The sequence below is a fragment of the Chelmon rostratus genome, chromosome 14 (assembly GCF_017976325.1).
Source record: "Chelmon rostratus isolate fCheRos1 chromosome 14, fCheRos1.pri, whole genome shotgun sequence".
Taxonomy (NCBI): domain Eukaryota; kingdom Metazoa; phylum Chordata; class Actinopteri; order Chaetodontiformes; family Chaetodontidae; genus Chelmon; species Chelmon rostratus.
The window spans coordinates 25,734,713-26,013,384 of record NC_055671.1 but is presented as its reverse complement, the minus strand read 5'-3'; the positions used below and the strand labels follow the sequence as shown (position 1 = coordinate 26,013,384).

Genomic DNA, 278,672 nt, shown 5'->3' with positions numbered 1-278,672 from the left:
CGGTGATCAGTTTCTTCTGTAAACTCATCTGTGTGCAAAGACTGAGCAGCGTTTTCCTTCATCTCTCTGCAGATTGCAAAGCGTTTTCAGAACTCTTGGAGATCCAGTGTGGCAGAAGCTGAATCTGTTCTCCCAGAGAGACCCAAAATGGCCTCCTCCATTCCCTCGTCCAGAGATGACGTCTTTCACACCAGTTCCACGCCGGAGACAGTGAACAGGGCCCAGCCGACCCTTCCTCCCTCGTCCTCGCCCGCACTTCCTGAAACATCACTCATGACCAATGGATCCATTTTAACTCCAGTGATGTCATCCCCAATGACAGCTCCAGCAAAGACAAGCACTTTAAGGAAATCTTCTGGAAAGAAAAAACCAAGTAAATTGTCAAAGGACGTCAACAGTAAACACTCAAAAAAGACGTTTCGTAATAGTCCTGACCAATCAGAGAGAGACAATGGAGAGTGTCCATATTCTGACCTTGACTCAGTCCCCAAGATTTTGTGTCCCAAAGCACTCGAACGCCAGCCGAAGCTAACGGCAACTCAGCCGTCCGTTACAGTCGTCAAAGAGGCGAAGAAGCAGCCAGAGACTCAGAGTGGTCTTTGGTTCAGTAAATCAGGCAAAGACAGACGGCCCAAAACAACCAGTCCGATGCCAGACCGCTCTCTCTTTAGCAAAGTGCCCTGTAAGAAGAAGAACTCGTCTGTTGTCAGTAAAAAGACTCTGGTTCCTGGGGCCGCCTCCTCCAGCGGTGGGTCAACTGACCAGTCCGGGCTGTTGGACAAGCAGAAGAGTCTACCTGCTGAAACAGTTCTGCCACCTGAACCATCAGGACATCTGAGGTGTAAAAATAGCCTGGTTGCTAACAGGCCTCTTGGTACAACTGGCAGTCCTGCTGACCAGTCAGGACTGTCAGACAAGCAGCGGTCTATGGGCTCTGTTGAGACTCGTGTGCCCTCTGACCAGTGTGGATATTCAAAGAGTAGAAAGTCAGCCAGTAATACATCTGACACTGTGACTGTCTCAGCGTCTGACCAGTCAGATAGCTCGGATGGTAAAAAGGCCTCAGTCAGTTTCAAAGACCAGCCTAGGTTTTCAGAGAGTGTAAAGAGTCTCAGCCGAACTGAACATTCAGACATGACGGCTAATAAAAAGGTCTACGTCACTGGCAGGATTTCTGACCGAGCAGCCGAAGAAGAAAGTAAGAAAACTTCAGCATCCAGTTCAAATGTTGACACTACTGAGCCATCAGAAAGGCTGGAAAAGCAAACAAGTCTGGTCTCTAAGTGTAGGCTGCCCTTTGTCAAGCTAATACGGAAAGACATGAAGGGTAAGAAGGTCCTGAACTCCAGTGTGACCATCAGTCCATCTGACCAACCTGGATGTCCTGAGAATGAAAAAACACCAGATACTAGTGGGACTAAAATGTCCTCTCTACAATCAGACTGTGTGGACAGAAGTGTCTCTGTAGAGACACTGGCAGTCAGTTCTGAACCGTTAAAGGTCTCAGTTAAGAAGTTAAAAGCAAGTGGTGGGACTGGTGTTCTTCATCTGTCGTCAGAGTCATCACAAGAGAAAGCTGTATCTGATGAGTTTGGAAGCCCAGAAGCAGAAAGGAGGCCCATTTTAAATGTAAACCCAACCAATGTGACTTCCTCCTACCAATCAGAGCAGTCAGAGGGTAAAGAGACTCCAGCCTCTGATGTGACGAACATGTCCTCTGACCAATCAGGCAGCTCGAAGCAAAAAGCAACACCTGCCACTGGTACAGCTTTTAATACGACTTCAGTATGTGGGGATGCTCATGTACCTGAAGGTCTGTCCGCTGAGAAGTCCAAGAAAGTCCACAAACCAAAGCAGGTTCCAGATAAAGTGAGTAAGGTCGTACTACACGAGCAGCCGGCCCACCTGCCAGCCAGCAGTCGACTGATGACCAGAGCACTGAAGGCCATGCAGGAGGCGGAACAGAAGAAGCGTGTAAAAAGGAAGGAAGCCGAGCAGAAAGAACGCTTCAGTCCATACGGGAAAGGACCTGAGGACCTCGAGAACCACTCAGCACACGCCTCCACGTGGAGTCCTGAGGCCAAGCGTTGCACTAAAATCAACTCTCTCAAATCTCAAGGCCATGGTCAGGACACGTTTTCCAGCTGTAGCACCCCCCCTTTGACGTTATCTGAGTCGGCTGACTTTGAGGCTGATGTCAAGAGTGAAGACGAAGACCTCTCAATATCCTCAACCCCGCCAATGGACTTCATACCTCTTACTTCAAGGGTAAAAGCAAAGAAGGAAGATCAGCCTTCTGACACATGCTCCTCATCATCACCTTCCTCGCCATTTGCTTTTATGAACGCCTTTAAAAACGTGGAGGAGGTGTCCTTCCAGTCCCTGACTAGTGAGGGCAGCGGTAAACCCGTCTCTTTCAAAGCAGACGCGAACTACAAGTTCAGCACTTTTCTCATGATGCTGAAGGACTTGCATGACACTAGAGAGCGGGAGGGGACCCCCTTAGAGTTGGAAATTGGGCCACCGAGTGCACATGTTAAGGAGGAACCCTTAGTGATGCCTGGAGAGACTAGACCCACAGGCCAAGATCAACTAGTCCAAAATGTTAATAGAAGTTCAAGTCCAATCAAAATCAAAATCACACACGGTGAAAACAGCACAAGTCAGACGTCAAAGAGGCCCTACAACAGACGGAGCAGCTCCAGCGCAGTGAAAAAGAAAGCCAACCGCAAAGTGCCTTGCCGCCGTCCTGCCAGGTCTGGACCTGGTTTCCCAGGACTGGAGTCCTCGCCAGCAGTGGACTCTTCGTTAGGAATGGAGTCCAGAGCTCTGTCCCTGTTGGACATACAGACCAGCAGCTGGGAGAGGCAGGCGGGAGGTGGTGAAGGAGTGGTAGGAGAGGGGGAGGTGAGGTGGAGCAGAGTTAATGAGAATCTACAGAACGTGGTGCCTTTGGAGCAGAAGGGGTGCGACACTACGCAGAACGGCCTCGACTGTACGCAGACCAACACAAGCTTGATGCACAACGCTGGAGGCGGCGACAAGGCTCCAACCGGTGAGTCCAGTTCAGAGTCTGTCCAGTCTGGCCTAAAACTCTGTTTAGATTCAGTGTGACTTTCTCTTTCTGAGGAAACTATTATCTCTGATGTCCGCCGAGCAACAAGCGTCCAATCAACCACTTAGAAATCATAGAAAGACACTCCCTAGAAATCATCATATTTTAAAGGTTTTTTTAATTTAAGTAATTCGGTGATAGTTGTGTGTACGTTCACGGGTGCAAACAGGAGCTGCTAATAGCTAATTGGATATGTGTTAATGGTGCCAGTTTAGACAAATGGAAGTAGCTCCCAGTATCAGTAACAACAGAAGCAGCGACTGGAGCCACGTCCTGTCGACGTGACGGCTGTCCACGGCAGACTTAAAATAAAATAACACAGAGCAAAATAACCACATCAGCCTTGTTTCTCTCTATTGTCAAGCAAATTCCAAGCAAAATGTTGAAATGCCACAAAAAAAAGAAAAAACACATGAAAATGCTAATTTGATGTGTTTGAATTTGAATTAACTCGGTCACGCAAAGCACAGTTTGGTCAGAAGGTGGCAGTATAAGCTACGTTACGCATGGCAATAATAGTCAGAGTAGAAGAAGAAGAATGGTGAAGTGGGTGTAAAAACATATTTGCGAAATTAAGGCAGTTTTGTCAAATTTTGCTGATATTTCAAAGTGCTTAAAAACACCTTGATGGAAACACGTTTTTTGTGCTTCAAATGATCAAAGTTCTGTCTTTCTGCAGAGCTTTCTGCTGTTAACTCTGTGATTTCCAGAGATGTCTGCTGTGCTGCTGAACACCTCATTCTTACCTCACTGAACATTCAGCACGTTTGACCTCACTGGACTCTCGGCCTGCAAAGAATAACAGAGACCAGTTTTCTTCAGTCCTGGAGGTCTTTCTCCAGTCCGTTCAGCAAGAAGGCTCATTAATCCAAGCTAACAGTGACAGCGCTATGAGTTCCTGTCACTGAATGACAGGAACTCATAGCGCTGTCAAGCTGGAAACATCGGGAGAGGAAGCAGAGTCGAAGCACCTGGTGGTTTTTAGAGCGATCATGAACACAAACCACTTCAGGAGAAGTTAAAGTAACGGAAGTTGGATATATAAAAATGTTTTAATCAGTGGAAAGTGTCTAAAAATGGACCAACTGGACGCCTCAAACAGTTTAAATTAGTGCGCACTGGTTGCTCCATGCTAACAATTCAGCTAACGTTCACCAGTGAAACTGATCACGAGTTGAACAGACAACATATCAGCTTTGACGAATGAACGACAGCTTGAGCGCCGCTCTGAGCGTGTCTGCGATGCATTAAAGTCGAGCTGTGCAGCTCAGAATATTTTAACTGCAGCGAAACATGAGAAATGTTCATTTTTTATTGTGTAAACAGCCGCTGTCTCGTCTTCCTTTGCGTCTTCTGCAGCACATAAACGAATACGAAAACCGAGCAAGAGGCTGATTGAATGGACCGAAGAGTACGATCAGATTTTCTCCTCCAGGAAGAAAAGCAAAAAGCCTCTCCAGTTGATTGGAAAGGTAAAAATCATACAAAGTAAGATCTGTTCTATTCGTATATATGCATCAAACTGAGGCTTTGAGCATTCAGTATCGCTCTTTGCAGCTGCACGTGAACCTGACACCACGTCATGTGTTTCCTCAGGCCCCTCAGCCCGTCACCGCCGGGTCCGAGGCCTCGGGATCAGACAGGGACTCACGTGACCAACCGTCCTTGAACTTACTTCCTGAAATACAGACACCGCCCCCTGAGGAAGTTCCCGGAACGATGCCCTCCGAGCTACAGATTCCCAGCACTGAAAACACATCTCCCCAAGACGCACCTGCGCTGTCCATCGACACGCTGACCCCTCCCCCCGAGGCCGAGCTGTCAGAAGGCCTCGTCAAAGACGCCGGTGAGGCACCGTCTGCGTTTCTTTGCATCCTAACTGCGTTCAGAGTTTCTCAGACTGTCTGCGACCATTCAGTCGCAGCGGCGTCAATCCGATTGGCCGCTGTCGTCCCAAAGGTGTCGAGCTCAGAGCTCTGTGCAGACCAGTCAAAATCTGCTGTAGAACTGTAGAGACGGAGGCACACATTATTAGAAATACTGTTGGAACATCTCCAGACCGAAAACTCAGTGAAGAGCAGGACGTCCAGATACTCATGATGTCGTTTATTTTGATTGGTTGATTGACAGATTGATTTGGACGTCCTGCAACACATGAGACGAGAGACCAGACAGCAGCAACAATCAACTGTGCTGTCCTTCCTGTCCTTCCTGTCCGTCCTGTCCGTGCTGTCTGTCCCGTCTGTCCTGTCCGTCCTGTCCGTCCTGTCTGTGCTGTCCATCCTGTCTATGCTGTCTGTCCTGTCTGTGATGAATAAGTTCACGTGAAACTTGGAGAACATAGAGAGTCTTCTTACGCCACCTTTGATTGACAGGAGACGCTCCTGTGCTGGGGAGGAAGAGGAAGAGGAAGCCCACTCAGAAGATCCTGGAGTACTGTCTGGAGGCAGAGGCCGCCACAGCCCCCAAGAAGAAGGTACAGCACGTACACAATTCACCTGGCGCACACCTGCGTCAGTACGATACCTGTCTGTTCTCTGAGGAAACACGTGAGCTCGTCAATCCGTAAACCTTCGTCAGGATCATCGAGTTCTGTTTTTAGAAAGGCTGCTTGTTGGATTATTAATAGTATTAATCAGTGTTATCAATATCTCTGCAGCACAGATCTACATCTCACAGCTGTGTAACGTCAGCTGTTGAACTCTCGTCAGCGGGACGTATTTAAAGAACACTGTGATGTTAGTTAGAAAGACTTCAGTCACAAAGTGTAACGAGCCTGCTGCTAATCCTTCATTTGACTGAGTGGAAATAACTTTGATCGATGCAGCTGAAGTTTCTCACATCGAGTCAAGCAGCAACGCTTCCAATAAGTTTGATGTTGACGAAAGAGAAGAAATGAAAAGTTTTCAGGTCTGTGTGGATTAAATTAATCAGTAACACTAAACAAAGTAGTGCAGCAGAAACCAGCATGGCCGACCCACACAGACCCTCAGAGAACAGGAAGTGATGTTTTTATCAGTAAGTTTGAAGCGTTTTCCTCTTTTTACAGGTCAAAACACTGAAGAATTCAAATCCTGCGGCTCAGTCAGGTCAGTCAATCATCCTTCAGTGTGTATGATGCTGCAGCGCAGGTCGTCTTCATCCTGCAGGTGAAACAGTGAAGAGGAAGTCAGTGGAATCATTGTGCTTCTCATAAGAAGAGTCTGATTTAAAATGAACCGCAATCTAAATTAGAGTGAAAAGATTTGTGTTGAGATGTAGCTCACCTTCGCTGTTTTACCTGCAGTATCTGAGTCTAACATGTCAGTCTCACACACAGATTCTGGGCCCCCGTCTTTAAAACCAAGGACTAAGCAGCTCACAGCGTCCAGCTCCACACCTACGACCACAGAGACTCCAACCTGTTCGCCCTCCGTGCAGACAGATCCTCCTCCCAGCTCACCTGCACCCTCCAGTCCAGCGCCAGCGCAGGCCGAACCCGCCAGGGTGGCGACGCCATCGGCAGAGGACGATGCTCCTCAAGCTCAAGAGGTCAGGAAGGACGCAGCGGAGTCAGAGGTCAGCCGCCTGAAATGATCTGTTACTTTAAAGTCATCAATCTGATAGCAGGACGCATTTTTATCAGCTGTCTCAGCGAAGGAAATCAGTCTTTAACCGGCTAAAACTCGCTTGACTCACTTGATCTGATATCAGGCGATATTTAGGAGATCCAGTGGATCCTCAAGCTGTGGCTAAACCTCATGTTGAATGAAGCAAGCAGAGCTGCAGGTCGAGTGACGAGTCGTTCAGTTTCGTGCTCCTCCAGTAGGGGCAGTGTTGAGCTGGAACTGCAGGGAGTTACTTTACTCAGCTGTAGAAGAAGGCAGTGCTGCCTCTGATTGGCCGGCTCTCCTCTCAGAACTGAGATGACAGGGAGTCGACAGGTGAGGAGACAGGTGAGGAGACAGGTGAGGAGACAGCTGAGTTGACGGATGAGTTGGACGGTGGAAACGTGTCCACACCTCTGACATCAACATGTTTAATACGGGCTGTTTGTAACCGTGTGATTGGACGTTCAGGTGACGTCACACAGCCACGCAGGTGTCTGTCTAGTGCTGACTCACGGCCTGCTGTGATTGGCTGTAAATATCACAGTTACGTGTGATTTTTTTAATGATTTTATGATTGTTTGTCTTTTACTCTGATGGTTTAATGGCGCCAACAGAATAAAGATAAACATGATTGTAGTTCCTACTTTGCAGCAGAGTGTCGCAGAGCAGCGACACCACCCTCCCTGCGCAGCCACCTTCCTCCCTGCTGAGTGGAGGAAGCTTCATCAAAGCCTCTCTGAGGAAGACTCTGAGGAAGACTCTGAGTTTCAGGCTGATGGATGTGTCATGTGATCGTGTCCCTGGTCTCTGCAGGTTGACCCGTCCAGCCTGGATCACAGCTTCTCCTCCCTGAAGGACGACCTGTCGCTGTGTGACGACCCACTTTTACCCTCCAGGAAGATCATTGGGGACAGAGGAGGCCCCGCCTCCATGAAGGAGAACATATGTCAGGTGAGCGCCCCCCGAGGGTCCGGTTTACTGACGGAGGCTGAATCTGGTGACAGCGTGGCTTTGTTCAGTCCTCGTGGGGACATTTGTGTGTGGCGTGCTGACTCAGCGTGATGACGACGCACTCAGTGACTCTCTGCTGTGTGTTGATGTCACAGCAAGAAGAAAACAAATATTTGCTCGTTATAATTCTGCTTCAGATATTCAGATATTTCCCACATATCCGATTCAAACCTCTTCCTGTCAACACTTTATCTTGTTTTATTACAAAACTTTTTCATGATTCTACAAAATCCTCGATGTCGTTGATAAATAACATGATGAAGAGAGACCGCAGCCTGGAGCAGTCAGAGGAGGACTGGTGTTGACCTGTGGCGGGATGTTTTCATGTATTATGTGGTAATTATGGTAATTATTGTTTGTGAATTAAATCAGACATCTCCGCCCTCCTGTAGCCCCTCCTCCTCCACCGGTACCTGATGTGGTCGTTCCATTCACGACGAGTCTAGTTTTCCGTGCAGCACATTTAGAACTGTCAGTTACCGCCTCTACACTCTACAAACAGGCTGGTTACCTGTTCAGGTAACTCAGTGTGAGCTGGGCTGGTCTGGAATCGCCTGCACAGGATGCAGATGATGGACGAACGCCATAAAAAGTCAGTCAGCGTTTCTGTTTCAGCATCGTTTGCTCATTTTAACATTTGGAATGAAATGAAAACATTTCACCCTGTGAGAGCGTTCAAGGTAAACATCAAGGTAAACCTCAGCTTTCCCTCCTCTTCTCTTCTCCTCTCTCCTCCTCTCTCCTCCGTCTCCTCGCGTCTCCGCCCGCCTCCTGTTCATATACCTAAATCCTGTTTTTTATTTGTGCGCTCCAGTGACATCAGTTGGTTTATTCATATTAAGGATGATGTTTATCTGTTTTTGCTTCCTTTTGTGGAAAACGGTCTTCATCTGGTGCACGTTTGCTTCTGCAGCAGCCAGACTTCACTTATAAAATGGCACATTTTACCCATCGGACCACACAGGAAATGGAAACCCACGGGAACACCTTCACAGCGACTGTGAGTCACCGTCGTTCCCTGTTTGAAGGCAGCTTGTGTTCTTTGTTCAGGTGTGTGAGAAGACAGGTGAGCTGCTGCTCTGTGAGGGTCAGTGCTGTGGAGCTTTCCACCTGCCCTGCATCTCTCTGGCCGAGGCGCCAAAAGGGAAGTTTGTCTGTCCGGAGTGTAAATCAGGTGTGTCTAATCATTGACTTTACCTGGCGAAGGTCTGAAGACTCAAACATCATGAATGAAGCGATTGACTGTGCAGGATTTATTTGGTTTTTCATAAATGTAAATGTCGTCTCTCAGGTGTCCACACCTGCTTCGTCTGTAAGAAGCGCAGCGAGGATGTGCGGCGCTGTATGATTCCCGTGTGCGGGAAGTTTTATCACGGGGAGTGCATCGCCAACTTCGCCCCGACCGCACCCGTGAACCGAGGCTTCCGCTGCTCCATCCACGTCTGTCTCACCTGCTTCATCGCCAATCCCAACAGCTCGTCCATCTCTAAAGGTAACCAGAGGACACTCGCGCTGTTCCCGGTGAAGCTCCCTCCAGGCTCTGACCTGTCGTCTGCTGTTTGTCTGTAGGTCGTCTGGTCCGTTGTGTGCGCTGCCCTGTAGCCTATCACGCCACAGACCTCTGCATGGCAGCAGGCTGCGTTATCCTCTCCAACAACAGCATGGTCTGTCCCAACCATTTCACTCCCCGCCGCGGCGTCAAGAACCACGAACACGTCAACGTCAGCTGGTGCTTCGTCTGCACTGAAGGTACCGGCTCGGGAACGTGTGGTCGGCTCTTTGTAGACCTGAGCAGCTGATATACTCTCAGCCCAGATCTGCCCAAAGCCAGCAGTTCAAAGTCCGACATTTTGGCAAATAGACGTATTCAATTTGACATCAGTCTCATGTCTGTACGGTGAATATGAAGCTAGCACTAGCAGCCAGCTAACTTAGCTTAGCAGTAGCAGGAACCAGCTGCCTGACTGCCAACGGAGACTCCAGGAATTTACTGGTCCTGACATACCTGCGTAGCCCTCAGTTCAACAGCAGTTAGTCATGTTTACCGTTCAGTTTTCATTGGTGCAGTTGGTGAGAGGCAGGGGTAGATGATGGTAGTGTGGCAATTGGCAGTTACATGTGGCACGTTGCCCTGTGCTAGCATTGTAGCCGCTAACAATAGCTAAAGCGGTGGTAGTATGATAGTATCTTAGCAGTTAGCATTGGCATCTAGCAGTTAACATTAACAGTATAGGTGAATCTAGCTGTATTGTCTTCTTCTGTTCCTCTTAGCAGGTAGTGGTTAGCATTTAGCATTAGCATTAGCTAAATGGTAGCATTGGAACTGTATTGTCTTCTTCTGTTCTTCTTAGCGGTTAGCATTAGCACTAGCTAAATGGTAGCATCAGTACTGGCCACTACCTGGAGCATCTCCTAAACAGGCCTGGGTCAGTTGAACGTGGCAGTGCTGTTTGGATTGTGTAGGAGCAGTGTGAACTGGCACTGGGAGGTATCCACTTGATGACCCCCAGAGACGTGTTAGGAATCACTGCTCTTTGGCAGGTATAGAGGCAGATTAGGGCTCCAAGGTTCTTCACTGAGAATGAATCCTCTTTTTGAGCACAAGGATCTTGTGCTAAAATTAACTTGTACAATTAAACCAACGAGACACACTGCGTTGCTTAGTGAGCTTCAGACATGCAGGTCAGTGGACTTTACCATTGGACAGAGCTGAGCTAACTGTTACCCCTGTTTCCAGCCTTTTGATAACTAAGCTAACCAGCTGCTGGCTGTAGATTCAGATTTAGCCTGCAGATTGCTGAGTGGCATCGACCTTCTCATGAATGCTCTAAAACCAAAACAATGGGCTAAAATGCTCCATAAAGACATCACGGAACAGTAATAACCTGAATGTAGCTGTTAGCAACCAGCAGCTAGCCAACATATTACAAATGCTGTTCCTCCTCCTGCGCTCCAGGGGGCAGTCTGCTGTGCTGTGAGTCCTGTCCCGCTGCCTTCCACCGGGAGTGTCTCAACATGGAAATGCCAAAAGGCAGCTGGTACTGTAACGACTGCAAGGCTGGGAAGAAACCTCGCTACAAGGACATCCTGTGGGTGAAGGTCGGACGCTACAGGTCAGTGGTGAGCTGGGGACGCTGTTCAGAGGCGATCTGTGATCTACAGCAGCACGTAGCTAAAAATACCGCCATGGCTAATGTCTCTAAAAAGAAATACACAAATAGGACATATTTAGATTTGTATGTACAAATATACACTCACTTCACTTCACTCTTCGCTAAGACAGAGACGGGTCCTGAAGTGAGTTCATGTCTCCTGATTTCTCGTTTCAGTGTCAGAGTTATGTGGTTTGTCATAATCGGGTCCAGTATTTGCTCAGGTGACTCAGGCCACACTCACCTGACACTGATACAGGAAATGACTATTCAGTGCACCATTAGCTAACTGGTAGATGTTAGCAGCTAGCATCCAAAACAAAGATAATGAACATGGTGAACATGCTTGTAAACATCAGCATATTAGCATGTCATTATCAGTTTGTTAGCATGGTGATGTTAGCATTTAGCGAGCTGATAGCATGGCTATAGACTCTTGGTCTTGTTCACGTTAACGTCATATTTTAGTTGTTTCTACATATCAAAGTATTTGATGAAAAGAAGAAACTTCTGTTCTCGCTACAGCAACAAATTACTCAAGAGCGTCCCTGACCGTCATGATGCAGACGGATGATACGGGCTAAACTGATCACCAGATCTCTGGACTGATCTCAGTTCTGTCATTTCCAAAACACTTTCCAGACTTTTCCAAACCTATAACCTTCACCTTGAGACAGATGGATGATCAGTCCTGGACAATAATCAGACAGTTTTGACATCCTGTTGTGTTCTTTCCTCTATAAAGGTGGTGGCCAGCAGAGGTCAGTCATCCCAAAACCATCCCAGAAAACATCCAGCGGATGAGGCACGATGTCGGGGAGTTTCCCGTCCACTTTTTTGGCTCCAACGACTACCTGTGGACCTACCAGGCCAGGGTCTTCCCTTATATGGACGTGGACGCCAACAGCAAAGAAAAGATGGGCAAAGGTGTTGATGCCACCTACAAGAAAGGTATCGAACAGGTTCAGCCGACACTGAGCGTGAACGTCAGAGTTTCTGTGTTCGTGTCTTCAGTTGTTACCTGATGACTTTGCTGAGTCGTGTGACCGTTGATCTTCCTCTTCAGCTTTAGAAGAGGCAGCTGTGCGATTTCGTGAGCTTCAGGCTGAGAAGGAGCTTCGGCAGCTTCAAGAGGACAGGAAGAACGACAGGAAGCCTCCTCCATACAAACATATAAAGGTCAGGGAGAAGACTCGATTCATCCTCCAGGGTTGTTCAAAGAGAGGCAGCGGTGTCTGTTAGAGCTACAGATTTTATCTTTAATTATCATGTCCTATTTAGCACTAAGGATACATCGCTGGGTTTTCTTTCTAAATAAAAGCCATGGCTGTATTCTTTATCCTCCACGGCAGGTTCAGGACAGCGTAGTTCACACAGAGCTAATCGGTTGGTTCTTTGGCTGCTATTTGAGAATCTACGATATGTTTATTAATTGATTATTATTCTGGCACTGAGCATTAATGTTCTAATAATCATCAGATTCACTCTGCGACAAGCTTTAAATGTGATCAGACGTATAAACATGAACACAGAGGAGAGTTCACGTTTGCTTCCACCTTTCTGACTCATTCAGGTGAATCGACCAATAGGAAAGGTTCAGATTTTTACGGCCGACCTATCGGAGATCCCGCGTTGTAACTGCAAGGCAACGGACGAGAGCCCGTGTGGGATGGACTCAGAGTGCATCAACCGCATGCTGCTGTACGAATGCCACCCGCAGGTACAGAATCCTCCGTCACCTCCTACATCACAGCAACATCAAACATCACAGAAGCTAAATATCATTTCTTAGTGGAGATATTCAGAGGAGATACAACTATTCACTCATGAAGGAACAAATCCTCTCAAGACTAAAGGTGTGTTCAGACAGAAGGTGAGGTGAGTGTTAGTCAGAGCCACAGCAGGTGTGTTCAGACGTGACCTCACCTGGGAAGAAAACAAGCCAGGCTTTGAATCTGCTTCAAGGCATGACATGAAGTAAACAGGTGTGATTCCAGCCCAGCAGACACAGAGCAGCGTTAGCATTCGATTGTCTTTCTGTCCACCTGATGGACGTCCGTCCAGTCGTCTCTGTCTTTTCGCTGTGTGTCGTCTGGACAGATTAACAATGAGCTGAAGTCACTGTGGAGAGCTGCAGAGTTGAGTGACACGACTGCACCTTCATGGTCTTAATAGCTTCCTCTGATGTTGTCGTAGGAGAGCGGTGTGTTGTGATGCTGCGTGGGGGGGGGGGGGGTCTTTATATTTGACTGATATTTTTTTCTGCATTGTGAAATTCGACCCTCTGAACTTGCAGGTTTGCCCGGCAGGCGAGCGCTGCCTTAACCAGGCATTTACAAAGCGTCAGTACAGCCAGGTGGAGATCTTCAGGACGCTGTCTCGAGGGTGGGGGCTCCGCTGTGTCCACGACATCAAAAAGGTACCCGCCCTACTGCCGTTCATAGCACTGGTCTACCTGCTGGTACCAGTACTTCTCCTGGACCTCGTGAACCAGCAGAACTGCCTTCTGATCAGCTAAATGTTTTTCTCTCAGGGTCAGTTTGTGAGCGAGTACGTCGGGGAGGTGATTGACGAGGAGGAGTGCAGGTCCAGGATCAGACACGCCCAGGAGAACGACATCTGTAACTTCTACATGCTGACTCTGGACAAGGTACAGCTCAGAGACTCAATATGGCATGAAGTATTATTTTATTAAGCCCACTCTCTATAACCCTGATCCCAGAACAGTTGTGACTCTGTGTCAAACATCAAACAGGATGTGATCACCTGCTGATCCTCTCTGACAGAAACTGACCTGAAAACAGCACAAAGTCAATATATTTACTGTCTGAGCTCATCAGCTTCATTGATTCCTGTAAATATCTGCTGATTCTGGATCTGATGAAGCAACACGTTTCAAACCAGTCGAGACAGGAGCAACTAAAGACTGGGAAAGATGTGGAACGCTCCAAAAACACCTGTTTGGATCATTCCACAGGTAAACAGGTTGATTGGTAACAGGTGAGAGTATCATGATGGAAAGGCTCAGTGGTTCACAGCGAGGATGGAGCGACGTAATTGGATAAAGAGATTAATACCTGGACTCAGGAAAAGCAGTGAGTCTGATTCTTCGGTGTGTTGTTGATGGACCAAAGGTGAGACACAGATGTGACTGAGTAATGTTTGTCGCAGTCAGACAAAGATTACGTTGTGGTAAGAGGGAGATGCCGTTTATGCTTTAGATTTTAGATGCTAGCATTTTAGCCTCCCAAAGTAACCCTTAATGAGAGAGAGTCATAAACTGATTAGAAACTACAGCAGCCGGCTGTTGCAGTGGTGCATTCTGGGTAAAACAATGATAATTCTCCTCACTTCTATGTGAGTAAATTCTGAATATGGAGCAACTTCACAACACAGGAGTGACCTTGTTTTTATTCTCAACGTGAACAACTGGTCTCTGGCAGCCTCCTCCTCTAACTCCTGGTCAGTCTGCTGGTCTTGGTCCCTGCAGGTTCTGGATCACCAGAGGCTTCTTTCTTCTGCTGCATCAGCTCCATGTGGAGCTCCTGCAGCTGGAGGTTCACCTTCTCCACCTGCTGCATCGACCTTCAGTGCTGCAGGGACCAACTCGATGGCCTTCTTCATCAGAGCTTCTTCCTCCTGCTGCAGGTTCACATCCATGAAGGTCTTTGTCAAACCTTCTCTTCTGGTCTTCTTCAGCCTCCTCAGTGCCGTCCACACTGGACCGAGTTTGTCCATCTTCTGCAGCTGCAGCATCAACTCAGAGACGTCTGTCTTCACTCTGGAGAGATTTGATTGGCCGTCGTCACGCTGGCTGTGCTTGTGTTCATTCTGAGGCGAAGATGTGAACTTAGTTTTGACCAGGTGACGGTGAATTGTCTTCTTCTCTGGTGCTTCTCTGCAGCGTCTCATCTCCGGTCAGCAGCTGCTGCCTGAACTGAGAGCAGATCTCATCACGTTTGTCCCGCAGGACGAAAGCCTGGACCTGACAGTCCAGGTCTTTGAGCCGCTGTTTGTGCTTCCAGTTGGTTCTTTTCTTCGTCCCTGTTTCTTCTTCTCTCTGTTTTTTGTGATTTCCTGCTGAACATTTTGTCCATGGAGGCTCAGGGTCGCTTCAGAGAAAGTGACTCAATAAAGAGAAGAAGAAAAACAAGTCTTTAAGTTTTCAGTCTACATTAACTGTCTACGTGGTTCTCAAACTGGGGGGGGCGGGCCCTCCCAGAGACCAGACCAGGGTAAAATGTGGATTGAAACCACATTGATTGAATATGAACTGTTATGCTGACCTGCTGGTTCTTCCTCTGTTGTTGATGATGATGGATGAACATGGTGTGATGACACCAGGTTCAGATGCTGACCATGAAACCTCCACTCTGAGTCCGGTCTGGGCTTTTCTTCCTTGTTTCATTTGTTAGGACCGAATCATCGATGCCGGGCCGAAGGGGAACGAGGCTCGCTTCATGAACCACTGCTGTCAGCCCAACTGCGAGACGCAGAAGTGGACGGTGAGCGGAGACACTCGGGTGGGACTGTTCGCCCTCGTGGACGTCGCTGCAGGTAACGCTTTGTTATTGTGCTGATGTGAAGCCTTTTGAATATGAAACTTCTCTTTGCATGAAATCAACTCGATGATGTGAGAAGCAGGTGAGCACCTGAAGCTCAGGTTAGAACATGGAGATGTTTCATCAGGATCCTGTTGACTCCCCCTGAAGAATAATGAGGCCTCAGCAGTCAAATATGTGTGTGTGTGTGTGTGTGTGCAGGCACGGAGCTAACCTTCAACTACAACCTGGAGTGTTTGGGGAACGGAAAGACGGTTTGTAAATGTGGAGCACCGAACTGCAGCGGCTTCCTGGGCGTCAGGCCAAAGGTGAGGCAGAGACTGAAAGCTCACAACATGTCAAACGCTCAATGAAAGTTCCACTAAACCCCCCCCCCCCCCCCCCCCCCCCCCGCCTCTCCCAACCAGAACAACCCTCCATCTGAAGACAAAGGCCGTAAGCTGAAGAGGAGGGGCCATGGCAAGAGGAAGAACAAGGCGGTGGTGACCAAAGAGCGAGAGGACGAGTGTTTCAGCTGCGGAGACGGAGGACAGATGGTGTCCTGTAAGAGACCTGGCTGTCCCAAAGTCTACCACGCCGACTGCCTCAACCTCACCAAGAGGCCTGCAGGTCGGTCTCTGCATCAGCACACGCTCAGAGAAAAGCAGTGGAGTAGAAGTATCAAGTACACGATTGTGTTTAAGTACAGAGAGCTGGTACCTGTTCAGTCCTTCAGTCATGAACACGTGTGCTGCCTCCTCTACCTCACTGCTCTGTATCTCTGACATCCAGCTCATTGTCCTGTGTTTTTCATCGTCTTTCCTGCAGCAGGCAGCAGCGTTGGTGTGTTTTGTTTCCTGGTATATGTGTGTACCTGTACACCAGGTGCTCAGCGTCTTCCTGGTCGAAACAGATGAATAAACTTCAGATTTGAGGAAGGCATTCAGCTTTTCACGTCTGCTAATCTAAAAGTTGAGAGTTGCTTGAGGTGCTTGACCTTCTCGCCGTGTGTTCGTTGCAGGTCGTTGGGAATGTCCGTGGCACCAGTGTGACATATGCGGTAAGGATGCGGCATCCTTCTGCGAGATGTGTCCCAGCTCCTACTGCAGCCAGCACCGCGACGGCCTGCTCTTCATCTCCAAGCTGGACGGCAAGTTGTGCTGCAGCGAACACGACCCCTGTGGACCCGAACCGCTGGAACCGGGGGAGATTCGGGAGTACACACCCGAACCCAGAGCCCTTACCTCAGGTCTGGGCATGGCCGTCATCCCCTCTGCTGCTTGTAACGCCGCCGCTGGCGTGAACCCGACCACCAGGAAGGTCCAGGAGGTCGGCGCCGGCGCCGGCGCGAGTGTGTCCGGGTCACTTCCTGCTTTTTCCATCCCGGTGCCCATCACTATACCCGTGGCCGCGCCTGCCGCCTCACCGCCACCCAGCAGCTCTGACGCTCCCAGCAGCCCCCACGTGTTTGACCTCCCACACTACTCGCCCATCTCCTCATATGAGGAGGAGAGGGATGAAGAGGAGGAGGAGGAGCTGCTGACGGAGGTGGAGGAGGAGTCAGTGGAAGAGGGCGAGAAATCAGACCCTCATGAAGAGGATGGAGAGGCAGTGATGGAGGACGTAGGGGTGGATTACCTGGAGGAGGAGGAGGAGGAGGAGGATGAAGAAGAGGAGGAGGAAGAAGAGGAGGAGGAGGAAGAAGAGTGACACAGTGGATTCTTACTACAGTGACCTGGAGGCTCACAGTCACTACAGAGGGGGAGGATGAAGATCAACCAATCACACCACAGGAGTAGCCCAGTCAGCAGCTGGCTGTACGGAGGAAGCTTTAGGACAAAACTAACTGAACACGTGAAGAAGTGAAGTTCATGAATGAATCAAAGGACGACCTGTCTGGACTCGTACGGGGACCAGGGGGGTCGGTTCGCAGTGACTTTGCACACACTGGAGCTCGCTGCACCTCCGGATGAGACAACGATAAACTCCACAGGCTTGTTTCCTCTCATTCTGATCGCTGCCCCCGCTGGTGACTTTTGGTATTTCTCGCGGTCGTGTTGAAGGCGACCCGGCAGAGCGGCGGCGGCGGAAACTACGCTGCAGCTTCCTGAACTCTTCCGTCTTCAGATTTTGACACTTGAATCAAAAGGTGGAGACGTTCTCATCACTACAGTTCACGGTGGCTGGTTTTACTCAAGGACCAGAAAAAAGTTGAATCTACCTGCGCGTAGACCAGTCCTCAGTCCTCTCGGCCCCACCCAGGCCTCACGTTCAGTTCGGACTGAAGTGTGTCTGGACTCACCCTCCAGCTCGTCCTGACGCCTCAGATCGTCCGACGGTGCTTCAGCAGCTTCGAGATCAGATCATCTGTGAAAACGTGAAGGTGCCAGATGTTCACAGGAAACTGTCGCCGCAGCTTCGTGGTTGGTGGTCGTCACATTTCACAATCTAATGGAGTTAAAGGAGATGGTGAGACTTTGGGACTGAAGCTGCAGCAGTCAGTGTCAAGAAGACACTTTGATTTCAGCCAGAACAGACTGACAGTAATCTGAGTGTTCGGCCCATCACGGGACTCTAAAGCTGTCTGAGTTGTTCTTTGGCAGCTCCAGTAGGAGACAGGTGGGACTGCAGGTTCCTCATCATCGAACGCTGTCCAACGCGAGGGCTCTGTCTTCCGTCTTGGCTGCAGAAAGCACTGAGTCTGCTCATTATTTATATCTTGTTCTGTGACGCACAAACGAAGACGGGGGAGGACGAGCTCCTCGTCTCCACTCTCCGTCGAGGGGAAGCTAAAGTCTCGGGTTGGACGCGAGACGGACTCCCGCCATGACGCTTGCACTCGCAGTATGTGTTCTTGCCACACGTGTTTCGCTCTGTCTTCAAGCTTAATATTGTCTGTGTGTTATCTGCCAATGCCTTAGAGTGTGTTTCCTTGGAGATCTTTTTGGATGGTTTGGCGCCTGTGAGAGCCAAGTGTCCCTTCTTCTGCCTTTTTACAGCTGCCCAACAAGCAATGTGTCATTCCAGTGTAATTATGACCAGTTAGATCTCAACCATTGACCTGCTATATAAATAATACGAGAAAGAGGTTATGAAATAAGCTCTGGACCGCCTCCTTCCTTTTTCATTTCAACATTAAGCGACACAATAAAAACTAAAGCCACCGTGTGTGTGATTCTTCTGATTACAGGATCTTTAAATTAATTTTGATTCGTGACTTTAAACTCATTTAATTCAATGAAATCACATCATTCAGCATAATTCTTTCAAACGTGTAAAAAAACTGGTAACAAAACAACAACCGCTCCCACTAGCTTCTGTCAGAATGCTAAATGCTAATTAGCCTCACTGGACACGTGAATGATGAATACTAACAAAATAAACTCTTAACGTGTTTGACATGCTGTTCACATTTCACCGTCCAGTACAATGGGTAATCCACATTTAGCTGAAAACATCCAAGAAACTGCTAAAGGCTGCTAAAATGCTAATGCTAATTAGCTTCTCTGGATATGCAAATGCTAACAAAGCGATCTGTGTTTTTTATCTCAGCTTGTGTTCACATCTGGAGCTAACTCTGTGTCTCTCCCCGGTTTACCTTTGACCTCCGTCATGCTATCTGTAGCTACACGTTAGCAAAACAGCGTGGGCTCTGACACAGAAATCTGAGTTTGATGACGCATCACCTCAGCTGGATAAAACATGAATCTATCCAATAACCGATTAGCAGAGTAGCTAATTTTCTGTCAGTCAACAAATTGAATAATCAGCTGCTCGTTTCAGCTGCATTTCCAACCAGACGTCACATTTTATAAACTCTTATGTTTCATGTGCAAATGTTCCTCAAGATGTCGGATAAATGGACAATATTTCCCTGTGAAAGGTGGAGCAGAAGCAGAACGTGGCAAGAAAATAAAAGACTGAAGCACAAGTACTAGAGTAAAGCCTGCTCAGCTCTGATTGGTCCATGTGCAGCAGCATCAGGTGGAGGTGCTGAGAACTCTCAGGATCAGCACATGAACGCTCTCAGCAGTGATGTTAAAGGACCGCTCAGTGCTTCAGTTTCTAGATTTATTATTATTGGACAGAGTTTCTGCAGAGCGTGGGATAAATAAAGTATAAATATCATCTTCACAGTAGGCCGACAGTTATTGACTGACTATAAAGTTCATTTCTGGACAGTTGTCTCACAGTTGAGTCAGTGCTTCCGGCTGTGTGTGAAAACAAGTTTTTAATATAATTAAAGTGTCCTGGACTCTGATATGATGCAGAAAATTGATGGATTAGCCAATTAAATCTAATTCAGTTCATTTAAAGTTTTACTAAAACTGACACGTTCTGACGCTGTGGAAACAATCCTGTTGTTGGTTTACAGGTGTTTGACATTTCCTGACTGCCCTCAAACGCATCAGAAGTGACTGATATTCCCGCCTGCAGCAGGCCAAAGGACGCACTCTGAACGACATGCAGATATCCCGAAATGTGATTCTGTTCACGGCGTATGAAACGATCTTCCAGCCTGGAGAGAAGTCCAACCAGCAGCCGTTACTTCAGAACTGCTGTGTGGAGCGGAAGCACAGGAGGCTGCTGGAGACACCAAACCAACGCGAGACGAGACAAGTCAGTTCTGCAGATGCTTCGATTTGTGATGATTCATCAGACACGTTACAAGTTTCTATATTATTTTCACTGAAATGCACAAAAAGCTCAGATATCAAACACGAGAGCAAAGAAATCCTCGGTAACATTGAAGGTCCGTCAGAGCTTTCAAACATTCTTTAATTTACATATTTGAACTTTACACTGTTTGACCTCAGCAGCCAATAAAAATAGTGTCCAAACGTCAAAGCAGCAACATGGAGGGAAACTTTCCTCACGTCTCAACTTAAAAGGCAATAACTTAGTGACTGAGTCTGAAGTTAAATACACACGTAAAGACGACGGTTTGTTCATATTTCAACATTCACACGTTCTTCCTGTGTTGATGAAATCTGCAGTTTCTCAGTACCATGAAGAGGAACTCTGCAGGTCTGTGGAGTCCAGCGTGTCTTCGACCCGTCACAGAAAACCTGACCGCCCACTTCCAGACGTCCGAAATTACAAAATAGAAAATGTAGAGTCTAAATGTAGAAACCTGTCTTAAATTTCCTTTAAGTCAGCAGAGGTGAGACGTTCCAGTGACGCCACCTGAAAACCAGCCGACTGTTTCCATTAACAGACTCACAGACGGGGCAGCAGAGGGCGAAGTCTGCACATGCTCATTAGTGTTTCTCCTGCCGGCCCCGCCCACGCCTTCCCTCAGCCAATAGACATGAGAGTGTGTCACGGGAATAAAAACAGCTCCATGTGCACAACACACGCACACACGCACACACACGCACACACACACACACGCACACCGTGGAGAGCTCTGCAGGACAGATGTCATCCTACGTGTCTTCGTCATTCGTGTCGGCTTCAGGGAGACGTGCGGGACTGACGGACAGGCTTCTGCTGCAGGTTAAATAGAGTTGGAGGTAAACAAAAATGACGTGCTGTAAACAAACATCCAGCTTCCTGAATCACTGACGCTGCTGCGTCCAGATCCAGCCCCTCAGGTGTTCTCTGCCAGTCCCTCCGCAGGTCCTCGGACCACAGCACCAGCACCGCCTCAGACCGTTTGATACCGCAGCTTTAAGGATACGATGACCTCACCGCCCAGCCCGGAGCAGAGGGACCAGCTGAGAGGAGGACCGAAGAGAACCGGATCCCCCTCCACCCAGTAACAGAGGGGACCCCGCAGCCTTCAGGTCTTTATGGCACAAAAGAAATCAACATATCTGATAAGGTATAAACAGCAGGATCCAGTTCCAGTCAACTGACACCCATCCAGCACATCCAGGTTTTACTCCTGCCGAGGGAAGCTCGACACATCTGCTTCCCGTTCTGCTGCTCAGCATCAGTTGTTATGGCAACAGGAGTAGAAATAAGAGTCTTTCTTCTGGCCCAGGTCGACGCTCGATTCCTCTGCTGAAACAGAGTTCAAAATATTGTGTTTAGCAGCTCTGGGATCAGTTCAGGAGCTTGAAGGAAACCTGCCCCCCCCCCCTCACAGTTTTCATTAACAGTTTCAGTCTGTGGGCTTTTTAAACAAACGAGACATGAAGTGTTAATCAGTGACCGTTAGAAGTGCTGCTACCTTTGTTACCTTTGGCCAGAGCCAGGCTAGTAGTTTCCCCCTGTTTCTAGTCTTTATGCTAAGCTAAGCTAACTAAACTGTATAGTGAGTGTGTGTGTGTGTTTCTGTGTGTGTGTGTGTGTGTTTCTGTGTGTGTCTCTGTCTGTGTGTGTGTGTCTCTCTGTCTCTCCATGTCTGTGTGTGTTTCTGTGTGTGTGTGTGTGTGTACACACTCACTTGTCATGTACTGGAAGGCAGAGCTGTTGTAGTCCTCGGCAACCTTCTGGAACAGCTCATCTGTCAAACAGAGGAAGAGCGAAGCTCAGCTCCTTCACACGTCATCACCTGACCGAGAAAACACTCACACCTGGTTCACAACGCGCACGTGATTGGACGATAAATGGTTCAGGCTGAAACTCAATCAACTTTTAATCACTGATTGATCCTTGATGTCATTTATCAGATCAGGTGCCTGCGGCGTCTCACAGGTCGTAAACTGATATTTCCAGAACGAGCTGAACTGTTGGTGAGACAAAAGAAGCCACATATGATGAATTTAACAGTTAATATAGAAAATCAGATGCTAGCTAATGAAAAAATCCTCGTTAGTCTCAGCCTGGACTCTAAAAGGTCAATTTATGACTGAGTGACAGCTTTCAACACCATGTCAGAGTCTTCTTCATCATCTGTTACACTGACCGTCACACACAGGTGTCCTTCACGGCAGCGTGACTGGACGGTTCCGCAGAGAGCTGCGCAGTCATCATATAACAGTGTTGTCTTGTCGGGTTAAAGGTTATTATATTTACATTTTTTCATCACTTCCGTCATTTCTTCTTCTGCTCTGATTGTTGTCGTTCTGGTCGGCGCCGCGAGCGCCTGACGGGACACGTGAAGAATCTCAGTAAGTTCAAACTGACTCTTTCACAACACTTCCTGGTTTCACTGTTTCTGCTGCTGCAACACGAATCTGACGACACTCAGACTCGTCCGACCTGCTCACGCCGCCATCGCTCACTCGTTAAATCTGCTTACGTGAGACTTTCCGCCGCCTTCATCAGTTTCATTCATCCGTTTGTTTCCTGAAGCAGCAACATGAGCTTCTCTGCTCTGCTGGAGCAGGTTTCTCTCCTACAGTAAGGTGTGTTTATGTGATTAACTGGACCAGATTTTTAAAATCAGAGGTCTGATCTGACCACCAGTAAAAACGTGTGACGGCGGCGAGCAGCCGGGTCAAATGTGTTCTGCAGATGACTGAAGGTGTGACTCACCCACGTTATTTCCTGTTTTACTGGAGGTCTCAAAGTGCTGCGCGCCGATCTCTGTGGAAGCAGAGAGAAACAGTGAGGCTGGCAAACGTCTTTTTAACACCTTTCCAGAGCACAGTTACACCCGACACCCCGGCTGCAGTGAGAGCACGATGGACGCCCAGCAGGAAGCGTTTGGTTTATATATTTAACAATCCTAGTTATCCTACTAATATAAATCATTACATGACCTGGACCCAGAAACTAACCAATCAAAACGATCCGTTCATTAATGAATTAAAGTTTGCAGCACTGATGGAGCTGACTGAAGGAAGGACAGAGCGGCCTCACGTCCAGCCTCTGTCCTGTCCTCCTCTCCTGACGCAACAACACACATCAAGTGATTCCAGCCACACGTGCACCCCCCAGCACAGCGAGCGGTACGACAGGCGGATCCGTGACGGGCTGCGCTCACCTTCAGCGAAGTCCTGAGCGTCGTGGTAGTCGATCTGACGCACGCTGCGATCCCCGTCCACCAGGTCGTACTTGGTGCCGCACAGGTAGATCTTACAGTGCTGCAGTCAGAGAGAGAAGAGCAGCGACACGTTTCGACCCCCGCTTCATGACGAGCCGTTTCAGCTCTGTTTAACTGTCACATCTTACCTCCTCACAGTTCTGCAGCTCCTTCACCCAGAAACGAGCTCGCTGGAAGCTGCTGCTGTCCGTCAGATCTGAAAGACAAAAAACACATCTGTGTGATGCTGTGAACTTCCACCGCCGCCTCCACGGACCCTAACCCTCCACGGACCCTAACCCTCCACGGACCCTAACCCTCCAGATACAAACAACCTGCACACAGAGCTGAGCGACAGCGGCAGTCAGACACACACTGGAAGCTACAACCAATCTGCCAACCCTCACTGCTTCTGTCATCTGAGAGAAGGTGTGAAATAAAGGGTGACCGCAGTGTGAACGATCCACCATCAGCCCCCCCCCAGACGAACTCAGAGACGTGAAACACTGCAGCAACAAGCTTCCACCTGTTTGAGGCTGGATTCAGGTGTGTGGACTGTCCTCTGTGCACGAAGCTGTGGAGTCTGATCACAGTGTGACGATAACTGCGCTCACTTCCTGTTGTTGACTTTGTGAAGGAGGACACTGATGAAGGTTTCACCTTGTTGTGTTTACAGTCTTTAACTCAACGTGACGGCAGCGAGCTGACGGTTCACACTGGAGATCTTTTTCTTCACAATCAACAGTTTTTAGCAGCATCACTTAAAGGAGGAAACACAAGCAGCTCAAGCTGATCAATCACAGTCCTCCTGGCCCCCTCCTGGTGGATCTACAGACACTGCGGTCCTGATGAGGAGCTACATTAGCATGAGGGACCAGAACAGAGGTTTGACCAACTGAGACTGAGCAGAGTCCAGAGTCTCTGCACAAAAACAGTGGAGAGAAGGCTCAAGCTGACAGCATCTGTAACACAACTTCACCTGATGTGAGCATCAATGTTCACTTAATGCACGAGGTAACAAATGCAGCCTTCAGTTCTTTTTGCTATTTGTCTCACAGAAGCAGCACAGCAACAAACCAAGTGCACGAACTGTCAAACACAAACTGACATGAAGTGACACAGGACGCCTTTTAAACACGTGCAGGAAGAAATGAACACATCTGTTCTCAGCTGCTGTTACACTAAACATCTGGTGACAGCACCTGAAAGCCGTCAACAAGGTGAGCAGGAACAACGTGGATTTACCGTAGCAGACGATGGCGGCCCGCGCTCCTCTGTAGTAGATCCGGCTCATAGCTTCGTAGCGCTCTGATCCAGCTGTGTCCTGAGCGACAGGCAGGAGAGAAAAGCTGAGATTCATCCACAGTGAAATGATGGAAGACAGAAGACGCCACAGTGCAAACTGCTTCCTGTTGAACTCTAATAGCTTAAATGTGTTTGTGCGGTCGTCCGTCTCAGATCTGAACAATCCTGCAGCCTCCATGTAGGTTTTAACCCCGCGTCATCCCCAGCGTGACGAGCTCTGCAGCTCCACGCGTTTCCCCTCCCTGTTTGACTGCAAAGTGTTCGTCATTTACTCAAACTTACATTACTGCTCGTTTTCTCAAAGATCCTCCTCAAGTCCAGCACAGATAATAACTTAAAACATTAGCCGCTACTAGCATAACAACTAAATATCCCATCCAGCTGTAGCTGCATTGTGGGTAATGTGGGCGCCGTGTTTGGACAGGAAGAAGGATGAGCAGAATGAAGACGGTGATGCGACTGAGCTATCAGGCTGTTATTCAGGCACATTTTCAGATGTGGCACTCACGCAGCACACAGACTCAGATTCCTATCAGGCGGCCTCTCACTCACCCATATTCCCAGGGTAATCACTTTCTCCCCCACCTGGATTGGTTTGGCAACAAAAGCAGCGCCGATAGTCTGTCAGGAGGAGAGAAGACGTACAGCAAAGCATCAGACACTCGGGCTGGAACGTGGTGAGTCCCTGCAGACTGCGTTTACTCTCAGTCTGAATACTCTTATTACAGTCGGCTCTCTGTGTCGTCCCACACCAGCATGGAGCTTCTGCTCCAGTCCCACATCAACATTTTACAGCTTCAGAGCAGCTGGCTGTGAACTGCTGATGAATCAGCAGATATTCTACAAAAATGACTAAAACTTACTGCAACACGTTTTATCATTTGGTTGAAGTATTTTAAAAAAAAAACATCTGATGAGCCAAACGTGTGAAAAACGCTCCACAGCCCCCGCCTCTTCACACTGTCCATATTTTGATTGGTTAAGGCTTGATAAATGATAAAAGTCTGGATTTTCTCACAGAGGTGAGAGATGTCAGTGTTTTTCATTTCTGATGAATCTGCATCAATTCAGCCAAAGAAAGTCAATTCAATCCAGACTTAAACTAAAGGAACTGTGCAGAAAGTGAGGGGGTCTGAATACGTTCCAAAGCCACTGCATCGCTTAAAGTTAGAGAGCTACCACAGTGCATCCTGAGGGTCCAGAGTGTCTGAGCAGCTTCAACATTAAAGTGTAGGATTCTTACAGAAATGCTTGAGTGATGCAGGATCTGCTTAAAGAAACACGCTGAAACATCGCTGCATCCTGCCTTTCTGCTTTAAGACCACGACCTCCCTGGGGGCCTGATATAAAAATACTGCCTTTCATGGAGGCGATCAGCAACGGGCCGCTCCCGAAGCTGAAGCGGAGCAGCTGACACTCACGTTCTGGTACGGGCCGACCAAGAAGCGATGGTGGACGTATCTCTCCACCAGGCTGGTCTTGCCTACGCTCTCCTTCCCCAGCATCACCACTTTGGCATCCACACGCATCGCGCTCATCGTGGCTGCGTTTGGAACAGCCCAGGACGAGACCGCGGCAGCTCAGATGGGGGGGGGGGGGGGTCGCTTACGAGGCTGCTCAGTGTGCTGTGTGGTAACACACAGATAACACTCAGGAAGCTGGAAACACAGTCTGCCCTTTGTGAGAAGCTGAAAATTAGAATTAATGCATTGAAAACAATAAGAAATGAGTGTTTTTGAGAATAATCAGAAAACTGAACTCCAGAATTACCAAATTCTAAACTTTTCTGGGATTACTTACAAATCTTTGTACTTCCTCTTATCTATATCTGCAGCATCTGTTGTGTTGAGATAACCGAAGTATTTCCACACGTCAGCGGTCACAGTCACAGCTTCATCTGTTCCTCCAAACCTTAAACCTATAAAGAACAGCACACGTCTGTCAAGTCCAGTCAAAGTGTACATTATTCTGTCCTAAAACCCAAAGTATTAATAGTCAAAAGTCATATAAACTGTATTTGTACTAAATCACTACTGCTAAGGCTTTTCTAACATATAATAAAACTCAACATGGCCAAAGCTTTGACTGACTGAGCTTGGTGTTCCAACATGACTGTAACAGGCTGAATTCAAGAAACAAGAATTAGCTTCACACGTTTCACTGTTTTGGTTTATAAAAACTTCTATGTCGTATTTTATCCCTGCCTGTCAAATCTTTAGGTTAAACCTCTGAGATCTGACCAGATGTTACTGACTGCTGTACTTAATCTAAAACAACTTCATACAATCAAAACTGACGTTTCATTCAACGATCGGGACAAACATGACAAAGCCAAAACATTAACGTTAGCTCCTGAGCTAACCCGGCTAACTGCAGCACCATACAGACACAGACAAACTCACCGGGAGCTAGCTTGACTCAACAAATCCGCCTCAACATCTGATTTTGAGCAAGCAAACGCCAAACCGGACCCCCCCGCGCCTACCGAGCCTGTTTTGAAGTAAAGTCGGTAGCAGCCTAACCGGTTGTCATCTCTGTCCTCCTTGCTAAGCACCGGCTGCTGGACGCTGAGCGGCAGCTAACGTTAGCTCAGATAACGTTAGCTCCGCTGTTGCGCAATGACTGAAATTACACGCAAGTCGTCACTTAGATGTCATCACAGAAAGATATCGTAACCGGCTGACATTGTTTCCAGTGGACAGGAGCCCGATTTCCAGACAACAGGTCCAGCTACGAGCCGGGGATCGGCAGGCTGCAGACTGAGCTGGGCTGAACACGTCTCTGAGGGGGGGCAGTCTCCATCTGAGCTTCGTTTGTTGGGGTGGAACCAAAGTGCTGTCAGACGCGGTTTCCAGGAAAAGGAAGTGACCGATTAATGCAGGACAATCACCGGAAGTATGGAGCCGATGTCTTACGATAATTTAATCGGTTTCATTCAATCAAGGTACAAAAAATAACATTTAACTTGACAATTACTGTTTCTATTCGGGCTGCTTTGGAATGGTGAATTACTTTACAATGGCAGAAAATGCTAAACCATTAAAGACTGAGGAAACCAGATAATATTCACTTCTGACAAGCTGGAACCGAACACCTGAAATAAGTATTTGTTTTAAGCATTACTCAAAACAATTATTTTTTATTATCAGAAGAGATGTGAATTCATGTCCGTCTATCGACTTGTCGGTTAAGGAACTAATCGTTGTAGTACAACTACAGTACTGCTCGTTACGAGCCGACCGTTTCGGGTCTCTTTGTAGTCACTTTGTGTCACTCGGTGGTCTTTTGATTAGAGCTTCTGACTGTAACAAGAACGCTACCAAGCATCTTCTTCTCCTCCGTATTAATTACGAATTAATTTACGAGTTATTTTTAAATGTAATTATATTTGACCCGCTGGCGATAAAATGCAGTTCCTATGGTCGCCGCTTGGTGTCACTGCTGGGTGACGTGAGGAAGACCACGGTAACAACTGTTCATCCAATCAGGAGCTCTGAATCACCGGGAGTGTTCCTGCCTCTGATAAGATAAAAGATAAAAATCTTTATTTATCCCCAGCCGGAGAAATTTGGGCATTACAGCTCTGTTGCTGTTCCACTGTTTCTCCGCTGATGTTCTTCTCTTGTTCAGTATTTTGTTGCCGTGTTTTCTGCATAACACGCAAACAACATTCAAACAAATGAAAGATTCATTCAAGCTTTTAGGCTGTTTGTTATCTACATCCGCATCAAATGCACACCAATATAATAACAATATAATGTTGAAATAATTAATCGACTATCAACTAACAGCAGGTGATCCATAGAAAATGACAGTTTTCATAATGGAATAGTTTGGAGTTTCAGATATTTATGTTTTCGTCTATTTTCTTGTACTGGGCAGATTAAACAAAAGCAGCGACTCATGTAAAACAATAAAAAGTGGCGTTAATTTCAGCCTTTAATTAAGAATAACGACAGAAACGAAGCACATCGTGATCTAGTTAATGATACACAGATCATTGGTAACTAGCAAACAGCTACTTTTTTTCGGCCCACAGCTGGAAGCCGATTGGCCCAAACCTTTAACTGACGCTTCTGAGGCTGCAGCTGTGATTGGTTCATGAGCTCTACCAGACCCAACACACACACAGAGACAGGACAGAGGGAGAAGCTAACATGGCTGAAGCAGAGGGAAGCGAGTTAACTTCTGGAGGAATCTTCCAGGAGATCTTCACGTCCCCGCTGAACCTCACGCTGCTCAGCCTCTGTCTCTTCCTGCTCTATAAGATCTTCCGCGGGGACAAACCTCCGGAGCTCGGGGAGGTGGAGAAGCCGCTGCCCAAACTGAAGAAGAGGGACTTCACACTCGCGGAGTTGAAGCCCTACGATGGACTACAGGATCCAAGGATCCTCATGGCTGTCAACGGGAAAGTGTTCGACGTGACCAGAGGAAAGAAGTTTTACGGGCCAGGTGAGGTTCTCAAGCTGTCTACGTCCAGGTGTTCTACCTGCTCTGTCCTCTGTCGCAGGTGTGCTGTTTAGTTTTACTTCGATATTTCTTGTTATTAGAAACAGGAGATGTTTGCTGAACGTCAAGTTGGGTTTTGGAAGTGAAGGTAACGCCACCCCCCCCCCCAGTCTGCTGTAGCCTTCACACACAGATCGTCTACAGACACAGGAGGAGTTACTCCGCAGGGAAAACGGAGCCCGACAGCAGCCATGTCTGCAGAGCTGCAGTGGGCGGGGTCACTGACTCCGGAAGCAGAGTGTGAACAAATCAGAGAACAGACAGATCATGACGTAGAACATTCTCTGTAGAACATGTAACGGCCTGCTTCTTCTTACATGTTGAATTATGCATTCATCACAGAAACGTTGCTCCTATTTGATCATTTATATAGATAGAGAGATAGGTAGAGAGATAGGTAGAGAGATAGGTAGAACCTCGTCCACGCGACAGAAGTTCGAGCTCCTGGTTTGGTCTCGGAGTCTCGGAGACCTCCTCCTGCTCAGAGTGACCCCGTTCTGTCTTCACTCGGCTCCGTGTTTGTTTGCGTTGACTTCATGCAGATTTCCCGCCTGCATCTGTGCACAACACAGAACATCGACCACACGACGGAGCATTTAGCTGTGAAGAGCGTGATCTGTGGCCCATCAGAATAAATGATCGATCGATCAGTACACAATTAATATCATGATACTGTTCGCCTCAGACCTGTGGAGAAGATCCCATCCAGAAGCCTTTAAATCAGAGCTCCAGGGTCTTTTTATAAAAACGGGTTCTTTAGCTTAAATACTCACTTAGTGTAAAATGTCAGAAAACTACAAAAACCATCGATCAAATCAAATCATCACACAAAGGAAACAACTTCTCAAATTTGAGAAGCTCGAGTCATAACGTGTTATTTGTGATATTTTAGCTTTAAAGAATGATGATCAGAGTAGCTGCCGGTCAGTTTCCTGTTGTTGGAATAAAACAGCACCAACACAAAGCAGAAATTCTGCTTGTGAAAATCAAAAATCAGAATTCATGTGGCAGCGGACAGAGCTGAGTCTTCATCAGACAGAGCGCGGGGCTTCTCTGTGTTGGTTCAACCAGCGCAGAACGTTTCTGTTTCCTGGAAACACGTGAGGAGTGAGTCCTCCCTGCTCCTGCCTCATCTCAGACTGTAACCTCTGCTGCCTGTAACCTCTGGCCCACATGATAACTCTCAGTCATGGAAAGTGATTCAGTGCTGAAACCTCGTATCCTGCCCGTCTCATTCAAGGAGTTTAGTCACAACAGAAGTTATCTCCGGACTCGTTTCGCGTAGAGCGGCTTCACGCTGTTCTCTTTGTGTAATTATTAACAGAGACTCAACAGTCGCCACCTGGCAGCCGTGACGAAGCTGTGGGCCGGCGATCATCGCAGAGGGGGGGCGTACAGTAGTGCCAGTTCCACACAGACATGCAGAGTAGTGACAGTGATGACAGCAGACGCTCTGTGGTGGATCAGGTGCTGGCTCGATGACGGAGGCTCAAAGCCTCATTCTTCATCAGAATCTCAATCATATGTCATCGACCCCTGAGGGGGGACTGAGTAATGACCTGAAGTGACCTCTCTCTCTCTTTGGATTGTTTGGACGCCTCCTGGTGGTTGTCTCACACTCTGCTGTCTTACAGAGGGCCCGTACGGAGTGTTCGCAGGCAGAGATGCGTCCAGAGGTCTTGCTACGTTCTGCCTGGAGAAAGACGCCCTGAAAGACGGACACGACGACCTGTCGGACCTGAACGCCATGCAGCAGGAGAGCCTCTCCGAGTGGGAGACTCAGTTCACCAGTGAGTAGAACCAGTGTTCAGCAGCTGCTCTCCACTCTGCAGGAGCTTTAAAATAGCTCCAGCAGCTGGAAAGCTCCAGAAGACTGTGGACGGACGCGTCCAGCTGCGTCCTCGAGTCTCAGGCCGTTCATAACTTCCCTGTTTTTCTTCTTCCCTCCACAGTGAAGTACGACTACGTGGGCAAGCTGCTGAAACCCGGAGAGGAGCCCACAGAGTACACAGACGACGAGGAGGGCAAAGACAAGAAGGCCGACTAGAGGACGGAGAGAGGACGAGAGAGGACGGAAGCCTCGATGTTTGTGATTTCACTGCCTGTTCAGAGGAAACTCCTCAATCTGTTTGCATTCTAGTGTTTTGGGACCATCACAATCCTGGATCATGTGTGCTGGCTGAATTCCATTAATGTCTGTTAATCTTGCTGAAGGCCGGGTGGCATCAGCGTCCTGACGTAGAGCTTCGTAGTGCCGTTAGAGTTTAGATCGCTTTCTGTAAACGTTCCAACATTTTGTGAAGCCGCCGACGGTTCGGTGCCCTGCAGGTAACACCTCCCTCTCGTCCAAACCTCAGCTCGGCTGAAACAAATCATCTCGTCCGGTGGCAGAGGCCAGATTCACACAGAATCACACATTTTTTAACCAGCTAACTTTGCTGCAGCCACATTCACACAGAGACTCACAAACCATCAGAGCAAACTGTTCGAGCCTCTAAAGTTTCACTGACGTCACTTCAAACGTTTGTCTTTGACTCGTTTGGTTACGCAGGAAGTCGCTGATCCAGAGGACTCGTCTGTCTGTCGGCCTCAGAGTCAGAGACAAACCTTTGAAATGATTCAAGTGACAGTTTATGTGAAAGCTTTAGCTGACACCCACCGTGCAGAGGTGGTGCGTTCAAAGTCGACCTGAGCCGAAGTCCAGACGGACTCCGTTATGAGCAGAGGATGAAAAATGTTGGAACTTCCCTTTTCAACAGAGCTGATTGGACCAAATGCTGATGAGCTGGTTTTTAGTCATTAAAGACGTCGTCACATACGATCTCGATAAACTGTCGGACCACATCTACAGTTAGTGTCATGTAAACCGTTTTTCTCTCTGTCCATCGTCCTATGAGAGGACGAGGACGTTGTTTAAAGCTCCAGCCCCTCAAACGATGAGCTGAGGGTCTTTTCCTGACTGAGACCTTTGTCTGATTTTCACTGTTAGTTTCTGTTGAGTTTTTCACTGTTTGACCGACATCATAAAGCTCGGTGACGGTCCAGCAGCGTGTCTGCGTCTCGCTGATGGCCAGCGTCCTCGTTCGAAGGGACAGAAATTTGATCGACACCAGTTTTAGAATCAGTTGCTCATTGAAGCAAAAATCCAAACAAATCTCTGGTTTCTGCCTCTCAGATATAAAGATTTGATCTAATTGTAATTCAGATTCTTTCGATTTTGGACTGAAGGTCGGACGAAACGAGTAATGTGCAATGAGTAAAATATGGAACCTTCATTCACCTGCAAGAGCTTCAGGTGATCACAGCTGTAGTTTATTACATGGTGCAGAGGAGGGAAGTGCACAGAGGCTTCATTTAAAAACATTTTAGAAGTGTGATGAAGATGATTGGCTCTGGCTCGTCTCCACTCAGCTGATGTTTGGTTCCATCCTTTTTGACGTTAAATCCGTGATGAAAAGAATGAAAAGTGTTGATTTGAGGAAACATTGTTAGTTTTCAGTTGTGCTGTTTTTCTGACTGGTAAAATGTGTTCAATCACCTGTTGGCAGTTTTTAGTTTGCCACCATTGTCCCAATAAAAACTGGAGAGATCGGCCACTTTCTACACAGATTTAATGAGGGAACCTTTTCTGAATGCATGTACATAAACTAAACATCATGATACTGGTATAATCCTGAAGATAAGATATTTTGACTTAATAAAGAAAATTACAGAAACAAAGACTTGTCTGTTTATCTCAGCGCCTTTAGAGTGTTTTAATGTGTGTCATGGAAATAAATCATATTTGACACAAATAACGAATTTGAATTAGCATGCAATTTTCTGAGTGGTTTGGATTGAAGAAACTACTTCAAGAGACGTGAAGAATTTCAAAATAAAAGTATTTAGGATGTTCTTGTGATCTGTCATAAACAGTTTGAATAAAATACGACCCCCGTTGCCTCTTGAAACCGTACATTTCATACTCTTAGCCCGAGATTTAGGATTTGTCGTAGGATCAATGACCCTGATTCCGACGTCACAGGTGGAACTCCCCACCGACCAGTCAGAACTGCAGAGTCCCCTTCGATGAGATGAGATATTTTCAAGTTTTCTACAACCAAGTCTAGATGCTCGTGATTAAACTGTCCTCTGCTACGCTCTGTGTCGTTGTTGTTATTGACCTCACCAAAAAATAAAAGCTGTGTCAGAAGTGGGATTCGAACCCACGCCTCCATTCGGAGACCAGAAGTCCCGTTTCTGCGGAAGGATATCATCCTTGAGTCTGGCGCCTTAGACCACTCGGCCATCCTGACACGATGTCAACAAAGGCTGCTAGATGGATCTTTATTGATCTCTCTCGGAATTCAAACTCTAAGAGTTCCCATAAGTGGTTTTGTTTGTAACAGAAATAACCGATAACTGCTGTGTGCACGTGTTTCACTCTATTAAAGTCTAGAAATGCGTATTTGTCTCTAGTGATCACTCTTTCGACGTCTAGTTTAGGTCCGCGCATGCTCACTACGTAACTTCCGCTGTGTCTACGTGCTGCGGCCATATTCCACTTCCGTTCTTCAAGGGTATCCGAAGGCACCAGGCTAGACAACATGTACCGGTTTGCTAAAGCTGCAGTCAACGTCAGCGGTAAGGAAACGGGTCATTCATGGAAATATTTGTTGTTTGTATGTGTTCAGCCAGGCGCCAGTTTAATCAGGTTTAATGAATAAAGTTTGACGAGAGTGCCTTTGCTCTGTGACCGCGGTCACAATGCTAACGTCAACGGCTAGCCAGCTAACGTTAGCAGCTCCCGTTAGGGTCGTGATATGTCTCAAAGGTTTATAAACACCATTAATTATCTTCCCTAAGTCAAACTAGTTTGTTTTCTAGTTTAGAGTGAAACTTTTATTTCAAGTTGGCTTTTTAATAAACTTTGGTTTTCATCGAGGTGTCATTGTTCGAGACACAGACTGAATGATAATAATGAGCTTCCTTCATTAAATTGTAATGTGTATTTCCTTTTCAAGTAGTTATTGAAAGATGCTTTATAATAAGACAATAAACTGTCCAGATGATGCTCATGAAGGCGTACTGTCTGATCAAGAGAGGTCAAACGAGGACAGCCATTTATCCATCTTGTCTATTAAAGAAATCCCTTTGAAAGGATGTGGACTCGATCATTTCCTCGTACTGTTGTCAGACAACCCTTGAGTATAATCATTCACAATATCAAGAAATGGTCTAATATGACCCGCAACCGTGATGACTTTTCACTGACCTGATTGGAAACGTGACCTCTTTGGTGAAAAACAATGCAGTGACTTGCACAGACACACATTTACATCTGAGCTGGCAGCAGCTGATCTCAAACCACACATCCTGATGGTTTTATAGGTCACATTTTAATCTGTGTTGCGTTGACAGTGGAATCAGTGTGAAAGAGGTCATGAAGGCCATCCTGTGTCCACATCATGAATCGCTGTGTAACCCCTCTGTTACAGCTCACCAAATGTTGGCCAAGACATCTTTGATCAGAATATTCAGCTGTATGACCACATCTGTTTCTGTCACTGCTGCTCTCTGCACCCTGAATAATGCCTGTTTTTCATGTTCGTATTTATGGTCAGTTTCATTGTTGTGTAGTCTCAATAAAGAAACCTGTGGAATGCCGTAAACACAAAGTAATACAGAATAAAACTTCGTAATGCATTACATAAATCCCAGCCATTACCATAAAGACTGTGTCATCCAGGTCAGGCCGTGAGGCAGGTGAGGCAGGTGAGGCATGGATCCACCGCCCCACAGGACTTCCACACCAAGTACGGCACCGGACTGATGCTCGGTGGAGCTGTCTTCTGCACGGCTGTGTGGTCATACGTAAGTAGTGCTGTCCTGTTAAGGCCGTGTCTCATTCAGTTTTAGGTATAAACGCATAAGGTGGTACGTACAGCATCATAGGTTCAAGTCAGGAGAAGTAAATGCTACGTACCTCCAGAGTTTTAGTGGTGTGGGAGAAAGAAGTTAAGACTTTCTGGGATTCTTGTCACAATACAGAAAACCTTAAATGTTGAAGCTTCTCATTGGGCTTATATTAACAATGTACACTTAACAGATAAATCAGTTTTATTATATACTGACAAATCAAAACAGAACTTATCTCAGGGTACATTTTATATAGAGCAGGTCTAGACTGCAGTCTTTATAATATTATTTACACCTAACAGTTCCCACCATGAGCACACTCTGAAATCACTGAAGACAACAGCTGAGCTTGAGATATATGATGCTTTATTAAACACAAAATCCCCCGCTGGCGACCTGACCTGAAAAGAATCTGCAGTCAAACAGAACAAAGCTCTGTAACATAGATTTAATAAAACACTGCACCTGCAGGAAGACGGTTCGATGGCCCTGCCAGCTTAGCTTAGCTTAGCTTAGCTTAGCTTAACCAAAAGTGGCCTTTGACAAAGTTTGTGTCAGCTGAGTGTGTTATTGTTCATTCTGTTACCAAATGATGCTTCAGCCTTGTCCCTGAACACATCTGTTAACCACTTGTGGGTGAACTGAGTGGGGTTACTGAATGTCTGACAGTGTTTTAGTATTTACCACCATTACAGGACTTAAATACTTCCAGAGGAGTTTGAATCTTCAGTGAAGACTATTTTTTTGTATTTGAAGTCCTTCAGTCTCAGACTTTGGTGCACCTGCTGTAGTTTCATGTTCATCTTAACTTTAGCATCATGTTTGATTTTGAGTTGAACTTCTTTGCAATTGTAAGATCCTTTTCTATTAATTCTATTCTAATCTTTCCTGTCTACGTGCAGGTGCTGACTCAGACTGGCATCACCTGGAATCTGTCACCTGTTGGGAGGGTCATGCCCAAAGAGTGGAGAGAGGCAGATGAGTGAAGAGCCGCCATGACAGACCTGCATCCCACCTAATAGACCTTCTGGTTGTACAGATGAACAGATGAAATAATGAATCTCTGCCCGTTCAGACAGTGAATGCCTGTGTTTAGTCAAACATGTTACTTTGTCCAAATAAATGAAGTGTGATTCTACTGACGACGGTTTCTTCTTTGACGCTGTGTGATTCCTCTGCAGGCCGTAGCTACTGTTTATCTACCACAGCTGTTCCTCAAACTCTCAGCAGGTTTCTGCTTCCCCAAGTTCACATATTAATGTTCAAAGTCTTGAATCAGAATGACAGAAATAGAGTTATAAAATAAAGGTATATTAATATATATTTTCACCAATGACTGAATGGAAACTGAAGAGCTATTTGCTTTTATATGTTTACTATCCCTGACTGAGTGATATCACTACTTTTTAATACCCTTTTGTTAGTGAACACTTCTCTAAAAGTACTGATGGTGCAGATTAACCCCTCGGTGTATTCACATTTTTTGTTATGCACTAACATAGGCTGTACTTAAATGTTTTATTTGAAGTGCAGTGCTGGTAGAAGTATCAAATGTACTTTTAGTAAAGTACTGAAAGGTGGGTAAAGTGAATAATCGGTGAGGAAAAAAGAAAAAATGAAGTGCTGATGCACCTGTTTTGTTTTTTTTTTTGGACTTTTCTTTAGCTTTTGCGTTTCAAAATAAAGATACAAGACTTTTACTTGTAACGGAGTATTTCTACACTGGGGTGTTCCTGCTTAAGAAGCAAGTAATAGTAATACTTTTACTCAAAAGTCGAATATAAAGTATATAGCATAGTACAATAGTATAATATAAAAGAAATATCTTCGTATCGATGAAGTCGACCAGAAAAAGTCATCAGCAGAGCGAGATGTTTACGTCACAGAACAGACTGTAAACATATCCAATGGGATGAAAGGCTTTCCTCGCGCTGTAGCCAATCAGCAGCAGGGGGTGTGGCCCGTCCCGCCCGGCCGGTGTTCCTCCGCGCTGCGCTAAGGTCACCGCTGTCATTCGGTAGCTAACCAGCCGAAGGGAACGGAGGAGATCCGGCAGGAAGGTGCAGCAAAGAACCGGCGAAACAAGCAACATGTCTCTGTCTAACAAACTCACCCTGGACAAGGTGGACGTCAAGGGGAAGCGGGTCGTTATGAGGTGAGCTTTTATCGGTTGTTTTACGTGTTATGAGTTGATGTTAGCTAGCTAACGTTAACTGACATTTTGTAGATGTTCTGGTCCGCAGACCTGTAATGTTAGCTAGCTGCTTCACGGGGGCGCAGACTGCTCGGCCCTCACGCAGTGCTGATGTGGAGACGCACAGGTGATGGTTAACGCCGCGTGAGTGAGCTCAGACCACTGGACAGAGGACAGGATGTGGCTGTCACGTTTTCTGTCCGTGCTACGTGCCCGTGAGGAGATGCTGCATGGATCCAACCGGCTGCATCCGAGATGACGCACAGCAACCTCCCAGCGATAGTCCATGTTAGAATGAAAACCTATAAATCTGTGATACTGTATTAATAATGACAGGACGATCAGTGGTCGGTCAGAGACTCTGTTTTGATTCATTTGACTGTAAAACCTGTGAATTAATGGCAGTCAAGCTGGGCCCGAAGTCACGTCTTCAAAGTGCAGGAAGAGGAAGCAGGAAACATGTTGTAATCCCTGGTAGTTTCAAAAACTCTGGGTTTTTCATCAGCAGGAGAATCGATTAATGAAGTTATGACCAGCTGATCAACTGATTCAGCACTACTCGACTTAACGCCTTGCTCAAAGGCAGCATCGTCCTCATAGGTTTTAATCCTGCTGCCTATGGAGTCCAAGTCCAGTCTCTTTATCTGGAGGGGTTTCCTGAAGTGTTTTTATTAGTATTATTTTTATTCCACGCTGAAACGCAGCTCTTATTTTACTAGAATCAGGTCTTTGTTCCATGTTCTTACTGGATCTGTCTCCTGGCCCTTGACGATGAAAGTGCACTTGAACCTGACACCCCCTGTGGAAATGTCAAAGGGCCGTTTTGGTTTGCTCAGCTCGGTGATGCAACGACAGGCAGCATAGGACAAGGTTCACGGGCAGCAGCGGCACCCCCGACCGCACCGCGCCACGTTAAAAGGTCAAACTCTCTCTGTGGAGCTGGTCTCTGCCCCCCAGTCACACCCAGGGCCTGCCACGGCTTGCTGGTCCAGATTTAAAAAGGAGGTTGCTGTGGAAACCTGGAAGTGTCTTCAGCAGCCAGATCCAGCAGAGGCCAGGATCTGACTTCCTGGAGAGGCGTCAGACACTCGCTCCTCTAATCATAGAACGATTAAATGCATGCTTTCTTCAGCACGTTGGAGTTGTTGGTTGAGTTAATCTCAATAAGTGGAATGTTTTTCTGTCTGAAGCCGACAGATGGCAGAAGAAGAGGATCCTAACACTAAACAACCCTACCACTGTGTACTGATGATTAAAAAAGGTTTTTTTTTTTTTTAAATAATTTTTGGACACTGTGAGTTCTAACTAGCCAATAACTGACCAGGTGAGCCTGAAAAAGTGAATGACACACCTGCAGATCCACATTTGACAGATGGATCCATGTCAGAGCTGAAAACTGTTGCCCAATGGTTCTTTGTATGCAGGAGCTGTTGAGCCGCTGAATCGCTGACTGCTGGGTTTCATGCTAAGACAATGGATTGGTGTGTGTGTGTGTGTGTGTGTGTGTGTGTGTGTGTGTGTGTGTGTGTGTGTGTGTGTGTGTGTGTGTGTGTGCGCGCGCACAGGTTGATCATGTGTCTCGGTGCAGGCCCTCACACAGAGAGGATGGAGGTGGTTATGTAACTGTGTGCAGTGATGCAGCATGTGCATGGTGGCTGCATGGCTGCACATGCTGCCAGTCAGAGGGGGGGGCGTCACACAGCACAGCGCTGCCAGTGAAAACACGTTGAAATTCAAGCCTCCAGCTAATGGAAGTGTGTGAATGTGTCTGTTTGTCAGCACAGTAACCATGCAGGTCCCAGGATGCAGTGCAGCAGCACTGGTTTCTGGTGTGAGAGGCTGAGGTGGTGAATATTGTTCACTCGGCAGATTCATCTGCTCAGAAACGAACTTAGACTCAGTAAAATGCTCTTGAACATTAAAAAAAGATGTTTCTGAATTTGCAGCTAATCAAAAGTTAAATTTGCAGATCTCCAGTATAAAAACTTCTTTCTTGACCCAGTTCTCCCAGTAAAGGCTTCCTTCTCTGTCACAGGGGGTTTATTTTTCTTTAAAGGGGTTTATTTCATTAGATTAAATTATTTTTCTGGGACAGCACATGGACCTCCGTCCAGATGGAGCCACCTAACCTAAAGAACTGCTCACTCTATGCTGATGATGTTAGATTATATGTTGAAGTCACAGCTGAAGGTTACAGACATGTAGAAATTCATTTAACATCAGTTTATTTCTTCTGGTCATCAAGTTTCCTTCTGTTTCAGGGTTGACTTCAATGTTCCAATGAAGGACAAGCAGATCACAAACAATCAGAGGTAAAGTCCAGCAAATCTTTTCTGCTCTTAAAGTTAAAATCAGACCTTTAATTTAAAATGAAATAAATGTAAGATCTTCAGTTAGAAAGACGTGAGGCTGGATTGGCTGAAGCTTTGTGTTCGTCAATTTTCAGGGTGAAGGCGGCTGTTCCCAGCATCAAACACTGCCTGGACAACGGGGCCAAATCCGTGGTTCTGATGAGCCACCTGGGCCGTCCCGACGGAAACTTCATGCCCGAGAAATACTCCCTGGAGTCCGTCGCCGCCGAGCTCAAGACCCTGCTGGGGAGGTGAGATGACGGACGCAGTGGCGGGTTTCCCTTCTTAGCCTGGAAACCAAGTGATAGACTCTCCACTAGAATATTTCTGTTTACGAATGAAATAAATTAAAGCTGCAGTCCTTCAGGTTTCAGCCGTGGTTGACCTGCAGAGTCCTGTGATCAGTGGTGGTTTGATGAATCTCGTGTGTGACAGTGTCGGTTTACGGTGCAGCCAAACAAACTGGAGCTGCTGCTTCTGCCTTTAGTCCTTTACAAAAATAAACCTCTGTTTCCTGTTGCCCCTTCACAGTAAAAGCCCCCGTGGGTCACATGTAGGAACGTTTTAATGTGAAGCAGCAGCAGGAAATGTTGCATCACAGCAGCTGTGATTTGGCTGCAGGAGAGTCTTCACGTACGAACCGCATCATCCCCTGTTAGCAGTGAAAGCTGCCGTGTGGTCAGGCAGCTTTTAGTCAGGTACTCAGGTGAGGATCAGGAGACGAGGTCTGGACTTAGATGTGAGAAAAAGATCACAGAGCTCATTATTCTTCGTTCAACTTGTTTCTCCATTCGACAAGCGAGCGACTGGACTGGACTAGCTTGTTTGTTAGCATTAGCTTGTGCCACGCCCGTGTGCTCATCGTTAGCATCAAGCTAGGACACGTCATGAAGCTACGATTTCAGTTTGACGTCTCTTTGTAGCCGTTTTCCGTCTGTTGTTTGGACGTCTGTCGCAGTCGGTCACTTCATCCAAATGTGTTGCAGAAACGTGAGTAGAGGTCTGAGTGCAGCTTCCATTTCCAGTTTAATACAAACTAAACTACTGCTGCTCTGCTTATCGTGTTCAGCCGACCATGAGAAAAGTATTGAATCGTGTAAAATGTTCTCATGATCACAGAGAGTCAGTACAAAGAGACAGACCTCAGTCCTCCTCTGTGCCTCTGCAGGGACGTCACCTTCCTGAAGGACTGCGTGGGTGCAGAGGTGGAAGCCGCCTGCGCCGACCCCGCCGCCGGATCCGTCATCCTGCTGGAGAACCTCCGCTTCCACGTGGCTGAGGAGGGAAAAGGCAAAGACGCCTCCGGAAACAAGGTGAGCCCCCCAGTGGGCGTCCTCTCAGGGGCCAGGAGAGACCACTAACCAGCTCGGTCGTTGTCTAGATGCAGACGTCGTATTTCATCCCAGACTTAAAATATACGATTATTATTTCATACATAACACGTCGACTGAACGAGCACCCGTCCACAGTGAGACAGACGGCAGCAGACTGCCCCCCCCCCTCTGCTCTCCGCAGTCGCTCACCTGCAGAAAAATGCACCGTCACTGCAGCTGCAGTGAAACTGCTGCGTCATGTCAGGACTGCTGCAGAGCCTGTCAGCCTCCACGTTTGGACCGCGTTCAGTTTTTTCCACTTTTATACGATGCAGCTGCCAAAAAACATTCAAGCCCCGAAACAGCATTTTTATTTTTATTCTTATCTGCTGCCGAACTCGTCTCTGCCTCTGAAAACAGCGATAACACGAGCTGATTGGTTCCTGAGGTGACGTACATGTGTGAGGGGCTGTCATTGGTCCACTGCAGTCCAGAGGTGGAGACGCTCAGACGTGGTGCTGACTGCTTATGACGCTCATGATGTCACGTATAAACAACACCATAGAAGGACGATGTGGCTGAAAACTCGTGTTTCATCGGAGGGGGGGGGGGCTTTCATTCTGCTCAGACGCAGATGTGTGATGTAAGCGCTGATCCGGGATCAGGAGTCCTCGGACGTTGTGCGAACGGCGGTCCGGGTTTGACCTGCTGACATTTCTCCTGAAGGTCGGCGGGTTGTCCCGGCCGGACGTGCTGCCTTTCCCGTCCTGGCTGGCATGTGGCCTGTGGGGGCTGGTCTCTACTGTACTGCACTGTGTCAGATGGAGCTTCTATCTTTAGCTCTTTATACTGTGTCAGAGAGCGCTGAGAGCGTCTCATTGGTTGGACATGAAGCAGCAGATACAGTGTGATGACTGCAGTCACGACCCCCGCAGCCCCCGTCTGACATTTGAATGACACCGAAGAGCCGTCTTAACCTTTTTGTGCCCTGCGGTCACACAGCCGCGACCTCCACTGCTTAAAGTGCAGCAGGAACCTGATCCACAATACTGGACCTGAGTCAGACTCAGAGACGAGACCAGATCCTCCAAAAGGAACTGAGTCAGTACGAGCTGAGCCGGTCGGTGTAGTAGTTGTAGTAGTACTAGGTGTAGTAGTAGTTGTAGTACTCTTTGAAGCCTTTAGTCAAACAGAAACAGGTGACAGCCGTCGCTGCTGGTCGCTGCAGGTCGCTGCTGTCTGTCTGTGTGTCTCCGTCCTCTTCTTCTTCTCTTAATGTCTGTCCTGTCCCTCAGACCAAGGCCTCCCAGGAGGAGATCGACTCCTTCAGGGCGTCTCTGTCCAAACTGGGAGACGTTTACGTCAACGACGCCTTCGGCACAGCTCACAGAGCCCACAGGTGAGCGGTTCGCGCACGACGTGACGGTCAGAAATATCTGCTGCTTTTTTACTGGGTTTGCCTTCATCATGTGTACCTCTGCTCACCCTCCTCTTCCTCCCTCCCAGCTCCATGGTGGGAGTGAATCTTCCTCAGAAGGCAGCTGGTTTCCTGATGAAGAAGGAGCTCGACTACTTCGCCATGGCACTGGAGAAACCCCAGAGGCCCTTCCTGGCCATCCTGGGAGGGTGAGAACCGTTCTCCTCCACCGTTCATCCAGTCTGTAACCTGACCCGCTTCAGGTTCTGGTCCTGTGTCGGGACGATGCGGTGTTCTACTTTGAGCATAGACTAAAATCTGCTTCACAGCGCTAAACAGCAGGCGAGTGTTTTCCCTGCAGACCAAACAGAGAGGAAGTCTTCTCTCCTGCAGTTCAGGATCGTCACACAGCAGCGTCTCTGTGGAGCAGCCAGGTGGACATCCAGGAATAGAGACCGTAAGCTCATTATGTAACCTGCGGTGTCACAGAGCTTTGTTCAGGACGGTGTCAGAGCTCAGCTCTCAGGCAGCAGCAGAGGTCAGAGGTCACACACCGTCAGAGCGTAGCCACGCTACGGCTAACCGAACAAGCCTGTCTGTGCCTGCAGCAACCTGTCAGTCACATGTTAGGGTTCAGGTTACCCACAAGGCTTCCTCCTTCAAGATCAAGCTGTTATAAAAAACCTTCTGCCATGAAATGAAAGTTATTATAACATTTTAAATAAATCATCTCAGTCCAAACGGAGAACAGAACCGACGGTCCCGTGTTTGAACTTATCAAACAGTCAGTGACAGAGTGTCAGTTGTTCCCAGTTGATTCAGTCTCAGCTGAATGAACGCAGAGGAAACGGAGGCTCAATGTGGGGTTTGGCCTCGTGTCAGAGTCCGTTTTAGCCTGCGTGCATTGTGTAACTGTCGCTCTGCTCAGCGTGGAGCTGTGCAGCCAATCAGCTTCCTCCTGTCCACGGAGGACGGCGGCCATCAGTGTGTAATGATCAGCCGGGTTCATGAAGGAGCAGTGAGGCCGGTGGCTGCGACTGTACAGTCAAACATACGTCCATCAGTGAGCTGCCGATCCCTTGTGTCTACGCTGAGGGAGGAAACTAATCAATAAATCAATAAGTGACGTCATTGATTAGTGACAGTTCAGACAGAGGCTCAGTGGGGCGTGTCCTTCAGGAACCAGTAAGATGTTAGCATCCAGGAAGTTCAGTGTGAGTAACAGATAAATACTACAAACTGTGTGTGTGTGTGTGTGTGTGTGTGTGTGTGTGTGTGTGCGCGTGCGTGCGTACGTGTGTGTGCGTGTGTCTTATCTGATGTGTTGGTTCTCTGTGTTTCTGTGTTTCAGAGCGAAGGTGAAAGATAAGATCCAGCTGATCAACAACATGCTGGATAAGGTCAATGAGATGATCATCGGCGGCGGCATGGCCTTCACCTTCCTCAAAGTCCTGAACAACATGGAGGTGAGGAAGACAACGCGCCGCGTCTCTAACTGAACATTTAAAAGCAGCGTCAGTACCTGGCAAACACACACGATCAGACTTTGAATTCTGTCTGTCCTCAAAGTGGCTTTAATGAACGACGTGGATCACATGACCTCGCCCGTGTTTTGGTTTTCTCCGCACACGTCCTGCTGAGCAGCAGACACGTTAAAGTGTGACAGATGCTGCGAAATAAAGCAGTTTTCCTGTAGCTGTAGCTGCTGAAGCTGTAGCTGCTGAAGCTGTAGCTGCTGAAGCCGCTGAAGCTGCTGAAGCTGCTGTAGCCGCTGTGGCTGCTGTAGCCGCTGAAGCTGCTGAAACTGCTGTAGCCGCTGTGGCTGCTGTAGCCGCTGAAGCTGCTGAAACTGCTGTAGCCGCTGTGGCTGCTGTAGCCGCTGAAGCTGCTGAAGCTGCTGAAGCTGCTGTAGCCGCTGTGGCTGCTGTTCAAACAGACTTGTGAAAGCGCTTCTTGTTCAGCAGAGACTGAGGATCACGTTCATGACCGACGTCTGAACTCTGACAACAAGATAAGCTTTTGTTTAAAGGGTCAGTTCACTGAAATGACTGAAGGACTCGTTCACACAGGAAGTGGCCTCCAGCCCAGAACATGCTCCTGATTCATTTCATCAACAGTTCGTCCACCATCACAATAATACAACGTTCACAGCAGTTATAGATGAGATGTAAGCTATTTAATGACTGTGACCCCACTGCTAACAGGGGCTGCTAGCAGGAGCCGCTAACAGGAGCCGCTAACAGGAGCCGCTAACAGGGGCTGCTAACAGGGGCCGCTAACAGGGGCCGCTAACAGGGGCTGCTAACAGGGGCTGCTAACAGGGGCCGCTAACAGGGGCCGCTAACAGGGGCCGCTAACAGGGGCTGCTAACAGGGGCTGCTAACAGGGGCCGCTAACAGGGGCTGCTAACAGCTAATTCAGCAGACTGTTAATGGAGACAGAAGCAGACTCCATGGCAACATTATTCTTCCTGCTTATAATCCCAAACTGCTGCTATCTGCCAAACAGAAGTCATAAAACAGGAGTGTTTTAATCCACCGATCTCTCTCTGTGTCTGAGGCTCAGAGGACCGAAGAGTCGTGTCAGACCAGCAGAAATCCCTCTGAGGGTCTTGAGAGTTCCTGGAAACTGTTTCTAGAAAGAACAAAGTTTCTGTCCTGTGACGACCTCAAACTAACCTCCGGTCTCCTCTATTGAAGGCAGAAATCTCAGAGGCTGAACACGAACAAATAAAGCTATCTTTGTGGCGTGACGCCGCCACAGAAACGTGCTCTGAGGAATTTGGCTGAACTGAACCTTTAAACACAAAGTTTTTGTCAGAGGTCACAGTCAGGTTGAACGTGATTCTCTGAGTCCAGATTTCTTCACACCATCACGTCTTTCATTGAGAAGACGGCAGCGTAATCCAGACAGAAGGAAGAAGGTGTCGTGAGAACAGAGCAGGTTCCTGATGACCAGCAGCTGACGGATCACACACCAGCAGCGATGGAGGAAGATGAGCTGCGCTCGCCCGCTCTAACAGACACACAGTACTGATGATACATGATGCTGATACGTTCATCTCACACTGTGTCTCGCCGCTCAGATCGGAACCTCCCTGTACGACGAGGAGGGCGCCGGCATCGTCAAGGACCTGATGGCCAAAGCAGAGAAGAACGGCGTCAAGATCACGCTGCCCGTGGACTTCGTCACCGCCGACAAGTTTGACGAGAAAGCCGCCACCGGCACCGCCTCCGTCGCCGATGGCATCCCCGCCGGCTGGATGGTGAGAAGACGAGCTGACTGACGATAGATGAAGCATCGTAGCTGCCGAGTTTCCTTTTCACCATCTTTGCTCCTGTTCTGCTCACATGTTGTCTGCAGGGTTTGGACTGTGGACCAGAGAGCTCCAAGGCCTACGCAGACGCCGTCCTCAGGGCCAAGCAGATCGTGTGGAACGGCCCGGTCGGTGTGTTTGAGTGGGACAACTTTGCCAAAGGGACAAAGAACCTGATGGACAAAGTGGTGGAGGTGACCAAATCAGGCTGCATCACAATTATCGGTAAGAAAGACGACAGCAGAGCTTTTGTCTTTATTTACTCTGTTTGTTTGTTTGTTTGTTTGTTTGTGTTGTCAGTGCGCTCATCACTCTGCATGTTAGCATCGGACGCTAACAGTGATGACCAGCGACTCCAGGCCTGATGTGTTCTAATGATGGAGTTCAGTTTGAATGACACATACACATCCGGGCCACTGGGGGGCAGCACTGCTCTGAGCCACAGCCTCACTTTGTTTCAGTGAAGAAGTTTTTCCATCATGTCTCGAGCTGCTGCTGCTGAGGTCTAATATTTAAAACAGATTTACTGACAAAAACTGCAGGAAATTATAGTTATTCTTTCACAATAAAAGTCCTTCTGGGGTCAGATGTTACATGCTGAATATAAATAACAGTTTTATCAATAATTTAATTGATCTGCAGTAAAATCTTAAAGATTAGTCTGGTGATATGTTTCTGTGAATAATGAGGACATGTAGAATTAAAACCTGACGCTGCCGTAGTTAATTTGATAATCAGATAATCAGACGTGACGGCAGCAGGTTTCTGTCCCGACGAGCGAACGTCGGCGCCGCGGCGTTAACTGAGCTCTCACTCGTGTTCTTTTTCTCGACATTAAACGACACACGGCTGTGGTCGGGTAACTCTAACCTGAGCTGCAGAATAAACCCTGAAACCCCCGTGTGAACATGTCTGTCCAGGTGGGGGCGACACTGCTACCTGCTGCGCCAAGTGGAACACAGAGGACAAGGTCAGCCATGTGAGCACAGGAGGCGGCGCCAGCCTGGAGCTGCTGGAGGGTGAGCGGCGACGGAAACAGCGGCAGGATTCATTCACGTGAAGATAAACGATGATGATGATGATGCTGATTGTGTGTCTGTTTGTGTCCTCAGGTAAAGTCCTGCCAGGTGTGGACGCACTGAGCAACGCCTAAACTCCCCGTCAGCCTGTGTGTGTATGTGTGTGTCCGTGTGTGTGTGTGGGCGTCGTGCTTCCTGTCCGTCTCCTCTGCTCGTTGGTCTCTGAGCAGCCTCAGACTGAGACGAGACTCTCAGCTGATCAGTTCAGGATAATAAAAGCGTCTCTGTGTGAAAACTCGTCTTCCTCGTCTTCCTCAGGTGTTTGAATCAGAGGTTCCAGCCTATCAGATGTGAGGATTCACACCTGTGATACCTCACTTTGGTCACAGTGAATGAAGGAGCTGAGTGGCTGATCAGGATACTTGATGTTCTTCTTCACTTTACACCAATCAAAGCTTTGAAATGAACCACGACAGCTCATGACCGTTCTTTACTGAGGAGGAAGAATAAAACGACACTCATCACGTTCATTTATCTCCTACTGACAGCTGATTGGAGGAGCCAATCACATGACGTACACTCAGAGCAGGAATAGCCAATCAGAGGCGAGGGTTCACCCTACAACTGCAACATTATTCATTCTTTTAATACCTCAGTTGTCCTGCAGGTGTGACTGTAAGCAGAAATCTACACGAACATTAAAAACTATTTCTGATGTTTAAATATGAGAAGACGAAGATGCTGATGATGAAGCACCTCAGAGGATTCAGGGTGTGATGAGGATTCTGTTCTTGTTGTTTGGCCTTCTGATAAACAGGAAGTGTTGAAACCAAAACAGTTAAACACAGTGCTGCTGCTGATGGTGATGATGATGATGATGATGATGGTGATGATGATGGTGATGATGGTGATGATGATGATGATGATGGTGATGATGATGATGATGGTGATGGTGATGATGATGATGGTGATGATGAGTATCCTGTAGAAGACCTGGAGTCTGAAGGCTTACGTCTGTTTCACCTGCGCAGTTTTCTGTGATTTTTAGGTCAGTTTAGGACGTTTTAACTTTGAGGTTTGTGAGTGAAAGTTTTTAAAAATGGCAGCAGCTAAAGAAGCTGCGTTCAGGAGCAGCCTGCAGCGGCCTCCAGCCCCCAGGCTCAACCAGACCGAACAGGTCTTCATCAGTTCAGGACTCGTGTGGGTACTGTGTGATGAGACGGCTGCAGTTTGCTGCTGTCAGAATCCACAACAAGACGATGAAGAACAACAGAGCGACAGTCTGACTCTTCACAGGAGAGAAATAAACTGGATTTAAAGTCTTTCTGATAATCTAAAACCTTCAGTCATTAAGAGGAGTTAAACTACAGAACTGGAGGAACGCTGACGTACCTGTTTCCCAGGTAACCAGCATCTCCTCTGAAGGCCAGCTGATGTTCATAAACCAGAACAGAATCTAACTGGTATGAAAATAATAGAAGATAATTCTGGCTGAATTCCATTTAGATGAAGGTTCACTGAGAACGTTTTAGTACTTTAACCTGCAGGAGCCGCTTTCTTTCTTTCTTTCTTTCTTTCGTTCTTTCTTTCCTTCTTTTTTCCTTTCTTTCTTCCTTTCTTTCTTTCTTCCTTCCTTTCCTTCTTTCTTTCTTTCTTTCTTCCTTCCTTTCCTTCTTTCTTCCTTTCCTTCTTTCTTTCTGTCTCTTTTAGCTCAGTGTTTGGTCTCCTCCAGCTGCTGAGGGAAACATCTTTAGCTCTTTAGCTGCTAAACACTGCTCTGTGTTCAGCAGCTGCTCAGCAGGAAGTGGTCAGAGGCTTTTTTCAGTCAGATGATGATGATGATGCTCTGAGCTTCATCGCCGTGGACGACACATTTCACACTCTCATTTAATTTAAAGCTTTATTGTACAACCTGACTGTGAACACAGAGCTTTAACTCAGAGCACACACACCTGAAGATGCTTCTCCTACATTCACCTGGAGCGTATTTGTGGCTCCGCTGCAGTCAGACAGTCTTCATCTCATGAAGAAGAGGACGAGTCGGCAGGTGAAGCTCTCGTCTCTCACTGGAATCTCTGAATGTTTCGTCTCTTTAAAGTTTTAATATATTCTGCATTGACTGTTTGACCAGCAGGTTGCAGCTTCAGCTTCCATCACAACCAAGCTCTTCAGAGTATTTTATTCACACAGCGACACATCACACACATCAGGACGAAAAACAGGTGAGCTGGACGTTCCCCTCCTCGTCAGGTGCAGACCCCGTTTTCATTCACGTAATCTGGCTCATCTGTGACAGAGGAGGGTGGACGGAGGGTTAGGATCTGAGCCCGACAGGTGTGAAAGCTCATCACATCATCTAAACTGAGGCCTAATAAAGACCAGGAGGAGTTTCAGTCAGATCAGACCTGCAGCAGTCTCACCTGAGTCTCACCTGTTTCAGGTGTTCTTCCTCTTATAATGTGACCTGTAACACCTGGAGTCTGCCAGGTGATGTCAAACAGCTGCACAGGTCGTCTGAGCTCACATGCAGATTTATACGCATGTATGTTTATAAAAATATGAATTTACAAATATCTATATTTATTAAAAAGTCCATGTTTCTGAACACATCAGGTTATAAACACCTGAAGCTTCTGGAACTTTATTGTTCATTTTAAATAAAGTTTATTGAGTAGACATAATTCATTCATTTGTCTCCATTTTAAAATCAATATCTTCGTCTTTTCTTTGAGCGTTTAGAGCTGAGAGTAGCTTTTATTTTCAGTATCAGTTCATCTGCTGATTATTTTCTTGCTTAATCAATTAATCAATTGATTATTATTGATTGGTTTTTCAGTCCAACTCCACAAAATCTAATATTAACTCAGAAATTCAGTTTACAGTGAAATAAAACAGAGAAAAGCAGCAAATCCTCCAGCTGAGCTGCAACCACAGAACATCTGACACTTTAAAGACGTTATTGATCAATTATCAGATGAATATTGATAATTAACTTCCTGTCCAGATCCACTGGTTGATTATTTGAAGGCTGCAGCTGTGTCTGTAAAAACTCTGTGAAAACGAGCTGCAGTTCCTGACTCTCACCTTCGTCTGGCTCGTGCATCACCTGGTCCAGGAACTGAGAGTTCTCGTAGTCGTCCTCGTCTGTTGGAGGAAACGACTGAAATGATCTTTCACGTTCCTCCGGCTGAACATGTGACTCGAGAGAAGGAACTTACCATCGTTCACCGGCGGCGACGAGAGGTTCGCATAGACGCCCGGAGTCTGATCGGCATCTGGAAACACAGAACGACAGCAGGTGAGTCAGCAGGAAGTCTGCTTCAGGTAGAACACAGAGTCAACAGGCTCACCTGGTGTCCTTCTTTTAGTCTCTTCATTCTCGTACACTGAGATCTGCAGCGGAGCTCTGCGGACAACAACAGTACGACAGGTCAACCTCTGCTGCTCTGACGTGTGGAGATGAGTTCATGGAGAGGACACTGCTGGAAACACACACACACACACACACGCACACACGCACACACATACACACACACACGCACACACACGCACACATACACACACACACACTCATACACACACACACGCACACACTCATACACACACACACACATACACACACACACACTCATACACACACACACACACATACACACACACACGCACACACTCATACACACACACACTCATACACACACACACACACTCACACACACACACACGCACACATACACACACACACTCATACACACACACTCACTCATACACACACACACACACTCGGGCTGTCTGTTAACAGAAGCTAAATGTCTGAAGAGAAAACAGTTTAAATACTTACACATACGTATGTTCTGGACTTCCTGTTGGAGCTGCAGCAACACATGGTCACATGGTGATGATGATGATGATGATGGTGATGAAGTATTTATGGGTTGTGATGTCTGTAAACTCACCTGTTGAGATGTTCTGATAGTCTGACTGTTCATCAGCTGCGACACAAAGAGAAGAAGAGCTGCATGAGCTCACTCACTGATGGAGAATAACAGCTGGAATGAACGTCCAGGCGAAGGCGAACTCACCTGCTGAAAAATCCTCACTTTCCGTTTCACTGAAAAAACAGAAACACGTCTGAAGCTCATTAATTAGCTCGTTTGTTCAAGTCGTTTGTTCTCAAACAGAAACATGAAGAGGAGAGTGAGGAGCAGCTTCAGTGAAACGTGCTGCACAGGTGCAGGGCGGATGGATACGCTGCTGCTGCTGCTGGAGAAATAGTTCCAATGCACCATCTCAGCTAAAATCAGACGTTTCTGTCTCAGGGATGAGCCAGTGACGTATTTAGCTTGTAGCTTAGCACAAAAACAGCTGATTCAGCTCCACCTGAGCACTTTTTTTTTTTATTAATGCTGTCGTCAAAGCTGCTTCTGTGTCACACACATGAAACTGACTTCATCTCCTCGTGTGCGGAAACACCAGCAAACTGATCTGCAGTCAGATCGTGAGGTGACGACACAGAGGAGAGGAAGTGACATCAGACTAACATCTGCGAGTCATTGTGGTAAAATCTGATTATCGTACATGCTGTAATATACTCACACTGTGGTTGATGTTATCTGATTGGTTCTGGTGACTGAAAAAAAACAGCAAAACAAAAAAAGTGAGGTCAAAGAGAGTTTGACATGTAGTTAATCATTAATTAATCATTTATTAATAATTAATTAATCATTAATCATGTGAATAACAGTGTGTTTACCTGTTTTTGATTGGGTCACAGCAAACACACTTCCTGCTCGTTGGCTGTCGAAACAGCATTTTAACGTCAACACACAATTTTAACAAGTCTTAACTTTACAGCTTTACTTCCTGTCTGTCCATCTGTCTGTCCATCTGTCTGTCTGTCTGCCTGTCCATCTGTCTGTCCATCTGTCCATCCGTCTGTCTGTCTGTCCGTCCGTCTGTCTGTCCTTCTGTCTGTCCATCCGTCTGTCCGTCCCTCTGTCCGTCCGTCCCTCTGTCTGTCCGTCCGTCTGTCCTTCTGTCTGTTGATACTCACAAGGTCTGTGGGTTGTAGATCTGATGCTCTTCATGAATAATCTCTGTGGGGACAAAGCAGTGAGACGGTCCTTCACTAACAGGTTTACTGTAAACCAGAAAGCAGAGCAGGTGAGGTCTACAGGGTTGTGGTTCATTTCAGGTGTGACTGGCTCTGCTTTAATGAGGTCACCTGTTAGTTAACGACACCTGAGGGGGGGGAATCTGTGCCGCCAGCTGTTTCTCTGCTCATGTCAAACACATTCAGAGTCTCTGGAAACTGACTTCAGATCTGCACTTAATCTGATGGATCACTGATCCCCGATCAATACTGACTCATGTGTCACGTCTCACGATACAACAGAGTCCGACACGACGAAGGTCCCAAAGTCTTCATCGCGTCTCTGACTGTCTCCGTGGCAACAGCCCTGGTTTGAGACAGAACAAACTGTTTCCTGTGTTTTCCTGCAGTATTCAGGATTCTTCATGGATCTGTGTCAGCAGGTCTGGGATCTGGTTTTGGTCCTGGAACACTTCACTGCTGAAAGGAGACTGAGGGTCAAACTGAACGTAGCTCTACTCTGAGGACGCCTCTGTCCTCCCTCTGCTCGTTTCTCTGTTCTCCTGTCTTAGTGCCCGCCCCTGAAGGCAGCACAGTCGTGGGACGCACCTGGTCCTGCAGGATAACACACCTGAACAGACTTTATACGACAGGTGTGCTTCACGTGTGCTGACACCTCACAGATCCTCCGTCAGCTCGGCTCAGTTTGAGACGTGACACGAATCAGGACGTGAAATCAATCCTGTTCTACGATGACGACGAAGAGTCGACCCACTTAAACCTGAACCGGCTCGGGCTGCAGGAGTCGCCTGCAGGTACGACGATGCAGCTCAGAGAGAAGGTAGTCGGACTTCACAACACACACACACGCACACACACTCTGGACCCTCATGCTATGAAGCAGGATACGATCATGTAAACTCTGTAAACTGGGAAGAATTATGCTAAGCTAGCAGGCAGCTAGAGTCCCTGGGGTCCAGCCTGTGAGGAACACACTTACTGGATTTCCTTTTGCATCGCAGACAGAGCAGAGACAACAGACTGAGAGACGCCACGGACAGGACGGTCAGGACCGCAGCCAGCAGACTGGAGCTTCCCATCATGCCTGGAGGACACACAGAAGACAGAATGAGCAGCCGAGACTCACGGTCACTCAATGAAAATAAGAGCCGAGCGGCCCAGATGTTGTTCAAACTCCTCGTGAAGTGGCTGTGAAGGTCGGATTAGTGCAGGCTCACCGGTCACAAACAGTTTCTCACCCCGTCATGGCTGAAGCAGCTTCTGCTTCCTGTTCACACACGCAGTGAACCACAGGATGTGGTTGGCCAAAGCTGAACTGAATATATTCACCGTTGTACGTTCCCTCCTACATACAGTGACATTTAAGAAGAGCGGCACAGCCCAGAGCCGCCTGCACCGAAGACTGTCAGAGCTCACAAGTGATTTCCTTCAAACTGTCACTGCTGCACTTTAATACGGTTTCACAGAGTCTGCAGCTCGTTAGTCTGCAGGGCTGCTCACCGGTTCATCCTGCATGTCACAGCTCAGTTCTTCCAGTGAGTCCAGCCTCAGTTCTGCCCGAGCTGGACTTCAGGTCTCAGATTAACAGGAAGAGTTTGCAGTGAACTCGACCCGTTAGCTCACTCGCAGCATCGACCGCTGAGCTTTGAGGACAGTTCAGTTCAGGACAACCACAGACTGCATCAACATGGACGTCACCCTCAGGTCCTCGTGCAGCTCAGTGACTCCGTCTGTCTCCATTTTTTGTACCAGGTTGTAAATTATAAAAAAATAAAAGTTTGACATTTTGAGATGGGGGTCTATGGGGACTGACTCGACAGCCTCAGGAGGAACGGCAGTTTGTGGCGTTAAAAGCAGATTCTACTAAACTGATAAACTTGTGGCCCGTTAGCGCCGAGCTAACCCTCAGAAAAAAGTGGGCTCAGCTCAGACAGCTAACGGCTAAGTGTGCTACACTGCAGCTAACGGCTAAGTGTGCTACACTGCAGCTAATGGCTAATCGTGCTACACTTCAGTGTTTAACCAGCTTCCCTTCACCTTCACTGAGGCTTCATAGTCTTGAATTAATTTTGTGTGACAGGTCGTTGGAATAAATTCAGTTTTCACGTCTGTGTTTTAGCTGCTGGTGACGAATGAGAAAGTGAGAAGATTTCCTTTAGGTGAACCACAGACAGTTTAATGCAAACGATGCTGTTCTGGTTTTGATGGCTGTTCTGGTTTTGATGGCTGTTCTGGTTCAGCCTCGCTCCCTTACAGTCTGGACTCTTGCCTGGTGATGCTGCAGCTCTGTGTGGTTTTACTTTTCTGTCACATTTCGATGTCTCCTCAGTTTGTGATATTCACGCTGCCGTCGGCCTCCTGCAGCCGCTCAGGTGCTGCTGCGGCCTCGTGGCTGCTGACCTGCTGGTCTGACCTTCAGAGAATCAAATCTCAAAGCTGAGACTCGTCGGTACAGACGAGACGAGACGTTACAGGAAGTCATAACTGTGCGGGCTTGAATCACGCTCTGCACCCCCACTGAATATTAAATATTCTGCTAAATATTAGAAATAAAAGTCAGCTCAGCAGCCTGACGGGTTTCAGTCCTCAAACACGAAACAAACTGCGTGAACGCTGTTGGTTCTCACAGACTCACAGACGTGTGACACAACCTGCTTCAACGACGAGCCGCTGCACACGTTAGCATTTCAACACTGACGTTACAGATTTAGAAAACTTATTGTTTCGTGTAGAGTTACTGCAGCTGTTCGATGAGTTCATGACAGACAATGATTATCAAGCATCTTTAAATTTTTCTAAAACTTCTCTCTCATGTTGCAGTATTACTCTGAATTCTACTTTAACTACTTTAAATCTTCTCCGACTCTTCCTGTCTGTGTGTCTGGGTCAGTTAAAGTTCTCGTGGTGTAATTTCAGTCTCATGTTGTAATGTTGTGCAGACAAACCGACACAGTATTTCCACTGTAACTGAGATTACGTGTCACTGAGAATGGAGCTGAAAACATTTCTGTCTTTTGAATCGTGTTTAAATGTTTTTGGTTGTTTCTGTATTTTCAGCAGTTTTTGAATCCAGAAGGATTAAAGTCTCCTCAGCAGAATAAAACTGAAGCATCACAGAGAAACAATGGTGACATGAACATTATCAACCTCCTCAGTATCTGATAACTTCAGCTGACAGGTGACACAACAGCTTGTCTGATTCTGTCTCTGTGTCCTCTTTAATGTCTCTCTGTGTCCTCTTTAACGTCTCTCTGCTGTCTCTCCTGTCCGTCTCTGTGTCCTCTTTAACCTCTCTGTGTCCTCTTTAACGTCTCTCTGCTGTCTCTCCTGTCCGTCTCTGTGTCCTCTTTAACGTCTCTCTGCTGTCTCTCCTGTTCGTCTCTGTGTCCTCTTTAACGTCTCTCTGTGTCCTCTTTAACGTCTCTCTGCTGTCTCTCCTGTCCGTCTCTGTGTCCTCTTTAACGTCTCTCTGCTGTCTCTCCTGTCCGTCTCTGTGTCCTCTTTAACCTCTCTGTGTCCTCTTTAACGTCTCTCTGCTGTCTCTCCTGTCTGTCTCTGTGTCCTCTTTAACGTCTCTCTGCTGTCTCTCCTGTCCGTCTCTGTGTCCTCTTTAACGTCTCTCTGCTGTCTCTCCTGTTCGTCTCTGTGTCCTCTTTAACGTCTCTCTGCTGTCTCTCCTGTCCGTCTCTGTGTCCTCTTTAACGTCTCTCTGTGTCCTCTTTAACGTCTCTCTGCTGTCTCTCCTGTCCGTCTCTGAGCAGATCGTCTGTCCTCTCAGCTGAAACCATGTTTTAAGAGAGAACAGGAGCTTGCTGTGTGATGTGTTTTACCTTCAGCGGTCCAGCTGCTTCATTCTTCTTCACTGTCAGACTTCAGCGGCTCAGCGAGCTCAGCTTCCTCTTTCGACCTCTCGCCACATCCGTCACGCTGGAGGCGAAGCGGCGTCCTGGGGGCCCACAGCTACAGCCGCTGTGGTGGAAGCGGACAGAAACGACGGTGTTGCTTTCAGACTCGAGCTGCTCGCTGATGGTGTGAAGGTGACAAGTGATGCTCTGCAGAGACGAAACGAAACTGGGCGGGTTCTGTGTTTGACATGAAGGCGACTGTTTCGCCATGAACAGCGTTAAGACTTGTCTCATTTTAGCAGGAAAAATGCACAAATTTACAAGAACTAGTAAAAAAAAGAGCTAAAGCTAGTTGAGGCTAGCTGTGAGATTTAAACTTTTTAATGGAATTTAAAAATCGACTCTGATGCTGTGATGAGTTTTTAAACCACATAAATAAGACAGCAGCTAAACCTCAAACCATGATGGAGGACAAAGAAACACAGCCAGTCCTCCTGGAAGCTAAGAGCTAACTGGCTTAGCAAAGCAGCCTAGCCTCTGAATTTTGTGGATTTCCTTGAAATGATCTTTAATTCATGTAGTTTAATGAATTAATGCATTTAATTCACGATGAATCTATTAAACAAGCTCCTTCACACTGGCACAGGCACAAACCTTTTCTTTCAGATATAGTTGTTCAGATATTTCTTTGATTCTCGTGGTGAAGCAGCGCTGATGCTGCCGCTTTCAGACCTTTTCCATCAGACATGCTGTAGCTGCTGTTTCCTCCCAGCAAACCTACTTTACAGTTCTACATCAGCAGGATCAGCTTCTGTGACATAATGCATGAAAACGTAATCATGTCGTTAACTTTAGTTTTAAGAAAGTGAAAACTGTCAGCAGGAATATTTAAAGCTGACGTCAGTGATTTTTCTAAAATGAGTAATTTCATGTTAATTCTGCATCGTTGTTCTTGTTTCCAGACACAGACACTCGCTGACTGAACTTTTTAAGGGTTTTTTTAATTGAAAACAGGTGAAGAGTCTCCTGATGACAGAGTGAACGTGAAAACGAGTTCTTATTTGAATGTGTGTGATACATATTTAAGCAACATCTGGTGGATGAAGCGTGGGGCCGGACTGTCGGAGGCCTCGCCGGTTGGTCGTGTGTATAAATATACACGAACAGAGGACAGGGTCGTTAATGTGAACCAGCTCGTGCAGCAGCAGCAGAGACCACAGCAGCTTTTTATGTTCAAACTGAAACCAGAGAAAACGATTGTTGACTCCGTCACTCCTGCTCTTTGTCCTCTCCGTGAGTGATAACGTAACACAGGTTCTTATAGTCCAGGTTTCCAGCGACGTCCAGAGGAAAGTTCGTGAACATCTGGTTTACCTGCAGGAAGAGAAGTGGGATTAGAGTCAAATCTACAGCTCAGCAGCAGGAAGTGACACGTTTGATCCACTGAAATATGAGACATGGCCTGAAATGAATGAAGGCAGACTGGAGACAGCCTGGCTTTGTCCGCAGTTCATTAATATGATGAACGGTGAGGTGACACCACACCTGGCCGGACTTCTCAGTGTGAAGCTGCTACAGCATTTATATCTATCGCTGATGTGTTTCTGTATGTGTGACAGGGAATAACAGACGATGAAGCTGCTTTACCTCATCCTCAGTGAACTTGTCGGCCTGAGACATCAGGTGATACTTGATGCTGTGAAAAGGATCATATGTGGGCTTCATCATTTTACTGCCACAGAAACATCCTTGTCGTCCTCAGTGAACGATGGCAGCGTCAGCTGGTCCTCCACACTGAAATATCTCACCAACTATCTGATGCACTGCCACGAATACATGAATACATTTGGTACATGCTAATCCATCGTGGTACCCAGAGGATGAATCCTAACGACTGTTCTGATCCTCTGATTATCGTCCAGCACCATCATCAGGACAAATTTTTGATTGATCCATCACTTTGGTTTATGAGCAAATACCTGCAGAACTAATGACGCCCCCCTCAGCCCCAGCTGCACTTTGTGTTTAGAGCTAATTAGCAAATGTTAGCATGCTAACATGCTAAACTAAGATGGTAAACATGGTAAACATTATGCCTGCTAAACATCAACATGCTGCTAAACATCATCATGCTAGCATGATCGTTTTGGCAATGTTAGCATGCTGACATTAGCATGTAGCTCAGCATGGTCTCTACATACTCCTCTCCTCTTAGGATGCCTTTTCCTTCAGGGTCAAAGATCTTGAAGGCGTTCAGGATGGTTTCCTCCGGGTCAGTTCCTGAAAATAATGTACTGGTTAATGAAGATGAGGGTGAACTATGTCCTTCTGTTATTGAGATTCATAAAAGATGCAACAAAACAGAAGATAATTAGAGAATGGACACAGAGCAGGTCCACTGAGGTCAGCAGAATCGGTTTCATGTCATTAAAGTAAGCAGCTGATCCTGACCAACCTTTGAGCTTCTCACCAAACATGGCTAGGAAGATGGTGAAGTTGATGGGTCCAGGAGCCTCCTTCATCATCTCGTCCAGCTCATCGTTACCAACATTGAGACGACCTGCACAAACAGCAGACAGTCAAACACAAACACTCATGATTCAACCATAATTCACGAGTCTCTGGGGTTTTCTGCAGATGATTCATGAACAGAAGTTCATATTCATGTCAGTTGGACTTGAAGGACTCGCTGGAGGCCTCCCCACCGGACCCGGGCCTCTAAAACCCGCAGCAGCCTGCAGTAAGAGGCGGCTCACCGAGAGCAGCGTACGTGTCTCTCAGGTCGCCTTTGTCGATGAAACCATCTCTGTTCTGGTCCATGATGGTGAAGGCCTGGAGAGAGACACACAGATTTCATTCTTCTGGAGTCGAGTATGTCTGTGGCATGCAGACTGCGGACTAGCTTCCTGGTGTCAGACAGAACTGAACTCAGTGGACTCAAAGGTCTGGACCTGGATCATGGCCGACATTATTCATGACACAGTAAAAACGTCGCCTCACCTCCTTGAACTCTTGGATCTGTGACTGTTCGAACATGCTGAACACGTTGGATCCCGCCTCGGTCGTCTTCTTCTTCGCCTTCTTCGGTGCCTGATGGGAGGAATATCAAAGTGTGAGTGTTCGGTTCGGTTCCAGCCGGACCACCTCGCTGGTTCAGTTTCATGGCAGTTGAACTCACATTTTGTCGGCTGATCACATGATGTCAGACGTCGTTCTTGTTGGAACATGCTGCTTTTATTACAGCTGCTTTGTGGTTTAGTACAGTTTGGTGTTTCTGTGATCACTTAGCTATATTAGCTGTCAGGAGCTAATGTGTTGCTAAGCACTGTCATAACTGGGCTAACTGTTTGTATTTCACTCTTTAGCTTTTACTCGTGGACGTGTACATTTACTCGATTACTGTCCTGTAATGTGAATCCAGTTTGGTAGCTCAGTTTCACCTGTAGTCTGACTCTTGTTAGTTGAATCTCATTGTTTTCTCACTTGTGAACGCCATCGCTCAGCTTGTTGCCTCTCGGTCAACGTGTCTTCAGCCATGGAGTCACGGTCAGGGTGACAGTCAAACGATAACGCTCCAACAAGCCAGTTAGCTTCATCTATTTATGTATTTGGCTTCGTTTCAATTCCACCAACATGCAGCGTCACATGAGACGCGTAGCAGCCACTGAGCTGGACGTTCAGCCAATAGACGAAGAGATTGACTCTAAGAAAACGTGAAAATGAGCCAAACACACCCAACAGGTTTCCCTCCTTTGCTCTCCTGTGCGTCTAAGCATTTACATTTGTGTTTAACCATGACGACAATCTGTCCCACGCCCGAGGTTCAGAAGCCTCGCCGTATACTTCACCTGTTAAATAAATGTTATCTTTTCATCAGACAGGTGGAGGTTTTCTGTGACTCTGCACCTCCTCCATCTTTGTGCCCAAAGAGTTTTAAGGGTCAAATTTTCCGTCAGTGTCCTCAGACGACCGAACCGACGGAAGACACCTGAATGAACGAGGTGAGGACAACAAATAAAGGAGGATGTGAAGGAGACGGAGGGCAGTCTTACCATGGTGGCGAGTTCCTCAGCACGCCGTCAACTTCCTGAGAGGTGATGTGACGTCCAAGTCTGCCTCTGCGGTTATATAGACCTGACCACATCAGCCACCTGGGCTAAGTTTAGACAATTGTGGGTGGATCAAATCTCAGGTATTCTTGCCTTATAGAGACTGAACACTTCACAGCCATCTTCATCATCCATAAAACTTCTATTGTTATCCATCGTATTGACAGGGGGAGCTGTCACTGCGGGCCAGCTAAGGGCCACGGACAAATGCTCATACCTGAAGCTTCATCTAGGCTAATCATAGCTCACAGCACCCACATTGGCTCCATGATAAAATAATAGAAGAGGCTGGGCACACTGGAGTGACCTTCGCAGGCAAATAAACAAGCTGGGTTTGAGTTTTTCTGTTTCTGTTTTCTCACTTTCTCTCAGACTTGATGTAAATCGTGAGCAGCTAAACTAAAGTGGAGCAGATTGATTTACTTTAATGACTTTATAGTCAGAAAATCTTTCGCTGAAGCTGAAGAGAGTGAAAACAGCCTCAGTGAGATCCTGTGGCTCAGTGTGTGTGTGTGTGTGTGTGTGTGTGTGTGTGTGTGTGTGCTATTGTGATTCCAGAAAAATCTGTAAAACATGAATAAAAACAGATTATTTCCTGAAGTGTTCCTGAGTCCAGGTATTAATCTCTTTATCCAATCACATGTTCACAAAGTGTTGACCCTCGCTCCATCCTCGCTGTGAACCACTGAGCCTTTCAATCATGATGCTCTCACCTGTTACCAATCAACCTGTGTACCTTTTGGATGAGAGGCGAAACGTCTTCTAGAACCTCAAACTAGTCCAGTCACCTTTTGGAAAAACCTTAGAACTTTCACACTAATGATCTTTCCTGCCTGCATCACCTCAGACACAGATTATAATCTAAAGCAGAGTACTTCCATGTCTTCCAACATGTCTGGATGGGATTAAACCAACCAACAACCACAAACTGTTCTTTTAAAAACTTGGGAGGTTATTAAGAATATTAAAGATTCAAGATTTCTTTAATGTCATTGAGCATGACATGTCAATGAAATTTTCATTGCAACCCCCATGTTAGAAACAAGATAATAGGAAAGATAAGAAAGATTATAAAATGAAATTAAGATACTAGAATAAAATAAATCAACATGCAATAAAAAATATTCGTAAATGCAATAAAAAATATACCAGAGTGAAAATATACTAAGGCAATAAAGATATACTAAACAATAAACAATAAAATACACCAGTGAAATGTACCAATATACTAAAATGTATATAATTTAGTTAAGTGTGTGTGTACTTAAATGTTAAGTACACAGAAGGTGCAGGTGGAGCTTCTTTAAAATCTCCATTTTAAATATTTGAAGTACTTGTTCGTTTTTTGTATCCTGTCACTGATTTTGATCATTTGAACGTTGATGAGATCTACTTTCATCTCATAACGGATCTTATCCCCTCGCGACCGACCGCGCTCCTTGACGTGATGACGGCGCGCTCTTCTGTCACGTCACAGCACGTATGACCGAAGGCAGCACGGGCCCAGTCCGGACTGCTAACCTGTCACTTTGGACTAATATTCAGGTATCTGTGCTTTTTAACTTTCTGTCGCTGAAGGCGGTTTTTCACCACTTCCGCCTTCGCTGTGAAAGCGCGGCGCGTCCCGCAGCTGCTCGCGCGCTACCGTCCGCGGCTGCGTTGTTGTTGTTTTCAGTAACGGTCGCGTGCGGTGGCTCGAGCTACCTCCGCTGATTGGTGCCGGGAGTCGTGTCGCCGCGCGCATGCAGCAGAATGGCTCGAGCGGTTCCAACGGCTCTGATGGCTGCGGCAGGGACCGGCAGACCCTGTCCTTCAGCCCGCTGCCCGCCGCGACGACACGGGTGAGGAGGTTCATTCAGGAGCGACGGACGCTGCCTCTACCCAGAGTGATGGTGGTGTTCTCGCCCGCGGGTGACACCGAGAAGCCGGGCGATGCCATGTCCAGCTCGGACTCTGCGGAGGACGAGTTCCGAAAGCCGGCCTCCCCAGCGCCGAACTTCACCCTGAGCAAGCCGCTCCGGCCCGCGCTGAGCACGCAGGAGCAGGAGGTGAGTCAGGCCGCTTCACGGTCCAGGTTCACCGGGACATCACGTTAAATCACTCCGAGGCTGGCAGGAGCCCAAACATACTGAGCTAATATGTAGCTTCAAACATGGAGGGCGTTAGCTTAGTTCTGAATCCACCGTCAAATGTATGATTATATCTGAAGTAACAGCGGAATGAAGTACAAATACACAGCCAGTACACTTGAGTCATTGCCATATTCACTCTGTTTACGTTTACACGCAATAATTACGATCACAGTGACAGTACATAACAATACTACCAAATTACTGCATCTCATCACATATGTGGTTATATATGACTGTTTACAGGTGTCATGTTTGGCTGTCACATGACTGGAGTTATGGAGCGAACATGTGACTCGTCCAGCAGGTGTACAGCAGAATAATCCTCTTATTTCTGTGGTCTGACGGTGAAGTCGTGGCTGCTCACAGCCACATGTAGCCCCTCACTAATCCAGAAGTATTAAATTAGCGTTTTCCAACATTGAGTTTGGTCTGCTGGATGCAGCCACGTTAATCAAGTTGTCCTGTAACTGCTAGTATGGTTACAGTACAGTGCAGCATCCTGGTTTCATAGTTAACTGGCCTTCAATCAAAGAATCCTGCACACTATAGAAGTTTAATCACAACGTTTCAGTCCTCAGACCTTTATCAGGGTGTATACATAGCCTGTGTAAAAGCCACCAATCAGGGAGTGCCAACAGCATCTACCTAATATCCGTTACAATTACAGTTAATTAAATCTTCTAATTGTAAACAAGCAGGAACCAAACAGGTGCATATCATACCACAGAATACCTGGAGAACATGTCGCTACTAAATTTGGTCTATACAAAAAATAACCAGGTAAAGTTAAGACTCAGTCTTAAGGTTTGGTCAGGTGTTGCCTGATACTGCTGCCTCCAGTTATGGTGATGGAGGCTCGAGGCCGAGCAGCTGACAGACTGTAGAGACGGATGGTTTCACCTGAAATCAACATCACAACTAATTAGGGCCTTAAGCTCGTTAACAGTTGATGGAACAATGTTTTATCAAATACACACATGGATAGTGTGTCATTTTTCATCCACTTTCATGGTGCGTAACGAGCAATAATAAGCCTCACAGGGTTATTATTATAATAATAATATTTATTGTTATTATTGTTGTTGTTATAATAATATTTATTATTGATTATTATAACAATATTTATAATAATAATAATAATAATAATAATTATTATTATTATTATTATTTTGTTTATTTTTATTATAATAATATTTATTATTATTATTATCAACCAGTTTTCTTGCCTTTCTCATTGTAAAGTTTCCAGAGGTCATCTCTCTGAATGTTGGGGGCACATATTTCACCACTCGTCTCTCCACTCTGCGGCGATTTGAGGACACTATGCTGGCCGCCATGTTCAGCGGGCGTCATTACATCCCCCGTGACGCTGAGGGGCGCTACTTCATCGATCGGGATGGAACATATTTTGGGTGAGTAGCATCGTGTGTGAGCTGTGACCTGGCTGTCTTTAGATCAGGGGGCAGGTAGAGCGGGTCATCTTCACCTGGTTCACCTGGTGATTGTCCCAGTGATTTACATGGTTGTTCTTTGTCTACGGACAGTTGCAGTAACACCTGCTCATGAGTATGACAGAAAGAGAGTAGGGCTGTGTGTGACAGCAGAAAGAAAACACTCACTGCAGCCTGGAAGTGGTTTTAAAGCTGCTGATGGGACAGGTATCCATGAGTCAGGTGTTCTATGAAACATAAACTGGTCTCTGCCTTCTGTCAGTGCTGTAAACTGACCATCATCTGTTTCTGTGACATACATGCAGATACCAGTATGTCTGTAATAAGATCAAACTGATGTTGTGTATGTAGCTGCCGACACCGTCTGTGCCTCCACGTCAGTGAGAGTAGCTCAAAGGCCTCAACGTGTGGTCAGAGAAAATGAAGTGAAGAGAGCAGGAAGACGCTGTCAGAATTCTGATGGTCCTCCTTCATGTTAGACCTGTGTTAGACCTGTGTTAGACCTGTGTTAGACCTGTGTTAGACCTGTGTTAGACCAGCATTAGACCAGCATTAGACCTGTGTTAGACCTGTGTTAGACCTGTGTTAGACCTCTGTTGGACCAGCATTAGACCAGCATTAGACCAGCGTTAGACCTGTGTTAGACCAGCATTAGACCTGTGTTAGCTCAGTGTTAGACCTGTGTTGGACCAGCATTAGACCTGTGTTAGACCTGTGTTGGACCTCTGTTGGACCAGCATTACACCTGTGTTAGACCTGTGTTGGACCAGCATTAGACCTGTGTTAGACCTGTGTTGGACCAGCATTAGACCTGTGTTAGACCTGTCCTAGACCTGGTGGTGTCGTTCTGCGTTAAGACAAGTGGAAAGCTGTGAGTCTGTGGGAGGTGACTGAAAATTTAATTAGCTGATTAGACATAATGAGCTGTGTGGGCTGTCGCTGCATCGTGACCCTCATCAGAGCTGAACTTTACTGACATCTGTGAAGTCTTTGTAGCATGCTAAAAGGACTGCTAATGTCAGCAGAGGCTGATGGGAATGTCATTAGTTCTTCAGGTTTTTGGTCACAGTCTGAAGTGTTGGACAAAGTGAAGTTTGTCTTGATGAAGTGTGACAAGATCATTAAAGAACTTGCAGCTCATCCTGAGAGGGACGGGGGGGTTTGGACCAGATTTCACAGCAAGCACAGCTCTAACAGTTGTGAGACGTGACGCTCAAAACCACACGTCAACCTCATAGTGGCGCTACAAGTCAGAGGATCACCAGAGTCTGCCGGTTTCATCCTCTGAGGAACATGATTGACACACAGGACCATCCATGGAGCTGCTCGCTGCTAGCCGCTAACGTGGCTAAAAGGCAAAAGCAAATATTAAATATGAACGAGAGAACAAGCAGAGTGAAGATGTAGACCTCAGGTAAGAAGCAGACGGGGGGGGGGGGTCAGTTCTGTATAAATGTCCCTGTGTCTGTCTGTCTCACTCTCTGTCTGTCTGTCTGCCTGTCTCTCTGTCTCTTTGTCTGTCTCTCTGTCTCTCTGTCTGTCTGTCTGTCTGTCTGTCTCTCTGTCTGTCTGTCTCTCTGCCTGCCTGACTGTCTCTCTGTCTCTCTGTCTGTCTGTCTCTTTGTCTGTCTGTCTCTCTGTCTCTTTGTCTGTCTCTCTCTCTGTCTCTCTGTCTGACTGTCTGACTGTCTGTCTGTCTCTCTGTCTCTTTGTCTGTCTCTCTCTCTGTCTGTCTGTCTGTCTGTCTGTCTCTCTGTCTGTCTGTCTGACTGTCTGTCTGTCTCTCTGATGTCTGTCTCTCTGTCTGTCTGTCTGTCTCTCTGTCTGTCTGTGTCTCTGCCTGTCTGTCTGTCTCTCTGTCTGTCTGTCTGCCTGTCTCTCTGTCCGTCTGTCTGTCTGTGTCTCTGCCTGCCTGCCTCTCTGTCCGTCTGTCTGTCTGTCTCTCTGCCTGTCTGTGTCTCTGCCTGCCTGCCTCTCTGTCTGTCTCTCTGCCTGCCTGTCTCTCTGTCCGTCTGTCTGCCTGTCTCTCTGTCTGTCTGTCTCTCTGTCTGTCTGTCTCTCTGTATGTCTGTCTGTCTCTCTGTCTGCCTGCCTGACTGTCTGTCTGTCTCTCTGTCTGTCTGTCTCTCTGCCTGTCTGTCTGTCTCTCTGTCCGTCTGTCTGTCTGTCTCTCTGTCTGCCTGTCTCTCTGTCCGTCTGTCTCTCTGTCCGTCTGTCTGTCTGTGTCTCTGCCTGCCTGCCTCTCTGTCTGTCTCTCTGCCTGCCTGTCTCTCTGTCCGTCTGTCTGTCTGTCTCTCTGCCTGCCTGTCTCTCTGTCTGTCTGTCTGTCTGACTGTCTTTCTCTCTGTCTGTCTGTCTGTCTGTCTGTCTGTCTGTCTGTCTGTCTGTGTCTCTGCCTGCCTGCCTCTCTGTCCGTCTGTCTGTCTGTCTGTCTGTCTCTCTGCCTGCCTGTCTCTCTGTCTGTCTGTCTGTCTCTCTGTCTGTCTGTCTGTCTGACTGTCTTTCTCTCTGCCTGTCTGTCTGTCTCTCTGTCTGTCTGTCTCTCTGCCTGCCTGTCTCTCTGTCCGTCTGTCTGTCTGTCTGTCTGTCTGTCTCTCTGCCTGCCTGTCTCTCTGTCTGTCTGTCTGTCTCTCTGTCTGTCTGTCTGTCTGACTGTCTTTCTCTCTGCCTGTCTGTCTGTCTCTCTGTCTGTCTGTCTCTCTGTCTGTCTGTCTGTGTCTCTGCCTGCCTGCCTCTCTGTCTGTCTGTCTCTCTGTCTGTCTGTCTCTCTGCCTGCCTGTCTCTCTGTCCGTCTGTCTGTCTGTCTCTCTGCCTGCCTCTCTGTCTCTTTGTCTGTCTCTCTGCCTGCCTGCCTCTCTGTCTGTCTCTCTGTCTCTCTGTCCGTCTGTCTCTCTGTCCGTCTGTCTGTCTGTCTGTCTGTCTCTCTGCCTGCCTGTCTCTCTGTCCGTCTGTCTCTCTGTCTGTCTGTCTCTCTGCCTGTCTCTCTGTCTCTTTGTCTGTCTCTCTGTCTGTCTGTCTCTCTGCCTGTCTCTCTGTCTCTTTGTCTGTCTCTCTGCCTGCCTGTCTCTCTGTCCGTCTGTCTCTCTGTCTGTCTGTCTCTCTGCCTGCCTGTCTCTCTGTCCGTCTGTCTCTCTGTCTGTCTGTCTCTCTGCCTGTCTCTCTGTCTCTTTGTCTGTCTCTCTGTCTGTCTGTCTCTCTGCCTGTCTCTCTGTCTCTTTGTCTGTCTCTCTGCCTGCCTGTCTCTCTGTCCGTCTGTCTCTCTGTCTGTCTGTCTCTCTGCCTGCCTGCCTCTCTGTCTGCCTCTCTGTCCGTCTGTCTGTCTGTGTGAGGAGGTGTGTGTTAAAGGTTTATAAAGAAGGGACTGACAGAGTGACAGGTGGACGGTGTGTAACCATGTAAGTAATTAACTGAAATCAGAGCTGGGGGGGCTGCAGGTGCACTCAGACCCTCAGAGGGAGTCTTTTCATTCAGGACATCCATGCTGGTGTTTTCAGCCGACCTTCTGTGTTTGAGGCTTTTGTCTCCCTGGAAGATAAGTGCTTCCAGGTTGCTGTCGTGTCGTTCTGCAGCAGGACGTCTCTGCACTCCCCTCGTCCTCTGTGGTCAAAGGTCTTCCAGGTTCAGGTTCAAAACTTTATCGACCACGTTTGTTGATACAAAGACGGGTCAGTCCAGCTCTGTCTGACACACAGAGAGTTTTTCAGAGGCGCCTCGTCAGGTGGGAATGTGTGAGGAAAACTGCAGGTTGAGGTTGGTTTGATAATCACCACGAGGTCCACGAGGTGATCTGCATCAGATTAGTTTCAATACTGATCAGACGTTGATCAGCTGGACGTCCTTTCAGCATCGACTCTGTAGACAGAGGTAGGAGCGGGGGACATGGCCGTCGTTCTGATAAAGCTGAACTTGTCGTGTCCTGTCAGGTGTTTCTCTGCCTTCTGTCGTTCAGGTTAGCACAGATCCTGGTTCAGAGTTTTACAACAATAACAGCAAATTAACGGTGAAAACTCTGCTGCCATCAACTGTTTTTATCACGTCTTTGTTTGTATTTGATTTACAACAAAGCCGAGCTGTTTTTTCAGGGAGGGGTACAGTCTTGTGCGGATTTGTTCTAGCGGTTGTGTTTCCATCCAAAGGGACATCCTGAACTTCCTGCGAGAGGGCGAGCTTCCTCACAGGGAGCGAGTGCGAGCGGTGCACAGGGAGGCTCAGTATTACGCCATCGGCCCGCTGCTGGACAGCCTGGAGGACACTCAGCCGCTCACGGGGGAGAAAGTTCGACAGGCCTTCCTCGACCTGCTGCCCTACTACAAAGGTAACCGACTCCGCCTCCACGCCAGCTGCACGTGTGCATTAAAACATGTGAATCTGACACGAGCGTCGGAGCTTCAGCTGCGAGCTGGATGTTCACCTGAAGGTGTCACTGCGCTGTCTGAAGCGACTGAATCATCACCGTCTCATGTGTCCAGTGAGAGGATGCACCTTCACCTGTGGAGCATGAACTCCACCTGGACGGCTTCACCTGTGTGTCAGTTGTTGTGAGCTAATCCACAGACACAGGTTAGCCCAGGTCACATAGTGAGCATCATTGGTACTGGAGGGGGAAACCAGAGCTGGAGGAGCCTTTGATAGCTTAAATTATCAAAACTCTACAATGAACAAAGATTTATGAACCAACCCGAAACGGTCTGATCGGATTTTAATCTGAATCAGCGTTTCAGCGAATCAGCCGAAGGTAAAAACACTCACAGTCACAGATGGAGTTGAGTTCTGGTCTGTTGAGAAATTGATGATTGGCAGCTTGATTACTGTTCACAACCTGTTGGCTGTCACGCTGACGGGACGTGACGGGACGCAGATCCAGAAACGGGATGCAGGCTGAAGTGTAAACTCAGCCCTGCAGTTATATATATATATATATATATATATATATATATTATTTATGTATTTATTTAAAAATGGCACTAATGATGCGACGTGTTGTCATTTCAGAGAATCTGGAGCGAATCGTGGAGATTGCCAAACTGAGGGCGATGCAGAAGAAGGCGCGATTCGCCAAGCTGAAGATCTGCGTGTACAAGGAGGAGATGCCGATCACGCCGTACGAGCGGCCCCTCTTTAACTCTCTGCGCTTTGAGCGCTCGGACAGCGAGGCCAAACTCTTCGAGCACCACTGCGAGGTGGACGTTTCCTTCGGGCCGTGGGAGGCGGTGGCGGACGTCTACGACCTGCTGCACTGCATCGTCGGCGACCTCGCCGAGCGCGGCATCGCCGCCGAGCAGCAGTGCATCGGCGTCTGCGACAAGCACCTCATCAACCATTACTACTGCAAGAGGCCCATCTACGAGTTTAAGATCACCTGGTGGTGAGGCTGCGGGGGGGGGGGGTCACGGCCGATCGGACCGAAACCCAAACGACGGATGATGTTTCATTTTTACTGTCACTCGGCCGATGTTGGTTTTTGTATCGAAGTTGCCAATATTTTGTGCTGATGTCTTAAAATGTGACCCTTTAAATCATAATCGACTGTTTCCTCAAAATATGTTTCTGTCCTTTCACATCGAAAAACACTCACACACAGGTGAAACAGGTCAGACAGGTGAGACAGGTCAGACAGGTGTAACAGGTCAGACAGGTGAAACAAGTCAGACAGGTGAAACAGGTCAGACAGGTCAGACAGGTCAGACAGGTGAAACAAGTCAGACAGGTCAGACAGGTGAAACAGGTCAGACAGGTCAGACAGGTGAAACAGGTCAGACAGGTCAAACAGGTCAGACAGGTGAGACAGGTGAAACAGGTCAGACAGGTCAAACAGGTCAAACAAGTCAGACAGGTGAAACAGGTGAAACAGGTCAGACAGGTCAGACAGGTGAAACAGGTGAAACAGGTCAGACAGGTGAGACAGGTCAAACAGGTGAAACAGGTCAGACAGGTCAAACAGGTGAAACAGGTCAGACAGGTGAGACAGGTCAAACAGGTGAAACAGGTCAGACAGGTCAAACAGGTGAAACAGCGATTCTCTCCAGTGAAATTCAGGCCAATGAAAACACGACTGTGTCAGAGTGCTGTAGTCCTCCACACCTTGACGCAGTGATGCACAGGTGTCCTCCAGGACCTCGTGACATCACTGACGGGTGGTTACAGGTGCGACAAAGGACACTTCAGACCTGATGAAGAGGAGGTGAACCAGGCCTAAAACACAAAGCAGAGAGGGCCGAGAAACTGCTGCTCAGCCTGCCGCTGAGCTCCTGCAGACCTGATTCTGAACAGTCTGGACTCTGAAACAAGCAAAACCAGAATCAGTCAAACCTACAGCAGTTCTACCAAGTGTCTTCATCCAATCATGTGCTGACAAAGTGTTGACCCTCGCTCCATCCTCGCTGTGAACCACTGAGCCTGTCAATCATGATACTCTCACCTGTTACCAATCAGCCTGTTTACCTGTGGAATGATCCAAACAGGTGTTTTTGGAGCGTTCCACATCTTTCCCAGTCTTTAGTTGCTCCTGTCTCAACGTGTTTGAAACGTGTTGCTGCATCAGATCCAGAATCAGCAGATATTTACAGAAATCACTGAAGCTGATGAGCTCAGACAGTAAATATATTGACTTTGTGCTGTTTTCAGGTCAGTTTCTGTCAGAGAGGATCAGCAGGTGATCACATCCTGTTTATTGATGTTTGAAGTCACAGCTGTTCTGGGATCAGGGCTGTATTTCATCTGTCATTTGATCGTCTGTCACACACATGATGACGTTTCTCCTCCTGTGAGTGTGAAACTAAAGTGACTGACAAGCATAACTCCTGTCCATTCTTCAGTTATGATGTATTATTATTGATTTTATAACTGCCTACATGAGCTGAGTTATTTGTCCTGATGTGATTGATAAGTGATCGGGTGCAGAAATGTCTCACCATGTTTCCAGAAGGGACATTTAGAGGAAGGACACTGAACATTATAAGAAGTGAAATGTGTATTTTTAGGACTAAGTTTTCTTTCAGGCTGCAGAGTACCGTCCTTTTGGATAAACAGAGTATATTTTAAGTATGCAGCCTCCTGAGGAGCGTGTTTTTAGAGACTTCAGGTGGGATTTTAATGGCTCCTTCATGTCAGCAGCTCACTGCAGGAGACTGAAAGAAGCCAGAGTCGCTGCACACTAATTATAATCTGCAGCCGTCACAGAGTCTGACATTAATCAAATAATAACTTCCATTCGTCCTTTTTCAGCGTTCACTGAAGCTTCACAGTTAAGTTCCATCTTATTTCCTTCTGTGTTGATAATAAAGTCTGAGCACCTTGTGATTGTGACATCAGTTCGTTTATCTTCACTGAGAGCCAACCTGCAGAGATGCTCCGCTCTGCTCGTCTTCATTCACACTGCTGCGTTTGTGATGTGTTCAATGGTTTTCTATTGTTATTGATCGGTTTCTGTTAGCTTCTAGGAAGCTATAGTTCTATATTTGGGTTTGTAGTGAAAAGATGAGTCATTTTTATTATTTATGGTGAAATTAAAAACAGCTGCTAATGCTCTCACAGTGTCTCTTTTCTTTGGCCTGAAGAGGAAGACGAGTTCATCTGATGCACTGATGATGATGTCACTCACTGGAATTAGCTTAGCATGCATCTGTAGCCTGCTCCTCAGCTCTGCTTGAAGCTAGCAGCTCGAGGCTGCGTTATTAGCTGCTGCTAGCACAACACATCTAAACACTGTACTGAGCTGTCAGTGGGGGCGTTGCATTCTGGGAAATGTAGGCTTCAGGTTTTGACAGAGAGGACGAATGTGTGGGACATACGAGTGTTTGTGTTTCTCTTCCTGTTTGATATCTGAGCGGCATTTTTAAACGAGTTATTGGTGGAACTTCCTCTGATGTGGACAGAGAGGGTCAGCACCATGGAGAGCTCACAGTCCTGATGAAGATGATGGGATGAAGAAATCCCACATTAAGTCCTGTAGACCCTGTCCATGGTGCACTGATGTGTGGAGTCTGAGCCTGCCTCCTCATCCTCGGTTAAAACAGATACAGATCTCTCCCTCTCTCTCCCTTCCTCTCTCTCCCTCCCTCTCTCAGCCTCTTTCTCTCCCTTCCTCTCTCTCTCTCTCTCTCTCCCTCCCTCTCTCAGCCTCTCTCTCCCTCTCTCTCTCCTTCCCTCTCTCTCTCTCCCTCCCTCTCCCTCTCAGCCTCTCTGTCTCTCTCTCTCTCCCTTCCTCTCTCTCCCTCCCTCTCTCAGCCTCTTTCTCTCCCTTCCTCTCTCTCTCTCTCTCTCTCTCTCCCTCCCTCTCTCAGTCTCTCTCTCCCTCTCTCTCTCTCTCTCTCTCTCTCACTCTCTCAGCCTCTCTCTCTCTCTCTACCTTTCTCTCCCTCCCTCTCAGCCTCTCTCTCTCTCCCTCTCTCTCTCTCTCCCTCCCTCTCAGCCTCTCTCTCTCTCCCTCTCTCTCTCTCACCCTCTCTCTCTCTCTGTCCCTCTCAGCCTCTCTCTCTCTCCCTCTCTCTCTCTCTCTCACCCTCTCTCTCTCTCTCTCTGTCCCTCTCAGCCTCTCTCTCTCCCTCTCTCTCTCCCTCTCTCTCAGCCTCCCTCTCTTTTTCTCTCTCTCTCCCTCTCAGCCTCTCTCTCCCTCTCCCTCCCTCTCTCTCTCTCTCCCAGTGTTCGGCTACGTCTCTCTACCAGCTGAGGGGTGGAGGCTGACGGCCGATGCCTCTGTCGGTGGAGAGGGATGGATGAAACCGGGAATTAGCGGCTCTCCTTCGGTCTCTTCCCGTCTTGGCAGTCGACGCTCGGCCTCCGCGGAACCTTTTCAGGGCATCAGTCTGAAGAATGAGCCGGAGTGTGAACGCTGATCTGCCGCAGCAGGTAAGCACCTTTCCTCCTCCTCCTCTTCCTCCCGGCAGCGATGCTGATCACAGCTAGTTAAATGGAATCATCTGTTATACGGGGGGGCGGTGGGGGCGGATCGTTACATAACAGAGCAAGACGGAGCAAACATTAATTAAGAGGACAGTCAACATGTATGAGACCCGCATCAGGTCGGAGCAGGAACATCCGGACGTGTTGTTTCGCTCCTGTGCCGAGATGAAGGAGCCTCTGACGGGCAGACCGGGGGGAGCTCGCTCGTTCGGGCTGTGTGAGCCTGCAGGCCTCGGCCTCACGTCTCCACAGGACCACAACACAGGGCTAGAAACCAGCCGCACAGGCAGGTAGACCATGACCTGAACATTAGGAGGCTGCTATTACTATTATGATCTGGATCAACCTCCATCTCCATGGCAACGGGAAATCTCCAGCCTGTTAGTTTGCTCTCTGCTTCCTGCGGATGCACCTGATCCCTCCTTCAGCTGCTCTGTAATAAAACACTGTTATTGTGCTGAGGAAGACTTTTCTTCATCGTCAGGTGATCTCTATCAGATCTAACAGATCCAGTTCACCTCCAGCCCGCCGGTTCAGGTTTATTCTCTGTGATGTTTACACGACTTCCTGCTCATCATACCTGAATGACTATTAGCTCGTCACACAAACACATTCATTCATTAATTAAACCTTCTTTATTAATCAGGTCTGAGAGTCTCAACCAGCACATCAAAACAACATGAATACGACTCGACAGACAAAAAAAGAACTGAAACAACTACAAGAGCCAGTAAAACATCTTAAAATCAATGTTAGTTGTGAGCTTCAGGTTAGAGAAGAGATGTGAGGAGCTCTGGAGGCTTTGTATCACGAGCTCATCAGAGAGCATTAACAGATCACCAGAACCAGCTCGTTTTTGTGTTAATTAATGTGAAAACTAGATTTAACGTCGTGTTGTTTATTTAAAAGCCAAATAATCTCACATGAATCCAGTTAATCTGCAGCCTGTTAATAATCTTGCACGTTATCATTATGTTAAACTCAATTATTGGGGTGTTGTAATGGACGCGGTTTTCCTGAGTCCCACAGTAACAAAAGCTTTGTGGCTGTTTCATAATTGCTGCTGAAGCTTCCTCCTCCAGACAGCCGGGCTGTTTTTAGTCTGAGGAGTTTCTGCTGTGCTGCTGCGGCTCTGCACCGTCACTGAGCTGAACTGTGTCTCTGAAGGCCGGACCCTCGTATCCAGGCTGCTGGTGATGATTCAGCACCAGCACAGGGTACCGTGTTTATCCCCGTCACGACCTGATGGCAGCCATAACTGAACCCTCTGTCAGTAATAGACGTGTCCTGCACAGGTGGCTGCGAGGGTGTAATTTGCAGGAGGATGGAGATTATTTTTCTGAATCCTGTTTCTGTCGCCTCACTTTAACAACCAGCGTCTCCCTGAGCGTCGTCCTCCTCCTGTCCGGCCACTGAAGTCAGATCTGAGTGGACAAAAACTCGTCTGAGTGTCTTCACTTGTCACCGGACTCTTAAAGCAGCTTCACAGCAGCTTTCTGTGCCTCTCAGGCGACGGAGGCAGCCTGAAGGGAATACCTGCAGACGCTGCTCAGGGCCCACTTAATATTTCTGAAAGGTGAGAGGCTGAAATAACATATCACAGGCTCTTTGTGGCTGAGATGTAAATACAGGATTATATCAGGTGTCTGTAGAGCAAACTGGAACGATCATTTGCTTCGCCCTCCACTTGTGACTCCAAGCCTACGCCCTCGGGGGGCTGCACTGATGCTCCAAACATGACCCTGCTGAACTGCTAATCTTTGACATTCAACATGTTCATACTGGAGGGTGGAGTTGGTTTTCATAAAACAAAAAAGTTAAATTTTACTCTGTAAATTTAATCAAGTCTCCTCTTTATTTGAGTTAACTGGTCCTTTAATGCGGCCTTCAATGGTCGCGACAACGTTCTGTAGTTTTGAGGATCGGTCGTTAATGAGGCTCGTTTTCAGTCTCACCTGAGATCAGCTGACACAGAAACACTGTGCTGAGGCTTGAAGATGATTTGTATGTGACGTCCAGCTGCCTGTGCTCAGCTGTTAGTGCACCTAAGAATAGCACGTGTCCCCACGTGGCCTCGGCGCCACTCCGGTCACATCTGGATCCAGCTGCCTCGTTAACAGTCAGATCCTCAGAAACAGAACCAGAGAGAACGCTCACTTGTCCTGATGTTGTCTCCTTTGAGTTCAGCCTTGTCTGACAGAACGTGTCGTCATGCTGCTGCAGGCCGACTTCAGTTCTCAGCACAGACGCGCTCACAACCAGCAGCCAAATGGACCGTCTCGTATGTAATAACCTCCACTAATTCAGTTTAGCTCCATCAGTAATTCCATGATTGGCCTCTGGTTCCTCATTACACCTGCTTTAACTGTCCAATTAACCGTCTGACGATCAGCGATTATCCAATCGGTGCTTAGCAACTGTAACTACGCATTTTTAACACGATGAAGACAATTAAGAGCATTACCAGCATTTAAAGTTTAAAATCTTTAACCTTTGACAAACCAGAAACACAACGCAGGAAAACTGTAGGACACATTAAAGATGCAGTGTGAGGAATTCAGGGGGCAGAAACAGACGCCGTACAATCACCTGAAGAATCCGCCATGTTGCGCCGCCATGTTTCTACGGTAGCCCAGAATGGACAAACCTCTTTTCAGCAGGGTTTTCAGTTGGGTGCAGTCTGCAACTTCACCACAAGATGGCACTAAATTCTCCACAGTGGACCTTTAAACAGAGTGTTTGCTCTAATTGAAGCTGCTAATGTTAGCTTAGCTTAAATTGCTACCTACAGCAGTAATGTAGCTTTTCTTAGCTCAGTACATTAGTTTGTGGTGTTCTGGGTCTGTCCTGCTCGTCATTGGATTTGGGGAAGTTTACACTGTGATAGCAAAACTTCTCCTTTACCTCCATGTTTACTTCATGGATCATCACCTGGCGAGGATGTTAACCTGGCCTTTTAGCACGATGTCATGTACGCTTCGCAGCCATGGTCGACTGGAGAGGCACTTTTCAACCGACTCGCTGAGTTAACATTAATTAGCTAGCTACAGATGATCAACTCAGATAACGAAAGTCAAATCAATCAGTCGCTATCAGGAAATGAAAAACCGTCTCATTTTCAGAGCGTCTCAGTCCTCAGCACCTCGCACAGATCCTCAGGGGCCACTTTGGTACCAGTTTAGGTTCAGGCAGCGTTGGGTTGAAGTAGTGACTCAATGTGGACTTTTGGTTTCACGTGCAGCGACTTCCTGTGAGTTACTCGTCCGTCCGCCTCGACACCCTCCCTCTGCCGCTCACCTCTCTTGCTCTGTGTAGTTTTGCCACAGATGGTTTAAACTGGAGTTAGCTGACAGTGAATGGTACCCGGGCGTCCGTATGAGACGCCGCCGGGCGTGAATCGACGAGCCGGGAGTGAGACTGGTCTGTTCCAGCCTAACGTGCTCCAAACAAGCCCGTATAATTATGTGTCTATTCACAGATACTCATCTATTAGAGCGAAAGACAAAACCAAACTACCAGCTGTGACATGAAGGACACCTTCGTGCACAAAGCAGACACATTCAGCACATTGTTCCTCCTCAGGCCCTCTGAAACGAGATGAAACGCACAAATGTTACCCAATGCCGTGCGGCCTCATCCGGCACATTCCTGCTATATTGTGAGCACTTGGTAGACCGAGCTGTGCGTTGCTATGGAAACCAGCGCTGCTCAAGCTCATAATATTCCCCCGTGAATGGAGAGCAGAACGGCTTCAACGCGGCCATTTGTTCCAGTGGTAAAAACACTGATGGCGGCTTAGGAAATGTGCAGCGTGAAGGAGGTCTGCCCACGGCTCGGCAGACGGATCCGAGCGCCTCAGATCCGCTGTGATCCGCCAGGTGTTCCCTCGTGCAGAGCGGCGCCGTAAACACTCTGTTTTAAATGACGTCGTGACTGCAGCATAAACTTCAGCGGCTCATACGTCACATGACTTGCTCGCACAGTTCCTCTTTAAAACCTGTTTTTTTATGCTGCTGTGCAGAAGAAGCACTCAGACTTCTTCACTCTCTGTGAATGTGACGTATTTACTCTTTAAAAACTGAATAAGTTGTTAAAAAACAAAATGAGCAGGTGATTTCAGTTTGTCCGTCACCTGCACAGGTGCGCTGGTTGTGACCTCTAACGTAAAGTCAGGTGGCAGCGGTTCACAGGGTGATTGGTGGCTGACGCTGTTTCTGTGTCTTCAGTGGGTGATGATGATGCGGTTCTCCTCGCGGTGTTTTCCTCTCGTGGGTGCCGCGGAGCTCCCGAACTCCTACGAAACATCGCAGCATTAATTCATGGTTACACACACGACGCTACATGAGATACTGTGACAAAGTGGAGGCAGCGTGGGCGGCGACGCGTTCTCCCTCAGCATCACCGAGGCTGCAGCTTCACGCTGAGGCTGTTTAGTACTACAGAAAAATCTGCATACTGGTCTCTACTCAACTCATGTGGTGGAGGAACTGGAAACAATGGCGGAGTAGGAGGTCCATTGTCTCTGATATCATCTGCATGCATGCAATGTTTGTGAAGCTGCCAGTCAAACTGAGTGTACGTCCTCATCTTACATTTGTGGACTCGTCAGTGTGTGTCGGCGACGTTCTTTAACTTTAACAAACATGTTAAACGTGGATGTATGCAGACGACCGTGAAACGAGAAGAGATCTCTCTTATTTTTATATTGTTCACGTGTTTCACTGAGGACACCGTCGACCTGACGGCGTTCTGAATGTGGATGGAGCTGACTTACTTCCTCATTAAAGTTCTGCACTGATACTTACTAATTACACCATGTCTCTTCTCTGATAGGCTTGAATCCACCCAGAAACCCCATGGAGCAGGATGTGGAGAGCCCGGCCATCATCAGACAGCCCAAGTTGCCAAAGCAGGCCCGCGAGGATCTGCCCAAACAGCTGGAAGAAATGGACAGAACCAGGAAGATCCAGCGGTACGTCCAGAAAGACGGCAAGTGCAACGTCCACCACGGGAATGTCCGGGAGACTTACCGCTACCTGACAGACATTTTCACCACGCTGGTCGACCTCAAGTGGAGGTTCAACCTCTTCATCTTCGTCTTGGTGTACACGGTGACGTGGCTCTTCTTCGGCTTCATGTGGTGGCTTATTGCTTACCTCCGGGGCGATCTGGACCATTTAGCAGACAACCAGTGGACTCCGTGCGTCAATAACCTCAATGGGTTCGTATCGGCCTTCCTGTTCTCCATCGAGACAGAGACCACCATCGGTTATGGATACAGAGTCATCACGGACAAATGCCCCGAGGGGATACTCCTGCTTTTAGTTCAGTCGGTGCTGGGATCTATCGTAAACGCCTTCATGGTGGGATGCATGTTCGTTAAGATCTCGCAGCCCAAGAAGCGAGCCGAAACGCTCGTGTTTTCCACCAATGCCGTCATCTCCATGAGAGACGGACGGCTGTGCCTGATGTTCAGAGTCGGAGACCTGCGAAACTCGCACATCGTGGAGGCTTCGATCAGGGCCAAGCTCATCAAGTCTAAGCAGACCAAGGAGGGAGAGTTCATCCCTTTGAACCAGACGGACATAAACGTGGGTTACAACACGGGAGACGACAGGCTCTTCCTCGTGTCGCCGCTCATCATCTGCCACGAGATAAATCAGAACAGCCCCTTCTGGGACATCTCACAAGCCCACCTGGCCAAGGAGGAGCTGGAGATTGTTGTGATTCTGGAGGGGATGGTGGAGGCCACAGGTGAGTGGTCACATGATGTCTGGATCCAGTTCGATGTTATATTTGTCATTATTATGTTTAGATTACAATAATGTGCTCAGTAGTTGTTATTCAGTGGATTTAAAATGCTGCTCGGTGCCTTCAACCCCACATGAACCTGTACACACAAACTGGATTCAATTCAATCCAGTCCACTAAATCTTTATTGTCCTCACGTGGCAGAAACATCCTGCAAACAGCAGCAGTGAAGTCAAAGCAAACGTCGAGTTTCCCGTGCAGCTGCTGGAAGACCTGCTTCATCTTTACATGTCAATTAGGGAAACAGTTATTAATTAATAAGATAAATTATTAAAAATATTAATAAGTGAACTTAGTGGACGTGTTTTAGTCTTAGCGGCGTCACACTGTCAGCTGGTCCAACACCACTAAACATCATGAATGTTCGATGGATTAGAGACATTTATTCTCCCCAGATTCTCCCCCAACATGCTGAAATATGACAGTGAACATGGTGAGCACTGCAGCTGCTAAACATCTGCATGTTAGCATTGTGAGCATGTTAGCGTGCTAATGATAGAAGACTCTTTAATGTTGTTGTCTGACGGCGAGCCAGACGGTGGCCTGAGTATCCCATCGCCATGTTTATACTTATCTTAATTCAATTTAATGCTTTTTATTTCTTCTTCCTAAACTTATTTTACATCCATTTTGGGAATAGTTGTCATCACAGAGCTTAAATCCTGGACTCCGCGGTCTGCATGATGTTCTCTGAGGTCCAGTTTTACAGGACTGATGACCTACAGACCTACATGACCGCTGCCACACTGAGTGAGACCATCTGCAAATCTCTGAGGACGGCACACGATACCGAGCTGATGAAGTATTGATGTCCGGTAGCACCTGCGTCCGATCCCTCACAGCTCTTTATGACACAAATCTGAACTCTCACAGATGCTGCAGGAATGTCTCAGGTCACCTTCGCAGCCGATACGCTGATGTCCATCACATGTCCATCACATGTCAACATTCACTGTAATGCAGAGACAGATGTGAAGGCTGAGCATTGCACAGAAGGATTCATAAAATGTGCTGAGCTGAGAGGATCTGCAGAACCAGAACATCTAGACTGGCAATGACTTCAGCAGCAGACATGTGGGGCTCGAGCTCACCCCCTTACTTTGAATCCTAAAACACTGCCTGATATCATCGGGCTGTACGGCTCGGGGCCGAGCGCAGTGTGAAAAGACGATGATTTTTCTCACTGTCAGCCGTAACAAAGCGAAGCAGTTACATAACGGCTGGGTGGCGTGTTTTTAAGCAGCGGCTGGAGGCTCGCTGAGGACTTTCCTGCTGAGCCAAAATATCACAACACAAGTAAATGGCATTGAAAGTCATTAAAAAGCAGCTTCCTCAGAGCTGCAGAGAGGTTAACGGTCACTGTAACGGGTCCTCGTGTTAACGTTTCTATGAAATGAACGTGAGGCTGTGATAAAGTGAAGCCTCGTATTAGCTGCACAGACGGCGGGTTTGAAGAGCATCACTTACAGGAAAGCGTTCTCATAAGCACATTCATTCTAACAACGCTCCCCTGAGGCTTCCTGCCGGTCGCCTTCATCGCTGCTGGTTCTTCAGTAATTTATTACAGCACACCTGCCGACGAGACGCGGGTCAGTGTGCAGCGTGAGTTTTATTAGTTTGGACCTCGTCGTGTACAGCACAGCTCTGCATGTTCACTTCTTCTAAACGTCTTGAATCACTCATTTCTTTTGTTAAATGTGTTGAGGAACAAAAACGTTCATGAAATATTCGATGTTTGTTATTTGACGCTAAAATTTAGACATAGACGAACTTTCAGATGATGTTTGAGTTTAAGGTTTAAATAAAGTTTCTGGCTGAAGGAAAAAAGGGCAGAAAAGAGTCTGAACAGAGACGATGAAGAACAGAGACGATGAAGAACAGAGACGATGAAGAACGGTGGAAGCTGAACTGCACAGCTGGCTGAACCTCGTATGAAGACGTAGCTGGCAGCGTATGAAGAGCTGGAAAAGTGGGAAAAGGTCTAATTAGTATGAATGAGACTGAAGAGTTGCGTCAATCCCATAATGTCTGGAACATTTTAAGGTTTCTATCTGAAAGTATGAACGAGCAGCTAGACTTGACACCTGAGTCAACGGGAACCTTCATCGATGGTTCAGAAGACGAACCAGGATCCAGTGACATCACCTGTATGTCAGCTGACATTCTGACGTTTAAAAGAAAAAGAAAAAACTTTGGAAAATAAGCTTCTATCCTTTCTTACAGCAGCCAGTTAGCTTAGCATAGCATAAATACTAGACAGAGGGGGAAACAGTAGCCTGGCTCTGTGGTGATGGACTCCAGTTTTGCATTTCCTGTTTTATTTTGTAGTAACTCTTCTTCATGCTTTCCCATGTGTTTACTTCCTGACATTGTTCAGTTTTATCATCACCTGTTCTGGATTATCCAATCAGTACTGTCACACCTGACTCTCTGTTCCCCCCACAGACGAGCGTTCAGCCTTTTTTCTTCCTGCTGTTGTTTCGTTGTGTTTTATTTCTGCTCATGTGTGAATTCGGATTATCGCTCAGCCGACTTCCTGTTTGGATCTCTGTGTGTCTGAATCTCTGAGTTCTGCTCATCACTCTCAGAGAAACACCGGTTTGGGTGGAGGAAGAGGTGGAGTGTGCTGTATTTACATGTTAACACGGTGGAGCTGCTGAACTCACACTTTAAATGTTCTGCAGATCAAAGGACAGCTCACCTTCCAGAACGTTCTGTTGGTTCTCTGTTGAAAAAACTCTGCTTTTAATATCTAGAGAACGTTGAGGGGAAAGGTTCATGTAACCTTCCTGTAGCGCAGCGATTAGTTCTCCATCTCTGCCTCTATGTGATCACAGATAACCACTCAGTAAAAAAAAAGACGCTCGCTGTAAGCACAGACGTTGCTTTGAGAATCATCAGCTTTTTAACTTTTCCTCTAAATCGCAGTGACGGTCGTCTGCGTGTTTATTGGTTCATGACAAACAGGAACTGCTGAAGCTCTTCTTCATACTTTTACTGCTGGCGTTCATCAAACATGGAAATAGGCTAAAAAAAGTTAGCATAGCTCATTTAATCCACGGCGACGTTATAATTGTATAGATTTACTCCTGTTTAAAGATTTATGGGAACACAATGAGCACCTCAAACCATCAGATCTGGGCGGAGGCAGAAGTCTGAGAGACAGGTTACATGAATAAATAAAACTTAAATGATGGATAGATGCTTAAAGAGCGAAGTGATCCTCTGAGGTGGCTCAAACTAGATGCTTTCCATAAATATACAGACCACAGTCTCTACTCAGGCATGTCCAAACTGTCCGAGCGGCTGCAGGTCTTTGTTCCAACCAGTCAATGGATCACTTAATTATCAGCTGAAGACTGGGATCAGCTGATTCAATGAGCTCCTCCTCGGTCGGAATGAAAACCTGCAGCCTCTCGGACCTCTGTGGAGCGGTTCGACATGCCCGCTCTAACCCTTCATGCTGCTTTGTGTCTGCAGGCATGACGTGCCAGGCGAGGAGTTCCTACGTCAGCAGTGAGATCAAGTGGGGCTACCGCTTCACACCGGTCCTGACGCTGGAGGACGGCTTCTACGAGGTGGACTACAACAGCTTCCACGACATCTACGAAACCAACACCCCTCCCTACAGTGCCAAAGAGCTCGCCGACATGACCAACCGCGCCCGCTTGCCTCTGACCTGGTCCCTGGCCAGCAAGCTGAGCCAGCAGGGACTGCCAGAGTCTGAGCAGGAGGGTCAGGAGACCAAGACCAGCCTGGAGGAGCAGGGGAAGAGCCAGCAGACCGAGAGGAACGGGGACATTGCCAACGTAGAGAGCGAGTCCAAAGTGTGAAAGCTGAAGGTGAGATTGTTGAGTACTGTACGTCTCTCCACGCGAGCTCAGGAGCCCAGGAGAGAATCTGAGGCACTAAACCAGGACCGATGAGCACAGTAGACCAAGTATCCCTGCACCAGAACCACTTCTTCTCAGTGATCCACAGTTACCCCAAAAACAACCGACACGTCGACATGTGGCCCACCGCTGAACTGAAAACCCTCTGCGGCAAGTGCATGTTCCAGATCTGATGTGATGTCCTCCTGATGAGATCCTCTTATTTTTTCTATTAAGATATTCCTAGGGGCATTTGCAGAAGTATTTTTGTACATACTATAAAACGTTTTGAATTCTTTGTTTTGTTGCAGTGTGAATATTTGACAGATGTTTGATACTAATACCTTTAGGTTAGTTCTGTATATATTCTATGCCTTACTGTACGTATAAAGCTTTCATTATTTGTTTTTCAGAAATATCTCAGCATGTAGAAACTTTATCTGCAGTTCATTTATCTTGTATTGTGTATATACTATATGATGATAATGTTAGAAGTAACACAGACATCTCAATGGATGCAAACTAGTTTAAACCAATGACATGCTTCCCCGAACGATCCGTGTGTGTTTCAGGTAGAACTACACGTCTACAGTCCAGAAGCCATGACTTGCTGTTTGCAGCTGAGCGACTTCAGACAAAGGCCCTTTAAACTGCATCTCGTCACTTTTGCACAGTGGAGGCTTCTGGTGGAGAACAGTAGTTGCTAAGAAACCCCTCACTTGTCACCCAACAGTATCAAAAATAATAAACAGTAAATTGCATATTATGAACTCGATGAGGCTTTTTTCTTTCTCCGTGTTGACTTCTCTAAACATTATGTGAAATTATTCTGATGACATACATTTTTCAGAGGTGGAAGAAATCATTTTCTCAAAGCCAAAAAAACTTCAACTTAATAAAAATTATAGAAGTATTATCGTCAAAACCTCAAGTATCAGAGGAGAAGCACCTGTTCTGCAGGGAAACGTCTCCTGTGACTGATATATTTTGATTTCTGACATTATTAGATTCTTTATGTGTTAACAGCATTTTACTGCTGTGGCTGGTTGGGGTGGAGCTCATTTTAATGACTTCACAAACACTTTACAATATACAGGCTGCATCCTGCTGACACTGCTGCCCCCGAGACCCGGTTCTGGATAAGTGGGAGAGGATAGATTGATGGATGGATGGAGTATAACCCTCAGGTTTCTGAAGAGTCATGTGAAGCTCAGTGACTCCGACCGTCTCCATCTTAACAGGGCCTGACTCCACCAAGCTCCCAGCTAATCCAAAAATGGACAAAGACACAGAGCGTGGGTGGAGCTGAGGCAAGCAGCTTGAACCTGGTTGCTAGAACCTGGCGGCTAGCTGTCACTCAAAGTGCATTTTAATGTGAGGGTCTATGGGGACCAGCCTCAAGTGGCCATTGGAGGAACTGCAGTTATTGATTCAGCGTCATGCTTGGTAACGATGATGGTGAAGAACCTCAAAGTTGTACTTTACTTCAGTAAACTTAGCAACTTTCCACCACTTAAGTCTCTACTTGTGCTTTGCTACCAGTGTCATTCTTGATTTGACCACCAGATGGTGCTAAGATTAGTTTTTTCACATCTTACACATTTGTCACATGTAATCATATGAGTTACATCTCTGTGAAATGTAAATAAACACCGTGGGGGCACTGTGAGTGGACACAGCTGGGATGTGAACAGGGGGCTAAAAACAGTAACGAGTTTTAACTTTAATACTCAGGTATTCTGCGAGGTTCATCCTCGATTTGTTGAGCAGTGCAGCATCAAGCATGACTGAGTCTGCAGGTGTTTTTTCATGCTGAGGTCAGGGACCTGAGACAGGTGGGCACTCTCTCACAAACAGGCCTTTACTGGGGACTATTTTCAGCTGCGGATGAAAACACATTTGGGACTACATTGAGTGCTTGCATCACAGCTAAGGTGTATCCAGTGTCACCAGACACCTTTAAGGTGGTTTCTCAACTTTTAATAAACTACTGTTTAACTGCAGTAGAAACGTGCTGTCTACAGCCACAATGTTGGCCATTCATGATTCCAGTCACATGGTCAATAAACAGCCAATTATATCAGAGCTGATCATGGCTTTGACACTCCACTCATGATGCTTTTATTTCAAAATAAGAGCGCTCTGGTCTGTCAGATAACATCATCTTTATATTAAACACATCAATCCAACAACTGATGTTAAAGAACCAAATTAGCTATTAGAATGAACACAATCATGTTAGCGAGCTAACATCATGCTAGCCTCGGCCAAACAGGGCCCTGCTCGTCTCTGCAGTTCAGTTAATGTGTCATTTACAGTAATCAAGCATTTTACAGTCATGTGAGCTTTCAGTTCAATGCACTGAATTAACAGTAAAATCTGTGGTGTGGCAGCAGTGTTTCAACAGACAACCACAGCTGATGTTATACATCACAAAATGACAAAGTAAAGCAGTATTTAAAATACATTATGCAGAAGGTCTACATTAAATTCTGAAAAAACAGTCCAATATTAAATCAATGTGTTTATTAAAAAAAACTGAAGGGCCTCTTTAAAGTAATCTCAAAATGTGATCCAGCTCCAGAGAGGTCCCCTTCACCACCTCCATTCACACGAACAGGCCCTCAAAAATATTAAACACAGCAAGAAATGGGATTATGTTGCTATATTAAGTCAAACTGGCCTGAAACAGGAACACAAACACATCACTGAGACACACACCTGGTTGTCTTTGTTGTATCCACATCAAACAGAAACATCTGTGTAAAAATCTAAAAGAAATAAAAAAACAAGGCCACATAAAAAGACTGAAATGTTGTCAAAGTATTACTGAGAAATCGTAGAAGATGCTTCTGGCTAACATTAGCATTTTCACATTAGCAAGGTGGGGAAAAAATAGAGGCTAAGGCTAACATTACATGTGATGTCAAAGATTAGCTTGTTGTATCTGGTGATTTTGTGTTGGTCAGTGGAATATTATATAATATATATAATATATAAGTGGAACTATAACATTACATTTTATTCTGAAAATGTGTTTTTGAATTTCTCTGTTTTATGTTTGTGATCAAACTAAGAACACAAGAGAGGTTTATTTATTATATTAGAGTCTGTTTCACACGGTTTTATGGGGATAGCATTAATGTGAATATTAAGCTAACATCCCCTGCACTACATGTATTTTCTAGAGTAATTTAACATAGTACTTGTGTCACACAAAACACACTTAAAGAATATTTAGCTATTTTTTACCTGCAATTATATACATTTACTCCCTTCTTGTGCCAGTCGGTGAACTATTGTAGCTGGAGAGTAACAGCTAACATGCTAGCAGGCTGGAAACATGCTAGCTTCGGTCACAGTGTCTCTCTTAGCGCCATCATTTACTCCTTCCTGTCTGTTTGCTTATAATTTCATTTACATCACAAGCGTTAGTGAAGAGGGCAAAATAAGATCTCATGCTAGCTAGCTTGCTAACTGTCAGTTTGTAGTTGGTCGCTAATGAGACAACAAGTTTCCAGTGTTTATTCAATCAACATTTGCACCATCTGCTGTCTTATAATGTCCATAAAACAAACCTCTTGAGTAAGTATAAAGTCACAGAAAGAAAAGTTAATAGAAGTATATGGTGCAACACAACTGCTAAGCTACATTAGCGTCATCCAGCTCTACCTTCCTCGAGGCTCAGCACCGTCCAGACAGTGTAAGTCAGTTAATGCTGTGAATTTCATGTCAGAGTTCAGTGGAACCTGGTGTCTTCTGATCTGGTTTGTTGTGAACCCTGCTGTGAAGGTGAGGCTGATCAGTGTAAGTGAAAACACAGGCAACGAGCACACGTTTCAAAGCGGGGTCCTCTTGTTGTTCGTGACTCCGTTACCCAGCAAACACCTGGGGCGTGAGGGGCGGTGGCAGGCCGTCGCCGTCCATGTTGTTGGCATCGATTGCAGACGCTGTGCGGGGAACAATCTCCAGGGGGTATTTCTCCAGGACGTCGCTCACCTCCCGCCGGACTCCCTCGGGCCAGGAGAGGAGGTCGGCCCGCAGGCTCTGAGCCGCCTCCATCAGCGTCTCCTGCCGGCCGCTCAGGCCCGACAGCAGCTCCAGGTTGTGATTGAGCTGAGCCAGGACGGGGTTGGTCGCGGTCACGCCAGGCGTTGGGCCCGTCTGGGGCCAGTCCACCTCCGAGCTGTTGAATCGTGGTGACGCTTGGCCCGACATGTAGCGCTCGAACTCCTCCGGGGAAAGGTTGAGAGACTGAGCGTCCAACTTCTCGATGAAGGCCGCCGCACAGCACTGAAAACAACAGAGACACAGCAGCTGGAACGATGAACATCAACCAGTCACACACGGCCAGACGGGATTCCTGTTAAGGGAGCAGTCTGACGTTACGGGAAATATGTCTGCTCGCTTTCTGGTGGAGAGTCAGACCATCGATTACTGATTGTTTCTTTACAACAACAGCGTCAAACAGGAAGTTATGTGGACGGCTATGTTTTGTCGGGAGCAGTAACTTCATCTGGCTGCATCACAGCTGAGAGAACCGCTTCATAAGCATCAATCAAAGCTCACAATCTGCAGAGTGCATGAGAAGCACAGCTGTTTCCAACAGAAACACAAACCTGGGATGTGGAACTCTAACCCTAACTGTGGTGGAAAACGCTGAGTTTATGCAGGATCTCATTACTGAGATGAAATATATTTTCAGGGCTTCTGCACTGATGGAGTGAGTGTTTGTCCTCAGGTCAGATCAGGACCTGTAGGTCAGTGTTAGCTGATAAAGTTAAACTGCAGAGGGACGATCACACGGCTCAGTTTAATCATAGAGAGCGGCTCAAACCGGCTCCGACAAGGACTGACAGAGGAGGAGATAAAAACAAACAGACCAGGTTGGTGAAGTAGTATCCGTCCTCTCCGGTCATCAGCCTGCTGGGGTTGCAGAAGCGGGTGATGTACTGGATGTTGGACTGGAGTCGTGGAGGATTAGCCTTTAGCACGATGTAAATGAGCGCTGGGAGGAAGTCGTCGGCCGAGGCCGGCTCGTTCTTGGTGATCCTAATGGCGCTGAAGATGTGTTTACTGCAGCGTGTGATGCATCCGAGTTTGTCCCGAGGAACTCTCTTTGAGTCCATCTCAATGATATCTGGGACAGACGAAGAAACAAGCTAAACACTCTTCTATCACTGCTGGAGCTGAAATAAAGTCATCCACCCAACAGTTTACTGATCTGCAGATACTTTCATGGTTGTTACTCATTACTGGTTCCAGCTGCTCATGTGTAAAGATCCGCTGGTTTTCTTTCCTCTGTGATGGTGAATTCAGTATCTTTGGGTTTTGGACTTTAAAGATGGAAACTTTTCTCCACTGTCTGACATTTACAGACCAAAACGACTGAATCAGTGATTGCAGCCATGCTCAGTCCCCTCTCGTGGTGTCCAGCCCTGCAGATAGTTTGACTTCATCTGTCTGTCTCTGATCAAGGATTCTTAATTAGTGAATAAATTAAGCCCCCAGTTACAAATGATACAAACTGTCCTCCACTTAAAGAAGCTGACAGGCTGCCGGAGTTCAGATGTTTCAAGTCAACAAACCTGTGCTGCAGCCTGCATGTCAGGTGCTGACAGCGAGTTGTTAGCAGCACTGAAAGGTAACAAACACACCTGCATCTACCGGGCCTGAAGAGCAGCTCGTTAGCCTTCCCGTTAGTTCGGTGGCTCGCTCAGCAGCTAAAGCACAACACCTGCCTGCACCTTAGAGAAGGAGACTGAGCAGGAAAGCTAACACGAGTTAGCTCCTGTGTCGCTGCTGCCCGGCCGCGTGTGACGTCTGCTCTGCCTGCGAGACAATGCTGAGAGACTCAGTGATTCGATTGGCTGTCTGGAGACGAGTTCTCAATCTACGTGGATGTGGAGAATAAATACTGCAGACTGTTTTAGTCTGACTGCAGGTTGCCAGCTTCACACCTGGCCAGGTCCTACAGTAATGGTCATTAATATGATCTGTGCCTGCGAAATAAACTGAATAAATAAAAATGTATGCATGTAACTTCAATGTCAGTGGGACGTATTAATTTCAGGCTGAAGGACTCACTCACCTGTTATCGCTTTGACCACATTCTCAGAGACTTCAGGGATCTCCTCGTCCATAGACACACACAGCATCTGGATGGTGACCCAGTGTAACGCCCTGCAACACAGACCATCAACAGACTGAGCCCAAAGATCACTGGATCACACACTCATCAGTTAGAGTCACCTCCCCCCTCACAGGTGTGATCAGCTGCACACACACTCAGCAGTGTTCAGACAGCAGGTCCTTCAGGCCGAACACAAGTTTAACTGCAACTAATCAAGACCATGTGACAAAAGAAACAAACACGTCCATAAAGACCAAAACCTGCAAACCTTATCCTCGTCTGTGTGGCCAAGTCCTTCTTCTCGTCGTCAGTGGTTTCTGGGCAGAACACGCTCTTATACAGACGAGTCATGATGTACTTCTCCACCTGGTCCATCACCTGCTCCACGGAGTCTGAAGAGCCTGGGGAACACAGATCAGACCACATCAGCTCCGGCCACATGGAAAATCCTGCTGGTGCTGCCACCTAGTGGTCGGCACGGCGTCAAGTTTACAGGCGCTTGTTAATGGAAAGGAGCGAACGTAGCCGACAGCCAATGAGATCTCTGAACCGACCTTTAAAGTGACTCATTAAGCGGTCGGCCATGTTCTGGTAGAAATCCTGAACGCACTCGGACAGCTCGTCTGCACTCAGGTCCTGACGAGACAAGAAGTTAGAAGGTCAGAGGTCAGTGGCCGGAGTACTGAGCAGCTGATGAAAACACTTCATTGTTGGACTGTTATTGGGTCAGATCATTTCTTTATTTCTGACCTTCTTGCTCGACATGTTCACGATGAAGGCTCTGCACTGCTTGTGGATCTCCCGTCCGGGCTTCTGGAGGTTTTTCAAGAAATCCACAAAGTCCTTGGACACCTGGTCCGTATCGAAGCTGGCATGGCGGCTGATGGACGGACTGGGCGTCTTCCCCTCTTGGGTTTCTGATGAGGATTTAGAAACAGTAATACTATTGGCTACCTTCCCTTCCACAGTCTGAGTCCACATGGATCCAATTCAGGCAGACCAGATCTAACATGTTAGTGAGCTTCAGAGGTGTTGGTGGTTGTACTCTTTCATTAGGAGAAAGTCGGGCTAGCTGTTTCCCTCTGCTTCCAGGCTTTATGCTAAGCTAGGTCCATTGCTTGCCAGCTCCAGCTTTGTGCTCAGTGCTCACAGACGTGATTGATAATAATATTCCCAACTGACTGTGAAAGCAAGCGAAGGTCATGAATCAGAAAAAGATCTGTGCTCCAGATAAAAAACTGTTGTACATGGACACTCTGACTCAACAGGTAACAGCACTCCACCTGACGTACCTTTCTTTGGAGCCGTGCGTGATGAAGGGCTGAAGAACTTCTTAACGGTGGTCACTTTGCGTGTCTTCTCGTTGGTCTTCTTCTCCTCAAACTTGGAGAAGGGTCCCAGAGAGGCGTGTCCTGGGTGTGGTGGTGGTGCTGTGGACTGGGAGTGGGACTGTGTCTGCGCTCCATGACTGCTGGCATACGCTGCCTCCTCCTCTCGCTGCAGCCTGATGCCAAGGACAGTTCACAGAGCAAGAACCAGGAATTATAATGAGGAGAAAAACATAACGAGCTCCACTGATTTACAGAATAAAACTTCACTGCATCCACATATTAACTGCGAGGGCAGCGAGGTAATGATGCAGCAGAAGGTCTTACTTTTCTGCCAAGGCCCAGTCGTCCTGGATCTGTTTCTGCCGCACCCGCTGGTACTCCTCCCTCCAGCACTTGGAGCACAGGCCCTGCCATGCTGCGTTGCCATAGTAACCACATCCCTTTTTGCACAGCAGGTCTGACTGGTCCACATGTATCCCCCGTCGCTCGGTCCGCTGGCTCATGATGCTGCACAACCTGGAGTGACAAATTCATCCCCTGATTTATGAGTGTGTTTGCATGCGGCGCTGTGCTCGTCGCTGCCGCCTGCACGCTGCTGCCGCCTGCACGCTGCTGCCTGCACAGTGTATTCATGATATTTCAGGTTATTACAGTTTATATGCGCCAAACAACAAAATGTCTAATGACAAAAACAGCCTTTCCGGACACTGGACACACAAGCCCGAGTGTACGAATATGTGAGCTGGACATGAAACGAGGCTTCTGTTTGCAGACTTCATTCATTGCACCTTAATAAGCTGCTAGTTAAAGAGGAAACAGCTCCACTTGGCTTTCAGCCCTCTGTTTAGATGGCCGACCTGCAACTGGCCACACAGACCAGCTGGGCTCTGGGCCCCTGAGGGTCTGAACTGGCAACGATTTTATTGACGATGACTCAGTTAGAGTTACTGACTTCATGGTGGTTTCTGTGGGACCCTGACGTCACAGAGTGACGGCTGGCTGAACACTGATGAGGTCAAACCACCATGAAGCCTGTTAGTGAGGTGTTATTCCACCTCAAGCCTCCATCAGCCTCGAGTCTGCACTGGATGGATGCTCAGTGTTTAGGTGGGGGTGATGGAGACCACCTCAGATGCTCAGCTCAGAATGAGCCCTCTGCTCTGTCTGAAGGCATCCGGCCCGCAGTCCATCACTCGGAGTCCACTCGTGTATTCGGGGCTTCCTTTAGTTTGCCACTCGTCTGTGGGGCAGTTAGCATGAATGCTGCAGTATTTCGCTGAGCTGTCGCAGGGCAGTCAGTAAACCGGGACAACGACGCTCACGGTCTCATCACTCCTGTTAGCTTTAACATGCCATGAACCTGCAGGGCTGCTTCGGTACTCACCGACACTGTCTTCACCGATCACAGCCAGGAACGGACCTCCTCAGCGGCTCTGCTGCTGACGACCGAGGCTCCGGGGTCAGGACAACAGTGTCGACCTGACGACAACACGGAAGTTTCGCGACGACATGGCTAAACTAAACATTTATTCAATTTACGCCTCAATGTGGAATAACTGTCGTTTAGACGAGCTGTTTCAAACGTACAGATTGTGGCCAAAAACGCTGGTTCAAGTCTGTAGTGAAGTTCTTTAACTTCCGCATCAGGGACTAGGTTTTAAGGATTGGACAATGTCGTTCCGCAGAACCGGACATGGAAGACGAAGGTCATGTGATAGGAACGGCGAAGGAATGACCCGCCTATTCGGCCTCTGATTGGCTAGTGCTGCTAGCCTTCGCTGGTTGGATTGGTTATATTTCGGCATGACGAGTGACGATTGGTTAGGATTAGGGTAGCACGATAAGTGTGAGCCAATCAGAGGTAGAGTTGGGCGGGTCATCCCTTCGCCATCCGAGGATAATGGGAATGTTGCGCACAATGAAGATCAGAATATATCAGAAGCTTTAATGCTTATTGTTCCTTCAAATCATGATGTGATCTGTGATCTGCCATCTATAACTTATTAACTTTAAGAGTTAGGAATTAACTATGATCCTATTGCAGAGTTACATTTTATTTTGTTATTATTGTTATTATTATTATTATTATTATTATTATTATTAGTAGTAGTAGTAGTAGTAGTAGTAGTATTATTTCACAATAATGTCCAGTACTTTAATAGCTAATATTATTGTTTATGTGTAACATTAAATTACTTGCTAATGCTTCAGGGGCAGTGGTGGAAAGTAAGTACATTTACTTAAGCACTGGTACTTGTACTTTACTTCAGTATTAAGACACTTTGTGCTTATATTTCACTACAGTTCAGAGGCACTGCTAGGCTTTTCACTCCACTGTCATGTGATTATTATTAATACAAAATATAAGCAGCAAATTAAATTCAGATGTATTGTTATCAGTTCAGACTTTATTGATCCCTGGGGAGAAATTCAGTCCCCCAGCAGTTTACTGATGAAGTCAATCAAATTAGCTTCACCTTTGACAGCTGCAACATCAAAGTGATGCACACATTAAAGCATCAGTAATTCTAATTCGATAATATAATATAGATTACATTGTTCAGAAATGGGACATGGGACAACAAGCTACCAATGCCAGCGAGAAACTCATCGTCTGACACAATACTGTGTTAAATCCACCCTTCAGGTCGGACTAGTTTCCATCAGCCAGGGAGCTTTTTATCAATCATTTATAGAAAAGAGAGAAAGCTGGAGGATGAATCCTGCAGTCAAGCTGAATGCTTCTTCAATCCAAAGTGCAGCTGCAGAATATATGAAAACACCTTTCCTGACTCAGCAGCAGGCAGCTGAATGTTAATACCAAAGTCAAGAAAATAGCTCGACATTTTCTGAATGACATCTATTTTCTTTAGTTAGATGAGAAGATTGATGCCACCCTGATGTCTTCCCTTTCCATATGACGCTGGTGCAAGGAGACTGTTAGCTTAGCTTAGCATAAGTACTGACTCATCTTCACAGGATTTCAGCAGCTGCAGCTGGTCTACAGACAGCCGGAGTCTCTGAAGTTATGTCTGGACAGCTGACTGCTTCCTTATTGACAGTCAGGTTAATGTTCAGCAGTTGTGTCTAAATGTCAGATTATAAAAGTTCTTTGATTTTAATTTTATTTATTGGTCTGAAACAGGAGTTACCAAAGCTGATATTTGTTTCAGTTATGTTACCTTTTAACCACCAAGAACACTGTCACACTTCTGAAATATTGAATTTCCAGTGTTTTCCACCATTGAGGCACACCTCAGATAAATCCTGTACTTTCAACTTTTGGCAGTAAAGAGAGAAAAGTGACCAAACTGAGTGAGAATGACAAAGAAAACATGTGACAGACAGGCAGAGTGCGTCTCTGTAAGCCTTGTTTCACTTTGTGGGTCAGATGACAGATGAAGATTATGGGAAATAAACACTGTGGGTAAAGTTCGGTGAGGTTAAGGAAATAAAAGGACTTGTTTGGGTGGAGGGACAGACGATTGTTTGCCTTAAAGTACTTTGTCACGGGGGACCTTCGTCATAATGGCTTCTTCTTCATCTCTTTTTCTGGCCTCTGCTGGTTTGACTTCCCCGTGCTGCAGTCATGTAGAAGTGTCAGCACACCATGAAATGACTGTTACAGCACACATAAATCCCAGAAACAGACACACGTCTTCTAGAGGAAGGTGCAACACTGCATCACAGCTGCAGAGATAGTAAATGACCAAAGATGAAAATGAGGTGGACATTCCCATAACTGCAGTATGTGTGTGCCATTTGAGCAAATGGTCTTTGCATTTGTGCGTCTGTCCCTGAGGGCTTTGGTGGGCAGGTCATGCTGATAACATCACTCTGACTGGGGCAGGTAAACACACAGCGGCTCAGAAACACAGATAACAGGCCGACCTGTCGCACACACACAGATGCAGCCATGATCCTGACGGCTCGCAGTTTGTGTCTTCCTTCTCCGGCCACCGTCCAGGAGCTGTTCTACGTGGCTCGAGATGCCAACATCGTCCCGGACATCTCCTTGGACCCCGTCCTCACCAGCTTCCTGTCGCTGGACTCGTCAGCAGCGCTGCAGCATCAGTACGCCTTCCTGCAGCAGAGCATGAGCAGCGAGCAGCGGTCTGCTTTCAGCCTCAGCCTGACTGGACAGCTGGGAGGCAGCAGCAGGGTCGCCCACGGAGGGGTCGGGGTTGTCGCTCTGGCTCTGTCCCTGCTTTTTGACCAGGTGGCCCAACAAGTGGGTCAAACTTTTTGAATTATTAGACACTGTCCTCTGCAGGGTCCAAGCAGCTCAGACAGATGAAGCTTTGACTCTTCCTGCTGACATGAGGCTGACGTTCTGTTGTTGCTGAAATGTGTTTGTGAAAACTGGTGCAGACTGGTGCTGGTCTGGAGGTTTCACGTGCCGCCATCCGCAGCTCAAAATATTTGTTTGTTTTCATGACCTGCAAAACTAATGAGATTCAGGCTCCAGTTGTACTTCAGTGCTAATTAGCAAATCTGCATATGCTAATACACAAGACTAAGACGGTAATCCTGGAAAACATTATTCCTGCTAAACATGTTAGCTGCTGTGAGCATGTTAGCATGCTGACGTTAGCATTTAGCTCAGATATCAGCTAGCATGGCTGCAGACTCATGCTTTTTTAAGACTAAGACTAAGTCTTAGGGGGAAACTAATGTGTTTGTCATACTGGTACAGTCTGAGTATGGTCTCACAGGCTTGCTTTTCTGTCGACCCATCAGGTCCGAGCACAAGGATCAACAGAGGGGGGGATATCAAGTCGGAGATCCCAGGCGAAGAGGATCTTTGGCATCAGCAGTTCTTCGAGAATCGGCTGGATCATCCACAGCTACCTCCGCCTGGTCCCCGGGGTCGCCAACAACCAGGAGAAGATGGCTGAGACCACAGAGCTCTACGACAGCTGGCTCAAACTGGAGCTGCTTGACCATTACGAGAGGATGACCACGAAGAAGAGAATGAGTACAGTGTCCATGCAGCAGTGGCTGGCAGGAGCTGCAGTTCATCTGCACATGAGGATTCACCAGGTGAGGCCAGACGCTAACCTTTAAACTCCAGCTGCATGTGGCTGCTCCAGTCTAATATCTGCTCTGCAGCCGAGAGGGGAACGTTTAAAAGGCCGTCACTGAGCCACAGATATGATACTTTTCATTCATGCATTCAAAACCTACATTACATCTACATTACCCACAATGCAACTCGACTGCCAACAGCTCAGTCAGAGCTTCAGGTGTGCTGGTAGTAGCAGCTAACGTAGCCTGGAGCTGCTAACTTCGAGCACACCCCCAGATTTTCCTCCTTTTCAAACTTGTGATCTTCAGACCCAAGAAATGCTGACTCAAGTGACATCACTTGAGGAAATTTAGCAGCTTTTGCGCAGCTCCTTCAGGAGACACTAAACGTTCGATACAACGTTTACTCATATTTTACATCTTCCTCCCGAAGACCCGGACACAGACTTTGATATGTGAAAGTTCCCCCTCATGAAAATAAGTTCAGGTTTGTACGAAATGATTGGCTGAATCATCTACGTGGAAATGATCCCGGAGAGATCCCGGTCTGATCTGAAAGCATCTTTTTCTCCTGTTCCTACAGGTTCGTCTGAACTCTGTGCCTTTAGGATCAGCTGAGTCGCTGCGCTGGTCTTATAAGTCAGGGTTAGGTCGCCTGGTTCAGGACTACACAGCCTATCTCTACAGGAGCATTCAGGAGACTGGACCCCGGAAACCCAGAGCCAGGACGGCCAGTGGACAGAGACAAACCGACACATTGAACATAACCAATGTGACCTGCTCAGGTAATCGCCTGGTTAGTCCAGGTATCTCAGCTGAGACATTTAACGACACTGCCGCACCTAATTCAACTGCTGACATCAGCAGAAACTGTAACACAACAGCCGGATCCAGCGAAGACTTTGGACTTAATCTGACAAGACGAAGTGATGAATCCACTGCAGGGATGGAAAACGGACAGACACTCGACACCCCCACTGGATTTAGCAGGGATGAGGAAGGCGGTCATCTGGGTCTGTTAGTTATTGAGCCACAGATGAACGTGAGTCACAGTGTGCAGCATCACCCCTGCCAGGCGCCGGCCATACAACAAGCTTTGGTGACTCGTATCATTAACGCCCAGGACCTGGACCGGAACAGGAACTTCTTCCGGTATCCAGACAAAGTCTTCCTCGGCCTGCTGAGGCAGAGGGAGGACTTTGATCTGAAGACAGATTAGACAGACGTGGACGGGACGGACTCTTTCACTGTGTTGTCGTCTCATCGGTCAGTCTGCCCGAACCTTTGTGTCGTTCCTCTTTATCTGACCACACATATGAAAAGATCTGATAGTCCACATCCCACAGCGTCTTTAAAGGAATAATTTGAGTCCACTTTTTTCCCTGGTCTGGTCTTTGAGAGGGCCCGCCCCCCAGTTTTAGAACCACTCATGTAGACAGTTAAATGTTGACTGAAAACTTAAACACTTGCTTTTATTTGTCTCTTTATTGAGTCACTTTCTCTGAAGCAACCCAGAGCTGGTGCTCTGCTCACTTTCACCGCCTCCATGGACAAAATGTTCAGCAGGAAATCACAAAAAACAAAGAGAAGAAGAAACAGGGACGAAGAAAAGAACCAACTGGATGCACAAACAGCGGCTCGGAGACCTGGACTGTCAGGTCCAGACTCTGGTCTCACAGCGTCACAGTGAGACAAAGCTGTCAGTGCGTCAGAGGGTCGATTCTGTTCCCTCCACAAGGAGCCAGGCGAGCTGTTTCCTGTGCCTTTATGCTAAGCTAAGCTAACTTTGACTTCAGTGTACAGACATTTGTTCATTTGTAGTGTTAATTGAAATACACAAAAAAAACTTGTGCAGAATCTCGTAGGCGCATAGTGTTTTCTTTCTTGATTTGGGTTACCATGTGAACACTTCAATGAAACTGTTTCAGAATGAAAGACTGATGAGTGGCACCAGAAGACTCTGTGTTTAATATCTCTCTTAACATTGATCAATACTGATCAGTGAGCTCCTCTGTGCTCACCAGCAGCCAAACAGTGCGACGTCTCCCCCTCGTGGCAGAAAGTTGGAACAGTCGTGTGTAAATGAAAAACACACAGTAGCTCTGATAGTTGTAGATATAAGTTATGAATCCCAATTATATCTCAGATCATCCATTCCTGAAGTTATAATACAAATACCACAGCTAAATACAACTAGAAGTACTGCATTCAAACTTTTACATGAGTAAAAGTACAGAAATATCTTCAGTGAAAGTACTCAGATGACTGAATGAATGAAAGAGTGAACGAATGAATAAATGATCTGAATTGTCATTATACTCAGGTATAATTAAATTATGAGTACTCCCAGTGTAGTTAAGATAAAACTAATGAATAAAAACAGAAAACAGAAGCAGCAGCATCATATTTAAAATGAATTCAAATATCACGTCTACAAATTCACAGAGGCTGAATGCTTTTCATATTATTAAAACTATTTTTAATTAATTTAATTTTCAATTATTTCTTTGTGTTTATGGATTGTGTCTGTGGTAGCAGTCTCTCTCTCTCTCTCTCTCTCTCTCTCTCTCTCTAGAATAATATCAAAATCCAAAATGCCAGAATTTGCGCAACGCTAACAGTATAAAATTATAAAGTAAAATTAATTAATTATTAAATTAAACAATTTTAACAGAAAGGTTCATAAGTTGGTCATATCTTAAGATGCTTCTTGGTGAGTTGCATATAAATATGTATGAGAAGTTGCACATAGTCAAAATTTCAAGTACAGGTGAAGTGTGAATGGTTAATTCAACATGTTCAGTAACTGTATGCATGATAATGAATGTAATGTCCTATTATTGCACATTTTGTCTGCAGAAAGTGGCTGCATCGGCTCAAGCACCTTAGAACACAGTGTTTGGATGGTGCTTCTACATCTCCTGCCTCAATAATGCAGTGAAGACAATGTTTTGCAGGTTAAAACCTTTGACTTAATCTGCAGAGGCTTTCTGGCTTTGACTTTCTGAGGCAGAGGAGCCTTTCTGGACTAGAAGCGGCCGATGACTGACCGAAGGGGGCGGTGTTCCGCCCCGCAGCCTGCAGCCTACCGGAATTTCAACAGAAGAAGAAGAGACACGCTGGGCAGCGTGACAGCGCCTTACTTTCAACATCCGGACAATAATATGAGCACGACGAGCCAAGACCACTGCTAAACATTGACGCACGTCGTTGTCATAAGGTACGACTTCTCTGATTAATAACTTTATTTACAAGTTTTTATACGCATTAAGCAGTTGAATTGGAATCCTGGCTCCGTCACGTTTGGTTGCGTCGCGCTGAAACAAAATAGGAAGAAAGTGTCGTAGCGTTAATTAGTCAACGTTGATAGCCATCAGACCTCGTCGCGTTAGGAGAGAACAGCCTGATAACGCTGCTACTTCAACCACAGAAGTTAACAGTTTCATGTTGTTCCACAGCGAAGTAACTTCGCAGTGTAACCGAACTACTGACACGATTTTAACTATATTACGTAGGTTAGCAAACAGGCTACAATGCTAACACCACAGTCACCAATCAAGGGGTGGCGTTAGCTAAGTTACCTCTTTCCCCAGAGATTTTGATTTGACAAAGTACTTTAATTACTCAATATTGCGGCACTTTGAAGGAAGACTACGATAAATATTGCCTGCAATAACATATATGTAAACTGAAGTCATGTCTACACTGTGATGTCACGGTCCTTTACTGCAATTAATAGCCGACATTAGCAAGGTGAAAGTACAGCTAACATCAATAAGATAACTCTCAGGTAAATGTTAGCTAGCTTTGCCTTTGGTCCCAGTACAACAGAATGAGTAATGGAACTGTAATGAAGTCAAGCTAGCAGCGCACTTTTTGAATGAGCCGCACCCACACGCAGCTCTCATTTCGCTGAACTTAGTTTTACTTTCACAATCTGAGACGAGGTGAGCTCGACAGGTAACAGGAACACCTGCCGATTCTTGCGGAGAAGTTATTGAATTCGTGTGTGCGAATTTCTTAATAACGTAGCTCGACTTCGTGCCGTTCTGTAGCGGGAGGAACTGAAGTCAGGGCGTGATGTGGCCTGTCCGGTCAGTAAAGAGGGAACACCTTTGCCGTCGTGCTCACCTCAAACAGAACAGTGCTGCTCACAAGATCCTTTAAGTTTCATGTCGGTCATTTTTCGCACCGGTTCAGTTTGGTCGTTTTTCTCCACATCCTCTTCATACAACCAGACGTTTTTTCCTATTCCTGTTTACGTTCTGCTGACTAACTTTGTCCGAGAAGAGCTCACGTGCCCATGGACCTCATTTATAACCGCTAACTGCGCCACTTTGTGCGGAAAAACAGAGATTTTCAGAATAATATCTGACCCGTAGAAACACAGATATGAATAACTTTGAGTTATATGTCCAGTGTCCTCCTCATAAACATTCAGTGATACGCTGACAGACCCAGAAGCTTGTTGATCTAACTCAGTTTTTGAATCCACAGTAAAGATTTTTAACGTTTTCCAGCTTGCAGCAGTGTTTCCTAATTCAAACAAAGACAGCCAGATGTGACAGATGTTAAACATATTACCACTCATAGTCCAGGGTTTCTCTTCAGTCCACATATCCTGCGAGATTTCAGTGTCCTGGTCAAATGTTTGTGTTTATGGGCCACATTTTCCAAAATGGCACAGTGTTGGGCGTCACTGCTGCAGCAGGCAGGCATGAAACCGACTCTGATATAATCCCTCTGGGCGTTGGCGCACCGTCAGTGCACGTCCACTTAAAGTGTTTGTTAATGCCACTGAGAGGCTCGGATCGATTATCAGCAGACTTTTTTATTTTAAGAGTACGATCCACGAGAAATTAATTCAAATCAGCAGCAACATTCACATGTAACTCACTGCAGCCTGTTTAGTGACGTGGATTTTAGTGATTTCTGCCAATGTTTTTACAGAGTGGGACAAAATGTCTGATTCAGACTCTGATTCTGACTATGGTGGCGACTGGGACGCCAGAGAACGTACAGCTGCCGTGAGTTATTAACCACAAATCACAGTAAGAGCATTTTGCTGAGTTCTATTGTTTTTTGCGTATCACAGATGAACTGTTTTTTGTCCCCCTCAGAAACGTATGGCCCGTCTAAGGAAAGATGCACTCATCACCTTGCATCCATCAGGTAATACAGCATTCACAGTAATATTCAGGGATACAGTCTGTAGCCGTGTCATCATGGTGTTTCTAGTAGTCTGTATCCAACTGACACCCCACTTTGATCGCACCTTTTAAATCACATTTTCTACAGTTACTTCTGTAGTAACTTCACATGAAAGCCTTCCAGCCAACGTGTTGGCCACTGAAAACTTTTAATGTGAAGCAGCAACAGGAGGAAATGTTTGGTTTGCATTTAAAACACACACAGCTCCGAACGTCGCTGAGTGAATCCAGTAATAGTCTGCTACTGTCTTTCACATGAAAGAAGAGGAACTAAACAAGTCTGAAAGCTTTGGAAGTCAAAGCAATCAAGTCCTGAATAAGCCTTGAAGTTTGAATCTTAAAATCAGACTTTTCTCGTGGACATAAATGTTTTCACTGGGTCAACTTTCAAAATGTCATTTATGTCCAAGATTGATATAATAAATTATTAGGTGCTGAAGTCAGTTGATAATAAAGGTTATGATAAAGAAATCACGTGCACCAAGCGAGTGCTTTACATAGAAAAGACAGAATGGACATAAAACCAGATAAAGAATGACTACAATAACAGCTAAAAAAAATATATATATATTTTCAATACTTCTTATCACTACTGTTTGCTACTTTTGATATTTTATTATTATGTATATAATCTTTTTACTGCTCGCTATTTTTATATTTTATTATGTATAGTTTGTTCTTTATAGTCTTATTTTCACTTATTTCACTGTGTGTAATGCTGCTGCTGCACTGCAATATCTATCTGTCTGTCTGTCTGTCTGTCTGTCTGTCTGTCTGTCTGTCTGTCTGTCTGTCAAAAGGAATTGATTTGATCGTAGGCCACAGTGAAGCTTGATCATGTTGTAAAAGACTGAAATCTCCAAGCAGCATTGTGAAATTTGGGTTATTTGGTTACAACCCTGCCTGTTTTTATCAGTCACGCCCAGATTTCACAGTCCAGTTCTGACGTGTTCAGTGTTCAAAAATACAGAAATGCATGTTGAAATTCCTCAATCTTTAATAAAGATGTGTCTGTGCTGCTGGTGTTTGTCCAGATGTTCTACGTGGACCTCAGCTGAGTGAAACTTGTGTGTTTTCGGCTTGTTTTTGTTCTTCAGATGAGGTTTTTGAGCGATGGAGCCGTATTTCTGTTGACACCAGGAAAGAGGCTGCACAGCGGATGAAGGTTTGTGCCTTCTGGCTTCCCATCCTGCTGCAGCGCCAAGAGCACAGCATGACTGTCTGCTGGGCTTTAGAGATCGGCCTCATCGACTCAATGTGAGCGCCGTCGTTATTGGTATCTCTTAATAATAACGCTTTCAGTCTTCAGCGTTTGGACCATTAAAGAGTGTGTCTCCTTCCAGTGACAGTGAAGAGCTGAATCTGAGGCACCTTCACAAGATAGAAACTTTGGAAGCGATCCTCCGAGCCCTGGAGAAAGGAACCGTGAGTTGAGTTTTTGTTTTAAACTTATTATTCTAATAGTCGATTAAACGCCGCTTCCCTCGCTCGCCTTTCACACATAACCTTAAAGATTATACTGTGAGCTTCTGTCAGTGCTGATGCTTTTCAATAATGACTAATGTCTGTATTCATCTTTATCTGAGCCACGAAGAGTCGTTCTGTGTGAGTGTGTGAAAGGGCTCGAAGTTTTAAAGTCAGTAGCGTGCGTGTGTGTTTGTGCGCGTGTGTGCGTGCGCGTGTGTGCGTGCACGTGTGTGTGTGCGCGTGTGTGTGTGCGCGTGTGTGCGCTGATCTAAACTGCTTGTTTGTTCTCTGTTCCAGTTGAAAAAGGACCAAACGAAGCACATTTTCCTGATAAGCAACATGTTCAGCCTGGTAAGTCTGAGAAGGTGATCGTCTTCAGTGAACAGACGATAGCTAGCTGTTCTACAGAGAACGTGTCAGATTCGTGCGTCTCTAGAAGTTTCCATCGCTTGAATTTTGTCTAATGCAACAAAATGTGAGTGTAAAAAAAGATACTGAGTGGAATGAAATGAGTACTGTTGTGCCTATAAAATGATCAATAATGATAGTTGAGGTAGTTTGACAACTTGATGTGAGTGTGGCTTTGTGCCGTCAGCACTCCCCAGAGGTTTTGGAGGACGCGTTACACTGGCTGGAGCGAACGGGAGAACCTGCAATCCGCCATCGCGTCATGGGCCTCGGCCACATACACACCTGCTTCACAGCCCTGCACCTGATCTTCACTGAGTGTAAGATACATTTAAAGCAGTCCCTCACAGGCTAGTCCCTCTCTGTGTCTGATGAGCTGTGTAGCGTGTTCACAGTTAACACACACTCTCACCTTTATGCTTTCAGTCGCTAAGTATATTCTGGAGATGGGAAACGACCTGGAGAGTACCATGAGGGCTCTGACGTCTCAACCAGCTGAACATTATATAGAGGTAAGACACCACCTGCAGATCATAGCTGACACGGTTTGGACATGAAGACTGTCTGTGGTAATTATGGGATATGTTTTTCACTGTAGAGCCCAGTTAGCTGACAGCACAGCCCCCCCTCCTGGGCTCTATGTATAAGTATTTGTTATACATTTAACACCTGTAATCACAATGAGACTTGAAGTGACAGTAAAACTGCAGTCGGACCGTCTTTAGCTGCAGTAAGGGGAGGTGTAGATTTGATCGGGCTGCTCTGAAGTGAGCGTGGGTGGAGTGGAGCGGTACGGAGGACTGCTGTTCTCCACCCACACCGCCCTCACGTCCATTTTTAGATCAGGAGGAGGGAACAATGAATCAGACCTCAGCCACATTCTTTGGAAATGTTGTTTTGTTTGTGAGATGCAATCACACACCCGCCACGATGGACACACCCCCAAGCTCTCTGCTTGGACAGCAGCAGGTCGGCGACACTGCATGTTAACGGAGTGTGAGGCACGTACACGCCGCTGACACATCTGCACATCTCGAATATTTAATTTGACCCCATGTTTGAATGATGGAACAAAGAACGAAGTGGCAGCCATCACCTTTGCTATCCTTAAATGTTTGTCCTGTTCCTCATGCAGAAAAGTGAAGAAATGAAGAAGAAAGGGAATGAAAACTTTCAGAGGAAGCAGTATGATGATGCTGTGAAGTTTTATTCCAAAGCCATCAAATATTAGTAAGTAGTAAATATATTTTCTAGTGTCTTTGTCTCACATGTAAAACGATCTGTATTGTCCCAAATGTATTTCACAGGGTTGATTCTATATGATACACATGTACGATAGTGTAGTCACTATCCCCCCCCCCTGTCTCTGTGAAGCTCAGGTGTTTCAGTGTTCGTTGAGGGGACAGAATATTAGAAACGCCTCTCAGCTCATTGAACACACGTGTGTGAGCGAGCAGAACTTATCCAACATGAAAGCGGAGCCGCTCATCAGCACGGCCGCAGTCTGGACTGGTAATAACAACAAGGTTAAACACCGACAGCGTTTCAGGAGTATGAACTGGTCTGTCAGCGGCCTCCTCCTGTATCCTGTATCAGCGGCTCTTCTCTGGCTTCCTGTAACATTCAGGATAGATTTTAAGGTTTCCTTCTTATGTTCTGCATTGTCTTTATTTTCACTCTTGTTCTATCTTACTTTCACTATTATCACAAAGTGTTTTTTATTCTCTGATCTTATTTTACATGACTTTTATATGAAGCTCCGCAGCAGGTGATTTCTTTGTCGTGAAGCTCTCTGACCTGCAGTTCCTCTGTGAAAGGTGCTATAAGAATAAAAGGTAATATTCAGGTAAATATGTGCTTTTGTAACTGAAATTCCCATCTTCTATTTTCCAGCCCTGACAACCACATCATTTATGGAAACAGAGCCCTTTGCTATATCCGGTGTAGGAAATATCTGTAAGTACCACTTGTTCTAGAGTACCTCTCATTTGTAAATACATGAAGTACCAGCAGAAAGCTAGTTTGACCTGATGGGATCGAGAGACGTGAGTTTAACGTGGAGGTGGTGGATCAACACTGAGTGTTTAATGTAGAGAGCTTTTGAATGGGGTGTCAGTAAACCTTCACATCTGTAGAGTCTTTATTTATCAAGTCGCTCAGAACAGGAATCACTCGTCACAGGCTAAAAGTTCTCAGTGATGCAGTTCTCGTACCACCGTCAGGACCGGAGGTAAAAGCATTTCTTCAGTTGTTTAAAGGATAACTTTGGTTTTTTACAACCTGGACCTTATTTGTAGCATTAAATACGACCATTTACTCCCCCAGACAACTTTGGTGGCATTTGGAGTCGTTTTGAAGAAATTAGCCCCAGAGGAGCGGCGCGTATATCCGTATAATGCGAGTACTCGGGGCATCCATGCGCAACCTCTATATAACACATAATCTGCAGAAACTCGTTCATATTCCAATATTTTGTTCTGATATGCTGGTGCTATTCCCCTCTGAGCCCGTGGTGGCATGTTATCAACATCTGGCGTCTCTAGACAACTACCTCTGACGTGGATGATGTCATTACCGAGCCAGCCACAACACGGCTGACTCTGCGGCGGTCGGCTACGAATACGCAATAACGAACCACAGCTGTGCCAAACTACAGCTAAACTAGCCGACCGCCGGCTCAGAGGGGAATAGCACCAGCATATCATAACTAAATATTGGAATATGAACGAGTTTCTGCAGGTTATGTGTTATATAGAGGCTGCGCATGGATGCCCCGAGTACTCGCATTATACGGATATACGTGCCGCTCCTCTGGGGCTAATTTCTTCAAAACGACTCCAAATGCCACCAAAGTTGTCTGGGGGAGTAAATGGTCGTATTTAATGCTACAAATAAGGTCCAGGTTGTAAAAAACCAAAGTTATCCTTTAATCAATCCGGTTTAAACCGGTGTGGAGTGTAGCGCAATTACCAGAAAATCTGGAAACACCTACACCTGTTTTTTTTGTAAATATTTTGAGATGAAGCTGTTTATTAATTCTGCCATCATATTATTGGATACAGAAACGTGCCAGATGAGCTCAAACAGTAAATATTTTGACTTTGAGCTGTTTTCAGGTGAGTTTCTGTAAATGATCAGCAGGTGATCACATCCTGTTTGATGTTTGACGCAGAGTCACAGCTGTTCTGGGATCAGAGTTGAGGAAGAAAGGAGGAGACAAGAATAAAAACTGCATTAATCATGAAGAGTTCAACTATACTGAACGTTTTTGTAGAATTGCACTGTTGACCAATAGGAAACTCGCTCACCTGTGAGAATACAGAGAAATCTGTCATGGCGGATCAGCTGTGATTAACTTTAATGAAGCCTCGTCTGTTGGGGTGCAAACTGTTCCTCAGCAGGGGGAGAAAGCGTCTTCTGAATAAACTGTGTGAATGTAGTTTTCCATTAGCGTCCAAGCTAAGCTACCGAGCTAATGAGTTGCTGTCTGACCATTAGCAAGCTTGTTAGCTTAGTTATTTTCACTGCTTTATAACTTCGTATTGAATAAAACGGTCAGCAGCTCCAGCAGCTAACAGTTAGCTCAGCAGCTAACACAGTTTACCGTTAGCCCCAGAAGTAGCCACCTAGTCTCCCGTCCTCAGTTTGAGCGGACGAGCTCAGGTGTTACTGTGTGTTGTCAGAAGAACGCGTCCAATCCTTCCTGCTCGAGTGTCACGAACCAGCAACGCCACACTCACACTGAAGGAAACTTCTAGCTTTACTTTGTTTGCTAGAAGATTCTGAGACGCTTGATAAACATGTCTGTGTTTTCACCCTGACTTTGCAGAAAAGCTGTTGGCGATGGAAAACGTGCGACTCTGATCAAACCGCTGTGGGCTAAGGTACTCTCATCTTTCATGATCCGGTCACAGTGATGTGGTGATGCAGCACGAACTGAAGCTGCCTGTCCCTGCAGCAAACAGGGACTCAGAGCTAAAAGCACGGCTTGTTTGCAGGGTCACTACCGCTACTGCGAGGCTTTGTTCTCCTTGGGGGAGGTCAGAATGGCTATTGAGGCCAACAGTTCAGCCCGGAGTCTGTGCAAGGATGACCAGGTGGGAATCAAAGACCTGGAGCAACAACACCTGAAGTTCACTGAGATGGCAGAGCCCAAAGGTATTTTCACATTAAGATGTGATTTATTTCATGACGAGTCAATTACCAATCAGGCTGAAACGCCCCCTCCCCGTCTGCTGAAACTGGTGTTTATGTGCTTTGCTTTCAGTTGGACGGCCGAAGAAAATTCACAGTAAAGGGTTCGTCTGCTTCCTTCACACGCGGTGGAAACGTGATGTTCCTGCTGATTAACGTTCAGATGATCCATCGTGTTTTTGTGATTCCTCCCCAGACTGGACGGCAGCAGCAGAGGGGCGGAGCCTCGGTCGCAGTCCGTAAAAGCTGCGAATAAGATCGATCCAGCTTCGAACGCAGCTCCGCACACGAAGGTCAGACAGTCGCTTTTATCTGAGCTCCTGTAGTTTAATCAGGGTCTGATTGACAAGTGAGGGTCAGCTGACACGTTGGACGCTGAATGTTCCTGATGACCTCAAATGGACGTTCGATGTTAATGATTAACTCGTGTGTTGACAGGTCTCGCAGAATAAAATGGACAAGAAACCAGGTGAGTTTGTTTCAGCACCCGCCGACACACCTGACGCTTTCCTGTTCGACATGTTGGGAAAACCTGGTCTGGTCCAGATGGGTCCAGATGGGTCCAGATGGGTCCAGGTCCACTTTCACACCACATAGAAACCCTGATGATGACCAGCGGTCACGTGGGTCTGAAACCACACTCACTCACACCAGTTTCTCTGTTTGGTTTGAGTAGATACAGATGGAACAGAAGAGACTGTGGTCCGAGCTCCTGTCGTGTCGGTCTGAGTGATTTAAAGGGGGGCCTGTGGGGTTTCTAACAAACGAGCTCATTAAACACATGTGATTCCCTCTCAAGTCGAAATCACGAAACCAAGTCGTTCTTTTCATTACGGGCTTTTTAACCACACAAAGAGCATGATGGTGTGCCGTGAGAACTGGTGGACATACAGAAAGAAATAAAAACATTATTTAAACATAGAATAAATCAAAGACAACACGTGACTGTATTGTCACCTGACTCAACAGAAATCCGTCACGTTAGATCTATAAAGTCTAACAATGACAGTAAAAATTAAATGTACCTCATTGGGAGGAGGAATCAGCGAGGTGTCGACCTGCTAGCTTGGTCCAAATGGGGTACATCCCATTTCTCAAAATTGCATCCTCGTTTCCCTCACGTGCGTCTTTTCCTTGCGTCTTAGTCCCTCCCACCAGGGATGCATGAGAGGACGCAAGGAAACCACGCAAGGAGAGAAGGAACGAGGAAACATGTTTTATGAGAATTGAGACGTCCTTTCCTCTGAAGCGTCACGTGAAGCGACGTCTGTTTCTGATGACGCGACACAGCTGGAGCTGCTGCAGTTACCGTTATATTCACACCCCCACCGCCCCCCGCCCTCGATATATTTACATTTCATACTTATATTTACATTGTTAAAAAGTCTCCAGCACTAGCAAGTAAATATGAAACACTTTTATTAACACATATGAGAATTAATGAGTTCATTCTTGTCTGGACGCCTCTTCAGGTGAACAGGTGTCATTTTCTGACCTGAACTTTATCAGCCTCGCTGTGTCTTCTGTCCCGTTCAATGAGACAGACTTCAGATCTGTCAGTGAAGAGAAACCTACGAGTCATGAAACACATTATTTCACTCAGATAACACGCAGAACGACTGACGACAGGCCGATGTGTTAGTGTTAAAACAGGTTGTAGATTAAAGACTGCTGAGTGGAGACAAAACTGGAGACAGATGTTTTAATGTCTGACGCTGAACCAGAAATCAGCTGCTGCGGGACTTTTATCCATCAGTAGAAATAATAGTGGTAAACCAAACTCTGTCTCCAGCTACGTCTCTCTCAGGTCTGGGATATCCCGTCTCTTCTCCACATTTGACATGATTTCTCTGAATATCTGTAAAGAAATAAGTTTCCCCGCCTGCCGACCTGCGCACATTGAGAGGCGGTTGTTACGCAACGTAAGTGTTTTGCTTTCAGAGCCGCTGCGCAGTGAGAGCGATGACAGACGAGAGTAGACTCATTTTAAATCAATAAATATGTTTTTATCAATATTTTGTGTCACTTTATATTGAATGCTTTAGTCGTGAGCAGAGTTCAAAGCGGGATAATAGTGAGCAGGTTCCTATCGTCCCTGCTCACTATACATCATCTCTTACGTGATTGAAACATGACGGATCCTCATGTTCTTGTATTATCGCTCTTTGGAGAACATAACTTTAAGTTAGGCTCATCTGAATTGCAGCCATTCACTGCAGGATATTTACACCAGCGCACTTTCTCCACCTCGTTCAAACGTGCCAGCTGTGGGGGCGGAGTCTTCATACCGTTCAGTTGACAGACTTCCGGGTAGGATGCACTGATGTATCCTCGCTCATAGCTCCTCCGAGAGCCCTCCTCGCTCCTCGATCCTCATGGGTGGATCTCATTTCTCAAAATTGTCGTTTCCTCGCTCCTCGATCCTCGCTCGAACCGGAAGTACTTCTGGTCCGCCATATTGCCGGCCGTCCCAAAGCGAAAATTGCGGCTCTGAGGAGCGAGGATCGAGGAGCGAGGAAAGCGTTATCTGAGTGAAATAATGTGTTTCATGGCTCGTAGGTTTCTCTTCACTAACAGGTCTGAAATGTGTCTCATTGAACGGGACAGAAGACACAGCGAGGCTGATAAAGTTCAGGTCAGAAAATGACACCTGTTCACCTGAAGAGGCGTCCAGCCAAGAATGAACTCATTAATTCTCATGTGTGTTAATAAAAGTGTTTCATATTTACTTGCTAGTGCTGGAGACTTTTTAACAATGTAAATATAAGTATGAAATGTAAATATATCGAGGGCGGGGGGCGGTGGGGGTGTGAATATAACGGTAACTGCAGCAGCTCCAGCTGTGTCGCGTCATCAGAAACAGACGTCGCTTCACGTGACGCTTCAGAGGAAAGGACGTCTCAATTCTCATAAAACATGTTTCCTCGTTTCTTCTCTCCTTGCGTGGTTTCCTTGCGTCCTCTCATGCATCCCTGGTGGGAGGGACTAAGACGCAAGGAAAAGACGCAAGTGAGGGAAACGAGGATGCAATTTTGAGAAATGGGATGTACCCATTGTTCCAATCGACAAGTTCCGACCCTTAAAAGTAACACCCCTTCAACCCGCGGCAGCAAACTTTGGTTCCTATCTCAATTAAGATATGTCCCCCACATCAAACAAAGAAAATACATGAAACAAATGAAATGTTACCTTTAATATTAAACTATTGTTAGTAGAAATATATATATTTATGAAGATTATATTTTTTAACCTAATATTTATTAATCTATTATTTATTTATTTATCCTGATTTCGATGGCAGCTACAACACATGTGAAGCTTATTTCACTTCAGTTTGAAGCCTGCACTGTTTACACATGTAATCCTGACGATGTGAATCAGCTCAGCCCTCAGTACCATGACCGCTAATGACCGCTAATGACCATTAATGACCGCTAATGACCACTAAAACTGTAGTAATTCAGCTGCTTTGGCCAACAAACCCTGACAGATCTGAATGGATTTCATGTTCATGACATTTAAAGACTTCACAGCTGATTTTCTTCTTCCAGGGAAACATGAGAGGACGGCTCAGGCAGAGGGCAGCACCAAAGACTGTAAACCATCGAAAAGGTTAGTGGACGTACTTCCTATGAATTATGTCCACTAGGACCGAGGGCAGCTGCCTGATATTCTGCTCTTCAGTATGTCTTCATCAAACACATGAGTAAAAACATCCTGACAGCAGTAACGTCAGGTTAGAGCTGCTCTTCTCATAGAATCCCACAGTGAGGGCCCACCTGAAGGCAGGTGTGTGCTTACAGTGTGTGGTTGTAAATGATGACGTGTTGTTTAGCGCAGTGCTACATGCTACCAACAGAACTGTGTGTTGGACCGCGGCTCACTGACGGTCTGTTCTTCCAGTGAGTTTGGGAAAGGAGAGTCGAGCTCTGCTGCGAAGAAGAAACCAAAGAACAGGAATCAGTCTGAAGAGGAGGTAACGCTCACCTGTGCTGGAATGCAGCTGGAAGTGAGACACACTCAGCCCCACAGAGTGTCAGAACTTTTAGACTTCTGTGTTGTTATCTTAGTTTCTCATTTCTTTTTAGACATTTTTATTTTCACTGTTGTGATGATAAAGAAGTTGAGCTTAGCTTCTTAGCGTGTAACGGTACCATGTGACCAGACGTCTGAGCTGCTGCGGTGTTTGTGGTGTTTGATCTGTTCAGAACCAGAAAGCGGACACCAGTCGGTCTCTAGAAGATGTGCGTAAAGAGTTGAGCTCTATAATGCAGGAAGCACACACGGCTCTGACCGACCGCCGCAGCCGCAACGCAGAGCGGGCCTTCAGACAGGCGCTGGCCTTAATGAAAACCAACACAGCTCAGGTAACCAATCACAGACCAGCTGGAACATTCTCATGTCTGTCCTCGTGTCCCGTCAGCGTCCAACATCAAAATACACACTGCTGTCACTGTCTGTCCTTCACACACACACACACACACACTCACACACTCACACTCACACACACTCTCTCTCTCACTCACACTCTCACTCACTCACTCTCTCTCACACACTCTCTCTCACACACTCTTTCCCCTTTGTGACTGGTCTGTGCGTTTTAAGAACCATCTGGAGGCTGTTTGCTCATTAACACACAGGGGGGTGATGATGTGTGATCTGTGTGATCTTCCTCAGGAGCTCGGACTCTTCAAAGACGATTTGATGTTGTTGCTTTTCGGCCTGGCGCGCGCCCTGACGGAGATCGGCCAGGCTCAGGTAACTCACCGACGAGCCCGTTCGCTCTTCATTTAACCTTTTTAACCAAGAGTTGTACGAGCAGACACATTAATGCTGATCAACAAGCTAATTTTCTCTTCTTTGATTACTGACTGTGAGCCAAACGTAGATCACCTGATGATTCATCTGTTAAACGGTCCCGTCGGCCTGGTCCCGGCCTGGTCCCGGCCTGGTCCCGGCCTGGTCCCGGCCTGGTCCCGGCCTGGTCCCGGTCTGGAACCCTCTTGTTTACAGCGTTAAGCCTTGTGTGGGTCTTCCTGTGTTGCTGTCAGTACATGTGCGGTTGCTCTGTTGAACGCAGGAACTTGGAGAAGCACAAAGCCTTCTGGAGAAGATGAAGTCGTTTGAGGAGAGGACGTTTCAGTGTCTGGTTTACTACGCCATGGGCAGGGTGTCGGCCAGAGAGAACAGGTGCCACTCGTCTGACCGGTTTCCTGTCATAGATTCACGCCTCTTTGCTGCGGCCGTATAACACATACACATGCGTGTCTTCTCCGACAGGTTTGCAGATGCTCTGGAGCAGTTTTCAGATTCCCTGCAGATGGTGAAGAATGGAATAACACCTGGTAAACTCACCTGGCCTGCAACAAAAGAGATCGTTATAGAAACGCAGCCAGAATATTTCACGGTATGTTTAATTTAAAACAGGACAGAACAATGTAGCAGCATGCAGTGAAATTAAAAATCTACAAACTGAGCTCAATAATAACAGAATTGACCCATTCGAGGTCCAGCTGTGTCAATTCTGCAGCACAGCAGTGCAGTGACAGCCCCCTGCAGCCACACACACACACACACACACAAAATGCATAAACATCATCACATGCATACAAATGAATCCAAGCAAAGCACTTCAGACAGATTACAAACTTTTTGATGGCTTATATTTCACATCGTATTTCTGTGAAATACCGACAGACTTATTTTGATTCCACGTTGGACTCGTCTCACTTTTATGTTCTCGTTTAGGAATTTCTGAAGAGAGCTATAGAGTTCTATAAATTTCCTCCTATTCCTAACGCCATTTGTCGACTTGAGAAGAGCCCCGGTCATTCGAAAGCTGAAATCTACCTCACAGATCCAGATTTTAAGGTGAAACACGGTCGGCCGTTTTTTTAAATTCAGATCCTGAAGCGCTGGCGAGTTTTCAGTGTGTGCGTCTCTTTTTGTAGGGTTACATTCAAATATGCTGCTGTCAGAGCTGCATGGTCGAATACCACATGACCTGTTGGAAGACCCTGAAGGCGTCATCCTTCTCTGAAAAGAATGAAAAGGTACGTTTACATTTCGCTCAGCAGCGATCTGAAAGGCGCTCTCAGGCCTCCTGCGTCCGGTCCAAGCTCTTCTTCACTCTGTTGTCTTACAGGATTTTCTGCAGGAGCCCTGTTTAACTCCAGACTGCGTCGGACAAATCTGTAGTATCAAAATCATTAGTCCAACGGGCCTGGTGAAATGTAAGGTAAGAGCATCGTCTGCAGGTGAACGCTGTGCTCAAACACAGGATTCGTGTTTTTCACTTCTTTCTCTCTTCAGTTTGAAGCTGCCGTCATCAAACCGAAGCCGCTGAAGAAGCCGAAAGTGAACCAGAAATGTACGAGGTGAGAAAATCCAGGAGGACGGCGCCGCCTCCCGGCACGCCGCTAACGTCCAGATACTGATCGAAAAGCGAGTCTAAACAGCCGCCTCTGTTCTTCTTCTGTGTTTCAGTCTGAAGAAGTTAAAATCAAAGGAAGAGCGCCGGCTCAGGAGGAAGCAGCATAAACAGTCTTTTCAAGAAAAACAGGCTATTAATGATGAGATCCTGCAGCAGGAAGAAGACTCGGCCACACAGATTCAGCAGAAAGGTGCTGCGTCTCACATCAGCGCACGTCATTCAGCCTGTTCAGGTTCAGCAGAACCGGATCCCACAAATATCTGCAACAAGTCCACAAATATCATACGATCCCCTCTGAGCCGTTTCAACCAGAACCAGGCTTTTGTTTTAGGATGAATTATTTATCTTTTAGTGTTTTCTTCCCTTTTTTACCCTCCTACCTTCTTTAGCTTGTATGTTATGTTGTATTTAAGCAGCTGTTGGGCTCCATGTTTGGACACTGGCAGGCAGCAGTAGCCGTGTTAGCTTATCAAAGCTGCGTGCTAACTGTGTCTCGCTGTGTTTTCAGCCTGGCTGCTGTACAGGGATCGAGTTCTTCTGCAGATCAGCCAGAACATGGATCTGCTGAGAGAGGAGAAAGGCCTCCAGGCGTCGGCCCTGACCGGCAGTCTGAGGCCCTGGCTTGAGCTGGACTCGTCGAGGGGGAACCAGCTGGCCGGGAGGATCCTGAACTGGCAGCGGGAGCAGAGCGGAGCGGAGACGTTAGGACCGGTCGTCGAGATGCTGCTGGAGAGGAAGAACCGGGTTTGGGCTCGTGTCCTAATCCAGCTGCTCAGTAGCTGTGAGGATATAAATCCTAAACTCAGCAGCTGGGCCTGCCACCTCAACAGTGCAGGTCAGCGTCTGCCGTGGTACTGTGTTAAATATTTATTGTGTTGTGAGTGAACATGTTAAATTTACAGTCCTGAGTTAAAAAGCAGCATGTCAGAGCTGATGTGTCACAGACATGTGAGAAGGTTTGAAACGGGTCTCTGAAGTTCACTTCAGACCTGCAGGATTTGACTCAGTCCTGGACTGATGCATCTGGAAGCTGTAGAAACGGTGGACTCTAACTGCTCGCTGCTTTCTTCAGGTTTGAACGCTGCCAGGTCCTTCATCGAGCGTTACTCAGCACACCTGGAGCAGCTGGACTTGGCTGTTTTGCTCAACTTTGGTCCCCTGCAGGAGGTGATTATAGAAAAGCTCGGGACTAGACCGGAGCTTTTTTCAAGCATCGGCTTGACTGTGACTGAATACCTAAAACAGGCTCCGGATCAGGACACGAGACTGTTTATCTGGACTCTGGAGGAGCACAGAGAGGAGTACGTCTCCTGCCACACTATACTGGATGAGTATTTTGATATGATGGGTGCGTATATTTAAATCGACTAACATCTGATCTGAAGGCAGCTTTTTGCTCTGATGTCACGACTTGTAATTCTTTGTTTTTCAGATGGACATTGTTCAGTGTTAAAAAAATCTGATGAAAATCAAAATGTAAGTGTTTTCCCTGCTGATGATTCGCTGAGTGAAAGTCCGTTTTCACAGTCTGTGCAGTGAATGTGAAGCTAACGGCCAGTTAGCGTAGCTTAGCATAAAGACTGGAAACACAGAGTGTGCAGGTCACTGAAATGAAGAGTCTAAATGAAATTCATGAAGCTCTTCGATGCTGTTTTAACGTTATTCCTTCATGTTGTTCAGCGCGTGGTTGGAGGCTGACAGATGTTTCACACCTGGAAACCCTCTTTAAATACCGCAGCAGCAGAGAAGCTCAGTGTCTCACACAGTTTTAGTTGAAACTTATTTATTTTTCAGTCATTCGTCATATTTTTCCGTTATCTTAAACTGTCCGTCAGCGTGATTTGAACCGTGTGTCTGATCCCTCGTTAACTTTGAGTTTCAGAGTTAATTCTTATTCGTTTCATTTCAGAATTCTCCTCTGAGGAGTCGAGGCCGGAAAAAGAAACAGAAAGAGCCGAAGGTGAGTCGTCTGGTTGGCAGCTGGATGAAAAGGCCTCGAGCCTCGTTCTGAAGTTCTCCTCTCTCCTCCAGGGCCTCATCGTTTGGTCTGGGATGAGAGCCGTACCTCAGAGGGACGAATGGGACCAAGAATTTTTTGAAGATGACTCTTTGTAAGTTCGATCTTCCTCGCGGAGGCGCGGTGCTGAGGTGTGAGCGCGAGCGCAGCTGTTAAAGCGTCTTGTTTCTCGTCGACAGATCGTTCCTTCACCCCGCCGATTCCTTCAGCGTACCGAGTCACCTTCGAGAGCAGGTGGCGGATTTTGAAGACCAGTACAACAGCAGCAGACACAGAAGCCACTTTAAACAGATTTTGGACAACAACCCCGACCCGACCAAAGAGAGTTTGTACGAGTGAGTTAAAGCGGTTCAGTGTTTGACGACAGGTGTGACGGAGTCTACCTGACGAGCTGAATGACAGACTGTTGTCACTTCCTGGTTCATTTACACGTGTCCGGTTGTCTTTCTGCTCCTGCAGCTACTTCGCTCAGATCCTGGAGGAGCACGGTCCGCTGGTCGCCGAGGACCCTCTTCTGGTGGGAGAGCTGGAAAACTTCCCAGCCGAGGCTCAGCTGAAGATCCAGGAAGCGGGCGGCTTCGAGCCCTTCCTGCTGGAGTCCCTTCGCTTCATAAAGATGGGCCGGTGCATAGGCCTGGCGAGGCACGCCGTGTCGCTGCAGCAGGCCGGGCGTGGAGCCGGTCTGGACGACCTGGACGTGATGGAGGATCCCGACACGAACTCTTCATCTCCTGTTGTGGCGGCGCGTCCTGACTCTGCGTTCACAAGCTGCCTGAACGATTATTCATCCGCTCAGACTGACTTCTGTCCCGTCCTCCCGAGTCCGTACATATACGGATCCCTGCCTCCTCCTCCTCCTCCTCCCGGCCTGTCGGCGGGGGGAGTCCCTGTGACGGAGATCGATGCCTTCTGGACTGCGGCCGACGGTCGGCAGCAGGACTCTTACTTCTTACAGGATGACGACAGAGAGCTGGATCTGTACTGCGGCGAGGTCGACGGCGGAGATGATCCGTCTTCGGCGAGGACGGATGAAGGTCTTCTGAAGAAACACGCGGCGGCGCAGGTGAGCGCCGACGTCCCGGCCGAGCTCCGAATACAAAAGACAGAATATTTAACGACATTGGTTCAGGTTTGGTCTTTTGTTCTGTTCTGTCAGACGTGTCAGGAGAGCGTGAGGAGCGTAGCCGTGATCACGGAGCCTCACGAGCCCTTCGAGAGCTGCCAGGTGAGTCGCCTGCTGAGCCCGACTGATCCTGCATGTCTGAGGCTGATTCCATATTTAGGAATTTAAATAATCTGGTGACAATAAATCAGCTGATGTTTTATTTTTTACATTGAAACCTGTGCAGCCTTGTAACTGTGAGCCTGATTCTGTTTGTTCTGACTCATTTTACAGCTAGAAATATTTAGTTTTCATTCACCTGTTTTTATGGACATGTTGAAATATCGCAGAAGAGTTTCTTTGCTGAGAAGGAAAAGCTGGTTGAAATTAAAATAGTGAATTAATCATGAATACAGGAAGCTTTAATGTCCACTTCTTCTGCAGTGATTTAATGTCACTCAGCTGGACACTTACTGCCCCCTGCTGGTTATCAGGTTTAGCATTGTGTGACACAAACCCAGATCCTGATGTGTTGGAGTAAAGTGACGCTGTCCGGCTCGACCTCCGTTCACCTTCAGTCTCTTACTGAGTTTTGTCTTGGTTTTTCTTCCAGGGCGACATCAACAAAAAGCAAAAGAGCAACAGAGAGATGGAGGAACAGATCGAGAAAATGATAAATGGCTGCGACGCCGTCAACCTGAGGCGCAAAGAGGAGCTCGCGTCCCTCGAGGAGGAAGAGCAGAAGATCACCGCCAACATACAAGTAGGTCCACAACAGATCTAATGAGAGTGATGAAGACGTTACGAGCTGAATCTCAGCAACTAAACGATCAATTATTGGTTTTTTTCCTCTTGTCAAGGTGACCAATAAGGAGCTGGCACTGTTCCAGCAGAAGCTGGAGGAGGAGGTGAAGAAGGACCAGAAGGAGAAGAAAGCCAACCAGGAAGCACAGAGGTCCCTGAAGGTGGAGATCGAAGAGCTGGTGGAGGAACAGGGGAGGTAACCTGAGCTGGTGGTACACCTGTTTCCTGCACCTGTTCAACAGGAAGGAGCTTTTTTTAATTCCAGTCTCAGCGAGTCGCTCCAAACATCATGATGCAGAAAGTGATCCATCTCTAACGAGTTCTGTGTGTTTGTGTCTTTCATGCAGTTTGGCCCAAAAAATCCGAGAGAAAAAAGCCGACTACGACGCAAAGTTGAGGGATTTCTTGGAGTTGAGGTGAGCGGTGAGCGACAGGTGGCGCTGAAGATCCAACTTAAAGCCTCCCGGACGTTCGGTTCACTTCTTTCTTCTCGTTCCTTCAGCAATCAGTCGGCGGCAGAGAAGATGAGTCTGGAGGATGAGATCAGGCGCTGTAAGGTGTTGTTAACCTCGGCCGCCAGGAGGTCTCGCGCCGCTCAGGTAAATCCTTCGTAGCCTCCGATCAGATGAAATGAAACCGCCCTGTCGTCTGTTTGTTTGCGTCTCAGAGCTCAGATCGACCATCAGCGTTTTATGACCTTTAATGTCGTACGTGCACATTGAAGCTAGCTGGCTAACGACAGTCAGACTTGTGTTGGCGGCAGGCTTTAATGACACCTGGCAGGTAAACAGAGATGATGGATGAACAGTCAGAGTTCACCTGAACAGCTGGCGGGACAAACGCATTAAACACACTGATTTTAGCTGTGATGATAAAAGCTTTGAGAGTCTGGAAATCTTTGGTTTAAAGACCTTGAAAGTGCTTGAATTTTACTGTTGAAAAGCTGAATGAACCCTGATGCTGTGCCAGAGGTGGACAGTTCATACGCCTGGTAAACATCAGGAGGTTGTGATGACGAAGGTTTGCTCGTTTCCAGCTGTCGGTGGTGGAAAGCGCTCGGGATCAGAGTTTATACGAGCTGGGCCGAGAGCTGACCGACGCCAAAGCTCTGCTGACCAAGCTGGACGAAGCGGCGCACAGGTGAGAGGACAGTAATCACTCCTGCGCCCGCAGAGCGCGGCTGCTGTCAGACGTCTGTGTGACGGCCTTCGTCTGTTCCAGACACCCAAACCAAGAGCTGGAAGTGAGCCGCAGCAGCTGCAGAGGCAGCGTCCAGGAGGCGGAGAAGAGGGTCTCAGCTGCAGAGGTAGAAGCATCCGTCCATCACGTCTGATCAGCTTCACTCTCGGATCTGGATCTCACACCTGTCGGTCTCAAATGATCCATTTCTGTCACACAGATCTGAAGAAATTAGTGATCAACTAGTCTGATCATTTTTTCAGTGCATTTAATGTATTTTGGGTCAATAATGGATCAGTACCGTTCAGGATCACTGATCCGTGCTGAGGCGGGGTGTTTCCGTTTGTCCCACAGACACAGTACCAGGAGCAGATGGATCAAGTGAAGAACGGCAGAAGAGTCAGCGAGCTGCTTTCAGCCGACGTCGGCGCCCGGCCCGAACCTGCAGCCGCACCAGTAAGACCAGTTCAGCCGAACCAGTGCCGCTCGTTACAGCAGACCGCCGCGACAGTAAAGATGATGACTGTGATGAATGTCCTGTTTCTGCCGCAGCCTCCGGAGCCCACCGGAGAGGTCGTGCCTCCGTCTTCAGCCTCCGTCAGCGCCGCCCCGCTCGTCCAGCAGCCCGCAGCTCAGACGCAGCACAGACCTCCACCCAGGAGCCTGGAGCCCCCACACAGCACCGTGTTCGACAGGGCCATGGAGTGCCTGGCCGCCATGTTTCCAGACTACACGAGGTAACGCTGAGTCCGACCCTGAAGAGTTGTGTTTCAGGTTCTAGTTCTAAAACAGCCATTTATCGGCTCATGTGAGCTCATTGAAGGTGCTTTGGTACCTGTGTGTGTCGGCCAATCAGGAGCTGTTACAGTTTGTCCACCAGAGAGAACGTGCAGCTGGAAAATGTCCCTCTCACTACGTCTGGTTCAGGTCTGAGGATCTGTGTCTAAAGTCTGCAGAGACGTCGTCCACTGACACGTGTGTGTGTGTGTGTGTGTGTGTGTGTGTGTGTGTGTGTGTGTGTGTGTGTGTGTGTGTGTGTGTGTGTGTGTGTGTGTGTGTGTGTGTGTGTGTGTGTGTGTCTCTCTCTCTGTGTGTGTGTGTGTGTGTGTGTGTGTGTGTGTGTGTTCAGGTCAGACTTGATGAGCTTCGTTCAGGAGCTGCGTTCCTCCAGCGGGGGCAGTCTGAGCTCCATGGCGCTGCAGGATGTGGTGGGTGGAGTGACCCAGCTGATCCTGGACTATCAGGTAGGTGTCTGGACTCTCTGAGGACCAGCAGGACTCTGCAGACCTGACTGGACTGTAATCAGAATAAAGAGCTTCATGACGTGAGGAGCGGTCTTCAGGCTGATCCTGAAACAGTTCAGTCGTGTGTTTACTGACAGTTTTAATAAAAAACTGCAGATCTGTCTGTAAAAGGGGCCATCAGCACCTTCACTGCCTGAGGAAACTGTCTCACTTCCACACTGACCGAACCTTTTTAACTTTTATCCTTCTTTTATTGAGTCTGTTTCTTTTGGGTCGGTCAGGCCTCAGTACCAGAGAAGAACTCTCTGAATCAAGTAGTCAGGTGGTCCAGTCGCCTGATAGGTGAACCCCCGTCTTCTCCTGCCTCCCTGTGCACTAAACAGGTACAGAGGACGGCCACACCTACTCTTAATAATGACTCCCATCCTTTCCTCTGGACGAAGGTTTCTAGTCCCCGGTGCAGGACGCAGCGTTATAAAAACAGCTTTGTTCCTGCAGTGACATAACACTTTATTTATTTACTGACCTCGTTATTTATCTTATTTATGTGCCCTCTTTTATCTTTTATTGTGATTTTTACTACTTTTATGTTCTTATATTTATCTTGAGGTTTTTCGTCTTTTAGTATGTTGTATTGTGTGTTTAATCTATTTGATCTTATTTATTTTATCCTTGTACTTATCCATGAAGCTGTTCAGAGCTGTCATAAGTACCAGTTGGTTTGATGTGTTTTGTTTGGATGAGGTTTGCTGTGAATCTCTCTCTGCAAAACAAATCAACTCTCGGGTATAAATGAAGGAACCTTGAACCTAACTGTGTCACAAACACGTTAATGTGACAGAAAACAGGAAACAACACGTCTGTCTTCCTTTCAGGAGAAGCTTAACTCTGTGAAATCCAACATGGTGGAAGGTGGGAGGACAGCTCAGTGTGCGACGCCCCCCCCGGTGGCCCCGGCCCCGGTGTGGCAGATGGTCGGACCCCACAGAGCCACACACTCGAGTGCGGTGAGTCCAGCAGCGGTTCGCTGTCACAGTTAATCTTTCACTGATTCATCTTTAAAACCAGAGTCCAGAGTAACAAATCAGATTTTATTCAGAGTCAACAGAGAATTAATACAGAAGATTCAACTGACGTGAAATCAAAGTGTGGCCCTCAGCGGCCCCCACCCTGGTCTGACTCTGACACTCTGTTCCAGCTGAACGTGGAGGATCCCTGCATCATCTGTCACGACGACATGAGTCCAGACAGCATGTTTGTGCTGGAGTGCAGACACAGCTTCCACGAGGAGGTGAGTGAACCGGCTGCTGGGGTTCAGGTTCAGGTGTGTCTGAGGGCGGGGTCCCAACGCCTTCTGTTTGTGTTCAGTGCATCCGGCCGTGGCTGAAGGAGAAGAGGACCTGTCCCACCTGCAGAGACCACGCCCTGCTACCCGAAGACTTCCCCGTGCTGCCCGGCAGGAGGCGCCAGGCCCTGTGATGTCTTCAGCCCTCCTCTTCCTCCTCAGTTCTGCTTTTATCTTATTTTTTTAATCACTCGTTCCATTAAGATCTAAATGAGCACAGAGTGCTCGAGTTTTATCATTTACATGTTCAGACATTTATTCACCAATTTATACTTTGAATAAACAACAAGTCTTGTGTTTGAGCTCGTCTCTGTCATCAGTCTCAGTCCTGGCAGCTGTTCTCCTCTTCGTCAGACCGGCTTCCTTCAGTCTCTGAGGTTCAGTTCAGTCCAGTCCTGATCCGGTTCTGCTGTCTCTGAGCCCTTAGTCGGGGCAGACTCCAGTTAATAGAGCCGCTAGCTGCGCAGCTAACTGAGCTAATGAAGGTAGGGTGAGCAGCAGTTACTGTGGTGAAGTGCTGCCCCCTGTCTGTCTGGATGACCTTTAACAGAATTTGCCTGCCATGGACTCGAGTCTTTGGCTCAGTCCTGGGCTTCGAGGACCGAGCACAGAGTGGTGGAGGGTTAACACGGCTCAGATTTGGTAAAAGGGGACTGATTCAGGACACAGCCTGTGTGACAGAATGAAAGCTCGGGAAAAGAAAAGCACGTTGGTGGACCTCGAGTCGTTCGTTTTCCCCGCAGCCGCCGTGAGCCGGTTTTATCACCCGGGAGACGAGCCCAGGTGTCGGCTGGATCGTGGCCTCTGCAGGAAACGGTTCAGACTCTGCACAGCTTCAGAGGGAAGTTCTCTGTGATCAGGTGATCATCGTGAAGCACGATGACGATGTTGACCTCGAACTCTGAACAGACAGAAACAAACATCAGAACAGCAGCTCCTCTCACGCACACCTGGAATATCACCTGACATGAAGCTACAGCCAGCAGCTAATCAAACAAACAACAGAAACAACTAAATCTGTCTGCAGCTCACTGACGATCCTGTTCCAACATCTTTGCTCAGATCTGATTGACTCTGATGGTCAATAAATTACCAGTTTTCCAACCGGTTAGTGAACGTTAGCGGCTACTCAACACTCGCATTATTTGTGCTAACGAGCTAACTGGTTGCAGCTTCATACTGTGAGCATTAATCTGCTCATCAGAAATTATTTAACAAGAAGTGAAGTAAAGAAGTGAGTGTGAGAAAACATCACAGCTTCAGTCTTATTTAAACTATTCACAGTTGCTTTGAATCAAAACTATTCCTTTCACTATAATATTCATACTTCAGTTGTTTACAATATTTCCACAGATCTTTATGTTCTGGGTCCACAGACCCTGATCATTTAAAGTGACGCAGACGCAGTGAGTCAGGTGTTCTGCAGGTGCTTCTGAGGGACAAACGAGACCTGAATCATGTCTTTGCTGCAGTTAATTAACGAATCAATCTGATGATATAACTTTGTTTTTCTATTATTTAATTACTGTGAACGAATCACAACTTACATGTTTTATTAGTATAAATCCTGATTTATCGTCTTCATCCATTATCGTGACAAACTCTGAGTACGGCGAGCGCTGCAGTGTAACGGGGGTGTATTAATCCACAGCAGAGCCTCTAAAGGCCGACGGTGGAGCCTTTTTAAATAACGTTTCTATCTGAGCTGAAGCAGCTCGGAGCCGTTTGTGTGGAAGCAGACTGAAGCGCCACTGACCCACTTTGAAGTTGGTGGTCTCCAGCGTGGGGCAGGTGAACAGCCGGGGGAACACCATGTAGATGGGAACGGGGAGGCCGTGGCAGACGTCGCCTTCGGCTATCTGGATGTTCTGGATCTCCGTGGCGTCTCTGGCGTAACCTTCGGCGCAGCCTGAACACAGAGGAGGTTTAGAAAGCCGGCGGAGCTTCGTCCGGTCGCCTCACAGCTCGTACTCACCGCACGTCTCCACGCGCACCAGCTGCAGCTCGATACTCTTGATGGGAACGTCCGAGTGCTCCACCACCAGCTCGCCGGTCAGCGGCTGGCTGATCACGCAGGTGGTGGCGTCTAAATGGCCTCTGATGAGAAACTTTGGGAGCGAACTCCTCTGAGGAGAGAAGGCACGTTTCAGCTGCCGGCTCAGCTGGACGCAAACAAACACGAGCAATAAAGTTTTTCTCACCTCGCGGACGTTCTGCAGGGTGTCGGGAGTGATGGTGAAGTTAACCGGAGTGGGAACAACCTTAGCTTTCTGAGGCTGGAAACAAACACAGCAACAGATCCCAGATCAGTTCAACAGACACACACACACACACACACACACACAGTCAGTAACAACACGTCGACTCACCTGACAGTGAACGATGAACTCGCAGTTCCTGCTCAGGTCTTTGGCCAGCAGAGAGCGCTTCATGTCACAGCGGAGGGAGTACTGAGGAGGACCAGACAGGAAACTCACTTTAACCACATAAAAACTGGAAGCTGTAGATCTCTCTTTGAACTTCCTGTTTCTCCTGAACAAGCTGACGTTAAAGTGTGTACATGTGTCGAGCTGAATGAGGGACCAGTCCAGCTGAACTCTGCTGTGGACTGATGGTCTCTTAGTTTGAGAACATGTTTGTGACGTTAGCACGAAGCTTAGCGTCTCTGTTTTGTCTCGAGCTGAGCAGAGTTGAGTGTTTCCTCCTCGTGTGTTTCAGCAGATAAAGTGAGTAAAACAGTGCACCATCACAGAACAACACGTCTTCTTCTGTCCCTCTGCGTCCTTCACTCACCTGAATGTTGACGAAGACGCCGTGGTACGTTTCGTACAGCACCTTGTTGCCCTTGATGTTCAGGGGGAACTCGAAGGGGATCTCAGTCTTGCCTGCTGGGACTTTTCCTGCTTTGGCCACGTCGATGTTGCAGCTGATGAGCTGGATGGGCTGCAGGAGGCAGGAAGCAGGAAGCAGGAAGCTTTGTTATGTGAGTGAGGAAACTGTCTGACAGCTAACTACAGTGATGACATGATTATCTGTATATTCATTTCAGTGATTAGTTGATGTTAAAAGGTCCAGTGTGGAGAGTTTACTGCCACCTGGTGGTGAAGTTGCAGACTGTAACCAGCTGATCCCCACACTGGACCTTTAAATTGTTCATTCAGCTCCAGCATCGACACTCTGTGGTTCCAGCGTCTCATTGGTGAGAAGTTACAGCTTTTCTGTGTCTGATTGGAAATTAAACATCTTCAGGTTTCAGTTGGATCAATCCAGACATCTGAAAATGTCACCTCAGGTTTACAAAAAGAAGAAGAGATGAAGATGATGTATCAAAATCTAACTAGTTTTCATTAATTGATAATGAAAATAACCGTGAGCTGCAGCTGTAACATTCACATTCTTCTCAGTGTGCTGAACACTTCACTTCAGTTCGTTCATCATTTATCTCCACAGCTCTGAGGATCAGAGCTGGAACTAATTATTTTCATTATCAATTAATATGTTGATCTTTCCAATTAATGAATTCCTCATCATTTAGTCTGAAGACCATCAGCTGTTCCCAGAGCTCAGGTTGATGGTCTGGTTTGATAAAATCTGAGAAGCTGGAACCAGAGATTTGTTAACTTCTCTGTGAGGGTCAGCTGGTTTTGATCTAATCATTAAAAGACATGAATTAGTTCTGCAGCCCCCCTGACTGACTCCACCTTGACAGAGTTGTAGAAAGCCTCGAAGACGCCGACGCTCTTGGAGCTGAGCTGCAGGTTCACCAGGCCCTCCATGCTCAGAGAGATGCCGTGATGCTGCAGCGCCTCCTTACACAGCAGCACGATGACACCGGCCACCGCCTCCTGCACACAGAGAGCGACACCGTCGTCACGACCGCCGTCTCCGCTGCGTTCAGCAGCCTCCGTGATGTCACATGTGACGCAGCATCAGACGAGATGAACAGTCTGATCACAGCACAGCCTTCCCTTCAAACACTGCATCTGTACAGCTGTTACACCAGATTCTGTGACCTGAGTCATCTGACCTCAGTTCAGCTTTAGTTTCACTTCATCATTGAATAAAATCAATCCCATGACTCCTGCACACTCTGACCACTCACTGCTGGTGTATTTATTTAACAAACCTCAGTCTGTCTTTCACACTGTCAGAAGATTAGAAAAAAATAATAAATTAGGACAAAAATGAAGGTCAGTGTGAACCATCATACAAAAACAACCTCAGACTGTCCAAAACCCAGAGAACTTTAAAAGATGAGGACAGACGACGCCTATTCATAATTTAATCAATGACTTGATCTTTTCTATCCACAGCAAAACCCTGTACTGAGAAAATATGATTAAAATAAGTTTTTTAACCACTCTGGTGTTTCTGCTCTGCAGCTTCTTGCTGACAACAAAGATGCTGATAATATATAATAAATAGATGGAGGATAATATCTCAGCTGAACGCAGTTTCAACATGGTCAGCAAACGTCAGCAAAAAGTACTAGTTACAGTAGTACCAGTACTTAGAGCAGCAGGATAACTGACTACATGATGACTTAATGAATACAGAAAAATTAGAGATGAAAAGTCTCACATTTCTACATTAAAATGACCAAATTTCTAAATACTGAGGGTCTATGAAAAAACGTTGCTCTGCAATTTCTGACCATAACTGACATACACACTCAAAATCAAACGTCTTTGCTGTATTAATATATAGAAACTCCAACAAATAATTAAAACATTTCACAAATTATAGACGAAGCCTTTGATCCTGAACTGAAATCTATCAGTCATTGTCAGAAATTATGGAGTGATGTGCTTTGCACCACCTCAACTGTCAAACTTAATGGCTTAATGTTTATTTCTCTAATCTGGTCAGAGATATCCTGAAACCAAACGTCCTGCAACCCAAAATCAGAGAATATAGATAGATGGATATTTTATTAATCTCCAAAGAGAAATTTGCATAATAACTGTCGGCAGAGTTTAAATGATTTTTTAGTTGATAAGAGACACGGGTAATACGTTTTATGTTAATCCAATCAATTTTAATTAGTCATATTGATCCATATATTGGCTGCATGCTTTAACACGATGTAACACGAGAGCAGGCGTGCACTTCAAATTTTGGGCTTGTTCCAAACTACCTGTTTAAACGTTGATCTGCTGCGTTTATTTTGTGTTTCCTGCAGTTGAAACAGGTGTGATATGAGCACCTGGTCACGATGTTTTCTTGAATATTTCGTTGAACAGAATCTGACAGGGTGACAGATTATAACGTGATCAGCTGCTGGTCATGTGCAGAGAGGACAACGCCTCCTATCTTAGCTTAGCTAGCTAACTACTATCTTTATGATACACGCTCTTTTACAGACGGGCACGTTAAACATCGACACAGAAATGTTACCTTTAGCTCAATTAACAGTTAAACAGACCACAGAAGCAGCTTGTTAGCTTACTTGTTAGCGTAGCTACTTACCCCTTCATGGTAAACTTTGTTTGCTCTTTTCAGTCTTATATCCAAAGTGACGCTCATGTCTGACTGTCAAACACAAGACAGACGTTTAAAACAACTGTCTGAAAGCTCTTTTCTGCTAATAAATCAAACAAACTATGCTAACTGCTGCTCTGTGCTCCTGCTTCCGCTTCCTCTCGTAGCAACAGTAGGAGTTCCGGTCTAAATTCTTCAGAATAAAAGCGGCATCTCGGCCTGTTTTCCTCGAAAACACTTCCTGTCTGCATTCTTCAAATTAAAAGCGTCAAATCCACAATTCCACACTTTTTAAAATTATTATTATTTTGTTTGATGGAGCCCGTCCATGTCAATAGCTTTAATTTTATGTGCCCTCAGTCCGTGAGATTCAAGCCCCCTCCCACATAATTTCATTTATGGTGTATGTAGTATTAAAAGAAACTGATTTAAGAATTGAACTGCAGTGCAGCAGGAAGCCTTTGCTCTGTATAATCCACAGATCTCACCGTGGGTTGTTTTATGTAATGTTTGAAGATCTGAGTAAAAGTAAATATCTTAAATCCAACAGTCAATCTGCAATGAAGGTGAGCATAAAAATATGTTTTTGTTTGTTTGTGTGGGTGAATCAGTCTTTTGTATGTTAATGGTGGTCTGTAACTGACCACACTCACTTCTTTCCTTTTTCCTCCTGATCTCGCAGGCAGCAGTTTCTGACATGTTCAAGTGTTGACTGACAGTCATGACATTATTGGTTTAATGACTTCATAGATGAATACTGACATAACTGACTGCTGCTGATCTGACACGACGTTTTTCAGCCAGGCTGCTGTTTCCTGAAGCTGATCACAGTGTTTCCTCTCTGTGTCTGACAGAAACACACCGGCTGTGTCCTGGATTCGAACGTTGTTGTGAGCTGATACAGTCTGATCCTGCCGGCTGATCCTCACTGTTTCCACAACAAAAGACGAGTGAGGCGGGCGACGCAGCTGCCGGTCCAACCTGTTCTCTCTTCAAACAGCCTCATCCATTTGTCTTTCTGTCCATTCTCTACACGAGTATTCCAGCACAGGGTCACTGGTGAATGGAGCCCATCCCAGCATGTACTGGGAGGCTTTCACGAACACCACATTTCATTTTAATAGGTAAAGAAACCTTTATTTACAAACCAGCCTTTAAGTCTACATCAAACGTCCCTTTGCATCATAGAACATCATGATCTATTCGTGTCTAATAATCCTGTCCTGACATACAAACACCTGCAGGTGTGTAAGAGGCACCAACATGTACTCATACTACTACAGATTCATACTTCTCTACTTCAGGTAAAGAGATCCTCCTAGTTTGAAAATCATTAATGTTCTTCCAGTCTCGGTGCTAAACTGGACCTTTAAGACCATTTAAACACTCGACCCTCCACTGAAACCCAACATAACACCTTTAATTTCATGTGATCTCAGTGATAAGAAGCATCCAGGTGTGATGAACTAAACCCAAACTTAAAGGATGACTTTCGCTTTTTACAACCTGGACCTTATTTGTAGCATTAAATTCGCCCATTTACTCCCCCAGACAACTTTGGTGGCATTTGGAGTCGTTTTGAAGAAATTAGCCCCAGAGGAGCGGTGCGTATATCCGTATAATGCGAGTACTTGGGGCATCCATGCGCAGCCTCTATATAACACATAATCTGCAGAAACTCGTTCATATTCCAATATTTAGTTCTGATATGCTGGTGCTATTCCCCTCTGAGCCGGCGGTCGGCTAGTTTAGCTGTAGTTTGGCACAGCTATGGTTCGTTATTGCGTATTCGTAGCCGACCGCCGCAGAGTCAGCCGTGTTGTGGCTGGCTACTCGCAGTGCGCGGCGTTTGGTAATGACAAGGTAGTTGTCTAGAGACGCCGGATGTTGATAGCATGCCACCACGGGCTCAGAGGGGAATAGCACCAGCATATCAGAACTAAATATTGGAATATGAACGAGTTTCTGCAGATTATGGGTTATATAGAGGCTGCGCATGGATGCCCCGAGTACTCGCATTATAGGGATATACGCGCCGCTCCTCTGGGGCTAATTTCTTCAAAACGACTCCAAATGCCACCAAAGTTGTCTGGGGGAGTAAATGGTCGTATTTAATGCTACAAATAAGGTCCAGGTTGTAAAAAACCAAAGTTATCCTTTAAGAACAAAAATAAAACAGAGATGATTCAGTTAATAATTCAAATGTGCAGAGAAAATGGATTTTCGTGTCCTCCAGTCTGCTGGAACATGTGAGTCATTGTTAATAAAATCAGGAGCAAATCATTTTTATATGATGTCACATGAACATGTTTAAACAGTGTCTGAATCAGGACAATGAGAATACACCGACTGGCACAAACCAGCGTCCTGGTCCGGGTCTGATGAGCATCACAGTCGCTCCTCTACTCCTTCTTGTAGCCCTCCTCCAGTTTGAGCTTCTCTGTGTTGTTACTGAGGAAAGCCGCGTCGTTGCTCACTTGAACTTTGTCAAAGAAGTTGAAGTCGGCCACGTAACGGCCGCCGGTGGTGCTGAACAGCACCGGCTTGAACTCGTAGCCCCAGAGGATCTCCTGGGGGACGTAGGAGGTGCGACTCTGGCACGTGGCTGCCGTCGACTCCATGGTGGCGTTGAGGGTGACGAGCAGCTCAAACTCACGGGTGCGAAGGTTTTCCGCGGTCAGCCCCGCCAGCGGGCTGCGCTCGTCCAGGATGTGGTAGAAGGTGAGCGGGAGGATGAGGAACGGGCACTCGCTGCTGGAGTCCATGTAGAAGTCCACAGAGCTCTGGTGGACTTGCGTCTTCTCGCCTTCCTCCGTCACGTTGGAGTGGAAGAGCTTCCCCGTTAGCTGGCACTGGATCAGAAGGCTCTTCCTCATGTTGGCCACTCTCACCATCAGACACAGCTTGCCTTGGCGCCGGCAGATTACCGCCGACTGGCTGAACTTGATGGTCTCCGCTCGTTTCTTGGGCCGGGCCAGTTTGGCCAGAAAGGCGCCGGTGACGAAGATCTCGGCCAGGCCGGTGATGACGAGCTGAGCCACCAGAGTGAAGATGGCCAGAGGACACTCCTCCGAGATGTAACGAAAACCGTATCCGATGGTGGTCTGGGACTCCAGAGAGAACAGGAAGGCTCCGGTGAGGGTCTGCACGTTCGTCACGCAGGGCGTGTGGTTGGAGTTCAGCGCAGCCTCGAAGTCTCCGTTGCCCATGCCGATGAAGTAGAAGATGACCCCGAAGATGAACCACGTCATGACGAAGGTGGAGGCGAACAGAGTGAGCTTGTAGCGCCACTTCATGTCCACCACGGTGGTCCAGATGTCGTGCAGGTAGAGTTTGACCATGCCCTCCACGTTGTCGATCCGCACGTTGTTGTGGCCGTCTTTGGATACGATCCTTCGCTGCACCTCGGCCTTCCTGGCGGCCATGTTTCTCTGGGTCCGTTAGCGCTGAGAGAGAACGGCGCTGCTAACAGAAGAGCGACAAGGATACGATTCACATCTGAGCTGCAGTTTATTCATCTCATTCACACCGAACACATGCTCTCTTTCCCTTCAGTACCACTGATCCATGCAGGCAGGTCTGGTTTTATTGGTCCAGTTTTTGAGATACCTGCCTCCACCTGGACACATAGAACCAACACCTGCAGGGTTTGAAACCAGCAGAGCTCTCAGGAGCCTTTGCATTGGATTTACTGTACAGACACGAGAGCGGCCTCAATCTTCACGTCTAAACCTCAGCATGACAGCAAATTTTTCTCACATCCTAAAAGCTGCAGCACCAGAACGGACGAGTTCTCCATCACAAGTTAAAGTCTTCTACTTCTAACTTCTACTGCAGTTTTTACTTCACTCTGGACCCTGTTTCCTGTCAAATTTTCAAAATAAAATCTAGTTTCAACAGCTCTCCCTTAAATAAACAATGATCATTTTAAAAACTTACATTTAGTCCTAATTCTGATATAAATACCTCAGTAAAGTACCAGCTCCCCAAAACTGTGCTTCAGTACAGTGCTGCGTGTATGTACTGTGTATATGTACTGTGTATATGTACTGTGTGTATGTTCTGTGTGTATGTACTGTGTACATGTACTGCGTGTATGTTCTGCGTGTATGTACTGTGTGTATGTACTGCATGTATGTACTGCGTGTATGTTCTGTGTGTATGTACTGCGTGTATGTACTGCGTGTATGTACTGTGTGTATGTACTGTGTATATGTACTGCGTGTATGTACTGCGTGTATGTCCTGAGTATATGTACTGTGTGTATGTACAGTGTATAGGTACTGTGTGTATGTACTGTGTATATGTACTGTGTATATGTGCTGTGTGTATGTACTGAGTATATGTACTGTGTGTATGTACAGTGTATAGGTACTGTGTGTATGTACAGTGTATATGTACGGTGTGTATGTACTGTGTACATGTACTGTGTGTATGTACTGTGTGTATGTGCTGTGTGTATGTACTGTGTGTATGTACTGTGTATATGTATTGCGTGTATGTACTGTGTGTATGTACTGAGTATATGTACTGTGTGTATGTACAGTGTATAGGTACTGTGTGTATGTACTGTGTGTATGTACAGTGCATATGTACTGTGTACATGTACTGTGTGTATGTTCTGTGTATATGTACTGTGTACTGCATGTATGTACTGTGTATATGTACTGTGTATATGTACAGTGTATATGTACTGTGTGCATGTACTGTGTGTATGTTCTGTGTATACTGTATGTACTGTGTGTATGTACAGTGTATATGTACTGTGTGTATGTACTCTGTACATGTACTGTGTGTATGTTCTGTGTATATGTACTGTGTACGGCATGCATGTACTGTGTATATGTTCTGTGTGTATGTTCTGTGTACATGTACTGTGTGTATGTTCTGTGTACATGTACTGTGTACTGCATGCATGTACTGTGTATATGTTCTGTGTGTATGTTCTGTGTACATGTACTGTGTGTATGTTCTGTGTATACTGTATGTTCTGTGTATATGTACTGAGTATATGTACTGTGTGTATGTGCTGTGTGTATGTACTGCGTGTATGTACTGTGTGTATGTACTGTGTGTATGTACTGAGTATATGTACTGTGTGTATGTACAGTGTATAGGTACTGTGTGTATGTACTGTGTGTATGTACTGTGTATATGTACTGTGTACATGTACTGTGTATGTTCTGTGTATATGTACTGTGTACATGTACTGTGTACATGTACTGTGTGTATGTGCTGTGTACATGTACTGTGTGTATGTACTGTGTACATGTACTGTGTATATGTACTGTGTGTATGTTCTGTGTACATGTACTGTGTGTATGTTCTGTGTATACTGTATGTACTGTGTGTATGTTCTGTGTACATGTTCTGTGTGTATGTACTGTGTATACTGTATGTTCTGTGTGTATGTACTGTGTGTATGTACTGTGTGTATGTACTGAGTATATGTACTGTGTGTATGTACAGTGTATAGGTACTGTGTGTATGTACTGTGTGTATGTGCTGTGTACATGTACTGTGTACATGTACTGTGTATATGTACTGTGTGTATGTGCTGTGTACATGTACTGTGTGTATGTACTGTGTACATGTACTGTGTATATGTACTGCTATTCCCTCGAGGTTAAAACAAGCCAAAACGTTGGTTTGCTCCTTTAAAGTTGAGCAGTATTTGTCCTCTGAAGGGGACGGAGGTACATCAGATTCAACACAATAAAACGAGATATTAGAAGAATAAAATACTTCACAGAGTGTAACGTGCAGTAAACATCAGAGCGTACAGAGCGTACCGCTCTCACACAGCTCTGCTTCTTTCCTGGTTTAAATAAAGTTGAAAGTTAACCTGGTGGTGAACCATTACTGTAACCTTCAATAATCACTGATTCCCTGAAAAACACGACAGTGTTTGATACTCACGTCTCGCCCGCTGGAGTCTCAGGTGTGTTTTTCACCTGTTTCAGGTCAAACTCAATCTGTAAGACGAAGCTGCGGCAGGACGTCCTGTTCAGTGTCTTCTTTCTTCTATTGTGAGGATGAACTTTGGCACAGTCGTATTCAGGCTGGAACAGACGTGAGACACAAAGCAGAGCTGTAAACTGCGATCTGCGAGTGGGCCGGCTTTTATCCCTCCGCCTCCTCCACCTGTCCACAGGTGGGAACAGCTTTTATGGTTGTTGTTGCTTCACACACACACCCACATTTACTGCTTCGGCTGTGGGCAGCGCTCTGAAGGGCATCGTGACCTGTTGGTCCAGTAAATAAATGCTAGTCTGAACTAGAAACAAAAAGTAGAAACGGATCATTTTCAGTTTCAGCGTTCGACACGACGAGTCTTTGCAGCTTTGTTTGGCAGCAAGAGCTGAAGCTGAAGTGAAAGACTGAAAGAAGTTGATGTGGTCTCAGTTTGGGTTTAAGTGCTGAATGACATTTATGTTTCAGTTTAAGTAAGAGCTGAGTGAAACTAAAGAGTCAGATGAGCTGAAACACTGAAAGGAGTTGAAGAGAGGTTGGTGTCAGATAAAACCAACACACTGAAGGCACATCAGCTGAAGTGTCACTTGAAGTAAATCACTTCATTTGTCCCCGTCATATAACTACGAAACATTTTATTTTTACTCTTTTAAATGAGCTAAATTACAATTGAAAATATATATTTTTTTTACGATGTGCAACCAGTGAAAGCAGTTGAGGTCTCAGTCTAGGTTTAAGTGCTGAGTGAGTCAGCTGAAGTTTAAGCACTGAAAGGAGTCGAAGCGTGAGCAATAAAAGAAGAAAGAAGTGACAAGACAGCGTCAGATAAAATGTACAAACTGAAAGATAATGACAGTTAAAGTGGAATTTGAAGCAGTAAAAGGAGTTGAAGTGTCGACTGAAGTGGGAGCGCTCTGAAAGGTCGGATGAAGGTAACAGCTGAATTCAGTCGAAGTGTCGGTGGACTTAAACACGTTTCAAACTGAACAGTGTGAATAAAAAAGTGTTCGAGCAATGAACGAAGCTGAAGTGTCAGTTTGAGTGTTGAAGTGACACAATGAGCAACCATCACAGTGAATGTTTCTTTAAATCCTGACCAGCTGTCGTTCACCTGTACCCGGAGTGACACTCCTTAGCTTTGTAATTAACCTTATTGGTATTACCCACATTCCTGAAGTGTGTGTGTGTGTGTGTGTGTGTGTGTGTGTGTTGATAAGGTATGAGGTCACTAATTGATCTCCTTGTTCTCTGGAGACAGAACACACACACACACACACTTCACACACTGATCTGTCTGCAGCAGTGAAGCGACCTCAGCCTGTTGACCTGCACCTGATGAAGCTGCATCTGGACTATACATCGACTGCAACACACCTGCAGAGAACCACACCTGTAGAAAAGTCAGTGAAGGCGTCAGAAATCAAGGTTCAATATGAAAACGATTGATGATTGTTCATTGGTGGTTATTATATCAGTGCTGATGATCAGGGGCTGCTGTGGAGACACACAGGCTGAAACATACTGCACGACACCTGGCTGACTTTACCATTGGACAGTAGAGCTCTGCAGTCAGCTGACCTCATTCTGGCCTCCATGTTTTTTACACTTCTGTTGGTCAAGGAGAAAGTTCTGTAAAAAACACACGACAGCAGCTTTTTGTGTAATTATCACAAATATTTCATATCAACTCAAATTGTTACCTTTCAGTTGTGTTTAAAGCAGCCAGGTGTGAAGTACTGGAGGGGGTTTTAGTTCATTACACCAAATTATTGAAGATTAAGTAGAACTGAATTAGAAACTCTAATTCAATCCAAACTTTGGCAGGAAGTCAGAGGGGATAAAGAAACACTGAAGGAAGCAGCAGAAGTGACAAACATGACATCTGTGGTTCGATACCTGAACATGTTCTGGGGAATAAAGAAATCCAGTTTACCTTCTTTTAAAGGGATCATCTGCCCCCTCCGGAGGATGATGAGGTGTTGTGCTCAAGAAGGAGGCCGACGCCCTCTAGTGGACAAACAGTATAATGCAGCTGGGGTGAAATGAACCTGCAGGTTTTGCATCAGTCTCAGTGAGAAGTTTTGCACTTCGCTCACTTTAGTGTTCACCTCGACATCAGTGATAAACAGGAAGCCCCCACAGCTTTACAAGTGATCACCTCTGACAAAGAACAAGTCGTTTTTATTTACAGGAGAACGCGATCGTTCCACTAGCTGATCATCGTCTGTATCAGTGGATCTGTGTGTGACACCACACATGAAGCAGAATACAGGCAACAAACGTTTAATTAAAGGTTTATAACACACTATGATGTCATTGTATGCAAATATAAAGGTATTTGTTGTGCTTTTGTTCTTGTACGTTATTTGTCAGCCGACATAACTTCTCCTATGAAGACAATTTCTATTTCATTACAACTGTGTTTCATTATATTACCATTAATTATCTGTAAATGCAGCAGCCTCCACCTTCCCACAGGTGAAAAACACACTAACAAACACTATCTGCTTACAACTGCATTATAGCGTGTCACAGAGCATTTATTAAACAGAAATGTTCAGAAAAGCTTGTTATGGGACTCAAAGTAAATGATCAGCACACATTTCCAGACAGTCTCTGCTGGACGACGCTCAGCGCGGACAGGAAGTTCACATCCTGCTTGTTTTCTCGCCTCCGCACAGCTGGCCAATCACGGCGTGAAGCGGGTGTGAATGTCGGATTGTTGGTTTCGGAAAGTTACACAATCTGACATCAGGAGTGTGTGTGTGTGTGTGTGTGTGTGTGTGTGTGTTGGGGGCTCTGAAGCTGTTATGAAGAATCAGCAGATTTAAGCTCTGCTAACAGCTGCTGGAGGCTCCGATGCTTCACTGCTGACCCGACTGTTGTCAGAGCTCAGAGTGTGACGCTGAGGGTCTGGACGGGTTCTTCCTCTGAGGAGCACGAACGAGTTCAGTAACTGGGCTAAATCAAAGATCTACATCGATGGAAATCAACACTGAATATCTGAAGCACGTCTCATGGAAATCTATCCAGCAGTTCCTAACACCCTTGACATGGATCAAATCGTGGCCTGATGAGGTCTGATGAGGTCTAATGAGGTCTGATGAGGTCTGGGGGTCAAACAAACAAAATCTCCTGAGCCTCATCAGGAGGGGTTCATAAATAAGACCAGGTCCAGGAAGGTGACGGCCTTCATGCTGTTCATGGTTCACTGCGGTGGAGGGTTAGCAGTGGTGGCCTTCAGGATCCCCCGCAGCACCTTGTAGTTGTTGAGCGGCTGGTTCTCTTTGGGGGGGTAACAGGGGCCGCGATCCGTTAGGTAGGAATAAGGGAACCGCAGCACCCAGAGACCATCAGGAGGCAGCGTCACGTCCGTCTGCTCTGGATGGAAGACTGGACAGGGAGGAGGACCAGGCTGCACCTGGAAACACGTCAGACATGAAAACGACTCGTTCATTCTTTAATACGACTAAAGATTCATCGAGCAGAACCTGAATCATCGGCCTGAACTCACAGAGCTTCAGACACACAGCGAGCTAGCTATGAGCTAAAACCTGAGCGCCGCTCGTTTAGCCTTTATTTGTTTACATCTTGATAAACTGAATTAGCCGCTGAATTAGCCGTTAGCAGCTAGCACTGATCACTGATGCTGAACATCAGACATCTTTGTCCTGATGGTTCTTTTATGGCCTCAAAAGGTAAAATGATCTAATGTTGCTCAAAAAAACAAATGTGTACATCCCATTAATCATCTGCTGACCCCTCAGAGTGGTCTCGTGACCCTTTAGAGGGGCCAGATGCCTTGGTTAGACACCACAGGACTAAACTAGCTGTAGTGCAAATAGTGAAAACGAGCTCCACTAACAATCTAATGATGCCACAGATATCATGCAGCAGCCGCAGGGGCCCGTCTTTGTCTGATCATACTTCTGTCCTGCAGCTGTGAAGCTTCCACAGTTTGAGTCCGGCTTCCTTCAGATGTGTATCAAGGATGAAGCAGCAGATTTGGTTGTAAGACGAGCTATAAATCTGACTGCTTTAACACCTAAATCTGAAATGTGCCACTTCTTTGTTTTTGGTGACAGTAAACAACTCGCAGCTTCCAGAAAATGTGACGGTTCTAGTGATAAAACGAGGCGACGGCGTCGTTTCTGTGTTTAGATTCCAGACCTGAGCCAACATCTCTGGAGGAGAGCTGGAGGAGTGTTCAGAAAGTTCACAGTTTGACTCAGCTGTGATATTTGGAGAGAGGAGAAAGTAGCACTTCACACTAAAGATGGATGTTCCCACCAGGTTTGACAGCTCATCTCCATCCAGGCCTTCATAACATCACACAGCCTGAAAGCTCGAGTTTTAAATGGAGCTTCTTCCATTCCTGCAATCTTTTATTGCTTTTTATTCATTTTATGATGTAAACGTGTAAAAGAAGGCCTTTCTTTCTTAATTTGTAAATAAAGGTTATATACAGTAAGCACTTGGCAGCAGGGTTTCCGGGGGGGGGGCGGACTCGGCGGTTTACCTGAGGGTTGAGGGTGACCTCCAGCGGAGCGTCAGGCACCACGACGTAAAGGCGAGCCAGCTGGGCGAAGTGCGGCTTCAGGCTGCGGCCCTGCGAAGGCGAGGGGATGTACAGCGGCATGTCCGTGTTCAGCACCCTGGTGGCGGGATCTTTGGCGCCCCCTGGACCCAGAACCTTCACTATTTTATCAGGCCCGCAGCTGATGAAGCGTCTCCCCCTGCTGTCTTCATACTCAAAGCCCACGAAGACCCGAGCCATGTCGTCCCTCCTGCGACTGCGACCGAGCCCTCCGGTGCTCCCTCGCTTTCCCACCAGTGTCTTGTTGGGAGCGGGCCACGAGGAGGCGCCCCCGTCCAAAGGCTCTGTCAGTCCCGCGTCCTCCTCTGACCGAGAGCGAATCACCAGGTCCCACGGCAAGAGGAAGGAAGAGCCGGGCAGGAAGCCCGGCTGTTCCAGACCCGTGTGGCAGTTGTAGGACTTGGCTGGACCCAGTTTGACCAGCGACCAGCTGGAGAACTTGGGCAGGAGGCCTTTGGGGCAGCCGGAGTGCATCATACCCGGGAGGTACTCCACGGTGGAGGGCTGCCGGTCAACGAGGCTCGGCCTCTTTTGCTGGACTTGGGCTTCGGCTCCATCTCCGTCCCCGTAGGGCCCCAGGCTGTCCGTGGACTGGCCCAGACTGAGAGCCAGACTCAGGCTGGTGTCTGCCGGCGTGTGGCTCTGGGCCGCGCTCGGCTCCTTCAGCCTCTCGGCCTCGCCGGACCCGGAGGCCTCGCACGGGAGTCGCTGAGCTTGGTTGCAGGCTGGTGCTGGATCGGGAGTGCTGGGCTGGAACACCGGAAACTCGATCCTGTCCAGCTTCCCGCAGCATTTCTCCTCCAGCATCTGTTCAGGAAGAGACAGACAGAGAAGAACATCTGAACATCGGAACCTGCAGCTCCTCTCAGCTTCAGCAGCGTTATCGAGTCTTTCAGGTCATGTTTTATCTGTCGGACACGACTTCACCGCTCTGCTTCACTCTCATCACATGGTTTTCAGAGAAGCCTCCGATCACTTCCTGCTGAGCAGCAAACAGCAGACACACGTAACACTAATAATGCAGCTTTAAAACTTGTTTTGTTTTTTTTTACCCTTTAGCTGTTGGGTTGTTGCTTTGCTCTTATCGTCCTGTGTCTGCAGGGCGCCATGCAAAGCCGAGTGAACTGCTATCATTGGACCAAACTGTGTTGGCATTTTAAACGAAGCCTGTGTGAGACAACAGGAAGCTTCTAGCACCACCTCCAGAAACCCCTTCATCAAGAGGAAGTACACCTCCGTACAGGTGGACTGCCAGGTGCTAACTCCAGGAAGCACAGTAAGAGAAGCTCTGATCTGCGTCTGCTGCTGTCAATGAGACGAGAGTGAACTCTGACCTGGTAGAAGTCACAGTTGGCGGCCTGGATGTCGAACGGATCCTCGCGGGGAGCCTGTTTCCTGCCGCAGTTACAGGAGCTGGTGGAGCGCCCCCTGCTGTTGTGGTTCAGGATGGGTGGGTTGCGGTCCATGTCTGGTTTCTCTCCTTCAGAAATAAACGGCAGAATTATTGATTTTACACTGAATCCTTTTGAATATCTGTAAACATGATACAGCCATGCAGAAACACACACGCACATCAACACATTCACATTTTTCTCCTCAATGAATGAAAATGTTTTTTCCTGATGATCCACTGAGACGTTCACTGTTAACATGAACTACGTGGAAGACTCCAGTGTGCAGGGAGTCACTGTGTTATACACCTGTGCAGGTTTCTGTCCGCTCACCTGGCTGAGGCAGCAGGTGGAACTTGTGAACGCAGTGTTGGTCCGTCAGGCTTCGCTCCTCACACAGTTGGTGGCCGTTACTCCAGAACTTGTAGCAGTCCTCGTGAAGCTGCAGAGCGTAGCGCTGGAAAGCAACGCCGCGGGCGTGCTGGCTGTACACCCGCAGAGCCTGAGCCAGCTGGTTCTTGTGCACCGTCGTGGTGTAGTTGTGGGGGAGGTTGGACTGGTAGGCGCTGTGAGCCAGCGGCAGAGCTTTCTGGCACCGGTTCTCAGAGAACTTCGTGTCAGCTTCGAGAAAACCCTCCAAGACCTTCAGCTGGCCTTGCACTTTGGTGGCTAGCTCGGCTATTTCTTCTTCTGTGCTGCTAATCAGGACTTGGTGGAGCCTGGAGGCGACCTGGACCCATTTGGAGTAGGTGGGCAGCTCAAAGTGAGAAGGCTGCGGGTTGCGGCCGACGCTGTCGTCAAAGCCTTTCTTGGTCAGCACCAGTTCTACGTGCTGCCAGAGGAATTCCTTCAAGCTGCAGTCCACCAGCTGGCCGCCCATCGACAAACCGCCCGAGTCCCCCGCGAAGCCGGCCTGCCGAGCCGAACGTCTCATCTGCTGGTAGCGCCTCGGCCCTGACGCCGACGTGGCGGAGTCTTGTTCACACAAGATGCAGTTGGACCGCAGTTGGCCGAGCAAAGCGCCCACCGGGTCCTCCTCCGCTGCTGGAATCACGTACACAAAGGCCTGGTTCGCCGGCACAGTGAACAGGCAGTTGCTGCTTTGGTTGGTCAGGACTCTGCTTTTACGGAAGATGCGATAAATTTGGTCCTCCAGGGCGTGCTGCAGCCTCCGGCGGGGGGAGTGCTTCTTGGGTTTGTCGGGGTTTCCTCCAGACTCTGAGCCGTTCGCAGAGACCTTTGGAAAAACAACAGAAGAGGCGTCAGAGTTTTTACAGCTCGCCTCACCACAGTGTGCACTTCATGTGTTCAGGGCCGTCGTGTGAAGGAACAGGATGGCATTCTGGGAAATATGCTTGTTCACTTTCCTGCAGACAGTTAGATGAGAAGACTGATAAAAACCTCATGTCTCTGCAGGTTGCAGTTTCATTCAGTCTCCGGCTTTGTTCCCTCTCGTTATTTTCTTTTTAATTATTACAACAATGTCTCACTACAACCAGGTTCAGGTTAATCACGTGTTAATCACCAACACGTCCAATTACCTGCCAGATATTTAGTCCCAGAGTCCATCCAGAGTTCCAACAGGAGAATATCACCTGACACACGTTTCATCATTTCTCTCATCAAACAACCTGCTGATATGTTTTCAGGTCTCTGACTCATCATGTGGTCTATATCAGGGTTCAAAGAGCTTTTTAAAACCACTTTCAATCCAGTTTAATATGTTTTTCATGATCCTGCCAGCTGAAGAAAACTAGTAGTGGTGATATAACCTAGAATTATGTCTTATATGACATTTTTGTCAGTAGTCACAGCACTGTATATGACACTAATTCCTACTGATATAATTCATTAAATTAACGTGACCTGAACTCAGGTAAGAGGCTTCAGAACGATGGATGGATGAACGAGGGAAAAATAATTCATCTAATTAAGCCTTTGTTGTAACTGACACTTTCCATGATGGGATGTTACTGTAACTTACAGTAGTGCCATGTTATTGTCTACGAAAGGCAAGAGGAAACATAAAGATTTATGTAAATTATATTTAAGATTTTATAACCTTTAAAGCCTTAAATTGCTTGTTTGGTCCAAAAGTCGAAAAATTCAGTTTATTACCAGACAAATTGTAAATATTCACATTAGAGAAGCTGAAACCAGAGAACTTTTGTTATTTTTTGCTTAAAAATCTGATGGTTTGAGCTCCAGTTTGCTGTGTCAGCTGATCTGTGATGGTTTGATCATAAGTCTGAAATAACATCAGTACAAAGATTTGACACCATGATCAATCACCGGCTCGAGGCCCTTCTGAGTGAACACCTGTGCACCTGTGGGGTTTGGGTTTCTTATCATTGAAAAAACATGAAGACCTTCAGGGAGCCGCTCATCTGGAAGACGAAGAGCAGGCGCGGAGGACACGGCCGACAGTTCACCTTCCACTCTTTGGACACCGGACAGTCTTTGATGGCGGCTCGGATCAGAGGCAGGACCTTCTGTCGCAGGGCGTCCAGGGCTCTGAAGAGCCGGTCGTAGGCCACATCGAAGGTCTGATTCGGGTGCACGAGCAGGAGGACGTGGCACACGGAGAACAGGTAGAGCAGGTGGAGGCAGTGCTGTCTCTCCAGGCCTTTCCAGAAGTCGTGGGCGTCGGAGTGGCCGGTGCCGGCGCTCAGAGACTGGCAGGCCCGCAGCAGCTGCCGGCTGTCGTAGACGGAGGACAGCAGCAGGTACAGCACCCGGCTCTCCTGGTTGTAGAAAGCCTGGATGTGGCTGTCCGCCGTGCCGTCGTCCTCCGCTCCGCCGAACAGCGAGAAGATGTGTTTGTCGGCCAGAGTGTTGATGAGCGACTCTTTGTGCGGCGCGGACTGCATGTTACCTTTACCGAAGATACCGACGACACACAGGCCGTCGTCCCGCTGAGCAGCGTCCTCCTGCAGGTCCGCCTGAAGCAGAGCCCCCACGCTCACCGGGAAAGACATGTTCGCTTCCTTCATGTTGACGATCGGGGGTAGAAAAACAACGACGCACCCACTTCCGGGTGTATTTCCGGATCCGTAAACTAAAATGTCCGAGTAGATGTAACAGTTGCTTTACTGTTCCGCTTGTTGCTGACGCGCGCTTTTCCAGTTCATCCAATGGTGGAAGGTTATTTACCTCAGTAAAAGTAACAGGTACACATTGTGAAAATACTCGATTACAAGTCCTGCATTAAGTAAAGTTATTATTGTCATCAAATTGTAGCAGAAGCATCAAAAATAAAACTAGATCTACTCAATGCAGAAAGGGCCTCTGCAAGAGTTATACTATTATATTTGTTCTATTTAATTATTATTGTTACTGTGATACACTCGTGTGTAATGTCATTTTACTGTTGCAGTTGTCATGGTGGAGCTAAGTGTTATTATTTTATATACTGTTGGAAAGTTATCATAAAAAAATTCTCTTGAATTTAATCTGAATAAACTATTTATTTTAGGTACTGTGTTTTTTGTTTGTTTTACTGGTGTTGCACTGAATCCACCAGATACCGCAGCATCTTAGAAGCTCATTGGTTTGTGTCTAGCAGCAGCAGAGTGCATTTACTCATTTACTATCATCAGTAGACTTGTGCTTCTGGTGATCAGGGGCTGCAGGTGGACTCTGGGGTCTCAAGCCACTCCAGAAAATCAGATTACTAATGGAAACATGTTGCTGTTGTTCTGAGTGAGGATGCAGCCAAAATTTAACAATTTCATGATTTTATTCTGTATTTTATCTTGCTTATTTATTTATATTACAACTAGAAATTGCATGTGGTCTGTAATTCTGCAAATTTCTCCTTGGAGATGAATAAAGTATCTATCTATCTATCTATCTAGAACACTTTGGGTCCTAACACCCAGATGCCTCCTTATACAATGAACAGACAGTTCTTGAAGTATTGCACAGTTTAGTTTGCCAACAAAAAATAAAAACAAGGTTATATGAGAAGAACTGAGGGAATCAGGACAGAGTCACTTCCAAAAGCTCCATGTTCAACTTGAAGTACACACACATAATATAGTAACAGGATCTGTTCTGGGCACATAGACCTGCAGACTGTTGTGATAAAGATCCCGTCCAGACGTGTTTTTTAGGTTTCTTTAAATTATTCTCCCTCCCTGAAACAAAACAACAACAACAAACCCCAAATCTATGAATACTGCTGGACACAAGATGCCTCCTGCTTCACTGTAAAGTCCTTCTCAGGTGTGTGCGCTGCAGGTTTCACATTTCCACATCAAACATATGTTCATGTCTTAAGGTCGGTGTAAAAACAGCCTTCAAAAGCTCTGTTATACAAATTAGCGCTGCAGCTATGATTATTTTCATGATCTAATGTGTCATGTAATTTTTCAATCAATTGTTTATATATTGTCAAAAAATAATGAAAAAGAAAAGTCAGAGAGTCTGAATTATATCTTCAAGTATCTTGTTTAATCCAGCCAACAGCTCTTCAGTTTACAGTGATATGAATGCTTTTAGCTTTGATGAATTAATTAAATGTTTCATTAATTATCTACATTTCTGTGAAATTATTTTCTATCAATTTATTAATTGTGTCAACACACTGCACAGACATCATTCTGCACAGCGGAGGTCAAACGTTACAGTGACATAACAATGGAGGACTTAAAATGACTGAAATAGACAAGTATGTGTCAGAAGGGAGGACGGCACAGATGTCCAGATATTTTCCAGACGTGTGACCAGACAAAAGGGGAAATAATCAAAAATACAGCAGACCACTGAACTATGTCCCCCACGTTGTTTCCTCTGGAAAGACGAATCAAGGCGTCGTGCTCTTCATTATTTATTCAAGACTTTGAACAGTGCAGCAAAAAGCCTTTGAGACAGGTCACATGACCACTGACAGTACTGCACGCTGTATACCTCCCTGCTGCACTGAAGAATACTGGTTTATCAAAATCCAGAATATAACTGGATGCTTACCACACTGACGGTGTCATCACTCCAGTTTCAGACACCTACAGCAGAATTATGAGGAATCTGAGGTCCCACAAAAGTTTTATATATGTTTTAGGAATTAAGTTTACCATATGTCTCATTGAAATTCTGACAGGTCAAAACCACATTTAATCAATTTAATTTGACATTTATCAGGTCATAATTTAAACTGAAATAACTGGAATCCACATTTTGGACAGGACAGGCTGAACTGTAGATATCACTGATTAGATTCAGTTCTAGTCAAAATGTGATGAGAGACACAGAATCTAGAGAAATCCTTTTTACTATATGAACAAAACGATGTCAGCAGGAGATTATATATGACTGTGTAATGTAAGAAATAGTAAAATAATAATGGACATACTGTTTGTCGGGTGTTGATTCAAAAATCAAAGACAAAGTAGGAGAAAAAGGTTCAGCAGACGATTAACTGAATGTACTTCAAGTGTTGATGTTGCAGTAAAATGTTTTTTTTATTATATCTGATGTTTGTGGATTAATATTACTGCTGCATGTAGCCTGTCTGTCCTGTGAGAACCTCGTATCTCAGAAAAACAGCCTGTTTTCAGCTTTGTGACGATGCATTTTCAGCTGATCCAAGAGCCTTTTAAACAGTTTATTTAGCTGAAGAAGGACGAGAATTTTCTCAAGACATGAAGGAAAACTTCATCCTTCAGTTTATCACACAAATTCAACAGCAACACATCTGGAGATACGAGCTTTCCACTGGACAGAAAGGAATCTGAAGAGTAACTAAAATTGTCAGACAAATGTAATGGAGTAACCTCTGAGATCTAGTGCAGTGGAATTATAAAGTTAAAAAAATGGAAATACTCAAGTGAAGTACAAGTACCTTGAATGTGTACTTGAGTCCAGTACTTGAGTAAATGTACTCAGTTACATTCTGTGTGTGTGTGTGTGTGTGTGTGTGTGAGTGGTCTTTATATAACGCTGTTTAGTGAGTGTGACGTGTTCTCAGATGATAAAAAGCAGGTTTTCTGCAGACAGCAGGAAACAAACCACCTTCATCACGTCTAACAAAAAGGGCTCAGGCGTCATCGCTGCGCGCGCGCTCACGACTATCTGTACACCGCTGCGTCCTCTCTGACGTCACCGCCCTCTGATCATCCGAAATCCCTGATAACGCGACGCGCGCTCCCGCTCCGCTCTGAATGGGGGCTCAATCCAGATCCTGACAGTCCAGTAGTAGAACCGTAGCCGCCGCGGTGCCACTCATCCAGCCCGGTCCGCTGTTTCCAGACACACCGGCAGTCCACGGCTCTGCTCCTCCGGTGCTACACCTTCAGTCAGGTAGTCTGGCAGCGCACTGACAGCCCAACTAGTCCGGTTAGTGTTCTGACTCTTCTCTTCCCGGCAAGTTCATGTTCTGACGCGCGGAGCTGTCTCTGTCTGTCCAGGAATGAGAAATGATGGCCGGCTGTACAGCAGAGGAGAAAACCTTCCGACGGTTCCTGGAGCTCTTTCTCCGGGAGATGAGAACGCCTCTGCAGGAGAGCGACCCGGTGCCGATGCGCCCCTTGTCGGACCTGGTGACTGAGGACGAGGTGGAGGGGGAATGCCTCGACCTGTGTCTCCAGCACCTCTACAAATAGTTAAGTGTCCACTTTGTGTCATATTGTTTCTGCCTGTGTTTACCATCCGAGTATAAAATGAAGTTAAATGTGCGTGTTTTGACCGTCAGTGTAATGTGCGGGTCTGAGCGGGTCTGTGCGGGGCTGAGCGGGTCTGTGCGGGGCTGAGCGGGGCAGAGCGGGCTGCGACCCCGGCTGTCCACATCAGATAAGCCGGGATGCTCGCAGGATGCCAGCGACCTGCTGTCACTCTGGGTGTGTCCAGCACCAAGTTTAGACAAGTGTCCCCGGAGCGAAGTGAAGCGGGGCCGGAGCGGCAGAGCCGCCGCGCCGCGCCGCGTCCTGTGCCGCTCTCATGTCTGCGCTCTGCCGCATGTTTCACGCCACAGATTCACGCCCGCGCTGCAATGCCGGAGGGTTTTTTTTTGACAGTGTTGGAGGTCTACAAAAGGTGAACCCCTGGATTTGCGTAACAGCACGACGTCATCACGGTGTAGGAGGGGGGAGGAAGCCGTCGCCATCACTGCTGAGCGCGTCTTCGTGCAGGCTAAAAATAGCCCCACCGGTTACGTTATTAGCCTCAATCGTTAGACTGTTCGGAACACTTTAAAATCCGGGACAGACTCAAACGCTGCTTTCTGGAAAAACGGGGATCAGTGAAAGCTGCTCTTTGCACGCACGTGCACCTCAGAAGCTCAGTGTATTCTGGTTCAAGACGCGCGTGAACAGAGGAGAGAAACATCCAGCGGATGAACCTCCGGATCAGGTGTCTGTGTGATGAGCCGGGCTGAGCGGCTCTGCCCCCCAGCTCTGCTGCTGGCCTGGTTTTGAATCCAAAATAGGTGCAGAAACTGTGCTGGGAAGGAAGAGGGTGGAAGGACTCATGTAGGGCACCGAGTGGCAGGGGGGCCACTGCCTGCACCACGCCTCAGAAACGGCTTTTAGCGTCCAGTTTGCAGCCTGTAGGCCAGGATGCGTCTCGGGATGCTCTCCAGCGGCGGGGGGAGGGCAGATGTTGGCGGGATGGATCACGTGCAGCCAGCAGAGCTGTCAGGTGTTTCCGCTGAGCTGCACACCTGTAGTGAACTACACACCCCTGTCGTCTTCGTCACGACGTCCAGGCGTGATTGGTTGGTGAATATGAGGTCACTGAGCATTCAGCAGTCAGCAGCCTGCCCCCCCCCCCCCAGCTCGGAGCTGACAGCATGCAGTTCACTGATGATGGACTCGTAGATTTGATTTGTAAATGCAGATCTTCCTTCGGTGTATGTGGCGTGACTTTCAGATGGCGTGTGTCTCAGACTGGGAGGTGTGGTTGTTGAATATCAGGTGAGGAGGTGCTCAGCTTGAAGGAGTCGCTCGATATTTTGGGAAACGTGCTCCATCTGTGCTGTGTTCAGGAAGGAGACTGAGTCAGGACGTGGTTAGCTTAGCTTAGCATGAAGGCGGGGGGGGACAGCTAGCCTGGCTCGGTCTGAAGTTTAAAAGCAGCACCTCATTAACATAAACACAAATAAAATGTAAATATGTCAGTGCTGCTGTTTCCTGACAAACACTAAAGAGCTCAGTGTTTCTGTGGCTGCAGACACACGACAGCACCAAACCTGGCAACCACGCCGTAACCACAACACTTCTTTATTTGCTGAGGAATTAAGCAAAGCAGACGGTGGAACGGCTTCCGCCTGAAGACCGGGAGCAGGGCTAAACCTGCGCCTGACGTGAGCTGCCTGCAGCGCCGCACTCGCAGCTCAGACTGAGTCTTCCTCCCACTCGCGTAGTGAAGTGTGACTTCACTCTGACTTGGAAATTTGTTTAAGCTGTCAGCTGGCGGAGTGCGAGTGCCCCCCCCCCCCCCTCACCACCTGCTGTCTCTCTCTGTGGACTGATGGAGGACAGCACAAAGTCCAGCACCTGACAAGGATTTGGAATCTGGAGTCCCGACGATATAAAATATATTAAAGTAAATATGTTAGAGATGAAAGCTGTTAAATGAGCTGCTATAACATGTTAATGCATCAATCATAATAATTCACTAACAACATCAAGATAAAACACCTCATGAACGGAGGACAGTACTTCACTCGAAGTATGTTTTCCTCTTTTACTGTAATTAAAGTATCTGAGTTCTTGTTTCCCCGCTGGAAAAAATCAAAAATAGTTTTAACAGCTCTCTGGGCGTCCTGACAACTACAAGCCTTCTGATGCTGAACAAAGCTGAAACAAAGCGCCGACATGTGACCACATGACGCCTGGCTGTTGTCATGTTTTAGAGGCCAGCTCTCCAAAGCGCACCAGTTAGACGGCCGTGTGATTCCTAATGTCAGCGTTTGGCCCAAAGCTGCCGTTTGCACACTCATTTAAATGGAGTCCGTCCAATCTGGCTCCGTGAAGCGGTTATTAGCCAAAATAACTGCAGCTCACCGCCTAACTCGCTTTGTAGAATATCCCTCTGTCTCCTCTTTCTGGCCAAGGCAGCATCTTATACAGTATAATTGGCTTGTTGGAGTCTATGAATCACTCTCTGGCTCGTCTCCATCCAGTACTTTATCTTAAAGACCCGACCAGGAGCTCGCCGTTCGGCTGCTCACAAGGTCACGAGGGACGCTCATTTCCTCCTGCTTTATGTCCACAGTTTGAGCTGGAAGTCCTGATACGATGCTGCAGAGCTGCACAGTCACAAGGACTCATCCTCCGAGGAGCATGAATATCCCACGCTGTCCCAGAAACCCAGAACAGGCATCAGTCGTTTCAGCAAACGGCCACAAACGACAGTCGTAGTAATTACGAGCGGCGTCCGTCGGGAGCAGACGAGGACGTGGCGTGACCTCATCGTAGAGCCTCAGAGGGCGGATGTGTGGAGACGTCCGTGTGGACGGATGCGTCAACAACATGTTGGACTTTAACACAGAACGTCGCTGTTTGTTTCCTGTTTACAACCAACAACCAACAGAGGCGGTTTCTTTAGCGGACGACGCCATAGTTACTGAACCGTGACCGAGTCGTTATTATAGTAACCATGGCAACAAAGCTCACCTCAACAAACATCATAACAGTGCTTTAACCTGTGTGAAGGAGTAAAATGAGCTGCTGCAGTCGGACCTGCAGACCGCGTCCCTGCTGCAGGAGTCACAGGAACCCGGATCAGGTATCAGCTCCCATTCAGAGCCGACACTCGATCCAACGTATTGCTCGCACTCCCGTTAAAGCCGCTCACTGCGTTTGGCCTCGCAGCCTGCAGGGAAAACGGCCTCGTCCGTTCTGACATTTCTGTGCATCATATACATCGGTTGTCATAGCAACAGCCACCCGGGCGTCCTCGCACAGAGTAATAATGGTGTTTTGTAGTCGGTGTGAATCCGGCAGGCCGGCCGAGCTTCAGTCAGAGCAGCAGACTCTCTGGATCGTCTCTGTGACGCTGCTGCGTCTCCGCCCGTCTCTGGGCTGGTGTCATTAAAATGTTTCAGGGCAGATATGAAACTTTTCTAACATCTTACTTTGAGGAAGAAACAAGTCAAAGCTCTATTAATCCATATTTTGGCCACTTTGCGGCAACATTCAACACAAATCTAGCTTTCTCTCTCTTTTAGCTCTGTTTTTGGTCTCCACCAGCTCCAGAGGGAAACATCTTTAGCTGCTAAGTGCTCCGCCGTGGTCACAGTGTCTGGAAATGACCTGAAACCAGGTCTGAACCTGTAAACGATCTGATGATCCTCCGTGGGTTCAGCACTGAAATCCCTCCACATGTTCACGTAAAAGCCGTCAGCGCCCGTCAGGTGAACGAGCGAGGTGACGAGATGACAGCTCGCTCACTGTCACACACACACACACAACTCGGTGCTGAAACACCGCCGTGGCGTTAGCGGCGCTGGTGTCGGCTCAGTCCCGTTTCCTGCAGACACGTGGGCCTCGCTGCTTCGTGGATCAGAACTTTCACTGCAGTTCTAGAAGCAGACTGATGGTATGAGTGTGTGTGTGTGTGTGTGTGTGTGTGTGTGTGTGTGTACATGGCTGTCTACTGTAGCTGTAATGATAGTTGGAGGCAGCAGCTCTGGTGATTCATCCCAACATGTCATTAGTTTGTCTCTGGGTTGAACAGCTAATAATAGACCTCTGCAAGAAGAGAGATCCCCTCTGTGTGCGAGTGTGTGTTAATCGGGGGCGGGTGAAGCACTCGCTGTGCTAGAAGGCGTTTGGGGGTGTGGAAATGTGTGTGCGTGTGTGTGTGTGTGTGATGAAGCTACGACAGTTAGGCTTTAATCCGTCTCCTCCAGGCAGCCGGGAGTCTCATCTGAAGAGACGAGGATGCCGTCGACTCCCCCGAACGCTGCGGAGGGTTCACTCCAAGTCCGACTTAAATCTCGCTGCTGCGTGAATAAAACCGGACGAGCCGCCATCGCTGCGATGGAACCTCATTTATACGACACGAAAGAAATCCGTCCAGCAGATCAGACGGAGGCAGACAAACCCTCTCGATGATGTTCAGTCCAGTTTTAACCGACAACGAGCTGAGACCATTATTTTATTATTAAATCCCGTTTTCATGAGGCGACGATCAGCTGCCGCCACACGTATCTCTTGCTAGCTCAGTGCTACGCTTTCCTGAACGTTTACGGCGGCGTGTTAGCGGCGGTGAAACTGGCTTCGCTCTCGAGTCGGACACTCAGACATAAATGTTCTTCCTCAGCTGGAAGCCGATGGTGCGCTGAGGCCTCGAGGGTTTTTCTTGTTTAAGGTGGAGTTTCTTGCTGTCGTGAGCGATGAATTAACGTAACGATGAGGCTGTTAGGAAAGCTTTTACTTCGTTTTATTATTCACGTGTAGCTTCTGGCAGCTCGCGGCGCCACAGAGCAGCCATGTTAGCTTAGCATCCATCATGGACGCACTCGAGCTTCACAGCCTGCCACCAATCTCCTGCTGTTCATTGACTGACAGTTGGTGGCGGTAAAGTGCGGCGATAAAAGACGTCTGTTAGCAGCAAACGTGTACGCAAACACGATGATTTGAAATAACACCAGCTGGACTTCCTGGAGACTCAGACACCTGTTTGCTTTCAGCTCTGCAGGACGTCTGTAAGCTCATTTAACCGCCGCTGTCCAGGTCGAAGACGCTACCCGGCTAAATACGGCGTCGCCAGTTTGAGTCCAGCTGGGAGCATTTGTTGCATGACGTTACACTAAAAGACCGATCACATCGTTCTTCGTTCTGGTGACGTTAAGTGACGTTAAATAAACGATAAATCTGATGCACAACGTTCATCCACATTTCTGACTGTTTGTACTGACTGCTGCTGAAGAGGAGTAAGAGGGGGAGTTAAATGACCCTCGACACACACGCACACACACACACACACACGCACACACACGCACACACGCACACACACACACACACACGCACGCACGCACACACGCACACACACACGCACACACGCACGCACACACGCACACACACGCACACACACACGCACGCACACACACACGCACACACACACGCACACACACACACACACACGCACGCACACACACACGCACACACACACGCACACACACACACACACACACAGAGAGAGCTGATAGATAGTAATTGAAGGGAGAGCCTTTCTAGACCTCATTAAACAGAGATGTCTCCTGCAGCTGTAAAGAACTGCGGGGTGGATCCGGCTTCCTCCAGCACACATGACGCACTCGAGTATGTGCACGCACACACACACACACACACGCACGCACACACGCACGCACACTGCTGGTGACAGATTTATTAAAGGATAAACCACAGACTGTAAAACTGTGACATCACCAGTGGAGACGTACAGTATGACATCACAGCACGAACACACCTGTATCGTATTACAGGTAGCTTCGTTCTGGTCTCTGGTCCTTATTGATACCAGCTGATTGTTGTTGAATCAATAACTGAAATGACTCATTGATGGTTTGCTGCCTGCTGTAAATTAAATGGAAATGACGTGAAAGCCGCAGCTGAAGCTAAATGTGATGAAGCTTTCTGTTTGTGACGGCCGAGAGCTGAAAAATGGACTCATTTTATCGATGGTGTGATTGACAGGAGATTAATCAGCAGCTGTTTTGATAATCAATGAATTGCTTCAGTCATTTGTCAAACAGTGCGTGATTTCAGCGTCTCGAGTGTGAACCACTGCTGCTTTTCTTTGTAATACGTAACAGTGAAGTGAACGTCGGTCTTTTCTGGGTGTTTTCAGGTGGAATTTATAGATTCTACTTTAATTTCTGGGCAAATATTTAATGTTTATTTTTTATAATTCTGACATTTTCTAGACACACGGTGGATGGCTTGATGAAAATAAGCAGCTGGTTGCAGCTGTGGATCACTTCGTGTTGTTTCGTGTCGTGGTAAACGCTGCGTTCAAAGGTTTATTCAACATGTTTGTTTCTGCTGTGCTCAGCGTAACCAATGAGGTTAAAGTTAGAAGGTGTTATCTTCAAAACTCCAAATGTCGGCAGGTGACTTTGTATCTTTCGCGTTAAATTTTTTGACATAGCGAGAATAAAGATGGAAATATGGCTGCTGTCTGGTGACGTTACACTCGTCTGTTGTTCCTGTTAGCAGCTAGCTTAGCAGGTTTGTTTGAAACCGTCTCATCCAGTGGATGGGACTGAAAAGTAGCGACTAGCTAGTTAGCAGGGCAGCATAATGTAATGCTAGCATTAGCTTAGCAGCCAAAGAGGACACAGACAGTTGTCAGCAGGGTCATTTAGGGGCGGCCATCTTTAGCATCCTCAGCGTGACTTAATGCGAGCTCCTCAATGGACTTCAGTGTGTTCATGAGCTTTTAGCTCGTAATGTGGAAACAACACGGACGCTACGACGAAGACTGTTGAATTTCAACTTTTCTAACTTATCTTAGTCACTACATTTACAAATTACATGTGAGTAATATGCAGTTTGTGAATTCATAACGCTTAATTAACGTGCTGTCAAAGTCGTGCACCAGAACTTTCCGAGTTGATGCTCACATGCACTTCCCCAGTCAGAAACTCATTTTTCTGATTACTCCGACAACACCTGAAGGTTGCATAGTTTGTCTTTGCTACCATAAACAACACCATCCCATAATATGTTATGGTCGTGCATGTCGTTGGTGGCACAGCGTAAACTGCATGATGTGAGTTTGAATTGATGACTGAGCGTAAGAACCGTTTTCAATCAGAAAAATATTGATTTTTGAATGTTTGTGTCGATATTTTGCTTTTAAGAATTAAAAAATTATGGAATATATTTCTGTTTTTCTGATGAGAGAGAATACCTTGAGAGGGATTCAGGTGCTGCTGTTGTAATGGATCACTGAGAGATTTTCATAGTATTCGTACTGACAGAGAAGCAGGTTGAACTGGAGGTCCTCACAGGTGTAACATCAGTGTGCTGGACTGGCTGCACACAGCAGGTGTGCTCACAGATGGAGAACAGGTGATTTCTGTGGTTGGGCCTGTATATCTGTGTCGTACACCCACTCCCCCGTTCCATCGCCAGTCATGTCCTCTAGTTCAAGGTCGAGCTCGCTTCGTTTGGAACAAGCGAACCCGTCCAGGGCTTCGTTAATGAGGACTTCCCTCAGGCCAGCCAGCAGAAGTAGGATGCTGCGCAGGAGAGAGGAAACACTGCCGATGCAGGAGCGTGTAGCAGCGTTAACGTCCACCTGCCCACACACTCTTATCACTCCTACACGCCAGGGGCTGCGCTCACACGTCGCTGAGGCATTTCATCTGTAGTACCACACAGCAATCTGCACAGGATCCAGACTGCTCAGTTCATTTCACTCAGCACTAAAATAGCATTAAATCTGGTGACAAACAGAACGCGCTGCACAGAGCTGACGCCGATTAACGACCAAACACATGATGATGAGTGAAAATGATTCAAATAAGTGGGCGACAGGTTGGTTTTAATGTTCTCTGTGTTATGTAGAGATTTTAATCCTCCTCTTGTCCTTCTGCCCGATAATCACAACCCAAAATACCCGCTGTTTCTTCAGCACACTTGTTGTGGATGTTTGTTCTGCAGTAATTAAGGTTGCGTCGAGGCGGGAAGCTTTCGTGATGAAAGCAGGCACACACAGGTGTACCGTTGGTTTTATGAGCAGCAGGCTGGGGACTGTGTGTAATTCAGAGCTGCTAGTTACAGAAGAACATTGCTCACGTCCTCCTGGAAATATTCATCTTCCCTCACGGCCCCCTTGTGCAGCACTTTGTCATTATTTATGACTCTGTTGTGACTACGTGGGAGTAAAGTTATTCACGAATCATCTCGTCCTTCAGGACGGTCGCAGCAGGTGGACAGGTGAGGCTGCAGGGTCGGAGACTTTTAGGAGGAAATGGTCGCGCAGGAGAAAAGTTGCTCCACCTAAATGATAGTTGTCACGTTGATAACTGTGAGGATCCTCCATCGATCATCGATCCACCTGAGCCGATGATGTGCTGATCAGCGCCATCACACTGATGTCCTGAGAACAAACGTGGAGGTGTGTGTTCGTGCTGTGAGCCTGTCGAGCGTCAGTGGACGACGACACGTGAAGGAGATTCCTCTGCAGACGCAGCAAACACAACATGTGCTGAGCTGAGCGAGACGTTCACAGACCGGTGAGCCTCTCGCTGAGACGCCACCTCTGCTACAGCGCAGCGGCTAACGGCTGTTAGCTCCACGTGGCTCCGCCTCTCCTCCGCTTGTTGCTGTGAGGAACGATGTTGAGGATGCAGTCGGAGCAGTGCATGGATGATGGTCGCGCTCAGCTCTTACTCTTAAACGAAAAATGTCAACAACTGGCAGCGTTAGCAGGTTGGAAGCGGCGAGTGTTCTTGTCTTTTATGTGTGCACAGAGAGGGGTGGGAGTCTGAGGGAGGGATGGTGTGAAAGTTAAAGGATTAAAGGTATTAAAGTATTTTTTGGGGACTTTTTTTTGCCTTTACTAGAGAGGCACCACAGAGGGAATGACAAAGGTCTCGAACATTGTGGTTAATAGTAGGGCGCCCCAAGCTTTTCAATTATTAAAGGGGGTCCATTAGCCTTCCAGCAGCAGAATGAAGCTGTGTTCATGGAGCTGACTCTTGAGCATTTCTGACAATATGCTTCCCCCTCTGCTTTAATTAGAACAGCAAAGGTCACGGCCAGACGAGACCCAGCAGATGCTTCAATGGCAAAGTACTGCTGTACGTACCCACGGCCAAAGAGGAATACACTGTGTATTACCACCAAACAGAGGGTTGTACTGTGTGTATTACTGTAGCCGCGATCCAGAACAAAGCTGCAGTCCAGAGCTCAAAATGGATTTTATCTGCAGTGAGCAAACGTTCGACGGTTTTGTCACTTTACAGCAGACAAATCAGACCATCCGCTGAAGTCCCACATGTACCGTCTCAGAATGAACTGACCTCCTTTTTGAGCTGAACTAGTTTCAAAGACAATGGATCCAGCTCTCGTCACATTCAGCGTATAAAAAACAACATCAGAGCGCTCCTGTGATAGCTGCCCCCCCCCCCCCCCCCCCCATGAAACAGCGTTACTGTGAGCAGAGCGAGCTTTAAATGAAAGCCGACAGATTCCGGCACAGAAAGTGTGTTTGCATGGAATTTTTGAAAGTCCTAGTTTTCACGCTACCATCTGTCTGTCCACTGGCTGTTCACTGTTTAATCAGAGCAATATGAAGCCAGGAGATTTGGTCCCCCCCAGAGATATACATCCTCTGAGGCTTCTGGGAAGTAACTGTACAGCTTTCTAGAGCACCTCTGAAGCTGTTTGAGCTCCATCAGTCTCTCCTTAAAGGGGTTTTTCTGTGACTTTGAGGCATCTTGTCTTAGAAAAACTTGGGCCTGTTGGACCTGTGCTGGAAGCACTGTGAGACTGACCAGTGCTCATCTTCATCATGCTTTAACTCCATCCATCCTGTATCCCTGTTGATTCTGCAGTTCTTTCTCAGTCCAGTCCTCCACACGTCTTCGTCTCGCCTCGTGCCTCCTGTCTCTGGTCCGGGCTATCCCGGCCTTTGAAATTAGTTGCAGCAGTAATCCCTTAATCAGAATGTCTCGCTGGGATTACCACAAAGGGCAGCCTCCACTGCCCTCCACCACCACTGCCAGCCGTTGAGCCTGCAGCACTTCATTTACATTTGCATCCTCCAACGTGTGCGACCATGAAACGGTTATAGCTAACAACACGTTCTCGTGTGACCTCGTCCCTGCTTTGAACGCCTTGTTTTGTGTCATGAAGCCAGAAAAGAAGCAGCTCTCTTTATGAGGAAAGCATCTCGGTGGTAGATTATATTAATGTTCAATAATAGTAGTCCAGTTATCCATCCTGATGAACCATAAATCAAACCGTCTCTAATTGCACCACATTAGATTTCACAGTAACATTAAGAACAGCTAATAGCTAATAGCTAATCTTCCTGTGATCAGTCATCAGTTGGGGATGAAAATGTTGGTTTAGGCCACACTGAAAGATATAACGACTGGATGGATGCTGTGAAGTGATGTAAAGACATTCATGGTCGTCAAAGGATGAACCCTGCTGACTGTGGCGATCCTGAGGTTTTAATCAGCCATTATAAAGCCCACAGTCTTTTCCTTTGAGATATGTCTGGATAACTGGATGGACTGCGTTCATGCTCCCCTCAGGATGAACTCTAATGACGCTTAAAGGTCTCATACGTAACATTTCCACCTTAAAATGTCTAAAAACAGCTCGGCCTGTTACATATGTTGTAGTGTCCTCACGTTATCCCAGATTTTTGATGTGATGTTCAAGTCAAAAGAAATCTGTTGGTCTGTCAGTGACGAAGATGCAGCACGAGCGTCTGCTCAAACTTCTGATTTGTTGTTTATTATCAGTACCTGCAACAGTAATCATATTCCCATAAGCCGCAGTTACACTTTGGGTTTAGTGTTAATTAGCACATGCTAACATGCTAAACAAAGATGGGGAAATATAGTTAACTTCAGCGTGTTAAAATAAAAATATTAGCCTGCTGACATTAGCATTTAGCTGAAAGCACTGCTGTGCAGCCTCACAGCGCATAAAACACAATAATATTCTAGTAAATATAATGATAAACCTTCGGTGGCTCACATCAGTTGTACTGGTCATTCAGCTCTGAGGGAACTGAATGGAGTTCTACTGTAACGTTTGTCATATAGCCGGAGAGTCACGCTGTCCCAGCATGCACCGGGAGAATGCAGGAAGCACTCAGGACAGTCATGAAGATTTTAGCGTCTCCTGTTCATCACAGCTGTGGGGGGAAGGCAGAGCACCCAGAAGTAAACCATGCAAATATGGAGAGAACATGCAAAGTCCACACAGACAGGACCAGGACCAGGACTTCAGGCCGGAGTCCTCCTCACACGAGCTGCCAGTCAGACACCAGCCAGCATCCCGCTTCAACACAACAACGTTTTTCACTGTTATCGCTTCTTAAAGGGATTTCACATCAGGTGCTGCCTGTTAAAGGTGTTGCTGGTTCTCGGTTTGTAACTCTGGGCTGCAAAGAACGGAGAATCGCCCGTCTTTCCGGCAGCGGCTCACACTGATGTCTCTAAAACAGGCGCCTTAATTAATGTCAGCTCTGGAGAGGCCCCATTTTTGGAAGTGCAATGACCTTCAAAAGTGTGCAGTGTCCTCCTTTCCCTCCTACAGCCTCACCGATCGGCGCTCCCCAGCCTGCCGCTGCTCCGCGGCGCCGGGCTCGGCCGCTCGCGCGAGGTGCCCATAATTCAAATGATGAGTCATATGTTTGTGGCAGACGAGCTGAATGCAAAGCAGCGCAGCTCGCATTATGGTCCCGAGTCTTACGGCGCTGTCTGTGGGGGAGACGGGCGAGTCCGGGGGTCACGTGACCCCGAAGTGCAGAATAATTCATTTATCTGAATCTAAATGAGCAGCAGGGAAAAGGACAACACAGCAAGGTCAGAGAGTGTGTTTATAACGGTGGATTTCATCATGATAAAAATACTTTTCAGGGTTTATTGTAGATTAATATAAAACTGAGGAACAATGACGACAGTGGAGCTAAATTACTGTGAACCATCATTTTAGATGACAAACATACTGAAGTCTGGCCTGTGTGTGGCGCTAGAGAAAGCCATGAGCTCATTCAGTGTTTTACTGATTGCCTAATTAATCATTTTATTATAAATTAGTCAAAAATGTTTGTTTGGTCTGTTATAAGCTCATAAAACAGTGAAAGATGCCAAATTCAGTTTTTTTTTCAGCCTGAAACCAAAAGATGTTCAATTTATATTATATTCAATTTCATAAAACGGAGAAAAACTGCAAATATTCACATTTTATAAGATGAAACATTAAATGACAGCTTGATAAATGACTTCAGTGATTACAAAGCGATCGGAATTGTTTCATTTTCTGTTAATTAACTGATTGATTTACTGTTTCAGCACCGTCAGTATCATGAATCTGCTCCTGAAATTTCCATTAAATGCAAAAATGATTTTGTGTAAAGGCGTTCTGAGCTGAAAGGGTTCATCCTCTGGGGAGTGTTAATGTACAAATGTGATTAAAACTTCATTGCAGATAATCAGCTGAAAAGCCTGAAACTGAAACAGGAGTCGGAGTTTGCTTCTTCTGTGCTGAGCAGGAAAACACACTGAAACATGTTTTACACAACAAACGAGCTGCCGAAAGTTTTCTAGGATTTAAATTGTAAAAAAGATTCTGATTAATTCAGGTTTGTTAAGTATTACGAGGTCGAGGTTGCATTTATTTAAAAAGAGGTTTCAGGACAGCTGAATAATAATATTAATGCACCAAATCTGCACTGATGGGTTCAAACTCTTCACCGCCTGCCCACCACCAACCAGCAGGCCAAGTTCATGAGGAGCTGGTCAACAAAGTGGTGCTAGCTGTTTCCCCCTGCTTCCAGTCTTTGTGCTAAGCTAAGCTAATTGCCTCCAGACTCTTGGCACCCACTTAAAGTGGAGCCACAGAAAGTGGCATCGATATTCTCATCAAACTCTCAGCAAGAAAGCAAATACAACTCTGATCCCAGAACAGTTTAAACTCTGTGTGAAACATCGATCAAACAGGATGTGATCACCTGCCGATCCTCTCTGACAGAAACTGACCTGAAAACAGCACAAAGTCAATATATTTACTGTCTGAGCTCATCATCTTCAGTGGTTTCTGTAAATATCTGCTGATTCTGGATCTGATGCAGCAACACGTTTCAAACACGTTGTGACAGGAGCAACTAAAGACTGGGAAAGATGTGGAACGCTCCAAAAACACCTGTTTGGATCATTCCACAGGTAAACAGGCTGATTGGTAACAGGTGAGAGCATCATGATTGAAAGGCTCAGTGGTTCACAGCGAGGATGGAGCGAGGGTCAACACTTTGTGAACACGTGATTGGATAAAGAGATTAATACCTGGACTCAGGAACACTTCAGGAAACACAGTTTGATTGTTAATGACTGATTCTGGTTTTATTTCGGTTTGAGTCCAGACTGTTCTGGGATTGGAGTCGTAGGCGTTTCCCCACATGTTGAAGTGTTCTTTTAAAGTGCAGGAACTAAATATGGAAAAATGAAATAAGCTTTGAAGAGAGAAGAAGAGGGTTTTTAGAGTTGAGTCTTCACAGACACTCAGCTGTTAACTGGGCTGTATTTTGTTTTGGGGGGGGGGTTTAATGGGAGTCAATGCTGCAGTGTTGGTAGATCAGTCGTGACACTGGTGAAAGTGGTGGTGATGTGGCAGCAGCAACGTTTCACGGCTCTCACAGACGACGCTGCTGTTTATGTGAAGCTGGCGTTCTTTCAGGAGCTTCCAGAGATAGTTCAGGTCAGGACATGATGTGGCTCCCCGAAAGGCTCTCACCAATCCACCAATGATCCAGCTGGTAGATTACATAATACTGCCTTAAGGCTTTGTGCAGAGCAGCGCTGGGCCTGCTCAAAAACCTCAAAGGGAATTACATGCAAGTTCCTCAGTCTATCTGAGCCTGAGCTGAGGCTGGAGGCTCATCTGGAAACCGACGACCCTGAGCTGCACCACAAAAACATTTCAAAGACACCACACACGCAAAGCTGCACGCCTCCTTTCCCTGCCGCGTGTCCCCTCTCCGGTCACTGCTGCGTGTCGTCGAGGTAGAAGAGCTTCCGCCCGCGCGGCGGTCCCAGATGTACTGCAGGTTGTCACAGTTCGTGGCCGCGGAGGTTTTTATAATTTCATGACAGATTAGACACGCCTCTCTGCAGCCGACATTGTGCACTTCATCGTAAGTGGAGCACAGCATTGCAAATGCACAGAGCGGCGCTGCGTGACGTCAGCGGCCACAGCATCGTTTCCACGCTGTTTGAAGTGCAGCGTTACATCAGCGGAGCTCTGAAAACATCCAGAGGTGTACTCAGCTTATAAGGTGGAACTGCTGAGAGGACGAAACACTGTTGACATGTGCTGTCGGGCCGACACGCTGTGCACATTTCACTGTTTACTGCACATTATTTTGTAATGTCTGTGCAGAACCACTTTTCCTCCACAGTCCTGCAGCGACAGTCAGGACTTATTTCGTGCTCCAGTAGTGTTGTAGTGTCAACAACTACATCTCTGCTGCGCCTACAGTACAAACTCCATCAAAGGTGTTGTTACTAAAGTCAAATGATGATCTACGTTTTCCTTATTGGTGACAAGAATAAAACCAGCACAGAACGCATGTTCAAACAGATATCGTCTGTGTAGCTAAAGTCTGGTTCCTGAGTGCCACCCGGCAACACCAGAGAGCCGCACTGTTCCTTCACTAACATGAACACACTAACTAACACACTGTTCCCACACCCACCGTCCTGCTGCTGCCGGACAAATAAAACTACATGCAAGGGACCTTTTCATCAGATTCTTAAAGGATAACTTTGTTTTTTTACAACCTGGACCTTATTTGTAGCATTAAATACGACCATTTACTCACCCAGACAACTTTGGTGGCATTTGGAGTCGTTTTGAAGAAATTAGCCCCAGAGGAGCGGCGCGTATATCCGTATAATGCGAGTACTCGGGGCATCCATGCGCAGCCTCTATATAACGCATAATCTGCAGAAACTCGTTCATATTCCAATATTTTGTTCTGATATGCTGGTGCTATTCCCCTCTGAGCCCGTGGTGGCATGATATCAACATCCAGCGTCTCTAGACAACTACCTCTGACGTGGATGATGTCATTACCGAACGCCGGGCGCCGCGAGCAGCCGGCCACAACACGGCTGACTCTGCGGCGGTCGGCTACGAATACGCAATAACGAACCATAGCTGTGCCAAACTACAGCTAAACTAGCCGACCGCCGGCTAGAGTCAGCCGTGTTGTGGCTGGCTGCTCGCGGCTGCGCATGGATGCCCCGAGTACTCGCATTATACGGATATACGCGCCGCTCCTCTGGGGCTAATTTCTTCAAAACGACTCCAAATGCCACCAAAGTTGTCTGGGTGAGTAAATGGTCGTATTTAATGCTACAAATAAGGTCCAGGTTGTAAAAAACCAAAGTTATCCTTTAAAGCAGCACATGAGCACGGATCAGTTTCATGAATCTCAGTGAAACTGGATGCTCATCACAGTCTCAATGGCGCCTGGTTGCTGAAAGCTAGCAGCTAGCTGTCGCTCACAGCAGCCATAATTCTGCATTATCTTAAACCTTAATATAATTTAAGTGGGCGAGTTATATGAGAATTCGCCTCCGTACAGAGAACTTCGCTACCAGGCTGTAAACATGTTTGTTTCTCCTGTAAAGTCAGGCGTTTTAGTATGGGGGTCTATGGGGGAACCGTTTGAGGAACTGCAGTTTTAGTCACTTGAGCTTTGGCTTCATTTTTCAGCTGTGGAGGTTGATGCTTTCTGCACAGCCTGATTTCCACTCCCACAGTTTGTTAGACACGGCGTAGAAACGCCTTTAATTATCGCCACATAATCATCGCCACAGAAAAACGGCTCCGACACGTTTACGCTGAAGAGACAAAGACCCGCAGAGGCCGCAGGAATAATGACCCCCGTCCAGCGGGAGCACAGCGGGGAGTCAGCTGACGTCATTATAGAACAACAACGTCTGCTGTTTATTTCCTGTTTCCGGCCGGCAGTCCAAACCTTCGCCACGTGTTTGTTATTGTAGCGATGAGCTAACCTTAACGAAACACAAACCTTAATATCTCCTGACCTCTGAAGTGTTTTCACATCGTGAACCAGATTTATTTGATGGTAATTTTTGGTGTTGGAAGACTCAGACTGACGTGATGTCACCCTGTCTCACCAACCTGACGTTAAGCTAAGCTAAGCTCGTTAATGGAGCTTCGATCCAAATGTTCTTTCATTCATAACTGGAAATAGTCCCGACAAATGCAGCATTATTTACTGTGTGTGAACAGTCGCCAGTGGTCTTTTAAAGGTTTACATCTTCAGGACGGAGGACTCTGAGCTTCCCACAGATGCTTTATAGAACAACATCGGCCTCATCCTTCAAACAGGAACAAATAAATACTGAAAAATGATGGACATGTCCGACATGGAGCTGCAGGTCAGTGGGTGCAGCATGTAAACCAAAGAGATGTTGGTTTATCAGACGAGCAGCGCGAATTAATTATGTTTAAATCTTGCTGAGCTGAAAATGAGCCAGTTTCATCCACAGGTTTTTCTTTTAACACGTGAAAAAGCCCAAATGGAAAAGAAAGAGGGAGAGATTTTTTGATTTCCAGCAGTTCAGATGCAGCATCAGTGGATTCCTGCAGCCTCCCATCAGATGCCAGAGAGCTGAGCGGCAGACTAACGCGCCACATGGTGTGTGTGGACCGAGGAGACAAATTAATTCATCAAAGTCACTTGAAAGCCATCTTAAGAGAGAGGCGGCAGGAAAGCACTCTGATTTAAGGGTTGCTGGCGCTCTTTGTGTTATGTAATCCTGTTATGCCCTCTGAGAATACTGTGTTCACATAACAGGAGTGAGAAAGACGCTAAAGTCACATTTTCTTTTCACTCCGTTATGGATAAAAGGCTGGAAACAGGCTGAGGATGCTCCTCCTGGTTTGATTGGAGGACTGTGTGGTGGAAGGGACCAGAGCTTCACCTCCATCTGGCACTGAAAAGGATCAATATGCAGAACAATGAAGAGGGAGCTCGTTCTCTGACGACTGACACCGCTGACTGTCAGTCACTTGCTTCTGTGTTGCTATGGAAACAACCTTGTTGCTCCACTCCGGGCTAATTCTGAAGAAAAGAACGAGCTTGTGGAAAGCAATGGTAGAAAAAAAGAAAGCCATGGCTGCGTGCATGAGTCATCTGCTAACACATACACTCAGAGCTCCAGCTTTATCACGGCGAGCAGCCTGTCAGCGCTCCCTGCACGACTGCAGCTAAACACAGCCGCAGCAGAGACCACGAGAGACAACAACAGCAACGGCAGGCTGAGTAACGACCACAGGAGAGGACGCTAACCGCCTCTGACTCCGGCATCCCGTTATGTTCAACTCATCACATGTTAAACACAGTGGAGCCTGCGGGGAAGGTGTGAACCGGCCGGGTGTGGAGGAGCCGTATGTTGGCAGAATTAGAGGGAAAATGTTAAAGGAGCTCATCAGCAGGTATTCTCATAACTGACTCAAGTCATTTTTTAATCAAATAAAGGGAAGAAATATTCTCTGCTGTCAGTTTCTCCACTGTGAGAACTGAACATCTTCTGGCTGTTTGTTGTCCACAACTGTCCAGAGCTGTTCCTCTTCCTCACTGGAGGTGAAGCAATAAAGTCAAATAGCAGCTAAATATATCGCCATGAATCGTGACATCACAAACAGGATTTGAATAACCACATGGTCTCATTTCATCCCGATGCCTCGCAGTTTAACTGGAGAATAAAAGAAAATCCAGCTGCCAGTTCACATGATTTATTTCAGCCTCTGCATCTTATTTGATTTGTCTAAATAAGACGTGTTCAGGACGCCTCTGGTCTCCTCCAGAAGGACAGTTCTGGAGGGCAAAAATATGCTCCAGTTCACAAAACTTCCACATTTGACAGCTTTAAATCGTGAAGTATGGAACATCACACATATTACAGCTGTAAAGTGCAGTTTAACACTTGATGCCTGCAGGTGGCAGAAGTGTCCAAACATGCAGACAGTATATAAACCGGTTTGTCCTGAACAAAGTGTTCAGGTCACCAGGGAGTGCAGCATACAGGGGGTGGACACAATAACAGGAACACCCGTACAAACGTTCCAATGGAAAGTGGCCTCATGATGAACATCACCTGACAGCAGCAGCACAGTTGTTGCTCAGCTGAGAGTCGGTTCTGTGAACTCTTCTCGTAGGTTTGCTGTGTTGGATTATTTGATTATTGTTGCTTCCTGTGGATGCACCTCTGTGTCCTCACCATTGATGCTATTCTCAAATATTCGGATTGAAACATGGCTCACGCTTCATTAAAATGAAGAGACAAACAGAAGACATTGTAAAACAGGAGTGTGAGGTTATGATTGTGATGACCAGTCCAGCCAGATTAACCAGTGCCGGCCTTTTATTCAGGCAGTCTGTTGTTGCAGTGTGATGGTGTGAACTGAGATTAAGCTCCCCTTTAATCCTCCTCCACTCCACATGACCTCACTGTGATGCACGAGCCACAGGGAACTGTCATTGGCTCGCCGCGTGTTCTCCTGTGTGACCTGCAGCCAATCAGAGCTCCTCAGCTCAGCATCCACCCCCACAGGGCGGCCAGTGGTGGAGCGTGAGGGGAGGAGAGAGAGAGAGGAAAATGTTTCTATGAATGGAAACATGGAGGAGAGGACACTCGTGATGAACAAACCCAAATACTGACAGTGAGACCTTCCCCTCCCTCATCTTCATCTTCCTCTCGGTCTTTTCTTCCTCTTTTATCCTCCTCTGTTATACTGACGGCTGACCTTTCCTGTACATCTACATTTAAAAAAAACTGCATACCTCAAATGCTCAGTACAAATAATGCAAACTGGTTAACAATGTGCTCATACAGAGTACTGCCAAAGTCAAGCCACTGACGAAGAAGAGGTGGGATAGAGGAAGAATATGTCATGACGCTCATGTATACATCATGTTTGCGCCGATCGGACGGTCTGGCAAACAGACAATATTAAACTGAACATCATCCACCTTAAAGGACGAGTTCACGGTTTTCACGTCTGTTTTAAACGGTAAAAAACACTGAAACAGTAATAATTCAGTGGAAGTGATGGGAAACTAAATCTGCAGCCTTCATTCTGTGCAGAAAATAAACCTGACTGACTGGGATCAGTTCCCTCTGGTAAATGTGGTGGTGAATAGAATAAATTACGGTCTGTGAATTTGAATTTTATTCACAGTTTTGACGCCTCTGTTTCGTACAAACTCGGCAGTTTTAAGGTGGAAGTTGAGCTGCTGGTGTCTGACACTGGATCAGCATAACCACAGTTTGGATAAATAACCAGATGAAGGCGAATGAGTGAGGATGAAGGTGGATGAAGGTGGATACCATCCCCCTCGTTAAGCTGCCACCCCTCTCCATCCCCTCACAGCAGAGAGTTCAGACAGAGCTCCTGACTAGTTGGATATGTTGGTCCAGTCTGTCAGATTCATTGATCCTTTATCAGACCGAGTTTTGATTCAGCTGGAATCTCTGACTCAACCATAAATATCATCAGTCTATAATATCTATAATATAGATCTATAATATTCTCAGAACTATAAACTATCAATAGTCACTTCTGCTCTGTGTTGTAGCTTAAACTCTCTGTAGAGCAGAATCACCTTGATGATCAGAGTGACAGGTAGCAACATGTAGTCGTGGAGGGTGAGAGGATCATATAGACACACTGCTGCCTGTAGTGTTCCTATAATATTCCTGTAATGTTTCTGTGATCATTCAGTCCTGTCTGTGCTGCTGAACACAGACCTCTGGACCAGACCACCTCTGAAACTGAATATTTTGGTGAAACACAACGGCAGGTATAGTTTTTATTATCACGAGTCGTATTAAGTTAAAAAATAAAAATTCTCAGAGTGCCAACAGTGATATAAAAAAATAAAAGGAACAAAACAACTCATTGCTTCCAGTTAAACTGAAACCAGTATTGTGCTATATTGACCCAAACTGGGTCCATTTTTAACTCAGTGGTCTCCTTGTCGAGGAGAATTTGTTGACCTGACGGCACCAGGCTAAGATATCCGTATAGGAATCAGATGAATGAGCCTTTTACAGGAGCTCAGAAATACAGGCGCCACGTTTCCGCAGCAGGTTCCTGTGGTTACAGCTTTATGTGGGCTGCTTTAACTACTCTGTTCCTGGTGTTTCTAGCCCTTGACCCAGTTTGAGAACAAAACCAAGGACCTAATGAAAAAGAGGTTTCCAAGGGAGGAGCGGAATTACAAGACTGGAAACTCACATTTCTGGTCCAGATCATTTCTGATGCCAGAAATCATAAGGAAGACACTTTTAACAAGAACAGGCCTGATGAACTGCCACAAGCCCTTTGGACCCCCCCCCTCCTTTAATAACTGGAGGTTCTCCACCTTTAAAGTCACTGAACAGCAAACCTCACCACACATCCGAGAATGAGTCAGAAGAAAGAAGCAGCTCTGTCACCTGTGGACCAGATCTGACCGTCAGGCTGGACCGCACCTGGAACCTGCTGAACCAGTGTTCTACATGAACACGTCTCATTGGCTGTAAGGTCGGTCTCAACACTGCGGCTCACAATTCTATTGGCTCTGTATCGTCCTGCTCACACGTCAGACCACACGACTGCAGACGTGACAAGATGCCAGGTATTATACCGTCACACAGGAGCTTCAACCAATCAGATCAACGAACTGCTGTGGAAGTCAGGAGAAGAGTGGAAACGTGTTTTCAAAAAGCTTTCAGTGTTCAAACAGCGTAACGAACAGTCCTGCTGTCGTCACTAAACCCCGCCCACCTGTAGGCGCCAGCGGTTCCTCAGAGGACTCTGATTGGCCTGAAATGACTGTGGATCAGACACAAGCGCAGAACTTGACGCCTAGAAAGAAGGAGTCGCAGCTCAGGTGATCTTTTGTGATCTTTCAATCTCATGAATCCAGCGGCCTCACAAGGTGATTTCATGGATCCTCAACCCAAACTGACAAGCAGACGGTTCGGAGCTACAGCAGGTGTTTCCCACTCACTGATGGTCTTCATCCTTTTTCCAGCCTGTAAGCGTGGACCGGTCCATCTGACTCAAAGGCCTGGAGAGGGGGGAGCAGCTGGGGAGCTTTTCTACGCTGATGGAGTGAAACTACGTCACAGGTTGTCAGATATATTCAGATACGACGTCAGGATGGAAATGACTAACTGCCTTTTTAATACGTTTAACTATATCTGTAACATGATCATCAGTGAAGTTATTTGTAGTTTCTGTGGACATGGAGACAGGAATTGTCCCTGTTGTCTTTCAACTTTTCTTTTCAACTTCTTCCAACACTGCAACATATTGAGAGAGCATGACTACTGCTGCGAAAAGTCCACAACAGTTTGTTGTTGTTTGTTGACAACAGTGAATTATCTGATTCGTTCCTCAGCGCAGGGAAACGCAGTGCAGAACAGACCGTTAGCAGCATGTGCTAACTGGTGGACTAGCAAAACACAGCAAACACTGCAAATGCAACAAAAAGCAAAACAAAAGACGCGATCACAGGACTGTTGAACTAAGTTCTAAACAGGATATTTAATATATAATATATAAATCCTGTAAAATCCTATGTGGATTCATGAGGCTTTTATTTTGAAGGGTACAGATTAAAACATATTGCTAATCTGCTAATTCCTGTAGGTTGATATTTGTTATATTTATATGAATTAATGATTTATACAGATGAGTGATGATAACTGGATGATTGTAGTAATAGTGTACTATAATTAATAAACTAACTATAAGGTGATTTTACAGAACATGACTTTACAGTATTTTACAGAATATGGTTGTCTAATAGAAACAGGCATATTTAACTGAAAAACCATAGAAATAAAGATATAAAATAAAATACAACATAAATGCTCTATTAAGAAACCAGTATTTTGAGATTTTTGATGCTTTTACTGTGTAAAGAGAAGACAGGAAATAAGGAGGTCGAGTTATTAAATTAAATTTAGAAAAGAAATCACATTAAGGGACTTTAGGGGCTGCGTAAAAATCTATTTTTAGGGCAGTAAATATGTTCCATGTACAATTTGTACGCTTTTCTAAAAAGAGGAACGTTCTGTTTGAACAGGAAGTTCAGCAATTGTTTTATTTTACAAACTCTATGTTCTTGTTTTACTTCCTCTTTTTACTCCGGGCTTTTCTCTGGGAAAGCACAGCAGCATTTATGCAGAAGGAGTCTATGAATGTTCTGTTTCTTTGCTGTGGGCAGAGAAACAAAACATCATCGACTCAGTTTCACAGCTTTGCATGTCGGGACAGGTGACCTCGGAGGTCTGACAGGTACACGTACGACCTGTCACAGAGACGCTATGAAACAAAGCACAAGAATCTATAATCAAATAGTGAAACCAGAAGCCGGTGCAGAGAGGCGCTGTGATGCGACCACACTCTGCTGAAACACTGATGCTAGCACACAGTCATCTTTGTGAAAAGCTAAGCCAGAATTTGAATCATTCGAGAAAATGACCTCTCGTCGTCGTATCGGTTAGCAGGAGTACATCTGAATTCATTACAGATGCTCAAACTGGCTGCTGCCGGCTCAGAGTTTCATTGATTAAACCAATGCTGTTTTACATAAGAGCCACAGAGGCCCTTTCACATTTAATTCACAGTCCTTAATTGTAGAATATGTCCCCGTGTTGCACTCAGCCAACCGCAGTTAATTTATCTGAGGAAATCAGACGCAGTGCAGCGACATCGTAACCAGCATGTTGTTAGTAAATCTTCCAGGACTCAGCTGCCACGCTGATACACGGTGAATGAATATGAACCAGCATGAGCTGCGCTCTCTCAGCTCTTCTTTGGATGGACCCAGGTGTACAGGTGTACAGGTGTACTGAAATCTCTGCTTGTGTAAAAGCAGAATGTGGACGATCGAATGACCAAACGTGTAAAGAAGCCTTGATTGTTGATGAAGACTGAGGTACAGAACAGGTTAAACCAGTTCCAGCAGTTCCAGTCAAGGATGGAAGAGCCGTCTGTCGGTCAGTCGTTCCTCTGCTTCGGTCCAGGCTGGAATGTCACATCAGCTGTTCGATGGAAATTTTGACGTTCCTGGTTCCCAGAAGATGAACCCGAGTGACCTCCGACTTTTCCCCTAAAGCGCCACCGTGAGGTTGACATCTGAGGTTTTGAGTGAAACATCTCATCAGCTCTTGGATGAATTGTAATAACTTTGATGATCTCTTGATTATCAGGTCAGATGTTTAATTTATCTGCAGAACTTCCCATCAGCCTCAGCTGCACTTTGTGTGTTAGCATGCCCAGATGCTAAACTGAGATGAACATGCTAAACATCAGAATGTTAGCATGACATTACTGACAAACTAGCCTTTAGCTCAGAGCTCTATGGCTGTCGACGTGCTTGAGTTAAGAACTTTCTGAACAGCAGACGACTTCGTTCAGAAAATGCCTCCCACCTGTTGTCCCAATTAACGAATCAATCACACCCCCTAATTAAGGCACGAGCAGGTCAGACTCAGGTCTTCTCTCCTGAGCTGAACCTGGATGCTGGCAGCAGATCAGATCATCATATGTTCATGTTCTGCTGGTCCAGGTTCAGCTTCATTTTCAACTTAATTTGAGTGTGAGGCAGAGCATCCAGAAGTTGGGTAACCATGGTTACCTGCATCTGGAGGTGACCTAGTTATCTTGGTGACTCATGTTCAGCAAGCCTTCAGTCCTTCAAACGACCCCCTCTTCATCCTCCCCCTCCTCCTCTTCCTCCTCCTCCTCCTCCTCCTCCTCCTCCTCCTCCTCCCCACCTCTTGTTCACCTGAATAGGAGACGCAGCTCCTCCAGCACATCTCTGGCCAGATGTACCGCTGCACCCAGAGCTGTTTTATCATTTTAACATTCTGGCACCAGCTCGCTGCAGCTGACAGATCTGTGGGTCCACAGGAAGTGAAATGTTAAATTCAGTGATCAGAGGACTAATTCTGATTCCTCCCTTATTCAAGGACAATGTACTGTATCATATTAGAATAATCAGGTGAATATTATGTTATGTTTATTGTGTTTAAAGAAGCTTTTTCAGTTTTTCAGATAATTTAATGGCTTTTTGATTTTGCCTTGCTAAAGCGACAGTTTATCGTCTGCAGATATTTAATCTTAGCCCTGCCTGCAGTTATTCGATTGGTCGGTCCACCGCTTTGATCCAGACTGTCAGCTGTACTTTGTATTTACTGTTAACTTGCTAATGTTAGCGTGCTAAACACTAAACTAAGACGATGAACGTGAAGATTTTATCTGCTAAACGTCAGGATTTTCTTGTGTTTCAACAGTTGTTCTGTGTTGGAAAGGGGAAACTACATCTGTTAAGGCTCTAAGAATAAAACCATCAGCTGTTTGCTTCATCCAGCATGTTGATATCGGTGACCTGCTGCGTACATACGCCGTATTTCCTGTCAGTCAACTGAACTGGCTCGATGATGCAGAGACTGTTGACGTCCACAGAGGATGACTGTGATACGATGTGTGCTTCATCGCCGTGTGTCTCTCCTCCCCACAGTAACTGTCCGTGCTCCCTGGCTGCAGCCCTGGCCAGAGCCACAGCAGACAGCATCCTGCAGACGGACCTCTCCATCCACCACCTCAATAAGACTGTGGAAGATGGAGCTGACCCGTTACCACGTGAGTCCCTGGGGAGTCCACGAGACCTCTCTCTCTCTCTCTGAGACAAATTAGGTCTCGCTCTCACTTCATCCCACACACATACAGGCATTTAACCACCAGGGCTTTGTCCCACTTCTCCCCCGCAACACTGCATGAAGTGGTGTTTGACCACTAGAGGGCAGAAAGGAGACCCAGAGGCAGGACACAGTCCCTCCCCCACAGGCCAGTGATCTTCATTAAAAGGGTCATCAGTCAGTTTAATGGATATAAACTGAAGGCTTAGACGATGCTGAGAAAAAAACAGCAAGCAAATATAGAATTAATATAATTTACATAAATTATGTTTAGCAGTCCACGTCTGTTAAAGCAACAGTTTCAAAGATTTTCAGTTAAATAAATGTTAACTCGCTGAATGAGGTAACACAGTGGTGACTGAGCCTATGGCCCACTGATAAAAGTACTGCAGTAGTTGGGTAATAAAATACTGCATTAAGTTACTGCTACTGCAAACCAAACATTTCCTGCCACTGCAGCTTCAAATTAAAAGCATTTCACTGGTCAAACATGAGTTGACTTTTAGCACTGATCAGCACTGACTGTTATCCTTCATCAAAAATCAGCCCAGAAAACAAGACAACAGTCATTTTCAGCACTTTCTGACAGCAGATCAGTTTGAAATATGTCAGGAAGTAATGGAACAAGAAGCAGCCGCAGTGAGCTGATAGATGAAGAGCTGCAGGCTGCACACCTCCAACTTCTCAGCCAGGTGACAAACTCCTTTCAGTTCCACTGAAATCAGATCACAGTCACTCACAGAGCGATGGAAAAGGACCATTATTGCCTCCCGACTCCTTTATTAAATCAACAGTAGTTAGTGAGCTGCAGTATTAAACCTCACTGTTTCCCCCAGAAACTGCAGGCGTCGCCAAATCAACCAGGACTGAAACATGAGGGATTACAAAGCTGCACGCATCAGCATTTTTACATCAACAGCTGATCAAATGATTGAGTGCATTCTGAGAGAGGTTTACTCATAGTGATGAACTGTCAGTTCACCAAATGTGTATTCATCCACTGCCACGGACCAACACGTTTTTATTTTCATGGAACGTCTTCACAGTAATAGAGACGAAGGATATTACCAGCCTCCCCCCTGTAAGAGAAGGTCAGAGGCAGCACGGAGCCGTCTTTGTGTCAAAATGAACCCACGTTGTTGAGCTCTCGTCTTTTCGACGTTGTTCAGACAGTCTGGGTTATCTTGCTTTAATCATGGCGATGACAGCCAGAGACTCTGAACGCTCTCTCAAAGAGCTCCTTGTGTTGTGTAACAGAAGATCACATCCTGTTTGATGTCGCTTCGCTGCACTCTGCTGCGCTGCACTGGTTTGCTTCTGCTGTTTGCAAGGTGTTATGGGTAATCCTCGTCTGGAGCGGGAGGGGCTCGGGCTGGATGGTCAGTCCGCAGACTGAAGTTTGGTTCTGGGTCGTCGTTCCATGTGCTTGTAGTTTAGAGGCTGAAGGCAGGAAATGGGACACGGCGCGGGCTGCTCTCTCGCTCTGTCTCTGAGTGTCTCTCGCCCCGTCTCGGAGTGAGAGAGGACGAAGGCAAAGACATGCTGGACTGTTTCACCTGCAGCTAACATTAGTGGGTCAAGTTCATGCACACACACAGTGGGTGTCTCTGAAGGGGGCAAGCCTCAGTGAAACCTGCCTCTCTGCAAAATTACAACAGACCCCTGGAGGGCCAGTTTCCTCTGGGGAGGGGGGCTTCTCCAAATTCATCTTTTGACACAGACTTTGAGCTTAATTTACCCCCGAAAATCTCTCAAAACAACGAACGAAGCTGCTAAAACCCAGACGAGGGAAGGCAGGAGCTGATAAAACTCTCAGAAACGAAGCTTTCCCAGCAGCAGCGAGTGGCTCATGGACCTTTTTGTCACAGGTTTCGCCTCTCAGGCAGAACTGAGGGCTTAGAAACTTCCCCTCCTCCTGCATGTCTGATCAGTAAAATCTATAAAATCCTCCTGCAGAGACGTTCAAACTGAGCATCAGTCAAAGATAAGGCAGGAAAGTGCTCTTCACAGTGAACATGCAGATTCAACATCTGTCATCAGGTAGTAGATCTTTATGTTTAGTGCAGAATTAGTGAAGCAGTTTAATATGTTTTAATGCCACCAACATGAAATTTAATCAGAATTGGTTGTTTTCAACATTGAACACAAAGAAACATTTGGGGAAACAGAATTCTCTCCTGGCTTCAAACATGACTGACAACACTGCAGGGCTGCTTATTACAACGGGTTTAATTATGAAATAATAAGAATAATAAGAATAATAATCGTTATGTAAGGAATGAACCTCCTCATTGAAACAGAGGGCTCAAAAACCCACGTTCACTTTCGGGAAACAGCTAAAGGATTCAAATTAGTATTTATTTAAGTTTATCGAAGACAAAGTGTGACAAAACAAAATGAATGAAACACGTGATCATAAAAAAAATGACTGATGCGATGATTCGATGATTAATCAATAAGTCAGCTGGCAGAAACGAGCAGCTGTTTTGATAATCACTTTAAACTGTTGGTCACACAAAACGTTTGAATACGTCAGCTCAGTTTGTGTTTATGTTCTGTGATCAACGATTAATCGATCAATGAAGAACACGAGTGTGTTTGTGGAAGTTTGTCGAGTCACTGTTGGAATCTGTTGTAGGCCTCTGACCGCGCGTGTGTGTGTGTGTGTGTGTGTGTCAGAGATGGAGTCGGTGAAGCTCGCCCGGCTGGTGTTTAATCGACTCTTCGAGATGTGCTGCCTGTGGCTGAAGGAGCTGCCGTTCCGGCGCCGTCCACAGCCGTACTACGAAACCTCCATCCACGCCATCAAGAACATGAGGCGCAAGATGGAGGACAAGCACGTCATCATCCCCGACTTCAACACGCTCTTCAACGTTCAGGTACCGGAGGCGAGGCTCCCTCCGTCAGGTCGGAGCTGCGCCGTGCGGCGGCGTCGCTGGAGTCCTGATGCTTTCTCACGTTCATGAGACGTGTCACAACCAGTCTGATTAACAACTGAATTTAAAATCCACTGAAATTTAAATATTATTGAGATTTGAATAAAGATTTAAGTGAAATCCTAAATTTAGTCAGTAAAAGAACTTTGTAGCTCAACGAAGCGTTATTCTAATTACTTCTGATAATTATTCTCACAGCACTGACATGCAGCCAATCTGTACATCCTGCCAACTGTCCTGACATCAGCACACCTGCCTGCAGGTGGCGCTGTGTGTTTGGTGCATTAAAGTCGCTGGTTTCGATGCAGCGATCTGTGTGCAGGCTGTTCCTGAGTGTCTCTGCAGATCGAACCTTTGAATGATGATGTTTATTTCCTGTGGTGTCGATGGGGTCATGTGACTTCTATTGTCTCTCAGGATCAGGAGGAGCAGGCTTACTTCGCCGTGTTCGACGGTCACGGCGGCGTCGACGCTGCCATTTATGCCGCCAACCACCTGCACGTCAACTTAGTTCACCAGGAGTCGTTCAGCCAGGACCCCAGCGAGGCGCTCTGCAGAGCCTTCAAGGTCACTGACGAAGGCTTCGTGAAGAAGGCCTCGCGAGAGGTAAACGGAAAATCTCTTCATACTGCAACTAATACTACCACTACTACAACTACAGTTATTGCTGCTACTATTACTACTTCTAGCACAGCTACTTCTACTATTACTGTTACCACTAGTACTTTTACAGCTGCAACTGCTACATTTACTGCTACTAAGTCTACAACTGTTGCTACTATTACCGCTACCACCACCACTGATACTACTACAGTACCACACAGTAATACTGACACAACTAATGATACTAGAGCTGCCACCCTATTACAGCTACCACTACTACTACTACTGCTGCTACTCCTACTACAAACACTGCTCATTCTACTGCAGTAATTCTCTGTTTTCGTGAGTGTGAACATAAAATCACATCAGCACGTCTTCAGCAGCTCGTCCACGTCACAGTTTTTTTACTTATATTCACACGTTTGCTGGTATTTTATAGTTTATCGTGAAACAGACGTGTTATCGGATGACCCTGATGCAGTACTGTGTGTTTCCTGTATGACGTGTATCGCTCAGAGCTGAATGTGTCTGTTTGACAGCACCTGCGCTGCGGCACCACGGGTGTGGTGACGTTCCTGCGGGGGGGCACGTTGTATGTGGCCTGGCTGGGAGACTCCCAGGTCATCCTGGTCAGGAGAGGGCAGGTTGTGGAGCTGATGAAACCTCATAAACCGGACAGAGAGGTAACACACCTGCACACACGAATCCATCACTTCCACCGCACACGCACTGAAGTGAGATGAAGAGCTTCAGCTGGGGGGTTCGTTTGTTGACAGTATTTTGGGTACTGGTTAATTGGTAGTGACTTAAATTGTATTTTATATAAATTAAACTGCAGCTGTATTTATATAGCATGAAGAGCTAAGCTAACAGCTAGCGTGGCTCCATCCGAGCAGCTGTAAAGCTCATTAATTAAAGTTTTTGTTTTCGTTTGTTTCATCTGTACAAAAACCTTTGCTTAAAAAAAATACAGTTTGCTGTTTTATGGATGGTTACTGAATGTGGCTCTGAGCAGTTGCCAGGCAACCAGTGGATCAACCAGGAAGTTACCGGTCCCAGCCAAGACATAGTCTGACTCATGATGGCAAATTGTCTTTATTTACACTTTGTCTTTTGTGCAGATGAAATGAATGAGATATTAGTGATCTTTAGAGATGCTGGTAGGTGGATTTTGTCGTTTGCTGTCTGATGGAGCCGGGCGAGCTATTTCCTCCTGTTTCCAGTCTTCATGTAAAGCTAAGCTAACTAGCTGCTGGCTGTAGATTCATATAACACAGTTATCTTTAAAGAGTAAAGATACTGAAGTCCAAGGAACAATCACCAGACTCCCTTTGAAAATCTGTTTACTGTTCATTCATCATCAGATTTCTGTTGTTATTTTCCACTACGCGTTCCTCCTGCCGACGGAACAGACACGTAGCGTCCTTTGTTTTGTCCTGTTCATTTGAGTGTTTTTAGGTTTTTTAGTCAAACACTTGCAGTCCTCTCTGCCTAAAAACACCACCTGTATTCATGTATCGTCCTAAGAGTGGTCACTCTAAGTGCACGACAGCGGCGGGTAACGCACTGAGTGCTTTGCTGCAGGGACGATATTGCTTCATGCATCATGTGACAGCGGTCACCGTTGTGACGACCACTAAAGCCAACTGTGCTTGATGTCTGCAGGATGAGAAGCAGAGGATCGAGGCTCTGGGAGGCTGCGTGATCTGGTTTGGCACATGGAGGGTGAATGGCAGTCTGTCTGTCTCCAGAGCAATAGGTAACGTCAGCTCAGTCAGTCAGTGCATGCAGCGTGTCCTCGTACAGATTTACTGCTGAAACAAGAGAATCAGCCTGTTCTCTAACAGAGCAACCTGTTACCTGTGTTGACAGGTGACTCGGAGCACAAGCCCTACATCTGTGGCGATGCAGACCATAGTATCTTTCCATTGGATGGTTCAGAAGACTACTTGATTCTGGCCTGCGATGGCTTCTGGGACACAGTGGGTCCAGATGAGGCGGTGCGGGTGGTCAGCGACCACCTCCAGGAGAACAGCGGAGACACCACCATGGTAGCCCACAAGCTGGTGGCCTCGGCCCGAGACGCGGGCTCTAGCGATAACATCACTGTCATCGTGGTCTTCTTGCGGGACCCGCGCTCCCCGCCACCCACCAACACGGAGGACGAGGAGGAGGGTGTGGTGGCGGGAGAGGTGGAGGAGGAGGAAGTCGCAGAGGTGGAGGAGGAGGAACAGGAAGAGGAGGAGGAGGAGGAGGAAGACGAGGCGGTCAGGGTAGAGCGCGATGGTGATGAAGGAGGCAGCACTGCGGACATCGGGGGGAAGGGTCGTGGAGGCTGGCCCCTGCAGCAGTGCTCGGCCCCTGCTGACCTCAGCTACGAAGACCGAACGGACTCGTTCACGGACAGAACTAGCCTCAGCCTGCTGGGGCCGTCGCTGGAGGGCCGCATCTCCCTGAACCCGGGCTCGTGGCAGCCCTGCTTTAACCCCGAGCTCTTCACGACCTCCCACATCTACCACGGAGAACGCCCACGGAGGCGCAGGTCCTGTATTCCTTTTCAGGAGCCCAGCATCTCTAGCTTTACGGACCCACTGTGGCCCCAGACGGCCGTGCTGTTAGGCCAGGCAGCGAGGCGAAGCCGCAGGCTCGGTTCTGGTCGTCGCCGGTGCAGCCGGAGGTGGCCAGGCACATCCCAGGAGCTGCTGGGCCTCCTGCCATCCGGCCGCTTGCTGCCGTACATGGAGCGCTACTCCGACCGGAGGCCTGGAGTGGCAGTGCCTCATCTGCCCCACGATAACACCATCTGATGAGGTGACCCAAACCAAACCATCTCCTTCATTTCTTCAGTCCTGCCCTCAACCCACCCACCCGCCCACCCACTCACCTCTGCCTTCACGCATCTTTCTTTGATAGTAGGTAGTCGTGGCTCCTGCAGTCATTACGTGATTATTGAATCTCTGTTGGACGAGTGGTGCTCTCTATCCTAATGTTTCCACATGTAACTGGCCCACGAAACACGAGCCCTGCTCTTTAATGCTGTAGGTAAATCGCAAAACTGTACCCCCTCCATTGTGAACATTGATCAGTTAACATGAAGCCAGAGCTGAACATGCAGGTGTATGAGACGAGTCTTAAAGGCTGTGTGAACCAGGATCAGGGAGAAGGTTCCAGGAGTCTCCTGGACTCTGAGCTGTCACATGACCGAAGTTTCATTTAGATGTCTGGTCGCTCCACACTCGTCACTTATTTAGCTTGCAGAAGGAGTATAAAAATATGTGGCCAAAACTATGTGGACACCTGAAGATTCCACCAGTATGTGATGGCTGAACGTTAACTGACTGCAGGGATTTGCTCCTTTTCAGCCGTATCAGCATTAGTGAGGTCAGACTGTCGTTTCTTGTTGCGTATCAGACGATATACAAACCATGACCCAGATATGTTTGTTAAGATAAAATTAGGTGAAAATATTATTTGGATGAATCAGGTCACGCTCCAGTTAAGAAGGACTGAGGATCTTTAAAGGACGCTCGTCATTAGTAGCTGCACAGTCGCCTTAAGTTTCCTTCTGTGGAACTGAAGGGTCCAGACTAAACCTTGAAAAACAGCCATAAACAAAAAGTATAGAAAATCCTTTAGTGCATCATCTGTGATCACTCAGCTTCATCTTTCCTCCTCTTAAATGTCATCTGGGTGTAAATGCAGGTTCAGGTGACGCGTCGTCTGCCGTCTCACTGTCGAGAACGTCGAGCGACCGAGTGTTGCATTAAGCTCTAATGGCCCAGCTCGCCTCTTTGTCCCCCTCAGCAATCCTGCGGCGGTAGATGAATAAAGTTCAGAGAGGAGGCTCCTGGTTTCTGGGACTGAAGGGACGCGCTGTTCTTCCCCTCACAGAGTCAGTGACCCAGCCATTATCCAGCCACAATTTGTCTACAGATAAAAGCACTTAACATCGGATTATAAAAGATTAGCAGTCACTTATCTGAATAAATGCTTCATGGAGTCCAGTTCCAGATGGGACAATGTTTCCTTTTTGGGGGGGCATTTAAAAATATCTTTTTGTTATATTGTTGTTGGGCCATAATGTTATTATTCAGAGTTTACTGTCTTGACACCAAACCCAGTGAACAGAAGTATTTTCCGGCAGGCTTCATAAGTGCAAACGTCTGATGTCGGAGCAGGATAGTTGAAAGCTGCAGAACACGTGCCTTCCATATGTGTTACTAGAGTTAGTCCCCTCACACACATACGCTCTAATTATTCACGTGTTAATATCACTATTAAAGACAAGTCTGGCTCATATTACGACTCTGTGCCACTTTAAAGGAGCACTTCAACATTTTGGGAAGTCCGTTTATTCGCTCTGCCATCAAGAGTTTGCATATTTCAGAGCCTTTTACAGGTTCTCATTTTTAAATCAGCGACAGTCGTGGAAAAAGAACAAAAATCAGCCACCAGTTTATGGTTCTTCCACTTCTGTGTGCAGTCAACAAACGATGTGCAGTGTGGAGCTCTACAGGACAGAGCTCTTTCCATGCTTTATGCTAAGCTAGGATAACCGGCTGCTCGCTCATATTTAGCGTGCACACAAGAGAGAAATCAACCTTTTCATAAAGAACGTGAATTAGCACATTTCCCAAAATGTCCTTCAGCGGCTTTAATCGGCCGTCTGCGACAACGCAGCAAACACGGCGGTCGTCACCAGCTGTAAGAAACAGGAGCTCCTGCTGCCAGTGTCATCCGCTGAGGCTGGCTCCCACAGCGCCGTTATAATTGGATCCTTCTCTGATCTGATCTAGATTCTTGAATGGAGGGCCCCCTCTCTGCTGTCTAACTCTGCTGACAGAGCTGCACTTCAGTTGTGTTAGCAAGTCGTTAGGAGTGTTCAAACCTCGGTCTTACTGCCGCCTTTCATCGACTACACTCGTTGTAATAAGTGGCCTAACAACCAGATTTCCATCCGCATTCATTGCTTTCATATATCAAACACCAAATATGGTCGGTAGTCCGTACTCTGGACTTCCTGTTTAATGCTAATTCATAACCTTAATTAACAATCAACTGTGTAATCATCAAATAATAATGCTCCTCCTGATTTATATGGTGAAATATAACTTTATGAGAGTGATTAGCTTTAAATGTGTACATTTCTTTTGAATACACACAGTTTGATCACTGTATGTAACCACAGACCTGAAGCTAACTGCTATGACACGATGAAGTCATCGATACACCCCGACCCACATTCCCCAAAACTTCACTCTCGCTTCCAAAGCACTAAAAAAGTCTCTCTTCCTGTTCACATGCCTCCGACTGCTTTAGATTTCATTTACTGAGGTGGCGACTGACTGTCCCCTAAGCCCCGCCCCCTGGTTACTGTTGCTATGGCTGTCAGCTTTCTGTCCTTACACATTTACACATGGGTCTCACTCAGCAGCTTCTCATTTTAGGCCAGAAACCGCTGTCTTCGGTTTAAATAACAACTGTTGCTAGCATATTTTGGCTAGCTGATTAGCATTAGAGCCACAGGTCAGTTGAAAACTGCGTTGGTTAAATGTGCTTCATACTGTACATACATGACATACTAAAAGGTTTAGGCTAACGCTACAAGTCCCAGGCAGAGAGTTAGCATCCTCACCAACTGATGGCAGTTGCAGACATGGAAGTAACGGAGCAGCATGGCGTTAGCACTGAGTAGAGCTACTGTGGCTACACAGTGTGAAGACGTGCTATCAGGTGTGAGCCTGTCTGGATGCTAAGCTTAGTTTGATGGGATTTACACTTTGTTGTCTGCTTTTTCAAACAGTATGTTTAACATTACAAGAGAAAAGGCTTCGACGATGAGGACTAACAGGTGTTTGGCGAATGTAACGCTGTCTCAGGTAAGACTGGGCAGGACTGGAGTTTAAACCAGTAACATTACACTAAGATGTAGCTGGTAGCATCCAGTGCTAATAGCTCAGACACAAACACGACCTGTAGCCCCCAAAAATTATGTCAGTTAGCCAATGAGATTCTGGATGGAAGTAACACCACGCTGGTGTAACTGCTGTAGGCAGTAAACCAGTTAGCCGGACATGCTAATGTTAGCAGACAAACACCATCTAATCCATTCACTGTGTTTGGGTTTGGAAAAGTTAAAATACACTAAACAAGCCACCGTTCTGACACGAGGAGAAATCAGAAGTTTGACAGACCTGCCGTGCCTAGTTACGGTTGCTCAGCTATGATTGGACAGCTGCAGTTCACAGGTGGGGTTTACTGAACGTCACGTTAATTATTCCCTAACGTTCACCAACGTGGTCGTTCCACGTTGTTCGGTTAGTGCGGTGAGTTTCCAGGTGTCAGGATCTTGGTGATGACCAGGTTCTGTAAAGCGTGCCTCCACTTTCCGGTCATCAAACAGGTGATTCGTCACACAGGTACTGGTTCTGTCGTCCCTGACATACGGGCCATCGCCTCCCCTGTTTCCGTCTTGCTGGCAGATGGAGACTCACCTTTCAGTGAGCGCTCCATCGTTTCGTTTTGCTCTCCTGTACGATCCCGTGGACTGACTGATGAAGAGCATCAGACTGTCAGTGGAGCAGAATGTACCTCGTGTCCCAGAACGTCCTCAGAGACTCCCTGAAGTGGGTCGACGTGAGGTGGGTTTCTGTGGGAGACTCTTCTTTCCGGGGGCATCAATCTATGAGGAATGTACTGTCGAGACTCAAACTGAATCCAGCGGATCCCGATGTGGAAGCATCACTGCAGTCATCGTCTCCAGATGGCAGAAGCACCAGAAAACAAGTGAAATCAGTCATTTCAAATATTCACGTAGGCACAGAAGTGTGTGTATATTATGAGTACTAATTTTGAGTTGATTAAGTGCAGGAGGAGTGTAAATATAGTAATTCTGTCTTGTAAAGTGGTTTTAAGTCATGCTTCACGAGGCCCGGCTGTTGAAACAGTCAGACGTTGGACTGTCCCAGACCCCCCCCCCCCACACCACCAGACTGAAGTGGAGCTGCCAGTCTAAAGCCTGCCTCTGCCTTCAGGAGCTGCTACAGAACATGAAGGTGTTGAAGCTTTCGCTGGAGAGGTGGAGTGTCCTCTCGTGGCCTAGCTGCTGTTTCACCCTGCTTTCTTCTCCGGGGAAAACACACAAAGATCTTCATCATCGGCTGAAAACACTTCGATTTCAAATGCTGTATCAGTACCAGCCTTAAAAAAACATTTGCCAATCAGATTATATCCGTAGTTTGTAGATGTTCATTCCGACTGCAGGTGTTAGATGATTAGCGTGGCGTTGATTAGAGATGAGGAAGAGGAGCGAGCTGAGCTGGTGTGGCGTTTGAGTTTGGGCTTCTTTAGCGCCGCTGCTGCAGATCCTTTAGATTACCGGATAGATCTTTGACTGGATCACACAGAAGCAGAGCTGAGGATTTCCTCAGGATGCTGTTATAATGACAAAGTCTTCTTGAATCAGGAGTCTTTACGTATCGTTAGAAAGGAGAATGATTCATTTGATTGATGAGGAAGCTGTTGTTCCTTTGATAACGAGAATAAAGAATAAAAACACCTTTAATAAAGCAGGGCGAAAAGGTTTATTCCAAAAAAAGCTTAAGCAGCTGCTCACTGATAGTGTTGATGGTCACCATCTTACTTTAGTGTGTTAGCATGCTAGCATTTGCTGATTAGGGCTAAACATGAGGTACAGACAAGGCTGATGGGGATGTCATTGCTTCTGGAGGTATTTGGTCAAAGGCCAAATAAAAAGTTTAACCTGGCGATCGTCCTCGTTAACAAAGGAGGATCATGAATTTCTGTACTAAATTTAATGCTAATCATCCAATAGCTGTTGAGATATTTCAGTCGGGACCAAAGTGTCCGACCAACAGACATGTGACGAACCCGTCTGTACAAAATTTGTCTCGTTACAACAAGACTTTATCTGAAGATGCTTCGTCATTACAGCAGGATCTTCTCTCTGCAGCAGGTTGTACTCGTGCTAGCGCCTCCGAGCAGCTGTGCAGTAGTTTCCTCTGTGATTCACTGTTGATTTGTTGAAGTCGCTGATGCAGATTCACAGCAGTGTGGATGTGAAGCTCTGCAACCACAACAGTGACAAGGAGCCAGGAGTCGCTTCCACCGAAACCCGATGAATCACTTCTATACAGTGTTACTCATCACAGTGCAAATCACCACGGGTTGTCACTGTACGAGCAATAAAAACATTGACCATCAGTCCTTGTGGTAAAACCTCTACCTGAGTTCCTCCCCCGATGACGAAAGCAAGCAGAAGTTCAGCTCTGCTCCATCGTCACTGTCTAACTATAGGGCCCTCCATGAATCTGCACTGTGTCCATGTACACAACGAAGCTTTTTCTTTCTCTCTGTAAGCAATAAAGACGTTGCATTAAAAGGCTCTCTGAGGGTTTGTCTTCTGCTGCAGGATGCAACTAAAAAGTAGTTCTGTCAGCCATATTAGAAAGGTCAAACGCTGAGCTCCTGAAGTTCCCATTCATTCTTCCCACAGAGAATAGTATGAAGAGTCATAATCTGCTGCCCGTGGTCAGGTTAGCTTCACGCAGTCCACCTCCTGTAAGAAGTCCGTGTCGAGCTAGCTCTGCGTTCAGATGCTAAAGCTAAACAAGCTGCACATGTATGGAAAAATGAATGTGAGGCAGGACATGTCAGCACTTCATGCTCATTTGAAGGGACTGCCTGGACTTCTTGGACCAGACAGTCTGTTCAGATGTTAGCCAGTGGCTAATGTAGATGAGGGGGGGTGAGATGAGTGAGGGCTGTGATTGGTCCAGGCCAGCAGCCGGTCCTTCTTGTCCTCCAGGCTTGAAGACAAACCCCATGATTGGCTCTTCTTCAACATGCAGGTTAGGTTGAAAAACGTGTCGAGTACCTGTATTATCTGTGTTCCTGTAGTATATAAATATGTGTACTGTAACTGGTGACTGATGATCATGTATATAAAGATTAGACCAAGTCCCTGGCTGCTGGTTTTTCTTTCAAGACTTTTGATGGTTGTCAGTTCGGTTTGTCCCTCAGGTCAAGATGAGCCATTACAAGCTGCATCCACTTCCTGTCTCCACAGTGGGCGTGGCAGGAAGTGTTGAAGGTTATTGATATTTCACCACCTCTACAGGATTGTTTATTTCACATGTTGATTGTGTAACTGTGTCACTCTGACCATATCTGGAAATATATATTCCTGACAGTTAGCATTAGCTCGCTAGGAGGGCGCTGCAGAATGACACCAGCCGCGCCTTCAGGCCTGTTCAGCTGGTACGAAATGTGCTACGAACTCACATTAATGTTTTAATCAGCTGCCTGCTACGCTGGTGGGGGAAAGTAGCTAAGTACAGTATTTCCATTACACTTCAGAGGGAAAAGTCCTTTTAACTCCACTGCACTTATCTGGCAGCTTCTGGTGACTTTCACATTAAGACAAAAAGCGGTATTGACAGAAAGCAGCGTGGACTTCAGGCGTCCCTCTCACAGTGGCCGTTAGCTGTTCCTCCAGACATTTCGGCTCAGGCTGACGCCGACTTTCTGGCTACGGTTACTCACTAAGACGCCGACAGGCAGCGACATTCAGGGCGTCCCTGATTTCCTTACAGTCATAAAAACGAGACGTCTGAAGCACGGGCCAGTTTACCGACCATGAATCCTGCAGCAGAAAGGTCGACGGTCGGCAGCGAACGATGCGAAACCTGCACCGACGGTCCGACAGAAGCCACAGTGTGATGCTGTAACAGGGCTTTCATGTGGAAAAGTGCTGTCAGCTGTTACATAAACAGCTTTACAAAAGTGAGCTGTCCTCCACATTCTTTCTATAAAAAGACTCATCAGTTCACCCCACTCATAATCTGCCTTTATTCTCTGCAGAACAGCAGTTTGAGCAAACCTGATGAAACCCAGAGAGACGTAAAGAACACGAGGGTCCAGACTGACAGTCTGATGACTGACACCACGGCCACGACGAGCTGAGGCCGAGAGTCAGTCAGCTTTAAAAAAGTGGAACACTGAATCACTGCAGGACGGATCTGATGAACACATCTGATGCTTCAAAACGTTCTGAAGAAGTTTATATCAACACTTCACAGTCACCACTAACTGACTCGTTATTAGTCATAATGAAGAACTTATTATTGTACTATTGTGAAGGTTATTAAGATTATAATTAATGTATAAGATTCTGTCCATCAGCAGCAATCATAAAATTACTTTATAATTATTAATAAAGAGCTAATATGCTACTAAACAACTGGTTAAAGGTGAAAGTGTTGACAGAGTTAGATACTCCAGGTGAAACGTGGTGCTCTCAGTATCTCCAGGCTGGAAGAAGTACTTTCATCTTTCACTTCAAGTAAAAATACTACAGAAATACTCAGTCACTAGAGTCGTGCATTCAAAATTGTACTTGAGTAAAACATTAGCATCAAAATATATAAAATTTAAAAGCACTAATCGGGAAGTTTCAGGATAATAGAAATTATTGTGTTCTAGTTATTGATGATTAAAGTGTTCATGACTTTAATGTTACAGCTGGTGAAAGTGGAGCTGATTCTGATGTCTTTATATTCTGCTGGGCAGCTTCAAAAAAATATATAGTATAGTCATAAGTATAAAATACTTAAAGTACCTCACACTGTATTGAAGTACTTGATTACAAGTTCTTATTGTGTTAACTCTGCATTATTTATCTCCGCTGGGAGATAACAAACCTCCAGTATTCCACTTTAAATGATGTCACACCTGAATTTGAAAATATGGGTGCCAGAGTTGCATTGTGGGTAATGTAGGTGCCTGGTTCTGGAGGATGAAGAATGTGTGAAGTGTTGAAGAGTTCGGCTCAGCGGTCGGCTAACTCATATTTTATAACCAACGTTATGATCACTGCTGTAAAGGCAGAGGAGACCTGGAAGAAACCGGAATGATCCTTTAAAGGTCCAGATCTTCATTCTACATTCTAACGTTCAGACATGAACTCGCTGTGACGATCCATGAAAGACACAAAGGACACGAGACACGAGAACGAGGCCACTTCAGGGGTCTTAAAACATTTCATTTATTACATAACAAGGTAACGTACACAGCAAATAATGCACAGTGCATTCTGGGAACATTCAAAAGAAAAGCAGCGTTTGACACAATGAGCACGAGCAGGTTAATAAAAGGTGAGAGTCTGTTTCCTGTCTCCGACACCTCCACCAGGTGCAGGAATATGTGAAGCAACGTGAGGTGACTTCCTGCGTGAATCCATGCAGCGTCAGGCACACGTACAGCAAACTCCACAACAACATCTTTACAAAGCCAACTGAAGACCGCAGAGGACTTCAGGAATGTCTCCTCATCCAAAGATGAAGGTGTGGCTCAACAAAGAGGAAGAGTCCCCTTCAGCGTCAGCGTGCAGGAAGGTTTGTTTGTGAATGATCATCTATCCATGAAGAGAAGCCGGTGAAGCGGCGAGCCGACGGTGCAGCACAAAGCACATGTTACATAATTACATCGATTTTTAAACCTTTGCCGTCAAGTTATATTAACTAAAAAGACCCTTCAGCGCGCCACAGCTTCAACCTGACTGGTCTGTTCACACAAATCACTGGAAACATTTCCTCTCTCACCTCCAGCAGCAAGAAGTCTGCACAAAGTTGTTTTATATGTTGTATAACTTTCTGCCTCTTCTGCAGTAAAATTAAAGCTAAATGGAAAACTGACGATGCTGCGATGCATTTAGCTGCTGCAGGTTCCTGTCGGCTCCTGCTGTCAGTCACACCTGTGCTCTGCTGTCAGATAGCTTGTTTGATGGCTGAAGGGGAAAAGCTGCTGTGACGTCAGAGGGAGGGGGAGCCCTGTTTGATTCAGTCTGATGGAGAGACTCCCACCTCCACCTCCACCTCCACCTGCACCTGCACCTGCACCTGCCAGCCGACACAGTGGGATCTGAGCAGAGCAGCAGATTAGACTGTTAACTGTCTTTATGCTAAGCTAAGGTACCAGCTGTAGGTTGAAGCACTCCTTTCAATGACTGACAAAGGATGAAGGTGGAGTTGTGTCGTGAATAAACTGCAGTGAGGCAGCTCTCTGTGGGTGGAGGCCATGCAGCGTGCTGCGCTCGCTGCAGCCGGCGGCGTCCCGAACAGAAACACGTTGTTCTGGAGTTTCAGCCCACAGACATCAGAGCAGCAGCAGCAGCAGCTTTGGAGTCCACGTGATTCAGTGATCGTTTAGCCTTTTCAAATGTCACATAAAGACAGACGCTGTGCTGCTGCTGCTGTTATTAAGACAGAGGACATTTACATAAGTTAGCAGAGAAGCTAACAGAGCAGCAAGCAGCAGTGTCACTGAAGCTGAGCGGAGGAGTGAACACAGCAGCAGCACTGAGGTGCAGCCAGTCGAGCAGGTGTACAGACAGACAGGCTGAATCAAACATGGACAGCAGCCGCTCTAAAAACCCAGAGTTCTGACTGACAGGCTACAGATTTGTACAGTTTGATCCTCAGACTGTTGCAAACACGCTGCAGATTTTATACACTGAAGGAAACAGGTGTGGACTGAAGGTTCATGACCTGCAGTCCAGGTCAAATGGTTCAGGTGACAACATGCACAAACTGGAACAATCTCAGAGATTCAGCCTTTGCGCACGGCCGCGGTGGTCACGTGACTTATTGACTGAACTGACCTTTTATGTGAATCCCAACATAAAAATGACATGTGACAGAGTAAAAACACCAAGCTGAGCTCACGACTGACTGAAAGAGGACAAACGCTCAAATGTTGGTTCTTAAAGGGGCAGTGACACTGATGTGATGAGTTCATGGAATGAAAAGCCTTCAGGACGCCAGGAGAAATGTTTCCGTCATCTCCCCGTCTTCATGCAGAAGAAGCAGCTCCTACTCTACAGATCTGTGTAACTAACGTGTGTCGTCTCCGGCCGTTATTGCGTCGCCGTGTGGCCTCTGAGGGTAAAGCGGTGGGTTTGTGGCTCTGAGAGGCTCAGAGGGAATCACCTGTCGGCAGGTAGACTCATGTCATCAGACAGGAGCTGCTCTCCTGGAAGGAGGAAGAGGAGAAATGACTCATGTGGCTTCATTCTCGACATTCAGCTGCTCCCAGATGTCTGTCTGTTAAATCATTTCAGCTCTTTATGTCCTTTGCTACCAAACCCTGATGCTGTGTTTTCAGCTGCAGTCAGTGTGTTCTCCACCTGGAGCACCGAACGTTTCAGGAGCACGTTCACACTTTTTGGAGATCAATGGACGGTTTACAGAAATAAAATGTGCTGCTTGATTTTACAGGAAGACTTTTTAAAGATTAATTTTGAGGTTTTTTCAGCTTTTATTTTAATAGTACAGCTTCATGAAATGAACAGAAGACCCCGGGGTGGAGTCAGACCCGGGTCTCTGCTGAGGACTCGGGACATGGACATCTACCAGGTGAGCTACCAACAGGCCCCAGGTGGTGCATTCAAAGACACACTCGGAGCGTTTTGTAAACCTGGTGGTTTCCTCTCTTCCTGATGTGTAGTTTGTGGTGTAAAGAGGATTTTTGTTTTTATTCCAGAACATCAGAGACGTCAGGAGACAGACTCCTGGAGACGCTCATCAGCTGACTGCTGTTACTGCTGTTACCGCTGTGCAGACTCACCTGTGGGCAGTCTGTACTACAGGATGTATCGTTCGGTTTAGAGGTTTGTCAGAGTATTAATGTCACAGTGTTCAATGTGTGATGATGTGGAGGAGTGAGAGGAAGCTTCCTCAGCTCAGAGTTACTCTACAGTCGTCTGGTTTATTGGTGGAGTTTATAAAGTGCATCGCTGCAGCGTCTCTGCTGACACACAAACAGGAACACGTGTCACACTGAGTCCTACTGTCACGATACGATGACGTGATGTCAGAAACGAAGCGCTACGTCAAACAAAAGAAGACGCTGTGGTAGAAAATGACTGCATGTGTGTGTGAACACACTGAAAAACACCTCAGAATGAATTGACCTCAGAGAAACGTGGTTGTGAATATTAGAAGAGCTGTGAGAGTCTCAGCTCGGAGGAGGGGAAGGAATGACTGAGCGGGACCGAGCAGCCACCGTCTGCTTCCTGGCCAGTAATTTAATAAAACGTTCATCTGAAGACGACTGAGACAGGCAGCGCTTTTCATTCTCCTGATACAAACAGAGAAATGTGATCAACTCTCATCCACTGCCTGCCAGCGTGGTTTAAAAAAGCAGCGAAACGATGAGCAAGCTTTGGCCGTGGCGCCGGTGCAGCTACGCATCAAACAACCTCAAAAGAGGAGGAAGAGGAAGGGAAAGTGGCCTGAGGAAGAGGGGCAACCTGGAAGATGTTTTTAGCAGTAGCGTGAGAAAACGAGAGATTTGGGGCTTTAATTTTGACACCGGAGATCTAAATCGACGTCAGCGGATGCATCTCGCAGTCCACGTGTTTGATAGACGACCCTGTACAGCAGTTTGACCTCCACTCTGTGCGTGTGTGTGTGTGTCTGCGTGTGCGTGTGCATGTGCGTGTGCATGTGCGTGTGCGTGTGTCTGCGTGCGTGCTACCTGTGCAGGGCGGGGTCTGGTTGTCATAGTGAGACGTGTTGCTCTGCAGGGCTTCGTCCTCAGTGTCGCTGTCACTGCTTGTTGCTGCCACCAGGACAGACGGTGACTGATCTGCAGACGGATGAGACCATCAGAGCGGGACGACCTTTGACTGAACAACCGTTACAAACAGAAATACAACAGATCTGCAACCGCCATCACTTCTGTTAGTCAGTTCATCACTGCGCCACGCTCCGTCCTCCTCAGTGCACAAATAAAACGTGACGGATGTCAAGTTTTAACTTTCATCATTTTACTGCATTAAAATATATCAAATGTATACTGGAATAATAATAATAATATTGGAATAAAACAATCTGAATGGAGCTGAGTCTGAGTGCCTGATGGGGGGGGGGCTGTAGGTAACATTTCAGCTCCAGTCTGGCCTAGATGAGAAGATCATCATCACTCTCATGTCTGTCCATTAGATACACAGCTGCCAGCAGCCGGATAGCTTAGCTTAGCACAAAGACTGGAACCTGACTATTTCTTGACTCTGACCAACCAGCACAGAGTCCTGGGAGTTACTGGTCCCGGCCCAGAAATAGTCCAGAGCTCCGTAAAACGGTAAATCAACATTTTCACACTTTAGTGTTTGTCAGTAATAAACAAACGAGACATAAACATGTTAATTAAAGCGTTTTAACGGTGGCGGTAGGTTGATTTTATGTCCGTGGACAGAGCCAGGTTAGCGGTTTCCTCGTTTCCAGTCTTAATGCTAAGCTAACGCTAAACAAACATTAACAAACGCACATTAACTCCTGCGGGTGGCAGTTAGAGAGAGAACCGACCTTCAGCTGACTGTGGCTGTGCAGAGGGTCCCTCCAGCAAGGCCTGATGGGAGTTTCCTGAGCTCTCAGATTCACAGTCCAGCATGGCTGCCCTGCGGTAGAGGAAGTGGAAGAGTGGGTGTGAGAGACATGGCGGAAAGACAGAGACAGGAAGAGGTCTCTGAGTAACCCAGCAACGTGACGCCTCTGTGACCCACCCCAGGCTCCTGCCGCCACCGCTCTTGCCGGCAGTCACGTAGCTCGGTCCTCCCAACGAGAAGATGTCGTCCCTGGACCCCGAGGCTCCGTACAGCTGCTGCTCCACCGAGTACTGCTGCTTGGAGGTGGAGGCCTGCTCTGACGAGGAGCCGCCGAGAGCCACGAGGGGGCCCTGGGTGCCGTCGGCCTTCAGCACTCCTGAAGAAGAGACGGGAGCAAAGTCAGTCAACGGAAAAACCAAACATCTAAATGTCTTCAGGTTTCAGTTCAGGCAAGAAAAACTAGGACAGACAATAAAACCGGACCTGTGAAACCACAAAGTCGATCTGAAGCGAACAAACTGGTCAAACTCGTTTCCATAGAGCTAAAAACACAAAGTCTGTCCTGAGGTCGGCACAGGACGGAGAGACATGGTGGGGGTCATGACACACATGATGATTCATGTGTCCAAAACAGAGGGTTCATCCTCTGTGGAGTATGAACGCGGTCCACGAGTTTCACTGCCTCTCAGACTGAGACAGACCACGTTGAACTGATCATTCAGGCCAGATGGTGGCGCTGGAGAAGCAGACCATGAATGTCTCTGAATATTCAGACGGACTGTGACATCGTTCGGTCGGGCAACAGAAATCTAACTATAATATTTGATGATTTCTGATCAAGACAAGGATATAATGTGACAACATTTAATGGAGAATCAGATTCAAATGGTTTTACCAGCTCACTGCCCAGTGCAGCCATCAACTGTATGACAGCAGAATGACCCCGAGTCCATGGAGTTAACTGTGATGAATGAAGTCAGAGCATATCGAGATATCACGTCACAACATCCATCATTAAGGATCGTAACGCGGTCCAGTCACTATTAGTCTTCGACAGAGACGCAGCGCTGCAGCTAGCGTCACGCTACGAGGCCGTTTGAAACAACTGAAGGAGACACGAGGAGAGTTTTCTAACAACGTGACAAACCGGCAGCACAAGCTGTGACGGACTCAGGATTCACTGTCTGCTCCCCGGGACAGTCAGTGTCTGTGTGCTGAAATACTGACGCACTGAAAGAAATGTTAGTGAGGAACACGGAGAGCTGAGAAATCCCACAGTTCATCAGAAACCATCGTTTCAGTCATGCCGGACCAGCAGAGAGTAACGGTGTATTTTCAGCTCCACTTCAGGACACATCGAGGAGATACCTGAGTTAAGTAGACTCAGAGCTCCACCACGCTCGCTGTTCACGCTTTCAAACTCTGAGGATGTTATCGGGTGCTCAAACAAAAAAAAGCTGTAAAAGCCGACAGTTCGCTGCCTGCTGAGCTTCAAACAGCAGACAGACAGTTAGAGAGCAGCTAATGCTAATGCTGCTGCTAACAAGCTCGTATAAAATGTATCAGGTGACGTCTGTGTTTCCAGCTGCAGGTTTGAACAGGAACAGAAGTTAGAACAGTGCTGACCCTCTGCGCCGCCCAGCCCCTCTTTGAGATGCAGGCTGAGCTCTGTGGCCACGTCTCCTCCTCTCAGGTCCTTCTCCATCTCCTCTGGACTCCTCCTCTTCATGACCAGAGAGCTGCTGCTGTCCAGGACGGGAGACAGAGACTTTCTGGCTGCACGGGGACAGAAGAAACGCAGAGACAAACGCGTGATTATCTCAGATCTATGGACCTGATCACATGTTACACCTGCTGCTGTGGGATGAAAACTCGTCACCTGTAGTCTAGTCTGGACACAGTCGGTCTAAATACGGTCACTCAGGTTCCTGACTGAGTATCTCAGGCTCACTGAGATGAACTGAGTACAGAGTAGATAAAGTGAAAGCAGCCTGCTATTCCCCTCTGAGCCCGTGGTGGCATGTTATCAACATCCGGCGTCTTTAGACAACTACCTCTGACGTGGATGATGTCATTACCGAACGCTGCGCGCTGCGAGCAGCCAGCCACAACACGGCTGACTCTGCGGCGGTCGGCTACGAATACGCAATAACGAACCATAGCTGTGCCAAACTACAGCTAAACTAGCCGACCGCCGGCTCAGAGGGGAATAGCACCAGTATATCAGAACTAAATATTGGAATATGAACGAGTTTCTGCAGATTATGCGTTTATAGAGGCTGCGCATGGATGCCCCGAGTACTCGCATTATACGGATATACGTGCCGCTCCTCTGGGGCTAATTTCTTCAAAACGACTCCAAATGCCACCAAAGTTGTCTGGGTGAGTAAATGGTCGTATTTAATGCTACAAATAAGGTCCAGGTTGTAAAAAACAAAAGTTATCCTTTAAGTTGCATTAAGCAGAAATACCCAGAAAAGCACAAGGACTCTGAATCTGTACTTCAGTACAGCACTTGAGTAAATGTACTCAGTTACATTCCCCCACTGGGGAGCAGTGTGGCGGTCCTCACCTGGCCGGCAGGGCCTGGACCGAGCCGCAGCCGCTCTCCCCAGCAGGTCCAGCTCGCCGGGCTTACGAAAAGCGGACAGTTCTGAATCCGCGTGGTGAGAGAGCACCTCCTCCACGCCGAAGCCCCCCGACGGACCGGGCCTGGGCTCTCCGGCCCCACGAGCTTCCAGCACTTGGCTCTTCACATCAGACATCTTGCTGCGGACCTCGGCCATCTGAGCCTTGAGGCGGATCAGGACCCCTGAGTCCGGAGCTGAGCGTCGCACCACCTGAGGCCGCCGTTCTCGGTCTTTCCTGGAGTGAGGATGAGCTACAAGAGACGAGAAGCAGGAAGAGGAGACGGAGGAGTGAACGAATGCTTCTCAGGCTTTTAAAAGTAACTCAAAGTACATCAAGCATCATAAAATCAAGAATCCAGACCCAGTACGGAGCCTCAGCCTGGGTGATCATGTATCAGAGACTCACAGCACTCAACATGGTGTTCCTCAAGGTAGCATTCTTGGCCCAATTCTGTTTTCGTTCTACATGGTCCCACTAGGAAATATCATCAATCACCACCAGGTCAACTACCATTTTTATGCAGATGATGCTCTATTGTATATCTCCATCTCACCGACTGACCCTGCTGCACTGCATCGTCTCACTGCCTGTCTCTCTGACATCAATGTGTGGATGAGCAAAAACTTTTTAAAACTAAACTAAGAAAAAACTGAAATTCTTTTAAAAGGAGCCATAGCAGCAAGAGAAAAACTGCACTCAATGCTTGGTGGTTTTAGCAGTCATATCAAAACTCAAGTTACGAATTTAAGAGTGATTTTAGACTCAGATTTAAATTTTAATTTTCTTAGAAATATTGCAAAGCTCAGACCTTTTTTAACTCAGAAAGACGCAGAAATGCTCATTCATGCTTTTATCACTCGCCGTTTGGACTACTGTAACTCTCTTTTTACTGGTTTGCCAATTAAGTCCACAAGAAAACTACAGTTAGTCCAGAACGCTGCAGCCAGAGTCCCGACAAAAACAAAGAAACTCAATCATATCACCCCCCTCCTTAAAACACTCCACTGGCTCCCTGTTTCCTTCAGAATAGATTTTAAAGTTCTTTTATTCATTTACGAAGCTTTAAATAACCTCGCTCCTCCGTACATAAGAGACTCTGTCATTTTATGTCCCAGCCAGAACACTGAGGTCCTCTACTGCTTTTATTTTGAAAGTTCCTAATATGCTCCAGGTGAGTACAGGTGAAGGTGCCTTCTGTTTTTACGGCCCTAAACTGTGGAGCACATTACCTTTTGACATCAGAATGATGAGCTCTCTCTGTATTTTTAAAAGGAAATTGAAGACCTGTCTCTTTAATCTGGCTTTTAATTTGAAATAATGTTATAACCCAGGCTGACAAAACAAAACACTGCTGCTTTTAACTATTTTAACTTCAAACACTGTTGTTTTTGCCCTAGTCTATTTCAACTTTTTATTTTTTTATTTTTATTTTTTATTCTTGTATTGTTTTATTACCATTTCATCATTTTGCTTTTATTTCCATTTTATTGTTTTGTTTCTTTCTTGATGTCTTTTTATTCTGTTTTGTGAAGCACTTCGGGCTGCATGATTGCATGAAAGGTGCTTTATAAATAAAAGTTGAGTTGAGTATTTGGTTACATGATTGTGTGTTGAGCCAAGCAGCTGCTCAGCTGCTCACCATTACATTAACATACGTACAGCACACACACCTGAGTCAAGTGTTCAGCACACACCTGTCGTTCAGTAACTCTCTCAACTCTTCATTAAGCTCTTATTCAGTCTTACTGTCAGTCACCACTGATTGGCTCCTCCTGATGACATCATAAACTGAATCAGACCACCTCTCAGTGTGTAATACTCAGACGTTCACGTCACCACACTGAGAAAAAAAATGTTCTACGTCACTGCTGCGTGCTTTGGTACAGCGCCCCCACCTGCTGATCAGTGGAACTGACACAAACTCAATTGGGATCCACTCAGAGAAACGCTGCTCTTCAGCGCCACGAGCTGCTCCGACCGTATTTAGCTTTGTTTTGTTTGTTATGTTGCTCTCATCCACGCTGAAGATGCAGCTCCATCTTTACAGCAACACTCGTCTTTATATTCAAACTCTGCGGCTGCTTGAGACTCAGGAAAGTTCATTTAATGCCACGTTGTGTTTTAACAACCTCAAGACAGAAAAATCTAGAAAAGGCACAAAACACAAAGAAGCCGTTACTGATATCTGAGATGTTTCAGTTACTGGAGAGAAATAAGATGAAAAATGTTTGCAGTTTGGAGAATGTGTCCCTTCAGCAGATAAATCTCTGTTAGCTGCAGCTGCTGAGGAGCTGATCCTCCACGGGGACTGGAGGACTTGTGGAGGGAGCCTGTGTGTGAGTCCAGTATTGATTCTCGGTTTAGCTGCAATGATTTGTTGTTCGTGGGTCGAGTGTGTTCACAGACCTTGGCTGTGCAGCAGAGGTACAGGGGGCCGGGGCTGAAGACCCCACAGGGACTCCACGCTGCTGCGCTCCTTCAGATCCAGCAGCTGGATCAGGATGACCGGGTCGATCTCCAGCAGGCTGCTGTTGCCCGGACCGACGGCACCGGCGGCGGCCCCGCTGCCGCTGCGACCGGCAGCGGCGCCGCGATGTAAGGAACGCACGCTGGAGCCGGATCCACCTGCAGATCAGGCAGAGCACAGCCAACATGTAATAACTCAGAATGACTGGAAGAAGATGCTGGAGACGGTGCTGGTCTTTATCAAAGGAAAGAGTTCAACAGTTCAACCTCAAGTCTGATGAACCTGATCACATCTGGTGCTCCCTGATAATTACTGCTCTGTTTTCTCCTTTCTCCTGCTTTCTTACCGTAATTACTGTACATGTCGGCCTGTGTTCGTATTTATTTTGGATCTTTGGATCATTTTCTGGTGCACTCGCTCTTTGTCTGACAGAATAAAGGTGAACTTTTCTCCACTTCAGAAGGGGAACGTCTCCCCTGCAGGCCTGACTCACATGAACTGTGTGGTTTCTGTGAATCCAGCTGAACACATGATGAACATTTCTTCACTGACTCTTTGAGCACACATGCTGCTGCTTGAGTCACCATACAGGGTTAAAAATGATGAAAAAATAAATCTACTATTGATGCTACTGATCATGATATTAATGGATATGAAATCAATTACTGTGATTTATCTTTTGATTTGGTTCCAGCTGCTGGGATTGTTTCATTCTCAGCAAAAAAAAATGAAAACCTGCGTTAGAAAGTGAAGTCTGGCTTCATGACAGCATCAAAGCAAAACTTAGCAGCAAAAACTGACTTAAGAACGTCGAGAACATTCTGCTGAGCTCGACTCTGACATCTAACAGAGCGAACACACACACAACCCCCACACATGTACACATATAGACACCAAGTGTTTCTATATCAGCGAGCTGCAAGGGGTGCAGCGCACCAACAATGACTCATCCTCTTCATGCCTTTCAACACCAACACAGTCAAACAGGCTGAAGGAGCTGCTTTGAGGCCCACCATCGCATCACTACGTTCTGCCTGTGCACTTATCAAACAGCACAACACGTCTGATTCTGCTTCTCAAATAGTGGCTCCGGCTTTTATTTGCCTCGGCTGAAGAGCAAATATAAGTGTGTTGCTTTTCTTTGCAGACGTGACATTTTAATTTTATAACAAATAATAAACTGGTGATTGAGAAAATAACCTGTGGATTAAATAAAGATTTTAATTTTTAAACATTAAATAGAAATATCAGTTTTCTCCACAAAGCAGCTCAGCACAGAGAAATGAAAGCATCATGGCTGTATCCACGGGACAGTTCTTGTTCCTTTCTGCTGTGCTGGGGACTCAAACTGGTTGGACTGGTTTGGACACCTGCAGAGTGAGGTGTGGAGCAAAGGGGGCTCACGGAGACCCCCTCCCAGTAAAACTCATCTCTGGCAGGTGAAAAGAAGCATCCAGCAACACCAAGAGTCACAGAGGCAGCATGTTAGTCTGCAGCCTCTGGAGGCCGACAGAACTGTTCTGCTTCCAGATCTGAACCGAATGACGAGTGAGGGGACGGAACCGGGAAGAGTCCCGAAAAACAACGAAAATCCTGAATGATGAAAAACCTTTCAAGATTTCTGATCAAAATGTGGAGTCAATGACCGGCTCGTACACTTCAGAACGAGGTCGAGAGCAGTGAGCACACACAGAGTTCAGGAGTCAGTCGTAACGACTTTTCAGACGTTCAGAGAGTCTGCACGGACAAAATCGACTTCGAGGCGATGCAGATGTGCAAAGTATAATTTAGGTTTCATTCGCTGAGCCGCAGCTAAACTTTCCACCAAGTTTCACTGAATTGTGTTGACAGGTTTCTGAGATTCAGCATCTCCAAACAAACACAAAGACAGATTTCCTCTGCAGAGGCAAACAAGAAAAGCTGCTCCTGCAGAGCAGAGATAAAAACTGTCAGCTGTGGGATTTCCATTTATAATGAATCAGGAAGAATAACTTTGTATTGGTGTGTGAATTTTACCTGTGGCTCCAGCCAAGTCATCAGGAAGCTCTCCTTCTTCTGTCTCCAGGTTCCCGATGAAGTCCACATCGTTTTCTCCTGACCTGTGCAAATACACACAAACACGCAGTAAAAGCAGCGAATCTGAGCTCTTCATGCTCCAGTCACTGAAAAGTCTTTGTGAGAAGAGTCGTAACTGATCTGGGTTTCTGGAGCTTCTACGTTATGAGACGTCGCACTCACATGGTCTCCTCGTCGATATCGTTCTCCTCCGTGTTGCTGGTGGCTGTGGAGCTCCCTGAGGTGCTGCTGCCGTCCAGCGGGTTCACCTCCTCCTCCGTCAAACAGTCCACCTCCAAGTCGCCGTCCGAAAGCTCCTGAACAGCACAGCGACACCACGATCACAACGAGCTCTTTGCTGCTCTGCAGGGAATAATTCATGTTTCTTCAACAGGCAGAAACAGTCGAACCACAGGATGCTCCATCCTTACGTTAGAGTCATCGTGCTGGGTCCGCTCCTCTTCATCGCCTTTCTTAGTGTTGCTCAAAGTGGTCTGGATGTCGTCGTCGCTCTTCACCGAGCGAGGGTCCCTCTCAGAGGTCGCGGTGCCTGCGGCGAGCCTCAGGTCGGGCGGCGAGGAGCTGCGTGACGTCTGCCGGCGAAACAGCTCGATGGCCAACCTCTAAAACCAGAAACGTGAGTCAGCTCAGAGGCGTCAGACGGTTCATTCAGAGCAGCGAAGAGAACGCACGCACGCCTCGATTCTCCACGGACGCTTCCTGTCCCCTCCTTCACGCCGTTTTATCGAACAAATTTGATTTCACAGATGTAACAATGAGCTGATCGATCAATTAATCCATCGACAGAAAATTAAGTGTGAAGTGAAATAACAAAGATTTGCTTGTTCCAGCTTCAGATTTGCATTTTCTTTGTCTTAAGTTAAGTGAATTTAACATTTTGTCACCCTGGACTCTGGTTTTCTGATGTTTTACAGACCAAACATTAAATTCAGCATGAAAAGCTGTTGTAGTTGTAGCCCTCAGTGATACTAAAGTGGCCGTGTTTTATGCACAAGCACCTTTTTAACCCTGAAAGAAACAGACAAAGATAATCATACACACACCTGCAGGTCCACGAGGCTTAAGTTAAGATGTTACGACCAATCCAGGTGCACTAACTTCACGAAGCTGCTGTCAGAACAGAAACAGAGCAGTACCTCTTTGAGGTTGTTGATCTGCTGGATGTAGCTGCTCTGGGCCGACTCCAGCTGGCTGATGTACCAGTACTGATCTCTGCACTTCTGGAAGAAGGTGGGCGAGCGGACCTGGTAGCTGCACAGCACACACACAAACCAATGAGCAACAGGACTGCTTCCATGTCTGCTTCTACAACATCAGAGTGTGTGTGTGTGTGTGTGTGTGTGTGTGTGTGTGTGTGTGTGTGTGTGTGTGTGTGTGAGCCCACCGGAGGACCAGTGTGTCCGTCTGCATGTTCAGGTAGCCCTCGCTGGCCAGCAGGTCCAGTCTGAAGAAGCGGTTGTAGCCCCAGCATTCACCGACCTCAAAGTCGGAGGCGAACTCCCGGATGATGTTCTTGGTGGGGTCACTGGAGGCCTGATGGACCATCTCCACGCGGTACTCGTACCTGCACGGAAACAAGGCAGCAGGACAGCAGAATGTGTGAAGAGACGCAAGGCTTTTTCCCTGTTGTTGTGAAAAGTGAACGTTGGAGCTCTGACAGAAGGACGAGAAACACAGACAGACACTGAGGAGCGCTGAGGAGCGCTGAGGAGCGCTGAGGAGCGCTGAGGAGCGCTGAGGAGCGCTGCTGAGGTCTGCAAACACTCTGACTTCCTGCCGATAAATACGACCCAACCCTCTTTTCATGTATGTTAGCAGTACTTTCTTACTTCTGAACATCAGAAACAACAATGTGTTAGTCCTTCTCTCAAACCCCTCTTCACTTCTGTTGTCAGTCACGATACATACATATTGATGAAGATGATCACCTGATACAGCTGCTCACTGTACGTTTCAGCAAACCTAACTTAGACAGAATAGTGTGTTTGTTCAGCGGCAGATTAACACAGATTTGGTGCTCTAAGGAGGCTTTTCATGCAATTTAGTCAGACTAATTACCGTATTTTCCGGACTATAAGGCACCTAAAAGCCTTTAATATCCTCAAAAACCGACAGTGCGCCTTATAATCCGATGCACCTTTTATATGGATCAATATTGGTTAATTATGGCTATCGTAGTCAGGGGGCGTGGCTGAAGTAACAGTGGTATTCCACTCTCTGCGTGCCGTCATCCTTTTACTGGCGCGTGCAGTCAGCTGTCAACCTGAATAATAAAACGACTGTTTCACTGAACAATGAAAAAATATGAATATATGCTAAATAATAGGCAATTAAAATATGAATCAAACGTGGTTAATATGATTTCTGCTCCTGACCCTCAGCGCACAGCGTCTGCACATCAGCGCTGTGCGCCGTCACCTGCATCTTTACGCAGGATCAGCTGTCATCTGTGAGCGCGCGGAGTTTGTTTCAAACGAACAAACTAAAATACTTTTTAAATAAACGCTCATTCATTATTTTCAGGAGCCGCATCAGAGGGATGAAAGAGCCGCAGGTTGCCGACCCCTGGTCTAGTGGATGCATAACGCAACCCCAGACACCACAGGACAGTAGTTTCTTTCTATGCGCCTCATAATGCGGAGCGCCCTATATATGAAAAAAGGTTTAAAATAGGCCGTTCATTGAAGGTGCGCCTTATAGTGCGGAAAATACGGTAATCTTAATCTAACTCTTTAACTTGGCAATAATTCATCCAATCATGATCACAAACGCTCAGTGGGTTAACAAGTTCTCATATTTTTTTCAACATAAAACTAAATACATGTAGATAGACAATAGATACGTAAAAGCTGCAGATAAGAGATTTCACATCAAATCATTTAATCTCACCTCAGTCTAACTAAAGTCTGCAGAGAAAGGAGGCAGATTTATTAGGAAATAATTCATACTTTGATGTTTCAGGGAGTCCGGCGGACAGTTCCAAGAACACAGACAGGTAGTTTCCACGGACGACACCATTTCCATCCTGAGGAAACACCAGAGTCACTGACAGACACACACATGCACTTAAGACTTGCCTGATCTATTAGAAAAACACTGTAGGGGTCTAATAACTGCTGCTTATAGCTGTCACATTGTCTAAAGTGAGCACATGCAATGTAATGTAATGTGCATTTATTTGTATGTAATTTATGTGTTAGCTCTTTGCATGCTAACTAACCGAAGTTAAAAACAAGCCCACAAAGGCACCAGCACTGCCTCTATTAAAGATGGCAAACAGTTATTAATACAGTAAATAATTATTTGCCTTAACTGCAGTATAGTATAAATAGAGACAGGTCTTTATTTACAGATGCCCTTTTACATGTAAATTCTTATATTTTAAAACTTCTCCTTGTTTTCTGAAGCTCTCCTGTTTCAATATGCCATCTGTTGTTCATCTAACTCAACATTTCCTCCATGTTTACCTGCTGATTTGATAAATAATTTGATACCTACATTTCCTACTTATTCATTTACTGCAACAATAATCATGTTATATTCACTACTTTGATGTTCTATATTTCTCCTTTTTTCTTTGCTTTGCAGTCAGATTGACAGTTTACTCTAAAGTATCACCTGAAACTTCTTTACCAACACATTAAACTCATTATATTCTAACTCATTATAACTGGGCTGCAGAAATGAATCACGAGCGAAAGATGAAAAGCGATGCACCGCGTTGTTGTTGTCTGTGCAGTGCAGCCAGGCTTTAGTGGGAAACATCAGCAGAGGAGGAACTCACTGGGTAGACTTTGAGTCTCCAGCAGAGGCCAGATATCTGTAGAGGGGGACTGTAGACCGGGTCGGCCCGCTGCCTCAGGGTACTACAAACACACAAAAACACACTCGTCTCAAACCTTTGAACACATCAGGCTGCTATGACGGGGTATTCCTACACGAAGCTGTTTGTCAGTTATTTTCAACAAGGTGACAGCAGCTCTGTACATTTTATAAACTTTGCCCTTTGCTCCTTTCATGCAATATTATTTATTATACCATGGTCTGGGTGAATACTCGATTCTGATTGGCTGCAGGGTGTCCGTTATAAAAGAAGTTCCGGTCAAATTGCCTGATTGTTCTAAATTATTGCGCTGGCTCAAATGCTAGTTGGTAACCGCGGCAACAGAAACTCAGAACATACGTTAACATACGTTATTTCACAGTTTATTTATCACAACGGCAAGACAGTAGACAAAACACGAGTTATTTTATAGTTTCATTTAACCTGTTTGGTGAATTTGATAATTTTGAAGACTGGGATGCAGCAGAAGAGAAAGAGAGGAGAGAATATAAGAAGGAGGTGACACAAGGAGGGACTGAACAATTTACAAAAATGATTGACTTACTTGCTTGATACCCATTTAATGATCAGAGTGAGGCTATTTCTTGCAATAAAAACAATTTAGGAAACTATCTGTGGACTTTTCAAACAAATTTTCGCATCATCCTCTGGACAAACACGAGCGGTAAGAGGCGCACTTGTCCTCTGAAATGATACTTTGTAACGTAACATAACGTTAATCAATCATCTCACTTCCCTCCACTGATCAGGCCTGATGTAAGAGCTGCGGCCGACTGAGCTGCAGGTTCTGTGGCCAGAGCTGGTTACCTTGGCAACGCGTCACAACGACAGATATTAAATAGTCCGCTCAGCCGCTTCTTGTGAAAAACTTTTAATGGTAAAAAACAACATTAAGGTATTCATAATTGATTTAATATTTATTTTTTTCGTAAGTGACCATGGTATAAGCGGGATAATGCCCTTCATTATCAGAAATGAATGGACTGTTCACGCCTCTGCATCGTCCATTCATTTCTGATAATGGACACCTCCTCGGGCATTATCCCTTACTTATTTGATGCCTGTTTTGGGGCCTCGCTGGGGTTGAAGTCAACTTTCAAGTGGAAAAAAGCTCTGAAATCCATTCAGCAGTGGGTGGAACTGCTTCAAAGGACTCCTCATCCTCTTCATCAACAACCACCAAACCCCACTGACTTTCCTTTCGCAGTTATTTTTCCTTATGGTGACCAAGTTTGTTCATTTTAGTTACACAGCTTTTAATGAGGAGAATTTATTTTACCTGCATCAATGTCTTCTAATGACAGTCACAGCAGACAAAGCTGCTGCAGGTTACTGTGAAGCAAACTGACAGACTGACACCACATCAAACGAATCACTGTGCTTTAGAGCTTCGCTGTCATTATGAGAGTAGATACATCGAAACCAACTGGTCCATGCAAAGAGTTTACACACGAACACAAACATCACTCAACACCTGTCTTCTTCCAACACTGTCAGATAAATGTAAATGAGCTGTATGTGTCTGTGGCCACACCAGAAAACCCTGTTTCTACTTTATTTAATAAAACACACACACAGCTGCTGAACACGCTGATGGTACTGAGGTCATTTTTTACCTGAAGTTGACCAGAACAAAAGTGCTGGAGTCGTAGGCAGGAACCAGCTCACTGAAAGCACACAGAGGAAGGTGGATTACACACTGAACAAAGCTGTGGTTTACTGACACCGCCTGGCTGCTCTCTTCTCTATTATCAGTCTTCCAGAGGCACATAGACCTAAATAAACTAAACAGAACTCAAAGCAGCTTCCTTTGTTCCTCAGAAGAAACACAGGAAGCTGAAAAACACGTATTCATATGGATCCAGTCATGTTCCAGTTATGTCTGTGCTGTAAATTCAACTCACACCCTGCTGTGTGAGCTGTATCCGGGCAGATTACCTGGTGAAGTCCGGGGGGACCGGCGTGGTGACGAAGGACTGCATGGGTTTCCGATGGACCTGCTGGAACATGAGCAGGATCTCCGGGCTCTTGGAGATCAGTTCACTCTTGCTGCAGGAGTGAAGCTGTTCAACACACACGAGCAGCAAACAATCGTCACGGCGTGGATACCAACGTGCACAGAAAGCGACAGTGACAGCGTGCTGGTCTGGGGTGAGGAAACAGTTTAACCAATGCTGGAGCTTCTTTCAGGAATAGTTGTGTGGATCTGATCCACAGAAGCAAATCAACTAGCATCTTTATATGTATGAGTGCAATGTAGCTAATATTAGTTTTGTGACTCTACAAACACCCAGTAGGAACAGCACATGAGTACTTGTTCTTGTAATGGAAGAAAAACATGGTGTTAACATCTTGTTCAGAATTTTAATTGTGTGTAGGAAAATATTTAAATCAACTCAAATCAAACATTTGTGGATAAGCTCTAAATGTAGTGAGTTTTGATGGGTGATTCAGGCTTCGGCTGCACAGCCGCGATGCGTTCACTGGTCTTTAAGTGGTGTTTTTCATAGAATTTGTTCAGAAGAAGAAAAACGCAGAGCGTCACCGAACACGTCAAACTGCTGAATATTTAATGCTACAGCAAAGTGCATCTACTACATGAGCTGTTGAATCATCACACACTCGGCGCGGGTGACCTCGACTCCACGAGTCCTCAGACGACTTGGAAGAAAAAGTAAACGCGTCATGAAAGAAATCCTCCGTTAAAGCTCCTCTAAAACAAACTCAAATCTCATTGTTTGGACTTCCCGCCCTGCAGCTTTACTGTCCGGTTCGCTGCTCTTTTCAATCTGGTTTCCAGCAGCAGCAGCTGTCGGCAAACCGGCTCTGATAAACTCACTGCACGCCACCGGGCCTGCACCGAACCAGCACGCAAACAAGACCAACAGATGACAGAATACTGGACTCACTGCAGCCACACAGACATGAGATTAAACATCATGATAATCCAGATGTGCTGGATGTGTGCTGTGCAGCTGACGCGGTTTTTGATCGTCAGAGCTGAATCTTGTTCTTCTGAGCTACAAACACAGTTCACGCTGCTATTTAGCTTTTAAAATAAAGAATCTGATCATTGTTTTGATGGTGGGAGGAGATTGAAGATACACATTACTATTTATTGCCATAAACACAACAACACAACACACCTCGGCCTTAAAATCCACCACAGATTTCCACCAACAACAAAACAACGATGGAGGCTGTGAGCTGCTGCAGACCAACCTGATGCTCCACTTCCTGCAGGAGAGACTCCAGCAGCTCCGTCTCCTGGGTCAAGGACGTCTTCTGGCCTGGTGGGGAGGAACGCATTTCTATTTTCAGTGTACTTGTGCTGAATGTCAGCCCTGATGGAGGCTGGTGAGTGGCGGGGTGTGCAGGTTGTGTCTGTGGGCGCTGAGTGCATCCATCCACTCAGCCCAGATAAATATTTCAGATGTATATTACCCGTCGATGTAAAAGGTGCCTCTTCCAGCAGGGAGCTGGGTTAAGGGCTCAACCTTTAGACACAGTGTAGTGCCATTTACGGTGCATTAACAAGAGCCCTTTTCAGACATGGCGTACGTAACATTGCTTCATCGAGCTGTTGAAGCGGGCCTGTCATTCACACGCAGGCGATCAGATCATCATTTATTCATTCGTCTATGCAGACGGCACAGAGGCCAGTCTTTCACCTCACAGATAACGTTCAAACTCTTCACTGTTTCCTTGTTTGTTAACCTGATTTTATTTTCTGTGAGTGTAGGAGATGAGAGTTTATTACAGTGATCCTCATCACGTGAACAAAATCCATGTTTAATGTCTGTTTACTGAGCTGAATTCACACTAAGACTGAAACTGTGACTTTCACAGAGAAGTGATTCTTGTTCAGACACGAGACCAAAATACAAAACACAATTATATCATGAGGCTCATGACTGAGAGGGGCTGTGGGTTCACTTAAAATAAGTTGAGAGAAAAGTGTTAAATTAACCAGATTTTAATTTAAAATCAACTGTTTCACGGTTTTAAGTGAAATCCTTGTTTAATAAAACAGATGAATGTTCAGATTGAATCTAGTGATGAAGATCAGTGTGTCAGCACGAGAGCACTCCTCACTTTCAGCAGCTTACCCATGAGGGTGATCAGTTTGTTCTTCAGCTGGTTGTCCAGACGAGCGATCATCATCTCCACAGCGTTTCGGATCTCTCGGACTCGCTCGTCCTTCGCTCCTCTGACAGCCTCCACGTTCCTCTCCTGACACACACGCACACACATAATCAGTTCTAACTGAAATATAGATGTTAGTGCCATCTAGTGGACGTGCGCAGAACTTTCAAACTACCTGAACTTCAAACATTTCTGTACCTGACAGACGGTTCAATGATCACTGAGGTTTCTGTGCTTTTCGTTTTAAACGTTCAGCATCTCTCTTCTACAACAGAACTGTGGCTCGTTAACGGTGCTTCATGTTTTACTGAACTGATTTAATGTCCACGTGCACAAGAAAAGCTTATTTCTGAAAAGCTTGATTAGTTATAGTGCTTATGTGTGTATTTAGAGGCCAGAACTAAATCATTTAACCCTGTGCTGCTGATGCCTGCCTGTCACTGTGCCTGCTCTTAATTCAGACTGAGCAGCTACAGAAGTGAGTCTGAAAAGCTCAGTGTCCAAAATAAAAATGCATCGGCCTGTAAGAAGAGCGAATATGCCCAGTAACGCTTGTGGATGTGGTCTTTGAGACTCTGGTACTTCTGGTATAAAAGCAACAAGCAGCCCTCACCACTTCCTGCACCAGACTGATGAGCTCCATGAGGCGGCGGCGGAGCTTGGCGACCTCCTCTTTCACTTTGGTCACATGCTGCTCGTAGATCTCCACCAGGGGCTTGAAGGTGTGGCCTCCGTGCTGGACACAAAGAGACATCAATCACTCTCTGGTTCCAGCCTCTCCAGTGTGTATTAATTAGACATTAATGTAATATTCAGGGGTCTGGACTGTCGGTCTGACAAAGCAAAGCATGTAAAGACGTCACCTTGTGCATTTTACAGACTGAACCATTAATCAATAAATTAAAAAATGTCAGATTGATGAGTAAAGAGATCATCACCAGCTGCAGCTCGACTTTCACTCCCTGGAGAACTGCTCATTGGAAGTGATTCTTGTTGCTGTTGGGTGTAACTTTACATGCAAACTGTACAGATAAAAGAAGTGAAACGTTACCATGCCTCCCCACAGAGCACACTGGTGACAGATGCATTTCTTACAGGTCCAACAGAAAACGCTCAGCTTCTCATGGTGGTTCTCACATCTGCAAAGGAATCATCCAACGACAGAAGACCAGCAGCTCAGACAGGCAGAAAAAGACTTCATCACTCAGAATGTTGGCCTGTTTTATGTCACTCTCTGCAAAGTTTATGGAAACTCACACAAGAGGAAGAGGAGCATGTGGAGGAGACACAGGACAAAAACAAGCTCTTACACCACCCAACCAGTCTCACGCCAAAGAAGAGTAAGCAGCAACAGCTATATATGTTATACAGACTTCATCCGCACACAGAACAAAGTCTGGACGTCATTTCTGCATTAAGCACAGCTGGATCCATAAAAACTGCAGGTCTTTAAAGTCCAAAAGCCACAATCATCATAATTTCCTTTCCAAAAATCCCAAAAACCTTTCATGTATGTTAAGTTTTGCCTCTTTCACTACAATTTCACATCTGCAGCAGTTTCAAATGTCCTTTAAATGCAACGTTTAAGGATTAATGCAGAGGTTGAAATCTGGTTAATGTGCAATATAGAACCAGGAAGTAAAATCACAGGAAGTCTCTGAACCCTAATGAACACACGGGTGGAGAAGAGCAGGAGTGGGGGAGTAACAGGAGGGAGGGGCTCACTTGTCCTTGTCGTTGTCCTCATGTTTGGTGAGGCTGCAGAGCTGCAGGGTGTCCAGCTGCTGGGTGACCTCCTCGGCCCAGCGACAGTTCACCAGCTCCCTCAGCTGGAGTGGAGCCCTGCGTGTTGACGTGCACGTGCACATGCACACACACAAACAGACAGACAGAGACAGACACGCGCACACACACACACACATTAAAACAGAACACAGATTAAACACCAACTTGCTGTTTGTCTCTTTCACTCCTTTACACCCCTGACGTTGGTATTATTGTTGGTATTATTCTCTCTATTATGAGACACTGTGACAAATTCCTACAACTGATTGTGGTGTGACATGTGATGTCTTCAACACTGCTGACATTTCTATGAACCATCACTCGTCTGTGTCGTGCTTTCCTGACCAGACGTGTGGAGGCTTGCAGATGTGTTAGCAGGTGCTTACCGACAGTGCGGACACTGAGCTCTCTGCTCCGTCAGCCACCGCTGTCAAACAAGAGAATCAGGTTTAATAATAAGTTCATCCACATACAGCCAGTGCAAACATGCTGCCATTGTCACATTTAGAATACAGCCAGCGATAATCCATATTTGTATTGGTATCGAAAAATCCCAAAAAGACATAACAAGTAGAACTAGAAAATTCCCCCTGGGAAATTTTGAAAGGGACACGGGGTGTGTTTGAGCCGACAAAATTATCTACGTTTTAAAGTTTGAATGAAGTCTCTAGGACAAAGTATGGCCGAGCAGCGGACAATTGAAAAAGGCTGAAATTTGAGGAAATTTCCCCATTCATTTCTTATGGGAAATTTATCGCAGTTGTTTGCGTCTTACGTCGGCCTTCGATGGTCATAGCTCGAAAACCGTAAGAGATATCAAAATGTGCCGAGGGTCATTTTGAGCCGACAAAATTATCTACGTTTTAAAGTTTGAATGAAGTCTCTAGGAGAAACTATGGCGAAGCAGCGGACAATTGAAAAAGGCTGCAATTTGAGAAAACAGCAGATATCAGAGGTAGTCAGTCCCTGATTAATGAACTGGTCCCAGCTGTGTTTCTGTGGCTTTCTCCTTGTCTGTCTCTGTTGATCACCTCAGCTGTCTGTGTCTGCTTCTCTCCTCTGCTTCATGTCTCTGTTAACATGAATTAATGAACTGAATCAATAAACATGAATGGAGCTAATGCTAACGGAGCTAACAGAGCTAACACTAACGGAGCTACCAGCGCGAATACAGCTAACAGCTCTAACGCTAACAGAGCTAACTGTGCGAACAGAGCTAATAGAGCTAACGGCGTTAACAAGGGGGCGGGGGGATGGGGTTTTCATTATGCATTTGTATGTGTGTGTTTATGTATCTGTCATTGTGTGTGACTGCGTATGTGTGTGTCTTCGTCTGTTTGTGTGTGTGTGTCTGCTTGAACTACACAAGCAGCCCAACCAGCTCCTACATGGAGATGTGTCTGGTATATGTGTGTCTGAATGTGTGTGTGTGTGTGTGTTTGTTTGTGTGCGTGTGTAACTTCTGCCCCACCTGCTGATAATTACCTCTCTACCTCTCCCACTTTTTACCTGTTCCTGTTCAGTTTTGACGTGCTTGTTTTTAATCACTTTTTAGCTGTTGGTTAGCCCTGCTTGTGTGTGCGTTTGTGTGACTACTGTCTCAACCTTTTTGGCAAAGTGCTTGGTGAAGCTGAGTTTAACTGTTTGTTGGACGGAGATTGTTTTCAAACAATGCCCTTGTTTTGACTGAGCTCGTTAAGATAATCATTCTCAGGCTTGTTGTCCTGCAGATGTGTGTGCGTGGGTTATTGACCGGTGTGTGTGTAAATGACAGTTACACCTGTTAACTGAAAAGCGGCTTTTTCGCTGTCGGTTTCTTCCGAACAACTTGCGATTGTGTCAAAACCGTAGCTGCTATCAAAAAACCGATTACACTGTGAGATGCGGACAAGTCTGGGCCAGATGTACGTGTGTTTTATGTCCAGATATTCTTTAGAAAAATGACAAAATGGTCGACTTAAAAAGACTCTGCGACTCAGAGAACAGGAGTTTGTATTGTATGCAGTGAGATTTGGGTTCGGCGAACCTCCTGAACTAAATCCTCTGGTGAGAGAACCGTACCTCGTATCAGAGTGTACTATAGATCATCGGACTCCCGAGAACTTCCTGAGTCCGGCCATCTCCTCGTTTTATTCCTGACACAACAACTTTTCGTTTTATGGCGATCTAAAGACAGGAGGCATTTCTGCTTTGCTCACAAAACAGCTCTGAATTTTAACATGGGACTTAATGGGAGAACAGGAGGGCGCTGGCTGCACAAAACGTCTCACTATTTAAATTCAGTAAGTCTCTCGGCTTTTTCGAGGACATCACACGAAAGAGGACAAGTTTGTCTACAAACTGATCCCAAAATTATGCGTGTAGAGTGTAATTTGTGGCCGTAGCGACGAGAAAAAGAGAAGATTTTCAGATCGTTTTTAGACTCTGTGCCACTCTAGCACGCACTCTAGCACGAACATTCCGCGCAATACACACCCATTATAATCTCAAAATTTCCCGCCAAACGATCACTGTCATTGAACAGTGACTGATCAAAAACTATAGGACCAATCAAAATGTGGATGAACACACCAATAGACCAGACTTGGGTCTACATTTTAAAGTTGAAATGAAGTCTCTCGGTGAATGTATGCCTGAGCTACAGATGTTTGAAAAACTCCAATTTCAATCTTGTTTTTTTCGGCCGTCCCATTCATTTCTTATGGGAAAATTTGAGAAAAGTAATAGCACACCGATCCCGAACAATACGCACGTTTTGATATATAATTTGCGAGGGTTTTCTCAAAGCTGTGGGACGAGTTTGAGGACGAAAACTTGGAGGAAGATGAAAAATAATAACTAGAAAATTCCCTCTGGGAAATTTTGAAAGGGACACGGGGTGTGTTTGAGCCGACAAAATTATCTACGTTTTAAAGTTTGAATGAAGTCTCTAGGACAAAGTATGGCCGAGCAGCGGACAATTGAAAAAGGCTGAAATTTGAGGAAATTTCCCCATTCATTTCTTATGGGAAATTTATCGCAGTTGTTTGCGTCTTACGTCGGCCTTCGATGGTCATAGCTCGAAAACCGTAAGAGATATCAAAATGTGCCGAGGGTCATTTTGAGCCGACAAAATTATCTACGTTTTAAAGTTTGAATGAAGTCTCTAGGAGAAACTATGGCGAAGCAGCGGACAATTGAAAAAGGCTGCAAATTGAGAAAACGGCAGATATCAGAGGTAGTCAGTCCCTGATTAATGAATTGCTCCCAGCTGTGTTTCTGTGGCTTTCTCCTTGTCTGTCTCTGTTGATCACCTCAGCTGTCTGTGTCTGCTTCTCTCCTCTGCTTCATGTCTCTGTTAACATGAATTAATGAACTGAATCAATAAACATGAATGGAGCTAATGCTAACGGAGCTAACAGAGCTAACACTAACTGAGCAAACAGCTAAAGGTGCGAATATAGCTAACGGCGCTAGCGCTAACAGAGCTAACTGTGCTAACAGAGCTAATAGAGCATTTGTCTGTGTGTGTGTGTTTATGTATCTGTCATTGTGTGTGACTGCGTATGTGTGTGTCTTCGTCTGTTTGTGTGTGTGTGTCTGCTTGAACTACACAAGCAGCCCAACCAGCTCCTACATGGAGATGTGTCTGGTATATGTGTGTCTGAATGTGTGTGTGTGTGTGTGTTTGTTTGTGTGCGTGTGTAACTTCTGCCCCACCTGCTGATAATTACCTCTCTACCTCTCCCACTTTTTACCTGTTCCTGTTCAGTTTTGACGTGCTTGTTTTTAATCACTTTTTAGCTGTTGGTTAGCCCTGCTTGTGTGTGCGTTTGTGTGACTACTGTCTCAACCTTTTTGGCAAAGCGCTTGGTGAAGCTGAGTTTAACTGTTTGTTGGACGGAGATTGTTTTCAAACAATGCCCTTGTTTTGACTGAGCTCGTTAAGATAATCATTCTCAGGCTTGTTGTCCTGCAGATGTGTGTGCGTGGGTTATTGACCGGTGTGTGTGTAAATGACAGTTACACCTGTAAACTGAAAAGCGGCTTTTTCGCTGTCGGTTTCTTCCGAACAACTTGCGATTGTGTCAAAACCGTAGCTGCTATCAAAAAACCGATTACACTGTGAGATGCGGACAAGTCTGGGCCAGATGTACGTGTGTTTTATGTCCAGATATTCTTTAGAAAAATGACAAAATGGTCGACTTAAAAAGACTCTGCGACTCAGAGAACAGGAGTTTGTATTGTATGCAGTGAGATTTGGGTTCGGCGAACCTCCTGAACTAAATCCTCTGGTGAGAGAACCGTACCTCGTATCAGAGTGTACTATAGATCATCGGACTCCCGAGAACTTCCTGAGTCCGACCATCATCTCGTTTTATTCCTGACACAACAACTTTTCGTTTTATGGCGATCTAAAGACAGGAGGCATTTCTGCTTTGCTCACAAAACAGCTCTGAATTTTAACATGGGACTTAATGGGAGAACATGAGGGCGCTGGCTGCACAAAACGTCTCACTATTTAAATTCAGTAAGTCTCTCGGCTTTTTCGAGGACATCACATGAAAGAGGACAAGTTTGTCTACAAACTGATCCCAAAATTATGCGTGTAGAGTGTAATTTGTGGCCGTAGCGACGAGAAAAAGAGAAGATTTTCAGATCGCTTTTAGACTCTGTGCCACTCTAGCACGCACTCTAGCACGAACATTCCGCGCAATACACACCCATTATAATCTCAAAATTTCCCTCCAAACGATCACTGTCATTGAACAGTGACTGATCAAAAACTATAGGACCAATCAAAATGTGGATGAACACACCAATAGACCAGACTTGGGTCTACATTTTAAAGTTGAAATGAAGTCTCTCGGTGAATGTATGCCTGAGCTACAGATGTTTGAAAAACTCCAATTTCAATCTTGTTTTTTTCACCCGTCCCATTCATTTCTTATGGGAAATTTATCGCAGTTTTTCGCGTCTTACGACGCGAAAAACTGCGATAAATTTGAGAAAAGTAATAGCACACCGATCCCGAACAATACGCACGTTTTGATATATAATTTGCGAGGGTTTTCTCAAAGCTGCGGGGCGAGTTAAGGGACGAAAACTTGGAGGAGGATGAAAAATAATAAGAAGAAGAAGAAGAAGAAGAAGAAACGCGCGGGATAGTAATAAGTGACTCGGGGCTACGCCCCGAGTCACTGGCTCCTGCAGCTATTTCATAGCTGTAGGAGCCAGTGACTCGGGACGTTGCCCCGTGTCCCTAATAATAATAATAAGAAGAAGAAACGCGCGGGATAGTAATAAGTGACTCGGGGCTACGCCCCGAGTCACTGGCTCCTGCAGCTATTTCATAGCTGTAGGAGCCAGTGACTCGGGACGTTGCCCCGTGTCCCTAATTAAAGAGTTTTTGTCCTGATTCCAGGAAAGTTGGGACTCTGTAAATAAAACAGATCCATTCTGACGAAACTGACCTGAAAACAGCACAAAGTCAATATATGTACTGTCTGAGCTCATCAGCTTCATTGATTTCTGTAAATATCTGCTGATTCTGGATCTGATGCAGCAACACGTTTCAAACACTTTGTGACAGGAGCAACTAAAGACTGAGAAAGATGTGGAACGCTCCAAAAACACCTGTTTGGATCATTCCACAGGTAAACAGGCTGATTGGTAACAGGTGAGAGCATCATGATTGAAAGGCTCAGTGGTTCACAGCGAGGATGGAGCGAGGTTCAACACTTTGTGAACACGTGATTGGATATAGAGATTGATACCTGGACTCAGGAACACTTCAGGAAACACAGTTTGATTGTAAAAGACTGAATCCTGTTTTTATTGATGTTTCACTCAGACTTGCAGCTGTTTTGGAATCGGGGGTGTAACAGCTGAATACAGAGCGGCGCAGAGAGGAGAACACTTCCTGCCTGGAGGAAACAGACTTACTCGTATGCAGCTGAAGCAGCAGAGTTTGGAGCAGTGTGGGCAGAGGCGAGCATCCCTCAGTTTCTCCATGCAGATGAAGCAGCGGAACACCTCGGCGATGCTCTGCACAGAAGAAAGATGAATAAACTCAGTTTGACGCTAACAGACAGCTGAGTATTAACATCGATAAACACAAACATACATACATTCCACAAAGGTCAGCGGGTTTATTCTGAACTCTTGTACTGGATTGTGTTGTTTTGTTTGTTTTTTTTATGTAGACGATACTGCCTTGTATGTACACGACTCTTTTCCATCTCAAGCCATGAGTACGTTACATTCTGCCTTCAGCAATCTTCAGGCATCTCTGCAGAACCTCAATGTTTGACTGAATGCTGATCTACTTTAATTCTCAAGAACCCATAATTTTCTCTTAAACCTTCTGCCATCCATAACATACTGGCACAAACATTAAAGATAAACACGAGTTTCTTATATCAGAATAAACACGTTTTTTCTCTTGAAGACAGGAAAATTGCTGTGCAATCCGCCATCATGTCTGTGCTTCTCTATGAAGCTTCATCAAACTCTCATGCTGCTCATTTCACCGTCAAACAGCGTGATGCAGTTCACTAAACTTCACGCTCATCACTAAATGAAAACGTAAGTCATCAGTGGCTACACATTATCGTGTATATTTAGACATGTATCCTGTTAAAACTGCCTCAGTGTCTTACAAATCTGTTCATCAGACCAGGTCCCAGGACTGGCTGACTCTGGGTGACAAGCAAAAACTGGACTTGAGAAAACCAGGACTCCCAGTGCTTGGCATTGAATTTTGTTATGTGTCTTGACTCTGTGGTATTTCTCTCTGCAGTGCTCTGGTGTCTCTTGGAAAAGAGACCTTCTCGGTCTCTCGCTGAACTACAATCTGGCTTTGGACAGTTTTAGACCATGAGACGTTAGAATAAAATGTCACTACTGTGCTAAACAAAATAACCAGAGACCGAGTCCATTGGGCTTCGTCGTTCAGCTGCTGGCCCGCTCTTCATCCTGCCTTCGGTTACCAGCTGAGCTGCTGGCCGAGCGTTCGGCAGGTGAATGATCTGCCGCGTGTGATACATACCTCAACACTTTGTTCATCCATTTCAGCCAGTTTGAATTCTTGATCTCAGGAACAAATGAAAGAAGTCGTAGCCGATGGTCTAAAGAGAAAAACGATGTAAAGAGATGCTTTAACTTTGCAGAAGGTTCAAGTCTCTCATCAGTTCAGCTGCATGAAGACGATCAGCTGGAAAACAATAAAAGAAGACTTGATTCACTGCGATTAAATACAGGAGCTGGGTTTCAGGTTTACATCATATAGAACTGAACAGTAACCAGTGGTCACCTCGAGGTCATGAAAAATCATCTTTTATGCCACTTTGCTTCCATTTCAGCTGTGTTTTTACCTGGTTTGAGTTTAGTTTGGTATAAAGTCCTCATTTTTTCGGTATTCTCATTACATTATTTACTCTGTTTAACTGCTTTCTGGTTAGAAAAGAGCTGCATAAATTAAGTTATTAATATCGAAATATTGTAGCGTGTTTAGATATGTGTTTAATAGTATTCATCATTTGTTGTAGAAAGCCTGGAACATCCGCATGGTCGTCCAGAGAGGCACAGCTTGTCACCACCGTTAGCTTCAGTCAGAGCCACACTGCCTGCCGACCTGAAAGGCCCAGCATCAGCACACACACTGACAGCTAACGCTAACCTGCCGGCCAGGCAGGACAAGAGCTAGCTTTGGTGGTGAGACTGCGTCTATTCACATAAAATCATCGAGCTCAAAAGCAGAAAACAGTCGTACCGAACTGAGAGGCTAGCTAGCTTGCTGGAGTTAGCAGGTACCTTCCCAGAGACTCGGCTCCGTCTGTCACACCTGATAAACAAGCGACTGGAGAAACGCTAAACTACATTATCTATTCTAGCACACGGCAGGCGTTGTCTCCGCTGCTTTGGCTACCACCATAGATCAAATACGTCCAGCTGCAGCGCTATCACGGCAGAAGTTATTCTCCACAACGGCCAAAAACGGCTGCTTTTTGCCCTAAATTGAAGATGAAGCGGTAGCGCTCGCTCTGAAGCTGTCTGTCCCCTAGCAATCACCAATCAAATGGCTCCTTTTCTTCTTCGCTTGATTTTATTGTTTCGCGTTTGTCCGAAAACTTAAGGGTCGTTATCGCCACCTGCTGGACTGTTCACAGAACCACAGAGGAAAAACACACCTGCAGCAGATCACAGCTGCTGCTGGGGACATGAATATATGAATGAATGAATAAATGAATAAATGATGGGCAGGTGGTGGGAACGTGGTTTCTAGAACATAGGGCGCATTAAGTGAGTTTCTGCAGTCTATCAGTGTCTGTAAAGACAAACTGATCCTGAGTTTGTCACAGTGTCAGATCGAAATGTCTCCATACGTCTCAGCCCTGCTGCTTTCTGCATGTTCTCCTTATGTTCGACCGGGTCTCCTCACACACTCTGCACAGCAGAGCCTCAGCCTCAGCCCTTCGAGGGCCAAAACTTAATGTTGAGTCAAAAGAGTGTATGAGTGTATTGTCTTCTACACAATTCTTGGCAGTATAATTTTTCTTACAGTTTTTTTGAGCAATATATACTTTATGTATTTATATATATTTTTACATACTTTTTTCCTGACATAGCCCTTTTGTAAAATGTACTTATATATAGTCAGCTTTTATTTTGTATTTTGTACTTCTCTATTTCTGTTGCTATTTTTTTCCAACCAACAGTGGTGTGCACAGACTTTTTGAAGGGCAGGGGCGGAAAGGAAAAAAAAGGCACATATAGCGTGTCCTCGCCACTGAAGAGGGCACTTTAGCACGCGTTTTGGCTCCCAGGGGACACTTTAGCACGCGTTTTGGCTCCCAGGGGGCACTTTAGCACGCGTTTTGGTGTCCAAGAGGGCACTTTAGCACGCGTTTTAGCTCCCAAGAGGGCACTTTAGCACGTGTTTTGGCTCCCAGGGGGCACTTTAGAGCACGTTTTGGCTCCCAAGAGGGCACTTTAGCGTGCGTTTTGGAGTCCAAGAGGGCACTTTAGCGCGTGTTTTTCAAAAGCTGGGCCACAAGGGGGGGCAGTTGCCCCCCCCTGTGCACGCCACTGCCAACCAATTACCTGCTGCTTGTAACACCCGAATTTCCCCAGCTGGGGTTTAATAAAGTCTATCTTATCTCATCTTATCTTAAAAGCAAACCCCCTTTGTGTTGTATTTACCGTGTTGTTTCAGATGCAATTTGGTTCAAAGATCCAAAGTTCTGACTGACTTCCTGGCAAAGTGTGACTGCTTCATGATTATGGACACTACATATTTAAAAAAAAAAAAAAAACATGTTTATCTCACATGAAATGTGAGTATATTATAATTTTTTAAATAAGTTTCATTTAAAATGTTTTCACTACAAACGTCTGGCAGGCCAAAGTGAACCTTATAGCGGACCAACTTAGGCCCACATGCCCCACTTTGGGCAGCCCTGGTCTGTGTGTTAATGTAGTCTAATGAGAGATCTTGTACCATATGGACATGATTTATTTCTCCACTCTCAGAGAATTAAATTATATCTGTTTGCAACCAGCAGCCACGTAAACGATGAGCTGAGCAGAAGATCGCATCAGATTTATCTGAGCAGCAGTGGTGGAAAGTACAGTTACTTGAGTACTTACATAAGCACAGTTTTGTGGTACTTTACCATTTTATGCTACTTTAAACTTTTACTCCACCTCTACTTCTACTCCACCGCTCCACCTTTGAGTCAAATGCAGGTGAGTTAATATTAGCTCCACCTTGTAAAACCACAGTAATAAAATGCTATGCACACATTAACGCATCAGAATGAACTTTCCAGTAATATGATGTCACATGTTACTGTGTTACGTGTACTTTTACTTTTAACACTTGAGTAGATTTAGCTGATAATACCTTCGAGTAAGTTTTTAAATGCAGGTAGTTTAATGCAGTATTTTTTCTTTGTGTTGCTGATACTGTTACTTCAGTTGTAAAATTCATGTTCATCAAAGAGTCTCTTCAGTTCTTTGTTCAGAGTTGATCTGAAACTAATCGTACGTCGAGATCATCGAGGCAAAGTTACAAATTCAGACGAACAACGTGAAGTCATTTGTTCTGTAAGCGACGCCGTTCTGAATATAAACCTGCATGAAGTGACAACAACACTTTTCACAGAGTTAAAATGAGCAGCCGGAGAAAATAAAATGTCCGAATGATAAACCTTCACACGTGCAGTCGTGGCTGCAGAGAGCTGATGTCACCGTGTTTCATACGTGTTACTGTGACTGAAGATAAACCTGAAAGCTCCCACAGTGAAGACGTCTGACACATCATGTGATTAATCTTCATCCAACCACAGAAAGGAGCCTTTAATTAACTCTCAACTGTACTTCTACACTTCACTAAACCTTTGAATGCAGGAATACTTGCAACAGAGTATTTAATACTCAGTATTTCTACTTTTATTCTCTGCATCTCACCCAGTGTGTACTGCAGTATGATAATTAACTTCAACTGTGAAATAAATGCAGTGGAGTAAAAAGCAGAATATTGCCTCAGGATACCTGGTGGAGCAGAAGTATAAAGTATCATAGAATGGAAATATTCCAGTAAAGTATCTCTAAGGTAAATGTACCTGATTACGTTCCACCGCTGATGTTCCTGCAGAACAACAGCAGATTTGGAAAAATCTATATTTTTATAGTTTTAGTACAGATGTTTGTTTGTCAGCACGTTCAGAGGATTCATGGACGTCTGTCACGAAGGTTTTTCCTCTACTTCACCTTTATGGAAGCCCGTTAATGCCAAGAAAAGAAGAAACGTGGACTTTTTAGGATGGATTTATGAGAACGGTCAAAGTGTTGCTTCATTTTGTCAAAATGCTGAAACAGTACAAGCCCAAATTTTGACGTGTAAATTAACTTTGAGCTTATTATTTCATGATTTCGACGAAAAATCAGCCACTAACACACACTGAGCCGCTTCAGGTGGAAATAATACATCATCATGTCAGCCAAAGTACTCTGAGGATGACTCCATTCAGCCTCTCTGTATGGACACACACACACACACACACACACACACGCTGTAATTTGCAGTAACCCCATTGTTGTTTTATGCAAACAGTCTGAAGCTGGATAGGACGCACTGAGGCATATGCAAATCAGCCTATCAGGCAGCGCGGGGTGTACTGCAGAGGTGAACGTTCCTCCACTTAGGAAAATGCTGATGAGCAGCCGTGGATTTCCAAAACTTTTTATCCCAATACGAGTTTCATTGTGAATAATCGGGGAGTCGGACGGCAGCTGGAGCGGCACAAAGTGTTCGTCTGTGGAGTGAGCGTGAGGTGAGTCGCCCCTCCTGGACCTGCTCGTCTGACTTTTTAATATCTTCATTCTTTCAGGACATTCAAGAGCTTATGTGATGTGTGGTGACTTCACACGGAGGCGACTTCGATTGGCTTTATGGGAATTTCTGCCTCGCTTATGAATATTACACAGCAGAGCGCACAGTTTGTGCGGTGTGTGGAGGGGAGGGTGCATTAGAATAAACTCAAGATCATTTTCCTGGGTGGCCTGAGTGCTTCATTGTCCCGGCTAAAGTTATGATCCTGTAGGAAAATCAGCTATATTTATCATTGCAGATATTAAGATGAGCGCAGACCTGGTGGAGCAGTCGGAGGCTCAAGCTGAACAGGCAGGTAAGGATGTTTCACCTTCTTCATCATGTCAGCACTCAGAGTCAGGAAAGTGTTCTGCTCTGTTTCTTCTCTTCACATTCTCTGATATGATTCACATTCTTTCTTTACGTCAGTGTGAGGAGTTTATTATGGAAGGCTTGCATGTGTTTTAATGTGCAGAAGACCTGCAGAAAAACCATGAAATGAAGATGGTGTTGTCTGGAGGATTCAGACTCAGGTCGAATATCTTCAGAACATTTTGGATTCTGCTGTTTAGCGTCTAAATGTTCGTACTCGTGACTTTTTGGCTCCAGGTTTGATCACCGTGCAGCGATCTTAGTTGAGTACATCAGGTTTTTAGAAAAGATCGCTGTTTAAAATGTGCTGCATGACGTGAAGCTGGATGGAGCTGCAGCTGCTGCTGCTGTTATTAATCACAGGAGCAAAGTGTCGCTCACGCTGCTCCCCCTGACGCCTGATGGTGCTGCAAATAAAAGCTAAACATTTTAGCCTGCTCCAGTTTCATAGGGAGCTGTGTGTGTGTGTGTGTGTGTGTGTGGACATTGTGGCAGTTGGTTGCTGCACCAGGATGCACCTGAGGCTGTTTGCTGAGAAAAGCTCGCTGCCCGGGGGGCTGAGAACGCCAACCAGCCACAAAACAAAACCAGGAACCAGCAACAGAAAAAGTGGAACTTTTCTTTAGACAATGGCAGCGAGAGAGAAGTGAACGGCTCTGTTTCATGGAAGTGCTGAGCGGCCAGACGAGCCACCGCTGCTTTTTGTTAACTTTCGTTTGCCATCGGTCGTGTCATGGCTCGATGTGAGCGAGGAGAGGGAGCGTCTGTAGCATCTCTGTGCAGGCGGTTTTCAGATATCTGAGATTTCTGCCTGCACACCAGAACAATGGAGGCGAATGCAGTTTAGTCTGTGGAGCTCCAGCATTTAAAAATGACATTAAACCAATGAACAGCAACGTGTGTGTGTGTGTCCGGCAACATGAAGCGAATCCACAGAACTCACTTTTCCTGTTTTCTCTAAAACAGTTTAATTTTGTAAAGGTTTCAGTGCTGAAAGCGCCATATAATAAACTCCATTCACCCCCACCGTGCTGCTGTGGAGGCAGAAATCTCAGAGCCAGACCTAAACAAACAAAACCAGAACGATCTGCGTGGAGAGATTCGAGAGATACGAGAGAGAACGAGTTGCTTCTGTCATGAGGGTGAAGTAATCCTTTAACCCTTCGACTGCTGAAGAGTCTGCAGCAGGTGTTTACAGGATCTGCTCGCTCTGCGCAGCTTGGTCTGCTGGAAACCATCTTCACATCTTAAAGGAAATTCCTGCTTTGGTTCAGTGGAAATGTTGCTTTCAGGGAACCACACGCTGGTCGTTGGCGGTCGGGGTGATGGTGGGTGACAAACGTCAGCAGAGACTCACGTCTGCTTCAATTTAGGAGACAAAAACACTTTATTTATAGTTATGGAAAGTAATAATAATGTTTGTTAGCACATCCAGCTCAGGCTTTCAGTCACTTTGACTTTTTCAGCTTGTTCACCTACTCAGTCATTAGTCATTTTTTTAAATTTCTGTTCAACACTTCCTTTTTCTTATTTCTCTCAAAATGTTTTTATTGTTACAAATCTGTTGCCAGCGTCCCTTTGTGGGATTTCAGTCAGAAATACACACTAACATTCATCTGTCGCTTCACATCATCGTAAAAATCCGTCACCGAGTTCACATTTTTGAATTTGCATGTTTTGGCGCAGCCTTCTGAATTGTTTGTGCACCTTTTGTTAGCTTGAGAATAAAGACGATGAAGTTCAACACACCAGAAACTGCAGCCTCCAAAACGACCCGACATCAGCTGCTCTAAAACAGTTTGAACAGACGCAGAACACCAAAACCTTCGTTCAGGCAGGATTCACTGCAGCGCTGCTAGCTACAGCTATGAGCTACAGCTACTGTGATCAATCAACTGAGGGGGTGTTCGCAGACGCTTCGGGATCAGAAGGTGATCTGATCAATGGGATGAGGGTGGATCCCCACAGCAGAGAGTTCAGACAGAGCTCCTGATTAGTTGGATATGTTAGTCCAGTCTGTCGGACTCATTGATCCTCTATCAGACTGAGGTTTGATTCTGACTCGACCATAAATATCATCAGTCTAACTGTGTATTGATGAATCCGTGAGCTCTCCGTGGTGCTGAAGGAACAGGCGGATTTAAGATAAGATAAGATAAAATAAGATTATTATTAATCCCCAGCTGGGTAAAAAAAGGTGTGTATTACAGCAGCAGGTAATGACAGTTGGAAAAAACATAGCAAAAAAAAAACGGTCTGAATATGGACCCAGTGCTACATGAAGCCACGAATCGACCTTCTGTCAGATTCATCTTGGATCTATAATATTCTCTGAACTATAAATAGTCACTTCTGCTCTGTGTTGTAGCTTAAACTCTCTGTAGAGCAGAATCACCTTGATGATCAGAGTGACAGGTAGCAACATGTAGTCGTGGAGGGTGAGAGGATCATATAGACACACTGCTGCCTGTAGTGTTTCTATAATATTCCTGTAATGTTTCTGTGACCATTCAGTCCTGTCTGTGCTGCTGAACACAGACCTCCAGACCAGACCGCCTGTCAGATGCAGTTTTCACTATGAGGTCAGGGTTTAGGGTAATCTCTTTAAACAGATATCTGCATATGAATACGCAACGTGGAGGCGAGGGACAGGATTTTGGCATCGGAGGTGAATTGAAGAGCTGTTGTTTGAAAGTCAAGTCGCTAATCGGACTGTAAACTATGACAGAAGAGGAAGTCAGATGTCCGTCATCTCGATCTCTGCCGGCTGCGAGCAAACACGAAGCCCGAAACATTAGCCGTTAGCCCCAGTGGCCAAAACCTGCCGATGGGTTCACAGATTCGTTTTAGGACTAGCATTGAGAAGACGGGTTAGAGTTGGTCTGATTCTGTTCTGATTGTTCATCACAGATATTAAGATTATTTCTCAGTATTAAGTGTTGTCTGTGTGTCCGTCCACCGTCTCCTCTTCTTCTTCTCCACTGTTGTCCACAGACGATTAAAAACACATCACTGACCTGTTCCCGTATTACAATGAACGCTGTAGTTTATTCTGAGTCCGTCCTGCTGCCTAACCGGATGTCATCTACTGCTGGATTAATGTGTATTCATCCTCAGATGAAAATAGTCCCCAACAGATGCAAAAAGCAACATATTTCATTTTGATTTTCAAAGATTCGTCTTCAGAGGACGCGAGGCTGAGAGCCACAGACAGGAAGTGAGACAGCAGCGAGAGACGGTCGCTGGTTTTGGTCTTTTCATTGGATTTGCTGACAATAAGGAAATACAGAATACCATCAGGCGTCCTGTCGTGACGCTCTTCTACCTCTTGTTGTTCGTAGAAAACGTCCTGAGATTTCTTGTTCTGCTACAAACACGTCACATCTGGACAGAAGGACGAAATGAAGCTTGAAGAAACATGTTGGACAGTTGGTGTGATAGTGCGTCCTGTCGTTATTCGGCGTCCTCGCTGACTTTACAGTGCAGGAATAAAGTATTCAGGCCTGAAGACTAACTGAAGTCAAACAGATTAATGTGCCAGAGGGACCAGATCACTCCAGCTGTTCCCAGTTCAGTTTGTAGGAACTGATGTTCAGCCTGTCAGTCAGGACGAAGAGACGGCAAAATATGTCTGAAACGTAGAATTTTTTAAATCATTTTTTTGTCTGCAACCTGTGTGTGTGTGTGTGTGTGTGTGCGTGTGTGTGTATGTGTGTGTGTGTGTGTGTGCAGACAGAGCTGTAACACTGGCTTCCTGCACTCAGAGCTGATTTGCATGGCTCGGTCATTTCCATACTGGAAGTTTGGCCGTGAAGCTGGTTGTGCTGGGGGGGTGGAGGGGGGGCAGTGACTTAGTGAGATGTTTTGGGGGAGGGGGGTTCAGGGAGTGAGTGTGTGTGTGTGTGTGTGTGGAGGGGGTTTATAGGTATATTTGCATTGTGTGTCTCCAGCAGCCTCTCTCGCTTTCTCACGCACACACGCACCGTGCGCGCGCACACACACACACACACACACACACAGTCCCAAAGGCCCCATTTGACATTCAAATGATGGAGCTTATCCAGCACACCTTTGATCTGCTCGTCTCTCAGCCGCCTCCGTCCTCGTCGCTCTCTGAACGCTGAACGATGGAAACTTCAGGAGGAAAACTGAACTTCTTGAAAAGACTTGTTGTGTGTGAACAGTCAGTAAACACACCTGCACACACCTGAGCAGAGCTGTGGGCATACATGGACTCACTGTACATTTATTCCCACTACTCGTCTGTGCAGCTCAAATGAAGCACCTTTCCATATCAGCGCATGATTTACAGTCTCACCTGTTTTTTTGTTTAATTCACCTTTTCAGTTATTTGTTTTTATTGTATTTCCTCATGTCTAAATATGAAACTAACAAAAATCAAAACCCAAGTCAGCTTGGAGTTTGTTTATTAGAAGATATTAATACACTTTAACGTGTTTTTGTTGTATTTAAGTGTATTGATGTGATTTTTTCTGCTGTGACTTGTCCTTCAATAATTTAACTTTGGTGCATGTTTCGTGCAGTCATGAATAAATCAAACCTATTTAAAAACGGTCAGTTTTAAGTTGAGGTAAAGTTTGATGTCACTGCAGCTGTAAAACCAGGAAGATTTAGTGGTGAAACATGAAATGAGCTCTGAACTGTCGTCTCACCTGTGCACATGTGGCTAACGCTGAATGCTAACAGACTTAATTGATCTTTATATGATTTAATTTGTCACTTTGAAGAAGTTCAACGTCATCAGAGCCACATTTTAAAAATCTTTCTCTCTTCTGACTTTTAGAGCAAAACGGGATCGACTTCAATCGACAGGTGAGTTCTTGATGACTTCCAGTGTTCAGTTTAACATGTGCACGCTCTCATGGTGTCTTTCAAGGATTAATGTGGATCAAAATCATTTCAAATATTAAGTAACGTATACTCGTGTTGCTGCACCGTCCCTCCTGATCAGCTGTGTGGCTTTTATTGAAGACATTTAAATAACGGTAACGGGCGGTAAATGTCAGACAGAAACATAAAAAAAGACCCAGCAGTAAAAAATCTGGCGTCCTGTATTTTTGTTTTTCTTATGAAAAGACCAAAACCAACAATGTTTGAGTCCATCTGTCAACACTCTGTGACATCCCGTCGCTCTGTGGCGCTCAGCCCATCGATTCCAGCCGAAGAGAAATCTTTAAAAACTGCTCACTGATATTATAATATTTTTAAAAAGTCTCAGGAATTTTCTTTAAACAGCTGGTCACTGGAGTTTTTACCAAACGTTAATCAAACAGGGGGATGAAGTGCATTTGTCAGGGACTATTTTCAGCAGCGGAAGGATAAACGTGTGGTCCTTTTTGACTGGTGACCCTTCAAAGTAAAGTGATGTTCCTGTTTCAGTCACACTTAGTGACGTCCTGAAACAGCTGGACACTGAGCGTGGACATGTCATCGTAGTGAAGGGACATGTCCCTGCAGCACTGTGACTCAGTCATGTGTCTTTAGTGGTTTCTGGACTTCAGTGGAGGTGTATGGTGCAGAGGAAGAACACGTATCAGGCTTTGGATTCACAGTCACTTGTTAGCAGGATTCATTCTGTGATAAAAAGAAGAATCAGCTTATCACAAGACTTTCTGTATCTTGACTTTATAACGAAGCTCGTGGGAATATAAACATCCTGGAGCCATGCGCATGGTTCTGAACCTTTACCCAGGACACGAGGCTCAACTGCCTTTTCGACGGCTAACATCCTGAGGATAAACTACCTGCTCTCCACGCACATGTCAACAAGCCTGCCGCGTCTCCGCAAAGTCCTCAAACAGTTTGCAGCTATTTGGATTCTTCCTCAAACATTCTTTTTGGCACGGGAGGACATTTATTTCAGTGTTTTCAGGAAGTGGCATGGCTCTCAGGGGTTAGGGGTGGTGTGTGAGGGGGAGGGGTAGTTTGCATACTGGCTTGCCCAAGGGGAGGGAGAGAGCCTATCACTCTCTGTATCATGTTTAGTGACCAAACTGGTCCTGGAGCGAGTATACACCAGTCTGTGTGTGTGTCTGCACACAGCACACACACTTTGTCACACACAGGTAAGATGCACAGGTAAACATGCAGCGTTCGCCCCTGAGATCCCAGCGTTGCCCCCAACAGAACTGAACCTCCCCACTGTTTAATCTGCTCAGACGAGTTCATACAGTTTGGTTTTGCTGTCGTAGATAAAGACGGAGGATATCCTCGACTTACCTCATTCGGGCTCCACGCTGAAGACATGTCACCTGACACAGACCCCGCCCATGCCCGGAGCTCAGCTGAGTGGGGTAAGGCACACAGCAACGTTTGGTGGGGCGGTAACGATTATTCCAGGTATTAGTCAGGCCCTCAGGCGTCTGAGGGAAACTGAGTCAAGGCTTGTAAAAAACGTCATTTCAGTTAAATATAGTAGATTAAATATGTACCATCGATGCTAAATGTCTCTTCTTTGGCAAGCGATCGTGGTTTAAGCAGGTTAACGCCCTTCAACGTGTCAACAGTAAAACACTGCATACACTCTCTGCCTGAATAATTATCCAGTAATATAACATATGATAAAATAACATTCCCGGGGCCATTGCATACAGCGTGCAGAACTTTTACTTGTGATGAAGTTTTCTTTTACAGCAGTTTTGCTTCTTTCTCTCCAGTGACAGATCTAAGTTCGTCCTCCAGCACTCAGTGGACGGCTGTGACTGGTTCACACGCTGCTGACGAGACATTAAATTACACAAATTACACAAACAATAAATGTACTTAGTTACTCACTTAGTTACTTTGCACCACTGAAACACAAAAAGCATCCACTCATCAATTAAAGGTAAAGTCGCTCATGATGCGTCTTTTATCGAGGAAACATGGGTCATATATATTTGATGCTTTGAGGTGTGAAACCTGTAGATTTTTGGATGCTGATCGAACAGTAACTATACTAGCTGTCAGGTAAAGTAATGGAGTAAAGGCTGTGGAAGTCTCTATTGGTCTGCATTTACAGGTGAGTCTCGACTGATGCAGTGTTTTGTGCTTTGCTGCAGGAGCTCACCTCTCTGCACACCATGCAGCAGCTGGTTCTGATGCCCCCGTCCCACCTGCCGTCTCCGTCCCCCTTCCTGCTCTCCCAGAGCCCCACCAGCCACCAAGGTCTGAACACCTCCACCTGCTTCACACAGTAACTCAGCCTTCAGTAGTGATGGAGGGAGTCTGACGTTTTGAGAGCGTTAAATGAGAAGATCCAGTCTCTGCGTATGTTCAGTATCGACGTCTGCAGAACAAATATACTGACAGCAGCCGCTTAGCTTAGCTTAGCATAGCTTAGCAAAACAGAGGTAAAAAACGCCACATGCCGCTAATCAACATGGTTTATGTTATTTGAACATGACACGTGGTGATTTAGGGTGAGGTGATATCTCTTATCCAGTCGCAGTTAGAGTATTAATATATATCGTCAGCATAGCTTTGATAGTCCACCTTCTTGAAAAAGCAAATTTATTTTCTTTCATTCCAAGAGTTAGATGAGAAAGTCGATATGTGTTTACTTATATACTTATATAGTTTACTTTTTACTTTGTATTATTTTTTTTTTATGTTCTCTACCTGCTGCTATTTTTTTCTTCCCACTGCTATCACATGCTGCTGTAATGCCCAAATCTCCCCGGCTGGGGATGATTAAAGTTTTATCTTATCTTATCTTATCTTATCTTATCTTATCTTATATCACATGTCTGTGCATTAAACAAGAGCTGGTTAGCCTAGCTTAGCATCAAGCCTGTAAGCAGGGGGGACACAGCTAGTCCGTTTCTGTCCACAGATTAAAAACATGTTGTAGACCAACAGGAGGGTGCAGTCAATCGTTGGAAGTATTTATTGATGAAGAACAGTTTGTCTCCTCTGAAGTTCACTAACTGACATGTTTTTATGTAAAAAGGGCAACTTGTGTTTTTTGGGGAAGAACACGTGCTGGATCTGCTGGATCTGCTGGACCAGCAGCAGCAGCAGCAGCAGCTTGAATTTCAGATAACTGATGAAAACCTACTGGTTTCCTCTGCAGCACTTCTGCAGCAGAACCTGCTGTCCCTTCCTGGTCAGAGTCAAACTAGTCTGCTTCAGCACCAACCTGGACTGGCTCTGACCCCACAGGTAAGTCCAGACCACTTCCTGTCAGCATCAATGCATCAACACCACGTTGCCGAATGTGTCACGTGCTGTTTGAAGCAGCTCTAATCGATAGTTTTGTATGAACAACTGATCACATGAATACAGACAGTTAAACTGACTGCAGGTCAGTTCAGGAGCTAATTAAAGCACTGCACACCTGTACAGTGAAGAGCGCTAATAACTAACCTCTGCACAGAAGAGCCAGAGCTGTACCACAGCAGCTATGCAAACAGTGACCATAGACCCTGAGCCAACAAACCAAAGACTAGAACTGTGCACACACTGAAGTTACCACCACAGTCATAGACCAGAACCTCTGGAGACCAGCAGAGAGCCAAAGGAAATGCAGATACACTAAAGTTCTCGTTGGGCTGCAGGACTGTGAAACCTGTTTGGCTTTGCTTGTGTTTGTCCGGTCCAGGCTATGAGTCGCTCTGGTCTGGCAGGACCATCGATGGAGAACCACATGGACATGTCCCACCTGCAGATGCCCAAACACATGTCGGTACCACCACAAGAAGAACCCAGTGACCTGGAAGAACTGGAACAGTTTGCCAAAGCGTTCAAACAAAGACGCATCAAACTGGGCTTCACTCAGGTAATCAGGAGACGTGAGCCTTCATGTTCTCCTTCACAGGCCTGAAAACCTCGTTTCTAAACGTTCTGTCTGATGATGTCACAGCCTGCTTTCCTTCAGAAAGTGTCCGTTTTTGAAGATTGTTGTCTTCATCAGACTTTCACAACAAAGATTTCTCGTTTCTGGTATCAGAAGAAGACTGAGGCTGGGAGGTCTTTGTCAGACTGACTGAATATTTTGTTGCTTCCTTTAGCTTGAGAGGGTGATGGAATTCATGTGTGTGTGTGTGTGTGTGTGTGTGTTCCACCACAGGGAGATGTGGGTCTTGCGATGGGAAAGCTGTACGGGAATGATTTCAGTCAGACCACGATCTCTCGCTTCGAGGCTCTGAACCTCAGCTTCAAGAACATGTGCAAGCTCAAACCTCTGCTGGAGAAATGGCTGAGTGATGCAGGTACGACACAGCGACGTCACGTTCGGTTTTTACTACTGAGCTGCTGAGGAGGCAGCCAGAATCATTCCATTAAGATATTTTATATAACTGATATTGAAATCCCCCAAAATAAACCTTACATCTTATTGGTTTTTAGAATTATCAGTGATTATTATTGATTAGGATTACATCATCAGCTTTAAAATGATACCCGTGTATCACAGTTCTGTATCACCACCTGTCTTACCTGCTACAATAGTTAGCATTAGCTCAGAAACGTGTGGTAGCGGCAGCAATTATTGTAAATGTAATAAATCAATTTCCTGCACTATCTGTTAAGGTGAAGCTGCAGCCAAGACATAGTTGGCTTAGCTTAGCACAAAGACTGGAAACAAAGGGAAACAGCTAGCTTGGCTCTTTCCAAATGTTAAAAAAACACTTACAGCACATCTAAAGCTCACTAAGGAACATGTTTGTATAATCTGTACATACAGAAATGTAATGATACATTCGGGGGTGGCTATGTGCTGGGAGAAGTGACTTCTTATAATCTTCTTATAATCATATTTGCTGAAAAGTTGATCCTGCTTCTGTTTTAACGTTTCAATAATAACTACAAGATAAAACAGAGCGTGAACTCTGGCCACCAAACTGACCTGCACTGAATATCACCACTGAGCTTCATGTTTGGCACCTTTAATCAATATTAATGCTGCTTCCCCCCCGAAAAATGTCATTTATTTGCATATTATCATATTATGACTCAGGTACAGTTCAGGTGTATTCTGGGAAGTCTACATTCATTATGTAGGTTTCATAAAACCTCTTTAAAAGCATTGGTAGTTTTTTACAGCTTGATGTTACTTTTATGGTCTCGTCCATCATTCTTATCATCAGTCAAAATGTAAATGTGTTCAGTGAGTCAACACAGCTGTTTCACATCACACAGTTCAACTTGTTACAGCAGGACCAGAACATGTTAGCACAACTGAAACAGTCATTATTGATGTTACAGCTGTGCTTTTCCTGCTGTGACACGTCAAAATGTTCACTGTGAAAAGGTCAATGACGAGCCCGGAGGCACAAGGTTTCTGGACTCAAGGATGCAGACACATCCACACAGCAGCGAGATTTTCAAAATAAGAATAGCTCAGGATGTAACACAAATAAATTTGGCAAGAAATCAAAGTACAACAAAAGGCGCTAAGGATAATAAAGACAAGAAAATAACAAACTAACTATGGCACAAAAAACTAGGAGGAGAAGTAACAAACAAAAGGCTTAAGGCAAAACTTGGCACTAAGGCTGGTAACAAAGTACAAACAAAAGATATAACACTACTCTAATGACAAGACTTACAAGGGTATCAGGAGACTGGGATCATGAAAGCAAGGCAAGTACAGGACATGGCACGAGACAATCTGGCACAGGACAAAGGGAGACGCGGACTATATATACACGAGGTAACAATGAACAGGTGGAGACAATTAGGGCGGGGCAGACAATCAGACAGGCAGGAAACACACCGGGAAGTCAAGGGCCTGAAACGAGAGGAGAGTTAGGTTTCACAATAAAACAGGAAGTGCAAGACATGATGCTCGTGAACAAAACACATTAACAAATCTGACGAGACATAACAGTCAAGTAATCACATCTGAGAGCACAGTTCATTAAACGGAGGATGGAGGCATCAACCAGTGATCCGCATACAACAGCGAGCCCAAACAAGACTCGAGACCTGGACCTGCAGTGTCAGATTAACGGAGCTGATGGAAAACAGCTCTGTATTAATATCTGAGCTGAAGCCACAACAAAAAATGTGTTTAGTGCCAATTTTGCAGCACAACATCTGATTCCAACCGTGACTGATGTGATCTTCTTGCTGCTGAACGTTCACGTCATGTTTGTTGTTCCATCAGAGAATTCACCGTCTGACTCAATGAGCAACCCCACCTCCCTGCCACCGCTGACCGAGGGCTACGGACGCAAACGGAAAAAGAGGACTAGCATTGAGACGAACATCAAGCTGACGCTGGAGAAACGTTTCCTCGATGTGAGTTCAAGGCCGAGTCAACATTTAATGAGTTTTTATCGTGAGTCTCTTCTGCTGTGACACTTAGGGAATCAAAGAAAAGCTGGTTTACATTAAAAATGTGATGGAGCTGGAGTCTGCAACACGTGATACAGACATAAGTTTATATGTTTGTGACGGTAATAAAACGAATAATAATTAAAGCTACTACATGGAGAATTTGAATTTGATTGTAGCATCTTTCAAATTCTGAAATGACAATTTATAGATTTCTAAAGTGTTTGTATAAAAGTGAGAGCGTCCTGGACTCATCTCAGGATACCGGGATCTGTTAATTACTGTGTTTTTAAGATCAAATACCTGCCCAATTAATGACTTTCCCATCAGCCTCAGCTGCATTTTGTGTTAAGTGCTAATCAGCAAATGTTAGCATGCTAACATGCTAAATTAAGATGACGACTATGGTAAATGCCGCCTGCTAATCTGCATTTTGACCTTGTTATTGTAAACGTGCTAGCATGCTGACATTAGCTTTTCATTCAACGCTCAGCTGTGCCTAAATACAGCGCAGCTAGCATGGAGCTGCTACAGCCACTGGGGGCGCAATCATCAGGAAAATTTCATGTTGTACTTATTGTATAGATGCATATATATGATATAAATGCTTCTGATTTTTCATCTATCCTTTAATATATAATAGACCATAGATTTTATTTTAAGTTTAAGCTGCAGGACGTCCATCAGATGTTATCATCCTGAAGTCGTCTCCTGCTGTCATGACGAAATCATGAACATGTTTGGTTTTCAGAACCCCAAACCCAACTCGGAGGAGATAACCCTGATCTCAGAGCAGCTGTCCATGGAGAAGGAGGTGGTTCGAGTTTGGTTCTGCAATCGGCGTCAGAAGGAGAAGAGGATCTACTGCCCGGTGGCCAGTTTATCGGTCAAATCACACAGCTACAACTCCAGAATGGTTAGCTGTCTAAAACCTCAGTGTCTCACCTCCAACATGCATGATTGTTGTTTCAGGTCAGGGTGTGGTTAGCCTAGATTAGCATGAAGCCTGGAGTTAGGGGGGAAACAGTTAGCCTAACTCTGTTTGAACACGTCTACCAACAGCTCTAAATCTCACTAATTAAAAAGTCATTTCTTGGTTGCCATGGTACCTCTCATTGTGCCTGTTCTCCCAGATGTGATCTGTGAGGTTTGGATTTTATTCTCTCTAAGCATTCGATAAACCTGCAAACCTCTCTGGGACAACAGTTAGGGCACCAAACTCCTGCTAAACCCACAAACTGCCTTTTAAATCTCTGTTTGTGTTGAACAACAGACAGAAAACAGGTTCATTAGTGAACTTCAGAGGTGTTGTTTGGTATGTTTCTGGACTTTGGATGGAGTCAGTCAAGCCGTTTCCTGATGATAAGATAAGCAGATGACTGTGTCGAGGAGTAGAACGATGTGCAGCTAAATAAACTGCATTTCCCAGAAGGCCCAGTGGTTAGGTGTTTATCTCTATTCAAAATCATCTCCATTAGTCCTCAGGTTCATGAAAAAAGTGATTAAGGACACGTTGAGCTGTACTGTGGTGCTGCTGAATAAGGAATTTATTGGTTATAAAGTAAATATATTTTTCAGTCCTGGTGTGAAGTTGACATTGTCCTTATTTTCACACTGTTTCAGGCCTCCACATCCAGGTCCTACAGCCCTCTGGCTTCAGGCGGAGGCAAGTTCTGTTTCCTACATCAGCTATTGATAATGAGCCTCTGATTGGAACCTGATCACTGGACATTTTCATGTTGTCTTACTGTCCAGAGTTGATTTGCACATTAATCACATGATCAGCTCTATGTGTGATCCATGAATGTGAGTTTGTGCATGTGTGTATATAAAGTAATGTGTTGACCTTTTCTCTGCAGTTTCATCCAATTCCTCCCCAAACAGCGTCAGCCGTGAAGCTTCTCCCAACAGTCTGTCCGCCGTCTCCGCCTCTTTAACGTCTCAGGTCAACCCAGCTTCCTACAGCGCACCAGGGTGAGAAGCATTCAGACAAACACCCTGTTAAAGATACCAGAACAACAGACCAGACAAAAAAATCCTAAAGAAAAAGATACCAGAACAAACACAGACCAGAACAAAAAGATTCCAGAACAAACACAGACCAGAACAAAAACAGACCAGACAAAACTTGACAGCTATGAAAGTGATATCCTTCTAATAAGCACATTCCCAAAACACCAGATTATTCCTTTTACCATTGAAACTGAGCTGCTGGGTGAAGTTTGGCGTGTCTGGATGAATAATCCTGTGCTGCTCTTTCAGGTCGTGGTACCGCACATGGAACCCTGCTGCATATCACCACTGAGAAATATGAACTGTGCCATTTTGAAGATTGTTTTGTTTGAGAAGAATATATGCTGAAGATGCGCCACAGTAACACTCGTCCCTGTTGTAAACGGGGTTTCACCTACAGTCCAAACCTTAGACGGACCCATAAGACAAACCAGCAGCAGAAGCAGAGGACTGCAAACACAGCACAGCGCTGTTCACACACACTCTCCACAGCCTCCAGCTGCCCGATTAGTGTTCATGTGACTCTTTACTCTGCTCAGCTGCACACATGAAGAACACACAGAAACACACACGACAGGGCTCATTCACACCGGTGGGAATATTTATGACTTCAAGACTCCAGTAACCTGTTTGAATGTTGAAGGATTCAGGTCCGGCGTCACTAAACCGAGCAGCTCCTGCTTTCCACTGAGCTGCAGTCATCTCACATGTTCTTGTTCTAAAATGTTTTCGTCTTCATATTAAAGTTAACGTTGTGTTGTGAATTCAAAACAAGGCTTTCACAGAACTGGTGCAAATAAACTCATCCTGAACATCGTGTTCGTGAGCAGAGCAGCTTTTCACCTGGTTACTTTGGTTCTTTAGAGGATATATCCGTTTTATTAAAACATGTTATTATTATTATTACCATTATTGCAGTTTTGACCATCATTTCTGTCTGTTATGACATAACACTTAACCGCTGACAGCTGGGAACATGGTGACATCACAACAACAAAGACCTACGGGGCAACACGATTGGACAGATTGTAAAAAAACTCACTTTATTTGGTGGTAAATAAATAATAAACATGGCCGCACAGCAGGTCGACCACGCCTGTGTAAACTGGAATGGACGTTTACAACCGATAACTTGGTCAATAATTTCACCGTCCGCCTTTCATTTCTCTTCTAAAATAACTTGAACTGTGCCGATCGTTTGTTAACAACCTGTCTGACTTCTTCACAGCGATGCTGCTGTATGTTCCCACATCTCAGCAATTAAAAAAACGTTATCATCAGAAGTCACGTTTCCACCCAAAGTAACCAGAACGTTCAGTCCCAGAAAACAAATTCTTAAGGAACTGGAAGGTTCCTCCAGCTCGTTCTTGTTTGTGTTTCTGCGTTGATCAGCCAAACTGGTGGTTGGAAACAAAATGCTGCAAGTACTCGACCAATCAGAAATAATCCATGCAGTAAGCCCCACCCCCAGCGTTCCTGCATTTCTGGAAAGCTCTACAAGCGTGGACCCTGCAGAACGTTCCAATGGAGGAAATGTGGCTTCTGATAGAAATGATGGTTAAAACTACCAAAATAAGACCCAAACTCTTAGAAAGTGTAATTCGAACACACGTCAGAGGCCCTGAACGCACCGTGTCCTGTTCTGTTCTGATTTCTGTATCTTTGTAGATTTTGTGTTTTTTGTCTTTTCATTCTTGCTGGTTTCATGTGGGCGGGGCTCAGCTGAAAGAAGGTGATGTCACAGATTTCAGTGCACCAATCAGAGTTCACTTGAATGAAAATGTGATGACAGCTGTCACTCAAATCTGATCCTGATGAAGCAGGTTAGCTTTTGTTTTTTTAAAACTGTGTTTTTCTTAACTTAAACTTTGATTGTTGCTGATTTTGTCCTGGATTTCTGGAAATACTCCTTGTCGAGAGTACTTCCTGTCGTCTCTGCTTTTACCTGCAAAGATCATCTGGGTAAAGAAAAAGACTTGAAAATATAATGTCTCTGAATGCTTTTTAATTTCTCGACCCTGCTGGTTCCTGCTGGAAACTTGAGTCTTTATAGTTTCACTCAGTCGTTTCCTGCAGCAGCTGAACTCTTTAGTCTCTAACAGGACAGTGAATGAGTTAGAATTAGTTTGACTCTTTTAGCCACACATCCGATGCTGTGATGAGTGTTAAACACATCCGGCCGGTGACTCAGAATAAACTGAAGTCAGGCTCGTGCTGGTGAGTAAACTGGGGCTCATTCATCTGCTTTTAGCAGTTTTTGGACAGCAGCTTTATGGCACAGAAGAAGAAATATGCTCAGAATCATAAATGTGCCAGCACAATCAGCTCAATGCTGTTTTTCCTGTGTTTATGGGATTTATTAATACAGAATATCAGCAGTTTAAATCTGCTGCTGAAGCTGCTGCTCACTTTGCTCTTCTTCTGTGAACCTGCCCTCCAGACCTGCAGACCAGCTCCAGCTGCTCGTCTGTTCGGTCGTGACTTTTTTAATAACATCTGTTTCTTATGTCTGTTGTACATTTTAGAGAAACATTTTGCAGTGGGGAAGTAACTCATCCATCAAATGAGACCAACCACTATAATTATGTTTTATAATGTGACAGCAGGTACTTTTTCAAATAAACACTAAGTGGAAACGTGTCGTCAGTGTCAGGGAACCATCGTCTTCACCTCGAACTGCAGGAACCTTCATGAGCCTTCATGAGCTGTGATCTGCTGTCATTACACAGAGGCTGTTGGTCACGTGTGTCACAGGTTTGCTTTTTGTTTTTAATGAAGCAAAGAATTAATTCCAGATGTTGCTTCCTGTGCTGACGACTGTAATAAACCGCTATCTTCACCGCTGATTAATTTGACGATTATCAAACTGACTGACCGATTATCAAAATAGTTGCAGATTAATTGATTAGTTGACAGCTAATCGATGAATCTCACAGAAAGCTCAAGAAAAAGAAAAAGGAAAGCTTCTTGCTTTAAAATTAGTACTAAATTCAGCTGCTTCTCTCTGAACATGCTGCTCGTTCATCTTTGCACTCAGATGTGGCACCTGAAGAAACCCCCCCCGTCAATGCTGGAGCTGCTCCTGCAGATCAGTCAGAGGTCGGAGTTCAGTGAAGCTGAACTTTGGATGTAAAAGCTGGCAGACAGCGAACAGTTTAGTTCTGGTTTGATCTATTTGTTGAGCTGATAGTTTGTGTAAATGTCCCTTTATGACAGGACTGAAACTGAAAGAAACACCCGCCACCTGGTGCAAGACCTGGAGTGACATCACTTCCTGTTGAGCAGCTTATAAACATTTAATAACACCATATAACGATGATGTGAGCAGACATAACAACACATCAAGAGCTTCTTATTAACTTCTCCTATGAAGACATATTTTATTTCACTGCAACCACGTTTTACCGTCACCAGCCTCTGTGTTATAGCTGTTAAATACATGAATGAACGCTGCATCTGCTTACAGCTACATTATAGTGGTAAAAATATAATTAACCGCTAACATTCCTCTTCTAAACCAGAGACCCCTCCCCGACTCCTCACAGTGACTCTGTGAGGGAGAATATCAGAGAAGTCTGCTGCCTGTTTTAGGCTTTATGTAAATGTAAACCCAGTCGAGGCTGCTTATGTAAATGAAGCTTTTACGCAGCTTCTATCCATCAGCCTCTCACTCATCCATTCACACGCCATGCCAGGAGAAATGTGGGGCTCAGTGTTTGACCTGAGGACCCTCCAGGTGTAGAGCTGGACCTCTGAACCACAACCGCCCCGCTTCATGTCCAGTGTTTCACTGGATATTCTAATGTTTGCTATGAAACACGTGTGGCTCTGATCTGTTATCCCACATTATTTTATCTGACATGAGAAGAAGCTCCACAGCAGCTTAAAACTGGACCCGTCAAAGTGTTTCCCAAAGTGTTGGACCGTCCTGAAAACACAAAGATGAACCTGAGCAGGACAGAGCGATGGACTGTTCACAGTCATCAGACATCGACACGCTTCAACAAGTAAATATCGTCTAAAACATCGAATCTGCCGTCAGCAGACTCGACTCCAAGTCCCACAAACTGTCATGTGAAATATCCCCGAAGTAACTAAGGAGACAGCAAAAGACAAAATTAAGAAAATGCACAGTATAAACACTTTAATGATAAAAGAATATTAAAACGAACAAGTGAGAATGAGCAGATTAGTCATAAAAAAGCTTCGTCTCTATAAAGGCATATTTCTGTTTTACATGAAGAAGAAGGCTTCAATCGTCACTTTAGTGCCTTGAATCTTGGTATTTGGTTTCCAGCCGGCCTGAGTGGACAGTGGTTGTGAGGTCAGTTTCAGCATTGTTCCCCTCTTGTGAGTTTGGTTCCCAGTTTGAACGTGTGTGTTTCAGATTTCTTTGAACCTGAAATAAAATGTTGAATGAGTGAAAGGTTACTACGAGTCATACATGATGCTCTGCTCCAGCGTGAAGGTTGTTCAGATTGTTCACGTCTTTGTTTAAGTCTTATTGTATGGACAGAGCTGGGCTAGTTGGTTCCCTGCACTTACACTCTTTATGCTAAGCTAAGCTAATCACCTCCCGGCACTGTTCCTGTCACTTAACCTCTGCAGGTTCCAAAATGCTGAACTCTTTCTTTAAAGAAAACTGAATGTGAACTTAAACAGTGTCTGAAATCTTCCTTCTGATGGTAAAACAGGGAGGGGGGGTAACATGCTTTTGTAATGGTTTGCTGTTCTGGTCTGGTTCCCCTTAAAAACTAGGCTTTTAATCTCAAAGGACCTCCTGAAATGAATCTAAATCCTGGTAAAGTTTCTCCATCCAGCTGTTGGTGAAACTCACCCTCTGACTCGGGGGACACGTCCACACCAACCCTGAGCTTCCTTATAAACAAGCCTGGACAGAAACTGAAGACAAACAAACCAACAAACAAACACTGCGTCAGTCAGGCTGTCGTTACTAAACTCCACGAGCATCATCATCATCATCATCATCATCATCATCATCGGTCAGGATGATGCAATAATAACAAAATATGACGGTGAGGAGATTAAAGAGCGATGTTAGTGAGTTTCTCACCAGACAGGCCAGGACATCAGCAGAGATGAGCATGTAGAAGACGTTGTTCCAGCCAGTGGGAGAGATCACCCCCGCTAACAGAGGACCGATGGCAGCTCCTACACAAAACATCAACACATGGAAACAGGTCTGTCGATTTTCAAATGACCATTTCACTTCATCAGTTTGTCATCTCACATCTTACCATATTTCCTCAAATAGTGGCCAGGGCCTTTATTTCCCTGACCTTATATTTGCCTCTGTTCCATATGTAGCGCCCCTGGCCATTATTCCAGACCAGGCTTTAATTTGACTTCCGATTTGTGTTTAAGGAAATCTGGATTTTCAATAAACATTTACTCATGGCCTCATCCTCAGAACTCACATATAGTTTACTTTGCATTTTTCTTTTTACATTTGAATTCTGGGTAAAATCATCCTCCACAGGCCTAGACGGGTCTGAAATACTACTGGCTCCAAATGCAGTTATAATTTCTATTGGCAGTCCTGTATGTCTTTGCTATGAAAAAGGTAAATAATAGTTCTAAAGTTCATTCTATGACATGCATTTATAAAGGAAATACTATTTGGTTGTAAAGCTGCATTCATTGACTTTCTTTGTAAACCGGAGGCAGCAGAACAATCTATAAACATGACACCAGCATCACCTTCTACAGCCGACATGGCAACCTTGCTGGCGAACAGGTTCCTATGTACACATCCAGCAGACACTGAGCAACATTAGCATTTATTGAGTGTCGTGTTTCTGGAGAGCTGACTGTAAGTTCAATATTGATTCTCCTTTTGGCTGTTTTCTGGTCTTTTCCTGAGGAAAACCATGTCTAATGATTGAAAGCTCCACTAGCTGGTGGTGTCAGTTGGATGCTCATGTGGTGCTGGGCAGGTAGCTCATCAGAGCTTTGCTGCTGAAAGCTGCTGTGGTGCCTGGAAGTGAGGCTGAGAGCAGCATTTAGAAAAACAAACGATGAGCTGAAAGATGCTAAAAGGCACCGTACATCTGAAATGAACTACAGAGTTGGTGATAATATTACAAGTAATGATTAGAGGAGCTTTAAAAGATCAATATGCTGGATCTCTACAGTGCAGATACTCAATACAAACCTATCGAACCAGTCCCGTCAATAATTGCCGTCACCGTTGACAACGCCCTGGAGTTTCCTCTCAGACTCTCATGTGTTCCCTGTTAGGACAGAGACATCACACAGGAAGAGATCATGTTGCTTCAGTTATTGATCCGTGCACGCTGCATGTTGTTATTAGCATTATAGAAACAGTGTGTGTGGTGTGACTGATGGCAGCAACATCAACCAGTGAGTTTCCCATGATGCTTCAGGTCTCACCAGGTCTGCAGATACAGCAGTTGTAATGAGGGCGTACGGTCCATTCACCAGGCCTCCACACAACAGCAGCATGCCTACGTATGGAAACATGTTCATAAAGACTTGTTTTCTAGAAAAATCCATGTCTTTTCTACTCAGCCTATAAATAAACCAACATTTTTGACGACTAACGACTCATTTTGTATTTTTAAACTGGACCAGACTGCTTTCAGTTCAAACAGACAGCCACTGATACAAACAACGAGGATAAAACAGCAGTTCACACACAGGAAGGAGGCGCCCGGTTACAACCCTGATACCCAAAAAAGTCAGAACGCTGTGTGAAACGCAAATAAAACCAGAATTAATCACTTCCTGACGTCACCTGAAGTGTTCCTGAGTCCAGGTATTAATCTCTTTATCCAATCACGTGCTCACAAAGTGTTGACCCTCGCTCCATCCTCGCTGTGAACCACTGAGCCTTTCAATCATGATGCTCTCACCTGTTACCAATCAGCCTGTTTACCTGTGGAATGATCCAAACAGGTGTTTTTGGAGCGTTCCACATCTTTCCCAGTCTTTAGTTGCTCCTGTCTCAACGTGTTTGAAACATGTTGCTGCATCAGATTTACAAAAATCACTGAAGCTGATGAGCTCAGACAGTAAATATATTGACTTTGTGCTGATTTCAGGTCAGTTTCTGTCAGAGAGGATCAGCAGGTGATCACACCTGGTGAGTCCCGGCTTGTTTGGAATCAGGGTTGTACATCAGAGCAGTGTGGTGGAGGCTGAATGAATGAATGAACTTTACTCTCTACTCCCTGAAACTGAAACGTACTAAACACAAAACAAGAAGTACAGAAGTCTTACCGATTGTGGTGCCAATGCTCCGTTGTCCAATGTAATTATAGAGGAAAAGCTGGAACATGAAAGAAACAATCAGCAGACATCAAACTAACCTTAACCCGACTTTATGTTCCCCTCATAACAGCTGATCAGAGAAATCTCTGCTATGTTGAAAATCATTAGTCAGATATCTGAACATAATGACGTGATATTTTGTTGTAATTCAGGATTTGAGTGACGGAAACTTCAGCATTCGCTGCACCTAAACCGATGTTCTGCTTCAGTTTTTATTTACAGGTGCTGTCATTGTGTCGTGCAGACAAAACGAGTATGGACGGGGGGGCAGAGCAGCGACTTCTTACACACTAACACAGCAAATCAGTGCAAATGTTGCTTCGTGTCTGCTGGATGTGTGAGAAGGTTCACAGCCGCCGTCTAAACGAATCCCATTCGTCAGCCGACACTCACCATCGGGGCGGCTGCGAGCAACATGACGCAGCAGGTGGTCGCTCTCCCCCCGGTGTAGTCGGACACGAGCCCGGCCATGATGCCTCCTGCACACATGAAGCACATTCGGTCAGATCACATCTTCCAAAAAACTGTATTCAAGATGCTCAAACTGTCATGGATGGATGGATTTTACAGGAGAATATTTCAGCATCAACATTAATGAATCAGCAGTGCTTTAATTCATAATTAGAAATTAAAATTCTGATAATTAAGGCTTTTATTTGTTTATTGTTTATTTGTAGACTGTATTTCCACCGTGTACTTCGTGTTTTCTTCCATCATTAACAGGTTGGATTATATAATCTTGTCACACCGAGTGATGACTGACGGTCGAAGCTTACCCAGAATCCCTCCCACATCAAACAGGGTCGACATGTCTCCTGCCTCCTTCGCCTCAAAATGCGCTGAAAATGAAAACCAGAACCAACCTTAGCTTGAAAAGAACGCCGTTAAAGGATGAGGATGAAACTGGGTCATAGCAGAGCATGAGTGGAAATACTGACCGACATTGGAGATGTAGAGAGGAAGCCAGTAGAGGAAGGTGTAGCTGACCAGCTTAGCGAACAGCAGACACAGCGAGAACTCCACCACTCCCTGCGTGATGATGAAGACCATGAAGAGCAACGTGTTTCCACATGAAACATTCATTCACAGTTAACACAAACCCGTTCGAACCCACAGTGTGACGGACAGGCTGGGCGCTGCCTTCAGGAAGTCACGATAAGCTTGGCGCTACTGGGCAGCAGCGTCGAGAAGGCACCGAGGCTAGCAAATATTTTGTCTACTGACGCTCAGTACGGAATATAAAAATGTTAATTGTGCTCGATTTTGTCTCATTAGAAAGCAGCCGTACCTAGAACAAAGATTAAACTCATCATTTAAACCAGGAAATATCTAATCTGAGAATAATTCCACAGTACTAAGACTCTGACTAGCATTTAATGTTAGCTTTCAGGGCTCAGCAGTCTAAGAAACCCGGTGCTGAGAGGGCTGGTAGCCACAAAATACCCCCAGACTCCAGCTGCCTAAATTCAGAGTATAAGAATAAGTCATTATATTCTTTAAAAGAAGAAAAGCTGAAGCAATAATCCAGAAGGACCATGTCCACGGTGTCCACTCACAGGTATACTGAGAGCCCCACAGAAGCTGATGGCCTCGGCGTGCTCCTCCACCACCTCCACGCTCTCGGCGGTGACGCAACCGTTGACGGTTCTGTCGACGTGAGCCGAGTTCTGCAGGAGGGGCTCCGTCTCGCCGGTCTCCTGTTCGCTCTGACAGACAAACACGCGTGAGTTCGAGCAGTCGTCTAACGGGCGAATCAGACAGACGGAGGTTTCTGTTTTAACTCACGTGGTGCTGAGGAGGAGCGCAGTTAACGTCTTCAGGTTCTGAGCAAGAGAGACGAAAACAAACGTCAAGGTCTGACAAGACGTCTAATCTTCAGATACAACATGTAAATATGACTGTTTTATGTCCTCGTGCCTCGCTGGTGTGTCTTATGTATGGAAGTTCAAATATTTCAGACTGATTAATCAACAATAAAAAATAACAGACAGTTTGTGCATGATTCAACCTGTCCCTGGTTTCAGCTCATTGTTGTTACTGCTAATCCATGAACCCTTTTCTTTCCACTCTTTCTCCCTCAACCACACCACGTCTAGAGTCACATTATTTACCGACACGTGTAGCAGACATTGAACGCACCATAAAGACAGAGTTAGTCGTCAGGGAACAATGACGACAATCGACTGAGTTCATGTGATAAAAAAGGTGCTTTTAAAGGACCAGCGTGGAGGCTTTAGTGGCCTCTAGTGGTGACGGTGCAGATTGAAACGCCCCTGGCCTCAGCCGTCTGGATCCAAACATGCAGCAGAATCTGTGCTGGCCATGAAAGTCACGAAAAAGGCAAAAGGTGTTTGATTTGTCTGTTCTGAGCTACTGCAGAAACATGGAGGTGCAACCTGGTGGAGGAGGAGCTGCTCCCCCTGCAGAGATAAAGACTCATTCTAACCCATAAGAGCCCGAACCCATTTCTGCTTTAAGGAAAATTATGGGGGACATAAGACAGATTAAACCGACCACATAGAACATATTTCTGACATTTTTTTCAAAACACCACCCCCTACTGTCCAAGATCTCAAATGTTACATTGGGCGTTGAGAACTCGGATTATTTTATGTTTTAGGAAAATTTGGACGTGTGACACCTGTGTCGCCGTGGGTTCTTATGGGCTAAGGTAACAAAAACACAATGATTCTTATTAGCAGGTGATTCTACACTACAATATTCAGTTTCTGCCAGCAGATCCCCCTGGATCCTCCACACTGGACCTTGTGTGGTGTGTTTTGGGGCACTACTTGTTTGGAGGCTACACCGCCTTTAGAAGAAAACTGCATCCATTAAAAAACCTGTGACCTGCTGAGCTGGACTGATCTAAGGTCAGCTCACACTGAACGAGGTCATGGCAGCGCAGCCTGTAAACCTTTGACGTCACAGCACGCGGAGCAGTCTGACACGTTTAATCTGAAACCTGTCCACGATGAAACTGCGTGACGGCTTTGTGTGTGGAGTCGTCTGACGAACGGAAACTGACTTTCAACCAGGAAGAAGAAGCACAGGATCCCGGTGGAGGCGATGATGAGTCCAGGGACGATGAAGGACATGCCCCAGTCCGAGGACACGTACACTCCTGCGATGAGGGAGCCCAAGATGTTTCCCACTGAGGTGTGAGAGTTCCACACGCCCATGATGAAACCACGCCTGATGATCAAAACACAAGCACACGAAGGCCGTGAGCAGCTCCCCCCCACTGCAGCTGCTGCTGCTGGTGAATCTACAGAAACATGACTTCAGCCACGCTGAACGAGGAGGTCAGCAGCTTTCTGTCTGCTAGCAACATTAAGATCGATCAATCTCATGTCTGTGTGTTCGGTAGGAGATGGTTAGCCTAGCCCTAGCTTAGCATGGACGCTAGAGGCAGGGGCAAGCAGCTAGCCCGTCCCTGCCTACCAACACCTCTGAAGCTCAACATGATGCACCTCACAGCACAAACCTGCAAGCAGGGGAAGCAGCAGGTGTTCAGATACAGAGAGTGAGCACAGGTACGGTGGTACCAGACCGACCTCACTGTGGCTCTGTGGTGCTCAGCTGCTAATCATCAACAAATAGCTCATTAGTCCTCCTAAAACCACAGATAAGTCGTTTAATGTTTCTGTTTCTGTGCTCATTAAAGAAACAAGACGATGTTGATTACGAGGCTTTAGAGGTGTTGGTAGACGTACCTGTGAACTCTGGCCAGCTGCTTTCAGTTTTTATGCTAAGCTAAATCAAGCCAAGCTAAGCACATCCTGACTGCAGCTCTACACACAAACACAAGATTAATGTCGATCTGCTCGTCACACTGAGGTCAGCAGATTTCACTAGATGTCGAATTATTCCTCTAATGATCATGATTCACTAATTGAAAATGAAAATGGGAATGAAGAAAGAGTGATTCTGGGTCACTCAGAACATAAAATGTGAACTTTTGTACGGACCAGCATCATGTAAACACAGATTTTACAGTAACCAGGTTATTACAGTGATGTTTGTTTCCTGGTAACCTGGTTTCTCTGAGTGGTCTGGACGAGACACTGGAGAGTTAAACCGTTCAGACTGTGTGAGCGATGTGCTACTTCGTGCTTGGTGGTGGTGCTCTCGAACAAATCAAAGCCCGGTCTCACTGTGCTGTCAAAATGTGACAAATGTGCGAGTCAGCGAGCCACAAAAAGCATCTGGCGCTGCACAGTCAGCGGGACTGTTGCACACCGCGCAGTACTCACTTCCCCTTCCCGAACCAGTTGCCGACACAAGCCACCACCGCCGGCCAACCGGTGGTCTGCATCAGTCCGTTCATGACCTGCGGGACGAAGCAAACAGAGGGAGAAACCAGCATGTGTTAACGTCCTGCATCAAAGCCTCTTAACGCTGGTATGACCCTGCAAACATTGACCTCAAGGGGGGGGGGGGCTCCCACAGAAAACAGACTCAGTCCTGCAGTCATATGATGCAGCTGGAGTCATGTGACGTGTGTGAGCGAAGCCTGACTGAGCCACCGTGAGATCTCTACATTTCTGAAGGGATCAGACGTGCTGACCTGCAGAGCTCACCCTGAGCACACCTGTAACTAAACACCTGTAACTAAACACCTGTAACCAGGCTGTTAATCAAACACAATAAATCTTCATCCTTTAAAGACGCTGCTTCAGGCTTCAGATGTTACATGTTGTGAACGAGGAGCAGTTTTCATTTGACTCATGAGTTACAGCACGAGTGATCCTGAGGGCGGGGGCTCTGACTGCGGGGGGGGGGGGGGGGGGGTGTGGGGTGTGGGGGGGGGGTGTCATGTGATGCCGTGCAGCTACAAAACAGAAGAACATTCATGAGCAAACTACATTTTCTTCTTCTTTCTTTCCACATTTATTCAGTCTTATTATATTATATAATATATAATAATATATATATATATTATTCTGTCTGACCAGTCGAGAAGTTGACATGAACTGTAAAACCTGTGAATCCTTTCAGTCATTAATCAAGAACCAAACTTTCTCTGGTTGAAGCTTCTCAAATATGATGATTTGCTGCTTTTACTGTTTTCAATCATTTTAAATTGAACATATTTGAGCTCTGGGCTGCTGGAAAAGACATCACATTGAGCTCAGGTGATTATGATGCACATTTTCACTGTTTTCTGACATTTTAGAGGCTAAACGAGTTAACAGGAAAACAGCCATCAGCTGCAGGACAGGAGGGAGAGGGGGCTTGGCCTGAGACCGGTTCGTCTGACTCTCAGAGGACTAAAACCTGATCGTCCAGGGTGGCGAGTCTGAGCTTGAGTCCCAGCAGCGTTTCAGTTTGCCTGTCAGATGTTTTGGTCCACAAACGAACACTAGACAACAACAACTGTTCACATTAGAGGAACAGTTTCCTGCTTTATGAGAGCAGAGGCTCTGGCTACAGGGTGGGGTGCCAGATGTGGTCACTGGACACAGCTGTTGGTCTTTGTGGAGACGGGATAGAGTCAAACCTGGCAACCTCACTGTGATCGCTGTGCTGTGCCCAGCTGCTCACCAAGAAACTAAACCCTCTTCTAGTTTTATATGAAGACAGGATAACTACGAGCTGACTCCAGGTCTGTATTGACCTCCTCTGCACTCTGTAAGAAATCAGCTGAGCGTGTTTCTGAAAATAATCCCTTCAGCGTTTTCTAATACTGATTGTTGTGTGCACCTGGAGGAAATTTCAACAAATCATTAAGGACCATCCCCTGAGGAGCACGAATATTAATGTCATGACAACAGCCAGAAGTCATTGGTATGTTAGCTGTCACATCATCAGGACCAGAACAGACCGGGGCGAACCATCAGAGAGAAGCCTCCCGCGTTTCCGACCAATCGGGGAACAAAGCAAAGCGGCTGTACCTGGATGAAGGCGTAGTATCCTAACGAGTGGATGTTCCAGTAGAAGCCGAGGCCAAACAGAGACGTGAACAGTCCGCTCATCAGCATCCCGACGCTCAGGTAGTACCGCAGAGGCAGGCGCTCTCCAAATATCCCACTGTGAACACGACAAGGGGTCATAGCTCAGTATCACTCACTCACTCACACACACACACACACACACACACACACACACACACACACACACACCTCCAGCAACAGCACATACAGACCTGATAAACATGCCGATGGCGTAGGCGACCAGGAAGGAGTTATCCAAGACCCCGAACAGCGTCTGGTAGTTGTCCTGGTCTACAGAGACAACACAGATGAAGCTATGAGCCTTCTCCAGATCATCATTTATGATTCTGGATGTTTTTTCATTTAGCAAACAGAAGAAGCATCAAGGTTGTGAGCCCTCAATGGCTTCCCACCACCGACACATCCAGAGAATCAGACCGGGAACTGAAGCCAGGATCAGGTGACGCCCACATTAAAGTGTCCCGTATGAAACCTTAACATCCACAATGTGAAGAAAGTTTCATCTGAGCTGCGAGCAGTCAGCACAGACGGCCACAGAACTGTGAAGTCCAGTGGCGTGCACAGACTTTTTGAAGGGCAGGGGCGAAAAGGAAAAAAAGGGCACATATAGCGTGTCCCCGCCACTGAAGAGGGCACTTTAGCACGCGTTTTGGCTCCCAGGGGACACTTTAGATGTGTTTCCTGAGCAGATCAGTGTGCCAGGTAGCAGCACACCTGGCTTGCTTGTGTTTATATTTGTTTCTCTTTGGATTTTAATCTATTTGCTACGTTAAAAATCCGATGACTAAGAAATCCCTGTTGTCCTCTCACACGTCAAACATCATCTGCTCACTAGAACGAGTGAAGGACTCACCAAAGGGCGCCCAGTCACACCAGGTGACATTACTGGTTATGTTAAGGCCTGATGGTGGAGTGACGGTGGAGCAGTTCCTGTGCAGCTGACTCTGAGAATCAGACAGAAACGACAGTTACAACCCTCACAGACACAGCAGAGAATGGAGCAATGTGTTGAATTCAGCTTCATGTTTAGATATTGGTGCCATTAAACAGCAGATTTCATTGTCTTTCGTGATATTAATGCAAATAAAAACCTGAATCTACACGATCAAATGCGTCTAAAGCAGTTAAGGCTGAGAAAAGCATAAATAATGTGCAGGAGTCGTCTGTTAAAACACAGACATGCTACAAACACTGGCTTCATCCATGCAGAGCGTTAGCATTTAGCAGAGAGGAACTTTGTGTGAAGTAGGTGACAATAATCCTTCCTTCACAGGTGTATCAGATGTGCTTGTTGACCTGCTCAGGTGCATCTGGTGGGAGTTTACGTGAATTTGAATGAGTTAGAAAATCTTCAATCTGCTGGTCATGTGACAGTAATACGAGCCATCCCATCATTGAATGTGATCCTGACAGATACCGAATGGTTGGATGGACACCATTCAGATACAGACTGTGTCTTATTTAGTGTTTCCATCCACTCTCTGATTCTCTCGTGGTCTTAATGAGAGGAAGACTCGTACAAACTAAGCTGAAGCTAGCTGGGACTGTCAGGCCTGGACTTCCTGATTCCAGACTTTATTTTTTGCGTTACTTCCTCTTTTGTTTCTTCTTCTACTGATGTGAAAATATCTGGATGACTCAGCCACACTAAAACAAGGAAACAAGGAAACAAGGAAGCAGGTCACGTGAACTCATGATGGGGATTTCTGTCTTTTTCAAACTCATGTGAAGGAGCTCCAGACACCAGTCAGCATTTGATCCAGGACCCAGAGGGGTCAGGTTCAGCAAAACCCTTTAACATCTGTGGATGACATGGAAGTGGATGTCCCGGTCACCTTAACGATGCTGATAGGCTTCCGTGACAGATGGTAGGCCGTGTAGAAGAGGAAGGTGAGGAAGAGAATGAAACTGCGATACCTGCAGAAGACAGAAAGACAGAAAGACGAGACGACAAACAGAACAAGAAATCAGAAACAAGACAAAAACATGGAGATCTAACTTTATACTCGACTGTGCTCGTTAATCTTTAAAAGAAACAACACAAACTCTTTCTGTTATAAAAGACATAAATAAAAAGCATTAAGATCTGCTGTAACAGAAAAACATAAAAATCTAACATGTTTCAACGTGTGTGTGTGCAGAAATGTGTGTTTTGGTGGCGTTAATGACACACACATCAACATAAACTGAGCATGGATCAGCTGTGATCACACCCGGCGACCTCAGAGGGTGAACAACACCAACCCACCGGTGGTCAAATATCAGTCATATGAAATAATCAATAATAATAAATCACTTGTAAAAAAAACATATTTTAAAGACGCCTTGTATTAGTGACCCACTTTATTTCCCACATGTTTACCTACTTTATTATTGTTCTCGTCTATCATTCAGGACATTATTCCTTTTAATTTTGTGTTAAGTGTTGGATGTTACTTGATCAGTCCTGAAATGTTTAAATCCTGTTTTATGTAAAACTTTGTTTTGAATTATTAACGTTAATTATAGCTCTATTAATAACGTTGTATCTAATAATTTATCAACCACAGCACATTTTACTTTCCTTCCAATACTTTAACTACATTAAGCTGAAAATACTTTTGTACTACTTTGAATGCAGGACTTTTACTTCTATTTGTCCAAACAAAGTATTTTTACTTTTACTTGAATACAGGATATAAGCGCTGAGTCGCTGTCTGACTCTGACTCAGCAGGATTCACTGCAGGGCCGGTGTATCAGGTAGATCGGTGTTTATGGCTCGTCCAGGTGTGGCGGCTCGGCCATGTGAGCCTTCTTCAGCTCTTCACTTCGATCTTTACCACATACACTAGAAACATGGCAGGAAACTGTGAGGAAGAGTTTCAATTAACAGGAACTGTCCATCGCTCCGAAGGCCTCGCAGCGCTTTGAAACAGAACAGATGGAGCGATAACTGCGTGTGTGGAAACGTGTTCAATACAAAGCCTGGAAAAAGAAAACGCTTTATTAAATCATTATTAGGCCTGGACTTCCTGATTCCAGACACACTAATTCATTTTCTACAAATATTGTGATAATTAATTTATCTTCTCAGTCGAATTTTAATGGAATTTGATGGTTTCAGCTTCTCAGAAATGTGGATTTTATTTATGTGGGTCATGTTTTGTCTTGTCTTACAGTATGATGAGCATTATGTTCAATAAACCCACTGATTGATCAATAATTGAGTAAAGATGGCAGATTATTTATTTTATTTTATTATTATTTTCACTGCCATTTGCTTTTGATATTCTTATGTTGATTTTCATTTTGCATTAGATATTCTTTTTTGTGCAATACTTTTACTACTGTTTACTATTTGGCTATTTTATTATTATGTATATAATCTTTTTACTGCTCGCTATTTTTATACTTTATTATGTATAGTTTGTTCTTTATAGTCTTATTTTCACTTATTTCACTGTGTGTAATGCTGCTGCTGCACTGCAATTTGCACTGCAGATATAGATAGAAAGTATATCTATCTATCTATCTATTACTTGATAATAAAAAACACTTATTTGTGGCAGTCCTGCTCTGATGACCTCATTATTGTGGGAGACTTGTTCATATTTAGAGTCACAAGATAGAAATTATTTGTACACAATTAATCAAAATTATGAAAACTGTGTGTGTTTCAATCATTCCTACATTTTGATTAGTCATTAAAGCAGATTTTATTTCAGAATGGACTTTCTGACTGAGACACAGGCAGGAACTCGCTCCACACAGTGAGCCGTGTGAAGGTATATCACAAACTGACATGTTATTAAAATAAAGTGCCCCTTGTCTTGGCAAATACCTTAAAAGCTGAATTTGTCGATGACCGTATCGATTCGATAAAGAACAAATCTGTGTCATTAAGGGAGGAAACCTTAAAGTGGTCGTTTTTTGAACGGAGTTTGGTTTGGAGTGACCCGGGCGGTTAACCCGCAGTACTAACGACTTAATAACGACACAGAAAGTTGAGTTATTACATGAAGAACCAGCTAATTTACTCGCCCCAATACAAACTCACAGAATACGTGTTAATCGATGTGGTTCAGCCAATTATTTACAGCAGGGAGATAAGGACGCGTTAGCGGCGGGGGCCATTAAAGCAGCTGTTTGGAAGTGTGGAGAACAATAGGAATGGACGATAATGGAAACTTACCAACTATCTCGAGAGAAGGACGTGATAAGCCGAATACCGGGAGCCAGGGACGACTTCATTTTCGAAGAAACTCTCAAAAAAGTGAACAGAGAAACAGTCAGAGCTCCGCTCCGGTCATGTCCTGGTCCTAGTAATGTGGGACAGTGAAGGCACCGCGGGGAGCTAACGTTACTGCAGCCGTGTAGCAGCAGCCGGCGGCGGGCGGTGCGGAGCGGCGGCGGGCTAACGTTAGCCCGGTGGTAGCCCGGTGGTAGCCCGGTGGTAGCCTGCTGGAAACGGACCTTTATGTCTGCTGGGTTCAAAGTAGACGCTAGCTGCTAAAGGAGGACCGCAGCGACCAGGCAGCCTCCTGGTGGGAGATACAGTCCGGGATCATCCAGCACTTCTCCATACTGACTTTATATGACCGGGCAGCAGAGCCGGCCTCCCGCTGCGCAGCCGGGACACACGTTCAGGTGAGCGCGGCGTCCGTCACGAATAAAAAACAGTTATTATTATTAGCCTGGATGTGTTATTCCAACAGTTTCCAGACGGAGCCTCCGGGCGGCCACGTGATCGTCCGTCCCGGCGACGTCACGCGAACAGGAAACAGCTGAGGTCAGCAGCTGACGCTCCAGGGGTTCCCAAAGTGCGGCTCGGGACCCCCTCAGGGGCCGCAGGACGAGGAGCCTGATGGGAAACAACTAAAACACAAGCTCTGCTTCTGAAAATGAACAAAAGTTCAGCAGCAAAATGTGCAAAAAGCATCAGAAGTGAGAGAAATACTCAGAGCCCTGCAGCATTAGATTATCAGACTGTTATTACTGATGCATGAACACTGCTTCATCAATAACAGCACATTATACTTTATATACTCATCATACACTCAATCAGTTCTTCCCCAGAGCTGTCAGAGCTATCACCCCCAGCAGCCCCCCAGTGGAGTGAGAGACTGTGAGGACTGTGAACCACTGCACACCGCACTTTACACCTCCACCTCCACCTCCACCTGCACCTTCTGTGTACTTAACATTTAAGTACACACACACTGAACTAAATGGTCATTTGCATTCAGTATACACATTTTAGTTTATTTCAGCTGCTGTCGGTTCATTTTATTGTTTATTGTTTTAGTATATTTTATTGTTTTAGTATATTTTTACTGTCTTAGTACATTTTATTTTTACTGCATGTTAGTTTATTTTATTCCCTTATCTTTACTTTATTTTATTGTCTACACGGGGGTTGCAATGCAGATTTCGTTGACACGCTCAGTGACGATAAAGGATTCTTGATTGATTCTTGATAAATGGAGAAATGACCGTTTCAGCTTTCCACCCATGAAATCTGAACAGAACTGAAACGAGGAAACGTTTGACATCCTCAAAATAAACCTAAAACATCTCAATATTTCCAAGTGTAAAAAACCATTCATGAATGTAATCACTGTGTATCATAAGGAACTGGAGGGGAAATTCAAATAAAACTAATTTAAATGGCTGTAACACTTAAAAAAAACTAATTAAAGAGAGTCGTCCATTTTTAAATAGGGGGGGGGGCGGGATTACACAGATTACACAGCAGCTTATAAAATAATCAGCAGGTGTGAATGATAAGATACTTTCAGACATGTTTCTATGAAGAAGGAACTGTGACATTTAATGAACAAAGACGGTTGAATTGAGTTTTTTTATTTTTTTTAAACAGACCTGAAGTTTTTTAAAATCCAACACAACAAACAGCAAATCCTCAAAAGCACATTCAGACTCACACACTGACGTCCCTGATGCTTTACTAACAATGCAAAATGACTTCACTGATTGCACGTAGAGGATGCAAATGTCTTAATCATCAATAAATAAAGTCTTAAATATATTTAATAAACTAAACGCAGACTTTGTTCTGAGCTCAGACTCAGACTTTCTGGTGCAAACTGCTGCTAATCTGATGGTTTGATCAACAGCAGCAGACAAAATACTCAAAGCAACAACGCAATAAACACAGAAACAACCTGAATTAAACCCTCACCAGCCAGTAGAAGCATCACAAGCTAATATTTAATGTGGATGAAGCAGATGTATGAGTGACTCAGACAGATTCACACTGTTTGAAAAGCTTCTCCTTCAGATCATCAGATCCCTGCAGCTGAAGGCAGCAGACAGACGTGTTGATGAATCAGAAGGCACCAGCCGTCCTTCATTAAATCACAAAACCACCACACACACCTCGACACACATCAGCTGTGCTCTGCCGTTCATGCCGGAGATCACACGGCATCACAGCCTCCCGTACAACGAAAGTAAATCTATCATCGGCTCGTGTTTTATCCTTTAACTGCAACACAAAGCAGACGCTGCCGCACGAAACGACGTCACGTGTGACGACGTGAAACAGCAGAATTATAACTGTAGATATCATCAGTTGATGCAATCATATTAACGAGATATTTCTCATTATTCCTGTGGTCACATGTAGAAATGCTTCACAGTTTAAAGGATCACTTCAGATCCGCCTGAACAGAGTCACAGTGATCCATCTGATGTTTGAGGAGATATTTCTGCTTCTGGTCTGACTTACACTGTTTCCCAAAATGTTGGACTGTTCCTTTAATCGGGCAGCGAGGAGCCTGTTTCTACCGGACCAAGCCCTGCGCAGCTCTTCAGCTTCCTTCACTGCGACTCCAGACTCAGCAGCGTTGCGTGCAGCGCCCTGGCGTACGCTGTGGAGGACACAGAGCGGCGGTCAGCAGGGACGTTCATGTGGAGCTCAGAGGGGGGTGTGCAGAGAGGGAGGCAGGGGGTACCTTTGGGATTGTTGTGGAAGACGCAGTTGTTAGCGCAGGTGTCGGGGTGGGAGTCCCAGAAAGAGGAGGCGCAGCAGCAGAGAGGGGGGGGCTCCAGCTTCTCCTGAGACAGTCGCTCCTTCATCTGGGCCCTCAGAGCCTCGATGAACCTGCACAGAGTCACCGTCAGCCTGTTTATCAGGACAGCTTCACACCCATGAGGACACAAAATGATTCTACGCTGATGCTCTTTAGTTCTGGTCCGGCTCCAACAGGAGCACCTGACGTTACCTGGACTGACAGGATACAGTCCACGACAACGTTTGATCATAAATCCAAAAAAGCAGCTCCTTCAGGTGTTTGCTGAGAGCTTTCAGCACATGAACCTGTCTGACTACCTGAAATCATTGAGCTGCAGCTGAGAGAAGACCGCACGACCCAAACCTGGAGAACCAGCATCAGCATCACAACCACCTGACATCAGCCGCCTCGCCAAACAGCAGCAGTGCAGCCGTCGCCCCACTGAGTACGACCCTCGAAGGATGTTCTAAAAGGTTCCACACGACTGACTGATGTAGTTCAGGAGATCACTTTCAGTTTATGATTAACTGATTTAACAGCACTGGTAGTTTAACCTTTGAATCAACACTAAAATTGCATATCTACTCTCACAGTCCTGTGGTCGGTCTGTTCTGCTCCACTTAGAAACAGATTGAGACCCCCTTTCCCGGGTGGTCCTGGTCTGGTTGAGACCAACTAACAGCTTTCACATCAGCCTGAACTGAACCAAACAGGTCCGATGTGAAAGTGTTGAGAGCTTCATACGGCATCTTTCAAAGAGAAGAAGCTAAATGTATTGTTATTAAATGAATACTGTGAGTGTGACATCACTCGAGGCAGCCAATCAGACTCTGTGCAGCTTCCTCTGGAGCCACTTAAGGCTTAAACTGGACCTGACCCGTAAACAAAGTTCTGCTTCAAGCTTCAGTGAATGAAACTCCGGGAGTCACCTCGCAGCTACTTTTCCTTTCTCCTCCTTCTTCCTCCTCTGCAGCTCCGCAGCTCTCTCCTCCTCGTCAAGTTTCAGTCGCTCCAGGATCAGCAGCTCTCTCTCCTCCAGCTTCTGTCGGGCCTCCGCGAGCAGCCGAACCTTCTCCAACTTCCTCTCCTCCTCCAGACGGATCTGCTCTTTCTCTGCTTTGATGCTTCAGTGACGACAGAGACATGAGAGAGGAGATCAATCACAGGCAGCCTGCAGCCATGTGCCAGTGTTTTAATGCGACATACAGAAGCAGAGCATGGAGACATATATTATATATCAGACTAACAGAAATCTACTGATGGTTTCATGTTTCTTCTATGTGAATACTGATAAATGCATCACAGATGATTAAAACTGAGACAGCCGTCTGTCAGAGCTACAGAGGCTGATTGTCTGATTCTCTACAGACAGACTTTGGGCGGAGATCAAACCAATAAGAGGAAGTGAAGCAGGAGAAAACACTGCGGTCACCTGGCCGTCCTCTTCAGGTGTTTCCTGTGCTGCTTGTTCTCCTTCACTCGCTCCCTCTCGATGTTCATGTACAGGCGGCGGTGCTTCAGGAACTGAGACTGACGCTGCGGACAGAGACGGTAACATTTGGTCTGACGGCGTTTGAAGGAGTGAAGTCAAAGCTTCCTGCAGACGTCTACCTGTCGTTTCAGCTCTTCTGGGCCAGTCAGAGGCCACAGGACTCGCGGGACTCTGCCGCTGGACTGGAAACCAGGATCAGGCTGCGATTGGTCAGAATCCCACGACACAGGTCCACTCACCTGAAACAGATCAGAACAGATTACAGGAGTCTGAGGGCGGGATCTACGACAGGCAGAGCTGCAGCCGCTCATCAAAACATGAACAACAGGACAGAAACCATCAGCGCTGCAGCCGACTGACTCCTGAAGCTGCATCTTACACATCAGCATCAAAGCCAGAGAGCAGAGAGAGACTCTGGAAGACTTTTATACTGGAGAAAAAGTTTACGAGTGGAAATCTGAAGTTATAATAATTAGTTTGTCTTCTGTGGACATGGACACCACCACTGGAAACAGTGGATTCTGCTGATCTCAGCAGTATCACTACAATATGATGTGTGTGTGTGTGTGTTGAATAATTATGATTCTCAGAAGAAGTGTGTGTGTTTGTGGATGTTGTCTGCAGCTCTTCAAACCACATTTTCTGTTCATAATGATTTATTCTTACTGAGTACATCTTTACTAAACAGCACTGCTGCAGTGAAATGGAAACTCTGGCAGTGTTGGCTGAGACGGCGCTGAAAATAATCGATCATTAACGTCAGTAAATGTCTTCATGCATCCTACACCTGTTCATAAACCCCACACACTGAACCAAAAGCTGCCACTGCTGTGAGAATCTGTCAACCTTCTGCTGGACGAGGGGACATTCATGTTGACTGCGGGGGAGATGATCCTCTTCCTCTTCTTCTTCTTCTTCTTCCTCCTCTTGCTCTGCCCTCAACACGTGAGATTCAACTGTCTGCTGGATGAAGAGGAAAATATTTTTTTATTCCACCCTGGATGTGAAAAACACACACAAATAATGGGAACAATGTGTTTTTAAAAGAGGAAGGAGCGTCAGGCGCTCACACGTCTGCTTGGAGAGACGTTCCATCGGCCTCCAGGAAGCTCTGACGCCGCTTCCTCATCAGGGATCATCCGACAGGCAGCCAGTCTGAGTCGGACCCGCCTCGTGTCTTCACTCGACTGGAAATAAAAACTCCTCCAGATTAATCACTGTCACATTATTCTATCACTCACACGAGGAAACGGGGCAGTCATTCAAGAAAGCAGAACATCACAGAGCTGAGTGAACATCCCAAAGAAGAAGACAGAAGACGGACGTCTGTGGTCAGACTTTGATCCTCCACAGTGAACAGAGGAGCCTGGTCGATACCAACATTAACATTCAAAGTTTAACAGTTTGACAGCAATAAATCAGCTGATATTCATTTAAACATGCCCACATGAGAAAATAAAACACTTTTTAAGGAGTTCTTAAATTACCTGTGACTAAGATGTGACATTCTGCAGTTTAAACACTCATCAGCGCTCTCTAGTGGACAAAACTATGTAAGAGGAGACACTGTGTCTGAATTACCTCAAACACATCCGACCTTTCTGACCTCCTACTGCTCACAAACCTTCAGCTTTATGTGTTGGCTGAACGTGGACATTAATCTGCTGCTGTAACAGCCTCTGCTCGCCTGGCTTCAGTCTCTCTGGAATATTTTTGAACCTGGCTGCAAGGATTTACTCCCGTTCACACACAAGAGCGTCGAGAGGTTGGAGAGTGATGTAGGATGAAAAGGCCTGAGTCAGTCAGCGTTCCAGTTCATGACAAACTGATGCCACAAACTTTCCCACAACATTAAAACAATCCAAGACCAAAAGTACATATATGTGTCCATATACTTTTGGCCATTGAGTGTTTATTGTTGTATTGGTTTCAGTCATATTGTTCAGCTCTATTTCAAAATAAAATTCCAATGTGAATATTCAATTACAATCAGTGAAAGAAAGAAAGAAAGAAAAAGGAGAATAATCTGTTCGCTGCAGTTTTCTGGAAGGTGCACACATCAAACCAGTTAACAAAACATGACAGCAGTAAAACTTGCATTATTTATAGACGCTCTGGTGTAAAGAGGCTGTATAACGCCGCCTCACCTCCTGAAAGCCCCTCTCCATCACTCTCTGTTGTCCCGCAGACATCGGCTTCTCACCAGCAGACACGTGGTGGGACCAGACCCGATGCTGCTGTCCTGGGAGTCTCCTGTCAGGCTTCACCTGAACAAAAACACACACAGCTTTACAGTGAGGAGGTCGATCCGGCTTCATGTGGCCCAAAACAATTAGTCAATTAACCGATTATTCAGTCAAACAACAGAAAAATAATCCACAATCATTTTCAATGCGAGGATGTACATCACTATAACATGAAAATCATCAAGTTTTGGATTTGAATTCAAAGAAATGCGACATGTGATGAGCATTTTCACTATTTTCAGACATTCAAGAGACTAAAGGTTTAAAAATATAACTGACTGTGATTCAACATTGAACATACTGAAATGTGTGTGACAAGAAAATCATTTAGAGCTCATTTTACCCAAATCTCCACTGATTGATGTTTGGAAATAATACTCTTTGTCATGACTACTTCACTGTCAGTTTCAGTGTTTTCACCATTGGCTGCTGTCTCTTCTTGCTGACTTGAGCTTGCCGCGCCACACGATGGCAGACTTCATCTTGAAATCGTCGCAGGCTTTCTTCATTCTCCCTCCTCCGCTCTGCCTGGATCTCCTCAGTTAGCAAAGCAAGAGCCTAAAACAAGACATGAAGACAGTTTGGACTACTTTAGGACGATAAGAGATGAGATAGATAACATAACTTTATTAAAATCAGGGAGTTACAGACAGCAGCAATAGAAGCAGGAATATCAGAGGAGACGAAGAAGAGAATAAAAAAAACAAAATAAAAGTCAACTATCTATATGTACATTTTATACAAAAGGACTATAAAAATATATTGCCAATACATTTTTTTTGATTGCACATGGTAAGGTATGGATAAATTCAGCACAGGGTTTTGCACTATTGCACAGTAGTAAATTTATATGTATCACAGTAGAAGAAAACTATACATGCATAGGTTTAGTATGTAAAGAAAAAAATGTAATATTGCACAAGATACTGCATGGATGTGATAGCAGGATGTTAAACACACATTAAACACACACACAGTGGTGCAAAAACAGTACGTATGTGGACCCAGAGCTACATTAACTGATGCTGGAGTTGAATAATCTGACAGATGTTGGTGTGAAGGACCTGTGGTAGCGTTCCTTCTTACAGGGTGGATGCAGCAGTCTGTTACTGAAGGAGCTGCTGAGGGCCCCCACTGTGTCATGCAGGGGGTGGGAGGGGTTGTCGAGGACTCATGTAAGCTTTGCTGACATCCTCCTGTCACCCACCTACTCAATGGTGTCCACAGGGCAGTCCAGGACAGAACCGGGTCTCCTGGCTGCACATATATCTGTAGCATGAATATGTTGGCCCATTTGTAACAAGAAACTGCAGCAGATACCATCTGCATCATGTAGTCTGTCCCCCAGAGAGCACTTAGCAATGTTGGGGGGTGGCCATCATTGGATGAAACATTCTACATAAAGAGTTTCAGTTTGATTTGATCTGATTTTCTTTCAAACTTTTGAATATCGACATCAGTTGGGATATAAAGCACTATTACTACTGCCGTGACCCCGTTCGCCAGTCGATCAGGGGCACCTGGTTGCTGATGGTGAGGATGTTTCGACGCGTGTAAATGACATGTCCACTCCTCTGCTTTGATCCAAAATATTTACGGTGCTGTTTATTGTTAATTTACTTCAGTTACAGTTTCCAAAACCAATAATTGTTTGCTTAGACTGTTTGGTCCCTCTCATCAGCCACACCTGAGTGCCTCACCTGGCTGATTATATGACCTCTCACCCTTCACAGCAGGGAGGCCCCCAGGTGGTGGGAAGCTCACAGCAAAATAAATAAACAAAAATAAAAATGAAACACATGCACAGAAATGGCTCTTACAACTGCTATAACAATGCTGTGTTGTCATTATCAGTTATGTCACTTTGTCACCTGCTTGTTGAAAAGAAAGGGGCTACAACTTTAACACTTCACTAGATATTTACTTTTTATTTTAATAAATAAAATATACTCGGAGAAGAAAAGAAAAGCTCGATTTTTGCAGTTGTTATCTTTACAGAAACAGCAGTGAGGTCTGTGAAGTGAAAGAAACCTAAACCCGGGAGGCTTCCGGGCTTCACCGCTAACGGTCTCTCAGGAGCCTGACAACACAGCCCAAGCTAGCTTCGCTCATTAGCGTTAAATGCCAAACTCACGGAGGGGTGCTCCAGGAAGTCTTGTCCGCCCTCCACCCAGGCTCCCACCGCCACCACCGCATGGTTCCTCTCGGCCAGGACCTTGCTGGCTCTGAAGGCCGGGTGGTCCATGCTCCTTGAAGCTTCGCCTCTGCTCTTTGTAGAACTTATCAGTCGGCTAGTGCTCATTGGTAACGTTAGCATCGGCTAACTTAAGGTGACGCTAACTCGCTGCTTTAAAGTATCTTCTCGGTATCCAGTTGGCGTGGTTGTACTTTGATGTAACGTTGAACCGTTTTGGTTGACGGTCTCATTCACGGATATCCGTGTTTTAACGCGAAGAAAACAGAGAAATCCCTGTAACCATAGTCAACAATAAACAGCTACAGGTTTGTTTGAGTTTTAGTCACTTCTTCTTTTAAGTTTTGCCAAACAGCTCACTGCTGCATCACTGCCCCCATCTGGACAGGAGGGCACAGTGAAAACTCATCATGCATCATGCCAACTCGAAGAAATGGAGGAAGAAATAAAACAAATAAATAAATCAAAAAATGTGTCTCTCAGGCTCTGACCCCTTTCTGCAAACTTCATTGACATTGCCTCACCTTTACTGTGCTACTCTGGATTCATGGTTGCCACATTATCTTCTCTGCATGCACAGCGGACTTCTTTAGCTTGTTTAACTTTGTGGCCTTGTTGAACCCTTTTAGAACATGTGTCTGCTTGTTCTTTGACTGAATTGATGATGCAGGCACACTGTGGTCCTTCTCAGCATGTGATTCATTCATCAATTCTTAAATCATAAGTTAGAACAGCAAAATCGTGCATGGCATTTCCACCCCCCTTTGGAAACTAAAGGACTTCTTGATGGATGGAAAACAATATAAAGTAAATCATTGAACTACTAACATTTAAACAAAAGATTTCTTTACTTAATTTCTTTATTAAAAACAACAGTATTTTACCACAGGAAAATAGAGTTCAATTGCACTGCACAGTGTACAACATGTCCATTTTCAGATATACAGATTACTCTGAATGTTGGTGGTTGTGACAAACTTGCGGAGGACGTCTGTGCTCGGAGACGAGTCCAACTGAGGAGACAAAGAGAGAAGCAGGAAGATAAGAGCTTAGAGAGACACTTCAGATGCATTTCAGTCGCGATTTAACGAGCACGCGTTCAATTCCCCGTCGCCATGGTGAGTGACGTTCAAGTCCTCTGAAAACTCCAGCAGACTTCTGTGAGATCAGGTGAACTATGACGTGGAGGCCTGCGTGTTGCCCAGCGTTCATCACGTCGCTGATGAACAAACTGTGCATTGTGTTTTTGTGCTTTAAAGCCCTCTGACATTGTTCAGGAAAGTGCAAAATAAATATTTATTTTGATCACACTGAAGACACTGATGAACTCATCTGATGATCACATACTGGAATCATTCACTAAAAACTCAGCTTCCTCTTTGACATTAAATGATACTTGAAACAAAGTAATTCAGTGAACAGGCAGAAAAGCAATAAATAAAATAAGAAAATAAATAAGAAAATATCTGGGCTTTTGTTGAAAATCAAGCATTTTTCAAGGAGTACAGTCTAATCCAAGCGTATTCTGAGCCTTGAATAATGAAACATCAGTTAGATGAGCGGAGCGTCTGTCCTGCTGCTCCTTCTGACCTCTCACCTTTCGACAGACCTCTCAGATACAGAAAGAAAAGCAGCTCACCTGTATGGACTTGCCCAGTTTGGTTAGTGCGGGCTTGTAGGTCTCCATGGTGACAGAGTCCGGGCCGATGACATCACTGTAACACTGGTAAACCACAGCGGCGATGCGGTGGACCTCGCAGTGGTTCAGTACTGATGAAACAGCACAAAGAAGAAGAACGTCAGGTGATCACATGACTGCAAACGATCAGCGTCGATGAAGACGCTTTGACTTTAAAGGCCCTTTGTGTTCTCGACTTGTTTATCCCGATGATGCATCTGTTTGTTTGGACTTTCGGGGTCTTTGAGAACGCTGGCACCGAAACTACCACATCAGGATGCGAGACTGCGTGTGCTCAGAGTGGAGAGGAGCCTAATGGCCCCACATTTTATTCAGCTGGCAGACGCTGTCGTACAAAGCGACTTACAGTTTATACACACACACTCGCTCAAGGACACGACAGGAAGAGAAGAGAATCGGACTAAAGCTGGATTTACAGTCAACACAAAGGTTCATGGAGCCCCAGCACCACGCTTTAATGTTTACACTCCTTCATTTGCATCAAGGCAGCATCATTTCACTTCACAGACACTTGAAGCAGGAAACACAAGCAGCCCACACTGACCAATCACAGCCCTGAACCCCCACATGGTATCTGGGACCTCTGATTGTAAAGTTGGAAAAGAGGAAATGATGCAAATGAGTTCCGCTCATCAAACATCACCTTTGTAGTTTGTTGCTGTTGTTGTTGGTTGTTTTGTGGTTAAATTTTTTAACGCATCATAACGTCGTTTAACATAAAAGCTTTGAGTCAAACATGATTCAGAGCTGTGCTGCAGTCTGTGAAGCTAACGTTAGCTTAAACAGCTACAACGCAGAGCTGTCAACAGTCATCAGTCTGATATCAAACACTGTCAGAGGCCACTGACCAGATGTTTGCTGGTACCATAAGGCCGACTGTTATCACTGAATATAAGCAAACACTTTTGAATGTCATCAGTCTACTTTAATATTAATGAGTCATGTCAGGAAGAAATGCAACATCTTAGTAAATAATTTCTTCATTTGAACATTTGATGCAGAATGTGTATCTGGAAGTTTTCCTCTTGATAAACGTAAAAGAAAGGTTGACCACGAGCACAGAGAGTTTTTTTCAAGCGAGGTGGACAGCTGTTTTTTTTCTTTTTGGTGGGTTCAATGTGAATGTTTCCTGCATCATCTGCAAGAAGAAAGCTGCCCTTCTGCAAATCTCCACAGGCATCACTCTCGTTACAGACCAGGGAAACGAGAAGGAGAGCAGAGCCGCACAGCTTTCAAGTGTCGTGTGTGTGTCTGCAAATGTGAGAGGAGACGAGAGAAGAACCCGGCCGGTGGAGTCCAGGTCATGTGACGTGTTAGTCTGGAGGCGTACCTGCAGCTGGAAGTCCAGTCACTATGTTGGGCTGCTCCAGCGACCGGCAGCCAGGCTGACCGCTGAAAGCCCCGGTGTGGAGAGAGCGCAGGAAGGGAGCCGAGCTGCAGCACAGATAGTCGGCCGACTTGAACTCGGCCACGGAGCTGTCTGACAGCACAGTCACGTTCAGCTCTCTGTGCTGCACGCAGTCAAAAACCTACGACAGACAGACGACAGACAGACGACAGACAGACGACAGACCGTCAGCAGGAGGAAAAACACCTGCATGTTTAACCACTGGGATCTAACGATGTGGGAACCGATGCTTGAAATGGGCCAGAAGACTAACGTACAGCTACTGTTCGTATTGTGGGTATTCTGTTCTGCTGGACACTGAACGCATCGTCAGGTGGGCTGACTTGTGCCGACACGCTGTGTTAGCAGCTACGAGAGGATGCGTAGACTGTGGCCACAAAGGGAATCACATGGTCAGCACTGATAATGGAGCAGGCTGTGATATTTGAACCAGTCTCCACTGAGGTCTGATGTGAGCTGAGGAATGAATCCCGACATCATTACACCTCCGCCAACAGCAGCCTGGAGCTTTGACAAACAGCAGGACGGATCCATGCGTTCGTGTTGTTTACAGACTGACTCCACCCTCGGACCAGGTGGCGTTCCTCCACTCGTCTGATGTCCAGTTTTCCAGCTGAGCCTTTGTGCTCTTCCCACCTCGGTGAACTCTCATTCCTGAGCCATGAAGACGGCACTTCTTCCACATTCTGATGTTTGGTCTGTAAAAACAACTGAACCGCCTGATCATGTGTGCATGCTTTAATGCACTGACCTGCTGCCACATGATTGGCAAACCAGAAATCTGCATGAACTTACAGGTGTATCTAACGAAGTGGCCGCTGAGTATGTGTGTAATCACAAAGCTCAGTAACTCTGACTGTGAGGCGGCAGCACTGACGGTGAAACAGGGGAATGATTCTGCGTGTTTCTTCTTTACCACCAGAGTCTGAGCTCATATGTTCCAGTAAACTCGTCTAGTTGTTGCCTTGTTGTGTCCATGCATGCAGGAAACCGCCCTGGCTGTAAATCTGTCAGCAGGCTGACGAGGGGCAGCTGGCCTAAATATTTAGAATTAAATCAGTTTTTGGAGTATAAACGTACCTTTTCTGTCCACTGATGAAGCTGGTCCTCTGCAACGTAGCACGTCACTTGGCAAATCAAAACCTTCGGGGAAAATAAGACGTTTCATGGAACATTAGTGGGTTAAAGCCGTCTGTCTGAAACATACAAGTGTAACTGAAATGATGCTGATGGATGACAAAAGAAAGGTCCAAAAAGCTCCAACACTTTTGGTGTCAGAAATATTTTATTTACTCTAACGTAAGACAGAAAAGAAGCTAATTCTTACATTTGAGAACCGAATGTTGGGTGTTTTTTCTTGACTTAATTAATCAATGATCAGAAAAGCTTCTGATTAATTTCCTTTCAATGGACTAATCGCTGCAGCTCTGTAACATTGACAGCTCAGCCTCCTCCCGTCCTGCCGGGACCTTTGTTGGTTTCAGTCAGCTTTAAAAATGAAAGTTGTGTTTTCAGCCAATCAGTCGTATGTAAATGAACGGATGGGTGTTCCAGTATCTGTTGTCCACAGCTGCTTCATAACATATGAAAGGCTCGAGCAGGACAGAGAGGTGATCAATCTGAAGCTTCCTCTGCAGCTCAGTGCTATCACACACGGCCATTCACCATGTTTATCTTGATTAAATCACGTGCCGACGACAGCAGGCTGTTAGAAAACAACCACACACACACACCTGACCGGCCTGTTGTAACTCTGCAGTCTGACAGCGATGCAACAATCTTTAATTCTGTGAGTCACGGCTGACTTTGCGAGAAGCCGAAGAAGGATTTCATGTTTTGTTCTTGAAATGCATTAAAGGTGCAAACGCTGCTGTTTCAGATCAGTTAGGACTTGATGTGAGATCTGAGGCTGAAACTGTGTTGGATTGATTTGTGTCATAAACAGCTTCAACAAACTGTTCTTATTTCTCTGATTCATTTCTAGCATCACTGGAAGCATCTGCAGTCCTTAGATTTCTGCAGTTTATTCAGGTGTCTCAGGCTTGACCCTGAACTGGGCACAGCTGTTATAAAGCGTTCTTAATATCTAAAAATCAAACTGAGGATCAGATCACTGAACTCAGTGAGCTTCCTGTGGCACTCATCATGCCACACTCTCATGCTGCTCAGTGTGTCACTCACTGACGGGTTGTCCTTCTGTCTGTAGAAAACACAAGCTGACTCCTCGCCGGTCTGTCCAGGCCGGCTCCTCTCGTTCCACACGGATGCATGTCCCACTGTGTCCCAGCCTGCGGAGGTGAGGACGTACACTGACAGAAACCCTGAGGACAGACACAAGAACACAGCTCATATGTATATCTGGACAGCTGAAGAAATGAATGGAGGAGATCTGCTTTTCTTTGCCTCATGTGATGGCAAACATCATCAGCCTGTGCAGCCAAACTGTGACGGACATTTTCCACAAGTTTCTGACATTTTACAACCAAAACAAATGATTAACTGAGCAAACAATCAGCAGATTAACTGATGATGACTCTAATCAGCAGCTGCAGCTTTACCACATTAATGGCTGGCTGCTTTACATTTACAGTGGCTGTTCCAGCAACACATACTGACGGTTTCCTGACAAACTGGATGGAATGGAGCCATGTTCACTATTAATAACCACTGCTGTGAGACAGATCTGTGATTACTGTGCATTAACAGAGCCTGAACACAGACAACAGAGCACAAGAGAAAAACCATAAACATCAAGTGAGAAATTCATCATGAACACAAACACCCAGCAGGAAACAGTTTAACTGCTCAGAGGATAATTCAGCATTTCAGCAAATACACTAATTTATCACGTCCATAAGTACGAAGCTGGAGTCAGGACATGGTTAGCTTAGCTTAGCTTAAAGGATGGGAGCAAGGGGAAACAGTTAAAGAAATATGTCCAACACCTGTACAGGTGAAACATTTACACGGTATATCCTGTTTGTTTAACCTTCACATGAACAGAAATTTTACATCTGAGTTAAATTAACAATGCAAATCACACTGACGTTGGTCAGAAAGTCTGTAGTTAAAAATCCAGCCTTACTTTACCAAACAGTACACAGTGTGTGGTTCACTCCATTTGTCCAGACAAGGATGTTAAATACAAAACACCGTTTAAGGAATATTTCTGTTTTTAGTGGCCTCTAACAAACATCATTCCCAAGCCCAACATTGTTGTGTGTGGGAGAAACAGTAATATATATATTATATATATGTAACATCTGTGGCTCACATCTCATTCTCTTCTACGATGTACATCCATCACATCTCAATCATACATGCTGAAGCTGTAAAGTTGCTTCTATTCATATTAACTGTGTCTGTAGTTTAAATTGGGTTTTAAAGTGTGCTGGTTTGTAGAGGGACTGTACCAAATGTCGGCTTCGATTGAGGTTTCCCATTGATATTTTATGACATCATCACCCTTTGAAAAAAATCCTCAAACAAAACTATCAACTTAAATAAAGTGATGTGAAGTCATTCCTTTTCTAAATGAGTCTTTTTTAATAAATCACCTTGTCTTAATGAATAGAACTCATCAGTTTCATCAACATAAATTCATGCAGGCATTCAGTAAATTTTGTCTTTTGAGTTATTGGAAACACTCGTCCGCAGCCACCGTCAGAATGTAATACTACAAATTATAAAACACTCATAATATTAGTGTTGCCTCATGTTCATCTGCAACTGTGTAGAAATGCCAGAAAAAATGCATTCAAATGTCAACACTTTGAATGAAGCTCTGGAGTTCTTTTTTGGATCATGTTCATATCATGTTGAATAAATTGTGTTTGTTGCCAAAATATTTGCTCATGACTGAGATTATTTTTAAAAGCTGATGTAAAAATAATCTTAGAGATCTGTTATTGCAGTGCTGACGTCGCTGGATTTGTCTATGTTCACCTCACAGGTGATCGCTGCAGTCTCATTCGATCAGCCGTGTTGGAAGGACTCATCACAGGTTTCGTGCACAGCTGATCAGACTCAGGACGCTGCAGGCAGACACTTACTGGCAGCGTTGTGTCCCACAGCGAGGACGAAGTCTGAACACTGCAGCTTGGTTCCAGACTTGAGCGACTCGGAGACTTCGGGGCTCCAGTGCAGATGAACCTCCCTGATGAAGAGTGATGAGGGTTAGAGGAGGAGGAGCAGTTACAGCTAAACACTGTAAGATTTTACTGAGTCCCACCTGCTGAGTCTCTAAGTTTCCCTCATACTGTATTATTTACACAGTCTTTGCTCAAATCAATCCTCTTCAGTCCATATGGCCACAATAACCAGAACACCCTCCACTAACAAGGTGCAAGTACTGTACATGGGAATAATTCTGAGATATGAGTATTTTTTTTTCCACTTTTCAGGTGGAAATATTGCTAAACTGTAATTGATGACACATCCTGTACATTCAAATATTTCTATGTACTTACAGCTACATTATAGTGTGTTACACAAACTAGTGTAAGAGCGTGTAATTATCTCGTGAAGTCAAATGTTTCCATGGTGATTATAAGTGTTGAATAGGGAGGAGGAGGAGGCGGCTACCGAGATTTCATGTGTCATGTTAGCTAACGTTAACTAGCTAACGCTGGAGCCAAGGACAGATGTTACTTCGAGTTGTGGCGTGTGGTACTAAAAAAACATTTGGAACTGCGAGTATCAAGGTCACACATAACTTTACGTCTAAAATGTAATTTTGGCAGTTTAATTTACCGAATGAAACTGTTAAACGTCACTTAATCTAATATTTCCATGCTTTCCTACTTGCAACTTCCGGTCGCAATGCTAGCTGGCTACCGTTATTTACCTCTTTTCCTCCAGTTCTCTGCGGATTTGTTCATCTTCCTCGTTTTCATCGAGGTCCTCGTCATCTTCCTCCACGGCCCGAGAATACACCGACAAAACTTCACCGAAAAACGTCGCCATAATCACTGGGTGTGCAGAGTAAAACGAAAGTTTGGTTAGAGATTCAGTCCCGCGACCATGACATCCGTCACTTCCGCCGTCAGCAACACCCCTTCAAACTAAAAGCCCTCATACCGGAATCCTTCACAATACAAACGTCATTTCGACAAACTAAAACTAAGACAATATAAGATAAAATAAAAAATATATTCATTAACACTAGAAAATGCCATTAAAAGGCTGTTTATATGATACACCTTAAAATATGTTGGTGCAGTATATGATCAGGTCCAGTAATGCATGAAAATACTGATAGAAAAAGTAAAAGCAGAGCTAATTCTAATTACTTGATATACTGCTGGGTCACCCCAACGATCAGTTAAGTCTTATCTTACCTTAATCCACAACAAAACATCATTTATTTGTTGATTATATTCTGTATTATTAACATGAATCTGCAAATAAAATAAAATGATCAAATAAATCTAGTAGTGTATTGTAGTGAAGTAGAAATACAAAGTAGCATAAAATGTAAAGCACAAGCACCTCAAAATTGTACCCAAATACAATACTTGAGTAAATGCATTCACAGTACAAACCCAGTGACAGAAACTACGTTTTCCTCTGTTGGTGACGCTGAACATTATGTGTCTGCCTGTTATTGAGCCACACTGTTCAGACTGCAGCTTGTGATAATCAGGATTATGAAGTGTAATGAGAAAGGTTTGTGAGGTGAATGCTGAACACATATTGATGTCCACTCACTATGTGTGTGTGTGTGTCTGTGTGTGTGTGTGTGTGTGTGTGTGTGTGCTGTATATATACCTGGTGCTTGAGCTGCACCTTGTAAATATCCTCCAGCTAAATTAAAAGGACCAAATGACTCATGACTTAGTCATACCTCCCATTATATTAAAGGATATATTCCCATCTTTTCAAGTGTTCAATCAATACTCGCTTATATGATACTGGACGGAGTTGTCAGACGCTGAAAATGTGTGTGGGAGACGTGGAAGTGCTGAAGCCTCATATTAAGTTAAACTGCAGAAAGCATTTTGAATCTCTAAAACTGGAATCACATGAGGAGGGAATCTTCTCAGGACCATGTATGAAGAGGAGGAATGATTACAGCAATCAGTAACTATTTCAGTGTACATATGAGCATGTGATTCGCCTGCTCTATAAGCAGAATTTTTACTGTGATAAAAACTCCAACAAATAAAATCTGACTAAATATTTGAAATGCACAGAAACGGCTTGAATTGAGCCACCATTGAAACACCAGTCGCTTCCCACCGTCCCTGAGGGAAGCTCAGAGCTGCGGGCGGCATGCATGAGTACTGCCTGTCCAACATATTTCAGCCTGAGCAGCTCACTTAAATCAATGAATGATTTAAAGCTCCCTGGTGGATTCACATGGTGTGTGGTTACACAATGCAAAGGTCCTCCAATATGACTCACAATTAGCGTAGGATTGCTTGATGTGTTATTTCTGGCCCTTGTGTCAATCAAGGGCACACTTGACACATCACATGACTCCTCCAGCTTCTTAGCGGTGATACATAATTAACACGAGTGGAAGAAAGCAGGAAAACACAATTGTTAAGCGATGCTGGCAGGTCGTCTCCGGCTGCACAGCTCGCTGGAAACATCAGCCAAGTCATGTCGGGGCAAATTGGCCTCAAGTCGACTGCAGAACATCCATCCGGTCCATTGTGTTGTATAATTCATTTTCCTGTAAGCTGTGCCCTGGGAGATGACTGGGACAAACAGAAATGTGATGACATCAGCACGGCCATAAAAATACTTCATCGTCACCAGGAAATGTCCAGTGTTGGAAAGACAAATTGGATAGTCGGGCAAAGCCTGGAGTAGAATGGAGAGCACGCTCTATTACTGTTGCAGAGCAATAATGTAGCAGGAGGCCATAAAGTAACAGCAGAAAGGTTTCCTGTCACAATATGGAGCAACATGCTAGGGGGGAGCTCGAGGCTGCTGTTAATATAATTGATAGTAGAGGGAGGGAGGAGGCGTGGGAGGGAGGCTCTGCAGCTTAACGCTGAGGCCTCCTGGCTGAAGACAACAAGAGAGGCACGCCAGCATCTCACCGACTGTTAAAAGAGCTAGCAGGACAGTCAGAGGACGTCCAGCACGAGCCTGTCTGTCCCCACCTGCCCCGACAGCAGCCGATGGGGGTGAAAGTCACTCGCTCCATCTGTCCGTCTGTCCGACACCTGGGTCAAGAGCACCACATCCCTCCTGTTGGCCAGACCCCATGCTGGTTGGCAGGGACACGCACAGACATTTTAATGGACAGCGGTTCAATTACAGAAAGGCAGTCCCTCCTCCTCTTCCTCCTCCTCCTCCTCCTCCCAGACTTTTTATCCCAACACTCACATTCTGTCTGTTAAATCATGTGTGCACAAATTAAGTTTGTGCATGCAGCTTTTAAATTGGAGAGCATGAATTATTCATCTGTTTGCACAAATTAGTTTATTTCTCTGTGACACCTGCCATCGAAAAGAGATTTTATTACATTTCTATATACTTTTTGACATATTGCCTCATATGAAGATACAGCAGAAGTTACTTCTGATGCCGCAGACCGTTTTTATTTGTTTGTGTCTTTAGCTTGAGTTAATCACAGCCATTAGCACGTGATGAGCCTCAGACTGGCTTTTCTAATGAAATTGGAAACACTTCATCATCAGGAATCAGGAACAGCCTCATAATCAATTAAATGCTAACAAGTGTTTCCTGAATTACCCTGAGCTGAGGACTCAATAGAAAACCAACAAACGGTAGTGTTATGATACCTCCTTTACACAAAGCAAGAATGGCGCCTGGTTACCGGGCGGATTAGTGTGTTACAGAGATGAATCAGAATCCTGAAACATGTTTAACTTGGCTTTATTTTAACTTTGCTGAATCATTTGTTCTGTTTTGTAGGAGAATAAAAAGCAGAGCTGCAGACACACAGCATCCACATCGCTCTTTTGTCCCGTGTTGCCTCCTTGTCTCACCTGGTCCAGGTCTTTTATCGAAGCCATCCAGGAGTGAAATGAGGCGTCCAGTGTTTTTTTGGCCCGGTTAGCAGTTCGTGTATTTTCCTTTTGCTATTTGTTGCAGATGCAGTGCTTTGTGGCAGAGTGCAGTCTAATTGGGAGTAATTTTGTGATGTGTTGTGTGAAATGGGCTGTAAATACACAGAGTTTTGCTGCTGACGCTTGAGTGAGAAAACAAATCATGAAGTCTGACAGATCACTGAGCACAGTTTGTGTCGCAGCAGTTTGATCCACAGCGGCTGCTGCAGTGCTGAGCGTGTTCGAAACAAATAATTCAGCAAAGAGAAACAAGTGTGCGACCAATTCTAACAGTAATGAGTCCGTTTTATTTAGCAATGAGGAGTCACAGCAGTGACGATGACATCAGAGGTGTTTGAGACTGACAGCAGATGAGCTGAGTTTCCGGCAAACACACAGACTTCAGCTGCTGAAGGTTTCTCAGCTCGGCCGCTGACAGAAGCGACGATGACGACGTCAGCTGACGCGAAATCATAACAGGAGATTCAGAAGATCAGCAGCAGCGATATGATGAGTATTTTGTTTAGTTCCGGGTCCAGAGGGAGACTTCAGCCGTGGAGGGCACGGAGACACGAGGTGACCCGACCTTTCGGTGCCACCGTTCCCCCAAATATTCATTAAGAGGAAAATCAATATCTAACTGTCAGATCGTGATGAAGTTTACTGAGCAAAGCCGTGTTCCCTCAGGGACTAATCTGTTCAGCTCTGGACCTGCTCTGCGGGAAAAGCTTCTATTGTTGGCAAAGTAAATGAAGGGTCTCTCTGTGGGGGCTAATGAACATCAGAATAAGAAACACCAGCAGGGCTTCAGGCTTTTTTTGGGAGGAATATTTATAAGCTCTTAGCACCTGGTCTACAGAAGCATGAAACTGGAGAGGTCATTAAGAACGTGCTACACGAGGCCTTTGAGTGTTCATCACCATCATTTATTTGTATATCTACAGTTGTCAGGGAGGGAGGGAGCCTCTCCTACACACCCGTCCCGATGCACCCGCCCCATCAGACCACCTACTTACAGTCACGTTCAGTCGCAGGTCTAATTTAAAGCGTTCACTCCGGCTGAGCTGCATGTCTGTGGACTGTGGGAGGAGAGTAAAGTGCCTGGAGGAATCCCACGCAGACACACAGAGAACATGCAAACCCCACACAGAGAGGATCAGTTGCTTAGGAACGGGATTGTTCGTCAACCGGGGGCGCGATCGCTTCTGAGCGTGGTGTGGGATTAATCACATGAACTTGTGTGCAAATGCTAGCGGGGCTCTGATAACACTCGCGGCGCCTGGAGGTGGGTGGGAAAGGTGAACCGCCGATGACGTACCGGCCGCCAGATCGATGCAACGATCAAACTGTGCAGAAAAATGTTCGTACGAGTGTTTTATATAAACCAGCTGGAGACAGCGTGGACGTTCACTCTTCACCAGCCCGTTTGGGGGAGAACAGTTTGTTTTAATTAACTCCCCCTCACTGAGCCGTCTCCAGCATGCTGTTGATGAACATGTTGGGCCAAAATAATTCCCAGGGTGCACTGTGGTTTTTTTAGGACCAACATTTTAAGGTGGCGTCCTTCCAGGAAGTTGGCACGTGTCCGGTTTGTGATGAAGTTTTCACTATTAATTATATAATTTATCAGTTTTATGGTTTAACGATTTTGAGAATACCCAAAAATTCTGACGATAGACTAATGTCCAATTTAATACAGTTATTATTCAGGTGAATGCAGAGTGATGCTGATGATATTAGTAATGATTGAGAAGAAGACTTAAAAAACTTTGATTGATTGAAGATTACAGGAAACACTTTGAGGGAAACAAACAGGATCATTCACACAAAGAACTTGTAGGAGCCATGAATGAATTGAAGGGTTTTTCTAGGTGTGTTGGTAGAAATGTTGGTTTTGTTATTGATTAGGTTTGTGTGATTCTGTTGATGAGGGAATATGTAGGTCAGGTGGGTATGGGCGGGGATATTAAGTTAACATAAGCACCTGCTCACCTTTTCTTTGGGGGTGTGTGGCTAGAGAGCGAGGGAGGGTGAGCAGGGTCGCCGTATTTTTTGTTGACGGCTATTTCCTTGATCCCTGTGATCACTTTAATTAAGAGTTTGTGCACGATATAATAAGTTGATCATTTTTTTCCGGAAATAAAATTGTAAAATATATTTTTGTATTTCAGTGATTTTTTCCGTTAAGCCCGGCCTCAGCCTCTCAGCGACTCTCTCTAGAAGTCGCTTTAGAACTGTTGAGCAAATCTGACCCAGTTTTACAAAGACTGTCCTTCACGTTACATGATTTTTAATAGTTTTTCATTTTACTCTTCTTTTTCATTCATCTTTGAAAAAGGTTTCATGTTCACGTTTCACATAATGCTGTTGTAAAGGAGGCGTGTGATTAAAATGTGTTGAGTTCTACATTAATGGACAAACTGTTAGGACCCAACGACACACAGACATTTAAAAAGGGAGCGTTGCTTCGTTTTTTATTAATCTAAATATGACTCCGGTAAAAACAGCAGTCTGGGAGACATCGGCTTCCCTGCTGCTGCCTTCATGGATTTATTTGCCTTCGGTGGCCTGTAGCTGAGTCCTCTGTGTTTCAGGACGTGACCTTCCTGCTCCGTCTCTACGTCTTCCCTTCGCATCCTCAGTCCTAACACCTGGTTTGTCAGCTGAACGTATCTGCAGATGGTGTCAGGTGCTACAGGAGAGGACTGAAGGTGTGACCAAAGAGTGTTTGTAGTCTATAGTTAAGAAAATGTTGTAGATCCAGGATGAAACAGACAGAAGGGGCTGAGAGAAAAGGGCTCAGTTAGAAATCCATCTGCTGCTTCAGCACCACGGACTCATCAATACACAGTTAGACTGCTGGTATTCAAACCTCAGTCCGATAAAGGATCAATGAGCCACACAGGCTAGAGTAACAGCTGTAATTCTTTCTTTTTTCATTCTCTTGGCTCTAAATGGTAAATTGGAATATGCTGGAAAACAACAGTTACGCTGCATTTCACACACACCTGAACTGCTTTTCCAAACGAAGACTAAAACCGATGGCGCCGTGTCATGCATGTTTGTCTGGATGTCTCGGTCGCATTCGTGCATCGTGAGCTGCAACAGGACTGTGTGAAGAGTGTTAAAACATGAAGCCAGTGCTGAGAAATGTGTGTGTGGCTGCAGAGACCCCCAGCTCAATCAACACCTCTCAGACACAGCGCCAACAACATTTTAAAGGACTGGTTCACGTTTATTCTCAGTCTATTTTAAAGCAGTTCTCATGTATGTCGGCAGCATTATTAGCGGCTGTAATGATTTCTCTCGTCCGTACTGGCTGTGAAGATGAGATCCTCTTAAAGAGACTCCAGAGTCAGACATGAGGGGCGAAAGCATTAGTTTTTTTAGTTCACCACATTTCAAGCAGACCTTAAATATGCTTATATTCAATCTCTCCAGGCAGACGTCCTGATCGCCTCGTGGCTAATGCAACATCCACGGTTCAGTTCAGGCTCAGGGCCTTTTTTACACTCTGTCCCCATGTTTCCAATCTCTGCCTCTACCGTCACCATCCAGTACGGCCATTTACAAGAGGAACAACCCACGTTGGCTGTATGTCTTCATTCAGAATGCAAAAATCTAAAATCCTCACATAATGAATGCACACACTTTGTCACACACTAGTGCTTGGTGACAGGGTCATCATTAAGAAAGCAGAAAAATCAATTTGCGGAAGACATTTCCTCTCTGCGTGTGCAAGAGCCTCATTCATTCTTTCCTGAAGCCATTTCTGTTGTGCACAGAAGGAAAGTTGGTCTTTGTGTGTGTGTGTGTGTGTGTGTGTGTGTGTGTGTGTGCATGCATGAGTGCATGCATGGTAAACCAGCTTTTGTGCAATTCATTAGCAATTCTGCTGACAGAGACTTGCAGTGGAAGCAGTGGTGTGTGCGTGGAAAGAATATCAAGAGGTTTGCTCCTGCCTGGAGATGGCCTGCAGCTTTAAAGATATCAGCTCCTTCATATGGAGATGCACAGTGTCACACACACACACACACACACACACACACACACAATGAGTGGACAGCAGTGTGTTCATCAATATGTGTTCAGCATTCACCTCACAAACCTTTCTCATTATACTTCATAATCCTGATTATCACAAGCTGCAGTCTGAACAGCGTGGCTCAATAACAGGCAGACTCATAATGTTCAGCGTCACCAACAGAGGAAAATGAATGTAACTAAGTACATGTACTCAAGTATTCAAGTACAATTTTGAGGTATGTTTATGCTACAATTCAGAAATACAAATACGTTTTACTTTGTACTCCTCTGTATTCGATACATTTAATTACTTTGCAGAGTGAGATTAATAATACAAAATATAATCAACAGATAAATATGATGTATTGCTGTAACTTGAGACCTTATTGATCCTCTGGGAGGCATTCACAAGCTACCCAGCAGCATATAAAGTCATTAAAATCAGCTCCACTGTGCTCAGCTGCAACATTTCAGTGATACACACATGAATGCATCAGTAATTATAACTTAGAATAATATGAAATACTCCATTCTGAAACGGGCTGTTATGCATAATGAGTACTTTCACTTTTTACTAGATATTTCTCTCAGGCGTTGATGGAGGCCTAAAAGTAGAGCAGATGTCAGACTTATATTACCAGGTGGCCACAAGCACTATGCTAACGAATGCTAACGTTGCTAACAATTTCACCTCATCAGCCTAAAAGGTGCCCAAATGTCTTAAAAAAAGTAATCGCAGGTTTAAAGAAAAAACCTTTTTATATTAACATTTAAACCTGCAAAACAGCTCTGCAGAACATTTCAGCGTCCTTCAGCTCCTGGTTCTGGTTTTGCCGGCCACATCGTCGCAGCTGTGGTTCGCTCTGTCATCAGCCTCGTCAGCAGGCGGAGAAAGAGCTGAAACACCTGCTGCTTGGTGCTGAGCAGGTGGAGCACAGTGTGCAGTGAAATTGGACAGGCTTCAAACTTCTCTTTTCATTCTTCACACAAGCACTCCATCATGTTTTGTGTGCACAAGCGAGTACGACGCCACGACAGCCTCTCAAAGAGAGACGCCATTATCTCCATTTACACAATTCATCATGCCAAGACTGCAAAGATACACAAAACACACTGAAGCAGAGGCTCTGCTGACTCCACCAGGTGTAAATACCTTTGTCTTTAGAGGTGACGACACTTCTTCTTCTTTGCAAAGCAAAACCCAGCAGAAAAAATGCAGTGAGTTTAAATCGACCTCCAGAGCCCCAGAGAGGTCGAATCTTTTATATAACAAATAATTCCATTTATTTGAAGCTTATGAAGATGAATAGCCGTGGCCCCTCTGTGGATGGTGTTTGGTACCTGGTCTAATGTGGGTCACTTTGACCTGGGACACTGGGGGGACCTGTATGAATATTAAAATAAGTGCTATAATCACTCTCCATTTAACAGCCCTCAAACATATGCCACGCTTTAAACTGTGCATGAATAGTTGTATAAATCTTTCAGTATGCACTCATCTACAGCGACTTCATCATCCAGGGACCCACACTCCCTCCAAGGCCATTCATTTTTCATGGAGCCCTGCTGGTGATGGAGCATGTCCACAGGCAGGACTGGAGAATTACTGTGAGAATCTTTGTGGCACGAATACAAAGAAGCACAGCGGCCTTTATCTGATTAAACGTTGCTCTTTGCTTTATCTGTTATTCCTGCGCGCCGCCATAAATATGCAGGGAGCAGCATCACGCTGCATTGTGATCTCCTCTGACTGAAGCACTACGCTGCAAAATCTATTACTCAGATAAAAATCTTACTTTTGAGTAAAAAGTCAGACTTCTAAGATTTATGCTTCCATTTATAGGTAACACTCAGACAGACTCCCCCCCCAAATCTTAACATTTCCTCCCAGCTCACTGCTGAAGGTTGGAGAGTTTCTAAACCCGCAGAACTCTTTGAAATCACAAACGTCTGAAGCTGTAACCCTCCACTAGACTTCACTGAGACGACAGATGAGCCGCTGCAGCGTAATAAGTCATTTATATTAATTAATTCAAAAAGAAACACGTCATAACTAATGATGACAAATGTCTGGGATCAAGACTGGTTGCAGAGAAACATGTGGTACTCTACATAAATCCAGCATGAATCCCACATGTATCGTCACATTCCTGTCCTTCAGATGTAACAGTCAGCGGTTCCTCGCCTCCCTGATGACTCTGCTGTATCAGCGCCCCCCCCGGACGCTGAATCCCGAGGTGTCGAGGACGGGACTGTGCATCGATGTGGACTGAACCACCTGCAGCTCGACACCCCTGAGCTCAGTGAGTTGGTGGTGGAGTTCAGGAGGGAGAGGACTCCCCTGTTCTCTGCCTCCATCAGAGGATGTAGAGGTACTCGATAGCTGCTACAACCTGGGGGTCCCGCTGCACCTCAGACTGGACTGAGGCCCAGTCCAAGAAGAGATCAGAGCCAGCTTCCTTTTGAGGCCCTGATTGGTCATCTGCAGTATCAGGCTGCAGATCTTTCACCACGAATGATCTCATTCCATCCCGATATCTGTGTCGGAAAAACGGCCATATTGAACAATTGTGCACCGAGTTCTGTATGTAGCAGGGTGGAGAGAGAGGTGGAGGTGGTACAGTTCCCAGACCTCCCTTTTTGTCACAGCACATGACCTGGCACATGAACCATCACCTTACGTGGCCATGATCAGTATTTTCATATCAACAACGGATCCCATGGCTATTTGTCAGGTTCAGTTAACCCCCCGCAGCTCGTCACGTGACTCTGCAGCCTCCGTCAGCTCTTTGGACACTTTCAGCTCAGTGTTTTGGTTTTCCAGCTTGTGACTCGCTGCACATACCTGCCCAACACCAAACAGCACACAGACACAGCTAGCAGCTAGCTGGTGAACCTCGAGGAGCATCAGCAGCTAAAGATCCAGATATTTCCCCCAGGAGGGGAGGAGACCAAAAGCAGAGTGTAAAGGGGAGTGAATTACACTCACCAGGTGGCCAGAAGCATGACTCGAAATAAATGATCACGTTGTTCTGCATCTGCTGGGTGTGTAAACAAGCACCTGTTACCTGACAGGTCCACCATATCACCTGAACAGGTGATGATATGTCAGTGTTGGGGTCCCATCTTGTTTCTGCTGCCCCCCAGTGGCTAAAAACTCAGTCTTTCTCTGTTCTTAATCAAGCTGTTGTTGTCATGTGCAGGTCTTATAAAAAGTGAGAATTTTAAAAATGCTGATTCTGAACTGAAAAAAAACCCCTGAGGGTATTGAACGTAATCAAGCGTTCTGCAGATCGATCGGTATCGATGCTCTGCGGCGGACTCGGTGGTCTGGTGGTCATGTGATGTGCTGTGGCAGCAGACTGAGAGCAGCTGACACCAACAGAATCACCAAACTTCAGCATCACCGAGGCTGACTGTCCTGATGCTGAGAGGTGCAGCTTCATGCTGAGGTGAAGTCCAGCTCCAGAGCATCATGAACACTACCTCACACTCCATGACTGATTGGCTGATTGATTGATTGCCCTGAATACTGGTTCGGATATTCACTGTCCCCAGAGGATGAATCCTGCTGATTATCCACTTAGCAGGAGCTGAAACAGAAAACATCTGTGTGTTAAAACAATGTGATGGACTGTGTTTGTGAGATGAGTTGCTTCACTGCATACACGACATCGTGGTTTGTAGTATTATCAGGAAGGATTTTACTGCTTATTCGTATCTCACTTTACTTCTTCTAATGACAGAAAATATTTGATCATGAGGTTAAGAGTAGGAACAGACCAGGAGTGTGTTGCATTGCTGTAAAGGTTGAGCCGGCCTCAGACAGAATGCAAACGCACAGCGTTAACACACCACACACTCCAGCCTGCTTAGTGTTGGCGTGCAGCATGGATGTTACACAGAGTGTGTAACAGGATGCAGAGCTCCTGTGTGACACCAAGAGAGACGAATGATTGCTTTTTGTAAGGGAAAGTGGTATCAGTGACATACATTATGTCTGCAGGATGCTGTACAGCTTTAGTAGGTCAAGGTGTGGCCTCGTTGTAGAAACGTCTCGTCTCTGCGTCCTCCTTCACCAGCTCTTCTATATTTGGGGCTGCAGGAGTCTTCAGTCAGGGCTGAGCTCCTTCCGGCGGTCGTCTAAATTAGTGGTTTTCAGACTCATTTCAAGTGACTTTTTCTGTAAAAGGTTTAATCTCTTCACCAAAAGTTAAAGTGGGGCTGTCATAGATTATTCAGGAGTAGCTTTAACGTGAAAACAGGAGCTTAACGGGGTCCCCTGCACTTCCATTAAGCCTCTCTTCTTGTACTGAATCTATGAAGATTATCTAAGTGACAGGATCCAGAAGGACAAAATAAACTGTCAGTCCAGCTGATCTGGGTGCAGATGGATGTAAATTATTTTGAGAGTCGGGCCCCTGGAGAACACTTTAACCACGGGTCCCCTGGCAGATAAAGCTTCAGAGGATGGCGTGAACATGGTGACAGTATTTGATCTGATGCACTGCTTTAATAAAAGATTTTAATAATTTTCAGCTGTACATTATTGATAAATGCACATTAATGTTGACCACACATCCCATAATGCCTCTGAAATGACATGTCTCCATCGAGCAGAGGTGTGATGTCTAAAAACCTCTCCTTGTGCAGCACTCTGGGAAAAGGCTGATCAGTGACTCACTGTAATGAGGCAGCGTGACGGCTGCGCCTCGTTCACAGCCAACACAATAAACGCTTGAAATCACGCAGGTTTGCAGCATTTGACTGACCACACCCTCTGGAGCCGGTGGTCTCCGGCCAGCCTTTAACATCAAAACTCACACAGCTCTGGGTTTATTCATGGTTCGGGCCGAATCTGATCAATAAGCATTTATTGGTGTAGTATCAGAGGGAAAGCTACGCGCTCTGGTGTTGGAGATACACAGATCACATGTGCAGAAAAAACAGCCTGCCAGCTGACTGGTACACGGGACCTTTAATGCAGCTGCAGCTCTTCATTCGGATGCTGAGTGGAGCAGCGGGTGACGGGAGGAGGGACGTTTTCTAGGAAAACCAGACCACATCTCTACTCTAATCGCATTTTTAAAGCCCACTTTGATGCACACTGAAGGATTTTCCTGTTATTTATAGTATTTAGCTGCAAAGTGCTGTCCTGGACGCGGACTGAGCGGATTGCGGCAGTCAACGCGTCCTGAGTGATCGGAGCTCAGCAGCAGCATCACATTGTCTGAAATGCGTCACCGTGATCCAGTTTTCCCATTTCCAATTATCGGCTCTGCGCTCACGGACGGCTCCTCGCGCTGACTGTTTCACCAGGTAAGCTTTCCCTTTGCTGAAGCATGCAGGCTGCACATTTGAGCAAACGGACATTATCCTCTGACATTGTTGGTGCGCGCGCTGCTGCGCGGAGCGGGTGGCTTCTGTTAGGCCTGAACATTACAGCAGATGATGTATTCTTCCATCTTACAGTCGCCGGATGGGCCTGTGCTCTCTGAGGCTCGGCAGCTCTTATCTAACGTCGTGCTTTAGAGTTAAATGGTGCTCAGTCGCTGTGTTCATTGTGTCACATTGGGCCGGTTAATGAGTGCTGGTGGGCGGGTTCTGATTGTGCTGTGATGGGCAGCGTCCTCCGGATGAGCCGCTCTCATGTGTCTTCTTCTCGGTGCAGGTAACCACATGCGCGGGCCGGTGGCACCGCGCTGAGCCCGGAGAGCACGAAGGGTACTGGGGTCAGAGAGACAAGAGTGGCCGAGGAAGATGGACCGGATGACAGCCAGAACCTCTGAGGCCTCGGGACTGTCGGTACCGCCGCACCGCTGTCACGGGCTCCTCCAGGCCAATAACGGCACCTGCGCGGAGCAGCTCAGCATCTTTCCGCCGCTCTCCTCCACCCTCGCGCTCCTCGTGCTGGTGGCCGTGCTCGTGGGGATCATCCTCGTTTCCCTGGCAACGTTCCACTTCCACAAGAGGAAGCTTCGGAACAGGAAGATCCAGCGCGCGCAGGAGGAATACGAGCGCGACAGTCGCAGCCCGGCGCGCGCCGGGGCGAGCGGGGAGCTCGTGAGGCCGTGCGTCATCGTCCGACCGGTGAAGTGCGAGGAGAAGCTCTCGTGCCAGAGCGCGGAGAGCGGGGACGTGGCCGCGGCGGCGGAGGACGAGCAGGCGGCGCACGACGCAGTTCCGCTTGACTGTTAACTCAACTTCAGGGAACGAGACTGTGGAATAAACAGGAAAAGCAATAAGGCACAAAGAACTCCCCCCATTCTCTGCTGCTTGTAGGTGACTTAGACACAGTAGGAAACATGCAGAATACTGAGCAGAATAGGAGCAGAGGTGTTAGCTGTGCGGCCACACACCCCCCCTGGTACTCCAGTATTTAGCCAACCGAACTGTATAAAGTATTTGCCTGCTTTGACTTTTGGACCTCCTCCTCTCCCTCAGCCTAAAACGCTGTTTAAACCTCAGAGATGTTTAAACTTTAAATCCTCCCCGGGATGTGACACACGCTCGTGTTAAATTATTAAGAGTTGGTGACACAACACAGACCATAATGCTCTCTGATCTTCCTCGGCATGTCCTCTGACACACTACCAGTATGTAGTTAGACTATAATGGATGTTGTGGTGCTGTTAGGCAGTGCAAAGCTGCATATAGGCTGTAGAAATGGCTTATTTGTATGCGTAGTAATTTTTCCTTGAATTAAGTGACTTAGCATATTTGCATAAAGTACTGTCCTCCAATGTCTGTTAGACATCTGTTGTAGCTCTAGTTAGCCTGACAGGATGCGAGACTTTTTGCTGTAGTTATGCACATAAGATTGTTTTCTTCGATGTGTCAGATAGTAACTTTTAGCGCTAATACAGTATTTTCGTTTTGGAGTATTTATGATATATCCTCTGACATGTAATAAACTGAGAGTCCTTCCGGCAGAGGGTTTCAGTTCAAGCCAGTCATTTTTTTTGATCCTTCATATTGTATCATAGTGGGCCTAATAGAAATGATGTGTCATTTATTATATGAATTCACTGTAAATGTATGCCATTATGAGAGCTGGAATGTTTTACAGTAACGTCATCTTTCTGGAGTTCATATAATCTGCCTTATCAAAGGAAAATATGTAATATTCAAAGTTTATAAATAAATACTTTATGTTAATCCTTTGACTGTGTCAGTAATCTTAAACTTAGCCTGTTTATCAGAATCAAATGTGCACCTACACGCTGTATTGACTGTTCTGTTCATCCAGTATAATACTGTAGGTGTGACATTTGATAATATGCAAATGTTTCCATGGATTTTCACTCCATCATTCATTCCACTAGACAATACAGATGACCGCCCCAGGAGAGAGCCATGAATCTGCTCAGGGTCACCTGCATGAGGACCCGCAGTGAACCATTCTGAGGCACACAGGCCTACATGTACTGTAGAGACATGTCTGAGGAATACACAATGAGGAACCCTGCACACAGAGTGGAGACCCCATCAGTCTTTCAGGGTGATTTATTGACATGAAGGTTATCCATAGAAGCACCATTCTTAATCTCAACATTTCCCTGTAATGGCGCCACAGCCTGTCTGATTGGAGGTTAGTGGAAGTGAATCAGCAGCAGTCAGTGTGCTGGCCAGGCACCAGGACACCATGTTCCTAATTGTCCCCGGCAAGAAAGGCCCGGGAATATGAAGCAGTCTTTGGCTCGGCTCCAGGCCTGGAAGACGCACTGA

General features: G+C 45.9%; 21 protein-coding genes and 1 non-coding gene across 41 annotated transcripts in view; 10 read left to right on the top strand and 12 right to left on the bottom strand.

Annotated features, from left to right (window-relative positions):
* nsd1b (nuclear receptor binding SET domain protein 1b) overlaps positions 1–18,569 on the top strand; it is a 26,401-nt gene extending 7,832 nt beyond the window's left edge. For 3 of the 4 annotated variants that reach the window (XM_041952326.1, XM_041952325.1, XM_041952328.1), the window contains 20 exons: positions 73–3,055; positions 4,475–4,587; positions 4,712–4,961; positions 5,491–5,591; positions 6,165–6,204; positions 6,435–6,673; positions 7,519–7,656; positions 8,767–8,890; positions 9,008–9,208; positions 9,286–9,465; positions 10,673–10,829; positions 11,614–11,819; positions 11,935–12,047; positions 12,442–12,588; positions 13,165–13,287; positions 13,402–13,518; positions 15,284–15,425; positions 15,632–15,738; positions 15,838–16,039; positions 16,431–18,569. In XM_041952326.1, the coding sequence (XP_041808260.1) occupies positions 73–3,055; positions 4,475–4,587; positions 4,712–4,961; positions 5,491–5,591; positions 6,165–6,204; positions 6,435–6,673; positions 7,519–7,656; positions 8,767–8,890; positions 9,008–9,208; positions 9,286–9,465; positions 10,673–10,829; positions 11,614–11,819; positions 11,935–12,047; positions 12,442–12,588; positions 13,165–13,287; positions 13,402–13,518; positions 15,284–15,425; positions 15,632–15,738; positions 15,838–16,039; positions 16,431–17,119 (6,372 nt within the window). In that variant the 3' untranslated portion in view covers positions 17,120–18,569. The remainder of the gene's footprint in view (positions 1–72; positions 3,056–4,474; positions 4,588–4,711; positions 4,962–5,490; positions 5,592–6,164; positions 6,205–6,434; positions 6,674–7,518; positions 7,657–8,766; positions 8,891–9,007; positions 9,209–9,285; positions 9,466–10,672; positions 10,830–11,613; positions 11,820–11,934; positions 12,048–12,441; positions 12,589–13,164; positions 13,288–13,401; positions 13,519–15,283; positions 15,426–15,631; positions 15,739–15,837; positions 16,040–16,430) is intronic. The other variant, XM_041952327.1, reaches the window with a different exon arrangement.
* A 1,602-nt stretch (positions 18,570–20,171) lies between these two features.
* rab24 (RAB24, member RAS oncogene family) lies at positions 20,172–27,447 on the bottom strand. 5 transcript variants are annotated; one of them, XM_041952001.1, is made up of 10 exons: positions 27,317–27,447; positions 26,433–26,550; positions 26,054–26,320; positions 25,185–25,253; positions 24,573–24,651; positions 23,477–23,544; positions 23,289–23,388; positions 22,838–22,888; positions 21,804–21,863; positions 20,172–21,418 (listed from the first exon to the last, which is right to left on the bottom strand). In XM_041952001.1, the coding sequence occupies exons 3-10, from the start codon at positions 26,168–26,170 to the stop codon at positions 21,348–21,350; spliced, it is 615 nt and encodes a 204-aa protein (XP_041807935.1). In that variant the 5' UTR covers positions 26,171–26,320; positions 26,433–26,550; positions 27,317–27,447; the 3' UTR covers positions 20,172–21,347. The 5 variants fall into 5 exon arrangements, with proteins under 5 accessions (XP_041807935.1, XP_041807932.1, XP_041807937.1 ...); XM_041951998.1 differs by having other exon boundaries at positions 27,035–27,438; XM_041952003.1 differs by having other exon boundaries at positions 20,172–21,415; positions 27,035–27,438.
* A 60-nt stretch (positions 27,448–27,507) lies between these two features.
* pgrmc1 (progesterone receptor membrane component 1) lies at positions 27,508–32,911 on the top strand. The gene is made up of 4 exons (XM_041952004.1): positions 27,508–27,576; positions 28,672–29,084; positions 30,776–30,931; positions 31,094–32,911. The coding sequence occupies exons 2-4, from the start codon at positions 28,790–28,792 to the stop codon at positions 31,186–31,188; spliced, it is 546 nt and encodes a 181-aa protein (XP_041807938.1). The 5' UTR covers positions 27,508–27,576; positions 28,672–28,789; the 3' UTR covers positions 31,189–32,911.
* Positions 32,912–33,325: 414 nt separating this feature from the next.
* Positions 33,326–33,436, bottom strand: trnal-caa. Its single transcript has 2 exons — positions 33,399–33,436; positions 33,326–33,371 (listed from the first exon to the last, which is right to left on the bottom strand). It is a non-coding gene; the product is annotated as a tRNA-Leu (tRNA).
* Positions 33,437–33,665: 229 nt separating this feature from the next.
* On the top strand, positions 33,666–36,178 carry LOC121617396 (cytochrome c oxidase subunit 7B, mitochondrial). The gene is made up of 3 exons (XM_041952567.1): positions 33,666–33,764; positions 34,870–34,994; positions 35,942–36,178. The coding sequence occupies exons 1-3, from the start codon at positions 33,728–33,730 to the stop codon at positions 36,023–36,025; spliced, it is 246 nt and encodes an 81-aa protein (XP_041808501.1). The 5' UTR covers positions 33,666–33,727; the 3' UTR covers positions 36,026–36,178.
* An 860-nt stretch (positions 36,179–37,038) lies between these two features.
* pgk1 (phosphoglycerate kinase 1) lies at positions 37,039–46,951 on the top strand. The gene is made up of 11 exons (XM_041951874.1): positions 37,039–37,194; positions 39,495–39,545; positions 39,680–39,835; positions 40,753–40,897; positions 42,193–42,296; positions 42,404–42,523; positions 43,666–43,780; positions 45,400–45,579; positions 45,678–45,855; positions 46,551–46,649; positions 46,743–46,951. Exons 1-11 carry the CDS (start codon positions 37,130–37,132, stop codon positions 46,781–46,783), a joined length of 1,254 nt encoding a protein of 417 aa, XP_041807808.1. The 5' UTR covers positions 37,039–37,129; the 3' UTR covers positions 46,784–46,951.
* Positions 46,952–48,439: 1,488 nt separating this feature from the next.
* On the bottom strand, positions 48,440–55,768 carry si:dkey-183i3.6 (LAT2 domain-containing protein). 2 transcript variants are annotated; one of them, XM_041952635.1, is made up of 12 exons: positions 52,977–53,067; positions 52,739–52,843; positions 51,700–51,742; positions 51,400–51,443; positions 51,243–51,276; positions 50,729–50,757; positions 50,603–50,638; positions 50,488–50,518; positions 50,000–50,055; positions 49,868–49,924; positions 49,734–49,793; positions 48,440–48,936 (listed from the first exon to the last, which is right to left on the bottom strand). In XM_041952635.1, exons 2-12 carry the CDS (start codon positions 52,839–52,841, stop codon positions 48,896–48,898), a joined length of 534 nt encoding a protein of 177 aa, XP_041808569.1. In that variant the 5' UTR covers positions 52,842–52,843; positions 52,977–53,067; the 3' UTR covers positions 48,440–48,895. The 2 variants fall into 2 exon arrangements, with proteins under 2 accessions (XP_041808569.1, XP_041808568.1); XM_041952634.1 differs by lacking the exon at positions 52,977–53,067 and adding an exon at positions 55,590–55,768 and having other exon boundaries at positions 48,442–48,936.
* A 1,105-nt stretch (positions 55,769–56,873) lies between these two features.
* On the bottom strand, positions 56,874–59,748 carry myl10 (myosin, light chain 10, regulatory). The gene is given in 8 exon segments (XM_041951724.1): positions 56,874–56,978; positions 57,252–57,300; positions 57,806–57,884; positions 58,060–58,164; positions 58,361–58,436; positions 58,605–58,694; positions 59,657–59,704; positions 59,707–59,748. Coding segments are annotated over 8 exon segments (594 nt in total).
* A 1,473-nt stretch (positions 59,749–61,221) lies between these two features.
* Positions 61,222–69,733, top strand: kctd7 (potassium channel tetramerization domain containing 7). Of its 2 annotated transcripts, XR_006007406.1 has the most exons (5): positions 61,222–61,761; positions 63,088–63,257; positions 67,433–67,611; positions 68,289–68,913; positions 69,283–69,733. XR_006007406.1 is itself a non-coding variant. In XM_041952882.1 (4 exons), the coding sequence occupies exons 1-4, from the start codon at positions 61,456–61,458 to the stop codon at positions 68,663–68,665; spliced, it is 1,032 nt and encodes a 343-aa protein (XP_041808816.1). In that variant the 5' UTR covers positions 61,222–61,455; the 3' UTR covers positions 68,666–68,968. The 2 variants fall into 2 exon arrangements, 1 of the variants encoding a protein (XP_041808816.1); XM_041952882.1 differs by lacking the exon at positions 69,283–69,733 and having other exon boundaries at positions 68,289–68,968.
* A 3,709-nt stretch (positions 69,734–73,442) lies between these two features.
* kcnj6 (potassium inwardly rectifying channel subfamily J member 6) lies at positions 73,443–82,344 on the top strand. Of its 3 annotated transcripts, none has more exons than XM_041951750.1 (3): positions 73,443–73,492; positions 77,047–77,951; positions 81,489–81,841. In XM_041951750.1, the coding sequence occupies exons 1-3, from the start codon at positions 73,443–73,445 to the stop codon at positions 81,839–81,841; spliced, it is 1,308 nt and encodes a 435-aa protein (XP_041807684.1). The 3 variants fall into 3 exon arrangements, with proteins under 3 accessions (XP_041807684.1, XP_041807686.1, XP_041807685.1); XM_041951752.1 differs by lacking the exon at positions 73,443–73,492 and adding an exon at positions 81,926–82,344 and having other exon boundaries at positions 77,054–77,951; positions 81,489–81,648; XM_041951751.1 differs by lacking the exon at positions 73,443–73,492 and having other exon boundaries at positions 77,054–77,951; positions 81,489–81,729; positions 81,784–81,841.
* Positions 82,345–83,981: 1,637 nt separating this feature from the next.
* On the bottom strand, positions 83,982–91,011 carry rabgef1 (RAB guanine nucleotide exchange factor (GEF) 1). Of its 3 annotated transcripts, XM_041952180.1 has the most exons (9): positions 90,729–91,011; positions 89,669–89,860; positions 89,306–89,517; positions 88,764–88,930; positions 88,568–88,649; positions 88,282–88,414; positions 87,972–88,063; positions 86,764–87,020; positions 83,982–86,173 (listed from the first exon to the last, which is right to left on the bottom strand). In XM_041952180.1, the coding sequence occupies exons 2-9, from the start codon at positions 89,845–89,847 to the stop codon at positions 85,754–85,756; spliced, it is 1,542 nt and encodes a 513-aa protein (XP_041808114.1). In that variant the 5' UTR covers positions 89,848–89,860; positions 90,729–91,011; the 3' UTR covers positions 83,982–85,753. The 3 variants fall into 3 exon arrangements, with proteins under 3 accessions (XP_041808114.1, XP_041808115.1, XP_041808116.1); XM_041952181.1 differs by lacking the exon at positions 86,764–87,020; XM_041952182.1 differs by lacking the exons at positions 89,669–89,860; positions 90,729–91,011 and adding an exon at positions 89,024–89,194 and having other exon boundaries at positions 89,306–89,428.
* Positions 91,012–97,486: 6,475 nt separating this feature from the next.
* On the top strand, positions 97,487–120,077 carry ttc3 (tetratricopeptide repeat domain 3). Of its 2 annotated transcripts, none has more exons than XM_041952176.1 (46): positions 97,487–97,592; positions 99,323–99,399; positions 99,493–99,544; positions 100,680–100,839; positions 100,926–101,007; positions 101,347–101,400; positions 101,645–101,777; positions 101,884–101,969; positions 102,593–102,687; positions 103,351–103,413; positions 105,287–105,341; positions 105,456–105,615; positions 105,725–105,755; positions 105,848–105,944; positions 106,090–106,120; positions 109,203–109,263; positions 109,555–109,627; positions 109,860–110,018; positions 110,329–110,409; positions 110,732–110,841; positions 110,932–111,058; positions 111,400–111,522; positions 111,603–111,704; positions 111,797–111,889; positions 111,964–112,028; positions 112,138–112,274; positions 112,593–112,919; positions 113,157–113,432; positions 113,517–113,560; positions 113,994–114,044; positions 114,116–114,195; positions 114,281–114,436; positions 114,561–115,164; positions 115,258–115,326; positions 115,817–115,966; positions 116,064–116,203; positions 116,355–116,423; positions 116,510–116,606; positions 117,044–117,147; positions 117,229–117,313; positions 117,541–117,642; positions 117,739–117,923; positions 118,316–118,430; positions 119,306–119,437; positions 119,629–119,721; positions 119,799–120,077. In XM_041952176.1, the coding sequence occupies exons 2-46, from the start codon at positions 99,334–99,336 to the stop codon at positions 119,907–119,909; spliced, it is 5,286 nt and encodes a 1,761-aa protein (XP_041808110.1). In that variant the 5' UTR covers positions 97,487–97,592; positions 99,323–99,333; the 3' UTR covers positions 119,910–120,077. The 2 variants fall into 2 exon arrangements, with proteins under 2 accessions (XP_041808110.1, XP_041808109.1); XM_041952175.1 differs by having other exon boundaries at positions 109,555–109,660.
* Positions 119,501–126,802, bottom strand: vps26c (VPS26 endosomal protein sorting factor C). Its single transcript, XM_041952185.1, has 8 exons — positions 125,245–126,802; positions 123,477–123,620; positions 122,569–122,718; positions 122,145–122,225; positions 121,977–122,051; positions 121,751–121,901; positions 121,532–121,684; positions 119,501–120,676 (listed from the first exon to the last, which is right to left on the bottom strand). Exons 1-8 carry the CDS (start codon positions 125,299–125,301, stop codon positions 120,594–120,596), a joined length of 894 nt encoding a protein of 297 aa, XP_041808119.1. The 5' UTR covers positions 125,302–126,802; the 3' UTR covers positions 119,501–120,593.
* A 553-nt stretch (positions 126,803–127,355) lies between these two features.
* On the bottom strand, positions 127,356–131,313 carry kcnj15 (potassium inwardly rectifying channel subfamily J member 15). 2 transcript variants are annotated; one of them, XM_041952183.1, is made up of 2 exons: positions 131,176–131,313; positions 127,356–128,721 (listed from the first exon to the last, which is right to left on the bottom strand). In XM_041952183.1, exon 2 carries the CDS (start codon positions 128,679–128,681, stop codon positions 127,659–127,661), a length of 1,023 nt encoding a protein of 340 aa, XP_041808117.1. In that variant the 5' UTR covers positions 128,682–128,721; positions 131,176–131,313; the 3' UTR covers positions 127,356–127,658. The 2 variants fall into 2 exon arrangements, with proteins under 2 accessions (XP_041808117.1, XP_041808118.1); XM_041952184.1 differs by having other exon boundaries at positions 127,356–128,718.
* smg8 (SMG8 nonsense mediated mRNA decay factor) lies at positions 131,186–140,211 on the bottom strand. 3 transcript variants are annotated; one of them, XM_041952179.1, is made up of 8 exons: positions 139,587–140,211; positions 137,551–138,454; positions 137,161–137,306; positions 135,749–136,633; positions 133,163–134,650; positions 132,762–132,858; positions 132,562–132,619; positions 131,186–131,318 (listed from the first exon to the last, which is right to left on the bottom strand). In XM_041952179.1, exons 1-5 carry the CDS (start codon positions 140,208–140,210, stop codon positions 134,438–134,440), a joined length of 2,772 nt encoding a protein of 923 aa, XP_041808113.1. In that variant the 5' UTR covers position 140,211; the 3' UTR covers positions 131,186–131,318; positions 132,562–132,619; positions 132,762–132,858; positions 133,163–134,437. The 3 variants fall into 3 exon arrangements, with proteins under 3 accessions (XP_041808113.1, XP_041808112.1, XP_041808111.1); XM_041952178.1 differs by having other exon boundaries at positions 132,776–132,858; XM_041952177.1 differs by lacking the exon at positions 132,562–132,619 and having other exon boundaries at positions 131,187–131,318; positions 132,776–132,858.
* Positions 140,212–143,471: 3,260 nt separating this feature from the next.
* ppm1e (protein phosphatase, Mg2+/Mn2+ dependent, 1E) lies at positions 143,472–174,998 on the top strand. Its single transcript, XM_041952858.1, has 8 exons — positions 143,472–143,553; positions 143,625–143,818; positions 168,475–168,596; positions 171,332–171,531; positions 172,006–172,194; positions 172,731–172,874; positions 173,857–173,950; positions 174,064–174,998. Exons 2-8 carry the CDS (start codon positions 143,634–143,636, stop codon positions 174,996–174,998), a joined length of 1,869 nt encoding a protein of 622 aa, XP_041808792.1. The 5' UTR covers positions 143,472–143,553; positions 143,625–143,633.
* Positions 174,999–183,232: 8,234 nt separating this feature from the next.
* trim37 (tripartite motif containing 37) lies at positions 183,233–212,575 on the bottom strand. Of its 2 annotated transcripts, none has more exons than XM_041952371.1 (25): positions 212,300–212,575; positions 211,577–211,741; positions 210,472–210,573; positions 204,933–204,973; positions 204,487–204,603; positions 203,813–203,900; positions 203,375–203,497; positions 202,725–202,848; positions 201,838–201,905; positions 200,554–200,678; positions 200,232–200,282; positions 198,556–198,637; positions 197,720–197,796; positions 196,156–196,335; positions 195,908–196,022; positions 195,182–195,373; positions 194,934–195,067; positions 194,712–194,794; positions 192,635–192,853; positions 190,170–190,478; positions 189,224–189,373; positions 187,775–187,973; positions 187,578–187,669; positions 186,748–186,858; positions 183,233–185,241 (listed from the first exon to the last, which is right to left on the bottom strand). In XM_041952371.1, exons 2-25 carry the CDS (start codon positions 211,595–211,597, stop codon positions 185,195–185,197), a joined length of 2,850 nt encoding a protein of 949 aa, XP_041808305.1. In that variant the 5' UTR covers positions 211,598–211,741; positions 212,300–212,575; the 3' UTR covers positions 183,233–185,194. The 2 variants fall into 2 exon arrangements, with proteins under 2 accessions (XP_041808305.1, XP_041808304.1); XM_041952370.1 differs by having other exon boundaries at positions 211,577–211,655.
* A 3,161-nt stretch (positions 212,576–215,736) lies between these two features.
* Positions 215,737–231,534, top strand: pou2f3 (POU class 2 homeobox 3). The gene is made up of 13 exons (XM_041952470.1): positions 215,737–215,864; positions 216,162–216,218; positions 221,079–221,107; positions 222,487–222,588; positions 223,336–223,441; positions 224,349–224,437; positions 224,877–225,053; positions 225,345–225,486; positions 227,385–227,518; positions 228,306–228,470; positions 229,178–229,220; positions 229,414–229,528; positions 229,817–231,534. Exons 2-13 carry the CDS (start codon positions 216,170–216,172, stop codon positions 229,857–229,859), a joined length of 1,194 nt encoding a protein of 397 aa, XP_041808404.1. The 5' UTR covers positions 215,737–215,864; positions 216,162–216,169; the 3' UTR covers positions 229,860–231,534.
* Positions 231,535–233,696: 2,162 nt separating this feature from the next.
* Positions 233,697–247,574, bottom strand: slc37a2 (solute carrier family 37 member 2). The gene is made up of 18 exons (XM_041952616.1): positions 247,011–247,574; positions 244,674–244,755; positions 243,692–243,782; positions 243,030–243,108; positions 242,779–242,914; positions 241,138–241,214; positions 239,910–240,076; positions 238,667–238,704; positions 238,438–238,587; positions 237,820–237,910; positions 237,658–237,720; positions 237,275–237,360; positions 236,831–236,879; positions 235,982–236,055; positions 235,743–235,821; positions 234,642–234,739; positions 234,405–234,469; positions 233,697–233,966 (listed from the first exon to the last, which is right to left on the bottom strand). The coding sequence occupies exons 1-18, from the start codon at positions 247,067–247,069 to the stop codon at positions 233,951–233,953; spliced, it is 1,500 nt and encodes a 499-aa protein (XP_041808550.1). The 5' UTR covers positions 247,070–247,574; the 3' UTR covers positions 233,697–233,950.
* A 1,105-nt stretch (positions 247,575–248,679) lies between these two features.
* Positions 248,680–256,103, bottom strand: ccdc15 (coiled-coil domain containing 15). Its single transcript, XM_041952471.1, has 10 exons — positions 255,725–256,103; positions 254,011–254,148; positions 253,492–253,611; positions 252,415–252,531; positions 252,191–252,307; positions 251,464–251,583; positions 251,285–251,388; positions 250,782–250,976; positions 249,793–249,941; positions 248,680–249,708 (listed from the first exon to the last, which is right to left on the bottom strand). The coding sequence occupies exons 1-10, from the start codon at positions 255,905–255,907 to the stop codon at positions 249,659–249,661; spliced, it is 1,293 nt and encodes a 430-aa protein (XP_041808405.1). The 5' UTR covers positions 255,908–256,103; the 3' UTR covers positions 248,680–249,658.
* A 529-nt stretch (positions 256,104–256,632) lies between these two features.
* psmg1 (proteasome (prosome, macropain) assembly chaperone 1) lies at positions 256,633–263,927 on the bottom strand. Of its 2 annotated transcripts, XM_041952352.1 has the most exons (8): positions 263,738–263,927; positions 262,944–263,047; positions 261,073–261,212; positions 259,972–260,034; positions 259,005–259,012; positions 258,814–258,923; positions 257,424–257,554; positions 256,633–256,797 (listed from the first exon to the last, which is right to left on the bottom strand). In XM_041952352.1, the coding sequence occupies exons 1-8, from the start codon at positions 263,854–263,856 to the stop codon at positions 256,720–256,722; spliced, it is 753 nt and encodes a 250-aa protein (XP_041808286.1). In that variant the 5' UTR covers positions 263,857–263,927; the 3' UTR covers positions 256,633–256,719. The 2 variants fall into 2 exon arrangements, with proteins under 2 accessions (XP_041808286.1, XP_041808285.1); XM_041952351.1 differs by having other exon boundaries at positions 258,814–259,012.
* A 12,777-nt stretch (positions 263,928–276,704) lies between these two features.
* LOC121617656 (uncharacterized protein C11orf87 homolog) lies at positions 276,705–277,142 on the top strand. The gene has a single exon (XM_041952857.1). The coding sequence runs from the start codon at positions 276,705–276,707 to the stop codon at positions 277,140–277,142; it is 438 nt and encodes a 145-aa protein (XP_041808791.1).
* The last annotated feature ends 1,530 nt before the right edge of the window (positions 277,143–278,672 follow it).

Bases quoted from the DNA above. Each gene is read 5' to 3' on its own strand.
- pgk1 (XM_041951874.1), top strand. From the start codon at position 37,130: ATGTCTCTGTCTAACAAACTCACCCTGGACAAGGTGGACGTCAAGGGG. The intron at 43,781-45,399 runs GTGAGGAAGACA...CTCGCCGCTCAG, and splicing joins AAGTCCTGAACAACATGGAG to ATCGGAACCTCCCTGTACGA. The intron at 45,580-45,677 runs GTGAGAAGACGA...TGTTGTCTGCAG, and splicing joins GCATCCCCGCCGGCTGGATG to GGTTTGGACTGTGGACCAGA.
- kcnj15 (XM_041952183.1), bottom strand. From the start codon at position 128,681: ATGGCCGCCAGGAAGGCCGAGGTGCAGCGAAGGATCGTATCCAAAGAC.
- rab24 (XM_041952001.1), bottom strand. From the start codon at position 26,170: ATGAGCGCGATGCGTGTGGATGCCAAAGTGGTGATGCTGGGGAAGGAG. The intron at 25,254-26,053 runs GTGAGTGTCAGC...TCCTCCTGACAG, and splicing joins TGGTCGGCCCGTACCAGAAC to ACTATCGGCGCTGCTTTTGT. The intron at 21,864-22,837 runs GTGAGTCACACC...TCTGTTTGACAG, and splicing joins TAAAACAGGAAATAACGTGG to ATGAGCTGTTCCAGAAGGTT.
- si:dkey-183i3.6 (XM_041952634.1), bottom strand. From the start codon at position 52,841: ATGATGGGAAGCTCCAGTCTGCTGGCTGCGGTCCTGACCGTCCTGTCC. The intron at 51,444-51,699 runs GTGAGTATCAAC...CTGTTTCGACAG, and splicing joins ATCTACAACCCACAGACCTT to CCAACGAGCAGGAAGTGTGT. The intron at 50,519-50,602 runs GTGAGTTTACAG...GTGTTGCTGCAG, and splicing joins CTATCAGAACATCTCAACAG to CTCCAACAGGAAGTCCAGAA.
- kcnj6 (XM_041951750.1), top strand. From the start codon at position 73,443: ATGGCAGCCATAACTGAACCCTCTGTCAGTAATAGACGTGTCCTGCAC. The intron at 73,493-77,046 runs GTGGCTGCGAGG...GAATCCACCCAG, and splicing joins AATAGACGTGTCCTGCACAG to AAACCCCATGGAGCAGGATG. The intron at 77,952-81,488 runs GTGAGTGGTCAC...TTGTGTCTGCAG, and splicing joins GGGGATGGTGGAGGCCACAG to GCATGACGTGCCAGGCGAGG.
- smg8 (XM_041952179.1), bottom strand. From the start codon at position 140,210: ATGAAGGAAGCGAACATGTCTTTCCCGGTGAGCGTGGGGGCTCTGCTT. The intron at 137,307-137,550 runs GTGAGCGGACAG...TTATTTCTGAAG, and splicing joins CCACCTGCTGCCTCAGCCAG to GAGAGAAACCAGACATGGAC. The intron at 136,634-137,160 runs GTCAGAGTTCAC...CTTCCTGAACAG, and splicing joins CCAACTGTGACTTCTACCAG to ATGCTGGAGGAGAAATGCTG.
- ppm1e (XM_041952858.1), top strand. From the start codon at position 143,634: ATGATGGCCGGCTGTACAGCAGAGGAGAAAACCTTCCGACGGTTCCTG. The intron at 143,819-168,474 runs GTTAAGTGTCCA...TCCTCCCCACAG, and splicing joins CTCCAGCACCTCTACAAATA to TAACTGTCCGTGCTCCCTGG. The intron at 171,532-172,005 runs GTACCGGAGGCG...ATTGTCTCTCAG, and splicing joins ACACGCTCTTCAACGTTCAG to GATCAGGAGGAGCAGGCTTA.
- psmg1 (XM_041952351.1), bottom strand. From the start codon at position 263,856: ATGGCGACGTTTTTCGGTGAAGTTTTGTCGGTGTATTCTCGGGCCGTG. The intron at 263,048-263,737 runs GTAAATAACGGT...ACTCTTCATCAG, and splicing joins AGAGAACTGGAGGAAAAGAG to GGAGGTTCATCTGCACTGGA. The intron at 257,555-258,813 runs GTACGCCTCCAG...CTGTTTCATCAG, and splicing joins GACTGGACTTCCAGCTGCAG to TACTGAACCACTGCGAGGTC.
- vps26c (XM_041952185.1), bottom strand. From the start codon at position 125,301: ATGAGCGTCACTTTGGATATAAGACTGAAAAGAGCAAACAAAGTTTAC. The intron at 122,719-123,476 runs GTGGAGTCAGTC...TGCCTCCTGCAG, and splicing joins CTTTCTACAACTCTGTCAAG to CCCATCCAGCTCATCAGCTG. The intron at 121,685-121,750 runs GTGAGTACGAGC...CTCTGTGTTCAG, and splicing joins GGTGCGCGTGGAGACGTGCG to GCTGCGCCGAAGGTTACGCC.
- LOC121617396 (XM_041952567.1), top strand. From the start codon at position 33,728: ATGTACCGGTTTGCTAAAGCTGCAGTCAACGTCAGCG. The intron at 33,765-34,869 runs GTAAGGAAACGG...TGTGTCATCCAG, and splicing joins AGCTGCAGTCAACGTCAGCG to GTCAGGCCGTGAGGCAGGTG. The intron at 34,995-35,941 runs GTAAGTAGTGCT...GTCTACGTGCAG, and splicing joins GCACGGCTGTGTGGTCATAC to GTGCTGACTCAGACTGGCAT.
- kctd7 (XM_041952882.1), top strand. From the start codon at position 61,456: ATGCAGCAGAATGGCTCGAGCGGTTCCAACGGCTCTGATGGCTGCGGC. The intron at 61,762-63,087 runs GTGAGTCAGGCC...CTCATTGTAAAG, and splicing joins TGAGCACGCAGGAGCAGGAG to TTTCCAGAGGTCATCTCTCT. The intron at 63,258-67,432 runs GTGAGTAGCATC...TTCCATCCAAAG, and splicing joins CGGGATGGAACATATTTTGG to GGACATCCTGAACTTCCTGC.
- ccdc15 (XM_041952471.1), bottom strand. From the start codon at position 255,907: ATGCTAACGTTACCAATGAGCACTAGCCGACTGATAAGTTCTACAAAG. The intron at 253,612-254,010 runs GTGAAAACACTG...GTTTTTGTTCAG, and splicing joins AGAAGAGACAGCAGCCAATG to GTGAAGCCTGACAGGAGACT. The intron at 249,709-249,792 runs GTACCCCCTGCC...TGTCCTCCACAG, and splicing joins CTTCCACAACAATCCCAAAG to CGTACGCCAGGGCGCTGCAC.
- trim37 (XM_041952371.1), bottom strand. From the start codon at position 211,597: ATGGATGAACAAAGTGTTGAG. The intron at 196,336-197,719 runs GTATGAATTATT...GTTTCCGTGCAG, and splicing joins GGACTCCCTGAAACATCAAA to GTACGAGTACCGCGTGGAGA. The intron at 187,670-187,774 runs GTGGGTCACAGA...CCTCTACCGCAG, and splicing joins GGTGGCGGCAGGAGCCTGGG to GGCAGCCATGCTGGACTGTG.
- rabgef1 (XM_041952180.1), bottom strand. From the start codon at position 89,847: ATGAGCCAGCGGACCGAGCGACGGGGGATACATGTGGACCAGTCAGAC. The intron at 89,518-89,668 runs GTAAGACCTTCT...CCTTGGCATCAG, and splicing joins GACTGGGCCTTGGCAGAAAA to GCTGCAGCGAGAGGAGGAGG. The intron at 86,174-86,763 runs GTCTGTTTGTTT...TGTTGTTTTCAG, and splicing joins GATACTACTTCACCAACCTG to TGCTGTGCGGCGGCCTTCAT.
- slc37a2 (XM_041952616.1), bottom strand. From the start codon at position 247,069: ATGAAGTCGTCCCTGGCTCCCGGTATTCGGCTTATCACGTCCTTCTCT. The intron at 238,588-238,666 runs GTGAGTTAAAAC...TTTGTCTGTCAG, and splicing joins GCGCTCCTCCTCAGCACCAC to AGCGAACAGGAGACCGGCGA. The intron at 237,911-238,437 runs GTGAGTGGACAC...ATCATCACGCAG, and splicing joins GTGGGGCTCTCAGTATACCT to GGAGTGGTGGAGTTCTCGCT.
- pgrmc1 (XM_041952004.1), top strand. From the start codon at position 28,790: ATGGCTGAAGCAGAGGGAAGCGAGTTAACTTCTGGAGGAATCTTCCAG. The intron at 29,085-30,775 runs GTGAGGTTCTCA...GCTGTCTTACAG, and splicing joins AAAGAAGTTTTACGGGCCAG to AGGGCCCGTACGGAGTGTTC. The intron at 30,932-31,093 runs GTGAGTAGAACC...TTCCCTCCACAG, and splicing joins GTGGGAGACTCAGTTCACCA to TGAAGTACGACTACGTGGGC.
- pou2f3 (XM_041952470.1), top strand. From the start codon at position 216,170: ATGAGCGCAGACCTGGTGGAGCAGTCGGAGGCTCAAGCTGAACAGGCA. The intron at 225,054-225,344 runs GTAATCAGGAGA...GTTCCACCACAG, and splicing joins TCAAACTGGGCTTCACTCAG to GGAGATGTGGGTCTTGCGAT. The intron at 229,529-229,816 runs GTGAGAAGCATT...CTGCTCTTTCAG, and splicing joins GCTTCCTACAGCGCACCAGG to GTCGTGGTACCGCACATGGA.
- ttc3 (XM_041952175.1), top strand. From the start codon at position 99,334: ATGTCTGATTCAGACTCTGATTCTGACTATGGTGGCGACTGGGACGCC. The intron at 101,008-101,346 runs GTGAGTTGAGTT...TCTCTGTTCCAG, and splicing joins GAGCCCTGGAGAAAGGAACC to TTGAAAAAGGACCAAACGAA. The intron at 115,327-115,816 runs GTGAGTCGCCTG...TTTTTCTTCCAG, and splicing joins AGCCCTTCGAGAGCTGCCAG to GGCGACATCAACAAAAAGCA.
- LOC121617656 (XM_041952857.1), top strand. From the start codon at position 276,705: ATGGACCGGATGACAGCCAGAACCTCTGAGGCCTCGGGACTGTCGGTA.